This window comes from Melospiza melodia, chromosome 2 (genome assembly GCF_035770615.1).
Source record: "Melospiza melodia melodia isolate bMelMel2 chromosome 2, bMelMel2.pri, whole genome shotgun sequence".
In the NCBI taxonomy this organism is placed as follows: Eukaryota; Metazoa; Chordata; class Aves; order Passeriformes; family Passerellidae; genus Melospiza; species Melospiza melodia.
The window spans coordinates 90,867,184-91,155,541 of NC_086195.1; the positions used below are offsets into that span (position 1 = coordinate 90,867,184).

At 42.0% G+C, this 288,358-nt stretch overlaps 7 protein-coding genes and 2 non-coding genes across 11 annotated transcripts; 5 read left to right on the forward strand and 4 right to left on the reverse strand.

Annotated features, from left to right (window-relative positions):
* Window positions 1-205: 205 nt before the first annotated feature.
* On the reverse strand, window positions 206-30,833 carry COG3 (component of oligomeric golgi complex 3). The gene is made up of 23 exons (XM_063149325.1): window positions 30,666-30,833; window positions 28,665-28,811; window positions 28,077-28,138; window positions 26,273-26,438; window positions 25,362-25,436; window positions 25,149-25,241; window positions 24,735-24,860; window positions 22,453-22,533; window positions 22,192-22,235; window positions 21,866-21,992; window positions 21,282-21,373; window positions 18,696-18,835; window positions 17,318-17,478; window positions 15,110-15,215; window positions 13,119-13,243; window positions 11,432-11,521; window positions 9,449-9,569; window positions 7,090-7,178; window positions 6,856-6,990; window positions 5,800-5,875; window positions 4,197-4,324; window positions 3,530-3,628; window positions 206-2,336 (listed from the first exon to the last, which is right to left on the reverse strand). Exons 1-23 carry the CDS (start codon window positions 30,831-30,833, stop codon window positions 2,307-2,309), a joined length of 2,481 nt encoding a protein of 826 aa, XP_063005395.1. The 3' UTR covers window positions 206-2,306.
* Window positions 30,834-32,886: 2,053 nt separating this feature from the next.
* Window positions 32,887-65,812, reverse strand: SLC25A30 (solute carrier family 25 member 30). 3 transcript variants are annotated; one of them, XM_063149326.1, is made up of 11 exons: window positions 44,589-44,655; window positions 43,892-43,981; window positions 41,964-42,042; window positions 40,257-40,404; window positions 39,531-39,625; window positions 39,179-39,264; window positions 37,879-37,974; window positions 36,860-36,984; window positions 36,210-36,348; window positions 35,303-35,383; window positions 32,887-34,503 (listed from the first exon to the last, which is right to left on the reverse strand). In XM_063149326.1, exons 2-11 carry the CDS (start codon window positions 43,910-43,912, stop codon window positions 34,462-34,464), a joined length of 912 nt encoding a protein of 303 aa, XP_063005396.1. In that variant the 5' UTR covers window positions 43,913-43,981; window positions 44,589-44,655; the 3' UTR covers window positions 32,887-34,461. The 3 variants fall into 3 exon arrangements, with proteins under 3 accessions (XP_063005396.1, XP_063005399.1, XP_063005397.1); XM_063149329.1 differs by lacking the exons at window positions 43,892-43,981; window positions 44,589-44,655 and adding an exon at window positions 65,654-65,812; XM_063149327.1 differs by lacking the exon at window positions 43,892-43,981 and having other exon boundaries at window positions 44,589-44,648.
* Window positions 65,813-66,040: 228 nt separating this feature from the next.
* TPT1 (tumor protein, translationally-controlled 1) lies at window positions 66,041-71,189 on the forward strand. The gene is made up of 6 exons (XM_063149332.1): window positions 66,041-66,136; window positions 66,383-66,456; window positions 67,109-67,299; window positions 68,031-68,136; window positions 69,450-69,566; window positions 70,966-71,189. Exons 1-6 carry the CDS (start codon window positions 66,109-66,111, stop codon window positions 70,966-70,968), a joined length of 519 nt encoding a protein of 172 aa, XP_063005402.1. The 5' UTR covers window positions 66,041-66,108; the 3' UTR covers window positions 70,969-71,189.
* LOC134415284 (small nucleolar RNA SNORA31) lies at window positions 70,770-70,899 on the forward strand. Its single transcript, XR_010027018.1, has one exon. It is a non-coding gene; the product is annotated as a small nucleolar RNA SNORA31 (small nucleolar RNA).
* A 667-nt stretch (window positions 71,190-71,856) lies between the features above and the next one.
* Window positions 71,857-71,992, forward strand: LOC134415285 (small nucleolar RNA SNORA31). The gene has a single exon (XR_010027019.1). It is a non-coding gene; the product is annotated as a small nucleolar RNA SNORA31 (small nucleolar RNA).
* Window positions 71,993-78,848: 6,856 nt separating this feature from the next.
* GTF2F2 (general transcription factor IIF subunit 2) lies at window positions 78,849-156,891 on the reverse strand. Its single transcript, XM_063149331.1, has 9 exons — window positions 156,762-156,891; window positions 150,232-150,305; window positions 149,702-149,720; window positions 148,785-148,929; window positions 142,187-142,225; window positions 121,200-121,281; window positions 89,171-89,270; window positions 84,244-84,387; window positions 78,849-79,691 (listed from the first exon to the last, which is right to left on the reverse strand). The coding sequence occupies exons 1-9, from the start codon at window positions 156,825-156,827 to the stop codon at window positions 79,572-79,574; spliced, it is 789 nt and encodes a 262-aa protein (XP_063005401.1). The 5' UTR covers window positions 156,828-156,891; the 3' UTR covers window positions 78,849-79,571.
* KCTD4 (potassium channel tetramerization domain containing 4) lies at window positions 129,979-131,376 on the forward strand. Its single transcript, XM_063149330.1, has one exon. It carries the CDS (start codon window positions 130,146-130,148, stop codon window positions 130,917-130,919), a length of 774 nt encoding a protein of 257 aa, XP_063005400.1. The 5' UTR covers window positions 129,979-130,145; the 3' UTR covers window positions 130,920-131,376.
* A 17,218-nt stretch (window positions 156,892-174,109) lies between the features above and the next one.
* On the reverse strand, window positions 174,110-191,770 carry GPALPP1 (GPALPP motifs containing 1). Its single transcript, XM_063149333.1, has 8 exons — window positions 191,684-191,770; window positions 186,132-186,273; window positions 185,038-185,136; window positions 181,093-181,201; window positions 178,432-178,566; window positions 178,041-178,205; window positions 177,521-177,619; window positions 174,110-175,130 (listed from the first exon to the last, which is right to left on the reverse strand). Exons 1-8 carry the CDS (start codon window positions 191,766-191,768, stop codon window positions 174,912-174,914), a joined length of 1,053 nt encoding a protein of 350 aa, XP_063005403.1. The 5' UTR covers window positions 191,769-191,770; the 3' UTR covers window positions 174,110-174,911.
* An 80-nt stretch (window positions 191,771-191,850) lies between these two features.
* Window positions 191,851-211,412, forward strand: NUFIP1 (nuclear FMR1 interacting protein 1). The gene is given in 13 exon segments (XM_063149334.1): window positions 191,851-191,868; window positions 191,871-191,931; window positions 191,934-191,980; window positions 191,983-192,454; window positions 192,745-192,833; window positions 193,928-194,032; window positions 194,652-194,714; window positions 195,047-195,123; window positions 201,505-201,597; window positions 205,196-205,458; window positions 206,839-206,967; window positions 207,867-208,099; window positions 210,981-211,412. Coding segments are annotated over 13 exon segments (1,989 nt in total). The 3' UTR covers window positions 211,320-211,412.
* Window positions 211,413-288,358: the final 76,946 nt, after the last annotated feature.

A 288,358-nucleotide genomic window follows, 5' to 3' on the forward strand; every position in this document is an offset into this window, starting at 1 on the left:
CTGGTAAATGAGTCTGTGAGTAAGCAGGCAGGAACAGTCATCAAACACAGTAATACTTGTGTTTTCTGCCACAGCTCCCAAGCTCTCTTAGTAAAAGCCAACTTAGCTAAAATATGTTCTTGTATTACAGTTGTGGTTCACAGTTGTGGTTTCTTCCTTCTAACAAAACTGCAAGGAAAGGGACCATTTAGTCACACAAGACTGCTTGTCAGTAAAGAAAATACAAATTTACTTTTATTATAACCATAAAGAGGCATATATTTAACAATTAGCTGTACATTCAGCACTCAGGTATATCTGTGTCAAACTCAATTCTCTTACTGCTAAAAAAAGAACACTTCTCAGCAATGCACAACCTGTGCTTATTAGGATGTTTATTGTCTCTGTATTGCAGTTATCTTGACAGACAAGCCTCAGGATACAGAATAAAGCTTTACTCTTGGACCAAAATAGGAGGCAACATTTTTATTTAAAAAAATTAAAAACAGCAAGTTTCTAGTCAGATAATATAAAGCATCTTAAATTAATCTTTTGAAACTATTTACACTATTTGTAAACGTAAATATCTGAAACTGTACATGTTTAAACAAATGTTCATTTAGCAAACTGGCTGTATAAACTGATTGCTCTTCTAATCCTTCCACCAGCTGTCCTAGAGCTGTCTGGGTACTCTAAGAGAGAAAAAGATCCCAAGCACAAGAGCGACTACTGCCATGGTTTACCCTTCACAACTCTTCTGTACAATGTCTGCATTAAGTTAGTCATAACTCTGTACAGTGACCATGCAGTCCTTCTGAAAAACCTTATAAAAAACAAATATACATATATTACAATGCACTGGACATTATTTTACAGACTGTATTTCTACATAAGTAAAGGGAGAGGGCAAGTTTTTCTCCTAGTTAGTTCCTTTACTTAATTTTTAAGGAGTCATGTAAGGTCCTATTAGTATCATTTATGTATTTCAGCACCACTGCTGTAACACTTCTTGTGGTAGCTTTCAGTCCTACCATCTTATACTCCAGTCTTGTTAATTATATCAGGAAAATTATTAAATCAAAATATCACCGATGTGCAAGGAAATTTCTTCATATTCCAAAGTACAGAATAGGCTTTATAAATAAGTTAAAGACCTGTCACATAACCCACTACATTTTCATTTTACAGTGCTGCACCATGAAGATTTACACACTGAGAGACCCTGAAGTGTTCATTCCATTAAGGGCCAGGCATTTAGCATCCAGCTTTCCACACTAATGTCCAATTAATGCTCACTCAACAGCGTGCACTGTTTACCAGTCACCGAGTACTTATCCTCGCTTTACAATGCAGATTTGACAGCCTTGCACTTCAGTTTCAGGCATCCCCACACCCCCTGATCAGCACTTTCTCCAGGGCACAAAGGCTGTGCCAGCTCCAGACTCCCACTGTAAACAATGTGACACCACCATCTGATCTTGAGAAAGACAAAAACACTAACTCTGCCCTAAAATTAGACAGCTGAAACTCTCAGTGCTAAGCAGTGCTGTAAAGCATCTGAAAACATGTAGTTCACTCAGAAACAACAGAAATTATGTTGCACAGCTTTCCATTGCAAATCCCAAGGATCTGAGACCTTCACATGGAGAAAGGCTAGATTATGACACTTCAGGTCAGGCCTCATAACTCCCTGTCACAAGAGTGTAAGAAAGACAGCCCATCCAGCGTTCCAAGAAACACTTCACATGTGGGAAATTAGGGTTTCCCAAGCAAGAACCTCTGAACTACTTTCAAGCATGTGGTGGATCACCAGGATTTTCAGAGAAGTTAAAGAAAAACTCAGAGCATGCCTTCTTAAGTCTAACTGTCATACCAATATGGTCATCTCCCAACTCTCAGAAATATCTATTGCTGCTCTCATTTGATCTCCTGCACTGTATTTCCAGCATCTCTTTAAAAGTGTGACTTTCCATTGCATATATCAACTCATTAAGGGAAAGCAAGATTGGTTTTTACATTAAAAAAACAAACCAAAAAAAGTTTTCAATTTTGAAAATACCTAGAAAAGGCAGTAATTGAGCTTCCATAAGAGTAATCAGCAAAGGGGTTTTTGTTTCACTTTCTTCTGCCTACTGCTCAAGCCAATGCAAATCAAGAAACCTGTTCATTTGGGGTTTTTTCCCTAAAACAGGGTAAAGCAGCCTGGATAGTTTTGATGCAGACCAGACTGCACAGGGATCCTTCGCTGACTTCAAGCAAATGTCTCTGCATTCCTTTCACTCCCTGGCATTTGGCTGAAGCTTATTCCAAGCAGCCTCACTCTTGGCCTACTTGGACATCGACAAGAGTAAGTTCACCTGAAAGGCAAAATGAAAGCCTATGTTAGGGAAGCCAAGTTTTAGAACTGATGTGTCACATTTTAACCTTTAAACAAGATTCCTAGGAAGATCATTAATCAGAAGACAGTTACAAAACAACAGCCAAAATTTCCAGTCAATTGCTTTTTAAAATGACGACTATGCTGACCACTCATTTCAGCAGTCACAAACTACTGTGATAAACTTCCTAAAGTAACTTCATGTGTTGTCAAGAAATTCCAAAAAACAGGCAAACTGGCAAAAAATGTTACCATTCACCTCAAATATCTGAAACACACTTGGGATCCTCCACAGTACTTGTTTCCCATCGATTACAATATGGTTTCCCACACACTTCCGTTTGTAGGGTAAGTGATCCTAAGGTTCATCAGATAAACAATTAAAGGGAGCCATCTCCTCCAGGGTAACCTCACCTCCTTATGGTGCATCACTCCCACTCCAGGACAGTGCTCCAGGACAGTTATCACACATGCCTGTGGCCACACACACTGCAGGCAACATCCTCTAATCCATAAACTAGATTACCTGCTTAAATTATCCTGTGATAATCAAGATTCTACCCACATTCCCTAGACTACTAAGGTTAAAGTGACATTTTTAAAAGCCTACTTGGTTTCTGACAGAGAATCCTAATAGAAGGAATTCTTAACCCAAATTATCTCTAAGCCTACAGACCTTGCAGGGTTACACTTCCATAAACACCTGCACATTTTCTCTCTACAATTCACTTCGAATGCACTCTAGCAATTCATTCTCGTGCTTCCTAAACGTAAAAGCTGCTGGTTTTTGTATTTGTCAAAGGAAAGACTGCCTTCAAATGCAGTTTTTTTAAGGCATATTCACTGGCTTTGTTACCTTTCCAAGAAGACAATGCCAGGAAATGGCAAGACTCTTCTACAGTGCTGTAAAACTCAATTCCCAGCAACATCAATCACCACCTTGGTTTAGGAAAATCTATTAGACATTCATTAAAAAAACCCAACCAAAGTCCTCTCCTAGCTGAGAGTTTTAAGATCAGATAAAGCCCAAAGTTTAATCATCCAGGATTAAGGGGGATAAGAAATAAATAATGATACTGAACACTGGAAATATAAAAAATGAAAAAAATCTATGTTTATAAAAGCCAGTCACATGAAAGAGCAACTGATAAAATAGGGACCTTCAATATATACCTGTTCCATTGAAGGACAAGCTATGATCTGGAGGTCTTCATTACTAAATTCTTCCTTTAACAGAGCATGGAGTTTCTGGAACATTTGCTGAATGTTATTCTTTTAAAGAAAAGAAGAAAAAATCAATATTAAAAAACACAACACCCATCTTAAACCAGAATAAACACAATGTACATGGAATAGCTACTGAAGTGACCAGGGAGAGAGAAGCAGTCAAGCTCCAAGAACATTTTTTCTAAAACAAGCCCCAAAACAGCTACAGGAATCCACATTAGCCATGAGACAAAAACTTCAGTTAGATGTGCTACAGTGAAACACTGAGTCCTAAAGACTTAACCTGGAAGCTTAATACTCAAGCTTGGCTCCCCTGATTGTTTACAGCAGGTTTTCCACTCAGTCTGTATCACCCTTTCTGCCTCTGGTGCTCTTGCCCATGCATAACTGACCAAAATCGACTGGTTGGTGTGGGACAGAGTTAATTTTCCTTATGGCAACTCATTTGGTGCCAGGTGGAAGATGTACACAATAAAGAGCAGCAGTTACTTCCCTGTAGTATCCATGTGTTGCACAGTACAAGTGAGAGCAGTAGAGCTGTTTGGATTTGGCTTTTTTAAGCTGAAGATATCACCATGAAACATCTACAGGAAAACATGGCAGCAGTACTCACCCTGACTGGCTTAAACAGAATTAATTCTGTATCTTTATTGGACAAGTATAAGGACATGCTTCGTAAAGTTGATGGCAACTTTGTTTTTATTGTCTTGTAAGTGGAAGAGACCAGATCGTTGATCTTTGCTGAAAGTAAAAGCAAATGTGTTTAACGGGCTAAAATGGAGTTCTGCTTGCTGAAATCTACACTCCAGAAAATCATCTCCACTCTCCTGGGGCAGATCATTACCAGAGGTTTGAGTGGAAGGGAGAGAGGGGGCGCTGGGCTGTGCAGCATCAAACCCATCACAGGACCACAGCTTGCCAGACCCTGCTTCCATTCCCTGCAGAAAATGTACCCATCCCATTTCTGAAAGCTACCACATCCTCCTGAGGCTTCTGAAATCACAGCCCTTCAATAGCAACTAAGTTCTACAGAGGCTCTCTCCCAAAAAATCTAACTGGAAAAGCAACTGCTGGGAAACAGTGCTAGCAAAGAGAACAGAATCACAAATCCTCCTTACTGGTTATAGGCCATGTTTGTGAGAGGAAAGGCTGCACAGAAATCTGGATTTTGAATTAACCAGACAGGAATCCTCTGTCAGACAAGACCTTCTTTCTTTATTGCTAGGAATTTTAATGATTTTACAAGATCATTGCCTAAAGGCCAGCGGAAAAATACATTCTGTAGTTTTCAAGTACTGAAATTAAAATCCTGTGTGGGTTTTTACCCCCCTCAACTTCTGCCACATCTAAATTTTCTGCCTAGTCCTACTTCCCAGACAAATGACTCCAGGAAACAGCAGAAACTCTGATTCAATTTGCTTCTATACACATAATTATCTCCAAACAAACATTTAAAAACTCCTGAAGAAGAGGGAGATATTAAGTAGAACCTCGAGTTAGCCCTTGAGAGTGTCTGACCTATGGAGCAGCACTGAATTATGTATAAACATGGCTGGCTTTGCATCTTAAGAATATGATGCAACAGAAGGTTCCAGTGTATGATTTGGAATAATCAGAGTTTTTCATCCAGAAGCACAACTTTGTAAAGTGAAGAACAAAACAACCAAGGAACATCTAAAACTGCCCCAAATGTTCCTACAAAGTGTTCACATTTGAATTTTTAAAAAATAGGGAAACAAACCCAGATTCCATTTTTGCATGGTGACAGGAAAACTCAAAACAAAGTAAATACCAAATGTACAGACAATAAGGGCGTCAGTGAGGATTCATTCTTTCCTACACAAGTAAAAGCTTTATCATAACACAATTAATTAATTCCTTAAGCACATTCTGTATGCAGTTGCAGAAATGCTGTTTACATGCAATCACATGTAAACAGCACAATCACATGAACAATCACAGCTTGAGAAATACTCAAGGCATTCATCTACTGCACCAATTAAACACATATTCTGAAGTTTGTCAGGTTTTTAGAGCTGGCTTAAGACATTTCAAATAGCACACAGGCTCAAATGGAAGCCAGGATTTGCAAGAAAAAAGTAGACAGTTCTTATATGTAGAATTTTTCAAAATCAATCACAGTCTCTCAGTCCAAGTTATTCTGGCCACCTCTTCAGATTCCTAATAGTAACATGAATATAAACCAAAGTAAATACCTGGTTGTGCCCAAGGTTGCTGTGAAAGGCTGTAATTGGGACCTCCTTGAGTGGCCATTGTTTTTAAAGCAGCTGCCTAAAAGAAGTAAAATCAACAAAATGATGTTTCTTTCAGTTGAGTTCACAACAAAATAACCAACTAAAAATTGCACAACTCTCTGAGATACCACAGTGTACAGAATCTCCACTGATCTGTCTCTTCTATGGCCTGACTTAACAACACACAGGGGAAGCAGCTTGACAGAAATGCAATTCAAAATTACAACCATGATCAATTCTTGAAAGTAAAATTCTAAATGGGATTAAATTTACAAAGATGCTTAGGCACCTAAGGATACAAAACCTCAACAGAGACTTATCCTTCAGCAGCTTAGTCAAATTCCCCAGATTCCCAATGAATCACTGAGATCACTCAGACAATCTATCAATCTCACCAGTTACCCATCTATATTTTAGGCATGCCACTGACCCCTACCCCAGCATGACAGGCATGAGTAAATTTAATACTGTCATCTTCTAAATTCTTTAAAAATCAGCAGCTAGGATATCTGCAGTCCATGCAATGCTGTGGCCCCAGTTTCTGAGAGGTCATGTCACTTATTTTCAGAAGAGATCCTCTTGAGAGGTTTTCTCACTAGAAATCCTGGCCTCTAGAGCAGGTTCTAGAAAGAAATGCATTGAACAAGACATCCAATACTCCCTCAAGAACACACATGACCCAAGACTGTTTTTGAAAGCTTACAAATGCAATCAAAGTAGTTTCTGCAGAAAGAAAAGCTCCTCCCAACCTTCACACACTTGTTACCATTCAAGGAAAAATTAAAGCTTCTTGATCAAAGAACACAAGGGTTGCTTGTAAAAACAAGCTATGACATGTTCCTTTAACTCCATTAATCTCAAAAATGCCTGCAAAATTGCTGTTGGAACTTAAAGGAAAACACATTATCTTCAGCTAATCACACAGCACAGCATATTGTCATATACCCAATTTAAATACCAATTCCCTTACCCTCCCAGTACTTCAGTTAGGTTAACAAACATACAATACATTTGTACCTTTGTCATGAACTCCTCCAGCTGGTCTATAAACTGTTTGGTTTGCTGCTGAATAAACTGCTCACAAGCTGATTTCAGATGACGATCTACGTCTTTCTTGGAGTCAATATAATGTTCTCTGATTTCTGGAGTACCCTTGAACAGAGAACAACAATTCTCTTCTTTTTAACTGCCAGAGATCACCACACATTTAAATGACCCAATTTTTCTTAACACAATAAGACTCCACATTACCTCCAGTAAGAACTGTATCAAGGCATTGTTGCTGTTCAGTCTAAAAAATCTTGAAACTGCCTTAGGATTCAGGATTTTAAATGCTGCATCTGTGAATCAGAAAGTCACTCACACTGTAAGTCAATGCCACTCAGCTCCAGGAACTACAAACTCTAATCACTCATTTATGCATAAAAATGGCCCAGCATGAATGACTATGACTGCAACATTAATGACTCTAGCACTGCTCAGAGTGGATGCACAAGTGCACATGCACAGAAGCACACAAAGCTTAATTCACTACTTTTCAGTGGCACCTATGGTACACCTGTACCTAAAAGTTGCACAGTCTAAACAGATAAATACCTTACAAGAAACTAACAAGTTGCTGATATTAACTGCAGTGCTATAACCATGAAAATTGTGTGAGCTCTCCTTTTCTTCTTACTGTAATCTACAAGTGGAAGACTTACATAAGCTATTCAGGCATTTACAAACAAAAATTTTGCACACATTGCCTGGGAAAACCAACTACAGTTGTGTGAAAAAACTTTTAATTGGCACTTTTTTCTTCTGTGCTTAGCTGCTTTAGTTAGGACAAAACAACAAAACATCAAGGTTGATAAACACTCATGTTTATGTTCTGTACACAAGTCTCAAGAAGGAAAAGCAACAATGTCTGTAAATAACACAAGATACTGAAATTACACCTATAGTCTCAACAGGATGCTGGCACACTGAAATCTAGTCAAATTGGGAAAAAGAAAATTATTAGTTACAGTATAGCTTTTCACCCTACTGTCAGCCATTTCTCATCCTACAAATCTATCTGCTTTTTTTTTCACTTCAAAAGGAATTGTGCATTCTGTATGAAACAGGGGAGGGAAAAAATATGTAAGAGTAAAGAAGTGTTTTCTGAGACATTAAATAAAGAGATAATACCAAATATATAGGTTTGTAGATTTTGCACTGAACTAAGAACCTGCACTTCTATGTAGTGAAAGGTGAACACAGAGCAAGATTATTTTTGTTCTCTGAATTTTTTACCAGAAATTTCAGAAATTCCAAAGATTTCCCAAATTACTGATTAGAAGACTATAAGTTAGTCCTTCTTCCCACCTAATATTTCAGTTACATGAACCTTAACATTATACTACTTCAAAGAAATTGGACAAAAGCATGACTTTTACAGTAAGCAGTCCCACTTCATCTGTAAATACCAAATTAAATCTTAAACCTGTGTGCAGGAAGTTTGGTAGAACACAGTAAAACTATTAGCCATATTATTTTTCCTCTACAACTCATCTCAAATATAAGAGCCCTACTGGCCTATGCTACACCACAGTAAGAATTAAGCACAACATACATCTTTTCAACACCACTGCCACCACCACCCAATGTAAAGAAAGTGTTTTCCATTACTTACCACTACCACCTGCAAAGCACTGGCTGGCACAAAAATTTATTCCATTAAATGAATATGGAGAACAAACTTGTGTGTCAGCCAGGACAAGACACCAAAAGGATGTATTTGCCCTTTAACCTCCAGTCAACTAGAAACCACTCAACAGGTAGGAGGTTTCATTGATGTTCAAATGCAACAAGTGAAATGGTTAGTGTAAGAAATGCTTGCTCAGAGTTAAGACTGCAGCATATTAGCAGGAAAGAGAAGTTATTTCTTCAGCTTTCTCTTCTGGAATGGAAAGAGAGAAACTCAACATGCTTCCAATAATTTTTCCCATTATCCTTACAACTTGGAAAGTGCATGACAGTTCAATTTTGTGTTAAGAGCTTTTTTCCTGAATTTTGTAAGGGAACAATAGTACAATCTCAAAAACCATGACCATGGCCACTACTACTATTTTCTTACAAGAGACATGCTCACTACATAATACCATAATACCGATACTGTTCATTGATCTTGCAAAATAAGAAATCCTTCTCAAAACAAAAACCTCACAGAAAGGTCCAGGAAATCTTAATTTGCTCTAGCTAAGTTGACTATGTATTGTTAAATTCCCCTGCTAAGCAGCAGAAAGGAAAGATATTCCTTTAACAGGTCAGAAAAGAGGAAAGACAATTCTGTGCAATAGAAATGTAGATTATTTAGCTGTTCTTAAAAAAGAATGGATAAATGAGTTAGGTCAGCAGTGAAAGCAGGCAAACGCATTTCATACAAAAATAAGGAATTTATTAGATACATTTTGAATTGCCCCGAGTAGGAGAATGATTTTGGTTTTTTTCAGAAGCTAGGAACAAAGCAAGAGATTAGAAAAAGCATACAGGTCATTGCAAGTGAACATAAAATAAACCCAAAACTTTTGCTGGCACAAAGGGAGGACAATCCTATCCCATTCTGTAGCCAGCAGCTGTTTAGTACCTCTAGTTTTCTTAAGGTCCAGGGAAATTTCCTTAATGGTGAAATCAGTGTGGAAAGGAGCAATTTGTTCACGAAGAATCAGAAGGTGTTTTATTAAGAAAAGCTGTCCATCGACCTGGGTCTACAGCACAAGAGAAAGAACATGCATTACATGTAAAAAAAAAAAAACCAAACAATTAAATGAGGAGCAAAGTTTCAACGTTTCCAGTTTTATTACTTAACAAGCTTTTTCCATTAGTCTGTAGTGTGATTAACTACACTCTGGGATCAACAAATCCCATTTCTGTACTACTCCTAATACACTGCACTACGGAAGCATTACTTCTACTTTAATGGGATACTTTATTCCTTTTTCTTAGAAGAATTAGATTACACAGCCATATTACTAAATGTCCTCATCAAGTAAAGGTATCCACTATTTGAAAGATACAAATTTATTCTTCTTCAGAGAGAGGAGTTTCATGTAATTCACAAAATTTATAGTTGAAAAACATGAGGTTCTAAATTCGTTTTCATCATTACAATGACTAAAAAAAGTCAATGTTCCTGTAATAATCTTGATTAACTGTGCTGTTCTGCAAAGGTCTTACAACGCATTTTTCTCATGTCATTAAACACAAAGCTTAGTTAATTTCTAAACAGTGCAGCAAAGATACAAATAGTAAAAGAAGACCAAGTTCACTCTATCTAAATGATGCATTTTGCACTGCTTGTTATTTTAACTGCATGCTTTATAACATGTGCTGGTTTTAATCTTTAAAATTCATGGCTCATTGAGGTAAAAGGAGGAGACTCTAGAAATCAAATTCGTTTCACAAGCTGGAAGAGGACTTTACTTGATACAATGTTAAATAAAATAGAAAAGAATAAAACATATTTAAATCTGCACTTTCACCAAATAGAAATTTCACTAAAAATGAGTGGTGGAAAGGGCCTCTTGAGTTGTTTGGGGTGATTGGTTTTGGTTATTTTAAATTCTTATATGCATCATTTTACCGGATAACACTAAATTAACATGCATCAAGAACAAAGTGGTAGAGATCCTAGTTCTGGGCCAACCTATTTAGGGCTCATTGCAGAACAAGTTTCATTCTCTGCAGTACTTTTAAATCAATGCTGGCCAGGTACATAGTGCTGGAATTGGTATTTAACTGTAGAATTCTGAACCAGTTACACAGGAAATAGCTATCTGCTCAAGCTAAAGGGAAATGTAGCTTGCACTTCTTTTTAAAGTTGCTATTTTTAACAGATTTTTTTAAAGGACACTCGAAAGAGACACTTTAAAACAAATAACTTCTAATCGTAACTAAAACCTTTTTCATTACTAAAGAGTTACTGGTTATAGAAATCCAACAATTTTACCCTACTAAGACTTTTCTTTTTTTAATTCACTTCCTGGCTGTTAGGAATTAGCAAATTACTACAGGATTTAAAGGAACTGTGACAGGGAAAAAAAGTTTACTCCAACTACTTAAACACAGTTAAAGTGTAAATGACTTGATGAATCTGCATTGAATTCTGAGCAACACACCAGACCAAACCTTTTGATAATACAGTTCTCAGCAGAGAATACTTAAAACTTCTTCCCAGTGAACATAAGTTAGAAAGATTTTTAAAAATTCAGACAATGGAGGCAGAGAAAAAGAGAAAAGAGTAACAGGCAGTGAAAATAAATACAAAGTCCTCTAGCAAAAATTTCCCTTTAGGCATCATTTTACTGAATTCCCATGAGTTCGAGCAGCCTGTAAACATGATTGCTACAATCTGTATGCCACCTTTTCAGACATGCTACCAGGTGAATCATTATCTTTGCCCTGTAATACATTAACCATAACTAAGAACTGGCAATTCCACCAAGTCTCTGGGGGCAGGGCAACATGCTTTGACTAAGATTTTAACAGAATTCTGAACCACTGCTTCATGACTTTAGATATACAAAGGGCTGGGGGCTGTGGAAATCACAGCCAAAGCACAGATTCTGACCTTGTTTTTGCTGATGGAATCGGCAGCTCCCAGCAGCGACTGGATGCAGGCAGATAAGGCCTCTTGTGATAAACCCTGAAACACTGCCCTCTGCAGGGAAAAGGAAAAGAAAAAAAAAGACCAAGAGAAGAGGTGTCAGCAAAGCTTAGGCAGAATTTTAAGAGTTGCACTGTGTGAACAATGTGTTTACCAGCTTATAAAACTCCAGATCAACTAGCTACAAATGTTGGCTACGTGCAGTGACAGAGGATGAAGCATTCACATACAAAAGCTTGCTACAACCACTCAGGCTGGATGCGGGTACCCACACAAGCCTGCCCTGCTCACCCTGCAGCTCTGAATTGGCACCTGGGTAGCAACATGGTCAGTGACACCTCACACTTTCAGAGCCAACAGCACGAATGGTGTGTGCTGGGTAACCTGACCAGACACTCTTTGTGTGTCAGGGCAACTACCTGTGCGTGCAAGCTACACCTGAAACAGACACGAGATCATTGGAGTGAGCTTAACCTCAGGCAGCCTCAAATTACCTCACATTTGTGACAGCTTAGTAAACAAACATGACAGCTGCCACGGCCCAAGGGACACGGAGCAAGTGCTTAAGTGGCAGCAATACGATCCTACGGCTGAGCCAGCCATAGGAACACAGCTCACTCCCACCAGCACTGCAACAGAGCCCTGACTGCTCCAGACCTGCCAGCACCACTTCATTCATGTGTTCCCTATATAAAGGGTGCCAGTTCTGCTACAGCATCTCAGGGGAAAACTAAATTAACCTCTGTGCAGATACACTGTAAACGAGCCTTGCAAACAACACAGAAATCACCTCATTTACAAAGGTCTAGCTGAAAACAAGGGCAAATATCCATCTGTTTTAGTGGGATTCATATTTCAAGCACCAAAGCATTAGTATTTTCCGGCTTCTTATTTAGTAATAGCATCTTGGCAGGAGTTTTGTGTAACACGCATCAAAGATATTTTGAAATCCATTAAATGTGTCTAATAAAGATACAACACATGCAGAAAAGCAAAAACACTTGCATTAGTTTCCTCAGAGACTTAGCAGCATTGTATGCTGTTAAGTGAGCAACACAAAACAGATTCTAGTGGGAAAGTCTTAAAATATGTTTTAAATAAACATTGCTTTTGTTGCTGATAGACAAGAAGATTTCCACTGTCTTAAACTTTGGAATTGTGTTACTACGTTTTGGAACATAGAGAGATGTACCACCAAAAAAAATTCAGAACATTTTCAAAATGTAGAAGCAGCACAGTCACCATTTTTAAGACCAGACACATCACACAAACACATTCACCCAGTAATTTCAGCAATAAAATCATTCCCTGTAATTGACCCAGAACTTTCTATTTTTTCTTGTGCTATTCACTCCTCAACTTTGGTGAGATCAGTATCTTGAACATCAGACACTGAATTATTTCTGTAACAGCAAAAGCAATAGATGTACAAATCAGTGCTATTTTTCCAATTCTACAAATATAAAATTGTCTTGGAAATGACGGCTTCAATTTGTCTGTTCACTTGTTTTACATAAAGATAGCAGCAGAAACACCAAGGGGTTAGAGGCTGGAATTGTCCGTTCCTAATTTGTATTAAAATATTTAGACATGATGCTCTACACACTTTATAACTTCATCTTAAAAATTAGATAAAGAAATGTTTGCATACATCTATACATCTGTACAGTTTGGAGAGACACACTAGAGTCCTTCTGACAGTAGGATACCACATTCCATGCAGATCTGCAGGTGAAATCGTGCTCTGATGCCTGGGATTAAGGGATTCAGCTGAACCTGTTTAAAAGCAAAATACACAGATGTAAAGCTTGCCCATCTGTCCTTCCAACCAAAGGAGACTGTAATATCAACTGTAATATAAAATTCCATTTTATACTCTCTACACAGAAATATGACATTTTATTTTACCCAAACATGTTATTTTTTTTTTCCTTCTGAGCAGGTCAGTACTAGATTTCTGATGTGAATCGAGCACAAGCCTATGAAAGACATGAATTTGCTTTCAGGGGTGGCCCAGCTCAACCTTTTTAAATGAGTTAGTGTTACAGGCATGTCTCCAATGACACACACCTCCCACTCCACTAAGCAGCTGAAATTATCAGTTAGCGAAAAAAAAATAGCACAGGAGAAAAGAATAAAAAGAAATGGTTAGAGATCATGGAATTACAGGAAATGCTTAGGAAAAAAAAAGGGAAAAAACATTCTATTTATTCACTCTTTCCCTTCTGCTGGGGATAATCCTACATGGATTGAACAGTAGCAAAAATATAGGGTTTAAACATAATTTATAAACTGTAAAAATAACAGCAAAACCAATTTTGTCATGAGATTGTTGCAAACAAAAAAAAGTGCTCCTCCTGGGTAACCATCATAATAACACAGTATGCTCAAAATGGATTTTCACAACACCTGACAGACAGAGGTCTGTCTTCATTTTGTCCTTAAATCAAGCTGGGAAACAGCTGAGTCAATAGCACCAGAACTCTGATTTCAAATACCAACCATTTAAAAAAACTAAAATTTTTGAAGTTTCACCTGCTGATGGAAAATGCATTTGTGTTTATGTGATCAGTGAAGAAATCATCTGAAATAATCTAGTAATATCTTTCTACCTTTTGCAACTATAAATTTATTGTCACAGTAATTAGAAAGCCTGTAAAATCTTATGATATCTGTTTGAGGTTTCTAGGCCATTTATTAGTCACTTCAGCTATTCCTGCAGGTCCTGAAATGGGAGAGAAGCACCTCTGAAGGACAAATGATCCAAATTATCTCAGACACACATCTTCAAATTATACCATATAGGTTCCTTCCATCTCCTGAGTGCAGGTGAGATTTAAAGGACTTGCAAATTCCATATACCTGGGGTGAAGTACGATGAACTCCATTCTCAATGGGATTTGTGGAGTAAAGCTAGAAACACCTATGCAGACTTTCCAAGCCAAAAGCAAGAAACTACCATGTAATCAAAAGGAAGACAAGAAACAAGTGATAAAGAGCTAAGAAAGATGCTGCTGGGTAAATAAATAACACTGTACCACTCTGAACAATGATAAAATAAAAGGAGAAATTCTTTATGGATCTTCGATAGTAATTTAAACTCAAACAACTGGCATCAGAACAGCCATATTTTATGAGATTTTATGCCAGTTTGCTGTAATTTGTGTAATTACAGACACATGGGTCACACGTTTAAAAAGACAAGGAGTGAATTCTGAATTATTTTAAATACCTATAATTTAAGAGACATGCCTGACACACCAAATCACCTTTCCATCTTAGCATAGCTAACAAACAAAAGCAACCTCAAGTACATATCTTGATGGCAGGGACACTTTTCAGTCGAGAATACAAAATCTCACGTTTATACAAAGTACAATAGATGCTGTTGGTTGCAAAAGTAGTTGCTTCATATAACAGACTGTACTCGAAGCACAAAGAAATAGCAGCAAAAGAACAAGATCAGGCTGTTTCTCATCTAAAACACAAAACTAAACTTTGAGACAAAGTTCACCTCTAAAAATTGCTTACGAATTTGTCTAGGAAAAGAACCCATGCAAGTTTCTCACAGATGGTTCAAGCTAATGCTCACAGTCCACGAGCTTTATGCATTAATTTGACAATATGAGATGTATTTCATACCAGATTTAACTAAGCTGCAGGACTCAGGATCTTCTAGCCGGACATCTGAAAATGAAGCTTCAGATGGCAGCTTCTTCTGTTCCTCTTTCAAACTCTGTGCAATTTGCTGCAAAGAAAGATACACAATAATATTTTAATATCACATAACACTGCTTTGGTTACAACAGATAAAAGCATGCTAAATAGCAGAAGAAATCAGCTACACTCAACTTCCAGTGTTTCAAAGACATTTAGAAGAAATAGGCAGATGTTTCCAAAACAGTGGCAGAAATGTTGCAATGTGATATTCACAAACACCTATCTGTGTAAAGCACTGCTCTTTCCATTTTGCCTGTTTTACCGACCTCTCTATAATGACCTATAATGCCACCTAGAAAGGACAAAATAGGGTAACCCAGTTCAACACTTACTAGGATTTTAAACAGATCATTTTTTATGGCTTTATTTCCATAAATGACATGTGCAGATGGCCCAAAAGTACTCTCTAGTTTATTCCCTGCAGGAGTTCAACCAAAAGCCTTCCCCTAACATTACTCAACATTTTCACTACTACTACATTACTTCAACCTTTTCCACTACTTGGTCGGCTTCAAAGCAACAAGAGGCAGCAAGAATGGGCAAAGAACTGCATTAATATTTGAGCAGAACAGCGCAAGAAACATTTCTGCCCCATGCTTTTAACATTTTAATAATTCATTTACTAAGACAGAAGGGCTCTCTAAATAGCAAGGTTTTAAGGTTTAAAAGCAATCAAGTAGCCAAATGAATCTCAAACCAGGCAAAAACTGAAGTCTTATGAGGACATATGAAGAGCAGCATAATTTCTCAATTTGGAATGAACTTTCTCTTCCTTAACTGAAGGGCCATAGGACCTTTGTTAGAAAATAAGGCCTCACGCAGACCAAACAGGAGAATCACTTGCCTGGAGATGCTTATTAGTCCTTAAACTTTCAATACAAAGAGCATGTACTCAACAGACTCACTAGCTTCAGGGTTTAAAACCCCGTGGATATCCAAAAAAAAATGCCAAAGTACTAACTGTAGCACAATAAAAGCTTTAGATATATATAGATCTAAAGCTTTTATTGTGTAAGGACAATATCACAGCAACATGAGTTCACTACTGGTAATTTTCTCACAGTGTTTTTTCTGTTTGCAGACAAGAATTGAGCCCAGTAAGGTACAGTCACATAATGTTAATGTCTTTCAGCCCACAGCAAAATACATGTATTTTAGGTAGGTAGGTAGAAGAGAGAGATAAGACAGACAGACAGACAGATAGCTGCTGTGTTCTATATAAGTCATGTTCTGATTCTGAAGTCAAACAGCAGCTTTCTATCAACTGGTCACCGGGAACTCAGTCCTACAGTTTTCTAAGCATCACCAGCTATTCTGGCAGCTACGTGGAAAGCAGAATACAGTGACAAAATTTGGATCTTGCCAGTCCATGCTGGAAAAGCCATTCTCAGTCACCTCAGTCCTTTGACAGCTTGGGTCTCTCATTATAAAGTGAATTTGGAGGGGGATCTTTACTATGCTTTACTGCTTCCATGTAGTCTTCATGCAGTTGCAGCTTGTTCTAGTCAAAAACTCATTAAAGGTTTCTCATTGGGCATTTATTTATTTCCATGAGTTATTTCATTTTTTAAAATAAGTAGAATTAGTTTGATCCATTTCAACAGGAACACTGACTCAAAGGACTTGGAATGACTAAAAAATGGCTAATACTGATAAGAACTTGAAAAAGGCTTCTGGAAGCCATTGCTAACATGTTAAATTATTTGCAAATCTCCTCTCACACTGCCTGAGCACAGGGTACACACATGCCTACCAAAAGCTAGTTGACCAGTAGTTCTTAAAACAAACTTGAAGCTAACTGGGACTGTCTCAAGCATCGTTTCAATTCCAGCTCAACTAGGAAATACATTGGGTAATACCTATTACTGATGAATGTAAATAAAAATTCAGAAGCTTCAAGTTTTGATAAAACTGTTAACTGTGAGAACTACTGCCGTTGTCACTAAGTTTGACATAAAACATTGACATCTAGTTCAGGGCCACAATTTAATCTGCAAGTGTCAATTTAAAAATGTCAATAACACCAAATACACCTAAGAACAGGAAAACCCAAGCTGCAAAGCATTGAATTGCATAACTGCATACACTGCATGTACAAAGTCAAGGCCAATGAAGAAGCTGAGGCTGTACCTCCATCATTTCCAGCTTGTCAGGATAGGCGAGATCGCCGGGCGCGGGCTTGTAGCCGGTGATGTCAGTCTGGATGTAAATGTGTGTCCTGTAGACAAGGCGCTCCTGCACATCTTCCAACATCTGCTTGACACCAGCTGCAAAGGCTCCCAGTTGCTCAGCTGACAAAGATAAGAACAGGCACAAACTTGTTAATGACAAAACAAGCTTATAGAAACACAAATCTGAAGTATCACACATATGACCATAAAAGCCTGGCTTGCTGCAGATGGAGTCAGGGTATTTTTGGAACAGCAGCATGCAGACAAATTTGTGATAAACAAGGAATTTACTGAACTCCATGATGCCGTTGCTTTGGCTCCCCAGATTTTCATTAGGCTATGAAAATGCAACCTCAGATGCATTGTTAGAATTAAGGGTTCTATCTATTTCAGACCTGGGTACATTAAGTGGAATTTTGGAGGGAACAACAAAGCAAGGTGGCTTTGGTTCCATCACAGCCAATACTCGTGGTGTGACTGTTGGGAGCTGAAAAAAACAGATAAACCAATGCAGGTCACATCAAACTTAAGAATTACTGTATCAGCCCAAATTTAAGTAGAAGTAAGACACTTATGATAAGCCAAATGATTAAGTCAGCAAATTTTTGCTCATTCCAAAGAGTGTCACAATTATACTTCCAGGAAGGTGAACAATTCTTCATGATTACTGGCACAGCTTCAGTGACAAGGAGCTACACTGGGTGATAAATCAGGTACCAAGGACGACTTCTATTTATTGCCTGGTGCAATAAAGACTGAAAGGATTCCATTCTGCACTGGTCATACTATGAAATGAGATACCAGGTCGGCCCTCTCCTATGAGACTTTGGGCTCTGCATACTCACAAAACTCCAGAATCTACACTGCTACTTAACTCCTCTGCTGAAGTTACAATTTCTAATCTGGGAAACATGACATTAAGGAGAATTGAAAAAAAATCAGTTTCAATTATTTTATCATCATTATGCAGAAAGCTCTACATGGATGATGCATTAGCAGGGCAAAGTGAAGCAGTTCATTAATTTTAAAAGTTAATTTAAATCAACCCTGGTGCATGCATATACACTGGGTGTATGCTTGCTAGCATTTGTACAATCTAGAGAAAACATGACTAACATCAGTACATTACTTAAAATGATGCTATGCACAGACCCAAATATACAGACCTTCAGTAGAAATGAAAAAGCATAATTAATTTTACACAAACATGTCAAATATGAGGTTAGGTTAAGATCCACTAGAAAGAAATACGCATCTAGAATTTCTGGCTATGCAATTAAATAATTTTATCAGTTAAGAAGACACTTAAAAACAATAATCTTCAATCTATGAGTTACCATTGTTCTGTACATGATCCTCAAGCATCTCATTTTTGAGAATCCCACAGAGCTCAGAAAGTGTCTCTAAGTGAATGACATGGATGATCATTGGCCTCAGGACATCATACAATGAAAGACACAACTTCTCCAAGAGTTCACTATGAAGAAAAAATAGAACAAAGCAAAATATTTTCAGGATCCCTCAAAAGCAAAAGAAAATTTTATCACAAACATAGATTATTTTGTGGCAAAGATTTTTGAAAGGAGGGAGAGAAAAAAGGTGTCATAGAAGACTTCAGACAAGACAGTTTAAAATATAAACCCACTGTTACCTAAAAAGTAGGAAAATCTTTCCTTTTAAAAGATGTGGCATATCAACTGCTTAAAAATGGTGTTAGAGCTTTTAATTAATTTTAATATAAAATTTTAAAAACCCAAATAAACAAAAAAAAACCCTATACAAACCAACCAACAACTCAACCTGTCACAAAGGGAAGACGCTGCAACCTGGTTTTACTTGGCTACTATGTAAAAAAACACTCCTGCTGAGCTCAGAATCAACAACCCGAATTTTCCCTCGAGAAAAGGCTCATCTGATTGCAAGGACTCAACAGTGTATTAGAATCAGGAGCACACAAAGAGGGATGCAAGAGGAGAAGCTTGGTAATGTTTTCTGTCATAGCTACCAACATCTCAGAACACACTTTCCAATCTAACTGAAGTTATGATATCAATACAGTGACACACCAGAAATCCCACTTCCATGGATTTTTTTCTTTCATGTTCAAAGTGGTGCATATCCTGGTTAAGACATCAAAAGCACTCACTCTAGACATTTTTGCCATTCTCAATGCTCCCCTCACTAATCACATATTAGGCACTAATGCTATTGCCAGTAGCTGAAAATTCAAGTAATTTCTAGAGTTGGAAATATAAACATCAAGAACACTGAATAATGACAGTGTGATAAAGACACTGAGTTTACTGCACTATTTGTTTTTTTTCTAATTCACAAAAAATGTCTGTCAATGGGACAATGACACTTCAGTTCCTCAGACTGGGAACAAAAATGCTCATGAAATTACGCAGCAGAAACATTTTGAATGCCTCTTCCTTCGCATCCTATAGCACCACAAGTAACTTGATAAAACAGTTAAAAGCAGAAACAAAAGAGAAAGTTTCACTAGTCTTATTTATTAACTACAATACTCAATCTCAGATCTTTACTCTTGGATAGAATTTTGGTAAACTCTTATCTCTACACAGACACCAGGCTATAATATCTTCAGAGCACCTTAGCACTGCAGAAAAGAAAATGAGGCCATGTATTACGCTTAGAGAAACCTAATAAAGGAGCTACTATTTAAAACATTTTTTAAAAAATATTTTATTTAGATGTAGGCAAAAAAAAAAAAAAAAGGGAACCAAGTTCTTAGGAAATTAGGTAATTACATTCCATCAAAATTAAAAGAAAAAAAGAAGTCTATTATCATTCTTGGTGTGAATAGCACTAGTGACAATATTTCTGGCTGAACAACATTTTACACTGATTTCAATTAGGGATGTTTAGTCCAGGATTTAGACTGAGATAGCTAAACTGATTCTTAACCAAATTTATTTCAGTCAACTCAAATTCTGAGCATGCCCTACACAAGGCCACAAACCCTCAGAAAAGACTGGGCCTACTCTGGCACTGTGGTTTATCTCTAGTGAGGCTTTAAGCAGTTTTGGTTTTCCTTTAGCTTTGAAGGATGGGGAGGGTACTTGGCAGTCTTTTTCAGGTTACACACTTGTTTAACTTAGGCTGCACTCAATTTAAGACATTGCAACACTCAAAACCAGTGTCTTGCTCAGTCACTAATAAGTTAGACTTACCCTAATAGGGACACACTTTAGTTAGGAACTTTATTGCAAGGGAACACGACCTACCCAAATTTCAAAATCAAGTATCAGTACTAAAACATACCAGAAAACTGGAGGGGCATAATCTATTCAAATACTTTACCATTACAGGTTTGTTGTAAAAAACTCAACAATACTTTTCCAATACAATTACTGTGTGAAACAGCACCCTGTCCCTCTTTTAGGTTTAGGCACGAGAGACTGGGACACCGCTCTTGTCAGGCATCCATTACCCTGCCTTCTGTTCAGTCCAAATACAGACAACATGCAAATATTCCTTGACAGTAAGGGCAGCTCATTAAATCCTTCCGGAAAAATAGCTGGAGCTCATCAGCCTAACTTCAGACTGAAGTAAATGAATGCACTTGTGCTACAGGCTGTGCAAAACAGGCTGTACAAAAACAGCTGAGAGCTGTAGACTTCTACAGCTATTTTCAAAGAACCTGAATATCTTTATCTACAGAGCATTTGCAAAGATTACTTATGGAGAATGGGAACTATCAGCTTTGCTTGAAGAAAGAAGAAAACACAAGAACAACAAATTCTAATGCTTAAAGTGATTAAGCTGTTTTTTTTATCTTGCTAGTTCTTACCAAACCATTTGAACATGGCTCTGTTTGCCATAAAATATTATCTGCCACATCACAACACCCTAAATACAACATCCAGTTAAACAAAACCAAACCAGGATCTACCACCTACTCCAGTTTTGGTGTTGGTTTTGTGAAGAACTCGTTGTAAAGCTGGTGTTCATCCTGGCATACATGGACCATAAAGGCACAACCACTTCGTACCTGTATTCACAGAAATACAAATACTTGATTATTAAATTATTTTCTTTGCATCAGTATCACAAGAGATATTAAAGGTATTATTACTATATATTACATATTATGTTGTGATTACTACAGCTATGATTAAACTGAAGGTTTGTAAAATTCAAAAGCAACAAGATGAACTCTAAGAGTACGGGCTGAAAAGATGTTACTAGCCAAATAAAAGCTCACTGTACAACTTCTGCCCCTTTGTTTCTGAAATTTAAGTAATCACATTTTATGCTTTTTTTTAATCCTCCCCTCCTCTGTGAGGTATGTAACAGCATAGAGTTTTTACAGAAATAAAACATGTATGGCTTGAAAATATTAGTAGAACGTTAATGATTCAAACTCACAGACAACAGTAACAATTCTGCATGTAAATGACTGAATTAAGTAGGTTCGTTTTTCCTGGGGGAGAAAGGATTAAAACATGACAAAACCTTCACAACACATGACTACTTTACCTACCAGAGCACAATGATCCCTGTTATTCTGACTGGTTAATTCTGTAACAGTGCTAGCGATACTTGGACCAAGTAAAAGCTCCCGCTGGTCGAGGTAACATTGATGGATTTCATTGAGAACTTGCTGATACCTAGCCAAGAAATTAAAACAGTAACTGAAGATCATTTTCTGGCACACATAAAATGCGTTCTAATATCCTCTTTAGGTCTATGTAATTACAATTTTTAAAACTTTCTTTTAAACAAATAATGTGCTTAACAGTACCTAAACAAAAGTAAATATTTTCAAAACTTAAAACTGTTGAAGATAAATTATGTAGACATACTCACTCTGGCATTTTTTCAGATCTTTGCTCTACTTGTTCAATAAGAGTCTACTCAAAAAAAAAAAAAAAAACAGAGAAAGAAGTATTATCAGTAAATCCATTTTCTGTAGTAATTGGAAAACAGTTTGTAGTATTTTTCCACAGACACAATATGCAATCTTTGGACATTCACATTTGCACAATATGCAATCCCTGCATTCACACTAATAAATTCAAGCCTCATTTTCATAACTTCCTTTTTAAAAGTTATTTACCAGCTACTTACTCTGACTTTGGGAGCAGCTGCTCTGAATTTCACATAAAACAGCGTGAAGGCATTGTCAGAATTTGGCACAGCTGAAGGATCCTGAAAGAAGAGATCAGTAATTGGTTAAAAAGCAAAATACTATATTTGGCTTCTAGTATATAATGGCTGAGATAATTAGGCTCTAAAACAGGGTATTGGTTGCTTATGCTTATGCTTCCAGTGAAACAGTTCTTTGCCACTTCCCACTAACAAAGGCAGGCTGGTTTCAGAATTTAAAGTCAGATGGAAGAACAAAACCCAAGCCAAATGCTTCATCTAACAGCTTCTACAGAAAAAGGAACATTTTCAGTAATTATGACGTTCTCCATTAGAGACAAAAATTTTCTCTGGACCTGCCAGAGAAGTAGTGATTGTTGGTCCTTAATATGTAGTACTAAAATGGAACAAATTTCCCTTTATCTGCTGGTCCCAAGGCAGAGAAGCTAAGTTTCAGCTTGCATTCAACCAGAATATCAAGTCTTGAGGCAGCTCCCCCTACAGCTCCTCAGCCCAGTGAGGCAGACAGCTTGAACTTTCTAGCACTAACAAAGAGAGCAGAGACCCAGTTTAAACACCAAGCTTTCCTCCCCTTATCCCTACTGAAGTGAGAGAGAAGAATTGGTCTTCTTCAGAAACATGATGGGGACAGGAAAACTCCACCATCCTCACCTCCTATTTTCATCCCTGTGAACAACCTCATCATCCTTCTATAAACTTATATCAAAACCTCCACTCACATGTGTGCATCACCAAAGAACATCCAGATCTTGGCTCCTTCCCAGTCCTGACAGTCTTGCTCTGTTACAATAGGAAAACTCAACACTTGACAACAACTAAAAAACACTGGTCCAGTACTGCACTTCTAGCAGGAGACATTTAATGTTTCAAAGTATACAAGATATCCACAAAACCCCCATGTACATGGGAAGGAAAAGGTCATCCCACTCTTAAAAGACATATCCTTCCTGACTTAAAACTCCTAAGCAGCAATTCAAATTCGGAAATTCGGTTACACACTTCTTTCTGTAGACATGCTGCTTATCAGAGATGTTCAATTTTGTTTAAATTCAGCTCAGTCAGAACACTCCACTGGCATCAAACCAAGCTATGATACCTTTTTTTTTTTTTTAAATAAAACCTAGTTTTGTACCAAACACAAAAAATGTTCAATGCCACTTAACTAATATCTTCACTCCACGAGTACTCTTCCACAAGTTTCCATGAACACTGCCTAAAATTCCTTTCTTTCTGGTGTGCCAGTTCTCAATTCCAGTATCTTTCAGTTTCACTGATTATCCCTCAGGACACTAAGTTTGTCTGTAGCAGAACTGAGCACAAGGTACACAACAATTATTTGGAGAAAGAATGAAAGGGCATAGGAAGAGACATTCCCCTCTCCCTTCTGCTCTGCCAGAACATTGCAGCATGAGACTATCAACATCTTAATGAGACCAAAACCACCTCCCTGCTCACATTTATGCTTACATCTCCCTGGAGTGAGGGGGAGTAAACACTGGGACAGGGTGTCTCTTCCCTGGGACACTCTAGCATCACTGTCAACACTTTAAATTGAAACAAAAAATACTGGCAAAACTAACAGGAACCTGGCACAGCTGCTATCTGCAGCTACACAAACCACTGCAGAATAAACATTTACATGACCAAGAGCACCCAAGAATACTTACTGGAATGTAATACTGAAATGATCATGGTATGAACTCAGAGTTGTGCTTTACAATTACCATCCAGTAACACCCAGCTCCTGTACACTTTTTTCAAGTATTCCCTTTAATCTCTCTCTGTCTCCAAAGCAATCCACCTCCAAAACAAAACACCACAGTACCTCTATTTCTCCTGTGTACCTTCCCCATTTGGCAACACACCAACAGACAATTCAGAGCTCCAGTGCACACTCTGGCTCAGGAAAGCCACTGTCTGGCCATCTGGTGTCTCTAACACAGTTCTTCATCCATCCCTGGCCTTCACTCGCTTACTGCTCACCTACTTCAATTCAATGACTTAATCTTCAATTTCCATCATTTTTTAATTATTACTACTTTTAAATCTTTTGGATCACTAGATCTCTGTCATACTTGGCTGAGTATTGGACAACCTACACAAACACCATAGTGTTTGCCCTGACCTATTTTCACAAAAATCTGCTGACACATCCCACCTTCAAAAAAAGAAAAAGAGAACTCTTTGATATTATAATAGACATTTCAGCACAGCTCTACTTCCCACTTGCTGGTTCACCTTACCCTTTTCATTAACTGGGTCGTGAGGTTCTGTAGTGTATTCACAGTGTATGTCTTGATAAGGTGCATAGCTTTAGAAAGGCATTGTTTAAACTTCGTCAAATATACAGGATAGTCTTTAAAATTTGGCTGAAAGAAGGAAAAAATCAATTTTAAATAGAAATAGTAAGAGTCAAAAATTTATCAAACCTTAATATACCCACATAACTAGCCAGCTTGTACAAACTAAAAGAAGTATTTTACAAAAGAATTAAGCAGAATAAGTATATCCAATAAAAAATTCCTACATTTATAAAGCACCATCCTTAACTTTTTCCTGTATTTGGCACAGAAAACTTTTTATAGGGGGAAAAAAAACATTGCAAAAGTATGAACACATAGTTGTGACAATTTAACCAAAAATACAGAATGACTTACATGTGATGAAATATATGCAATACAATCATCAAGCTTAGCCAGCATGGGAATGAATCCTTCACTGTTCACAGACAGCGTAGGGGAATTCAATTTCTTTGGAAAACAAGACAAAGCATCATTGTAAGGAACTTAAGCACATTACTGTTGGTGACTAAGTTCAACAGACCAGTAAGCTTTCATTTTCTAAGACTATTAACAATGAATAATACTTACAGTGTTGATATTTTCCAGCTCGTTAAAGTAAGAAAGTTTCTGCTGGATGTTTTCAGCCAGATCAACAAGTTCTGACTATTAAAGAAACAATAAATAAAAGAAAATCATCAACTTAGCAAATGGCTTAACTATATATATATATATATATATATATATATATATATATACACACACGTGTGTGTATAATATTATTAAGCCTCCCTTTCAGCTTTCAGCACACACCATTGTTCAATAGCTCCAAGAAACTTGCAACTAATCAAGTACAACAAAAAATGCAGAATACAGCAGTGCTCTCTTGTTCTTTTGCCAGAGACTGACACATTATTTTCAGTAGTGTATTTAAAATAATATATACTACAGGTTTGTCAGTATCCCACAGAAAATGCTGCATACAAACAGCAGTGCTGCCATCAGTATTACAGAGAATTGTAAAAATCCTGTATCTCAGGATTGGAGTTTTAAAAAGTTCTCTCATATCCAATCTGACTATCTCATATCCAATCTGACTATGAAATAAAAACATTCATTGTATCACTGTTGCAGCAGTGATAAATCAGGAAAGAAAAAGTATCTGGGAAATAAGCTCCCAGCTTCAGGGATCTTGCAGAAAGCAACTCAAAATATTTCTGTAAATTATATGAATTATTAATTCCAGTATAGTTTGCACTTGTCAGGCATCAGTTACAAAAACTGCCCTCAGCTAAGTTTCTTCATTAAAGCATTTATTGACAAATACTGAATATTTGACACATACTGACACTCCAGTTTCAGGTGAAACACTCCCAAAAAATTAGGTCCAAAGCAAATGGATGCATTGTTATCACAGCTCACACGTTTTCCCAGCCCAAGAAAAAGAAACTCTCATTTAAGATGCCTAAGCAGTTCCCAGTAATCCTTCCATCAAAGATTACCTGCTCTTTCAAAAGCTGTTCACAGGCCTCATGCAGCGTTCCTGTCTTTGTGGACACAAAAAGATACTGTTTTTGCAGTGACTCCAGGTGCTGAAGGGCACTATTCACATCATTCAAGATAGCATCACACTGCTCCTGAAAGCCCGATAAGTAATCCCTCATCTGTCTAGAAAAAAGAGAATCAACAGATAACAGAAGTAAAATTTCCCTTTCTGTATTTGCAAATCCAGCTGCCTGCAGGGACACTGCCACCACTTTTCTTTCTCTAGGAATAGGAGGTCATTTGCATCAAGCAAGAGTGCACAATAAGCACGTTTTACCACCTCAGAAATAACAGAGCTGAAGGGTCTGGAATAGCCACTGCATTTCCCTGACATTCCCTACAGCAAGCCTACCTAGGAAGCAGCAGCTTGCACCACAGCTGGTCTGCAGCATGTGAATACTGCCTAAATGGGCAGCACAAACACACTGACTTCTGCAAGCAGCCTAATTCTACCTGCCTTGCTCCCAACAGGCATGTTAATTTGGGTCTCTTCTACTCATTTTCAGTTTCCATTTAGAAATTACTTTTTCTCTTCTGCAGTGGCTGAAATTATCCAGAGGATTCAAAACTTACTGTGAGAACTGAAAGAGGCTTAGATTAAATAGATCTGGTGTCTAATGTCACCAGATTTGTCCAAGGCTCAATGCAGATAAAAACTCTAAATGATAACTAGATGTCAAGCATTCAGCTCATCTAAAGCATATTAAAAATTAATTACTCTTGGATGTCAGCTAAAACTTCAGTTCTGCTTTACCATGTACAAAGAGGCAAGTAATGCAATTCCCTGTATCCATGTGCAACAGGCAAAGAAATTATTCATTTTCCTTCTGCACCTTTAGCCTCCTGCAGACAGCAGCACACTGGCCATCCTACAAGCCACTGTGCATCCACATTTGAGCACCTGTGTGCACCATTACAAACATGCCAACTGACAAAGTGCAAGCCTGCTACTCCTTGGAGGTTCTTAACAATCAGATCACAGGATCAGTACATGCCTCACCCTCTGCTTTTAAGAAAAGTCACGTCCTCAAATGTCAGAGCAAAGGAGAAAGAAACAGCCCAAAGAAAAGCAGAGGAAAAACAGAAGAGGGAATACAGCAGCATTTCCTTGTGGCCAAGGGCAAGTTTGTGAAGTCTCAAAACAGAAGCCAGTTTCTATAAAAGCCACAAGCATATCTAGCTAAGTCATTCAGCTGTACTTCAGATTCCCAAGGAGTAACTGTCAAAGTCAGTGGGAAGGGGTTCTGCTGAGCCTGATGGAAAAGTCAGTTACACACAAACAGATGAGAATGGCAAGACTCAAAACCAGAGTTGAGCAAAGTGTCAGGGAATACAGAGACAGAATGACAACCACAGTCACTGATGAGCCAAATGGTGAGAACAGAAATGACCTCCAGCCACATCTGCTTACACAGTCTCGCCCTCAGAGGATGACATTCCAATACCAGCAAAAATTGAAAAATCATAGGAAAGCTCTAGAACTGCCTTTGTCTACAGCCCTGTCTGTAAGACAAAACTAATTTCCACCTGTCTAAATATACTGGGCAGTTCAGAAGGAAATCTGCATCCCCTTAACTGTTCTGCCACTTGGGCAGTGGCCTTTGGGAGTGAGGCCCACAGCCTTGGAAAGCCTCAGCTGCCCCAGCACATTCCCCCACTCCCCACCAGCTGAATGTGAACATGTGGTAACATTAATGGACAAGATGAAGTCCTTCAGGGTGGAACTGCTTACAGTGAAAAGAACTGAGGAAGAGCACGTACCTATACTTGGCACCTTCATCTTGATCCATCTGTGTTTGCACCTGAGCAAACCAGGAGAAGAACTAGAAGAGATTTTACGGTGTGAACAATATAGATATCACATGCAATCAATTAAAAAGAAAATCAAATCTATGATCTATGAAATGAAGATGAGCTTTTGTTAAAAACAGAGCTGTTTCAGAATTCAGTTATTAATCTAGGAAACTAATTCCTCACTGTGGGTCCCTTCCAACTGAAATACTCCATTCTATTCCCTCACTGAGTTAAAATGGTAAAGACTGGATTTCATCTGGCTTTATTTGCACAAGAACAAGGGTATCACATTAGACAGTGGGGGTTCTTCTACTTCAAGAGCAACACCACTTTACTGAAGGGGTGTCTTATTCTCACATTAGATTCCACTCCAAATGCAAAAAGTACCTTTCACTTCAGAGCTAAGACTCCAGTGTTGTTTTCCCCCCAAGTTCCCCCTTATGCATCTTGAACACAGCCCAAAAGATTTAGCAAACCCTCCAAAAGCTAGGCGAGACACACAGAAACCAACAGCATTCTCTGAAGATCGCTGCATCTTCATGGTCACTCACTTACCTGCTGTGCTGTTTCAATTCTTTCATCCTCCATCCCTAGTGCTGCAAATCCCTTCAGAAGGACATCCTCTGTGGACTCTGGCACGGCAGCTGTCAGCAGAACAGGCAGCGACTGCGACGTCAGGCTGCACAGGTCCTCGATGGGCAGCTGCTCACACAACACCACAAACTTTGGTCAGATAACTCACTGAGAATCCCTTCACAGCTGCAGCTCAACCATAATGCAATCCAAAGCAGCAAGATGAGAAAATTACAGGCTTCTACTTTTGAAGAAAAAAATGCAATGGACATTTTACCTATCAATATGATAATCACAGAATCATTAAGTTTAGAAAAAATCTCTGAGAGCACTGACTCCAACCATTACACCAACAACTACAACATTCATACATTTAGAAACACCACACAGGAACTGTCAGGTTTTTTTGCCAGACATTCAAGGAAAATTCAAGATTGCTGCCATAATTTATTCAGAAGACAAGGAATAGCTCTGCTGAACAGAAATTATTTTTTAGCCACAATTATTTTGTTTAAGCAAGAAAAACATGGAAAAAAATAACTAGAGATAAATTATATTTAAGTATGACCAGAGATTATTAATTAGCCTATAGGGAAGAAATTAATTCAAGAAGAAAAATACTACTATATCCACTTAACTAATATAATACCCTCTTCAATTACATGATAATGAATTTTATGTTTTCTGAGAATATCAGTAGGGTAAAACCAGAAAACATTGCTTATCTCTCTAGAAATTGGTATCTCTATAGAAAACAACTCGCTTAGTAAAATATTCCCTGCCTGCTAGTATTAGTTCAACAGAAAAAGAGCCACCAGTATTTCAACTACTTGAGAACAAACAGATTGCCATACATTGTCCAACTTCCACACCCCTCTCCACCCAAAAGGGGGCTGACCCCAGCAGGGCAGCCAGGGTTCCTCTGGTGTCTAATACAGAGGGAAAGGTGAATCCATCAGAGACTGCTGTTTCAGGACAGCTGACACAACACTGTCCCACGTCTCTGAAGAACTCAATGTCTTGGCTTTGCTGTTGTCCTCACGGGCAAACACAGTAGCTGCCTTGTTGCAAAGCTGGTTTAGATCCTTAAAAACATCCTCTGGCAGCAGGACATCCTTCTACAATCACTTTGGATGCCTGCCAATATTTACTTTCTGCATTCTGCTTACACAAAAAAAAAGCAACCAGGAAGGATTAAATGAAACAGGTGCATTTGAGGAAGGAATGGCTTTACACTCTCCCTTTTGCAGTTTTGTGCTTTCAGACACTTGCTGAGAGCAGACTTTGCTGATTTTATGGCACTTATCTTACACTACGAGCCTGTTTAAATACAAACCCTCTCCTGAAAAGTGCAGTTAGGAATGCAAGCATTCTGTTCCACCTCCCTTTGCAGACAAGGGAGCGTTCATAAGTAATCACCTTGTCAGAGCTGGGAATTTTACACCGTGGGAGACCATGTCCTCTATGGTGCTGACAAATTATTAACCTTTTTACCCTTATTCCTGGCTTTCCTCAGTTCAGTCGAGAGCCTGCAATTTGTACCGGGAAATAACGTTGGCGCCAGGAGCCATGCATTAGTAAGGATCACTTTAAGACCAAAAGAATGAACTTCACGGCTAAAGTTCTCAACTTCGGCAGGACAAATGCCGGTGGTGGTCTGAGGGAAGCGGCGAGGGCGGGCAGAGAAAGCCGGTGCATTCTCGGGGAAAGCTCTCACCGCTGCCTCACCAACCCCTCCAGGCAGGGCGGCAGGGCTCCCAGGGAGCGAGCCCTCCCGAGGCACGGAGAGGGGAGGTTGGGGGCGCGGCTGCGGGCGCGACCCAGAACGCGAAGCGCAGCCGAGCCCCCGAGCCCGGCAGCGGCCCCGCAGGCCCAGCCGCTCTGGGCCGTCACCGCCGCCCGCCTGGCGACGTGGCACCGCGGCCGCTCCCGCCCTCGCTCCCGCCCTCCGCCCCTCCGGCCCGGGTAGCGCCGCCGCCTCACCTCGGCGGGCACCGGCAGGTTCTCGGCCGCCGCCTTCAGCTCCAGCACCGAGTCGGTCTGGCGGTCGCTGAGCGGCGCGGTGGGCTGCGGGCGGCGGTCCCAGAGGCTGAGGCGATCGCGCACGTCCCTGCCCGCGGGCGGCGGCTCCGCGGGCGGCGGCTCCAGCATGCTGCCGGCGGCGGGACGGGCGGCCGGGCCGGGACGGGCCGGGAGCGGCGCCCGGAGCGCGGCGGAACGCCGGGAGCGGGGCGGCGCTTCCGGGGGAGGCTCGGAGCGCACCGCGCCGCGTCGCGTGGCAGTGGCGTCACGGGCACGGGGCAGAGACGGGCGTCAGGAGGGGCCGCCGGGCGGGTGGCGCCCCCTGGCGGCTGGGAGGATCCACGGGATCGCAGACCGGCCGGGAAAAGATCTCGAACCGTCCGGGCCAGCCTGTGACCAAACCCCAGCATGTCACCTAGACCAGGGCACCGAGTGCCACCTCCAGTCATTCCTTACATGCCGCCAGGGACGGTGACTCCACCCTTCCTGAGAAGAAACTGCTCCTGATGTCCAACCTAAACCTCCCCTGGTGCAGCTTAAGGCTTTGGTCTCTTGTCCTGTCGCTGGTTTCCAGGGAGAAGAGACCAATCCCAACGAGCTGTACCCTCCTTTTAGGCAGTTTTAGAAGTGCTAAAGCCCCTCCTGAGCCTCCTCTGCCCCTACTTGAACACCTCAAGCCCTCCCAGCCCCTCCTCACAGGACTTGTGCTCGAGACCCTTCCCCAGCTCCACTGCCCTTTCCTGGATGCACGCCAGCACCTCAACGTCCTTCCCAAACTGTGGGCCCAGAACTGGAAGGGCACTTGAAACTGTGAAATACAAAGCTGTGCTTCGTATCAGGTACACACAGCAACGTGTGTGTTTGTGATATGTGTGGAAACCGACCGTGGGATAGTTATAAAGATGAATTCTAATAATTAACTGAGGAAAGTAAAGCATGGAAGAAGGCCTTTGAACCTATCCTTTGTTCACAATTTACTTCTATATGTCATAAGTTGATTTAGGAGTGTGAAATACAAAGTTGTGTTTCGTGTCAGGTACCTACAGGCAATGTGTGTACTTGTGATTGTGATATCTGCGGAGACCGACAGTGGGACAGTTGCAAATTCTAATAATAACTGAGGAAAGTAAAGCATGGAAGAAAGCCTTTGAACCTGTCTTTTGTTTGCAATTAACATTAGTTGATTTAGGAGCCTCAGAATTAAAGTGTTAAGGATGTTGCTTTTTGCTTGTAGTTAATCCTTAAAGAGTTCTGCAGTAAGAACCTTTCGAAGTATAATTTTAGAATACTTCTTGTATCCTTGAAACTATAGCGGTGCAATATATATAAAGGAAATATGCTTATCTCACGCCTTAGTAAAGCAGAGAAAAACAGCTTGAGAAAGGAAGATGAACATCAACTCCAGGATTAATAGTTTCAACCAAGGGAAGCTAGACATCACTGTTATGAGATTTATAGTCTTTGCAATTAAAAGGTGGATCCGCATCTGGGGAGCTGGACTTTACCAGATGGGATTTGTCTTTCTTCTTGTCAGAAGCTGGACCCCCACCATCTGGGGATACTCTTTTTCTGGGATAGATCCTGAGAAAAACTAAATCACAATAGTGTATAGAATTGTGACTTAAAAATTGGGAATAGAAACTGCTGATGAGTAAAAATTGGAATAGAAACTGCTTATGAGTAAGCTTATGAGTACCCCTATAAATACCTGTAAAGCCTCAACTATTGGTGTGCAGTTGGAGGGAAAACATCCCCCACTGTACCCAGTGCTGTATTGCTCATACTTTACCATATTAATTAATAAATTGATTGCTGCTTGAATATTGGCATAATCAAGCTCTCATTTATAACAAAATGCAGCTTCACCAGTGCCAGGTACAGGCAGACAGTCCCTGCCCTGGTCCTGCTGGCCACACTGCTGCTGATACAGGCCAGGATGCCATTGACCTTCTCGGGCACCTGGGCACACTCTGGCTCACGTTCAGCTGAGATCCTGAGCTCCTATTTCACTGTTTTGGTGCCTTTGGGACTTAGCAGTCAATTCCAGTCCATCTTGTCCAGTTATACCTCTGCGGCTTCCCCGCAGATTAACTGGTACAGTGCAGTTACTGTCACTCCAAATTGGCAAGCTTCTCAAAGTATTTGAAACTTCAAAACTGAAAGCAGTTCTAAGTCATCACACTTTATATTTTAATGCTTTTAATAGGCTTGAAAAACATATACTTTTCTTACACAGCATAAAAAATATTTACACTTTTTATCAAAGCACAGAAACAGTTGTAAGGGGAAACACTGCACATCAGCATACCCCTATATATAGAAAATGTTTTACCTTAGGAAAGAAAGTGCTTTGTGCATTTAAAAATTCTATTTGTGAATTCAAAATTAGTAATTTGAAGTAATTACAGCAATTTTAATATATCAATGAAACTTCTTTAAGTGGAATGCATGATTTTATGAAAAACGTGTAAAAGATTAACACAAGGCCACAAAAATCCAAAGCTATGGATCCTGCTTTGCTGCCCTCTGTAAACACAGAAGATCCATCCTGCAATTTGCATCTCACATACTCCTTTTTCCTGGAATTCAACACAGCACTTAAGAAGTGTGATATAACTGTTGAGTTAACAGCCCTGAAGTTTTGATATACCTTTAAGCCTAAAGGTAATGTTTATAGGAGCTGTGGTTGATTTCTTCTGTTTCCTTGCATGTAGCAGCAACTTGAGCATCTTTGGTATGTGAAAGTGTTCACTAGTTCTGGACTTGGGGTCTTTTTAAAGGAGGAAAGCAGTCTTTATAGGAGATTTACTTTTGGAGAGGTTGGCTCTTGTCACATAGGCACCCACATGAGAGAGCCTGACTGCACAGTGTGAAACAGACAGTAACCAATAACTCTTCTCAAAGATGGAAGAGGCATGGAAAGTTTCTCTGCAAGATCAGCAGATGGGCATGAACTTGTTTGAACTTCATTCCTACTAGCAATTTCCATATGAATATGTTTAAGAAGCACTTATGCTGAAATCAAGAATTATACATGGAAGAAAAAAATCTTTCTTCAAGCTATGCAAAACTGTCAACTGTAGCAACTACACTTGCTAATGAAGCTGGATTATTCCCAGAAAATTATGCAGACATCTCAGGACTTAGAACACAGGAAAGCTTCAAAACCAAAACCAGATTTTATACTGCAGTAGTTATTTTGCCAACCTGAAAGCCAGCAAAGATGTCTTTTCACACTTCCAGTTAACTGGAAGCTTTGAGCTATTACAATAAATCAAATTGTATACATTTCTGAAAGCAGGAAAAGCCCAGCTCCTCAGTTCTGCTTATCTTCCCTTACAGAAATACTTTTCCTTTACAGAAATATTTTTCTTTTCCTTCCTTTATGGAAATCTATAGAAAAAAAGAAAAAAACCTTTTCTTTAACTTTTATAAAACACTGTGCTTTGAGACTCAGATGCACAAAGTTGCATTGCAGATCTTTACATTCAAGAGCATTGAAACAGTTGACAGAAGGTATTCCATCGGTTTGGTTCAGAAAAACAGTGCACATCATCCTCTGACTCACGTGCACAAACCATGGTTACAGGAGCCAGTTTGCCTTGAAATCACTTCCAGGTTCTTCTCATTCAGTCTTGCAGTGACCTCTTCCTTTGGCCAGCAGCTCAGACAATAAAGAGCAAACACTCAAGACAACTTGCACATTGCTCTAAACTCAGACAGTACATTAACAGAATTCTGTACTCAGCTCAGCATGTCAGGCATCCAATTTCTTCAGCTGTTCATATGTCAGAAAGAACTGGCACAGCTGATTAAGGAAAACTCTTTCTTGTTCATGCAGTGAAAACTGGTCCCTTCACTACTCAAGGTTAGCTGCTTCTGTGTGCAACTGTGTTCCACTCCTTCCACTACAGGAGCACTCCTTGTTCCTTCCTTTGCCATGCTGCAGGTTGGCCACATTTTTACACAATACTAGGGAGAACAATGAAACTTGCTTAAAGGCTGGTGATACAAAATACTTTCCCATCCATCTTCCTCAGGATCTTAAACCCAGGACTAAGGAGGCAGTCCTGCAAAAGCTGCCATAAAAATACTGCAAAAGCCCTTAAGACTCTTCAATCCCTTAGCTTTGATGGGCTAAGAAGGTTTGTGTATTGCAAAACAATTTCTACCAACCCACTTCCCAGGGCTCTGATCAGTTGGCTCCTGAAACAAAGCTAAAACTGTGAGACTAAGACAAACAAAAAGACTGCATCAGTAACTGCCACAGTTTCCCCAGTTCTGGAAATAGCCCCCACTCCTCATTCACCTGGGTAACTTTGATTAAAAGTAGGCTCATAACAAAGAAAATGGGCAGGCATGAAATTGGAAGAACAGAATATTTTTTTGCAAGATCATATTTTAGTCTTGACTCTGTGTGAATCAAATTCAATCTAACTGGAAGCAGACTTAAACCTGTCAACTGCACAATTTTCCATTCATAAAAAAGGGACTATCTGTGCTGATATGACACTTCCCACGCTGAGTAATTCTGTAAAAAACAATACTTGCTGTTGTATGGCTAACTTAGTAATTTTGCACACCTCTGGAAAGGATACAATGATATTCCAAGGACCAAGTCTTAACCAGTTTGGCCAAAAACCTTTATACAGAGCAAAAAAGCCTTCATTCTTCCATGTCTAGGGAAAAAAAACAAAAACATAGGAACACACTTATGTAATTCTTTTTTTGTGAAAAACCCAGACAGCATGTCAGCTAACAAGACTGTACCAGACAAGGAGGTGGCTTAGTCCTGTAACCTTAATTTATATTTATTGTCTGACAGGATAAAGAAATACATTTCATTAGATGTAAACTTGCAGTTGACATTTGACAGCCTCTTGAAATTTGCTGCATGTAAACCTGTAGCTAACATTTGGCAGTCCCTTGAAATATTTCAGTTTGCTTTCTGGACCTTGTATTTCCCTGGACAATGTGACTTGGACTGTTCGGTCAACAGCTGGACAGCAACAGCTTACTATCCATTCTTCTCCATGTACAAGGCCATCATGGTCCCACCTCATACCAAGTTAGAGACTTCAGAAACCAAATCAGAGTAATCAAAACCAGAGGCTGACCTTGCCTTTGGCTGTACTAAGCTTTCCATTATGCAGTAAGCAACATAGAAAACTGTTTGTCTGTTTCAGAACATCTTGTGCTTCAAGGACTGACTTATGAAATGGTAATTTCCTGTCAGACTGACATAGACAGTGCTGCTGAGAGCCTTCCTCTCCTCATCCAAGCACCCAAAGAAAGTAAGGGCCTGCAGCAGACACTAACTTCTTCCTGCCTCTCTCTCAAGACAGCAGATACTTTTCACACTTGAGTGCATAACTGACAGCACAGTCCTTTTAAATATTATGGCAAAAACATGTCTAAGTTACTAGGGAAAACAGAACAGCTCCACAGCAAAACCATTGCTTGGTGGCAGCAGTTTCTATTTATGATGATACATGAACTGCTTACCTGTAACAAACAATCCAAAGTGCCCTTGTAGGCTGAGTGTCCCCCATGGTTTTGGCTTTTTTGATTCATCATACGTGTTCTTACAACATCAACTGGGTTGGATGCAAGGGCTCCAGCTAACCCACAAAGAAAACTGGAACTAGTAAAAGAAGGGTTTAATGGAACCTGATCTACCACACAGATGTACAAGAACTTCCCCTTCCCAGGAAACACAAAGTAATAATGACTGTTTAATGCTTTTACTAAAAAAATTAACTCAGCTAATGGACGTGAAAAGTTACTTTTCACTTACTATAAAAACATAATTTTGAAAATTTGCTATATAGCCCTTATATACATTATGCTTGGAAAGATGTTCACACCCCAGGGAATAATATTTGACTGTAAATTTCTTCCAGCCTCAATTTGCACAGTTGAATGATTCAGACCACCCACAAAACAAATTTCCATGTTTCAAAAGAAAGCTAAATTCAATTGCTGTATAAATTTATCTTCCATGCTACCATCTGAGATGCTATTACACTAAAAATTATAAACACATCAGGAATATATGTATACATCTAGACAGATGATAAAAAATAAAAATACTCCTCTCCCCTGCAGCAAGAACTATCTAATACTGAGCTATACAACCAGGTACACAGACTTACAGGAAGTGAGTATATACTGTATCTCCCATATGTCCAGACAGAATTATGTGCTTCTTGGTAAGGTCATATACTGGCAGCTCTACTCCAACAACAATAGCAGCTCTCTGTGCTGTCAATGATACTCCCTGGCAAAAGAAAGGATATGGTTGAAATTTAAAGTCAACCTTTGTGCACTGTTAGAAAAGCCAAGCTCTTACAATACAAAGCAAAACACCACAAATATGTTAAGAACATTGCAAATTCAAATAAGGCTAATTAGTACAAGTCTTAGATGTATGTGCTCCAAAACCACAAATTTGAAATAACATAAATCACTTTTCCACACAGAATGGAAACTTCAGATCCTTTAAGTTATTTACTATCTCTGCTTAACATCTCAATTCTACCTCTGCTTAACATCTCTATTCTTGCGTCAACAGTCAGGTAAAAGCTCCAAACCAGTGTTCCTTTGCTGCTAGCTGAAAAACTGATAAAGTAAGGAGGATGAACAGAAAACTGGAGATCAAGAAACTGTGAGAAAAGCACACTAATGGAAAAACATTCCTATTCTCTTGCAGCTCAAAACAATTGTCTATTTTGACTCTTCAGTTATTATACAGTCATTGACTATAACTGGCCCAAGAGACAACCTGTAAAACTGAATATGAGAGTTCCTGAGCTACAAGGGATGCTCAGCAGCTCCTTCACTTCCAAATGTTCCTTAGCATATGTTTTAAAACAGACAGAGCATACAGATTGAGAGGTGTAAGGCAAAGGGTTGTTGAACTGTTCCTCGAGCCAGTCACCCTAATTGACCCCTGCATTTGTCCTCCCTCTCCTATGTGGCAGCTAATCCTCACATACAAGGCTGGCTGTAACCCTTCATCAAAAAGCACTGAGACACCAGCAGTGAAGCAGCCATGACAAATGACAGACATTACATCCTCCACATTTCAGCTGAGAACACTGTAGGAATACATGACGTTCAATTGAACAAGGAAGTCTAGCTAAAGTGTAAGATACAGTTCAAAAAAACTTGCCTTCCATAATCCTTTAGTGCCTTCATTTTGGTAGATCTGTATGAAGTTGCCCATCATTCCTCCTTGAATTGTTCTACCTTGAGCTTGCATTCTGATCTGAGATTCATTAGAACATACAATTAAAAAATAAATGCAACCAAAAAAATAATAAAACTACATTCAACTATCAAGATACAACTGCAAGTAGTAAAGTCAATTTCTCTAAGTATAAAAGCAAGAGCTGGCATTATCACAGCTATATAAGTGCAATCTTTTGCCTTAACTATCCCAATGCAGCTGCTAATTTTGAAGAAGTATGTGGTAGAATTCTTAGCTGCATTAAGTCACTTCTATTTCTGTATGGGTACACTGCTCCATTTAGATAAGACTGGCAGATGGGTTGTGCAGGATGTCCTTTGCAGTGTTCTCACAGAACATGTTGAAATGAAAGGTTAAACAGATTAATATTTCAGTCACTGAGAACCATGATCTTCAACCCTGTAGATTTATAAGATCATCCTTAGGGACCTGTAAAGGTAACTTACATATACAGGTTGTCAACAAGTGACTTGGTAGGTAGATATAATTCTAGGAAGTAACTAATTGAAGCCACACTTGAAATACAAACTTGTTTGAAATGCCACTACATAACCACACTAGCACTATGAAGGACAAAGCTTTTTAGTAGCTTCAGGAAAACATAGAGAGTTTTCTTGACTTCCTTTTCATTAGGAGCAGCTTTGTAAGTCACAAGCTCCAGTTTTATAGGATACACCTATCAACCCTTTCAAGTTACTGACTATGATTAAGCTAACAGATTCTTGAAGAGGTGGTTGTTTCACTAATTCACTTTAAATGATTGATGCTGGAATGCCATTTCCCTGGAACACAGGTTTGCAAAACCTCTCTAGTGTTAAGGAATCATACAGTACAAGCAACATTCCCTGGACCTCTTTCCTCTGAACTAATCTTCACCTATTTTGAGCTCTAGCAACATCCAAGTACAACAGTGTTACCAAGAAGTACAGATGAAATACAGAGTGTGGCTTCCACACAAACACCACAGCATCCAAGTTATTCTCCCCCCACACTCAAAAATATGTGAGTCTAACTACCTCCCCAGCCTTCACCTTCCTCACACATACTTCCAAATTATTAGTATGGATCAGAAGGAGGTTTCAAGAATTTAGGATGCTACTGATTCTTTAGAAGTTAAGAGATGAGAATAAGTAGTGTTACAAAACAAATCCTATATTCATCAGGAGACTGTTTTTGCTTCAGGAGAGAACAAAAACTAAGAAGACAAGCTCTACATAATTACCTTTAAGACATCTGTGGGGTTGGCAATAGATGACGAGATTACTCCCGAAAGAACGCCACACAGAACATTCATCATGAGGGTTTCATCTGTTTCACAAACAAAGATTTTAGCTGCAGATTTACAAAACTTAGGATGCATTAGGACAGGATGATGCCTCCCCTCATTTAACCAGAGAGTGCCACTTACAGAAGCCATGAAACCTGCTCTGATGAGTTACCCTTGCTGACTAACTTTGTTGTAGCTGGTGTAAGGAATGTCTTTTTGGCAGACTTGTTCAAATGCTACAGTAAGATGCAACTGGAATTGGCTTCAAGCAAATCAGTCCTGAATTAAATAGAAAATGACCCCTCACCTTCTGGATGCTCAACAAACATTCTTTTTAAGCTCTGGTAAGTGCCTATTTTTATAGTTCCATATGAAGCTTGCCGTAGCATTGCAGGTGCAATCCTGTAAAAACAAGCAGCAAAAATGTTTATGCTCAAGATCTCAAAAACTCACCAGAAAATTCTTCCTAGTGCAGAGATATCTAGCAAAGAAAGGTTTGTTCATTTAAATCAACAATTTAAACTCATTATAACAAAACAAGCTTTGGAGTTTTTAGGTTTTGGTTTTTATTTTTTTTTAAATAGAGCCTGCAAGAATATGAATGAACTGTGAAGGGATTATTACTATTAGACCATGCTTCAACTTGTAATCTATAAAATAGCTGGCAGTCATGTCTGAAATGTAGTTCCCCCACCATCCTGCATGTTTTGAAGAAAAGCATGCTTGTTTATAGGCAAAGGTAAATCCAATTTTAATTCTGAGAGATGGAACAACTATAGCAGCACTGTAAAAAATAACCTTGTGCTTAGGTATTTTGTTTCATGTAGGTTTTGCTGTTTGAGGGGTTTTTTAAAAACATGAGGTGCTTTGGCAGTGTGCAGCATTGAAGGTATCAAAGCTGGGTCTTCCAACTTCCAGATTAAGGCTAGCCAAATGCCTTGCAATCCTGAAGTCCAAAAATTCACATACAATGAGCTTATACTTTTATCAATAGACTGTTGATAAGCCATTGCTGCAGCTCAGTTACTCTTACCCAGAGTATAAGGCTTTCAGCCCTTCTTCTCTGCATATTCTGACCAGTGCATGCATCATCCCACGGTAGCGGATCTCTTTGTATTTGGCATCATTAACTTGACCTTGAACCTGGAGACGTGTTTTGGTCAGATCAATGGGGAAAGTACCTTAAAGGAAAATCAGTGAGAAAATTAACAAAGTACCTACCTAACCAAAGACAACAGAGAATATCATACAAGAAACAGCAACATTTATTACATATCATAATATATAAAAGTATTGCCATGGGAAAGAAGCTTTTCTTACCAAGACTTTCTTTTAAAGAAGTGATTCACATTCTATCACCTTGTTTCTGCTAAAGGCCTGACAGAAGCCCTGCCTACCTCCTGTGTTCACATTCACTATATTTTCATGCAACACAGCATTGCCTTGTTGTAAGCAGCCACACTGAACAGGACTTTGCAATCCCAATCAAGCACTGAGTTTGCACACATATTCTACCAACCCCTTTGAAGAGGACATCACTGAAGGCAAATAAATTCTGTTCGACACAGGTTCTGGCCTAGTATCTGAAACAGCAATAGCAGCAGTACTATTCCTATTACAGCTTTCATGTTACCTACTGCTATGTTATGTTCAATTAATTTTCTCCAAGCTCCCCTTATGAAAGGGTTCAGAAACTGTATCCATCCAGGAAAGGACCACCTCAACATTCCACTCTCACCTAAGAGTGGAAGGAGGAGTCAGGATTAACTACATCTGTTTAAACGAGGCTTACCAGACAAGCAAAGCTTTCATGAATTGTATGTCTCCCTTAAGCGTTTGGCATTATTGGCCATATTCAGTCAAGTCAAATAATGACATGTCTCAAACTCAAGTTTATACAAATTTCCTAAGTAGAAAGAAACCCTTCCTATCCCTGCAATCATTCAAAGTTGGATTGGACAACGCTTTGAGCAACGTGATCTAATTGAAGATGTACCTGCTCAAAGCAGGGAGGTTGGACCAGATGACCTTCCAACCCAAACTACACTATGAAAACAAAAAAAAAATAGTAGTTTTAAGTGTCATTTTATACTGCCTCTACTTTACCAGACAGACCTTACATGCAAGCCCACCACATGCCCAACCATGTCCTGCTACAATGAAAACCCAGATTTCCTTTATTTTCATATACATGCTTTCATATACATGTTTTCAAATACAACTCTACAAAAACGTTAATATTAAAGGTTTGCCTTTAGAAGCCTAAAATATCAGATGCACTACAGCAATTATTCTGTGTTGCTCACTATTGAATTTAAGTGTTCAAATCTAAGCAACCACTTGCATTCAAGAAAAGATTATTTAAACTGCAACATAGATACTCAGTAAAGCTAAGAGAAAAATCTGCAAGTTAAGAGCATAACTGATCTACTGCAGCAAAGCAGAAGCTGTATCTACTTATGACCACTGTCTAGGAATAGATCAAACATACACCAAATAATAAAACAGAGGCAAAATATGTATAGGAAACAAGACTCACCAGGGATGAGAGTTTACAGACACAAGTGTTCTGACATTGCAATAGAGATAAGAGAAACTCTTCAGTCAGCACTAAGTAAAAAACTCTGTGCTGCAGACCACCATATACCACTGTGTCACTGGCAGCATGGAACCCTACTTGTTTCAGATAGAGACTATCCAAGTAAAGAAAATCATGTCAACAATTAAAGCAAACTCTTACCACATTCTGCAGTGATTGATGCTAAACCTCCGTAGATAAAGGGCTTCCAGTTCAGTGCTGGCATTATTGGTTCCTCTTTCTGTGAAAGAGGAAGATTTAACACTACTGTAAGTACATACCACAAATATTCATGCTAACACTTAATTAAAACTTTGTGCCTAGTCCATTTAAAATGGGCCTTCCAAACATGAGTAAAGACTAAAAAAAAGGTAAGAGTAAAAAAACCACATTTAATACACTTGACAATCAGAAGAAAGACAGGAATACCACAGAAAAGCATCTGGGTCAAATCAGTGCCTGCTGTGTGTTTGGTCCACCACTCTCCTCACCATGAAAGGTTAAAGCAGGTCGTCTCCCAGGCATTATGTTTAGGAGCACTGCAGTGAATAGCCTCCAAGGATTTTTACTAGCTGAACTACAGAACTTCCTTCTTCCCAGTTACCAACATTATTTAGCATGAGCTAAGCTGGTACACTTGGACAGAAAATAAGGGTGCATACACCATTTTGCTTCCATTCAGACCTATTTCTGCTACCCGTGTTCACAATATTAATTCTTGTGAATTTACATGAAAATTATGTCAATTATTGAATTTGACAAAGCTACCACAATTTGTAATTAACTATAGCATATGCAAACAAGCATTTCTCTCAACATCTTATTTTTCCCCTTCCTCACAATATAAACAGTTTTCATTCCCCATTTTCTATTATATCCCCCTAAACATTGCATTCTACAGTTATTTTTGGCAATTAATCTTATGGGAAAATTGTACTTGAAAATACTTCCCTTGGCACTTACACTCCCTGTTATTCTTCCCTGCTTTATCACCTGTAGTGCCTAACTGGAAAATATCACAAATACACCCATTACTTAGCCCTGCCTTTTGTACTGCTGAACCTTCTTTAGTCGCTTCCTCTACAGATGCCAACAACCCAGCACCTAAATGAATTTTCAGAGTTGCAGACACTCAGCAGGCCTGAACACTTTCTGCAGCTCTAGTTTTCCCTTTACCATATTTACTTCATGATGAGTTACCTGGGTCTTCTGACACACGAGGAAAATCACAAAATTTCACATACTCAACACCTACATGCACAGAAATCCTTATTCTTTAGACTGCTGTAATGAACATAATTAAAAAAAAAAAAAAAAAAAAAAGGAGAAGGCAACTAAGGTCACCCCACTATACTGCCAAAAGAGCGCAGTACAGAGGTCTGGACACACAGGCTTGGACCATGCCAGCTTTCCAATACAAAGGAGGCAGAGCTGCATGGATATGACACTGTATCAGAGGGAGGCCAGTTCCAGCTCCAATTCCTCATAATCCTTTTTTGCCGTGATTAATGGCAGATCATTTAATTAACAGAGACAATGCCAAGCTCAGTTTGCCCACTGTCTGCTACACACCTCATCTTTACTCCTGAGAAACTCAGCAAAACTGACAGTTAAGCCCCTCAAACATACTAAAACAAGATTTCATCTATCACCAATACCACAACACATATAAAATAAAAATATAGATCCTTTTCCTGTTCATTTCATATTTCACTCTGCCTAGGCAATGCAGGCTACTCATTTTTTATATGTAATTCTGAGCACGGTCAAATAAAGTTTTCAATTTGCATACAGATTTACAAATATTAGTTGAAGCTTTAATATATAAATAGGGTACTCTAATGAAAAATTTTATAGCACACTCTTCCTTTGACAGATCCCAAGGTGAAGGTCAAGGTTTGTAAATCTGAAAGGCTTTCAAGTCTCATCTCCTGCCAGTATGCTAAACTAATCATATGAATCTTTCAATTTCTAACCTCCAGCCCCCTTCTTTAAGATTTCCATACTTTAGGAAGAAGTATGAAGAAGAAGAAAAAAGATAAAGCAAAGACGTAGATTTTTTCTCAGGAAAAAAAATCAAAAAGACACACCATCCAGTAATTTCGCCCCATGATCTCAGATGTCTCATTTCCCGCTTATATTCCAAATTCTTGGTTTGCTTCTTAGTCAGAACTTCTTCCCTATATCAATAAAAATAGTAAGTGTCTTCTCAGAACAATTCTGTATCAGCTGAGTGAGTGGCAAACTACTTAAAAAGAGAATCCAGCCATCACCATAGAAAAAATTAAGGTCTCCACTTTTACTACAAAGATATTGCCTTTACAAAATACACGTTGCCATACCCTGAACATCAACAATGACAGAGGGGATACTCGACCCTAAAGAGGATTGGGCTGAATTAATACAGAGATTCATCCACGCACTTTCTGCAGTGGTCAGAAGGGAATCCTCTTTCTTTTAACCACAGCATGACTGGACTAAACCCAAAAGCCCGAGTTCCATGAAAGAACAAATCACTTAAATAACTCGATATTTCCCCGACGGGGAGCAGAATTGAAAAGTCCCACATACTATTACATGGTGGCCGAAAACATCGCTAGCGTATCAAGCACGCAGTACACTCGAGCTTATAGTAATTTTAACTATTTAAAGCAGATTCGGGTCTAGGGTGGCAACAGCTACTACTACACAAGAAAAATAGTCTCCCACCCTCCGAGAGCTGAGAGCAGCAGCCGCCACCTCCCCACTCACCACCGAGCCCCGCCCGACCCCCACGTCCTGCCGTACCGGCCCCGCCGCTCCCAAATCCCGGCGCTGCTCCCCGCGGCCGCGGCGGCTTTTGGGGAACGCGGGGCTCCGCCCCGGGGCGGGCTGGCCCGAGAGCCGAGCCAGGAGCGGGGCGTGAAAGGGGCGGGTGCGAAGCCGCAGTTGGTTTGAAGGGGGCGCCGAGCCGGCTGTAGTTATTCGGGGAAAAGATTAACCATGCCGACCTTGCAGTCGGAGGTCTCCCTTCGCCGCTGGCCTTGGAGGGGTGGTGGGACAGCCGGCATTTTCCATTAGCATTCCTGCCCCAGGAGAATGGAGCGGCTGCGTCGGGTGTTTCAGCTCTCCCCGGTTAACGAACATCCTCACCATTATCTATAAGGACACTGATTTTGCCCCTCGATTTATGATCCTATGGGCACCAGCCACACTGCAGCAGTACCGGGGCTGAGCTTTCCTGAGGCAGCACAGGAACCTTTATCTACCTGCTGTGTGGAGGAATAGAAAGGGGCAGGGTGGGCTTAAATAGCCACTTTGCTCTTTAAAATACCCTCTTCAACATTTTTGGCAGAACGTTTACACAGGTGATTCAGCAGTCGTAATAGTATTACACAGTTATGTTTCTTTGCATCACCAGGGCAGAAATTATGGATTCACTATGTACGCTTTACATGGCTTTGTTCACACACATCCAGTGCCTGTCCCGAAGGAAAGGGGCTACCTAAAAGGGCAGGTCTCAGCCGCTGTACGGGTGGCAGTGACCCGTGCATGCAGACTGGATGAGAACCAGAAGTAGTCTGGTCCTGAGTCCAGGGCTTCCTGTGAAATAGTTTGGAATCAGCTCTTTTGCTGCCCCTAAAGGCAGAGTGTTGTAGTCACTCGGCGCTTTCTGTTTCTGACTGAAGAGCTGCCAGGAGTGCTTGTAGGGACTTACCCGCACGGTGCAGCCCTGCTGCCGCTGTCAGTCCGCTGCCTTGCAGGCTGATGGCATGCCTTACCCCGCAAAGGGCAACACATCCTGCGGGATTGCTCCCCGCGCCCATCTCAGGGCAAGGCTGGAGGCTGAGAACCTTTATTTAAACTTACTGGCTGGTGGAGAAAGAGGGTGACACCCACTCAGCCTCATTAAGAAGCTGGATGTGGCTTTGCATGCAATTCTCCATTAAGTATAAGGAATCCAAAATTTGGGTTCCGGTATGCCACAAGTGCTTCATACAATGAAAATAGTTCTCTAAAGCAATCCAAGTCTATTACAGACCTCCCACAAATGTTCCATTTCAGTTGTTAAGGGATGAGTAGCCCACAAAGCTCCTGCTCTAATCACAATGTTGCAAAGTTGTCTTTGCAGGTGGGCCTCATAGAACTTAGCTACAAAGTCCCACCTCAGAACTGGTATTTACATTCTAACCCACTCCTGAAATTCCAATACCTGGCTAGCTCTTTACAGGTTCTATATCTGCAGCAAGTACGATCTTACTTCAGATAAACTTTGAATGGCTCTTTTCTTTCTTTTTGCACAGAGATCATCTGGACTGATTCTAGCATTGAGTGATTTTGCACTTTGGTGCAGCTGCTTTTGTTTTCTGACTTCTCAAATTTCTGCCTCCTTTTAAGAAGGACTTTAGTTCCACTCTGATCTTGAGTTGGGCAGCTCCTTTTGCCGGCAGATGGGTTTTATTACCTCTGATGAAAATCAGCTCCTGTTCACATGTTATATCTTGCACCCAAACACATTTCTTAGTTTCTTAACAACCTAGTTGCTAGTTCCCAACTGTGTACTTCTGAATAAAGAAGAATTCCAGTTAACTTTTGTTACTACTGGTGACTTTTGCATGTGTCCTCTGAATAAAGTCTTCTGTTGTATTCTCAACCCGATTCATACTACGTATGAGGTACGTAATGCTTTTGTCAACAGAGAGCAGACTACTTTTGGCAAGCTGCCTTGAACATGGCATCTGCGTCATACCAGCACTGACTTAGGTGCTCAGCATCTTTCCACATGTGCTACTGATTACACAGTCTTACAACAGCTTTATCCAAGTGCCAGTTCTTTCCCAAGGGGCTGTGCAGGGCTACAGTTTAATTAATTAATTCCCGGACCCCTAAACTTACTGTTCCTAAGTTTCCTCACGCATTTTTTGTTTCTTTTTTTTTAAGCAAAAGAAGACAACCCTCAAACCATTTTTTCTGGGGACCTCTGCTTTGTGCATTCATTCCTGTTTTGCTACTTCCACTGCTGCTTCAAATGGAAAATCATTTCACTTCTGGTCTCTGCAGGGGTGAAGACAGGTCTGCCAAGTCTCCTACTGCTTAAATGAATGGTTAGTGAAAAGACACAGCTGGCTACAGGTATTGTTCAAACTGCCCTGTCATTTTGTTGGTAGCTGTAACCACGGGAGAGGTACCTTTTTCCCTTGGAAACTTTCACAATTATTACTTACATAACTGATTTGCATTTTTCATGTTCCATTGGCTGAGTGATGAAAGCAAGCCTAGGACATGGGAGTCAAGAGCTCCCTGCCCTGGCACAGTCTCCTCACCTTCAATTGTTTGTACTTTCTCTCTGAAGGGCATTTCACCTGACCCTCAATCACACAGCAGATGACTTTGTTGGGAAAGACAGTGTGCTATTGGCACATGTAAAACTGTAAGACATAATAAATTGTACTTCCATTGTGTTTGCCAGGGGCAAAACCTCAGCCTGGAGCACCACATCTAGTTATGTATGGTGCATTTCAAGAGAGCTGTACAGAAGAACTAGGAAAATAAGGCTAGGAATACAAAACACAATCTGCAATGAAAAATTGAAAGAAACAGTCTTAAAAAAAGATTAATATAACATAATCTTCAAGACTGAAGTTATCCATTAAGAGGAATTTAATTCTCTGTTCTCCACCATTTACATTAGACATACAACAGACTTTTTAAAGGTGTGGACAGTACTAGATGACTGAGGAGTTTGCAGTACCTTCATCATCACCAACTTTTAAAAACTGTTAAGCAGCTGGTTTTGAGACATAATTACAATCTGGATTACCTGGACCAAGTATTGGGATGGACTCTCAAAGACCTCTCCAGCCCTTTTTGTCTGTAATTATTCAATGAAATTTCCTCCTCTAGCTGTTAGCATATGGTATGTACAATGAAAAGACAACTAAAGTTTCTAACTTAGTAACATAATCTACTGTGCAGAGACCAGGGAGAAAGAAAAGAGAAATCAAGAGTAACAGTAAATGTAATTTTATAGTCTTTTTTTAAACAAATATTTTTTTATAATCTGATTTGGACTCCAGCATTGCAGGAGCCAAAGGTCTTTACTGTGTCACTGTTTTGTGGATATAAAAGGGCCATGTTATTTGTTTTTAATAGGTAAAAGGTGAAGGAACAGAGGGCAGTTCCAGGCTTGAAGTGGACAAGAGTCACACAGTATAAGGTCCCAGCAAAGCAGTTCTAGTAAATGTAAACCAAACAAAATTTTCTGAAAGTGTTGCAGTCTTGTAGCAGGTCCTGGGAAATTGATTTGTCTTCTTTTCTGGGACCCCAAACAGAGATAATAACTCCTATGTATGTGACAGCGTTGAGGTTGATGTTATTTGAATGAGCAAATGAAAAGCTGCTAAAGTTGCTCAGATAGGAAGGCACCATAGGAGGCTTTTCACTACTACAAAATACTTTCCAGCCTCAAAGGGTGATCCTCCAGGTCCTTGCTAAATAAAGATCAGTCACCGTTGCTTCACAGAGGCTTTTGTCCAACATTGCACTGCGCTAAACAAGTAGCAATTAGAAGAAACAATGCCAATTTAAATGCTGGTAGATGCAACACAAAGAAGAGCAAATATTTTTCTATGTCCTAGTAAAAATCAGACAGAATATGGTGTAAGATACAGCCTAACCTTTCCCACAAGGGAGATGATTCAATGTTGAATGAATGACAGAGAGGCTGACGGGACACCAAATAACATCTCACACATGGTATGTTTTCTGCCACTTCCAGTACACCCCTTGCTGGCAGTACTCCATATCCAGGGGGAAGCATATATTTGTGGAAGTGTCTGCTGAGGGAGATACATATTTGCACTAGGCTAACCTGTGAAAGCAGAGCGGCAGTTGAAGTAGTCCTACAGTAAACATGACTCAAACAAGACAATGATCAGGGAGATGTACTGGCAGGTGACCCCAAGCCATGTCCTTTGCAATGCAGGATTTAGGTTGATCAGAATCCAGAACTGCCTATATAGCAAAATTTCAAGCTTTCAGTACTATTACTTCTTAAAGGAGCCTCACTATTCTCTTTCCAGATTCTCAAGTTTTGATGGTTTTCCTCTAGTTTTTACAGAATGCTTTGCATTAAATCATTACCCAAATAATACAGCTTTTCTTCTGGTTACTCCAGTCTGGCTTTGGGTAACCTAACTTTTGCTATCAGCATCCTAATACTATATACTTCCTTTTAAATTTAAAAATGTACTTTATAAAGTTCTGTCAAATTAAGCATTTAAGTAACTTTTTTTTTTTAATAAAAAGTTCTGAAAAAGCAGGATGCTTTCTGAAGAAGTGTTCTCCTGCTTTGCAGCCCAGCTGATCCACAGGATGACAACACCAGAACTAACACAGTGTTTGGCTGACATGAGCTGATTGCTGTTAACCTTCAGCAAGACAGGTTATTCTGCACAGCAGGGAAAAACAGCTGCAGAATTTTGTCCTTGTGGTAGTTGTCTGTCACAACAACCACATCCTGAACAAGTCACTCAGGACCTTTAATGTGCAGTGGGATTCCTTGCTGATGCAGCAATGCAGCAGTCATGGGTAGGAATTCACATCTCCACTGCTCCTAGTAACAAAGGCTGGCAGAGTGGAAGAACAATTGCCTTCCAGAGGCTGAAGCAGCACAGATGACAGTGCTAGACATCCTGGGTTTCCATGAAACATGGCATCTGACATGCTCATGTCCCTCCATTTCCCAGAGTTATTCTTCCCTACACTTGGTTCAGTGGATGCCAGCTTTTGGACATGCTCATGCCTTAGAAGGCAGCACCAGGGAACAGAGAAATGTGCCTCACAGCTGTAAAAAGGGTCTTTGTTCTGCAACAAGGCAGCACTGATGTATCAGCTCACTGCCAAAAAGGCAGATGCTCCCTTACCTTCCCATATTCCCCTCCCATTCCCAGGCACAGTTCTGGCCCTTTGCTCAGGCTGCTGATTGCTCTCAACCCACTTATGAGTGGGTTCAACTCACTAATTACAGAATGCACCCATCAAACCCCAGGCTTCTGCCAGCTGATGCAGCTGAACTGGCTTCACACTGGCAGCAGCAGCAGTGTAACAGAAGAAGCAGCACTGCATGACTTGAAGAGGGTTCATCCTGTTGGAAGCATTGAAATATTAGACTGTCTCAACATCTCACAGGACTTAGCCACAAGTATCTGGCAGAGCAAATACTCCTGAGGGGTTGCAGTATGCATCCTGCCTTTAACACCCCATCCTAACACCTCTGGCCTCCTGTCTGGCTTGCAGTAAGAACAGGAGGTGGCATTAATGCCCAGACTTCACACAGTGTGCTAACAACTTTTTCTGACCTTCAAGGCCAGACAACAGAGGCAAGGCAGAGCCACCTTGCAGCCTGCCAGCTGGATTGTGTATAAAACTTCATCGAAGAACTTTGGATGGCCTCCTACAACACAGCTGAAAATGCAGACTTCAATTCATGCCAAAGATGGGTTGGCCTTGTTTCAGCTCTAAGGCCAGGGGGAATCCAGCTCTGCCTAATCAAAGAACCAGCCTACAAACTTCCTTGCTTTGCATTTCAAATGCAAAGCCAGCAAGAAGACAGGGAGAAGAGAGACAAAAAAGCAATTAAGAGTAACAAAGATGAACAAGAGAAGATAGTGCAAATGAACGTTTAGACAACAGATATGAGAGCAGGCCTATGTATATTGTACAGGTTTTACTGATGCTAGACTGTCTGAAATGACAAGAGGGATTTTTGTAAGTGCAAAGAATAAGTGATGCTTTGAAAACAGATGGTTTGCTACCTCAGTGATAGTTGCCATGAGGACTAAGACATCTAGGTAGCTTGTTCCAGAGGAAAGCACCACAGGTGAAAGCTACTTCTGACACTTTCAGGATTCTGAAGGAAGAAATGTTCTAAGGAAGGTGTCTGGGGATTGAGTGATGGTCTCCACTTCCTGGGAAGGTGTTGAGGGATCCTGGAAGGTCACAGCACTATGCAGTCACACCTAGGATAGCCAGCATGGCCATCCTCCCGGCTGCTTGGAGCACAGGACTTAGCAATAGATTATATACTTCCCCCTGGATGGAGTTAAACTTTGTGGATTTGTAATATCTGTAAATTTTATGGGAAACTAGCCCAGCTCTTGTAGTTCTTACACATCCTGGATTTTATGTGATTCCAAAAGATCCACTGTTTTTATTGGTTTTATATCTTAAATGACAGTCCCTACCTGAAAGCCTTCTGTAATGGAGGTAGTTGAATGTGTATGAAAATGAGGTAACTATAGAAGCTACACAACCTTTTTCCAAATGTATCTCAGCAATATGTAAATGACAGCACTTTTTTTCTGATATTGATTTTCACTGCGGACTCCATTGTAACATTGAATTTTGGAGATTATAAACAGGCTGTTCTCTATTTCTAAAACCTTGAAGAACAAAAGCAGTTCCAGAAATAGGGGAACACCAGAAAATGGCTTTTGATCAGTAAGTACACAGCATTTGAAAGGAATGGGAGAGGGGAAAGTGTGAGCAACGAAATGTACAGTATAGATAATCTTACTCACTTCATACAATCCAGAACATGGTAGGGGCATTTAAATGGTGTAGTTAAAGACTAGGTGGGGAAAAAAACAGTGATGTGCAGACTCCTGCAGCTCCATCTAGCTCATCTGAACAGAGTTCATTCAATTAGCTCAGCAAGTCTCTAATCAGCAAAAAAGATTTTAGTTTAACCACTGTCCATGTCACCAGTGCAGAAGGAATTAACTCCCAAACCGAGCTCATCTGACCATGTTAGTACACAGTTATGTGTCTGTCTTTTCCATGTTATAGTTAACACACCTGACTTCACAGGTTTCAAGTATCAGATTAGTTGTGTCCCAAAAGCCCTCTAAACTTAGCCAAACACAGGCTTCTGGATACCAGCCCAGAAAGAGTTCTAAGAATTTTCTTAAATTCTGCATTGTGCTGTAATCCCCCAACAATTGTGATAGGAGACAGAGCTGCAGCAGCAGTGAGACCTTCAAAACCTTTTCCTTTACATGTTGCAGGAGGACAGCATTAGGAAAGAATTCTTGCCATACTGTCTGAAATGCAGCACTTATTGCAGCAGGAAAATCAGAATCAGGACTCTTACAATCAAAGTTATCCTGCCAGTGCCACAGATGTTTTGTTTTGCTGTTTTGCCTTAGAAACAATGAACAACATTTTTGCATTTTCATGAATTAATATTCTTGGTCAAAATCACTATACCCAGAAAGCTCAACTGAATAGTGTTTTGGTTTTTTCCTATTAAATCTTCTAAATCCACTGGAAATTACATGAGTTCTCTGGAAAATAATTGTTCAGGCAGGTCACAGCTCCCATCCACTCTCTCAACAGTTCCAGCAACCCCAGAATGCATTTGCAAGGTTTGGAGGTATTTGTCATTTGCTAACAAGAGGCAATGGCATCAAGCCCTGGAGTTTCTCACTGACATTCAGTTCTTTCTCCTTTATTTTCCCTGTTTTGTTTACTTCAAATGCACTGAAACAAATGGCCATATAAATGTTAATGAATTACAGGCTCACTAATCGGACCTGGGTTTGCCTCCAAGTTTTAGCTGCTCTCCCTCAGCTTTGTGAGCAATGTACTGTGAAAATTCTTGAAAAGCCAGTTTAGTCTCAGAGGGTGGTGGTGGGAGGCCGATTATTATTTTGTAATGTTCTCAGACCATAACTTTCATTGTAGTAAAAATGGGGGGAAAAGCCTTGAATGAAAATCAAGAGCAAAATATTCTTGCAAGGAGACCAACTGCTCATCCTGAACCAAGGGTCTGATCTTCCAATATTAGGCTAGACACAGTAATCTCAAAATACTCCATGTGCACCAGCACTGCAAAAGATGTGGCTGAATTTATGAAGTAGATTATGCTGTCTAATGTAAATTACACCTGGAGACAACCTGTGACACTGACACTGTAAACACAGAGATGTGTGTTCCAACAGTGCTCTGAGCTCACAGAGGCTCTGCTCTGCTGATTTGAGTTGACTGTGGCCATTGGGGTGAGGAGTCAATGGTGCAAGGCACAGTTGTAGTCACTCTGCATTTTTGATGACTGAGATCGGCTGGTTTTATTCATACTTAAAGCTTGGTCCAGCTTGGCTCCAGAACATCTCAATTTTAAAATCTTCTGGACCGTACTCTGAAATGTTTTCCATTTCCATCACAGAACACATACACAAATAGAGATACTCTCCACCCGCCTCCCAACCTTACTTCATACTTGAAGAGGTGCTTGCAAACATGAACCTTAAAAAGTACAGACAAAAGGGCAGGTAAAAGGACAGGGGGACAGGTAAAAAGATGATAATAAATCTTCTCTGTCAGAACTGCATCTTAGTTCTCACTGCCTCTGTTTATAAGCCCAGATTTGTGTGTCTGAACTTTCCCTCGAGTAGCACATGACAGAGCCAGTTTGTGCCAGGTTCCAAAATCAGCTCCCAGAGACCTTTCCTGACCACAGACTGGAGCCAGAGCAGGCAGTGTGACCTTACTGTGGGGTCACGCTGTGCCCATGTATTAAAAAATAACTATTTTCTTTTTTGCCTTTCACTTCTGCAATTACATGAATGTTTCATTTCCTCTTACTATACATTACTAACATAGGAATTGGTGTTTGCACTAAGTCAAAACAAAGCCATGATGTCACGTGCCAGAGCATGGAAAATAAAACATTGCATTGAAAACCACACTCTTGTCCTGCTAACTACATGATTAAAACATATAACAACTACAGCCAGCTCAGTATTACTACTGTATCACACACTAGGCAAAACCAGAACTCCTGTATTCAACAGTCTTTAGCTCTCAGATGTCTACTGGACATTTGTATTAAAAGACTAAAGTACTTTCTGCATAAGTTCAATATGCAAGTCCAGGTGTGCAGTATATACAATGTGTAGCTTTCATGTTTTTCACATAAAAATTATTTTTATATAAGCTAACAGTAGTTAACATTGTGTGCATTTTTATGTAATTTTTAATCTTTGAGACAGATATATAGATGATAATATATTGTTTAAATGTTGTAGTGATAATACCAGTCTGTCTTTCTCCTCTTTGTGCCATTCTGGTAAATTCAAAACTATTCTTAGTTACAGTTTTTAAACTAGTAGGTCCTTCACATTAATGATATAAAAAACCAAATAAAGGACTTCAGAACTCTTGAATGACTGAAGTTGCACTGACTGTGAAACAAGGCTGTAACAGTGCCTGGTGCTGTTCACATCTGTCACTGGGCTTGAACAAGAGGGTGCAATTCCTACATGCTTTGTAAACTCGGTGTTATTCCTCGAGGCCTTAAAGGGATCTCATCCCATAGACTGCACTTCTCAGCTGTTAGCAGTGACTCTTCAGGGTATTTCTATGTGGTCTGTAACTACCCACACGTACACATTATGAATAAAGGGACTGAAACCAAAGAATGGAAATCCAAATTGAGTGCTAAGAACAAGACCTGAGCATTGCAGGAAACTCCTGCCTCTGCTGGGAAGCAGAAAAGTACTTTGATTCCTAAAAACATACTTACAGGCTTAGCCCTGAACAACCTAGAAAGCAGCACAGCTCCAGCAGGCTGACATGGGAGTTCCCCACTGTCAGTCCAAAACTCAGCCCTTTTTTGTGCTTCTCTTTCAAGATTAACATTTTGTAACTTGGGCCAAATGCCACACTGTGAAAACAAATTTTGTACCTCTCTGTAGACCAAACTTCAGCAGCAGCACCAAATATTATCATGACAAGATATCAGGTTCTTGCTATCCATCCTGAATATCCATGATCTCCACAGTTTTGTTTCCCTACCTAGGGAAATAAGTAGTAATTTGTTATGACTGCATTACACCAGAAGAGAAACTATGAATGAAGAAACATACTCGGTCAATATAACTACCAACCATCATGGCTATGTTCAGGAATGGAGAATATAATCAGAAATCAAGGAAATGATGAAAAAGAATTTTCCTGGTCCTTAATTTTCAGTGGGCTAAAAAATCAGAAGACTCGGCATTTATGTTTGCATTTTCATGTGAAATGCTTTAAAAAAAAAAAAAAAAATTGCAAATCAAAATCATGCCCTGAGCCTCTGTCTGCCTAGGTCAGACTCCAGGTAGTAAAGACACCCACAAATGATCAGGTTGTTCCTCTGAAAAAGCTGGCCCTCAGGAAAGGAGCTTGCTTATAAACAGGACTGCATGCAGAAACTGAAATGGTGCCTTTTGTGTTGAGCAGCAGCAGACCTGTTCAATAAACTAATGGAAAAATTGCTGTTTTTCTGTCTGTGTTTCTTGTATGAAGCATGCAACTGAGGGCTTTGGATGAAAGCCAAGTCTTTAAATAGCACTGGCCACCAGCAGAAATCCAAAGCAGTGGATAGTAAACTCAGATTAACAGAAAGAAATAAAAACCATCTCCATTTTCATGGCACTGCTCTTATGTGCCTGGCTGGAGCTCACCCCTTTGCCTTGCCCCAGAGGATTCTGAAGCCAATTTCTATCCTGCTGTTTAGGGGCCCCCCAAGCACAGCACACCCTGCATGCTCTCACCCTGTGTATGCAACATCCACTCTCCCCAAAAGCAGCTTCTCTCCAGGATGTTCAGCACAAACCTGCTTGTGAATAGTGAGAAAATGCACCAAAAAGATGCCCAGAATAATTTGCATCTATTTGATGTTCAGCATAGTGCATCTGTTGCATGGTTTCCATATTCATGCTGTTCTCAGAGGAGAATCATTTGCTTTGTGCTGTAACAGCTACGCCCCCACGCCTCCCTGATTTCTCTGCACTCACTTGCTCCCATACCTATTCATTTTTGCAGTGGGATTTCTTCCTGGTTTCCTGTCCCCACAGAGTAGCAATGATTTGTTCTATGAAGCTTGCAGTAGGTGGATAAACATTACTGGCCTCATTTCATGCATGGAGAATGTGAGACAGGAGGGTTATGCACAGACTGCCATTGCAGAGAGGAGGGGCTGTAAGCAGGAGTTTTGACACACAGGAATTTCTCTGTGGCCTCACAGGTGTGTACTGTGCTCCCACCCACACACTGGAGCTTCTCGAGACTGAAGGATAGCAAGACCTTTTGGAGAAAACAAGCCCAAACCTAACAGGCACTGTGTGCCTGTTATTTACAGCAGAAAAATATGCGTGCTCAACTTTGATGTGCAAAAATGTGTTTTCTAGGTCCCAATGCACTTTGCTTGTACACATCTATACATTTGTGGGCTGAGATATGTGTGGCAGGATGTCCCAGACATGAAATTTGCTGTGATTTAGTGTCTGATAAGCCACAGCTGGAGGAACACAGCACCAGACCACATTGCAGAACTACTTAAAAATGAGACACCCAGAAGGGGCCTGTGGCCATACAGAAGAGTGCTGAGGGTGGATGTGATTTCTTGGCAGTGCTGAAACAAGGCAGCCTGACCTCACATCACCTCTGTAACCCTTCGCTTACTCAGGGATATCCAACACTGCCTTGGCTGGGCATTTGAGCACAGTCATTAAACAGTAAGGAAGCTGGTGGCCCCTAAACCACCTGTCACATATGAGGAAGGTTTTGCTTGCTCTTTCAAATGTCAAAACCAGGTCAGAACTGTAAGACAGCGGGATCAGACAGGAGAAGTCCTCGGGGCAGCAGCTAATGTAATTGGCATAGTTGGGAGCTGGTGAGGCAGAATGGGCAGCAGTCCTCCCTCACCTCAGCATGGCCCCATAGGTTTGTCAAAGGGTTATTTCAGGGCAGAGAAACAGACAGAGATGATTCCCCAGCCTCCCTATGACTTTCTTTCCCCCTCTGTGTTTCTAGAAAAGTTCTCTCCTAAGGCTGCATATGATTGACAAGTTAATAAAGGGCATTTAAGGATACAGAGTTATCTTCAAACTGCTTCCAAACACAAATCTATGCAGAGGGAGGCAACATCTCGGTGTTGAATTTCCTGACCTCCAGCAGTCCTTGGCTGTAGGGGTTCTTCCTGAGCAAGAAGTGCTTAGTAGCCTTTTCTGCAATTTTTTAAAATTTCCTTTTACAATAATCTAAACTTTTGGCATCCACAGCATCCTCAAGCAATAAGTTTCCCAGGCTAACTATACACAGGGTGTTAAAAGAAGCCATCCTTTGACTCTTCTGAACTTGTCACCTCATCATTTTCCTGATGTTCCTATATTTCCTGTCTGCTGACAGAGAGTGAATAGTTGGTCTCTTCTAATTTTCTCAACTCTGATGGTAAGATTTCTATCACACCCACCACCCCAGATATCACTTTTTAAAGGTAGTGTGCCTTATTGCAGATAATATTTTGCTGCTTGCCTCTTTTCTTGGTACTGGGCTCACTTTTATCACACTTTTTTGACACTGTGAGGCCAGGCCTGCACATGGCACTTGACATTTGGGCATGCAGCAATTACATACAAAGTGTGTGTGTGTGTATTTACTCTGTGTGTGTGTATACAGACATATGGCAAGGATGTTTCTGCTTTTATTCTCTATTCCCTTCTTAAAATTTCATTAACAGTTTAGTCTTGTGATCAGCACTGAGAGATGCTCTTATGTTTTCACAGAAGTATCTATTATCGCTTCAGGCCACTCTGCCCTGAATTGTATTCGTTAGCTAAACTGCTTTTTTATGTAAAGGTCCTGAAGAAATACATGAGATGAGCTGGTTCATCCCTTTTCCCTCTCTACCTACAGCACCACAGCTGTGGAGAGAGACTTCCATGTGCCCACTGACCCAGTGAAAGAACCAAACAGTGAGGAACACCCTGATTCATCCTGTGTGAAAGTACTCACAAATAATACAGTTGGGCTTTTTTAATAAATACACAAATTGTGTAGCTATTGTGTCTGTGTAGAATGGGGCACACTGAGCTCCTTAAGGATCTGAGCATCAGACAGGCCTCTAAATCCACATTAATACAGGTTATGATCCACCCTATACTTGCAACACTCACAGGGGAATGGTAGGGCCCAGTCCCCTGTTCAGTAAGCAGTTCTGTTTGTTCTGCAGAGGACGATGGAAATCTCCAGCACCAGGAAACCTGAAGAACAAGGTAAGCAAACATCTCCCCAGAGAACTGCATGTTTAACTAATCTCCCTGATGAAAGGAGACTGGCTGACTGAACTCTCAAGGTCCTTTCCTAACCTTATCTTGAAGTGCCTCAGATTATCAGCCATCTCACAGACAGATAAACAGATCAGTCCCTATTTCCTCAGAGCATATTTGTGGATAGAATCCGCAAACACCTTCTTAACACCTTCTTCTCTCATCCTTCTCTTAAAATTCCCCATTTTTGAGTAGCTCCTACAGTGCTGCCATACCTTTCCAAAACAACAGAGCAATTCAAAATCAGTCAGAAGCTAGGAGGTACCTCCTAAGTGTCCAACATATCCTTTGTCACCCAGTTACCTTTTTGGTTTTTGCAGAAAGGAGGAATGTAGTGGACGCTAAATTCTTAACAGAAAATAATAAATATCTGTCTTGAGATCTTTGAAAATGACAGCAGCTTTGTATTTCCAGCTGACGTGTTATGACCTCAAGTTACTGGATTGCCATTTGAGAAGCTGTTTTCCAAAATAGAATCTTTTAGTCCTGTTGCCTGCTGTCCCCTACAGTATTTTAAAGTGATGCTTTGAGAGACCAAGAAGTTAATCTACCCATTTTCTCATAATGGGTATTAAATCCTGCCATTTTCCTGGTGCATCTGCAGCAAAGTTTGTTTTCTAAATGTAACTGTGTTACCCGCTGGTGGTGTCAGAATTCTAGGGATAACACCACTAACATGCTGAGTGCTCTGATGATTATTTCTCTATTGACAAGACTGAGAGCTCACACTGTGTAACAATGACCTAAAAAGCACACAGGGATGGATTAAAATGGCAGAACTCAATTTCAGGCTTCATAAGATTTCTGAAGCAAATGCCATTTTGAAAAATGGCAACTGAGTGAGTTCAGCATGGCAGGATTAGCCCCTATAATGGCTAAGAACTCAACAGACCCCAGCTCATTATGAGTGGATGCTAATTATCAGGAGTGAATGGTATCTGTGTGCAGCATCCAGCTGGCCAGGAGCCCAGAGCGGCTGCATCAGTTACAGGCCCAAGATCGAATTTTACTTGCGCTGGTCCTGGGGCACGTCAGGTGACACGGGAACGGTACCAACAGCAGTGGAAAAAGCTCTGGCCTCCTACCAAGGTGAGCTGAGTCCTGCTTGCCGTCCACCGGCTCCTGTCCCGCCATCTAGTGGGGTGTCCCACATGGCACAGGCGTTCAGAAAGCCTTAAGGCTGGCACAAAAATAGAGAGCTCGCAGGAGGACATCGTCCTCTCAACAGGGATCACTAAGTTAACTGAAGATGTCTTCAGGGTGAAGAACTGGGCAGAGATGTTTGCCTTAGAAGCACTGGCTAACTTTGAAGGGATGCCTGCAGATGGAAATTGTAACCTTGGCTCGCGTTGCAGTAAAACCAGCTCCATGGATGGGGCCGTGAGCTGCCCTGCTGGGACCCTCCTCCCCAGGGCTCAGTGGCTGTTTGTGCTCATGCCCATCCCTCACTCCCCACCGGGGCTGTGCTGCAGCCACACTGTGTCTGGCTCATCCCAGCCCTTGGAGTGGCTTCAGACATTGGTCCCACACCACTGGCCCGGCTGGGACACCCTGGGACTTCCCCTGCCTGCAGCTCCAGCTCCCCTTCCCTTCTTCCCTTCTTTAGCCAGCCTGGCTGCTCCGTGAGAAGTCAGCTTGAGCGCTCTTAACAAATGGATCTGCTCGTGAGCTATCTCTGCTGTGGAGGATAAATAGGATAAATTCCATTCCCATTCTTTGCAAAACAATTGAACCATCCAGGCATGCACTGAAAAATTTTTTTTTTTTTTGGTGGATGACTTTATAAAACCTCTACTCTGCTGTAAGAGAGACGTCCAGGTTTACTGCCCACAGACTAAGGAGAGTCCCAACACAAGAAATTAGATCCCTGTTGTTATCTTCTGTTATACTTCATATTTCTAAAGTCCCATACTGTCGCAATCATATTCCTAAAGTCTCGTACCTTCTCAGCAATACTTCTTGGGGGCAGTTCTTCACAGCTCTGACTTCTTCTGCTTGTTACTCCTTCTCCATCAGGACTCCTTCCAGGTTCTCCCTGACTGGTCAAGCCCAGTCCCTGTTATCCCAGTTATCTTCATTAGCTACAGCTGCAGCCCATCAAGAACAACTGGGGCTTATCAGGGCAAGGCCTATATACAGATATTCAAATACAATACAGATATTTTACTAGGACTCCTATTATAGATCCCTGCTTACCCTTGCCTTAGGTTTGGCATGGAAGGAGCCCTTTCTGCAGCATACCTCTAACCTAAGTCAAAAGATTGTACCACACTGTATTTAACCAGGACTAAAATAGGGACGCACTAGGATTAAGACTCTGGGCACTGCAGAACCTGAATGCTTCTCCTTCTGTGTGCACGTGATTTCCATGCAGACCCATCTTGCCATGCAGGGAAACATTCTTCTCATAATGTCCCTTTTCCAAACCCTCTTGTTTATTCTGAATAGGGATTTGTGGATATTAATTTTACCCTGATTGTGTAACCACCCTAAACAGGTATAAATGACAGCACATAGTTCATATAAGAATCACTTGGTTATGAATAGGATTAAAAAGAACCTAGAGGCAGGCAGAATCAGCCATTATTTGTGTCAACAATGACAGATCTAACATGCTTTCTGATCTCCCATGAGCGGGTTTCTAGCTTATTCCCAAAAACCTGCCAGGACAGAGAACTAGGTAGACAGCCTATTCTTTGCTTCTCTGGCTGTACTGGAAAGCATTTCCCATGGCTAATCTAAATCTTCCTCACAGCAAAACAAACTAACTCATTTTCCTTCTACTCATTCCCTCTGCTCTTGTGAACCCTTGCTGATCAGTCCATAGCTTTTTCAAAGTGTGCTGTTAAAGCTGGAGTCAGTGTTCCAGGAAATACCTGGAACACCACCAAACAGAGCTCAGCCCCTCACGTCTACAACAGCACAAGTCTCTTACACATAACATCATCACTTAGCTACTCCAATATTGTGTGGCCTTCTCTCAGAACAGGTGAAAATAGACATTAGGATTATTGGTTTTTCCCACTGAAAGGCTGGTCAAGCATCAGAACAGGCTGCACAGGGATGTTGTTGAGTCACCATCTGTGGAAGTATTTAAAAGGCAAGCAGATGTGGCACTCAGGGACATGGATTAGTGGTGGACTTGGCAGTGCTGGGTTAATGACTGGACACAATGATCTCAGAGGCCGTTTTGAAATTAAATGTTTCTATGACTCTATGATTCTGGTTCAGCTTTGGATCCACCAGTATCCCAGATTTTTCTGTAGAACTGCTGCCCAGTTCTCTGTCCTGTGTCCATGGCTGATCATTTCTGCTCTGTATTTGTGAACATGACATCAGAGCACCCACGTGGAGTACATCATCATCTCAGCATTCCCTGGCATTTGCCAGCAGCAGAAGCCTACAACAAGCAGAGGACCAGGGCCATGATCAGGCAGCACTTCCTCTATGCACTCTTTCAGTTTCTAGTAATGTGTGGCTCAGAGCTTGTTTAAATGTTATGCTGCACCTTTGTGTTCAAAAGCCTTTGGTAGGTTTTCCTTTTAGCAAATGTTTGACTGCTCATTGATGGGCTGGCCTTGTCCAGATGCCTTCTAACAATTCAGGCCACTTGTCCAATGTGTCAAAATCCCTTTTTAATTCCAGTTTTTATCTCCAATACACTGGTGGTCCTTCCCAATGTAATGTTACTGCCACTTTAACGAATGCACTCTCTATTCCATCATTGAGCACATCAGTGGGACACACTGGCACAGACCTGAGGATCAGGTGCAGACATTTCCACCACAGCCCTTTCAGTCACCTGGATGTTTCTATGGTTAGTGAGTATGAAATTGCGGGTGGGCAGCACCTTGCTTCATAGTTGTGAACTTGGGAATCGCAGTCCTCTTTTTCCTAAAAACGCAGCAGCCGCAGTGCGGGCTGACAGCCTCACTCCGCCCAGGGCAGGGTCTGGGCGAGCAGTGCCGCAGGTAAAAGGGGTTTGTGGCTGCGCAGCGACCTCTGTGTGTGTTCGCAGAAGTGCAGCAGCCACCGAGAGGAACGGTAAGTACTGAAAATGCCAAGGTAAGAACACGAACACCTGCGTTTGTTGTGAGTGTTAGAGGGATTGTTGCTCAGCCAAAGACCTTCCTTGTATTCTAAAAATATGCCTTTGCCTGGGATACCTGAATCTATCTAGTCCAACCTAATATGGTCTATCATTTGTGAATAGATCTGAGCTGATAAGCAACACTAATGATCAAAGCTCAACTCTTTCAAATATTAATCTTGGGATCTGGGATTCTGGCTTAGTACACTGCCAATGTAAATCTAAATTATGAATTTTGGTTCGATATCCAAAACAGTCGAAGGATTGCCAAGCATTGGAAGACTGACTATATTCATAACATAAACTCACCTGAAAGAATCAAACTGATGGTCTGGCTTTGTAAGATCAATTCCCAATTAATAAGCAGAGGTAACAAATAGTGATCAAATCTTTATTGCCTGGAAATGCCCTGGGGAAACAACTTGAAGCGAACCAGTTAAAAGCTACAGTTTCCATCTGTGTGTGTTGGAGAAGGGGCTACAAAGTCACAGCTCCTTGTTTCAGTCCTAAATTCCAGACAGATTTGTGAAGACATGAGTTGATCATGTGCATCCTCTCTCCCAAAGCCTTTGTGCTGGGAGATGCACTGGGGAAGGGGGCACTGGGCACAGACTGTCCTGCCAGCCTCTCTGCAGCACCAGGGCTTGCTCAGTCCTTTAATCCTCATTTTTTCCAATTTCTTTCTACCAGCAGGTATAGATGTGTACTTAGGATCCTCTCCCCCACACCTGGCAAATGATGTAAAACATCATCACTTTTATGTGACTTTTACAAAGGTTAGAAGAACACACTGGTGCCACCCCTTATGTCATAGCCCAGTACCACCTCTCTTCCTCCAGCCTCACCTCTGCTTTATTTCCACTGATTGCACCCTGCAGGAGACATAGGCTGAAGGCAGGATCCCCTCCCTTTTCTTACAGCTCATGGGAGTTGCCACAAGGGCTGAAAATGGACTGTTTATTTGGGGACAGAATGGTGCAGGATCAGCTGTCATCTGGCACTCTAACCCAAGACACAATTAGTTGAGCACAGCCATATCCACACAATATTGATGGAAGCAATACTGCAGTAATTCACAACTGTCTGAGGTGTGGCTTTCCATGGGAAAGGCTTCTTGTGACACTCTGCACACACCTGCCTAGAAAATCCTCCTCAGATACTGTTAGAAGACTCCTTTATAAACCTACAGGATTCCATCAGTCCTTCAGGATTTACACAACACAAAAGGCTAGGTGCACTATCAGGAAAACTTCTCACATCATTTTGGTTGTCAATCGGCACCTAAAAAGGTGGAGGGAGGGACCACATTTTTAACGTGTCACTCTGAAACGTGAATCCAACTCTGGCTGGATGTGAGAAGTGCTTGAAGAGGCTGCCTGGACAGAAAGCAGGTGAGGAATACTAAGGTTTTCTCAAATGGATTCTGAAAAAAAAGGGGAAAAAAAAAGCACTTTCAAATCTATTTCAAATTCACAAAGTATCAGCACATAACATAATTCAGTGTTTATATGGGATCACAGGAAAATTTCAGCACTGATACCTCAGCGAAGCCTATGCCAATGAAAACACTGCTAACTTCAACTTGATACTGATTTAACTTAACTCCACATCAAACACTCCTGGTGTTCACACAGGAGCCTTGACCCATTTAGCAGACGCGTTTTTAAATGACATCTCACATTTTACACCTTCAACTCCTAATACAGACCTACAGGCAAGGCAGAGCAACCTGAAGGTCCCTTTACCATCACACTGTGCTAAAGGCTTTCTACCCTGACTTCAGCAAATTGAGTCAACTGATGAATTTGTAAGATGTTTCTGGACTACTGCAGAAATATCCTTTTTTCTAGAATGGTCTCTTGAAAATAAAACCAAATTGAAGCACACCTACTAACTGGATGTTTTTAGCTGCATATTACACTATGTAGAAGGAGGCAAATGTTCTCCTGTCACTCAACATACTGCTAAAGATGTAAGTTGCTCTTTTTTTATTGTGGTTTGTAAAAAGAGGGGCTATTTTTTATCAGGCCAGATGTCACTGAGGAAAAGAAAAAAAAAGCAGGAAAAGCTTTCGGGAAGAAGCCCCTTCTTCAGGCCTGAAATAGCAGCAGTAGTCTTGAAGGTGAAAACCAGCAGAGAACGACTTGTAAATTTAATTAGATTATGTAAGAAGCTAGACCATCTTAAAAAAAAGGGCACTGATATCTGGAGCAAAGGAAGGAAGAGCAGGGAAGGAGGAGATAAAAAGGGAGCTCCACTGGCACACACAAGGAAAGCAATGAGCAATTCACTGCCTAAGGAAGGCGAGGGACAGGGAATTGTGTCCTGTGCCCTGATGTCTCTGCCAAGTCCAGGATCATTAGCAGCATAAGCGTTTCAGGTCCCATGATGTCTTTTGAAGGTATTTTATCAATGTCTCTTAAGAATCGGAGTTCAAGTGAGGTCTAGATTTGTTTCAGCTTGACAGGCTGCTGCAGAAAAGTAAGTCCAAAGGGGGAAAAAGAGGTCTAGGCATAACTGCCCTTCTGTCTTTTATCTCCACCTGACTACTGGGCTAAATCTCACTTATTCTTATAAGAAAAATAATAAAAATATACCTGTCCCAGGCAGCCCTTTCACGAGTGCATAAGCAGTGCCTCTGAACATCCCCAACTCAATTTCCCTGAGGGAGTGATAACAGGAAGAGTTCCATAGCTTCCTACTTATTTCCCTATAAATGTTTTCAAAACATCACTTATTTGGAGGAGATCCAGTACCCAGTAGAGCAAATGTATAACAGAATGAGTTTCTGTGTCCCTGTGTCACAGCCCTTGCAAGGTCCAGAGCCCCTCAGCAGCGTGTGGGGATGGCAGCGAGGAGGCAGCAGCTGGAAGTGGCCAGGACAGCTCACAGAGACACAGCCCTGTCAGGCTGCCCATGGAGGGGACACCCTGGCTGTGATGGGACACGGGCAGCAGTGCTTCCCCGGGGGGCTTGGGAAAAGCTGGGTGCACTTCTCCTTGGAAAGTCAGTGTGTGGATTTACCAGGCTGCCTGTGTTAAACTGGAGGCTAGTTTGGAACATGGGGGTGCAAAGACGCTTCCTAATACAAGACAAGGAAAAGAGAGTGGATATACATAATTGCCTCCCTGAAAAAAAAAAAAAAAAAAAGAGGAAAAAGAAAGGATGCATAGGTGTGCCCAAAAGCTGTACCATCTTGCACCAACTGGCGAAAGAAAGTGATCGCCCCAGCTCAGTGACTCTGAGTAATGACAGAAGAGCCAGTGATCACACCTCCCGGACACCTCATAAGAAGTTAGACAAAAAGAAATGTGTTACTGAGAGCTTAAAAGATTAGGAGCAAGAGGAAAATTGGTGTTGAAACCCCTGAAATGCAAGCACGGGCAATGAGGGAGAGGCACCAGCCCTGCTCTGGCCCGGGGCAGGTCTGGTTGCTCTCCAGAGGTCCCTGCCAGCCCTGCCCCGCTGACTCAGGAGGGATGAAACCCCGCTCGCCGTTTGGCAGGTGAATCTGAGCAGAGCCCCGGCACACAGAGGGCCAGCCCTGTCCTGGGGTGCATCAGGCACAGCACGGCCAGCCGGGCAAGGGAGGGGATTGTCCCGCTCTGCTCTGAGCTGGGGCGGCTCACCTCGAGTGCTGGACGCCACAATGTAAGGAAGACATGGAGCTACTACAGCGTCCAAAGGAGAGCAGTGACGATGGTGAAGGGCCCTGAGGGGAAGCCGTGTGAGGTCGCTCGGTGAGTTGATCCTGCAGAGGCGGAGGGGAGGCCTCGGCGCACTGACAGCTCCCGGTGCGGGTGCCGGTGCCGGTACTGGTGCCCGCTGTGGCGCTGCCCCGGCCCGCGCGCCGGGAACCCCGCGCTCGCGCTCCCCTCGCGCGGCGGTTCCGGACGCGGCCGCGCGGGGGCGCCGCTGGCGGAGGGGCGGGGCGGCGCGCAGTGCGCGTGCGCGGTGACGCGCGGGGCCGTGCCCGCTATATGAGCCCCGGCAGGCGCTGACTCGGCCCTTTCCGCCCCGCTCCCGCCCCGCGCCCGGGTCGCTGCGCTGAGACCCCGCGCCCCCGCCGCCCCCCGCCGCCGCCATGATCATCTACCGGGACTGCATCAGCCGTAAGGCCGCGGAGGGGGGGGGCGGCGCGGCCGGGAGGGGCGGCCGGGCCGGCACTCGGAGCGGGGGGGGAAGCGCGGCCCGGGCCCGAGCGCTGGGCCCGGCGGTGCCGGCGCGCATGTGCGGGGCTGGGCCGGGGCGGGGGGGGCGCGGAGCCCGGGGGCGGGAGCGATGGGGGAAAGTGGTGGGTGCCGGGAGGCGGAGGCTGACGCGGCTGGGTGTGTATGTGCGTTTCTCTGTCCCTGCAGAGGATGAGATGTTCTCGGACATCTACAAGATCCGGGAGGTGGCGGACGGCCTGTGCCTGGAAGTGGAGGGGAAGGTGAGTGCCCGCCCGCCCCGAAGGAGGGAGGGAGGGAGGAAGGGTTGCCGCGGTGACTCACGGCCGGTGGGGAAAGGGGGGTGGCCTCCCTGCGAAGAGCCCGAGCAGGGAAAGAGAGAAGACTCACCTTGGCCCAGTGCCCCGTGCTGCCGTAGATGGTGCCTGAGAGAGCCCGAGTCAGCCAGGCTGGAGTGTAATGGAGATTCGGTTGTGCACCGTGCGGGAGTCGTGCTTGGGAGTCATAGAATCATAGAACGTTTTGGGTTGGAACGCACCTTGGAGATCATCTAGTTCCAGCCTCCTTGCCATAGGCAAGGGCGCCGTCCATTAGACCAGGTTGCTCAAAGCCCCATCCAGCCTGGCCTTGAACAGTTCCAGAGGTGGGGCATCCACGGGTTCCCTGGGCAACCTTTGCTAGTGCCTCCCACGTAAAGACTTTCTATCCAATATCTAATCTAAACCTACTGTCTTTCAATTTTAACCCGTTCCCTCTTTTCCTGTCACTGGGAGATTAGTGCTCAAGCTGCAGCCAGGTTCCTTGCACTGAACTGTGTCTCGAGTTGTGCCCTGCTGACAGGTCATAGGAGTGTAAGAGCGGTAGTGCTAAGGTTTTTTGCAGAGCCGTTAAGTTTTTTGATGTCTCTAAATCTAGATGGTCACCAGGACAGAGGGTCAAATTGATGACTCTCTAATTGGTGGCAATGCCTCTGCTGAAGGTCCTGAGGGAGATGGAACAGAAGCCACGGTCATAACTGGTGTTGACATAGTAATTAACCACCACCTTCAGGAGACCAGCTTCACAAAAGAATCCTACAAGAAGTACATCAAGGATTACATGAAAGCGTAAGTGTTGGTAGGCCTTTCCTTTCAGTTGGACTGCAGGGGTTTTGTGTGCTTGAGATTGTAAAAACAGCATTGGATTTATTCCTATCAGGTGTTCATTCTGATACAGGTGTGAAACTGGCTGTGAACTTCAGTAATGTCTTAATGCTTGGCAGAACTGGGACTCTAAAGAATGGGGGATGGAATATTTGTGTTTATTTTGGCTGAGGTAGAGGAACTGATCGTGTGCTTTGGCTCTTATTTGTAGCTTTGCTGTTTTCTGTATCTCCATGCCAGACCTTCATTTGGAGGAACTGAGGTGGTAAAGAAAAGCTTCTGAAGCTTTTCTAGAGTGACAGTGTAAACAGCTAAAAGCCATGTGTGAATGGGTCTTTTTGCTAGTTCATGGTGTAACAGCTGTTGGTTGGTGTTCAGTGGGGTTAATACTGAAAGTGAAAAAGCTTTGTGATGTGGGTGATATTCCTGGTGCTGTGGAAAGGGCTTGCTGATTTTTGCCTATCACTAGCCTGGTTGTAAAATAACCTTGGTAGGAGTGGCAGGTACTGTTCTGTGATTTCACTTTAAAAATCTAAGTTAAAATTTGGGGGATTTGAGAGGAAGTAGGGGGAAAGGCAGCAAAATCTAAGTTTGACAGGTAGCTGGGTCAACCCTTTCTGCTATGGCATCCTGCCAGACAATGAAGATATTAAGCTAGAACATGTTTTCAGAGCATTTTTTCTTTGTCCTTCCAGAATCAAAGCCAGACTTGAGGAACACAAGCCAGAGAGAGTAAAGCCTTTCATGACCGGGGCTGCAGAACAAATCAAACACATCCTTGCCAACTTCAAAAACTACCAGGTAAGTTATGTCTCCTTACAGCAGTATTGATAAGCTGTGATTGGTTCATCTGCTGATCAGCTTGTGGAGAATGTTGATGGCTCCTGTTGTGGGGATGCTAACTTGACAGTCTTTGAGAGCAATAGTGGCCCTGAGAGTCAGGGAGGAGAAACAGCCAGAGACTGTTAGCTGTTTGGTGGTCTCATTTCAGCTGGTAATGCTTGTAGTTAGCTACATTCGTTGTTATGGTGATTCAGGGACTGTACAGTTAGACCTGGAAGGTAGATCACTTTGACCCCTGCTGTCTCTTGCTCTGTTCATAGCAGCAAGGTAAAACTATTTAATCACAGAAGGTGTTGGGTTGAAAAGCATCATCGAGTTCCAATTCCCTGCCATGGACAGGGATGCCTTCCACTAGACCCAGTAGCTCAGAGTCCCTCCCATCCAGCCTGGCCTCAAACACTGCCAGGGATGGGGCATACACAGCTTCTCTGGTCAGTCTGTGCCAGTGTCTCACCAGTGCCACAGTGAAGAATTTCTTCCTAATATATAATCTAAATCTGTCCTCTTTAGAGTTTCAAAGTCATTTCCTGTTGTCCTATTGCCATGTGCCCCTGTCAAAGTCCCTTTCCAGACTTTTTGTAGTCCCTTTTACATACTGGGTGCTGTAAGGTCTCCCTGGAGCCTCTAGGGGTGAACAGCCCCAACTTCCTCAGTCTGTCCTTATAGGAGAGGTGCTCCAGGCCTCTGACCATCTCAGTGGCCTACCTAGGCTTGGTCCAGGAGATCCACATCCTTCTTGTGTTGGGATCCCAGCTCCAGAGCTGGATGCAGCACTCTGGGTGAGGGCTTAGCAGAGCAGAGGAACAAAATCATGTCCCTTGACCTGCTGGTCACTCCTCTTTAGATGTCTGGGTTTCTGGGCTGCAGGCTCACAGTGCTGGGTTACACAGACTTGTCACCCAACATCCCAAGTCTTTCTCCCGAGAGCTGCTGTCAATCCGTTCCCAAGCCCTGCATGTATTTGTGCTTGGGCTTGCCCTGACCCAGGTATAGGGCATTGCACTTGGTTTGTTGAACATCACAAGGTTCCCATGGAGCCACCTCTCCAGCCTGTCAAGGTCCCTCTGGATAGCATCCCTTTCTTCTGGTGTATCAGCCATGGTAGCACAAAGATTGACAAGCTGCAGAGAAGGAAAATCCCTGTGGCTGCTCAGGGAGACTTTTAAACTGAGCTTGGTGATGTTGCATTGTTTATACAAAAGTATTGTATAAAAAGGCATTTTCTCCTGGCATTAGGCAATTAAATGTCTTAGAGACACATTCCTCTGAAGTTCTTTGTAGGGGAGAACATGAATCCAGATGGAATGGTGGCTCTCCTGGATTTCCGTGAGGATGGTGTGACCCCATATATGATTTTCTTTAAGGACGGCTTAGAAATCGAGAAATGTGTAAGTACTGAACTGAGTTAATGTGCCCAAGTACATGGTGAGCTCCTTCATCTTTTGTTCTCCTGTATCCCTCTTGAACAGTAGCTGCCAGTTTGAAAACTTTAAGTATTGTGCAAGTACAGCCTGATTGGTGCTTTCATATTATACAAAATGCCTGAAACTTTGAGTACTATTCAGTTGTACTAAAAGGGGATGTATATCACTGCTGTGATTCATGGTGACTTATGGCCAAGAAATGCAGAAGGGATGGCCCTGGTGAGATGTGTGTAATTGGGAATGGGTTTAAACCGTTAGATTAAATAGCAGGTCCTCTGAAATGGAGCACTTCTACTTTGGCTCTCTTTTCTGGGAGTTAACTGTGAAGTACCTTGCATGGTCATATTCTGTCTTCTTTCACTTAATCTGATGCCCTTATACAAGAACTGTCAGTATAAATACTGCCCTAAATTTGGGAACACAGTATTACTTGACCAGGTACTTAACCTTTTTTCTATCTGGAATCTCCCAACTACCTGAGCTCCTGTGGTCTGCTCCTGCGGTCTGGAATGTGGTTGCCCACAAGATAGTATTTGGATCTCAACACTTGCAGGTTTTTGGTTTGCTTGGACACCTGTGGAATTCACTGCAGTGTGGGACCAACAGTTGCCTTGCCCATTGTGGACTTGTGAAGTCTGTATATAGACAGCTAAATTTATCTGTAAAGCCTCTCCCAGGCTTTCTGGTATGCTAGTCATGTAAAGATGAGCCAGATTCTGGTGTGCAGCAGTAGCCCAATTAAAGGAACACTCAAGTTGGCCAGACAGACACAGCACCTCCCACAGCCTGATGAGGGGGGATGTCTGTTCTGGTCCTGGAACAGGTGATCACCTGCAGGGCACCTCCTGGGAGCAGAAGCTTCTGTGCATCTTCTCTATGGGGGCACACCTTTTGGATGTGTTGTTTGGATAACTCCACCTACTTCAAGGTGGAGTACAAGAACAGTAGCAAGGTGTTCCCGTGTGCAGTAAAACCTGCTTCAGCTTCTTGGTGCGGCTTTCTTCAGAGACAGCTGGGTACATTGTAAGCTCTGGTACTTGTTTAGGATGTGCTTCAGGGGAAACATGAACCTTGGTGTGTCAAGCAGGAAGAGTGTGAATGAGTGCTCAGCCTGGCTTGTTTAGCAGCTGGTGGGTGCCAGTTGCTCTGTACAATTGTAAAAATGATCAGCATCCTCTGATAGACCATGAGCACTTTTCCTGTTGCTCCCTGGTTTGCACTAAGATGCAAAAATAACTTCCTTGCGCTTTCTGCCTGCCTGACTGTGGCAGCCCAGATTGAATTAGGGAATACACAAACAAGTTACAGAAATTTGCTGATAATGTCAAGACCTTTAACTAACACTTGTTTACTCTTGTTTCAGTAACAAATCATACAGTATGGTTTTGGATCACTTGTCTTCATAGCTGGCTGCTGTTTCTTCTTCATCGGCACAACACCAGGAATCAGCAATGTCTAACTGGACTGATGTCATCTTGAGCTTTATTCACTTATTTTGACCCTGATTTGGAGTGGAGGCATTGTTAAAAAAAAAACAAAAAAACATCTATCATGTAGGTTGTCTAAAATAAAACTCATTTAAACCCATTCTAGGTGATGTCTTTTGGTCTGATGTGTCTCTCAAGGTGACTTGAAGGAGAGGTTGCACCATGGATTGATGCTGCCAGTAGCACAGCTGGTGCTAGAGCAATACAACTGGACTGTTTCCAGACAGATTTCACAGTTTGCCTGTGGTACTGGAGTGCAAAAGCAGGTTGATATCAATAAGGCAAAGTCTAAGAAATGCCATAATGGAATGGACCACCATCTTTTGTGATTTTGCAGTCTTATGTCTGGAAGAGATAAGAAATTAGTAACAAAAACATCCCAGAATGGAATATGTGCTACTCAGGCTGAGTGCTGGCGTTGAACTGCTTTGTCAGACAAGAGCACTTGAGCCTCTCTTGAGCTATAGGAGGTCTCCAAGATCAAGGCAGGAGGCTGAATGGGAATATTGGGGAGAGAAGGTGAAATGGCTCAGTTTTCCAACTCAGCTTGGCTGTGGTACTTTGAATTTGACAGCTGTTGGGGAGCATATGAACTAGAATTCAGTCAAGTTGCAGGATTTGTGGTTTTTCTGTACTTGGCCTCTTGGAGAGCGATGTTGGAATGGCCTAGCTCTGCCCTAGATATCCTCCAAACCAGGTGTATGCCTGTATTTGGGACTTACCTGAGTGTTAGTAAGTTATGTTCCTGCTGTGTTCTATGTTAGGGAATGCATCTGTTTGACAGACCTGGAGCAAACACTGTTGCTTCTCAGGTTCTCTTTTGAGATGCAACAGTAACAGGTTCCTTGCGCTTTCTGCCTGTCTGACCCGGTGGCAGTTTGGATTGAATAAAGGAACACAAATCCTTCCAGATCCAGAGCCCCACCTGGATCAAGGGGATGTGTGTTGCTGCTGACCCTGTTCCTGAGCAGGGATGTTGCCTTGGACTGCTAATCATTAACTTTTCCTGCTGCAGTGATGGCAGAGGCATAGAAGGCTAAGGTGCTTGAAAGGGGAGGGCATGGCTGTTTATCTCCTTTGGGGTTTTCACATCTTTGCTGTTTTGTGTCAATTTTTGGCCCCTGGTGCTGCAGGGTGGAGGTGGAAGGGGGTTCTGCAGGGGTGAGATAGATGTGGCAGAAGGCTGGGAGGAGTGAGAGACCGGAGGAGGGAGTGGAGCCTGCCCTAGTTATCTCCCAGGTTCCTGTCTGGTTAAATACACCCTATTTTAGTTCTGTGGGAATGTTATATATATGGAATTTTAATTTTTTTTTTTGTTTTTTTAAGCTTTTTCAGTAAAGGATTTTAAGTCAGCTGTAGTGGATGAGGTACAATTTTAGTGTAGCCTGCTTCACCCATTGAGGCTGGGAGGCAAGTTCAAAGCCTAGATAAAACCACTGAGGCAGCTTGTGCTTTTTCTTGCAGAGGATGTGTTTAATGAGGCCAGGTGAGGATGTTCTGTCCCCTTTCCTGATGCATCTTCATTAAAGATGAGAACATTAAAAGAGAGGGAGAGCCAACAGTCCTCAGTTAGTGTGGGCAGGGCAGTGCTGGTATGCCTGTGCTGCCCCTCATAGCCCTGGCTCCCACTTCCTGTGAGTCAATGTTTAAAATTCTGGAGCTGATATGTGGGAGTGGAAATGACTCCTCCCCCCACTGGCTGGTCCTGCCAAGGCTGGGAGCCCTGGGCACCGGCCTGGAGCAAATTGCCACGTGGCACCTGTGTACAGATGGAGAGCTGCTTTGAAAAGCAGGTGCTTCAAAGCACAATGAACACAGCCTTGCTGCTTGGTTGAATGGCAAATTGTGTGTCATCCTGTCTGTACTTCAGGCTCATTGGGGTATTTAATTGCTGTGTGCAAACATTCCTAACTAGGGAATCCTGTGCTCCAAGCAAGTGTGCTCTTCTGCACGGCAAGCCTCTGGTGGGAAGGCTCCTTTCAGCTTGCTGTAAGAAGTGCCAGTTCAGAGGCTCTGGAGTTGTGGGTTTTTGTTTGTTTCTTCAGTGAGCTGCAAGGGAAATGTTCTTGCTGGGCTCGCTGCACTTCCCAAACATGCATTGCTGCCTTCAGTTTCTCAGGATAAGCCTTGCTGCTCTGCAGCATCACGTCTGTCAGATGCACCAGGGAGGGTGTGGCAGGGAAGGACTGCGGCAGTGCCAAGTGCCTGTCGCAGCTGCACTGCTGTGGTAGCTGCCTGCTGTGCAGTCAGGCTGAGGGAGAGCTGGGAGTCACTGCATGCTCGGCAGGGGAGCCCGTGCTGGTAAATGCACTTGCCCACAGTCCATGACACAGCTCTGTGCTGGGGAGGAAGTCTGCGTATTTCCTCATGGCGTAATTCCTCTTCTTCCGGCCCATCTTCAGCTCAAGCAGCTGTTTCGTTCCTGGGCCTGAAAAGCTGAAGTGGTTTGCAAAGGAAAGTCTTCATGCTTCAGACAACAGCTTTGGAGTTATTAAACTGATAAAATTCCCCATGATAACAAATTAGCTTGGTGCTGCTTAAAATACATAACTGAAGGACAGCTTTAAGACTTAGCCCAGTCTTGTTTTAGAATGTGCTTATCAGGCTTGCATCTTGCATTCCTGGAAAGATACTTTCAGTGGATTTGGGAAGGATCCAAATTTTTCTTGAGCCTCATGGAGCAGGTTAGGCAGCTGGGTAGAAACCTCCCTTATGCTGGCTGGGGTCTCAGGCTCTGTGGGGCCAGGAGGCCACTCCTGCACCCACTAGGAGCTGGATGCTGACAGGAGAAGGAAGGTGGATTTGCTTAAAAAGAGAAACAAACCTGCCTTTCTAGTTTCAGGCTTCTGTGGTTAAAGGAGTGATCCCTTGGGCTGAAGGAAGCAGCTGCTGTGCTGGGCACGTGTCCCATTGTCTCCTTGACTTTTTGCCCTCAATGTCTTATTATTGTCTTACAATAATAGTCTTTGCTACCTCACCTACAAATCCATGCTATTTTTGCCCTCTGGAAGCAAGCAAAAAACCCCAAACACTTTCCATGCCCCATTCAATGTTAATGTCCATTTTGCTGCTTGGCCATCTGCTTTGAGGAGAAAGGGTGCAGACCTGGGGGTGTTCATGCAGTGCAGGGAACATCTGGTGTGCTGGGAGAGGCACTGGTGTCCCCCACTGCCCCTCTGGGGTGCCCAGCTTTGCCCACTGACCTGGGGGTGGATGCCAGAGCCCAAGTGAGTGATGGTCTTTGAGCCTTGTGCAGCCCTCAGCTTTGGCACAAGGAGGGAGAACCTACAAAGGAAGATCCTAAATGAAAGTATGTAGGAAACACAATTGGGTTTGATTGGTGTTGGGGGCTTTTTTTTGTGAATTTTTCACTCAGTTTAGCTCACAGCCAGAAGGCCGTTACAATAAGCACAGGACATGTTGGTTTCCAAACAAAGTAAGACTTTTTTTTTTTTTTTTAATTTGGAAAAAAATGGAAAAGCTGCAATTTGCTTACTTCCCTAAGCAAGTCCCTGGCTGTTGAGCTGGCACAGGTCAGCCCATTTCAGTCTTGGCGGTGGGCAGCTGTTCAGGGAGGATGCTTTCATTAAAGAGCAATAGTATCCACATCAAGATACTTCTTTCTCATACTCTGCTGCTCACTTGGAGCAGATAGGATGTCTCCCTCTGCTCCTGAACCTCCATCTGCACTTTAGCTCTGTACCACTTCCCTGGGGTGTCGCTGCCATTGTAAGCTGGGATGTTTTGCTCTGGACCAGGAAATCTCTGTGTCACTGTAGCTGGCAGTGGGAGAGCAGCAGTTAAACACCATGTTCATTAGCTCAGGGATAAACATCTTTGTAGGAGGCAAAAACCCTAGCCAAGCCTGGACATTTTTGCCCTAAACAGTACCAAATCCATTCACAAGGGCACAATCTTGCTGGTTTGCAGTCCCTGTGTCTTGGCTGCCTTTTGGTGGAAGCTGCAGCTGGAAGCTGTTGTGCAAAGATCACAGCCAAGTGCCTGTGGCCAGGGCTGGTGGCTTCAGGGAGCTTTTTGAGTGCCAGCAAATGCTGGCAACCCTGCCAGTGTGTTCTGCAGGAGTGGGTGGGATGTTTTTGAGGATGCACATGGCTGCTGGGCATTTTAATCCACTAGAGCTGCATTCATCACCTTCCACCTGAGGCAGAAGGGATCCAAATACCCTTGAAGACATTTTTAAGACTATTTTGGTTGTGTGATGCCAGTATTGCCAATGTGGCAGCAGCTGGACTTATTGATAAAATGCTGAACCATTGTTTTCTCTGCAGCCCACACTTCATCCTGGGAGCTAACAGCTGGGATTCACCTCCCCATCTGTAACCAGTAGGCAGCAGTAGGAAGGAAGCACTGCTGGCATCCCACTGGCATGGGAGAGCAAACCTCTTTTTTCCTATCTCAGTGAGGTGCAGATGTGCTGGCACAAAGCAGTCCAGGTGTTTATTTATTTTTTTTTTAATAGAGAATGTCCATGAACATAAATGTTAAGAAAGCTTTTTAAAGATCAACTTCCCAAATTACTTGTAGAAGAGTGGTTGAAAAATGACCATGTAAAGCTGGGTACTCCTGTTCTCCTCAGCTAATAAAACCCCAGTGTTGCTACTGGAGTTGTCTGGTTCAAGGGCAGAGGTTTGGTTGCTCTACCTACAGCTGTGTCTGACCCGCGCTGGGTGCCCCTGGCCTCTCCCATGGCAGTAGGGAGGGATGATTTTGCTGTCCCTGCAGCTGTGCTGCTGCAGCCACAGAACTGCCTGCAGCTGCTGGTGCATCCTCATGCTGCCCACAAAAAGGTGTTTCAACTCTGCCCTTCACCCACCAGCTGCAGCTGCCCCAGCCTGCCAGCCACCCTCAGCAGCGTGTGCCATCCCGGTATCCCCATGCCCTGATTTTCAGCCGTGCTCATTTCTGGGTTAATTTCTTCTCAGTAGCTGTTACAGTGCTGTGTTTTGGATTTGGAATCTGAGCAGTGTTTGTAATACACCGATGTTGTTTTTCTGCTAAGTCGTGTTTACCCTAGGTCAAGGACGTTTTTCTGTTTTCTCATGTGCTGCCAGTGAGAAGGGATGCAAAAGAAACGGGGCAGGGGGGGAAAGCACAACTAGAACAAAGGCCCTGGGCTCACCACACCACAGAATATTCCACACCACAGAATGCCATGCCCAGTATATAAACAGGGGAACCTACCCATAAGGGGGGGTTCTGCCATCAGTCAGAGGGTGATGAGCACTTGTATTGTCCATCACTTGTTTTTCCTTTTTTATTAGCATTTTAATAATTCTTTACCATTACTACTGTATTTTATTAATTTTCAGTTATTAAACTGTTCTTTCTCAACACACAAGTTTTACTTTGATTCTCCTCCTCTCAAGGAGAATTTCCCTGGTGGGGTGGGAAAGAGAAGGGAGGTTGAGTGAGCAGGGGATCTCTAAAGGGGTGGCTGTCACCTTATGTCTGCTCAGGTCCCTGCTGATACTGCCTGAGCTTCCTGTGTATGCAATTTCCAATGACTCAAACTGGTCATTCAGGCCAAGCAAGGCTGGAGAGTGGACATGCTTTTAATTTCATTTAATGGCATTTAGCACACAGAAACTTCTGCTCATGCCTGTGGGACCTTCTCACCAAGCAGCATTTTGACTACTAATATTCAAGAACATCTGCATGAGCAGAGTTCAGCATCGAGCAGAGACAGCAGCACATGGTAAGACCAGGAGGGAATTGTTCATCACTCCTGTGAGTCCAGAGTTTAAATTAATCCAAATGTGGGGGCTAGGGAATAAGACCTGAATGCCTCTGAGCCTCCTCTTCTCTTCTGGCAGATGGAAATCCTGCCAACAGCACTTGTGTAAGGGCGTCGTGCAGAACAAGCGCAGCAGAGCTGCAGAGCTTTTCCTGGTTATTAAGTGATGGATCCAAACAAGGTTCTCCCAAATGCTCAGTCATTATCCCAGCCTTGCATGAATTTAGTCCTGCAGTGCCCTGGGTTACTGCAGAAGGTAGAATATGGGGCTCATAGTGGCATATTTATCTTGCTGCTTCTGTCTCTAGAATGGTTTGTACTGTAAGATCCCATGGCTCAGATGCAGGCTGGATGATGACATGCCAAGGGCACCTAAATATTCCACCTTCATCTTTTCCGCATGCTCCCACCAGGCAGGAGCCAGCAGAGCCTTTGAATGCATGGCACAGGTCCTGCTGCCAGCACAGGAGAGCATCTTTCATGCTTTAGATCAGCATCTCTGTGGGCTCACTGTTCCCTTCTCTCATGCCACTTGGATTTTGTGGCAGCTTTTGAGGGTAAAATTCCAATTATCCCCTAACATGCTAGAAAAACTTTAAAATCATACAGGAAGCAGGTAAAAAAGTAGCTCACAAGCTACCTGGCTTCTGGACTCTCAACTGGTTATCTTTTCTTAGTTTACTATGATACAGCATTTCCATTTTTGAAATGGTGTTTCCTCACTGTCCTGCTCATTATTTGTAACTGGTGCTACTTCACAGAAGTACAGTTTGGCATCCCTCAACTTTTCTGGTTGCTCATTGGTTGAAAACCCCACTGCTTCTTTTTTCTGTTTACTTCTAGCACTCTACATGTTTTTAATGATACCCATAAAAAATCAGCCCTTTGCAAACACCATAAACCCCATAAAAAACGTAGCGCTCTGCACATTTTCCATTACTCCCGAGCAGAGCTTATTTACCCTGTCCAAAGGCACTCTGCAGATCAATAAAACACCTCCTTTACTTACATGTTCAGGCATTTCATGCTGACTGATTATGTCCCTCTCAACTGAAGACAAACTGTGAACCAGCTCACATAAAACCAGAAATACAAGCAGATCCTAAACTTTCCTGCTGGAGATTCCACTCAAGGTAACCATTTCTCTCTGGAATGTCACAGTCATTTCTACCTGTGGTAAGGAATTACACCACAACTTAACCAGGATTGCATGGCATCTCCCTGCATGGTTTTAGAGGATCATATGAGGGGCAATAAAATGGAGAAGCTTACCTAGACTTGCTGGGTGCTTCTGCTTCACCTGCTGAAACAGGACACAGATCCCACAGAGGAGCTCAGCTCATGAAAGGCAAGAGCTCTCATCCTACTCATCCCTGAACACAAGTCCACAGAGGACTCGAGCCGTACGATGAGGACAGCAGTGTGAGCAGGCCCTGGCTACTGCCCGGGAGCACTTCATGTTCCAGCAAGACACAAAGGCTGATTTCCTGTGTTCCTCTCAGCATCCTCAGATGGCTCCTGCAGCCATCTGCCAGCGGGGTCCTGCTGTAGAGCCTGAGGAGACACGAGTCAGTGGCAGTATTTATGAAAGCACACACCCCCCTGGAATGCGAGCTGCTCTTCAAAACTTTCGGCAGTCCCTCCCTGGGAACTGGGCACTTAATGCCACAGGATGCTGAGCACCAGCTCAAAATGTAGCTGTAGAGAGATACCTAAACAAAAAACTCTAGAAAAAAATTAATTGAGCAAAACTGTGTGACTTGTGTATAAAAAAACTTTGAGAATATCATTAAATAGTTCCTTCCCTGCTCCCTCCTAAAAAGGATGTTGAAGGAATAACCCTTCCAGTGTGCATTTAAAAAATGGGGGAATAGAGACACAGACACATTTAGCAATCTTTGCCAAACCACAGAGGAACCCAGTGGCAAAGCCAGCAATAAAAACATGCTTTGAACAAACACTTCAGACTTATGCCACCTAAATCATAATGTGTTCAAGTCAATATTGTGTGGTACAAATTAAAATAATACTTTTATTTATATACTTAAACAGAACATAGATATCAGCATAAAAACCAAAGAGAAAATTGTTCCTTCCTGTACCTAACAGACATGTCATTTTTTCTCAGTAATCACATGGAGGGGACTGACATCTTCCCACTCACTTTATGGGTTTTTAACTGCATTGGTTTGTTCCCAGGGAGTCTAAGGATTGTGATGAGCACCATGGTTGTGGCTGTTCTTCCTAAAGCCTGATACCAGGAGGAGTAGCATGTCCATTCCACACAGACACTGCACAAAGGGTTGTGCACATTTGCAGGCTTCCAGACAAAGCCCTGACAGATCCCAGCAGAACCCAGGGTATTAACCCGGTTACACTGGAATGCAAACCCACAAAGTTATGGTTTCCTCTAAGACACATTTTCCATCAGTTATCAAGACTAGGAAAAGCCACAAAGCTGTGAAGAAAAAGTAAGAGGAGAACTCAGCAGATTTCTAATAAAGATAAATCTAATACAAGTTTATTCTATAAACTTTTCCTGTCAAAAGACAAAGCATAGATAGAAACATACAAGAAATATTCCTTGGGGGAAAAAGCTACAGAAAATTACAAAGTATCAGCTGCTTTAATTTATCTTTATCCTTGCAGAATTGCACTGTGCTCAGTCGTCTCTGTGAACACCACAGATCCCTGAGTGCAATCACTCTTACATCATAAATATTTTTGTTAATCACTCTTTTCTTCTCCTTGGTAATGTCTGTATTCTGGCTTCAGCTCCCATGTGTTTTTGTGGGTCCCCTTCACGTTGTAGATGCCTATTTCTCTCAAAATTTCTTTCAAGTATATCTGAAAGGAAACAAAAGTTCAAATTAAACAGGCAGGCAATTGCCACATTTCCTGCACACCTGCTCAATTGCACGGACTCAGTTCCTAAGAGGCAGACAGCCTGGCTGGCTGATGGGCACTAATTGGTGTGGGAAGGACTCTGGGATAGACTTCTACCCTCAGGCACCAGCAGGGATTAGCACAAGCCTCAAGGGATGCAGCAGGGAGCACAGGAGCCCCAGAGGTGATGGCTCCCAGGCAGTCCCTCTGAGAGGCAAGTACTCCAGGGGCTGCTGAAATGAAGTTACCTGCACCTCTTGGGAAATATTATGTCACACATCTTCCTCCTGCTGGATTTTCTCCAATTGATCTAAAAGCTCTTGACCTTTCTTCCTGCTTGGTCTGGGATTATCTTGAAAATCCTTGCCTTATTCAAACTTTGTCAAAGCCTCAAGCTTTTGGTTTTCATGCCATTTTGCAAAGCTTTAAGCATTTTATTGTGGCCTCATTTTTAGAAGAGAGCTAAGTGTGTGTCTGAGAATTTTCTAATACCTTAAAATATTAAAGCTTGGAAGAGAAAGAAAAAAACCATAACAAGTAGAGCTATTATGCCAGTAGTATAATAACCTTTGACAAAACACAACTCACTGATATTGCCCTCCTTCGCTCTTTATAATAAACACCAGTAATTTTCTTAAGAGTCACAAGAGCCTGCTTGTTTGTTTAATTATTAATTGGGACTGAGATGAGTGGATTGTCATGGCAACTACAGACCACAGTTTAAGAATCCCCACATTAAATTCATAATTGCTCGAGTTTGAGCAATTTAATCCTGTTGGAGTGCTTATATTGAACTGGAGTTGTTGGAATGCTTGTATTTTCTGCATCTGCAGTTCCACTAAATATCAATGTACTCCAAGCTATTAAAACCAACAAATACATGTTGAAGATACAAGAAAATAAGAAAGGCTGATTGTCTAAGTGTTCCTTACACTCTTTCCCTTTTTGCTAAATGGAAAAGCTAGGAAATACATGAACAAAAAATATGGTCTCAGTCAGTAAAATAAGTGTACTTTAGTAAAACTTATCCTTACTCTCCCTCTCCAGGTACACACTAAAAGTATGCAAAGCAGCCCAACACGTAAGAAAGGTGACTGCCAGGGACGTGCATATAAACCAGCTTCTTAGGGTCTGCTAGGGTGTTTCCTTTGAGCAGAGCATCACCGTGCAGGATGGCTCCTCAGCCTTCTGGGGCGCAGACGCACACCCCAGCAGGTGGCAGCAGCAGATCGCGGTGTCCCCTCGCACACCTCGTCTGTTGCAGCGATGCCGTCATTGTTCCCCTCAGCTACCCGGGACACAGCTCCTCGCTACGGCAGCCAGGCCCCACGCACGGTGCCGAAGGCGCTGGGAGCAGGTGAAACAGCCATTTCTGCATGGGTGTGTGCAGATGTGTACACCTGCATACCCCCTGCCTGCACACGAGGCAGTGTCACCGACAGACACCTCAGAGCATGGCAGAGTGGGTGGGAGAAACACCTGGCTGCAAGGTTAAATTCTGCTGCTCCAGTTCACATGGACAGAGAACTGGAAAAAATCCCCCAGAACTGCACTCAGTGCCATGAGGTACACTGATGTGCAGTTCCTGAACTGGCTGATCTAGTCTGCCTGGGAAGCTGGGTCACAAGGTGTGATGGTGCTGCTGGCCTCAGGCAGAGTAAAACCACTATGGCTGAACTTTCCACAGCACCCACCCAAACCCACCCACCCAGCTACATGAAGGCTATTTTTAATTTCAACTGCTTTTCAGACCTAATTACCCAGGCTGTTCTGCTTCTCTCAGGGGAAAACTTCCAAGAGTGTAACAAAATGGAACAAAACCAACCCAAACCAAAGAGCAAGGTAAGGTCTGTGACACGGGTAACAGCACTTCAAGCTGGAACCGTGAGCTGCAGCGGCTGAGGATTTGCCACTTACTTCCCATCTCTGCTGCAGGGGGTAACCAGGCAGGAGAGGTGTTAGGGAGGGCAGCTGAGAGCATTAACCCCAAAACATCACTGTGTGTGCACAGACAACACTGAGCTGCTGGAGTTTTTAGACAATGGTTGAACATCACTGTGTGTGCACAGACAACACTGAGCTGCTGGAGTTTTTAGACTGTTATGAAACATGGATAATCCCACTGTGCTGTGCTGTAGCTGAGAGCAAATGGCTTGAAGAGATGAGTTCAGGGGATGCTATGATTTTTCCTGCAGGATCAGTTCTCCTTCTAGAAACCAGGATTCCCCACCTGGGTCTGCAGTGCACCAGGCTGGTCTATGTATCTTGAAGTATAGTGCTCTGACACTGTACCATGGAGAGAAACCCCACACTAGTCCCAGTGATGCCAAATACTGAATTTTAGAGCCTGGTGATTGCTAATCAGGGGGCCACAATTTTTTCTCAGAAAGGGATCCAGTGTGTTTATGTACATATAATTCTAGCATAGAAAATCATCTGTAGGTGATCTGTTCATATATTTAAAGCATCTTCTGCTCTGTTCTACCTTTCCTCATGATTTTTTCCACATAAAGTGAGATGTTAGCATGGAATTATGGGATAAAAATTTCTGAAGAGTTAACTTACATGCTCTAAAAATACTTCTGAAACTTTGAGGGGGAAACAAACCCTGTTGTATTTAGGATAACCTTTACTTAAAGCTAAAACAGAATTAAAAATCCAAACAATCTATTCAAATTTTTAAAAATACAGTTCTTATGCCACTGGCTCCATCCTGCTTCCATTCTTCACAAATATTTGATTTCTCACAGACAGTATTATGTTCTCAGCAATGAAGCCCAAGTCTGGAATTACTGCAATATTTCCAGGAAGCATTCAGTACTTACATCTGGGTAAGGTGGCAAAAGATTTGCCTACTACTGCAAATTGTTATTTTGCATTAGAATGAAAAGCAAATAAATCCAGGTTTCCCTAATATAGCAGTCATTTACATTCAGAAAATACTTGTTTTGTGGTTTCATGACACAAATAAAGATGGCAGCAACTTCTTGTGTAACATGCAACATATTCTATAGCAAGGATTTAATTTACCATTTACATTTACATTACATAAGAAAAGTATCTTTATTTATTTGTAACTTCAAGTTCTCCAGTGGCTTAAGTGGGAGTCTACTGCAAGTTGATGTCATGGTAGATGAGATAAATCTGTACCAGCTTGCATTCAAAGTGACTGAGATAGTGACTGCCACACTTCTCTCACCAAAAATAAAAGCCACTTAGAATTTTCTTGCACTTCCTCCATACCTTCCTCCTATTCCTTCCTCCTTCTCAGCTCCCATGACCCACACACCTTCTCTGCTGCACAGATATGGAGCTGACTCATGAGATAAATGAATGGAAGACATGGATATGTTACTCAACTTTCAAGTTTCTTTCAAGGCACTAGAACGCAGTGAACCTACATGGATTTTACTTGTGTAACATCTTTGTGCAGCTTCTAACCAAACAGACTGTTTACCTATACAAAGGCTCTGACAGAGATACACTTCATTCTAAATGTGAAGTGAGCAAAACTAGTAAGCATCTTCATTTTTTTTACAGAGTATTTTTTCCACAATCCAGCTGTTACTGTTCTTTTTTCAGCCTTAGCTCTAATAGCCTGTGACATTGTTGCTCCATTTAGACTCAAACATAATTAAGTCCCCTTAAGTCTTCTGAAATCTGCAGCTGGGTTGAGGATAGATATTGAAGTTGGCAGTGAAAAACATCAAAAACACTGAAGGTCCTTTGCATGTCACTGTCACCCTGCCACTCCTGCGTGGTCTGCTCAAGGAAAGCATGAACACAGAAAGAAGGGAAAGAACTGGAAAGTTATGGTTCATACATGAAGAGGCTGACAGGCACTGCAAGACATCAAAAGCATCACATAAGGCAGAAGTCTTGGTGCTTTTCTTGTCTGTGTATCAAAGCACTGTTTAAAAGCAATAAATAAATCCTAAATATCAAGCACCTAAACTCTTAACCTAAAAATTACCCTATTTGTAAAGGAAATCCAGTGATTTTGGAGGCATTGAGCCTGAGCTCATGATGCCTGATCTTCTAATATGCATAATCCTTTCATTTAATACAAATTTCATGAAATATAGAAAAAGAGCAACCCCTGTTGCTGTGCCAAAATAAAGTTCAGATGCTGAGGGAAGGGCTAACCATAGACTAACATAAGCTGCTGCTGCCAAGAAAACTAGGCTTCAGCGAGGACAGGAGTAGCAGGGGAGACATGAGAGCATTACAGAATTAGGTTCCTAGTATAAAAGCAAACCTAAACAAAAAAGAGACCATTTAGGTTATTTAAACCATCTCTGTCAAGAAAAAGCACACTCACTACAATGTTTGGTATCCTACACTGTCCTACAATGCTGAACTTAAAACTTGGTGATTTCAGTTTGTTGTAAAACATATTTAGAGAGGAGTTTCTAAGGCCTATAATACATATTAAACTCTTTTCTAGATATGTAAAATACACACAGTAGTAACTACTGAAAATGGTTGTATTTACAAGACTTGCAGTACATACCACTGGCTGTTTGGTTATGTCCACCAGGTCTTTAATGTTGTAATACTGATGTTTCTCAAAGGCTGAAAAAAGCATGTCCAACACTTGTTGTTTATCAGCTCGAGCTCTTTTTCCATCTTCTTTCTTCTTCTTCTCATATTCAATCTGTTACAACACATGTTTTAAAGACATTACATGTAATGCTGTATAATTCCCAGTGCTGAACATTAAGCTACAAAAACCTCTTCTATTTAACAAAACACTGTTCAATGACTGAGTGCTTTTCATCTGGAAAGTTTTCTTTTGGCCGTACAAATATTCTTTTGTGAGCATAAACTAAGCATTTTGTCCTCAGCACAATAAGCTTCTCAGATATATCTGCTTTAACCAGGAAAAAAAAATGGAAATAGAGCCTGCAGGTGCCCAAACCTGGGAAAAAAACCTAATAATAATATAGAAATCCAAACTGAGACTGTATTCTCACTCCACCTCTGTTGGTACCAGCTTCTGAGGTACAAGGACAAATGTCAAACAACCTCCAAACTGCCATGCTCGGGACAATCCACAGGCTAACATGGCTACATCCACAATCATAACAAGCACCTGCCCAGAGAATGCTCCCAATGGCCCTTGGACACTGCCTCATTTTCTCCAGAATCAGCACTCAAGGTATAAACTCCATTCAATATACAACCAGTCTTTAAAGACACACTTTGAGAATCTGGATGGTTTCTCTTCAGGAGAAACCAGAGTAGCACACATGAAGTTGCACTAGTCCCAGAAAACCAAACCTTCTAAGCAGGCAGAGGCCCCTTGTTGCCACACATCATCCTACTTCAAACTGTACATTAAAAATTACTTAACCACTATAATCTGCACCAGATGACTATATATCTTCACAGAAACTTTTATCACCTCCAAAAATACTTCCTCTGATTCATCATCAGAAGCACAGACCAGCACACCCCAAACAAACCCCAGTTGCCAGAGAGCACCAACCACGACACCTGCCAGCACATCACCCCACCCACCCCCAACACCACCCTGGAACAGAAAACCAGCCAGCTCCTTGGAACCAACAAAAGTGATCCAGAAGGTGGTGTAAGTCATGTAATCACCAAGTGCTTTCAGGCAAACTGCGTGGGTGAATCCATAGCGGCACAATGTACAGCAGAAAAGATGCATGTGATCAATAAGGGACACGCGCCTGGCTGTAAATGAGGTAATTCTGTATGGGAGTTGTTCTGCTTCTGATGGCTCAACTCTGACTCTCAAAAGGAAGGTCTTCAGATGAAAAGCATAGAAATGAAAATGCACAGACAGATCTACTACATACTAAAGATCTTATTTTTAAGCAGAAAGATTGGTTTTATGGCTCAATTCATTTTTTCCCTATGTATCCTTGCCAGCTAACTCCCTCCTACTCTCAGAGTGAAAATAGCCTGTCTCTTGGTAGCTGTCCCAAAGTGGCTAAAGAATATTGCCACCTTTGCTGTGGCTCCCAGGTCTCTAGCCAGCCAACTACCTTCTTCACATTCTGAAATAGATGTACATCATTAAACTGGATGCAGAGCAATTGTTCCCAACCTGTAGCTTGAAGTCTCTTACTTCTGCTTTAAACTAAAGTGGGTGTGCACAACTAAATACTTGTCTGCTTTTCTAACTCCATGCAGTGTTATAAAAGCTACAATCTCACCACCCAAACCCATCATGCAATTGATTTTTATCCAGTAAGTACAGTTTAGTGTAATTATTTAGCTCTTTAGCCAGTGCATTTAAAGAAGAATAAATCTTCAAAACAGTAATAGCTTTGCAACACAGCAAAGTGTAACACCAAGCAAAGCAGCTTGACAGTACATCATCTTGGTTACCAGGATCCACAGCAGAACTGCTGCACCACAGACATGAGAAGTGGAACATTAAACTATGTCACTGGCGTTCCCTTAAACAATAACATGTCAAAACATTTGCTTCTTCTGGAAGTCCAACAGGCAATTACTAAAAAAATTCCATGTGAATATTCTAATATTCTTAATTCATTAATGTATAAAATCAACTCACATAAAAAACTGTGTATAAAACCCTCCCTTTATTGAAAAGCTACTAGCTGCTGGTGCCCCAGCTGCCCACTCTCTAATTAGCAATACTCTAGCATTTTCCTCTAACCTCAGCAACAGTTTCCACTGTTGTCTGATAGAAGAGCACATTGAGAAGTGCTAAAAAAAAAAAAAAAGCCTGGTGTCTTCTGTTGCTGATTTCTTCTTTTGGCCTTGTGAATACACTGCTCACAGCAAGTTACAATGCAGCCTTTCACTCTTCTCCTTCCTGTTTTCTTTGCAAACAGGATCTTCTATGTAGTAGGCTTAAAGCACTTTTTAATAGTCATGTAATAGAATGCACCTACATTGTAAACTAATCTGATGTCTTTAAAATTCTGTGGGTTTTTTTAATTTAAAAAAACATTCAAATACTACTTGATTTCCAGGAAGGAGCATTTTAGAACAAGCTGTTTAGCACAGAAGTTGTGAGTTTATCCCCAGAAGACTTTATACTGAAATCAATTTCTCTTTGTTTACCTTCCCAGGATGTTGCTAAGCTTGCTGAAAAGCAGCCAAAATTGCCTTCTTGAAAGTATCATTAATACTGAAGCTGATATAACTGCTTTGGTAGACAGCAAATATAAAAGTCACAGAGAAGTTAGAATAAATCCAAAGTTTCATCTAAAGATACTTTAAAGTAGTCCTAAAGGTTTTCTTGTCTCCTGGAGCATGGGTACCAACCTCTACAGTGGAAGAGAGGACCACAAAGAAACCACTAAATGAAGCCTCTGAAGGGGTAGCCAGAACCACTGAAGAACCTTTCTGCTGTATTATAAAAATTAATTAAGTCACAGAAAGGTTCCAGCTTCAAAAATATTAACCTTGCAACTTTGCAAACACATTTAATATTTATAGATATAATGGAGGTCTTTTCCCCAGAGAAGAAAAGCTAAGTTACAACCTTAGCACATATTGTAATGGAATTGCAATTTCTTCAAATAAAAATATTGGTGTAATATAATTTCTTGCAAAAATAACCTAATCACTTTCCCAGTCCTTGAATTCAAACAAGCCATTGCTATTCCCCATCCACATGTAATTCATTTCACTCCTCCTTCCTGCTGTGTGTTCATTTATAGGTACATGAAGCAGCCACACTTAAGCCTCATTTTTTATTCTTTCCTTCAAGAAATGCTAGCCCTTTCTGTCTTACTTAGTAGATACTCATTCTCATACTCAGAAACTGCCCAGATGATGATTACATTAACATATATGACAGTTTGTACATTTTTATTTCTTTCTTGTGGCAGTCCTGTCCCCAGCACAGCACCACACAATTACATGCAATGCAGCAGGTTCTAAAAAAGCAGTTGCTGCTTGAAAACAGCAGAAAAATTCAACCAAGAGGTTTTAGAACTTCGTGGACTTTTTCGCCCAGTTATATACCCTTTCAGCCATCTAACCTGAACCTTAATAGAAGACTTAATGAAAAGAAAGATTTTGTAGAAAGTAGTCATGCCTTGGCCTTTAGAGTCAAGGCAAGGTGAAGGTGACTCAAGACAAGTATGTCTTACAAGATTTTTCCCATCAGAACACCTTTAGGGTAGATATGAAAACTAAACACACTGCTGATGGATTTCCATGACCATGGACAGCTGTGTAACCAATAAAAATATAATAATTAGGACATAAGAGCATCATCACTTTTAACAGGCCTGGTTATACCCCCTCAATCTCACACAAGATTTAAATTTCCATAATGATATGGTGACCTGCAGTTTGCAGCTGGAATAAAGATACAAAGATTATCTCTAGGCTGTAGTCATACTACCATAATTATGCTGGTGTCAGGGAAATGGAACAGCACCCCACTAAAAAGAGAAGCTGTACCCCACCAAAGCTTATTCCAGAATTAAAGAAGAACACCAGCAGCATCATAAAACAATATACTGATGTAAAACTGCATCTGCACAGTAGGACACATCAGTGTGACTGTTTTGGTTAAATGGCATTCCCTCAGCTGCAATAGTTATATTGGTATGATCATCCATGTGCAGAGCAGACTTTGAACAGTAACTACTACAAAACACACCCATGAGAGAAAAATTATTATTTCTGGTTCTGTGGCAAATAGACTGACTTTCAGAATAATGCTTAAATATCATCCAGTATATTGTCACTTGTTTTATGTAAATAAAATCTTAATAAAAAGTGTAAAAGTTTAAATGACTAACACAGTGATTCATTTTCAGTATGACTTAATGTTGCTCACATTCAACATACTCAAAGAGTATCTTTAAGGAAAAGGACATTATAGTTTATATGTACATCTACCGATCTGGAACAGCAGTGTGGGTGTAATATTGACAAAGCAAATGATGCCAATAACATGTATGCTGAAGGTAGGAAACTGAGAAAAATTGTCAGCTGTTACTCTTTTCTACTTGTTGCCAATTCCTCCAAAGGACTGGAAACTAATGATTCTTTTCAAGTCCTTTACCCTCCTGCAGATGAAAAGTTATTTAGCTCAAAAGAGCATTTCCACATCTCATAGAAAGAAGCCAGAACTGTCTTTCATCCACAAATGTCAAAATTACATTAAAAAAAAGATTAGAGGAAGAATGTAATAAAGCCACTAAAACGGGTTGGGTGAAGGTGGTCTGCCCTCCATCAGATAACACAAGACAGTTACGACTGGCAGACCTTAGCCCCAAGGGTGAAACTGGTCTTGAGACAGAAAGAAGATCCCCAGAAGATAAAATCAAGGAGAAATCAGGTGACATAGAGCATTGACAAAGACAGTGGCCAACTGTGAGCAAAAGAGCTGCTGGACAGCAGCAGAGCAGTCCTGGAGTCCTAAGCCAAATTCCTCCTGAAGAAAAGAAGGGAAAATATTAAAAGCTACTTACATTATACTGATGATTAGCCACTGGTTTATAGTTCGTGGTTACAGCTTTGTCCAGCTGCTGGGATAACCTTACAGGTTTAGAAGATTCTTCTATCTGTAATCTACAAAAAAGAAAACAAGAATAAAAAGTTCAGACCAGCACACACTGAAAGTGAATTCTAAAAATCTGCAGTTATGAACCAGACATTATCAAGGGTCAGATGTAAACAATCTATAAGGCAAAACAGATGCACTCTTCTGGATTAAGTTCTTCTTACCCTATTTTTGCTTAAGGACATTGAACTATTAGGGTGCTGTAAGCTACAGAAGATACTGAAATGCAAAAAATCAAACAGCTGAAGTGAAGATACTAAAACCAAACTTTGAACACAAATTTCACTGCAAAAACCTGATGCTCAGATCGAAAAAAAGCCCTTGCTTTTAAAAAAGATCAAACCCAACCCAAATGGATGCAAAATCTCACAGCTTACTTGGCTGAGGGATGAAAAAAGCTTTTCATTCACCTCTGCTAACCCATAACCTTCTCTTATATATTGAAATGTAAAAACATAAATTTCTGTGACCTTTCTTTTGGCATTACAGTACAGTAAGAGAGTGCAAATAACAGTTTTAAGAGCATTATAAAGACATAAAGACAGAAAAATCTACCCAGCTTCAAATCAATGTGCAATCAAGTCTCTACCACACAAATAACTATAGGTGACCTTCAATTCTCTTTGGGAAAGACTCTTAGCAGGTCACTGGTTGAGGATATCTTGTCAAGTTCATCCCTACGTAATTCAATGTAATTTAAAGCTTCTGTATGTTGATGTAGAGGGAGTGTTCCATTTAATTCAGATTTAGCACTCAAGAATTTCTACTTGAAATGATGAGACAAGAAACCAAGCTCTAGCAAAGCACAGGACAATGGCCTTTTAGACACAATGGCTTTATGGCACATCTGATTAACATGTTAATTATCAGTGAAGCAGTTTTGTTTCCAAAGCTGCATCTTGTAGGCAGAGGAGTCAATTTCCACTAAACACAGTATAACACAGCCCAATAAATGCACAGTGATGTTTGCTTCTTTCCAAACAAAAAGTAATATGGTGACCTTAATGCCAATAATAACTGCATGTTTATTAGTGTAAAACATATAAATTATAAAACTGACAGATCTTAAAAACAACTGTGTTTGAAATCACTGATTTCTTTTTGTAAAGATATCATTTACACCCAAAAAGATAAAATTTAAATTCAGCGTGTTTCTGAATGAACACCTGAACAACCTAAATAAATTACATTTGAAGGAAGTAATAAATCAAGAAATAAATTCTCTAGTTGTAGCGACTTGAAAGGCAGAAAATCAACCCTCATAGCTGGTATTGCTGGACAGTAGGTGGGGAGAGTTTTTTCTCATACATAGATAAACTTACTTCCCTTCGAATCTTTATATCATAAAAATGTAGAACATGAGGCAATGGTTGCTTAAGAGTAGTAAAAACTACAGAAAAAAAGACAAGTCTGCAAAAGGAAGAAGGAAAATCAATTGGAAGGTAAATGAACAGTGAACATGTTTTGCTTATCACAAGAGTTTACCTTTTGGCCTTCAATCTAATTAAATGATTTTAAAGATTTTCTTCATCTGGTTACCAAAGATCTTCTAAACTCATGTTTCACAAAAGGCATAGACCAAAACTAAATCACTATCTTTTCTACAAATCTGTCTTTTTCTCTATTTCTCCATTGCTTAAGATTTTTCTTTTTGGTCCCAATGACTTTTTAAATAGTTTAGCTTTAATTTTTACACAGTTTGGCTTTAATTCTTTCATTTTTTTTCCCCAGTTCATCATGTTTCTATTGGTTTGATCTGGGGAGTTTTCCAGTTCTTCCTCTCCTGTATTCTAGCTATTTTTCATCTCACTTCTCCCCCCATTTTTCCTTCATAAAGGAGCTTTCCTGCTCAATCTATTTACTGATACTGCTACTGTTCAAGGGACAGGGGCTCCTTGAGACAAACTGGGAATTCTTGCCACCCTCTTCCCCTCCAAGGCCACTGCACCAACTTCATGTGCATCAGATGAAGTTATTTGATTTACAATGTAGCTCCAGAGTCCTTCTCATAACAGCTACAGCACAGGGTCATAACAATACTTAAATACATCAGGTGGTGTCACATTTTCAGGGAGCGCCAGGCATTCAACAGTGACCTATCTTCATGATTAATCCTCCTTGCACTGGGCTTTATATTCATTACTCTTTACAATGTAAATTAACAATATCTCTCTTTCTTCAGGTACACAGCCAAAGAACTCTTCAATGACGAATTGTCAGCCATGGACTTTAGACACCACTCATGTTCAAGGCCTCTTCCTGATCTAGCATTTTAAAATTACAATAGAGGAAATTTCAACTCCATTCAGTGGCTTCCTTAAATTAATTCTTCTTTGCACAAAAGTACACTAGCAATTTATTTCTTAATGTTTTTCACTCCCCATGCAGGATATGCATTTCAGCTCTTTTATGTTAACCTCCAAATTTCCAAACCAGTAGAAAATTAAATGTGTAAGAGAGCTAACAGACTTCTCAGAGGCCTCCCTTCGAAGGCTGATGGAAGTGAAGATACATTTAACAAGTAAAGTTCTCTAGCACATAATCCTGAAAACAAAGAAAAAACTTACTGCCTGCTAAGGAAACAGAATGAAAGCCAACCAAGTGAAAATGGAGAGGGACCATCTAAGTTTGTTTGTGAAATGGCAGAAGACTTCAGAAAGATCTATACATAGGAAGTAACAAATACATCAGCTACAAATGTATGTCTCTGGAATTTCAGAGATGTTTGTGTTGTACATTGATATTTCTTGCCAAAGGTTTCCAAATTACAACCACAGATCTCACAGATCTCAGATGGTCTTTAGAAAACTGGCTTACAGTACAATGTTAACCTTTTTTTTGGTTTCTACTGCTGTAGTAACAGCTAAAAATACACTACATTCCTGATACTACTTTTTAATGCAAACAATTACAGCCGTGGCCACATGCCAAGATGGAAATTTATATGGGAAGCACGGTGACTCAGGAGGCAAAGCTTTTTATTAATAGCTTTTATTCTACACATGCATCTTGCTCTTCTCCCTAATGGCTGCCCTTCCCATTTATTTTTCTGCAGCTTTCACGATTTCACAGAGCCTCAGGTTACCATCCTTTACCTCCCTTCCACTGGGCTTGCAGGTGGAATATTGTCACACAATCCCACATGGAATAATAGCTGATGCACATCTGGAATTGGCCTCACAAAAATGGAGGAATAAACTGACAAACACGGTATAAACACCAATTAGCAAGAGGTTCACGAGGGGATGAAGCACTGAAATTTGCTTAGCGCATTACAAAGGGTAAAGACAAACAGCCCATAATCATTTTGTCCAGATGATTTGTTGATACAGACACTATCTGCAGGGAAAATACAGCATAGTTGTTTGGGGTTTTTTTCAAAATCATGCTGCAATTCTGTTATATTCAGAAAGTAGTATGTCTGGGGGAATATAATTGACTTTTTAAATTTGCATAGATGTTGTCTGAAAAAATTATAGACTCAAAAATATATAACAAGAGCTATAAACTGGAAATTGTACTAGCCTTTTAGATAGATGTTTTACATGTTACAGATATAATTACTTTTACTTACTTAGAATTTCTTAAACAGAATTCAAAAAGCAGTATTAACCAAGAATGTCCAGCAGTGCTTTATGTAGAATTTTCTCAGAGTGGACCTGCTGTATCTCAAACTAAACTGCTGGTAGGAATAAAGAAAAAAATCAATAGATATCCTGAGTCACTGGTGACACTGATTTAAAGGAGCAGCGGCTTTTTACCTTTATTTATTTTATTCTTTATTATGATTTGCAGGAGTTAAAAGACTTAGTTATTGCTCTGAAAAATAGAAAAATATCCAAAGAATTAAATTTTACACTGAACTCTTGTTGAAATGGTTAGAGCCATATTTCATGCTAATATCTGGCCTAAAAAATAAAGAGAAAATGGAGATATATTTTCCCCCAAACTGCCAATGAATTAGCAACGGAGCAGCCACCAGCCTGCACACTGTGGTTTTCTCTTCCGCCCCCAAGATCAAATATAGCTCTTCCCCCTTGAAATACAGCAAGTAACCAGCATGGCATCGAATCCGCCGTGGTCATTTCCCAACAAAACACATTTCATACCGCAGCTTTGATTTGTCATTGTGCTTATACTTGAATAAGGGGAAAAAAACATTCAAACAGACTGGAAATAATTCCATAGGACTTGGCAACATGTAGCAGGCTCATACAAAAAGACAGATGAAGACAGTATGTACATTCCTAGGAAGAGATATTCATTGTTTTTTAAATACATGTAATTTTCAGCAACAAAAAATAAACCAAAGACCTTTAAAACTGATAATCTACTGTGATTAATCTTTTGTCACAAAACAAATGTTTCAAAGATTTGAAGCAGGTATTAATCACAAACACTGCTAGGGCTCAAATTCTTTGCCTTTCTAAAGAAATTATTTCACAGATAAGAGAGGGAAGTTTATGTTCCTTTTTGTGCTTGGCTATCTGTACACAGGGCACCAGTAAGGAGTCAGCCTTACTGATGCAAAAAAAGGAAAAGATGTGTTTCTTCTCTCTCTGCAGTAACACCCAGCAGAGATGCCCTGGAAGAGAGCAAGCCCACTGCCCAAAGCTTTGGAGGGGAAGAAACACAAACTCTCCATCTCTGCACAGTTTTGTAGCTTTTCTCTAATTGCTCACAGAAGTTCCCAGTCCAATATCAGGGAGCTAATGCTCTCATCATCCCTTACTCAGTACTTTTGTACCAGAACCAGGCATTGACAGCTGCATTACATGAAGTTTCATGATACCTGGTATGGGCCAGGAAGCTTTTCCTTTTCTTCCTTGTTTCGCTAGCAGCCCAAACATGACAGAAATAGATACATCCTGAAAAACCTCATCCAAAACAAACTAATAAAATAAATGCAACAATATAGCCTCACACTCCTTTTGTTCATTTGGACTTCTGTACCTTGGTGAGGTTCAGGTAGCATCTCTTTTGACTTTCCCTCCAAGCAAGGATAGCAGTAATGTAAGAAGCAAGCAGATGATCAACAAGAGATGAACATTCTTGTAAGATACTGAAACTTTAAAGTTTCACTAGCTCTGTGAGAACTAAGGGACTTCAGCACCCTGTGGTGCACATCCTGCTAAAGCAATCCCATGGCAGTGCTCAAGCACAAACAACATAGGAAATTACTAGAATGGCCACACCAGTAAAAACACGCACTGTCTAATAACAAGAATGACAATCTGTTGCTACACCAAACAATCTGTCATATATTCTGAAAGATAAGAACAACATGCAAATCCTGCACGTTGTGTCTCATTGCAAGGAGCCCCAGTGTCTCACGTTCCATGGAGGCGGATGACAGCCTCCATCGCATGGATGAATCCACTGCTCTTCAGACACTCAGCGCTACTCCAGCGCAGTCAAAGCAAAGGGAGGCTGTCCCCATTTCTGAAGACTAGACAGGCAGGCGGAGAAGAGCATGAGCTGAATGAAAATGGCATTAAGAAGCGCATTTGCCAGCGTTAAATAACTGTTTCAGATTATTAATACAGGGTACGATTTATAACTAATTTTAAGTCCTGAAACCCTGGCATTTCAAGAAAAGAGCTGTAATTATTATGTGTTCAGATGTTAGATTTTTCTGAAGCTGACATCTTCAACTATATATGCTGAAGGATAAGCAATGAATCATAGGAATATATAACAATTTCATGTCTAATTCTCAGACAGCCACCAAGGCACGACTGAAGACTCCAAGTCTACATATTGTATCTTCCTCCAGTACAGAACATCAGATGATATAAATGGCAATTCAACAATAAGTAAAACAATTTCTTAAGCATTTTATTTTCTGAATTGACAAAAAGTGAATAATTGATTAAAACCAATCCAAGTTTTCCTCTCTGAGTTTAAAATTGCAAATGACTAAAATCTTCTCAGCTAAGCTTGTGTAAACAAATAATATAAAGATAAAATAAAACCTATTTTAGCATTAGTAGTGATATAATTCAATAATTTTCTCTATTTGTTTGATGCACTACTTTAAACATGTTAAGTGATGCACTAAATGCAATTAGCATGAAAAAAATTGTAACATCTGCTTGACATCACAGATAATTTTAATCAAGTGTGTCTACAGATACTTCCACTGGAAGCATTCTGACACTGATGAAGTTAGGATCTGGCATTGCCTGGTCCACACTGGGGACAAGGTGGAAGAGTTTTATCTAAGTTCAAAAAGGAATCATACCTCAGAGGTATATTCTATATTACATGAGGTTATAAATAGCCTATCCATTAGTGTAGCTGACAAAGTTTGTTTCTTGGCCCTGCCTCTAAGGTTTATCTGTCCAGGTCTGGGTCTCTGTTTTGTTTGTTGCCTCCTCCTTTCACTCAGCACACACCCCCTTTTCCAGTGAAAAGGGTCCATGACCAGATATCCTTAAGGGCAGAGATTCCCATTCAACCTTGTGAAGCAAGGCAGCCTCTGCATCCTCCTTGTCCTTTCAGGAGGACTTAGGTCAGGACTGGGGTCACAGCATCACCCCTTGCCCCCCAGGTGAAAAGGCCCTTTCAGCACTGTTTAGGCTGTGGATTGATAGAAAAACACACAACCAACCACAGAATCATTTAAGTTGGAAAAGGTCTTTAATTTCAACCATTACCCCAGCACTGACAAATGCACCACTAAACCACGTCCCAGAGTATCCCGGCCTTTTAAATGTCTCCAGTGATGGTGACTCAATCACTACCCTTGGCAGCTTGTTCCAAAGCTTGACATCCACTTCAGTGAAAAAATGTTTCCTACAATGCAATCTAAACCTCCCCTGGTATAGCTTGAGCTTGTTTCCTCTTGCCCTACCATTTATTGCAAAGAAATGAACACTTCCTTATTACAATTCATGTACTCTGGAAGAGCAGAGAGGTTTGCAGCTTTGCAGTTTTTAAAAATGTCAGGATTTTGCACTCCTTTCCAACCTATGGTCATCATAGTCAATCAATTAGTGCCCAAATGGAAAAGAACTCTCCGTTATTGGTTCCTGTCACTTCCAGTATTTTCTTATTAATACATACAGCACGAACATCTCTGTCCTGCCCTGCTTCCTGCCCAACACAAGTGATAAGATCAAGTTCAAGAACAAGCAACAGCAGAGCTAAAGGGGAAAGTCTTCCCTGAGGACTAAGGGTAAAAGTGCATCCATGCATGCTCAGTTACAGGCTGTAGCTCCATATGGGGCACTTCATCTTAATTCCTAAGTGGATTAAAACACAGTAGATTTTTATACCACAGTGCTTGTACTTGCGGCTTATTCCAGTGACAGAAAGGTCTAAAATGAGGATGAAGTAAAATCCGGATGTCCATTTGTGTTGTCTGGAGAATGTAAGGGTACCTTAACCAGGCATGAGACAAGGTTTGAGACTGGCAGAGTGATAAGGTATACCAAACAAAAAATTAGGCAACATGCCAGGAGAAATGGGAATGCAGGTGGGATTTTGGGGAGAGAGCTATAAGAACCATGCAAAAGTACATGACACACATCATTCTCACATGGAAAAAGAGAGGGAGCACAGAGGCTGCAAGAGGAGGACAACACAATAGGAATGGCTGAATAGGCAGGAGTCTGGGGCACATACTCCTGAAAAATAGCAAGAAAAGGGAAAAAGTAGGTTGAAAAGCTTTTGGGTTTGTTCAGCTAAAGACACCCAGGTGATGATCGTGTGGAGCCAACCCTTTGACACTGGACACTGCAGTCTATTTGGCACAGGCAGATGCCAGCATCTGAAATACTGTAGGGATGAGTAACCACGGAGCAGATCCTGGATCCGGGGGAAGCACCAGCAGCCTCACAAGCCCATTACTAATACTAGAGAAGGTGATCTAGGAAAAGTGACTCATTAGCAAACTAAGCAAGAGAGAAAAAGCCCAGCTCTTTAATTTTAACATTAATATTAGCTCCTGAATTAAAGCCAAATAAAGTCTCCTTTCTCACTTCCATTTTCAAAGATTTAATTTCCTTTCTCGCTCCTATTTTTCTCAGTCCTCAAATTTCTCCACAACAAATGGATTTACATGCTAGACACAATTTCAATTCAGATTTTAGAAGAGGAATTCTAAATTCCGAACGATTATTCTTAAAAGTAAAACAAATAGACTTGTCTCAAAATTGCATAATCTTTGTTCTCCTGCCAACACTCATCTGGTGTGCTTAGAGCTGTTTTGAAATCATTGGTAGAAGTAAAAGGAATTTTTAGGTCTGGTCAACACAAGCCAAATAGTTTTTGTCAGTCTGCAGATAGAGAAATTGTGTACATTTTGCTAATGGGAACAAGAAGAGAGAATTTTAGAAACTAGTTTTTTAAGACAGAAAAGGTACATCTTTACTATACCCTGAAAGCCTAGCTCTTCAATTACTGGTAAAAGGGTGGATGATTTACAAGCTCAGTCAATTCACTCCACAATGAAACTGCTCACAGCTAAGGAGGTGGAAAGAAAGAGGCAGACTCTTGGCTACAAGTCCTCAACAACAACAAAAAAATCACTACAGCACCTTAGCTACATCTCCTCAATCTGAACCTCTCCTCCCTTTCTCCTGCAAAATGTCTTTATCAAGTTACAGCTGCCAGCACTCTGCCTCCAACTACATGCTGCCATCTCTAAAACTCCAATTCCCAAATAATTCACCACTCTCTTGATTGCTCTGCAAACAGCTATGGCATCTGGCTCAATTGGGGATCTTCCAGTTAAAATTTACTGTAAACAATTTAACAGTTTGTGACAATCTGGAAAACATTTGGACTGCTTCCCTAGAAAACCTAGCTGGCTCAAATCCTCAAGGTTTTTCTCTGTCTCTTCCTTCCTTAGCCTGCACACTCTAAAATGCTGGATAGCAAGAACACCTTTTTGAGGACGCACCCTTCCCTTCAGTTAAAATATGCTTAGAAACATGCATCAAGAACTGCTGCACCTTGCTCAAGAACAAGGGCACTGAAAGGCAGGTGCTGGGAGAATGTACTGCACATGCCCGTGGGTTAAGGACTACACACTGCCTTTGATAGCTTAAAGGGGAAATCTTGCACAGTTCAGCTGCTGTTCAATGGTTTAAACATGGTTACACTAAACTGCAGAATTAGCTCAGGCAGAACTGCTGAATTAACCCACCCAACACTCTTTCCTGCAAACAAAGAGAATGAAATTAGTTTTAACTGAACTCTGAAATCATGCTTAGTTCAGCAACCTGAGAAATCCTACACTATAAAAACCAAAGCAAATGCAGGAAAGAAACCTGTCTTTTTCCTCAGTCCATGTGAAAAAGCAGTCTTGCTCATCCTCCATGTGGAAAATTCACCAGTTTTTCCTGCAAGCCATGGGAAAAAAAGAGGTAACACAGCACAGAGTGAAAGATATATCAGTTAAACAGAAAATTGAAGATTTTTTTAAAATTTTGATCATCGTTCTTTCAGCCAATTGTACTTCCTTTGCCAGTTGTACAGAACTACTGCTCTGCTGCATTTGCTCAAGTAGTTTAATTACATTTTACCTCCTCCTATTTTGCAAAACAAGTGCTCCCCCAACTCCCTCTCCCAATATATTACATACCTGCCCACCTCCACTGGAAAATCACTGCTGCACCTTGGACGCAGGTGGACGTCCCTCACCTGTTCAAGTGGGAACTGTGCTCCCACAAGCAGAGTAATAGGATATGGAGCTGCAGCAAAGCCAGAGGCAGACACCAGTTGTGTGGAAGGAGTCCAGCAAGCAGGAACAGGGCTGGGAGCTGCAGGGCTGCCCTGCAGCTGGGAGGTGATGGCAATGGGGAAAAAGGGCCACCAAAGAGTCACCTGCCACAGGACTCTGCTCCTGCTTGCCAGGTTGTGAAGGAAGGTTTTATAGCAGCCCTGCATCGTTCAATTTATGAGGGTGACTCAATGACCTTGAGTCACCCTCCTCAAGGTCTGGCCTCTGAAATGCTGCTACAGAGGGCAAACCTGGATGTTATTTTCTTAAAAACCTTTAACTTGCCTTATGTGCATCATCTTCAGAGTAGTGCTTATCAAAGCCACAGCTGTATCACCATTAGCCCCAATAAAAGCTCTCAGTAAAGTGAAAATACTTTCAGGATCAGGAGACTGGCTCAAGACTCAGCTTCAAGCTCTGCTATATCTTTAAACCAACAATTCTTAAAGTTATTTGAAAACAGCTTTCTTTAAAAAGCACACTGATAACCACAAGGCACAACAAGGACATGATTAGGTTTTAAGGCAACTGAGTCCAGAAAGTGTTAAGATTTCATTTTGCATTTGAAAAATATAATTTAAAAAATAACTCAGCCTTTGTTTCAAAGAAGAAACCAACATAAGCTTAGTAGTTTAGAACATGATCTTTGGAACTCTCTCTAGAGAGCTTACTTGTTAAGAAATAAACTTAGCTCCATGTACTTTGAGGTCTGTTAGATTAGTATTCTCTTAATTAGAGATTTTCAGAAGAATCCATCTTATTTGTGAGCACAAAGAAACTCACCCAGACTTTGTGAAGCCATACCTATTCTGTTATTAAATAAAAAAACTCAAAGATTTGATTACAGATTTGTCTGGCATGACAAATTCCAAAAACAGTTCGTGGCTGAAGCACAAACATTGTCTAACTTCCCCAAGAGGAAGCTGGATAATTGGGTTTTCCATAAGATCTGTGTGAAAGCAGACTCCATTCATGTCCAATTTGGTTGAGTATGTCTTCCACAGGGAATGGGAGGGAGTGGGGGGTGGTAGGGAAGAGTCATGAAAAAAGTTTCAGGACCCTTATATTTCAAAGCTTGATTTGCACAGTGTTAATAACTAAACTAAAGGTTGCAATTTTAAAAAATGCATACATACAAGAAGAAATGCTCCACATACATAAATTTCACTGGTTTGTCATTAACTGAATTTGTTAGTCAGTAATCCAAACATGAAATGTAATGTGAAATCATTATTACTGTACTAATAAACTGTGAAACCATTATTACTGACAAAAGCCTCCATTTTCCCAAAACTTCTCTAGTTTTAAATTCAGTGCGTGTATGTTTCTCAAATGGCAGCATAAACCAGCATCTATCAGTGCAGTGAATCTGACAGGGACAGGCTGAGCCTGCCCCACAGCAGCCCCAGAAGTGCCTGAGCAGCACCCCCAGGGCCCAGGAGCCTGGGATGGGCAAGAGGCTGGGAGGGGATGCAGCCAGGAGAGCTGACCCCAGCTGACCAAAGGGATACCCCATTCCATATGGTGTCATCCTCAGCAACAAAAGGTAAGAGAAAGGAGGAGGATGACACTCCTTATGAAGGTGTTCTCTTCTGAAGCAGCTCCTATGTGCACTTGGGCCCAGTTTCCCATAAAGTGGCCTGCTGATGGGAAGTAGAGACTAAATCTATATTTCTGTTTTGCTTCCACACACAAGCTTTGCTTTCTTCCATTAAACTGCTCATAACTTGACCCGTGATATTTTTTATATTGTTTTTTTCCACTGCCCTGTTGAGGAGGGAGTGTGAGAGAGCAGCTGGGTGGGCATCTGGCAGCCAGCCAAGGTTAACCTACCACACTTAAAAATGCTAAAAAAAAATTGTAACTTTATAAAAAGTTAGCTCAGTATTAGAGATATTTAGAGCGACAGTGTTTTAAAAACACTTAACATCAATGGGAGAATTTCTCTGGACTCAACAATACACACTGCTGTTGGCAGAGAACACACAGCAGTCAATATAGGTCAGGTCAGAATGATGTGAACTGCTGGATATCTACTCCTTCTTCAGTGGTATACATGGTGTACTTCCAAGAACAATAATGGGATATCACATATACTTCATATTTTACTGCATCTTCTAGTGGAATGTGTCCTTGCTTATGGCAGAGGTTTGGAACCACGTGATCCTTAAGATCCCTTCCAACACAAGCTATTATTTGATTAGATGAAGCAAATGTGTTCTTTTTTTTTACTGACATGTCTCTTATTAAGTTCATTTTGGTTTACATAATCATCTTGAAAGACACATAATAATTTTTGCTGTTATTATTTATTTGTTTTGTACAAAAACAAAATTATAAGCATCTCTAGGGGAAAAGAGAAACAAATCAGCTTTTTTGAAAGTTGTGAAAGCTCTTTGGAGCTGTGTAAAACCCCATGGGAGATCAATTTTTAAATTCTAGTTCTAAGTCTAGAGGAGGTTAAGACATTCTAGAGAAAAGAAATAGAGAACAGATTTACTTAAAAATCTCCCAAAAACACAGCTGTAGCAAATATTTAATTTTCAAAATGTAGAGAACGGTCAAGCAATTATTCAGATAGGTAAGAAGCCCAACAGATTTTTTTTCCAAATAGATGCTTTTATATCATGTTATTTCCGCAATACTTTCTGGACTACTTGCCCTGCTCCACTACATCCTTTAATTTAATAACTCCACAAGACTTTGGAGGATTCACACATCCTTCACTGCAACAGGAAATGAAACATAAATTACCTACCACTTTATTGCTAGAGCTGCAAACATTTTGTGCTAAGTGGGGAGAAGAAAGCTGTCTCTGGAAGCCTGTAGCCTTGAGCTATACAGAGCCTCAAGACCTCTATGACAATTCAGCACTTCAGGCCAAGACTTCCTGCTTTAGAGACTACAGGATCTCTGAGCTAAAGAAGACAGGTACTATGCACTGGTTTCTCTTCTGCATTTGACTTAGCAGAAGCAGAACTCAAAACTGTTTATATGGCCTTCATAATTTTGGAAAATCCTCTATTCTGAAGAAACAAGGAAACTTCTTTTTCATAACAGGAAAATGCCAAATTACGCAAAATGCTGCTATAATTAATTTAAAATTCCTCTCCACTTGATAAGTGAAGAAAATAACTGTTTCTTCTCAAGTGCAAATTCTATTAATGGCTGCATGAAAACTAGGTTTACACAGGGGACCAGCAGCATGCTGCTTTGTAGTACAACAGGGCCCACGAAAAATAATAACATATAAAAATAGCAAATAATGAACAATGTCGTATTGTGCATTGAAACAACCTGCCTTTACAAGAGGTACTCTGTTATGCCACACCCCACGTAACACACGAAACAAACACTTTATTGCAATGAAACACAAACAACATGAAATGGAACATCTCCCTTTGTACATGTTCCATGACAGACGGTACTGGAATGGTATTTGCTGCAAACCAGATTAAATCAGTTTTAGGAACTAAATTCCATCAATGAACAGATTGCACCATCTGCTTCTACTAATATACATTAGAGAATGTGTATTTTCCATAGCTGCATATTTACTCTGTAATCAGAAGCCTACAAGACAAATAGGTATAGCTTAGCTACAGAATGGCTGAAAAGCATCATCATTTGAAAATGTCAAGGGCGTAAACAAAAAAGCACTTAGGTTATTGAAGGCTGTGCAATGAAGTAATGAAACAAAATTAGGCGAAAGAAAATTTAAGCAGCACACTGGGACACTAACACTCATTGCCGTGATGAGAGAAATACAAATGCAAAAAGCATAGATGGAATAGAGTTTCTTACTAATAACATGTAGAAAAAAAAAGAAATAGCCTTTCAGCTGAGTCCTAAATATGGCTGTCTGGAAATCTGAATTTTTACTACATGTTTTTTTGTGCTTTCAAGAAAAAAAACCACAGATTTGAATCAGGAGGTAAGCCAACATTTGAAGTTTTCATGGAACAGAAATCCTGCAAAATTTTGTTTTGGAAATCCAAACATGATGTTCCCAAAACAAAATATGCTTTCCCAGTATCCTCAGCAGCTGCTGACTGAAATTAATGCAATTCCTTTTATTTTACAACTGCCATTTTTATGGCTTGCTATGGGGACAAACATGACAAAATCTACCTTAGACTCCAGCTCAGGGACTGCCAAAGTATCTACAGGACCTTCTCTCTGGCAGTGCAGCCATGTGAGCAGCTCAGAATGCCAGAGCCCTGCACTCCCAGGCCAGCTGGCTCCCCACCACCCACGGTCCGTACAGCCAGCCAGGTGACTTTAGAGCCACTGACATCTCACACACAGGACCCCTTCTTATAGGCACCTGAAAAGTGAGGCTGACACATTGCTGTGAAATTTTGTGGCACGCTGATGTAACAGTAATGCCAAAATGAACCTGAGGAAAAAGCTTGAGAAGCCAGGATGAGATTTCACCATTATTATTCTGTTATCCTCAGAAGCAAGGATGGCTATTTCCTGGAGAGTACGATATCAGCTGCAATTATGAAATAGTATTTCATTATAAATTGTGGTCTTCTCTCTGAAAGGACCATAGAAGAAACAAGAACTATTGGGGCACTAATTTTCTGTGGTATAAATACATAGAGGAATGCAACAAGTTACACTCTAAGAAAAAAAAGAATAGAACTCTTCAGGGTCAAAAAATAAAAAAATGAGGCATGAAGGTATGACTGAGGTGTATGAATTCATGCAGTCCAGGAATAGGGAACAACTGTATGATGTGAATACCAGAAGTAGCAGGCATTAAATCACAGGAAAATCCCCAGCAAACTGAGGAAATCAGTTCTTCAGACAACTTGTAAATAAATGGCATAATTTCTTGATGCAGAGTATTACGAATGCTAAAAGTGCATATGGGTTCCCAGAAAGAAACGTTATTGATGACTGCCAAATGCCAGGACAACCCAACAGCCCTTGAGATATGCGTATCACAGGACAAGCACAGTGTGCTGGATTTAGCAGGAAAACTGGGAAGACAAGCACTCCCTCTTTACATCGAGCAGAGTGAGGCACTCCCTCTGCCATGCCCTCCTGCCAGTATCCAAAGTGAGCAGCCACAGCCTGCTCTGTGTCACTAAGCACAGCTCCATGCAGGACTGAAGATTTGGATGTGCCAAACACTCACTCCAGCTCAATACAATGGAGACTCCAGAAAGAAAAACACATCAGACACTGCTGTGATTTTTTTTCTCACAGTCCTGAGAAATATTAATTACTGGAATGGTAATCATGTTTCATAAACAGCTGCTGCAGATAAGAAAAAAAAATTTAATGTCATGCTAAATGTGCATAGATTTAATTAGCTTCTGTTCAAAGGTAGCTCGTAAGAGAAGGATGGGATCCAATACAAAAACACAAAGGCATTATATTGATGCAATCCTAATGTGGAAGTAAGTCTAAGATATAGAAGAAAACTAAAAGGAAGACTTTCTGAGTTGAGTATGTATTATTTCAAAACTAAGGCTTTTGACTTCAGAGTCTTTCAGGGGAAGAAGCATCTTATATGACCTATATACGCAAAAAGGAAAATAAGATGAAACTTGCCGGAAACTGCGAAGTGACCATGCCACAGAATTTCTGTCAGGACATGCAGAAGAGCACCATCAGCTCACTTGCCAAAGCAGGACTAGTCAACTTCTTCATATCTCTATTTCCCCACTCTAAATCACAGCATAAAATCGACCACTCAAAGGGCAAAGCCTTTTAAGACCCTTGGATTACAGAGAGCATAAACAAACCTCAGTGGGCCATGCCATGACGATGTGAACAAACACAGAGGTACCACTTTGGAATAAAATGCAAGCTAAACAGTTAAACCAAAACCAGTCAAAGGAGGAAAAATGTTAAACATTTATTCCTGCTGGCCAACGAAACTGTAGAGAAATTAAATTACTTTTTCAAGAAGGACACACATGACAAAGCTGGATATTTACACACATGATAGAAGAGAACTACAAGAATAAAAATTGAGTTAAAAAAGAGTTTGTGAGTTAGTGTATTATTTCGAATGAAGTAACATAGTCATGACTTAATGAGGATAGCCTCAAGCAAGGAAACTTATGCATCCATACAGACATTCAGATAGGTCCTCCTCCTAAAGCAAGAGAAAATGAAGAATGAAAATGTCGACAGAAACACATGACTGATAATTGGAAGGATTTTAGAAGAGTTCTTTGAATAATCAAGAAGTCATAATTACCTAAAGAAAAAAGGATTTCTTCAAAAAGGAATAAAGGCACAACGGGGAGGAAAAAATAACCAAAAAAATATAAAGGCGAGGTCCATTAACAGCCTTCCTAAGATATTAACTTTCTGTACTTCACTTAGGAGAGGGACATCAGATAGAATTTTGTCTACTTGGCATTCTCAGATAAACACACTTTCATTTGTAGGTGGACATCATGAAACTACTATTGCACTCTAATCTCCATCCAGAAGTCAAAATAGGGCATCATGAAGGATAGTTCAATGAGGAATAGAAACTGTGGATGGATTCAAGTATCTCTTTCTTGCAATCTTGAGCGGTGTTTTATGGGTTTTTGGTTGAGTTTTTTTAATGTCTAGAGTTTCATCTTCCTTGAAGATGGCTACTAGCTGCTTGGCTTGAGTTACTTTGATGGAGTTGTTTCTAAAAGGCTCCTATTTCCTGCAGCAAGAAGCTATATGCGAACAAGAATAATTTTGTCATCTAGCTTTTAAATCCTCTAGAAACAATTTTCCTTCCTCTTCTTTATTAATATTGCAATGAACTGAAAGTACTTCTGCATTTTGCCAAAACTTCAACAATCTTTAACTTCAGAAAAATTCTGAACAAAACCAAAGCAAAACATTATGTTTTAAAAAGTAAGGAAGATGCCTATACTCTGAATGAAGTTACTGATTTATCTTAATAGAAGGCAAAAAGGCAGGGTGCACTGATTGCCTGGTCCCTGAGAGCTCAAAGCAGCTAACTCTTTTTAGCTTCAATTCCTTCCACAGGAGACTTTCACTTCAGTTTTATGTGTGAATTGAAAGCCAGGTTCAATTTATTTTATTCTGACATTAACTTAGTCCAGGGCAATTGCTTGTGTTCATACTGATTAATGAAGAGAAGAGATGTAACTGTCCAACCAGTGTGAGAAGCCAGGTTATCTGAAGAGCACCTGGGGGACAGAACAACACTTTATCATTCTGAAGGGAGCGCTGCAGAATGGGTGGCCTCCACATTGCATTTTATTTCAGGGAAAAATCCCTCACTATTATGGCAGTATCATCTTTGCTTACATTGTAAAAGCAGACCCATGAGAAAAGGACAAAAGAATTGAAAAAGCAAACCAAATACTATATATCACAAAACATAGGTAACACCACCTTCCACACCACCTTTAATGGGGTGATTCAATAACTGTTGCACTTGATGGAAGTCTTCCTCAATTTGACAGGATTTAGGGACTAGGCCCTCAAAGCTCCTAGTAACTACTTGGTTAGTGCACCATGACACGAATTGACAACATTGTTTGAATTTGGCCTTTTAAATATTGCTAAATAAATGCCTTGTGCATCAGTCACTTCTCATACAGACACAGAAATATATCAAAAGACTTTGGCAAACAACAAAGCTGACCATGTAACACGATGCTTCCACTGCTTCCAAAAATGATACTGGTTTTTCTGAACTTAGTAAGAGCTTGTGCACTTGCTTTTCAGCAAGCTTCAGATATCTATACCAAGTATTACTTCTATTTTGCCCTCACCAGATTTCCTAAATCCTAGACTTGAATTATGTGTTTATTTTTTTATTAAAATAATGACACATTTGACATTGGGCAAATATGTTTGAACTCTTCATCTTTGGATGATACATAGGACACTTGTGCTTCAATCATCAGCTTTTGAAATGGATCTGCCCATAATCTTCAAATTACTTCATGCATTATTAGGCAATTCCTGATTTTCATTACTCATGTTCATTGCTGCAGCATTTACACAGCACCAATCATACAGCTGCCCATGTACAGATTGGAGCACACCACTAATTACATATGTTTCATTTGGTTCTATTCCTCTATAAGGGATGCTATGGTTTCCAAGGGCCGTGTTCCAGGCTCACACCCAGATGTTCGGAGACCAGAAAGTCCCTGAGGTGTATAAACTCATTTGAATTTACTGACCCTTTTAGAGAAATAAAACCACAAATAAAGTATGTCTGCCATTTTATTTTCTAACTTGTGTATCTACAGCTAAAATATGACAGCTTGGATTCACTAAAGCTGGTGATGCTTTACCTGCGATTCCCTACATATAATTTTGAAGTATTTTTTAAAAATTACATTAAAAGAAATTACAGGCTGAAATCTTTGTTGGAAAATAGTAACAATAGATCAGTTTATCATTTGTTTGCACTTTTCTCATCAATTTAGATGAATGACTGTGTTTGTTTAGACCAAGCAGCTGCTTTTCAAGCGGCTTTCACAAGTCTTACTTTCCTTCATACAGCTGAAGTCTCATTATATACACAGAAGACAAAAGTACAATACTATGTATTGTCCTCTGTTTAGTCAGATTCAAGACTTCCACAAATGCTATGCTTAGGTAATTGAAGCAAGTGAAGTATTTCTTTCAGCTGTACTATGCACACATATAAACACAAAGTAGAGTGTAATAGAAAACAACTTCTTAGATTTTTAAGGGGCTATAAGGCAATTAAATAACTGCCACATTCCAATCTATGTTCTGCCAAATTTCTTAACATAAATACAGACTGTGTATCAGCTAATATACTTCACTGAATACACAAAACAATAGCTCACTTTCCATAAGCATTGGCTCTTAGGCCTGTCAGGAACAAAAACCTATATACTCACTGTGGCTAACATCTATCATTTACTCACCTAGCATTTCACTTACATACAGCTTCATGAAATAATGAAAAGAATCTAAAGGCTATGTAATAAACCACCTCAACCTAATATCCAAGTGACATTCAAAGCTAGTTTTTTATTTTTTAAAGCAGCAAAAGAATGAATTAACTGATAATTCTTTCTGTACCAGACCATGCAAATCTAAGAGTACAGGATAGAGGAGAGGGAAAAATACAGTGTAAAACTGCAATGAAATGTCTTATATCTGGCAGATCTATTTGCTAGCTTCGTCCATGCCAAGATCCCACAAATTGCAGGAAGCACTTTTTACCCCTAGAGTGGATACTACAGGGGGTATTCGTTTTCTAATACGAAAATAGGCTAAAAAGAATTAGAAGAAATAGCAATAAAAACAGCTGTAATAATCTGCTCCAGTTGGCTGATTTAGGCATCAATTTATAAAACCTACACCATTACTCCTACTTTAATATGTGGCATAACTACACTGTAGGTGTTTCTCTCCAAGTTGCCCTGAGTACCTCTTATGGTCGACATTGCAGTAATAAAGTGCATTTTATGTTATTTTAAATTTGTGGTATAAAGACCAGGAATTGAAGTTTAGGTGCACAGTTAGACATTTAAAACAGATGCTTTAATTTATTAAGAAATATTCATATGATTCAGTTTCACAGCATGTGTGAATATAAATCCTCAAGAGATTTAATTAGGTGTATTTTATCATAAATTGCATTCCCATAGACATATGCTGCTCCTGCTTCCTGCTGATAATAACAAAACCAACTCATACTTAAGAGCATATCTGAAGTGTGTTTTTCTGACAACATTAGGTACAGTAAGAGAATAAAAAAACAGTGCTCCAATATAAGTATCAGTGGTTTTCCCAGTTGCTTAACCATATTGACTTAGAAGGGAATTTATTTTATATAGTACAACTTAACCTCATGAAGTTCTATGTTTTGTCAATCTACAAAATATATCCTTTGCTTCCAATACCATAAACATGGCATATGAAAAAAATTCTGTTTGCTGTACCTATGGATGTGCTTCATGAGACCCTACAAAAACATTCTCTTGTTTTGAAAATCAAGTTTTGATCAATTAACATCTTATTAAGTCTTTTTTGAGCCTTTTCTGCAATACAGTGATTTCTTAATGCTCTAAGTATTTTGATCATAGCTTCATACTTTCAGGATGCAGTACTTATTCCCTGAATTTCACTTCAGAGAAAGAGTACTTAGTTTTCATGGACTTTGTTGAACAACAAAGTTCTTTGTCAACATGAGCCAGAATAGTTAAAATGATCATGACTTTTCTAGACAGTTCCCAAAGTCAAAACAGAAGTCAATGTCTGAGTTGAAATTAGAATTCAAAATAAAGAAAGTATTTGAAATGTAATTTGAAAATTATCTATGGGTGGTTTGAGTTTTTTACATTTTAGTTTGAAATGTATTATATAAATATAGATCTAAAGGGTAATTCTCTCTCAGATATTATCATTTAACATCTCCAGGTATGCATCCACATATTGGTGTTAATTTCCACGTAGTCTGCTATTTTTATCACATATTTTTCTGCTCCCGCCTACACTCACATACAGTGAAATTTCTCTTTCAAGATGACTTCACAATTCAGAATATATCCCAGAATGCAGGGATTTTCTTCTCTTTTTTTACAAAAAGAAATCTGGCCATGGCTATTTTTGTGTTTCTGATCCTCCTGTCTGTTTTTCAAATAGAAAAAAAATTGAGCGAACTAAGATACAGACAATATTGAACTTTGCAACAGGTTTTGAGCACAGGGCTTTCTTTAACCTCAAAAACAGCTACAGTTAATACTGTAGGAGAGCTAGGATCTTTTCAGATATGACACAACAACTTTTAAAAATAAGCTTAGCAGACAGAATGCGTGTCTCATTACTTCTAGGCCCAACTAAACACCTTTTTAAAAAATCTGAACCATTTGAAAGATATTTTTTTCATCTCCTTATTGTTTTAGATCTGAAGTTGCTGCATTGTTGCAATCATGACAGTCTAAGGGTTAACAAGTGCCTGAGTTTATGGGAAGATACGGATTTGTGCTAAGCTATTTTTTTATACTTAGATGCCTCACCTTAAAGGTGTTGTCACGTTCCTGATTGACTCTAACCTGAGATAACACTGTTCAACCAGTTCTGAAGAAGGACAGAAGCCTGTGTGTATCTGCTGTCTGCAGACTGGAATCATGGAGTCAGAACCTTATGTTATAAACAGAAATGAACCTTGTAAAGTCCCTAATTTCCCATGCCTATGGTTGGGAATGTAGCACAAAGCCTCAGAACTGAATACAACCATGAGCAGAAGGAACAGAGGAAAGCTCTTTGGTGAGCTGTTTCTTTGTCTAATTCATGACTATTTCTTCTTTATCTTCCTCCTTGGCAAGGTCTCAGTCAGCACTCAAGAACACACACATAATCTGAGGGAACAGCAAGGCAGTAATTCAAATTTATATTACAAGTCACAGGGTACAGTTCCTCCTGATTCTGCCACTATCATTAAGAAAGGGGTTAGTCAGATAACCCTGAGAAAATATGGATCTGTTCAAAGACCTAACAGAGAGACCTCATTGCCATTAACTTTGGTTAGGGCCCAGTCTGTTCACACTTTCCTCAGTTACTGCTTCAGTGTGCCCATGACCTGCAAGATGGTGCTGTACCTGTTAATTTTTGGCAGGTATTTTTGGAGTTGCACAATTAATTCTCAGAACTGTGACTCAGGACAGACTAATACATTAATAAGACAGGAGGTTTGCAATCTTTGACATTTGGAAAATCAAACATAAATTATCAATAGAACACACTGTATGAGTTGAACACAGATCTAAATTTCTTTATATTTTAAAATTGCTGCTGAAGATAACTCCTGGATAAACTTGCAACTCCACCTTAGTCACAAAGGGCTACCCCAAACGTCTACCAGCAAGTATCTGAGTGCTTGACAACATCAGAAGCATCCAGCACACCTAAAGTTTGAGTGAGAAAAGTACCCTGGATGAGGGAAGGGAAGGTAGGGGATAAAAGAAGACACATACAGCGATCAATGGAAAAAAAAAAGTCAGTCTGTCCTCCAAAACACCCCAAATCCAATCAGTCTGCTGCTACAGGTTTCACTATTGCCCTTCTCCACCTTCTAAACCTAAGTTCTGGTCTGTGCACACCATGGTTTCTGAACTGTTCAGAGATGGCTCAACTAGAAATGGCTTTAGGTAGCTTATGTTACAACACCCTAGCAGAGATAATGGATCTCAAAGAAAAGAAAATTAAATAATTTTGATAGAGCAGGTAACATATATCAATACCTACCAACACGAAATGTTTGGATATCAATAGGATATTAATTCAGGCATGCAGAGCCGCTTTTAGTGCAGAACATTATCAGCCTTGAGGCATGTCAGAAACTAGGCTGAAGATGAGAGCATTTTTTTAATCATTTCCATTTAGTGGCTTTGCTATATTAATTACACTGTTGGAAACTTTCATTTCAAGTAGCAGCATATAATTTTTCTAAGTTTCACTACTTTATGCTATACCTTGCTTTCAAACTTGAAACAGGAGAAGCTGACAACTCTCAGGTGATGCACTATCCATTTTAACTTTGGGTTTGAATATTTCAGTCTTCTTGTGAGGCACTGGGAAAGCACAGAGCAGTCACCTGGAACACGGCACTTCAAGGCAAAAACAGATCTTTACAACTCCTGTGTGAGAGGCTTTCTGGGCTGTGAGCCCACATTGCCAGCTCATGTCCAATTTTTCATACCAGTATTCCAGAGTCTTTCTCTACCAGACTGCTCTCAATCACCTGGTTTGCACTGAGACTGGGGATTGCCCTGCCTCAGGTGCAGAATATGCATATTATCATACATTTATGTGTTCTACAGAAGAAACTTATACAAAATTATAAAGTAAAGTAACATTGACCCTAAACCTTAATGATCACTGGTAGCTGTCACAAAGCTGCCTCAGTTCCAGCTTTCTGCCAGGGCCAGTAGGAGAGGAACTAAGCAGTGGAGTCCATGAGCACTCTTCATGCTTCCCTGTTGGGGTCATCACAACATTCAAGGTACAAGCTTAGCTCAGAAAAAAACTTCTCATTTCAATCTCAGGTATGGATAAAACACACTAGCCTTGTAACAGTTTCACTGTACCATTCAACAAACATACAGCCAGATTCGAGCTGTAATACTCTTTCTACTAGGGCAGAGGCATTTGTGTTGAGTCCTAATGGTGGTAACAGCTTAGTGCACAGTGCAAAATTTTCAGTGAAGTATCACAGATACCAAAATGACAATGAACAAATCCCAGGCAAATCTACTGACTACAAACAAATGAGGCAATAGTCTAGCAAAAACATCGTAACAGACTTCAGAAATGGTGAAATTATTGTGTACAAGGTTCAGTTAAAAAATATTTTTCATTAAAAAGCACAAAGCAGTTTGAAAATTTCAAACTCAATGTAAACTTGACAGAAAGCAATACCTTCAGGACTTACATATCACTAGAACTGACATTTAAATCATATTCTGTTGATAAAATACCATTTCAAAGAGAAACCACCTCATTCTCACAATTATGTAGTCTTGCAATAGTAACTGAAAATGGCAGCATATGTTTTTCTTAAGGCCATAAGCAGACATATCTGTATTTAAATGAAGGCATGGAAAGAACAAGGACTTTGTGAGCCATTGTTTTTATATGAAATGGTTAAATTTGTGTATGCACATTAATGTACATAAGAAATATTTCAGGTAGGGGTCCTTTGTATTAATTTCTACTTCTTTCAAGCTGTGGGAAGTAACGGTCTATAGAAGAGCTTTTGTGAAAAATATTACTGAAAATTATTTGCATTTGATCTGAAGTGTAAATAAGCCTCCTATGATTTTAAAGTTCCTTCACTGTATTTGCAGTTTAATTTGTTGGCCTTTGATACTGGTAATCCCATTTTTTTCTATCCAGATGATTCAAGAGAAATAAAGTGAGTTTAACTAGACTAGATGAGTGGATTTGAAAGAATTTTACATTATATCTCTCGCTTAAAGCAAAAGGAAGTAATTTACTGCTCTTTTCCATTTTATGGCATTAATTTGAATTCAACTCCAAAGCCTTTTTAAAAACATCCCAGACTCGAGCATCAGCAGGTGGCTGCACAATTTCCTCCCTACTGGAAAACATTTCAGAATCGTGCCCAAGTACTAACTGATTGTTGCAGTGCTTCAGTATCTTGTATTAATATCTGTGCAATGTTGTGAATAATTTCCAAAGTTGGCATCTTTTCCACCCACAGAGCCTTTAAGGAGCACAGGAGGTACCTCCACAACTTTCCTCCATGGTACTTGGTCCTATGGCACTTTGGGACTTAAGCTCCCACTGGAATTTTTCCACGTCTTCAGGAATTAAATCACCCACTTATCCCAGGGTAACCCAGTTTGATAAGCACTGGAATCCTACAGACAGACATTCTTTTAAAAAAGAACCAGAAACCAGAAGATGGACAGTTTGTCATCTATGAATTTCCTTGAACTTGGTGACATCCCGAGTAACAAGTGCTATTTGGAGGGACACGTGCACCCTGCTACCTTTCAGACCACTGTCTCAGTGCCTTCCTGTAGATTCACAAATTTCAGAAATGTTTTGATAAGCCAGGAAATCAGTATGTCAGCAACAGAACTTGCCACCTAATGATTTTAATCTTTGGTTCTGCACCAGGTAGCTTTTAGTACTCAATGATACCGTAGAATTTTTGGAGCTCTTTTGCAGCAGGGAACTGTTGGACGATACCAGTCTACTGATCTGTTACAAACTCCAAATATCATCAGTAGTATGTGAACAAAGCAGCTTAAAAATAGAAGATGTGGTATGGTGCTGACATTCTACATATTGTGAAAATTTGAGCTTGTCAAGCTGGTAGTTGCCAAAGCAGTTTTGCAAACCCAGAACACTGGAAGTACTCAACGTGACTACAGAATTTGGAATGGCGACCAGTAAGAGATCCATGAGCTTCAGTGAGCTCTGCAACAGAGAAAATGCTGACACCAATGAAGAAATGAGCTTTTTTATTTACATCAGTAACACCAGATCAGTCATGGTAGTTAAAACTGAACTCTCAGATTTTCACCCACTATAGTATCATATCATATTACAGATGGAAAAGAGGATGAAAAGGAATGTGCTACCCTGGAACAACAAGTTATGTTCCCACATACTAAACAAGTCCCTCACTGAAATCTGGAAAGCACCTTAGCAGCAGAGATATCTCTGTAATTATTGCTGCCCTGGTTAAAGGAGTTCCAGCATTGTACAATACCAAGGATTCTGGTTTCAAGTGAAGGAATCAGTGCCCTTGACATTAAGGTTTACTAGAATTATAAATATCCAGAACTTCTGGTGCTGAGCACTGGTACTGAGTGAGGCTTTTCTCCAGCCTGAAGCAGCTGGCTACGACTGAAGCCTGAACATACTCCAGGGTGACTATTTTTAGCCTCAGTGCTTTCAGCAGATAGAAAGGAAATGGATGCTATTTTGCTAATTATCATAAAGGCAAACTAGATATGTTCTTAAATGCAATGCCTCTGTTTCATGAACTTTATGTCAAAAAAACCCAGAGCAACGAGAACAATCCAATTACAACAATTGATTTCCTTCCCCAAGGTATAAGGAAAAATTCATGGAGTATTTGCCATAAACTCTTCTTAAATATTCATCCCAAAGCATCTCTCTTCTTTCTGAAAATGACCTTCATGCTAGGCTTCTATGAACAACATACCTTTCTAAAAAGGCACAGAACACATTCACTATGCTCTCTATTCAGAAGCTATTTCAGTACCAGAGAAATGCAGAGGAATCTGGACACAACCTTGGGCAACCTGCTCTAGGTAGCCCTGACTGAGCAGGAGTGTTTGGACCAGATGACTTCCAGAGGTCCCTTCCCACCTCAACCATTCTGTGATTCTGTGACTCTCACCTGGAAATTATGATACTTAAAAAACAGAAAGAAGGCAAATCCCAGGTCATGCTCTAATGAATCCATTTTAAGATAAAACAAAAGAAGAATCGTAAGTCAGCCTGCAAAGCCTACATTTTTTATTCTGTCCCCAGACTTTTACAAAAAAAAGGAAACTGAGATCCAGTGACCAGATCAATGGTATTTCCCAAAATTTAAGACAGTATCAGTTTCCATAACCAATATAATTTATATGTTAAAAAGTGTATTAAAAAACCCCCACTTTTATGTCTCTTCCCCCTGCCCAACCCCCCTCAGATTAGCCTGAATACACTTGGCTACAATAAGCTGAAGAGTACAATGGAGTAGAAAGAACATATTAACCTCCTGCATCCAGTGCAGATTTAACAGAAACACGATAAAATACCTGCTGCATTACCAACAGTAGGCTATGCCTTATTTATTAGTATCATTATAATGGCTGGAAGCAACGACCAACATTACAACCTTTTTCATATCACTGAACAAAAAGGCATGATAATATAAAAGGCCTATTAAAATCCAGTCTCAGAACACCTCTTGTAAAAACAACAAAAAACAACAGACAAAATGAAAAGGACAAGGGACAGTGAAAAGAGTCTAAGATCACAAATAAATATATAGGAAACAAACAAAAGCAACACTCCTGACCACTGAAATGGGGAATAAGCACTTCTCTTTAAGTGAGCTCATCTCACTTAAACCTTGTTTTTCTTACTTGCTTCTTCCCACTACTCTGGTAAAAAATGTGAAAAATAGATCAAAATGGACACACATACTGAAGTGTGTCTGTTACTTTGCAGTCCAATTGTTCACAATTAGAGTGTTATTTGTTTGATTTCTTAAAAACTGGTGGGTGCCCAGGAACAAAAAAATCATATTAAATACATATCTTAGCAGTACAGCTTAAACCTACATGAACATGATTAATATTAATTTTTTACAAAGTGCACATAACTCTTCAGGAAAAACTGTGATTGGAAATACTCTATCATATGAACAAAAATGATATTTTTTGTACTTGATGAGTAACTTAAAACACCCCAGGAATGTGGTTTTTTTTACTATGCTGAATCTTAACTCAAGCCAGAGAAACTGATCTTTGATACTTGAAAAATCAAGGTTGCATTGATTGACAGGCAGATGCAATCTCAGCCCTGCATAAAATTGGCTTCCCACCTCAAACAAACTGAGCAGCATTTGTGCAGTGTGTCAGCCTTTGTGGAAAATGCACAGATGTATGCATACTCGTACTTTGGAAAGGAATTCATAGCCAACTAAGTATATCTACAAGAATATAAGGAAGTGGCATGGTGGTCAAATGACTCATTTTCTTCTGCTAGTGGGAAGTATTTGTGGGGGGGAAAAAAAAGGAAAAAAACCCCAAACAACCCCAATCAAAAAAAAAAAACCAAACCTCTGGCATAATGCTCATTTTCAGCAATATACTGAACTGTCAGTCAGTCAATACTCTCTCAGTACTTTTTAGAAAAAGTGAGCATCTCATCTGCATTAATTTAATTCCACTTACTTGACCTAGAACACGAAGCTTCAGGACCTCAAGAGGCCTCCATAATATGGTTGTAAAGAAATATGACTTTTCAAATGTGGAAGTTCATTATTCTAGAATGTTTTACAACCCATTACTCCTAAAAGTCTATTATGCGTGTTTCTTCCAGCAGCTTTTATAAGGACTTTCAACATATTCTCTGTAGAAAACTCTTACAAGAAAAAGCAAGAAGATACACAAAATTCTTGCGGCCTTGTTATAAGCTGTCATATTGGCAACCACTATTTTCACTAATGACACTTCAAGACATATTTAAAAATTACTTAAGAGAGCTATAGGGATTACAACCCTTGTTGCAGGGTTAAATGTTGGCTCTTCTAGGCTTTTGATAATCCTAGGACTCCTTCTCTTTTTTCACTTGGTGTAAGGTTTGTGAGACTTCACTAACTTAGGTTAGGTATAGTCAAACCAGAGTATTCCAAAAGCCATTGTGAAAGGTGACCAGCATTTCAGCATCACATTTGAGAATGAAACAAGGGCACTGAATTCATCCTTTTTTGCCTGCCATTCTCCACTGTTGCAGAAGTGCTAACTAACATGTCACACAATTCATCAACTGCTTGAGCTGCACTTCACACGTGCCTTCAACACCTCCTCTGAGAACTGTGAGTCTGCTGCCCAGCCACCCAAGTGCAGAGGACCTGAGCAGTCCTAGAGACCTTTCTGTAGCTACTCAACTTGACCACGTCAGTCTGAATTGGAGCTTTGCAGAAGTCGCTCTTAGAGATTTTTTTCTTCTTAACTTTACCTTAAAATGAAATGTATAAGATACTGATGCGGTCTAAATACTTTTGAAAATATTTTTTTCTATGAGGAAATGGGAAGCAGAAATGGGAAAGGTTTGGGGAAGAAGAGAGTTTGCTATGATCAGAGGGATGAAGAGAATGGAGGTGAGGACCAGTGCAAGGATAGAAAAGGTAATGTGGCAGCAAGAATCTGAGATGGCTATAGTGATATTGGCTACAATGATATGGCTACAATAATATTGATCTGGCATGATGACATTTAAAATACAGAAAGAAGGCAAATTTCATACCATGCTGTAATGAAGCCATTTTAAGGTAAAACAAAAGAAGAATCATAAGTCAGCCTGCAAAGCCTACATTTTTATCCTCTGTCTCCAGGCATTACAAAAAGAAGGAAACTGAGATCAGGCAATCAGATTAATGATCTCTCCCAAAATTCAAAAAAGTTTCAGTTTCCATAAACAATATAATTAATATGCTAGAAGGTGTATTTAAAAAAATAAGAAAGGAATGTTTTATACCTCTCTTTTCCCCCCTGCACAACCCCAGCCCTCCATTTTCCCTCTTTTGTGAATAGCAAACACTCCTTTGGAGCATCAAAATTGTATTCTCATCTCCTCTCAAGTAATCTGAACCCTGAAGTGATCCTGAATGTCTGGATAACTCCTCTCTTCCTGTGCCCCATGTTTCCCAGTGCAGACAAGCTGCTTGGAAGATCTCTCTCTTTGGAGGGGTCATTAATCCAAGGTGCTTAAACATTGGAATCACAAAATTAAAATATCTTAAGCCTCAGAAAGACAAAATTAAGGCTCAGATCATGCATCTTCACGGTGGAAAGCTGACTACAGTAAGAAAATAGTCTGGTTTGTGTGGGACTGTCCAGGGAGGATGTGGAGCCTGCCCAAGGCAGCCTGACAGAAAGGAAAGGCAACCTGGACCTGGGTGACATGGATGGTGGGGGCACAAGGCTGGTGCAAATACAGAGGGTGCTGCACAGTGAGCCATGTGTGTGACCTCCACCTGTGACACACACACTGCTGCCACAGTTCACATGTGCCCCCACTGTCTGACAGGCTCCATGGGGCAAGAAGGGAGCTATTGTACAGTAGTGTAGGCACAGCATCTTCTGTGATACTGCACAGCAAAGCTGACTGCAGTTAGGAATGGTCTGCCTACTTTTTCCCCCACACAGTCCAAATATTTTTAAATGGGATCATGAGATCCACTCCCACAAGACAGAAATCATGACAGGTGCTTGGAAACCACATATATTATTTTTCAGCTAGCCTCAATAACAGCAAATGTAAAACCAATCATTAAGATGCTATGAAGAAATACACTGCTAATAAAAATTTTGCAAGAAGTTCAATAGCACAAAGCTTTACTAGTGCAGGATAGAGGGAGTTTCATGGTATTTGTCCCTCTTCTAGAATGTGAAGCTCAGGAAAATGGAAAAAATTAAAATAAATCTAATGACAACAAAATTTGCAAAATGGAATACCAAGTGGTCACACAGCCTCTGTTTACCTTAGTTAGGGAGTAGCTATCCCTAGACACACATTTGTACCTTGTATTCAACGTGTTGTGAACATCAGCCATCCCCATCCTTTCTGTAATCAAATCAAAAGCCGGGAGGAAACCCTCCCGACTACTACATTTGTTAATGTTTTCACTCACACATGTCACCAGCTTCTGCAATTTCATCATCTGTCCTTAAACCCACACGTCCCGCTATCTCCCACTGAACTGCCAGCCAGCCCATCACAAGGCCATGGCTTCACCCTTACACTGAAACTCTGCAGAGCAGCAAGGAGACCAATGCCACGCCAGGCATTCATCAGCTGATCTCCTCGACTCAGACGCAGATGGCAAAATAGAGGGGATCCCTATCTGCATTTAATACCAGGAAGTATATAATCCTTTTTGGTTACTGCCAGCTCTCAGAAAAAAGTGATTACAGATTTTGAGAGTCGGCAGCTCCATTTTCTAGATCTTAAACATTTGAAGCTACTGCATTTATCTTTGAATTTTACTTCCTTCCCAACTCAACTTAGTATTATAGCACTCAAAGCCTACACAATAGACTTGCTGTTTAATCAATATTTTAAATTCCATCTTTGAAGTCTGTCTCATATAAAGCACAACAGTAAATAGAAAAATGAACAAAATGGTTTAATATAACACAGCTCTATAATGTATGTGCTTTATCTTTAATGCTGTCACCTTTTTTTATGTACAGACTGTAGCATGTTGAAGGTGGGAGAGCATCAAGGGAGTGAAAAGTTAGATCCTACTACTCAAATACCAGATTCAGTATTTGGATATAAACCAATTCCTTCTGAGGCTGTGACTGCTAGATGTGCTAAATCTCATGCTGATTCTCAGCAGATCAGACTATTTTTTTTTAACTTATTGGTAGAAGGCAAAAAATCTTTAAAAACATGTGAAGTTAGAAAGTAGGAATACAGAGCCTGACAATTTTTCTAGAGGAAGGAAAAAACAACAGTACCATTGTTTTCACCTGCCAATGTTTTCAGAGACAAAATGTGCTTTTGTGTTTGTACTTCTGTTGCTCCTGTAGGAGCAGAACATGACAAAACTGAATACCAGGAGGGGCTGCATCCATGCATGCGTGACAGAAAGTAGAATGCTGAAAAATTCAAAGTTTGGGTAGTACTTAATTAAAGCTATCAGTTCTGTTTTGGTCTCCTTCTGTGGCCTTAGCAGAAGAAGCTTATCTGATCAACTATGTACAAAATGCAAAAAAGCACTTGGATCAGGAAACCTGTGATTAGAACAAGTATGAAGCAAATACATCTTACATTCTATATTCATGTATATTTAAAATTGCCAGATTGAAATGAGTCCTTTTCTATAACATTATATTTGCCTCATCTCCATTTCCTGCTGATGACAAAAACCATGACAGCAATCATAGAACTCAGTCTGAAATTAAGTAGTTCACTGTACAGGAACAAACTTATGGTACTAATTTCCAACAGCTAGAACATAAAATGTCAAAAAATGTCAAAATGGAATGAACTCTGTAAGGAAATACTGGCACAATTTAGATGACAGAGAAGGTTAATAAAATACAAGACACTGAAAATGTATATGATACACAGAAATCAGATCAGGAATCGGAGAAAAACATCACTTTGCATTTTATATTTCTTTTGACAATTTTAAAACCAGTCACAGACAATTCTCTTCCTGAAATTTCCTGCTTTGAATTTCTCTATTCCAAAAAAATTAATATACATACTTAAAATATATAAAGATGGACTTAACATAAGGCACAATTAAATCCCAAATCTGATTACTAGAGAACATCATCAAGTTAATTACCCATAAGATATATGAATCACATGGTAAATCCTAGAGGTATATGCTTAAATTTTCAGAAGTCACTAAATGATCCTGTTAAATGTGTGTGTTGTGGTTTCCATGCTACTTCTGGCATTTTCAGTCATTACCTTTTTTAAGAACCATGCCAGTTTAGGTCCAGCACTTCTCCAGAAACTCTTTCCTATTTTGGACATTTTAAATGTCTTTTCAGAGATCCTTTTTGTCTAGCATGGCACAGTGTAAAGTGGAATTAAACCTGGGTGATCCACAGAAACCCACACTCAAGAAGGGCACCCCAAGCAGACCGATGTAATCTCTTAAGTCTCAGGAAGTTCAGCTTGAACCACATTTGAATACAGTCATATGTTCAGATATGAAAAGGTACATGTGCTATAGTAACAGATTTGCATATGAATGGATGCAGAAGCCTGCATCATCCCACCAGACAAAACCAGAGGGAGATACAATGCCCACAGCAGCTTTCAGTCCCTCCCTACAGTAAATGCACCCCAAAAGTAAGATCAGTTCTGATCCTGTGTAGATCTGGTGTAAGACCATGATAATACTGAAATCACCCCTCACTAGTAAGGCAATAATAAAAGCACCAAAGTCAGATAGCACATATCATTTGTTATGAAGGACCCCTACCTTTTCAGCTTCATATAATTTTCACTAGCTGCAGGTCTGCATTCAGCACGTTGCACCACTATTCCTTCCAAGGCAAGTTTATCTAGAATGAAAAGAAAATGAAGTAAAACTGGACATGAAAATAAGATCCACCAAGATGGTCAGCATTTGAATTATTTTTCACTAATTAAGAATTTACAAAATATAACATAATTCTAAGTTCTCAAATGAGGCTCTAAAATCTCTGCTATTCAGACACCAAAGAAATAAGCAGTAAAAACATGTTTGCATAGCTGGCATACCCAGACTTCCTTGGTTTGCCTTCAGATGTTTTACATATTAAGAATGAATCACAGAGATCAAATTTTAAATAAGAGATTGTAACTCCTTTCTCTAGATGTTGCACTCAGAGTATTATCTAGGAACTTTTTTGTAAATGGGCAATTCATACAATCAGTGACTGTGAAAAAAATAATCTACAAAGAGAATCCAATAATCAAAGTACCCAAAATTAGTGGAAGATAAAGCAAAAGCTAATTTTATTCTTATACTCAGGAAAACAGTACCACATTTTCCTCTTGTTACAATTTTTTTAAAAAGTACATTGAAGGAACACAATGCAAAAAAAGTAATAATAAAAGAGGATGGTAACAGTCAGGGAAAAGAAGTAAAAGCTTTCAGTCAGTAATCTAGGACACCACATACATGTATTTAGGTAATACTCCTCTCTGTACATCCACCACAAAGTCACTTTGTTACCCTAGGTGACCACCTTTTGCCTAAAGCAACGATGACTAACAGAGCAGTACCAGCCTACACCATAAAGGTAGGTAAACCCAAAAATTAAAATCAACTTAATGTAGAAATGAAGAGAGAAGTGATGGTGGGCAAATTTCTTCACTTCTACTATGATGTTCTAGTGCATGATGTGTGGATGTGGGAGGAGTGCATGTCAATTAATCCGTCTGTTTTGGGCACAGCCAGCGCAATTTGTGTTAAACAAACACCTCTGGAACAGCCTTGCATTACAAGAAAGGATGAGTTTTAAAGGCTTGCTAGCTCTCGGTATAAAAATGTCCTTCCAAGAGCACTACACTGTCATTGCCACCTTCTGCTGGCAATGTCACAGAAGGTGACAGAAACGCTTAGAAATACTGATGTCCAAGTAACACAAGGCACTCTGAGACACCTCTGGATTTCCTATATCACCTTACAGACTGAAATATTACTACGTCCACACATCTAAGTCTGCTCTCCCTGAATAATGCCAGAAACTATTACTTAGACATCATGAATTTTTAAATTATTTAATCTAAAATTTATTGGATTGATTCAAACTAAATCTTTGAAAGCAGTAAGAAAGTCATATTTTTTCAGATAGGTTTGAATGAAATAGAAGAAAATTTGTTTTAAAACACATGTGATTTTGTAGATTCCCAGCTTAATGGTCAAAAGAGACAACTTGGAAGATTTGCCTGACTTCCTATGTATCACAGACAGAAAAATTGTATGGTCTTTCTTCTTTACAGAACCTAGTAACTTATTTGTGGCTTAAATGGTACTAATATTGCTGCTTAATTTCTAATAAGAATTTGGCTTCAGCTTCTAGCAGTTGGTTCTTCTCATGACTTTTTATACTATGGTAAAGAGTCTTTCAGTACCTAGTGTTTTCTCCCTTTGAAAGTACTTACAAATCATTATCAAGCTGCTTCTCAATCAACTTTTCAATAAATGAACCAATTTAAGCTCATGCAGTATCTCATTACAAGACATTTTTGCCAGGCTTAAATCAGTCTGGGATTTCTTATTTGCACCTTTTCAATCTCAAAATGATGCTTTAAGATAACAGAGACCAGAAACCAGACATAATACTACTGAACTGATTTTATGAAAATCATACATGGAAGTAAAATAACAGACACAGGAGCTGGAATTTCTCTCACCTCACTTAAGCCATTTGAATGTTATTCAGAATCTATGAATTCAGCAGAGAGGGAGGAAGGGAGACCGTCAGGGGAAAAAATGGTCCCATCTCTTTTAGAATTAAATTATTTCCCAGTGGTTTTTTTTTTGTAGGTGTTTTTGGAGGAGGGTGCACACGGTGTCTGTGTCCCCTGACTGCTTTATGCTTAGATGGCTAAATGAGTTAAGATCATTTGTCTCTAAAAACCAAGTTCTGGGGGTTTGGCTATTATATTACTAACTGGCTATTATATTACTAACACAACTATTCTGAGTCTTTTCTAAGCCTAGCATTTTATCTATGGGCTCTGCATTGCCTAGGTGTATAATTGCCTTTGGTTTGGTGAAAACACATTGTCTTTAAAACAGTTTCTGTGAATTAAGCAATCCCAGTCACACTATGACAGTACTGTCATAGTTACTCACTGTCTGACCTGCATTTGTGTCAATCACAACACATTTTATAAGCAGTGATTCTCACCACTGTTGTCCTGGAGTAAGCCCTTCAAACTACAACTCAAGAGGCTTCCTACTCATAATTCCTTTCTGATAATTGTCAGATAGTTTTTAATCTTGTTCTGTGCTTGTTTTAGTTTCTTTTTTAATATAAATCAGAATGTCACAAGGATCTAGACTATGTGCAATAAGAAATGCTAAGCAGGCTGCAAATGTGCTGTTACTTTAAACACATAATCTTCAAAACAAATAAAATTAGGTTTATTGGACCAGAAAAACTTTACATAAAGCCATGTTTGCTAGCATTCATTACATTTCCAATCTTAGATACCTCTTGAACGCCATAACAATTTTTCTGCTCTCTTCTATGGTACAGGTTTCAAGGCTAGTTAACCTATATTCATCTGAACCATCTAACCCAGCTGCCTGAACACTGACATGTCACTATTAATCTCCCTGCACCTTGCACAATTTTCAAATGATTTTTAAGTTTCAAGGATCAGGATCAGTAAAGCAGAGACTTCCTACCCACTAACTATTTAGAAAATGAACGTGCGAATTAAACATGTTTGTCCTTAATATGACCACAGAATCACAGAATAGTTTGGGTTAGAAAGGGCCTTAAAAATCACTCAGTTCCAACTCCCCTGTCATGGTCAGGAACACCTTCCACTAGACCAGGTTGCACAAAGCCCCATCCAAACTGTCCTTTAACACTGTCAGGGCTAGGGAATCCACAACTTCTCTGGTATCTCGTCTTTGATGTCTTGGCCAATACCTTCTTTTCAGTACCACTGATCCAGATTTGACTTCTGCTGTCAAATTCAGACAAAATGTTCCAATCACTTAATGTACAAGGCTGTCTCCCAAACACCCCCTTGCAGCTAAGGTTGTCTGCTGTCTAAGAGCATCCACTGTCCAAACACCAAGGCTTATGTCCCACTTTCCTTGGACCCTCTTTGGAATTTTAACACAACCTTTGAGTCTAGCAGAATACACAAAGATACAGGCAAACCTCCAGATGCAAGACTGCAGTCAGGGAACACAACTTTTATTCCCTTTCTAGCCTGCTTAGACCTGATTCACCAAACTCAAATTCAGAGACTTGGGTCTGTCTTCAACTGTTGCCAGACAAAAGATGCAATGAAAAGATATCCAAAATGCTACACGTCTGCCTTGACATTTCCATAGTCACATCAGCTTAGGAGGTAATGGATGAATAAGGCATGGAACTGGTAGTTTCCTGTTAAAAACACCTACTCAAAGTTGATAGTACAAAGTAAATAAATAGGTCTGAAAGACTAGCTGAGATCAGTGATGAGAAGGGAAAATAAGACATTTTCCCAAGAGCCTCACACTCTCAAATGCCAAACATGTGTTGGCAGGTACAAAGTACCCTCATAGTGCAGCTCCAGACAGGCTCCTCCACAGAACCCGTATGTTCATCATTAGCTGCCAAAAGCATGCTCACCCTGACCTCCCTGACTGAATGCCCCAGTGCCAATTCATAAAGTAATTTCAACTATTGTCTCAGTGAGATGATAGATATGCTGGGAGAGACAGATTCCAGCTTGGAATCCTGCTGACAATCATTTTCAAAGATCAGAATATGATAGAAACACTTAAGCCAATGTTAATAAACAGGCAGGAGAAATTTACTGGAATTGTGCAGTAGATGGTCTGACAGGGGTTGGCTTGTTGCAGTTTTTAGAGAGAGAGAGATGTACTGATTTGGAGATTTTAATGTATCAATCTTCTAGTCTGACTGCACTCAGCTTCTATTTCCAGCCACTGTCTTATTGGACCATTGACTGCTGAGCTGAAGAGCCTGCTAGGAAAGCATTTCTGCCCATCCAAGCACTTACATAGTCTTCACCTTTACCAAGCCTAATAAAAATAAATCAAGTTTTCTTGAACCTTCCATTATGCCAATTCTTCAGCTTCTTAATCATTCTTATTAGCCTGAGAAAGTCCAGTTCATGTATGTCTTTCCTGAGATATTGTCTCTCACAGCCAGACTTGACAGCACATGGGTCAGGCTCTGGAGCTTACCAACTCCTCTGCCTTGTGAGTGGTGCCAAGGAAAAAAGGAGAAGACCACACTCAGGATGCATGGTTCTCAGGCAGCAGGAAAAAGGAGATGAGAGTGCACATGTGCCTCCAGCTTCTCAGCTGTTAGAAGATGGGCTGTTGTTTCCCAGCTGTCATGGTTTAACCCCAGCCAGCAAACAAGCTCCATGCAGCCACTCACTGCCCCACCAGCAGGATCAGGGAGAGAATCAGAAGGGTAAAAGCTGGAAAACTCAAGGGCTGAGATAAAGACAGGGCTGTATCACATATAACAGTTACTTGGGAAGACAAATGCCATCATGTGGTATATATTCTACTACAAAATGACAAATGAAACATACTGAAGGATTTATCAGAAAAAAGCATCACCTGCTTTGCTGAACAAATTCTAATTTTAAAAAAGTGGGCAAACAAATTGGCACCACCCATTTTCTCTCCACACATTGATTAGCATGTGTGGACAGAAATATTACTCTCCCTTAATTTTTAACTGATGTTTAACTGATTGATTTCCAAGTCAGATATTTTATCATTCTTCATACAGTACCTTTTCATATTTGAATACCTGTCTCATCTAATTCATTTTTCAGGTATTGGCACAGCATTTGCTTTTCCAGTCTTGTAGAATTGCAGTACTCAAAAATTATTAAAAATATCAACAGCAACTTTGACAGTTTCTTAGACAGCCCTTTAGAAACTCTTGAATGCAAATTATTAGGACTTGTTGGTTTGAAAATCTTTAATTTTAATTACTATGTAGAGCTTGCTTCAATAGCTGTTAATCAACATCTGGAGATATTTTTGAAATGAGAATTTCTATGCTATCAACACTGTGAGACAGGAGCTACTGAATGGTCTAATTGTCCAACAATGTGGCCAATTTTCTGTGTTATGACATTAAATGACTAGCAAACTGCCTCAATAACTCTAACAGATTGCATTAGCATGGCTTCCTAATACACTTCTAAATTTCTCTCCCTCCTATAGCTGAGAATTTTCCTCATATTCTTTTGTACTCTAATAAAAAATTTAGCTGGCTTCTGTAGCCCAGGTTATTTTTACTGACTGTCAGTAAAGCTGATGCTCTTTGGATAGGCAAGTAAGCTGAACCACTGGGAAAGCACCAACTTTTCCATGGTGTGTTCTGGTCCCGAATCCTCAGCTCCATGGCATGCTCAAGCTTACAGACCAGGAGGTTCAGGAAGAGGGTGGAAGCTGAGTGAGAGTGAGCTAATTTTCCAAAAGGAAACATGAGGGCAGAAGGAGGGGCAGATGTCTAGCCCCCTTCTCCTACGTTTTGTTTTTCTGTGCAGCTGCTTGACACCAGCACTGAATTTTCCCTGTCTCCAGGACAGCTTGTCTGAGTGAGAACCTGGAAATCTCTGTGGATTGCCCTTCTGCTGCAACCCAAAGTGTGTATAACTTGGGAAGGGAGTACTACTACTACAGCCACTCTTCTAAGTGTGTACAAGGGTGCTCAGCGTGTTTCCTGACTTAATCTGAAACCAAAATAATATCCTTTCAATTGCTGGATTCCAGCACTATTCCCTACTTCGACAGCAAAGCCAGCATACAGGTGACACTAAAAGTTTGTGAAGCAGCAGACACTTCAGGATTGCTACCCCACACTGTAAACAGAACACTTCAGCTGGATAGGGCACAAACAGTTCACTGACAACAGGGGAAAGCATCCAGCAGCAAGCTACTCCATTTCAATCCAAGTGGGAAGCAAGAAGATCTGGGATGCACTTGACACAGCTATCACAGACTAAATGGTACACAACACAAAAGACTCTCAGAGGACAAAAATGGTCAAAGTCTCTAACTTGATTGCAAGAAATATTTCTGTATCTTTGCCAATGATACAGAATTGATTTGCAATCAATGCAAATGAACTTTTGGATGGTCTTTCAGTGCATGGACAAAAGGACAGAAAAAAGGAATCCAGCATAGCTATACCTTCAAAAAACAGTAAGTTATATGAAACCACCCCATTCAAATTACATGCGCTACAACACCATATGTATAACCAAGTACAAAGGAAGAATTACAAGACTTTTTAAGAAAGTCTTGTAGTATGGCACAGAGAGTGGAAAATTTTCACTGAGAAATGCCAGGCTTTAGTTTTGTGTTACAGATGACTGTCAGCTGCAGTGAAATAAAGCTACATGGGTTTGTGGGGATGAAAATTTTACAGCAGCTCTAAATTTTTCAAGTCTCAAAGGTTTAAGTGTAAATATTCATGAACTCCACAGAGTATATTTTCCACACCAAATCCATTTTGAATATTTTATCATACAAACCACTAAAATGATTTTGCATGATCTTTTAAAGAATACTTACTTGTTCACAAAAGTGTAAAATATCAACTGCAAGTGTTAGAACTTTGAGAAGATGATGAAAAGAGAACACACATTGTTCTGTAAATTCTGTCTGTTAAAATGCAGACAGTTTAACTGGACATGGAAAATTTCTTGTCTTTTACAAATCCCTTCTCTCCTTGGAAATCCCTAGTCACCTGTACCAGGATGCTCCTAGCTCAGCTTCAAAATATTTCAAGTTAAGTGTGTGAGATGAAAGAACAACCAATGATTCTCTTAAGGTTTAACAGACAATAAGATGGTTCAATATTTCAATATTTTAGTTATGCACAATCTAAGCACATTAAGTGAATTTTCCATCACTTGACAATAAAATAAATTTGAATTAATGTCTCCGGTAATGGAAAAAAAAATCTTACTTGAAACTAATTGGCTTTCTCATTTTCTCAATTACTAATTCAGTAACTTGAACACCTCAGTAATTAGTGAAAGGAGTTAATCTTGAAAAAAAGTCTAAATGTTTAAAAAATAGAAACTGATTGAAATCTCTGACTGAAGTTATGTTAAACATATCCATAGCATCAAAGAGTTAAAAATAAAACCATTACTAATCCATGATAAATCAAACCTAATTAATAATACCTGCTTAATATATCATATACAGCAGCAGAAAAATTTAGTGCATCAGCACTAGGGACAGGATACCCTGGCAATGAGAAGAGTGAGAGAAAAACATTTTCACTAGAGTCAGTTTCCAAATAATAAAATAGTACAGTGATTACTCTGTGGTATCAATAAAGAACCTTAGAGATAGTGGGAGCAGTAGGAATAAGATACTTAGAGCAGAAGAATTTACAGAGAAATAATCTGCCTTTCCACTGCTAGTCAGACAAAGCAGGACACATCTATCTCTAAAGTGAAAAATACATATTGACAAAGATGGAACCTCCTCCTCTCCCGGTCTAACCCAAGGAAAGCCTTTGCTCCCACCCGTGCTGGGGAATGTGTGCAGGGGCTCCCATCTGTCCACTCCCCAAGGACACGCCCATAGAGATGTGTGGAGAGCTTTTCCTTTCCTGCTCCAAACTGCAAATGTTTAAAGGGGAAATCTTTTTCTAAGAGGCAATTGAGAGGCTCGAAGTACAGGAGAGAAGATAGGCATTTGATTTCAGCGTGCTGTGCCGACGTTTCTGCCTCCCTGTACCCCAGTGTTGCTAAGCTATGGTGTTATGTGATGTTCAAAGCTATCTGTAGGCACACAAGCCCTTTGTTCCACGGGGCAGCTGAGTTTTCCTATCAAGAAAGAACCAACTGATGCTAGACAGCTCTGCTGACTGAAAACCCATCATCAATATAAATGGTAAATCCTCTCAGTGAAACTGTTTTTGTCTATGGCACACAGGAAGGCAAAAAAGCAGCCCTGCTGTTCTCCTGGTGGTGAGGATAGACCCTTTGGCTGCAAATGAAAGCTTTTGCCACAAACTTAGACCAGTCAGACCAACAAGTCCTTAGCACCACTTCCAGGGTACCTTCTGTGGAAACATCTTACTGCTGCACAATAAATGAGTGCTCGATAAATGAGTGACATGCACGTGCACACATCCCACAGATGACACACCCGTTATACACACAGGGACACCTTTCATATCTGTGTTGTCCTGCTGAATGCATCAGGTAATCAGTACTAAAAAACAACACGAAAAAACAGGCTTTGTGAAAATAAAAAATCCTTGAAACACAAATGAAGCTGTTTAACATCATAACCACAAAATATGATTTGGCCAGCTGACACTACAAATACATCTTCAAGTATTAAAAATAAGTTGCCATTTAGTATAGCAGTATGTAATTCTGTGCAGAACCCCCTAAGCTATGCAAACTACTTAGACTTAAGGGAAAGAAATAAAACAGTTGTTATACGCTTCTTCCCTTACACAGTTAAATGCAAATTCTCTCTTACATTCCTGCTATCTCCCTGCACACACAGCCGATGCGCCACCTACTGCAAACCCAAGCCGACAGTCAGAGCAATGCGAGCAGCATTTCCATTCCAACATCGAGCTGGAGCTGAATAAAGGTGCTTTTTAATAAGAAACATCCTCTTTGCAAGCTGACAAGAGCAAAGCAGGCTAGCTGTATTGCTGTCCTAGCTTCAATAATGGAGAGAAAAGGAAGCAGGAGAGAAAACGAATGCGAAGAAAAAAGCAGCAACTCGGAAAGCTCCGAGCTAGACAAGGACTATAAAACGTCTCTGATCACTCTGAATGTCGGTGGTTATCTATACATCACACAAAAACAGACACTAACCAAGTATCCAGATTCTTTCCTGGAGGGGATCATAAATGGAAGAATAATGTGCCCATTTGATGCAGACGGTCATTACTTCATAGACAGAGATGGACTCCTTTTTAGACACATCCTCAACTTCCTACGGAACGGAGAACTTCTTCTACCAGAGGGGTTTCGAGAAAATCAACTTTTGGCACAAGAAGCTGAATATTTCCAGCTTAAGGTACTCTCAGAGGCAGTGAAATCAAGGTGGGAGAAGGAACAGCTAGCATCCCGAGAGACTACTTTCCTGGAAATAACTGACAGCCACGACCGTTCACAAGGACTTAGAATCTTTTGTAATGCTCCTGAATTCATTGCAAAAATAAAATCCAGAATTGTACTGGTGTCCAAAAGCAGGCTGGATGGATTTCCAGAGGAGTTTTCAGTATCTTCAAATATTATTCAATTCAAGTACTTCATAAAGTCTGAAAATGGTACACGATTGGTACTGAAGGAGGACAATACCTTTGTCTGCACCCTGGAAACTCTTAAATTTGAGGCTATAATGACGGCTTTAAAATGTGGATTTAGGCTGCTGACCAGTCTGGACTGTTCAAGAGGGTCGATTGTTCACAGTGATGCACTGCATTTTATCAAGTAATCACAAAGGCAAAGGCAACAAGCACGCAGCCAGCAAAGCTCCCTGAGCTGCAGCCTCCTGGCATCACAAATAATGCATCTAACTAGCCCTGTACCACAGAGCTCAGCTGCTAATCAACTGATGTGAGCTAATGGTATGTAAATCTCAAATTGACATCTATCTCTGGCTTACTTAAGCTGAATGAAAATTTTATGCCTGAATTTAACAAGAATTATCTGCTAACATTGTAAACAGATGGAATGCTTTATGCTCTTTGTAATATGTTTTCTCAATGCTGTCTTTCAACCAGAGAGTCTAGCTGAATTTTTGTGTACCTGTGTGATGAATGTGCATATACCTAACTGCTCTGTTGAAAAGCAGTGAGAGTGTTTTCAAATAATAAGCAGGCTTAAAGAATGTTTTGCTTATAAGACATTAAGAATGGATTTTAACTGGAATAAATGATTTTGACTCTTCATTAGTGTTTATGGTAATCTATTGTACTGAATTTCCAAAAAACAAGATTGCAAGAGAATTAAAAAAAAAAACCAAATTAATTTTTAAGTTAAATGGTTTCTCAACTCACTTAACTCCAAATTTATACCATATTGCTACACTAATGCTGCCAGAAACATGTAAACCAACAAAATAATGCTGGTGGAGATTAATTTTATTATAGGAATTGGGTCCAATCTGCACAGAATGTTAAATTTTCTAATCATACATCATATCAAATAGCTAACAAAAGTATTTGACATTAAGTTTAGTGTAACTTCCAGTATTGGCATCCAACAATGCCACAGTCAGTATTTCCTAGCAATCATTTGTGCTCATAAGGACAGGCAATGAACAGAGCCCTTGCTCTGCACAGTGGCTTACTAAATGCAATGAATACTACCAGTTCTGAACAGACCACCAGACAATTAAAGACAATTCACTCTAAGTAACGAAATAAATACCTTCATTCTCCTCATCCCCACTATAAAATCTTTTAATTGATATTTTAAACAAAGTTTTAATAGTTTCTATAGAACAACTGTAACTAATTTAAACACAAGTACTACAAATCAGTCATTTCACAAAAGCAAGCTGAAAAATCATCACAAAAGGCAAGAAGAAGCAGCACTAAGTGTTGTTTGTTATTGAAACCAATCATCATTCACAGCTTATACAAACCCCAAATTCAAGTAAAATGCTTATAAAGAAAGAAAAACAAACAACTAAGTAGTCTCCCAAAAAATTGATTTTATACAGGAAAAAATGTCAACAAAAGGCAGTACAATCCATACTAGAAGTGACAACCAAGGAAAACAGCTAACAGAAGACAGGCTGAGAACAGCTGTGGTTTGGATTTTAGGGGGAACAAATCAATCCTAAGTATGACGGACTGAGAATACAAATGCAAGGTCCACTTATCCCTCAACATGAAACTCTTTTTCACTTTTAACACACAACAGGTGTTGTTAACTAGGTCCCTTGCCAGAGATGAACTAATACAGTGATGCTACATCTCCAGACCAGGGAGCAGTGACTGAAACATATTCCAATATGATTTTATCAAATGGGCTAATTCAACCTCTCCAGAATACTCCATCACAATGAATACACTGTCTAGAAATTATGATGTTTTCTATTTAGTCCTCCTGTTACAGACTTACAGTTCACAAAAATGTGGTTCTATAAAAAATATGGTTCTAAGTGGAACTTTTCCAGACTCTACTGTTTAAAAATCAGATTACTTTACATTTCAGGCATAGAAGCTGAAGAACTGTCCATGTATCCCAAAACTTCTATGAATTTGTCCAAATGCATTAATTATATACACACAAAAGATACACAGTAAAATACTATTGTTTACATGTGCCATGAGCATGTGTCATCCTCCCTCCTCCCCCTCCAAGCTATTTTCAAATTGAGGTATTAAAAAATTCTCATTAACCACTACTCTTGTACTCATAAGAATCTGTAGGACTTCTGTGAAAAGCAAATGTGAAAGCTTCCCTAAGAGAAATACAAAATCCTGTTGATTTTCTAGGACAAGAACTAGAAACACAATCACACAGAACAATTACATGAAAAGCCCTTTGTAGATACAATTCTCTACATGAGCAAGATAAAGTGGCAAGACAATCTAAAAAAGCTCCATAATGAATCCACAAGTTTTAAAGCAGCATGCTCACACTGCTGTCAAATACACAGCCTGCATCGGCACAAAATCTGGAGGAGGCTGTTGCTCCTGGGATGTCAATCCATTTGCACTTAAACACTTTTGATTACAACCTTCATTTGTCCTGCGTCTTTGACTAAAATTTAAAATGTAACTGCAGCTGAAAAGAAGGAAGGTGAAAACCCAATTTTATTTCAAACAATTAATATGAGTTAATTAAAATACGCTGTGGTTGCTCGCCTTTCAGTTAAGTTCTTAGGAGGGCAAAGACCAAGAAATCAATTGTTAGCACTCTCCTATCAGAAGGCAGCACCAGTTTTTTATTGGACCATGACTTGTGCTTATGAAAAATCAGTAGAGAATTTGATGGGTCTGCATTTATTGTAGAAAATATTTTCAGAATATAAGTTATTTATAAGCTGATAATCACAGGTAACATGGAAACCATCTGAAACATCTTCTAAGAATATTGTATATCTATTCATAAAATATTTATTTGCCGGGCTTTTGGTTCAGAGTATCTACTGCCCTCTCAACCTATGAAGGAGAACTTTGGAAAAAAAAGGTTTTTTTAAATGAAAAATGTACTTCTCTAATCATCATTAAAATAAATACCTGTGTTGTTTGCTTGGTTTATTGCAGATTGGTTTGTTTGTTTTTTAAAAATTCAATGATTCATTACCTTATGTGTTTTTAACTGGATTTTTTTAATATTTCTGTGTAAATAACACTGACATCTATGGCAGACATGTCATCTGCTGCACCACTAACTTCAATCTTGTTTCTTTTCCCTTTTTCATGAGCAGTGATGCATTTCTGCAAGTGTCAGGGTTTGAAATTTTTACATGCTATCTCTGATCAAAGGCACCTCAGCTCTTTGAATTACACAGCAGAAAGGAACATGGAGGTAAAAAATTTAATTCCCTTCCCTGCTCAGACTAAACAAATCCATAACTGTCTTGAATCATGCCACATCAGCTACAATTAGACACTTCAAACTAGATACAAACTTGAGCAATTTTTCAGGGTGGGACTGTCATGTTTTGGTATATGAACAAAAAAAACCACATAAAACCTCAATTCTGTAAATAATGTCTCCTTTGTACTTCATAAACATACTAAATATAACATAAATATATTTTGCATATGTTCACTCAGTCAGGTGGATACTTGTGTTCCATCACAGTAGGATGAGCAAAAAAAAGTACCCAGTTATACATCAGCTACCTCTTCTGTCTTTTCTTTAAAGCTGGAAATTTCATATTCAGTAACTGCTATGACAATATGAAAGCTGCAAAACCCAGGGCTTAAGTCAGAAATACCCACAGTTGTTCTAACAACATTAACATCACATAGTATATGATGTGCAGGCAAAATATTTTTATTCTCCTTTATCTCATTAAGACTTGGATCACAACAAACTTACAGAACTGCCCTACAAGTATCAGGAAGGAAGAAATGACAATTACCATAATTTCTCTGATGATCTTCAACTGCTCCATTAGGAATAAGAAGGAATTTCCTCCTATTTCCCCAAGGAGGCACTTTACCTGCTCCCAGGCTTGGTCAGCTCTGCTGGCCTCACTGCCCGTTTTGTCAGGTGAGAAAACACATCACCAAGCAGAAAGGAGAAGCAACTGAAGGCAGGACTAAATTGCATAGACTACAAAAAAATGTCCTTAGGCCCCTATTAATTTCTTGAATGACTACTCATGGAAAAATATAAATAGCTGCCAAACTAACCAAAATACTGACACCTGGATGGTCGCCTTTTCCCAGTGGTGGAGGAGCAGCCAAGGACCCTATCACACTTGGCAGTACACTGGCATAGGTACCAACCATATGGATTTCTATTGAGAACAAAACCTACAAGTGGCTGCACTATGTCAGACTAAAGCCTGTTTTAGCCCAGTTTTCTCTGGTGACTGGGAACTGTTTCTAAACCCAGAAACTTCACATGTCTGGGAGAACCCTAATTTTTGATCCTTTGACCCTCACATTCTTTCCCTTGTCTTGTTCTCTCCTCCCATCATTCAAGTATTTTTCATTTTTGTTTCACTGTACCCCTTCTTTTCATCAGGCCAGTTGTGGGGCCTTGTCAGGGATGCCTAGGAAAGAATAATACTGGGAAAAATATATACAATGCCTGCTCAAAGTATTTCTTCAGTCTCTAACCAGTCTTACTGCCCAATGACTTCTAGAGTTCATGTGGTTTCTGGAGGTAGTCTTGATGCTGTGAAATACAGAGGCTGCACAACAAGGTCAAATTGCAGCTCTAGTTCTGTACCTTCAGTACTGACTCACCCACAGACCAGTGTTTCACAGCCTCATAATTGCACTATTGATATTTTCAAATGCTCATGCCTTATTTTTTTTTTTTTTGCATTTGTACCTATTACAACTGTTTAAGTGACAACAGGTCACTTCTTTTCTACAGTAGGTAAAAATTACATCATTTGCAGAAAATCAGTGGCATTGTTATTTTCGCCTCTTAAAAGCATTACAAGGTTTCCACTCAGTAAGACGAGAAGAGGTTAAGAGAATTGTCTTCTTCCCCCACTCCTCATTAGTATAGAAGCAGAATAAGGGCAGGCAACAAAAAATACAATTTAATAAGAGCAGTGTCTAATCCATTCATTTATTTGTGGGTCATGTTGCCCTACTACCACTGACTGATAACTCAGGATTGGGGATGAAGAGCACAAGTTCACTTGGGTCTGTGACAAAATAAGTACTATTTTCCTAGGCTGGATCATCTTTGCAAAATAACTATTACATAAACCTAAATTGTCTGCTGCCCTGCAACACAGGGTAGATTGACAGAAAAGTGACTACTAGTTAAAAAAAAAAATGAAGGAATTCTTATATAAAGGGAGAGGGTTGCATAATTTACTGTTTTGAAACAAAATCAATAAGTAAGGCACAAGAAATTTAGGATCAGAAAAAATAACATTTTGGAGTTTGTTTACATTTGAAATAGACATTCTGTAACTACTATGTATTAGTATATCACAGAGAACATTGTCTCAAAACACTGCCTCTGTAAATCATCATCATTCCCAACAAAATGCCAGAAAACAAGCAGTATGGCAAGGACTGGGGAAGGTAGGAGGAAGATGTATGATGACACCTGGATGAGCAAGCACTCCAAAAAAGCAACTGCAGTTGCCTTTCTTTCTGAAATTGTGTAATATTCTGTAGAACTAGACAGTTGATTTCTTTTCCCAAGAATGTTTGTGGTAGGAGTACCACACACAGCTAATGCAACAGTCTCCCAAGAAGGTGTTTATCTGTGCTGTTCAAAGCTGGTACAATAATTATAGCTGTAAACAGCAGCTACACATTTAAAACACCATTACAACATGATGATATGCAAGCTCAACATGCTAGGATTTCAAAACAAAGTTGTTAGAAGACGACTCCTATAAATTGAGTCATTCTGAATATCTATAAGATTCTCCTGATAATGCTAAAAATTACAATACTGCCTCATTCACTGGCAGTGTGACTTTGGGGGATATAACGTTGGTTTACACACAGTTCATGAAAGCCATTATCTTTCTGGGCATTAAAGGAGTATTCCCATAGTCCCACCCCAAGTATCATTTTAGTTTTGTGAAAAGCTAGATCTCTATGCTTTTCCAGGATACACCTTTTTTTTCCTTTGACACCACCAAACTCTCAGGGGCAGCTTTGTTCCAGGTATGGAAAGCCTGCTCTAACCAAAGCACAAGGTCTCCTTGCTCACAGCTCCTGAAGAGAGATTTTGGCATGCTGTGTGAGGGGGTAGCACTTTATCAGCAACAGAAATACATCAAGGAGCTGAGAATTCAGATTTAAAAACCAAAGGCTGCCTGCTGGGGAAATGCCCCAGGAAGATGAAGTTCCAAGGGGCTTGCTAGAGAGTCTGGAGTCTGATGCTCAGGGAAGTCTGTAGTGTTGGCTCCCCTAGCTGTGAGAATGAGGAGAGAGAAGTGTGGTGAGAGAGCCTATGAGCACTATGAGATGAAGAGAAAGGGACTCAGTGTCACTCCCTGTCAGCTGAGGGTGTTGGTTTTGTGATGAAGACAGATGTTCACACAGTGCAACACTGAGGTTATACAAGTAATGTCTAATAATCCTGAAATTAATAAATAAATAATGGACAAAAAACTTACAAAATTCTCTTTTTGCTTTTCATATGCCAGCTTTCAAAGAGGCAATTTTCTTTATTGTAGCAAAAGTCAGAGGAATTAACTTAAAAAAAAATTGTTAACAGAAAACTTCAAGCTACAAATCTCCTGCTGCAGCTCCACAGAAAGCTATTTGTTAGCTCCTAGGAGATTCCTGATTTTGTACCATAGCAAACAGATAAAGTGAAAAAAATCAGGTCAGAAGTGGATATGGACTCTCTCAATCAGGAAGAAAAAATAAGCAAACAAACTAGCAATGAACAGGCTAAGCATGAAAAAATGTAAACAGACAAGCAACTGTAACACCAAACCCAGTCATTTATTGCCTCTCTACTACTTAAATAAGGCCTTTGGCAAGTATTAGGGACAAAGCAGTACATTTCCTCAGCGCTGAAACTGGTAGTCTCAGAGGAGACAAATTAAAGGTCCTGCCAGTCAGGTTGATAAGAATCAGCTAAAGAGAGGAAAAGGTACTCTTGAGGTTAGGAGTCTTATCAATACTAACATTATCTAAGGCCTGCAGCACTGCCAGGTCTCGTGACATTTCCAACACATTTTCTAAAAAGAACAGCAAATAAAGCTCTTTTCCAACAGGGCAGAAATCTAACATGTAGGCTATCTTATGCCTTCCATATGGTGATAAAAGTCCACTTCTATAACTTTTCTGCCACAGCAAGATTATGATTTCTGAGTTTGCCCACAGAGTTTCTCTTTTTATTCACTTTGAAACTGACTCCTGCAAGCCTTACATGTCAGTCTTGTACTGGCCAAGACAGAAAACATTTGATTTTCCTCTGCCCCTTTGATCCATCATTCAAGGCTCTGAATTTGCAATACTCCAAAACTCTGAACCCATCAAATGTGATCAAATCCATCAAATGCTGGTAGGTGGGTGAACTGCAACAATCAGCAAAATATCTCACAGAAGACAAACACAATTTGTGAAGTCATGATCTGCAATGCCCAGCATGGCTAAGATTCCTGGGATTTCTCAAGAGTCATAAGGAAAACCAAGAACTCTGGTACAAGCCAAAAGCACACTTCTGTTTACTCATTACTTCTACAAGCTGGGCATGGACATCATAGGAGGACAAAATACAGTCATGGGATTAACTCCCGTTGTTTTGTATCAGGTTCTGTTCTCAGGAGAGAAACTGACAATAAGTACATTCACTTGCTCAGACATACATGTTAGACTATTCATACAATATCCTAAATAAATAATCACACTCTAAGGGCACCAAGCACATTTACACAAATTCTCAAAAAACTAACTCCAGTTAATGCTGGCCTACATTAAATCCATATCCTTTTGCTATTGTACCACTGCACCTTCCCTGTTCTTACACAATATTTACTATAACCAGCACCATAGGCCTTGACTACATTCACCTTAAAGCAGGAGTCATTGATTCTTTGTGTGTTTCAACAGCTACCAATGGAGTCTCACACCGATTACAGCTCCTGGAAAGCTTGTACTTTAGGCTGTGTTGTATTTATCTGCCAACAAACCCAGTTATATTTCTAAAATAAAAACTGTTTCTATGTCTTGAACATGGCAGCATCCAAATTATCTTCAACACTGAGTTGCAAGCTAGTATTTAAATTAAAATTTACTGTTTTATTCCTCTTGACAACCATTTTTCAGTTAGGATTTTGCTTTTGGAGTTTAATTAATATATGTTAACTGCTTGAAAGAGGATAAAATCAAACGTGCATTTAGCAGCTTTATACCATCCCATGTTATACCATAAGAAGCCTCTGTTTTTACAAAAAAAATTACTGATTTTATCACACAGAGGTCAGTGGTTATCATCACACTTACAATGAATTTCAGATATTCCAACACATGTATAATCAACATGTGAATCCTTTTTTTTTTAACTACAATATCAAGAAATTAAGGAAGTGGTATCTACAAACAGTTTGAGTGTTGTATTCTTGTGTCTGCAGTCACATTCATACACTCACAATTGGTAACATTTCAATACTAAATTCACCCTATATTGTCTGTCTACATGCTCAAAGCTTGGGCAACATTAAATACTCAGTTGCTGCCCCTGGAGCTTCCATATAATGCACTTCCACAAGGCCTGCACCTAACTGAATTTGCTCTTACATGAGAATGCATTTCTTTAGTGTATCATTCTCAGCAGACTACACAGGCTCAGAGCAGCAGCTTCTGAGTATTTTTATTGGGGGGGGGGAGCAGGTCACACTTTATACTGGCACAAATGCTTGGTTTTCACAGCTTCTGTCACCACTGACAGCACTTTCAGGTAGGTGCAAGCAATGTCATAAACAAACAAGAGCCACATACACATATTTGGATTTAAATTGCTTGCTCATCCTCATACAGGACCAAGGAAAGCCAATCCTCATTTCTCTTTTCCTTTAGCTTAGTGTCTTATTTGCTATGCTCCTTTCACTTTTAGCATAAACCAGCCTTCAGGCACTAAACAACACTAGTTGAATCACCAAGCACTGTTTATCACAAGCTCTAAACAAATAGATTTCTGTATGGAAAAACTGATCTAAAATGATCAAATGCAAAAGGAACTCAAATTTAGTTTAAGAGAACTTGTCTCACATACATCTTGATTCCTGAATATTTTGACTGTAAACATCATTCAAGATATTATAGATACTAAAGATTTTACATAGGCTCAACCAACAGGGACACTTCATAGATGAAAAATCCACGAGGTCCTGTTAGGTAAAACACCATAATTTCTGGTTCTAGAACTCTCCGAGCTGTGAATCACTAAAGGCTGGAAGAAGCTGGAACAGGTTCCTCAGAAAGGAGGCAGGTGCTCATCTCTGCAAACCTCCATGGTTAGGTTGGACAGGAGTCTGAGCAAGCTGTTTTAGTTGGAGATGGCCCTGCTCATTGCAGGGGTACTGGACTAGGTGAGCTTTAATGATCCCTTTCAAACCAAACTGTTCTATGATTCTATGAGAAGTATTCTGGGGAGGTACCACTGCGCTTCTACACTGCTCTTACTCTCATCTCAAGATATCTGCTGCTGACCCCCCCTGAGGACAGGACACCAGCAAGATGAACTTAGGTGTGATCTAGGATCACTCACAATCTCTCTCAAACAGCATCATGTAGAGTAGCAACACTATCATGGCATTTCTAGGTGGTTTACAACTAGCCCAACAATAAATGTGATTAAAAATGTCTTACATAATACTAAGGATTTACAACATAAATTCCAAAGTTTGACAGCACCTTGCCAATGTAAACATCTTTTAAAGATGTAAATCAAATGGTTTTGGAATGTCATATCTCATTTACTTTCTTTACTTACTAACTATGACTAAACCTTACATATTTTAATTTAGTAAGATTCAAAAGGATCTTCTTATGCTAACATGCTAAATAAAAACATAAAAGACATCATCTTTGCCTCAAAAGCACTTCATGTAGGCAAAGAAACAGCAGATTAACAGAAAAAAATGAATACTACATAGCCTGAATTACCTGAGAGGTAGTTTGGAAAAGGTCATCTGAGTTCCACAATGATTTTGAGAAAACAGTGAATAAGCAAATAGTGTAACTGATGGCTGAGAGTCCTCCTTTATGTGCCCCATGGTAACCAAATACCATGACTCAAAGAGTGAATCCATATCCAGTTTGATTCCATAAAATGGGCTTAGAACTTATCTTGTCAGCATTTTTAAACAGCTCACACCATACAGTACATACAGTAACTAATTCTTCTGGCTGAAGCAAAAATAGAAACAACTGAACATGTGGCCATCTTACACAACATTCACGGAACACGGAGGAGGCACCAAGTGAAGAGAGACAATTCAACCATTCAAACACAAATGACAACAAAACAAAACCAAGAGTGCACCCTTACAACTAAAAAACAACTAAATGGAAGTATCAAAATTCTGATTCCTTTTAGCAGCTAAAATCTCAATATCTGATTTACATGAGACACTGCATAGCCATGAATCTCAGTCTTGTAGTGGTATAAAATGCCAATCTCTAGGAAGTACTCCTTCTTACCTTAAAACTGCACCACAATTCACACAGAATCAGACTGAACAGGTTTTACCAATTAAATAGGAATTGCAAGCTATAAACCACACCTTGGATTCAGTACAAGTCTGCAGACTAACACCAGCCTTCTGACATGCTTAGGCCAGTGTAATAGAAGGAATCTCCATTTTACAAAAAATTCCCTGCTGCAGAAAACAAAACCCAAACCCTACCTCTAGCCAGACACAAACTATACACTTTTGACAGTATCTGATGCTGAAAGGCAATTCAAAGATGCCACATACTAGAAAAAGCAGACATCTCCATGTTTAATTGTCCAAAAAGTACCTTCGAGAAGACATTTCAAACACCTACTAGCATTAGAGTTCTGTTTAGGAAATTCTTTTAAGGAAAAGTAGGAGTTTGAAACTCTTTCACACCTTTCACATGAGCCATCTCCTCTCTGTGCCATTACCACGTAACAAGTGCATTCCAGTCCCAATACTATTTAATCCATGTGCACCAGAGATAATACTACTTTTTATGGGCTATTTTTATGACTGCTTAGTTTATGCAATTGAAATCAAGTAAAAAAGATCTGTAAATGTGTCACAAACTTTCTAACCTAAAGAAAAGAATTCAAACTAAAGGTAGACAAACAACAAATTGAAACAAAAAAAAATCTAAAACAACATTGCAAAGAATATTACATTCTAAACCTCTCCCTCATCAATCACTTTATTCCCCTTCTTTTAAATAAAAAATAGTAATAATTTAAACTTTTGGGCACAGCAGAGAAACAGTTATGAAGTTATTTTTTAATGTTATGATATTCTACAAAATATTTTTAAAAGGCACTTTTTTAAATTTACCAATTTCTTAAGAAGCAAAACTAGAAATCTGCAGTAATAAGTAATTTCTTAAGTGCTTCAAAGAAAATGTCTGTACTCACCAGTGCTGCCACTTTCTGATTTTTCTTCTGATTGGTTTTCTGGGAAAAAAAATAAACAGAAAAGTAATCACAATGTTTCTGTGTTGATTATTTGAAATTACATCCAACAACTGGGTTGCAAAGTAAAGAATGATAGATTATGATAAAATCAAAATCACTGGATTTGATTAATGTTTATAAATATACCTTCTGAGGAATTATTTGCTACCAGGAGCAACAAAACAAGTCCTTTAGTGCCCAAACTCCCTCACAACTTAAATGAGAGAACTCTATTGCACCTCTGACTGAGCTCTGCAAGAACAAAGTTACACATTTATATAAAATCAGTAGCAGGATTATGCTCAAGCAATGTACATTATTCATTTATCTCACTGGTTCACCTAGACAAACATTTTTGGTTATTACAAAAATAATCAGGGTTCTGCAAAAGAATGTTGTTAATTGGCATTAGGTAATTTTTTGATCTTGATCAACCTCTTCTCTACTCTTTTTACAGGCAATGGAAGAATTAATTTCTTCAAGCTTTTTCCTCTCTGATTATTTGTCCTACAACGATACTATGGTCCATTGGTATTTTTGTCAAGTACAACAAATACATATAATCAGAAATATCTCCTGTTCCATGCAGCAGAGAATCATATGTAGGAAACAGACACAGTGTTGCAAAGTGACTTGCTAAAAAATTATCACTCTGGTCATATTCAGAAGCAGCTTTCTGCAAGAAATTCCAATCCCACATTTCAAGAAATGGCTGCCAGTAGATGTACTGTGGTAACCTGAGTTACAACCCCTACCAAGCCCTGTAAGATTAAACCCCTCCATTAATTTGTCAGTATTATATTTGACTGTTCCTCCTATATTTCTCCTTTTTATGCATCCTCTGATGCAGAGAACAAAAAGAACATTTTCACTTCCCTGAAACACAGTTAGAAATGGTAAAACATACTTGTCCTTTGCTTTCAACTCAAGCAAGTTACAGCTGTCATTACAAGCTATTTACTTACAGGCAAGAGTGAATTACTGCTCTAACTCAGAGAGTAATTTTCGAGTTCAGTTAGGTTGATAATTTTTGCCATTTACAGGCTGGGTATTAAAAGAACTGAAAACATGAAATATTTTAGAAAACCTTTTTCTTGCTGGCTTTGAAGGCTTCTGTCCCTCTTTTCTCATTGAGATGGCTTGAGAGCCTGAGGACTAAATGCAAACATAAAAACCAGTATCTTCCAGCTCCCTCTTTCTTTACACAGGTGGCTGTCATTAGCCTCAGCAGCTGAAGGCACCTGCTTTCTCTATGAGAAACAATCATTATATGGCTCCTTCCCAGCCATAAGTATTCACAAAGTGAGTAAAGATCCCTGCCAACTTTCAGACGTACATCCAGGATAGCCTGTTTGCAGAAAACCAAGTATTTTCTCATTGATGTAATTTTTGTGCATATTTGGCACATTGACAGCATGACTTAAAATAAATGCTCAACCAATTCCTAACTCAATTGCAGCTTAATGAAGGAAACATTCAGTACACACACAAGAAGCAGAGAGGATGAAATGAAGAACGTACAAACATACAAAGATACAAACACCTGTCTGAAGTGAGAAGCAAGATGGAACTGGCTTAAAGCTGTTTAATTCCAACTCAGTTTCAATGGAAGACCTGAGTTACCTCACCGAAACTATTGCCAAATACATCACACTTGAACATTGCTAAGAGCATCTCTGATTCAAAGGGCAATAAAGGTACTTCATATCTACAGGGAAGTGTGTGTGTTTGTATCTGCCCTCAACCGCAGGGACAAAAAAAACAGACAAAATTCAAGTAAGAAAGTGTCATTTTTCTTCCTCATCATTAGACAACTCAGTTTTGTTATGATTAGGTCACAAGCTCTGCTTTAAAAATCTTCTCAGCATTAATATAATGAAGAAGGTAAAGGCAGTTGTACTACATCTACTGAATATACTTAATTAATGCAGACCACAGCTGCTCAGACTCCTCTACAACATGCAGGAGTTGATAAACATGAACAGATTTGGGCTGGTTAGTTGGGGCTTTTTGGTGTTAGTGGGCTTTTTGCTGTCATTGTGGCAGGGGGTGGTGGTAGGGTGTCGGTTTTTTACATATACATCAGTGAGACTGGAAACAAAAGGTATTTTAAATCAAGGAAGTTTGCAAAAAGACTCTTCCCATCACACGGAGCCCATTCTAACACACCTTGTATTTTGTGTGTTATATCCTCAATTGGTTAAATTTGTACAGGAATTAACAGTCTATAGTTTTAATAACAGAAATGAAAATAAAATTAGCTTATCCCTGCCAGCCAGCTGAATCTGCTTTACAGTACTTTTTTAACCCTCAAACAAGCATAAGTAATTAAATAAATATCATTTCCATTTTTTTGAGATGGAGAAATGGGTATGATGCAAGCAACTGCAATTGTTTTCTAAATGGACTGTATATCTCAATATTACACACAAATTTTTGAGCCATCAAAGTGATATCTGTAATTAAACTAGCTTGAGCCTCAAATTCTCCTTTTCTGATCAAGGTTTTCATCTTTATGGTTCTCAAAAATATTTGGAAATGTGCAAAATGCCATAGTTTTGAAAGGCTGCTATTGCTTCTATTACTCAGAAAAGACTGAAGTACAAAACAGAACAAAGAAGCATTAAGTTAGATCCCAAAATCTTCTGGAGACTGGACTATGTGGTGAAGTGACAGCCTGAACAGAAATAATTGGAAAGTACTGTTAATGTAGACAGGTGAATGTCAAAACTCATCAGGCTGCACTAAGATGGCAGAACAGCGAGGGTGTTTATTTCCTAAATAGCAGTCTGATGAGGAATTTCAGAATTCAGACACTTACCTAACAGAACTGGAAACAGTATTACAAGGCATCAAGATTCTGAGCACACTGTATTTTACTGAGAATAATTAAGTGCAATTAAAGAAGAAACTGCTTTAATGAAAGGTTTTTATTAGGGTTTGTTCCCTTCACATTTCTTTAATGGCTGAACATAGCTGATATTTAAATATATATATATATATATACAAAATACAGAATAAAAACCTCTGAATATTCATTTTTGCTGGAACACAATTGCACATTGTATGTTATATGGTAGGTGTGATTCATGTACGAACTCAGAAAAGGTCCTTTCATATATGAGAAGCTGTGTAAAGGAGAAAACCCCAACATTTTCAAGGAATAAGGGAATAAAGGAGCTGTTCTTGGGTACATAGGCAGCGTTACATGAATTATTGAACAAGAACACAAAAAATAATTGAGTGTCACTAATTGAATTTTTGAAGGAGAGAAGGCCCAGGAAACTGAAGAGAAACAAAGGATTAAAAGCCAGCAATGTTCTGTGAAGCATGAAGCAGTGAGACAATCCATGCATGAATGCTGCTCAGAAGCAAAGCTCTGATATGTGTACTGTCAATGGAATTCTCTGAACACTTTTTACTTTCAGTAAGATGGAAAGAGCATGAAAGAATTTAAAGATGCAAAAATAGACATTACGGCTATTCACTTATGGAGGGGGAGTTGTGAAGATATATTCAAAATTTAAATAAAATGAATCACCTTATCCAACTTTACAGAAATATCTTACACTTTATCTGTGTCTACAGTGTAAAATCTTCTCCTCCACCCATCAGTCCTTTACAGACTGGGATGCAATTGCCTGCCAAGGTCTGTGTTTTCACAACTCAAATTAGTAGCACATTTTTCCAAAAACCAGTTCAATAAGAAACTTTTATCATTATCTCTAGCAAAGCTGCAATTTTATTTCCATGAAGATCCAGCAAACCTAAACTACGTGTGGGCAGAAAAAATTAAGCAATGGGCAATTAAAGTAGTAAGGAAAGCAATGTATAATCATAATCAGAAAAGTCTGCAGTTAAATGTTTAACAAAAGTGTCTTCCCATTCCTTCAATGAGGAAAGAAACTGTTAAATTACAGTATTATCTTATGTTAGGATGTCTGCCAGCAGGAAGCTCAGAAAACAATTTTAACCAAATATACCCTATGTATCAGAGCCATGAATTGCCCCTAGATAGTTTCTAGCTATATGCACATATGAAGAATTCATTTTGTTCAACAAGACACATTAAAATATATGCAAAATCTTCTGCTTCTCACCCACCAAAAAACCACAGCTATGACAGCTGATGACAAAGATGAGATAAAACGACTGGAAGCACAAATAGCATTGTAGCATAGCAACAGTTGATGTACATATGGTGATGTTTATGGAACAGAATGTAGTTCATATTTAATGCAGAAATAACACCAAAACCAGCCTAGACAGCAAGACCTAGACAGCAAGAGACAAGTGAGCTTTGGATCCCTCTGCAGATATGACAGAAGCCATGCTTCCCACCAGCTCTGCTACACTCATGCTCAGGAACGCCACCACAGGCCTCAGCGATCTGCCCAGCAAGGAGACAATGCAATGCTCACATGTGCAACAGCCTTGCAAAGGGACTTTGCAACTACCACCATCAGAGTACTCAGTATTATTCACCAGGACAATTTCAAATCACAGAAAAAGGAAAAGAAAATAAATGGGAGAAATCCCAGAGCTAATCCAAGCAGAAGACGTAGCACATGTGAAAGCCAGCACAGGCCAGATTTTTAACAGTATCTGGGATGGAAGGCACTTTATCAAGCTTCCTTTTAGCTCAGATCCACATTTTGGACACAATAAATTGCACCTTAGAAGAGTCTACTGCCCATTAAGAAATACAGGACCACAAGAGATTCAGACATTTACAATGAAAGAACTAAAGGATTTCTCCTAACACTACAAGTAGGAGAAGCATAGTTCAGTTAAGACAAAGCAAAATAAAACCTACAGAAAATCCATTCAGAAGACTAGAAATTACATCATGCAGAAAATATTAAATTACTTGTCGAATTTGACCTTTTTTGCTTGCTCTAAATGACCTGATGAGTCAATGTGAAGTGCTGAATTATCCAGAATATATAAACTGCCTACAGCATCTTCCAAGATCACAGCATATTTCAGAAAAGCTATCAAAAAGACAGTCACTCCAACATAAGGATCTCAGTGTTAAAGGACTACATAGAAAATAGATCTTAGGATATTCAATGTGTTTAAAAAAATGTTGGAGGGGGGGAAAAAATCACAAACCCACAATCAAACAAAAACCCCACCCTGTCCAAAACAAACCCAACTGCTTTACGCCATTTGCTCTGGTTGATTTGAGTCAGTCCTCAATAAGGGTATTGACTGAGAGCAGTAGTGCATGAAGCATTTTTTATCCATATTTCATTTGCCTAATTCTTCAATTGCACCCTTCTAGATGACATCTGCAGTTCCATACCAGCTTAATCTTTGGCCCATGGCTGAAACTGATATATTGCTTGTGTTACATGGTGCAGATTAAAAAAAGAAAAAGGACAACATGCTTTTCAGAAAAAATATGCTAATTATAATATGAAGACTCATACTGATCTGTGAACCTAGGAATGAATTAATTTCAATTTGTTATTATTGCCTTACTCTGGACTGACTGATGTGCAAAGATATGTAAATTCTTACTGACTGTGTTTTCATGGTCAGTACAGTGGGTTTTTCCATGGGGACTTTCTGGCATCCAATACAGCAGCAGCCTTTCCTTCAGTTGGGACATCTGTACAGTCCACCCTTCAGACACCTGTTTTCCCACCAGCCATAGTTCACTTTGAAATTTGTTGAAAATGGACATGGAGCTCAAAACATGCCTACACATTTAAGCACATGAGTGTAACCTCAGAAATATGATGCCTGTAAGGAATCTGACTGGAATTTGGAATATTTGTGTCATGTTCATTTTTCAAAGCAAAGAAATTCAAGCAAGAAAAGCACAGTAAAGTATATTTTTGACTGTGCTGTCACTGTACCAACTTAAACAGAACAGCAAAATATTTTAGCCATTTTGCATTTAAATTAGTTTCAGGAAAACTCATTGACTGTATGTTATGCTTGCTAATCTCAAACAAAAACAATTTTGACAGGGTCTATGCTTAGTCAGTGCTTCATCCCAATCATTTCTCATGTAACTAACCACCCTTTGCTCCCAGTTAAAATAATAACTTCTACTCAGTAAATCCACAGTCCTCAAATAACCCTTTCTAGTTGCTGAGAAATGCACAATATTTAACTGATTAAATTTTAAAAAATGAACAGAGGAAAAATCAGCATTCTTACAGAATTGTACTCACAGCAGAGACCAATTTAAGGAGAAAAAAACCAAATACTAGATCATACAAAAAATACGTGGGAACACAAAACCATGCTTTTTCAGTCAAAATCCTAAAGGAGAATGTACACAATGTACTGCACTCTGCAGTGCATTCCACATTCCCCCTGCTCTCTCCAGCAGACTCAGAGATGAAATGTACATGATAACCCCAGAGAACTTAAATCAGCTGCTCAATCACACAAGTAAACAGACAGACACAAAAAAATTACAACAGCGTTATCTACGCAGAAAACACCAAAATCTGACTTACGAGTCTTCTATCTTTTACAGCACTGAATTATTGAAAGCAGACATACTGGAAAAGTCATAACAACTTTAATTCTAACTTACCTACTGAAGTTTCTGTGAACACTGTTAAGGTCTGTCCTCCCACACTTTGCAGAAGAAATGGATGTTCCCTTGGTGCACTGACTGAAGCAGGCTTTCCTCCAATATCACTGATGCTTGCAAGCTCTTCATTCAAAGTAAATGACACCTAACAGTCACAATTGCCACAGTGTTACCAAACAGACTCAATTACACTGTTTCCCAAGTTATGGGGAAACAAAAAGAGAGAAAACACAAGTCGTATAGCATATTCCTATTTCAAAAATAAAGAGTAATATAAGAGTCCTTCCACACTGATCTCTTGTCAAAATACAGAATTCAAAGCTTTCATGGTCTAAACGAAATTTACTCAGCTTTCAAAAAGTTGTAAATTACCTCCTCCTGAAGTCAGAGAACAACTTAATTTTACTTGTTAAAATATATGGCATAACAGGTTTTCAGCCATTGCTCAGTATGAGTGCTGAAAAATGTTTTGCACAGCCAGCTGAGTTCCAGAAAAAGTGCTGAAGTACCACAGCAAGTGTTACTAGCCTGGGACTCCTGAATTGCATACAGCCCAGAAGAGGTTTAAACACAGCTCCTTTGCCATGTTCACATTGTACACTCAATAGAGAAGCTAAGGAAGCTTGAAGAGGGATGCTTCACACCAGCACCACATGCTTTTCCTGTGCATCCTCCTCAGCCTTTTGTACTAACACATTTCAAAGTGTCTGAAGAGAAGGTAAACAAAGTGAGGGAACAGAGAGACCTGATGCAAGTCCCACAGGCATCTATGGGCAGAGCTACTAACAGAATTCTCTCCTCCTGATTCTGTGGTACAATGCCTCGCTAGAGGTATAACAAAAAATATGTGACATTAGAAACCAGCACATTTTAAACACTTTTTAGAATTCAAAACATAAACTTTAGCAATTACTTACTTCCGTTCTTCCTTGATTTCTGAAAAAGAAAATATTTAATATTTAATAAATACATAAATATTTGTTATAATAACTAATTCTATAAATATTAAAAATATTTAATGCTTCCATAGCCTAATTCCTCAAGTTTAGCTTTCCTGATAAAAAAAAGTTAATTCAAATTCTAGTTTTTTTATTTATCTTCAGGGCTATTCAATTTTTTGTTAGGCTGATGCCCAAGAATAAGTGGGAAAAGTCAGCATGTGAAAACAGAAGCAGCAAAATAACGCATGTAAATAAAACCAAATTCTGCAATTAGGTTTCCTTAAGCCTAGGAAATCAAACCTCCTGTAACGCGACAGAGTGACTCCCCAGTATAATTTTGTACAATTTATATTCCTAATCACTACACAAGCAAACACTGATCATGTATCAGAGAAATATGCACACTGTTGGCAAGAAAGAGGATTATGTCTTAGAACAGGCGCAACATATTCTTATTTTACATAGGTAACTTCTAAGAAATGCAACCAGTAAATGTAAAGGCTTACTTGACAATCCTTAGTTTTCCCACTTCACCTCTTCCTGAGGCTTTACTCCACTGTTGAGACAAGTATTTGGGGACCTAAGAGAAGACAACAGAATTCAAGAAGAGCAGATTTTAAAATACCATATAAACTGTGTATGGGTAAATACTTTAAATGCTTTTACCTTGACCACTTCAGAATAAAGTATGAGCTGAATATAGTAGACAATAGAGAGCCATAGAGGGTTTTGATTGGCAGGGGCCTTAACAGACATCTAGTCCAAACCCCCTGCAATGAGCAAGGACATCTGCAATTAGATCAGTTTGCTCAGAATTCTATCCAATCTGACCTTGAATGCTTCCAGGGATGCCACATCCACAACTTGTCTGGGCAACCTGTGCCAGTGCCTCACCACTTTCATTATAAAACATTCCTTCCTTACATCTAGTCTAAATTTCCTTTCACTTAAAACCATTCCTCCTTGTCCAACTGCTACAGGCCCTACTAAAATGTCTGTTCCCATCTTTCTCACCAGCCCCCTTGAGGCACTGGAAAGCACCTGTAAGGTCTCCCTGGAGCCTTTTCCTCTCCAGGCTGAGCAGACCCAGCTCTCTCCATCTGTCTTCACAGAAGAGGTGCTCCAGCTCTCTGATCATCTTTGTGGTCTCCTTCACACCTGCTACAGCATGTCCACATCCTTCTTATGCTAGGGGCCCCAGAGCAGGACACAGCAATCCAGGGGGATCTCAACAGAGCAGAGCAAAGCAGAGCAGAAGGACAGAATCCCCTCCCTTGACATTCTGCCCACACTGCTTTTGCTGCAGCCCTGGACAGAACTGCCCTTCTGGGCTGCAAGTGCACATTGCCAGGTCACATCCAGCCTCCCACCCACCAGCACGCCCAAGTCCTTGTCCTCAGAGCTGCTCTCAGTCTTTCCTCTGATACTATCCACTGATACTGGGGGTTACCCCAACTCAAATGCAGGACCTTGTGCTTGGCCTTGTTGAACTTTATGAAGCTCATGCAACCCCACTTCGTGAGCTGTTATACAGATATACATGTACACATATACATAAATACACATATGTGTATATATGCAGTTAGAGAGAGAAAAGAGAATAATGTAGCACAAAAAAACCCACCAATGTAGAGTCTCAAATGAGAGAAAAATCTTAGTAACTTCAATCTCAAATGCTACTATCCAATCATAAAAGGCAGAAAAAGATCAGCATCAAATTCTTAAACTAAGGAGTGTCAATATTTTATCAGATAAAATTGTACTTTTAAATATTCATTAGAAATGATCATCTCTCTGGGAAAAAAAAAAATCAACCAACCAATCACAGTGATGAGAAGTTAGGCAATTTCTGGAGTGAAGGGAAGGCTTAGAGTCAGGGAACCTCAAACCTCAAGACCACAGCCTACTGCCACTCCTCCAACAGCAGCACCACACTAGGCAAATCTGCCTCCCATCACTCATTCCCAGCTCTTCACTGCACTGGGCAAAGTCTCTGTGCAGCTGGCCAGTATGTGGAAAGAGCAGACTGATCTAGCTAGGAGGAGTGCGTGACTTCTGTGTTTTAGTTGGGATGATTTTGTGTTTAGCAGGTGGAACAACCAGAGCAGCACCCCAAGCCATTTTCCAGAACAGCTGCACAAAGTCATGATTAGTCCAGGGACAGAAACAAGACCTGCATAAATGGAGAATTAAAAGCTGCTGCAGTGCTGTTACCTCACTTATACACCAATTCCTTCAGCTGCAAAGGCTGTGGTATCTGCAGCATCAAGTGACCTGGGCTCAAAATGTACAATAAAGGCCTCAGGCAGCACACTCCTCAAAACTTTAGAGCCATGTTCTTTACTGGCACAGCAAAGTTTGTCCTGGCTCACACAGTCCACAGCTACTGGAAACATCTGTGCCCATGTGGAAAAACAGCGTGAGGCACAGCCAGTAGTGAAGAGAAATACACTAAGATATGCCTGCGGCATTTTCTGTTTCAAGCAGCAAAGAAGCACTTGGAAGCCTAATTTTTGTCTTGCACAGAGTAAAACTAAACAAAGCTGAGGAGAAAAAGAGCCTGTTCCAATAACTTACTGACAAAGAACAACCTCCTAACTTCCTGAAGCTCAAATTAAGTTAACACTACCTTTGCACTTATCAGTTCTTCAAGAACTCCACCTCTTGGAACTGGTGCTTAGTTAGTACTTTTACTTTAGACTCACAGCACCCCATGAAGTACCTATAGAAAAACTACAAAATCCAGATGCCTCCAACTGCTCAGACAAACTAAATGGTAGTCCAGGTTCCCATGAAGTTCAGACAACTTTGGTCAAAAACACCACAAAAGCACAACAGAAAGCCATGAATTGGCACAATCTATTGATATATATATTTCCAGTTTTCAAAGTGGTAACTTTCTACAACAGATTCCATGCCAGATCAGATACTGTTTTCTTTCTAAACTCAAGATAAATGCTGTGACATGCTTCAGCTACTCAACAGAAGTATTATTACATGCTTGCACCTAATCTCTATTTATACTGCCAGATAATTGGGTAGATGCACATTCAGTATGAGTGGACAAGGAGTGAAGGGCTCTTATGGTGTTAAAATCATTGACTTGCTATATAATACATTCAGACTGGGAATTAAGTCAGATTAAGAGGTTGCAGATCAATCATACTGCATAGGAAAGTATCAAAGAGTGCATTTAATCATCTTTCTGCTGGCCTACCTGCAGTCAAAGGCCTCGCAGAGAAAGACAAAGGGTTATGCAGGGCTGTGATCAAAGGATTACTTCCAGCTATCCATAGGTACTTCAGCTAAAACCAGGTGCTACTCACACACCCACATGCTAATGACGTAAACAATCAAGAAAGACTAAAGCCTTAAATGCCACAGACATCTTATTTTGCACCTTTCTTTTAACTTTAACATAATAATTATGGTAAAGAGTCAGGTTTCAAAATCTTAACAATCCTTGAAAGAATACACAGAAATCAAGAGCAACCTGTTTTTACAAGGCAGAATTTTCACAGATCCCACAGGAGGAGTTTGAGAACTGCATAGGCACAGAAAGAGTGACCTGTGGACAGAGTGCCTGCCCAATGAAAGGCAACTGAACGCAGCCTTTCAGGACAAGTGGTCTTTATTCTGGGGTTTGTAGGTAAGAACACTCTTCTCTCCAAAAAAGAAAAAAATGACAGTTTGATCACTAGAACAAATGTGACATACAAAGGAGCATCACTCCAAGCCCTCTCCCCACTGCTGCTCTCCTCTTGCTACTCACATCACAGCACTGCCCAGGCTGCAGCACACACAAGGCACTCTACAGGCAGTGTGGGACACGAGGGCCCCTGCTCCACTCATCTCTTCAGCCTGGGCACAGCTTCCTACCCCCCTTCAGAAGGGAAAATTCAAGCAGCCCCTCTCTGTAACAAACTACTTCCACTTTTCTGCAAAAAACTAAATTAGCTCTTTCTCTATATAGCAATACATACACAGTGCATACAACAGAAACCAAGGCTGATATCAGAGTCTATGTTTAAATTTTTCTTTGAAAATACAAAGAAGAATTAAATAAAGATATCCTCTTTCTAGCTATAGAACAATGCAGCAGATTAAATTTTAAAATCTGACCAACATACTCAGGGAACAAGAAAATTAACATTCTAATTGCTAACACTAAATGAGCTTCACCACAAGTACATAACCAAATGGTCTTACTATTTCTCTACCTTAGCTTTCACTGAAAACACAGAAATAAAAACCTAGTGCTTTTCTGGATTTGTACTAAAGTAATTCACTCTCTTTATGGTACCTCCTTTTACTGCTTATGCTTCTAAAATACTCACCACTACATTTTTTTATTGCCTGTTAAGTAGTCTCTCTGGAATACTTCCTGTGCTAGCACAGTGGATGCTAAAAGGACATCAAATAAGCCAGGTGTTTTATTCCATCAGAGCTGAATGCTCTCTCCCCCAAAGGAAGGATAAATTCATCCTCGTTGTCCTAGCTAGTGAAGAAAAAAAGTACAGGTACCATGCACTGTCTTGCCACTGAGTTGGAAGTCCTGTTAACAGATGTGGTTGTTTCCAAGCTCAAGTCCAAAGGAAATCAAAGTATAAAATCCTGCCTACCCCATGTTATGGTCTATCACTGTTAGCATCTTTTCAATATTCTTTACTATCATTACAATACAAGCAGACAGACATAAGTTCGGAACACATGCATGAAGGACTACATCAACATTTACTTGGAAGAGTAATACTCCAGCTTTCCTTTCAGTCCTGTTTTCTCATTAAACAGAGCGGCACCAACTGTAAGCACAAATGTGCCTGAAAATTCCTTGCTTCAGGAAACACCAAACTGTATCAGACTAAAGGACAAGCAAGTTCAGTGTCCTGTCTCCAAATGCAGCCAATAGCAGCTCCTTCAGAAGGAACATACGAAAAAAAATTATTTCCCCAGCATGCTCTTCTAATTTCTAGGGTGTTTTAGCAGACATGAGGTTTGGCAGCATATTACTTTTTAATCTCTCAATTCAATTTTCTTGCCTGAGTTTGACTAACTGTGTCTGAACTTCTGCAAAGTTTTGAAATTCAGAATTTCTAACTGCAAGAAGTTCTAAAGTTTAACTACACATTGTGCAAAACAGTACCTCCTTGGCTCATGCTGAGCCCCACCAATGAATTAATCTGACACACCTCTAATTCTAGTGTTTGAACTGATTCTTTCTTGTTCATCTTTACCTATTCACTTCTTCCTTATCCACCCGTAACATTACTCATTGCTTCAGAGCTCTACAAGACTTCCAAATCAATCCTATTGCCAGCCTAAAAGGTAACAAAGCCTTTAGGAGTTCCCTCCACAGCCTTCATTCCTTGTTGCCAGGAGCAGACCTGGTGCTCTCCTCTGTTCTGTTTCCAGGTGCACTGTACACTTTCCATAGCAGGGGGGATGACACCATGGCTACACAGAGCATTCCAGACAGAGGCAACATCATGGTACAATAATATTTTCTCCTTTGTTTTCTGTGTCTTTTGTAATCATGTCCAATGTTGACTCTGCTCATTTGACACGTTCTTACAGAGTTATCTCATTGTACAGAAAAAAGAAAACCACTCCTCCTGAATGACAACAACCAGCAGAAACCCAACTGCCGCATACCTATAATTAGGATTGTTTTTCTGTGTGCACACCAGATTAGATCTTTCAACCCTTAATTTCATCTGCCATTTTGTCATCCCGTCACTCAGCATGTCATGGTCTAGTTCTGCAGCTTTCTGCTGCCAGCAGTCACTGACAGGGCCCAGGAAAAGCAACCACAATTAGAGCACTTGCACAGTGCTTGTTGTGGCTTTGTGACACCACACACTCAGGTGTCAGTACAGAGGAGGAACCAGATGAAGCAACCTGCCCACCAAAAATTCTGCACAGCAAAGCAAGTCTGAAATCCCCAACCATTTTTAAGGGCCACAGCAAGAAGTTTTGGTAGCTGAAGTATCATAGTGTTACACCCCCCTCACCGCCCAGGACGAGTATCTGGGTACCACCCTGTCCCCACAGGGTCTTTGAAGTTGATGTCTGAACCTGTCCCTAAAGGAAGAATGGGAGGAAGGAACTGCTTCTCCCAAAAGAGAATAAACATAGGTCTAGGAAAAGAGGAGCATGCCCAGAGGGGACTCAAAGCAGGCAGGGCACACGCTCCCCCATCAGCTTCAAGTTCCTCTTTCTGAAACAATCCCTGGTATTGGCAGCCAAATGTCTTGACAGCAAAGACACTGACTCCAGGGAACAGCGCAGGGCCAGCCTGTTAATGGTGGCACCAGACTGGAGCGTGGTCCTGCACCAAACAGGTCTGATTTGACACCCTCAGTACCTTTTCACAGCCCCTCCACCAGAGCTGTATTTCACCAGCACTAAAGAGAGCTGTAATGACAAGACACTGGTGTTTACTTTCCTTGTTGGATGCGGACAGTTTTTTATCAGGACGTGAATCTGGGCACACTCAAAACTTTTTCCAGCGCTCAAAGTTTTCAGGAAATAAAAGCTACACGGCCATGTTTGTTGCTCATCACAAACCACTAGCAAGGACAAGGAAGAGATGCCAGAATGGTGAGACACTGGCACAAGTTGCCCAGAGAAGCTGTGGGTGCCCCATCCCTGGAAATGTTCAAAGCCAGGCTGGAAAAGCCCTTGAGCAAACCGGTCCAGTGGGAGATGTCCCTGCCCACCGCAGGGGGAGCTGGGACTGAATGATCCTTAAGGTTCATTCCAAGCCCTCGACATTCTGATTCTGTGTAGCTCCCCAGCAGCCCAACTTTCCCTGCGGTGTCTCCTTCACTCAGTGGCCATCCGGGCCCGGCCCCGCGCAGTCCCCGAGGAGGGGAACAGGCACAGCGGCTGTGCCGGGCCACAGGGCGAGCCCGACGCGGGCAACCCCGGTCTCACGGCGCCCACCCCGGGCACGGCGGGGCGGGGACGCACGGAGGCACCCGGCTGCCACAGGCCGCGCTGGGCCGGGCCCGGGGCCGCGGCGGCGGCTCCTCACCTTCACCAGCCACATGCCCGTGTTCTGCTTGGCGCCGGTGAGGTCCAGCTCGCCCTTGTCGCTCATGGCGGGGCAGCGGCCGGGCCGGGCCGGGCGGCGGACGAGACGAGAGGCGGCGAGCGCGGCAGCGGAGCGCACCGGCACACGGCGGCCCGCGAGGGACAAACCTCCTCCGCTCGCACTGCACGGCGGGGCGGGCCCTCGCTGAGGCAGGGCCGCGGGTTCGAGTCCCCGCCCTGGCGGGATCATGGCAAGGAGCGGGAATCCGTGGTGGCCGCAGGAAGTTCCAGTGTCACAGGATACCCTGGGTTCGAAGGCACCCCTTAAGGATCATCGCATCAAGCTCCCGGTCCTGTACAGGACGTGCTCAAGTGTCACACCACGTGCCTGAGAGCATTGTCCAAATGCTTCTTGAGCTCTGTCAGGCTCTGCTGTGCCCCTCCCCTGGGGAGCTGTTCCAGTGCCCAATCACCCTCTGGGTGAATTACCTATTCCTGATATCCAGCCCAAACCTCCCTTGAGAAATTTCAGGCTGTTCCTCCAGAATGGTCATGAGAGAAAAGAGATCAGTGTCTGCCCCTCCTTTTTCCCTCATGAGGAAGCTGTAACTGCGATGAGGGCTCCCCTCGGTCTCCTCCGAGCTAAACAGACCAAGGAAGCTCAGCCGCTCCTCATACAGCTTCCCTGCAGGACCCTTCACCATCATTGCCTCCTTGGGCCGCTCTCCAACTGCTCAATGTCTTTCTTACACTGCAGCACCCAGAACTGCGCACAGGATTCAAGGTGAGGCAGCATAGCGCAGAGCTGAGCAGGAAGTTATTCCCTCCTGGTACCAGAAGAGTTATTCCAGCATAAATGATTAGGGGAACTGGAGGAGAAGCCTGGACAGAGGAGGTACTACCATGACAGTGCCATTCTGTTTGGGAGGGAAATGGTGGCTAGAGGAGCAGCTCCTGTGAAAGGGATCAGAGCATCATGGTGTGCCCAAAGGCCACAAAAGTGAGGAAAACACAGCTGGTGAATGAGTTCCTGGGAATAAAAAGTAAAGATTTAAGGTTAGCTTCCCAGAAAGGGAACTCACGAAGAAGAGTTGGAACAGGCTGTCTGAAGATAGGAGTGCATCTCAGACACTGAAAATGTCCTATGTCAGGAGAGAGAAAGCACCTGCCCATCCTACTTTGAGATGTGGGATTTGGCTTAGAAAGACCTAAGTCCTTATTTTACAGCTGTCTCTATCCCTGGGGAAGTTTTCCCCATTTGCAGTTTAACCTTGTTATCTACCTTCTATCCACTCTGGGCACAAAAAGACTTGGGCACACTGGAGACACGGGCACAGGTTGCCCAGAGAAGCTGTGGATGCCCCATCCCTGGCAGTGTTCAAGGCCAGGTTTGCCAGGGCCCTGAGCAACCTGATCTAATGGCAGGTATCACTCTCCACTACAGGGGGTTTGAGCTAGATGATCTCCAAGATCCTTTCCAATCCAAACCACTCTATGATTCTATGGCATGGAATGCATTTTATTATCTTCCTCTCTTCTTTACTTCATCCTTTTACTGAGATATAGCCCTTTGATTTGCCTCCTCTCATACTAAATAACTTCAGTTTGTTCAATTCTGTCTCATAGGTCTATTTTCTAGACCTCTGGCTTATGTTCATTGCTCTCTGAATTCCCCCCAGGAGAAATTTACATCCTCTTTGAAGTTTGGTTGTTCAACATTGAAGGTTATACTCCATCTGAGTCTGTACCAGCAGCAAGCAGAGGGTTTTTCTGGTACAATATGCAAGAAATTGCTCATCTAGCTCACAAAAAAATTATCTCAGTATTATATCTCAGATATGAGAGTCTGCCTTTCTAATTATAGGCAATCATCTAGGTAACCAAGGAGGACAACATTTTTATATGTATCTGAAGCAATAATGGCTAACACTGAACTATTATGTTGACTAGGGTTTGTTACATTTAAAATTAATCACATTTTAAAATTGCTTTTGTTTTTACATTGGAACTGTGTTTGTCTGCAGAACTCAGCTGGGAGGGTGGACAGGTCATAGGTCTTATATTGTTAGTCAACTTCCACTGAAAATTCAGTTTTCTTTAAGACAACCTTACATAGACCTACTAGAGGCTCCTCAAATGCTAATAAAAATGGAAGTGGGTGCATCTCAACAGTAGTAAGACCAGCCTCATTTTCTGGGACTGTGTCACCCCAAGTATTGTAGGTCTAAGACCTTTTGGTTTTGTTCACCTGGAAAAAGTGTGGATCTACACAGACAAACACCATTGCTTTACATTCTGCTTTGGATCCTGCTCATAAGATCATAGAACAGTTTGGGTTGAAAGGAACCTTAAAAACCATCTAGTTCCAAACCCTGCTCTGGGCAGGGACACTTTCCACTAGACCAAGTTGCTCAGGATTCCATCCAACCTGGCCTTGAACACTTCTAGGCACAAGGCATCCACAATTTCTCTGGATGATTTATTCCAATGTTTCACTATCCTCAATTGGAAACGTTTCTTTCTGATGTCCAATCTAAACCTACCCTCTTTAAAACCATTGCACCTTGTCCTTTCACTACAGGCCCTGAATTAAAAGCGTCTCTCTTTCTTTCTTGTGAGCCCCTTTAATGTACTGAAAGACCACAAAAAGATCTCCCTGGGGCTTCTGTTTCTCCAGGCTGAACACACCCAAATCTCTCAGCCTGTCTTCATAGGAGAGGTGCTCCAGCCCTCTGACCATTTTAGTTTCTTTTCTCTGGACCTTATCTGATGGGTTGGTGCCTGCCATGTGCTGGGAACCCCAGGGCTGGATGCAGTACTCCAGGAGGGATCTCAAATGTTTCCCCCGGATAAACACTGAATTAACAACAAAGTTGTCCCTCCACCACTGCTCCCAGCTCAGTCTGTGCACTCAAATCACATGCACCGCTACGTTTCAAAAGAAAAAAGCAGTGCAATGGATGTCTCTAACAGGGGTGACATTTGCAGCAAAGCATTGTCGAGGGGGTTCAGATGGGCCTGTGCTCCACCAGATGGATGGAAAGAAGCTCCACTTGCAAAGAGCCCAGTAGCAGGCGGCAGGAGCAGGGCTGACCACCTTAGGACTCCTTAGAGAGGGAATCCATGAGGAGTCATCACTCATACTCCAAGTGTAAATGACAATAGCAAAAACCTCTGACAATTGGGATGGCTAAAAGCCTGACAATTGGGGTAGCTCAGCTGGCAGCCCAGAGGGGAAGGCGGCCAGGCAGAGATCTCTCCTGGCTTCCTCCAGGCAGCCTTTCCATAGCTGTTTCCATGGAAACTGAATTTAAAGGGACAACAAGCAGGAAAAAGAGTGCATTTTCATTAATTCCTCATTTAAAATCTCAACCTTGTGTTTGCCAGGGACACATTTAGTGCCATGGAGGAGGACCCAGGGGCCAGCTGTTGAGCTGCAGAGCTGTGTGTTAGTCACCCATTTTCTTCTTGATTGCATGGAAACAGATGTGTCTGAGAAGAGGGATCGCCAAATTCAGACTTGCACAGCCTTTCATTCTTTATTTTCCCCTTGTCCAGTTAAGTGAGATGAAGAGTTGGCAGTGTCATCAGCAGCCACACAGAATTTCTCTTCATCTGTTTTAGGAACAGGCTAATTGATGCAGCCTGGTGGTGCTCGGTGAAAACCAGCACAGCAGAAGATGCAAAGGGCCTGATGCTGCCCTGTTGAAGCTGATGGGAGTTTTCCATTTAGGAACCCATGTGCTTTCCTCAAAGCCCAGCAAGAACTAGGGAAGATGTGCTCCTGGGAGCTGGTGGTGCCACAAGACATCAGTGATGGACACCATCAGAGAGGTTTCCACATGCTGGAGGAGCTATGTGCTGCCTACATCTGGATGCTCCCAGAGTTCAGCACTGTACACCAGCACTGTGCTGGGCCTCCATGGGGTCAAAATATTTGGGTCTGGAGCCAGAGCTGAGACCTGCTGCGAGGCACAGAGGGAATCTCCTGCAGAAGCTGATTTTAGTTTGGGAGTATTGAGCCAGGAAACTATTCCACCAATAGCTGATGCTCTAACTTCACTCATTCCTGCCTGCTAATCTCCTCATCAACACATAAAGGTGAGCAGGGAACTCATGCTGGAAGAGGAAAGCTACTGGAGGGAGATTGTTATGACATTGCTTGTCCTACTCTGTAACAAGTACAACACAGCATCTGCCCGCCAGCAAGGATCTCTCCTGTATTCCAAATACCTGGATTTTCAGTCAGCAAAGACCTCATGGACTTATGAGGGTGCAAGAAATACTCAAACTTATATCTCAAAACTACCACTATTGCTTGAACTGCTTGAGTAAGAGGAAGGCAAACTTTTGCCATCTTCAACTGTAATGCATCATTCTCTTGTTTGTGGCACAGTTGGTCTGTGTAAGCTGGAAAAAAGAAATCTAGAAATTTTTCCATCCATCTGGAAAAAATAAATAATCTGCAAAGATGAAAAGAACATCTGGGCAGATCATGATTGTTTATTTTTGAATAAGAGAAAAGAAATTCTGTGTAACTTACTCTAAAACAGGGCATGGCCCATCAAGCTGCATATCTATTTCCTGAGGCAGCAAAGAATTCTCAGTGTGTCTTTTTAAGACAAAAATATATGTTGGAGCTTTTGTGTTTTCAAACTGCTTTTGAGCAACATGTTAATAACAGACTTGTTTACTCCAAGCTGTTCTGTGGCAGAGAGTTGGAAAACATCAAGCACAGGGCTGAGCTCCTATTTCATTACAATCCTAGGCAGTATGAAATCTTCAACATGGCACTTCTGCTGCAAACACGACACAAAAAGGCAGTTCTGAACAGAGGGCAGTCTGCATTCATTTATTTACAATTTTTAGTTCTTTCTATATATTTACAGCCACACATTTTTATCTATGCTATGTATTGGAGAACACTTAGTTTTCGCACTAATAGCACTGCACATCTGCCTGCAGTTCCAACCCATACCATGTCTTCCATCATATTGACAGTGTGCAGTAAATTTGACTGCAGGCAGCTTGTATCTTGCTTGTTAGGATTTTCACCATATCAAGGAAGGAGTGGGAGTGGGGGAAGAGAGAAAATAGAAAGATGCAACTGCAAATTATTTTTTTTCAAAGGAAGAAAACACTTGTCAGAAAATTTCAGGTACTAGGTTTAAACCTAATTTTAAATAATTTTTTTAATGACCATAAAATTGGCATTATCTCTTTAACTTAAAGTACTTTTTGTGCCTCGCAGGCATGAAAAAAGTATTATCTAGCCTTTTTCACCGGTGGCTCTCAAAAAGGAGCTTTAAGCATACAACATTTTCAACTTAGTAATAGTACAAAGGTAATGTGAAGTTTCTTCAACTTGTTGCTTTCTAAAGTGCCTTTTCATTGTAGGTGTATAGAAAATGTTACATAGAACTGAGTTTAACCTGTTCTCCTGCACTCCTTTATATTTTTTTTCTGATCTTCTTCCCTGGCAATGCACTACCTCAGCACAAAAGGTCAGCAGCATCTACAGTCACTCATCTCCTGGACTTTCCACTAATGAGTTGGTGAAGAGCAAGGCATTTTCTCTTCAGCTACCAAAAAAAATGTTTTCAATGGATTTATTTCCCTTGTGTTGTAATTTAACAAACTTGATTCTATGCTACTGATATTCCCTTTATTTTGTAGGTATAGGCAATGCAGAGTCTCCAAGATATGTTATTGCAGAGGGAGCTTCCCAATGAGACTGGGAGAAGGCTGTATGACTAAACTGAGCAAAAACATTATTGACCAGAAGAACAAATCTACAATGCTCCTAAAGAAAAACAGGGCACTTCTGTTGGAAAGCTTGCCAGCCTGAAAGCATAGACAGGTGTATACAATTTTGAGATTGTGTGTACATCTAAATGCAACAAAGGCATCCAGTTTGTGGGCGTCACTGCTTCAGAAGTGATCATTCTAGGACTCTTCAATGCCTCATGTGTCAGTGGTGTGATTAAAGGAAATGAATCACATGCATGTGCACCTAACCTCGTGTCCCACCCTTGCACCTAGTTGCAGCTCAGCCACAGCAGCACCTCACAACAAATTCTCACTGAGATAATTAAGTGGAGACATCAGAGGTGTCTGCTTCATTACTGCTGTGTGCTGCCTGTGGGTTCCCTCCAAAGTTTTTCCACCTAATGGCCTTGCTGATAACTCACTTTTTTCCTATGTGCTGCTCGCTGGCACTTCTCTAAAACAGCACTAATGATCTAATAAATATGATTATGCAAGAGTGGTTTGTCTCCTTTCAGTATAAGCTAACAATGCTATTACAGACCAGAGCAAAATACATTTTCTTTGCCACAAAGAACAGCTTTCCCACCAAATTGAAATAAATAAACTGGAATGAGTAGAAAGTGTTACAGACCTTCGATTGGATCATATTTTACTGGATTTCCATTGAGGGATGAGGTTAAATAAGGTCTGAAATTTTGTCTTCTAGTTAATTGTTATGGTTTAAACATGAAAAAAAAAAAAAGGAACAGAATGACATTTCAGTCAGTGGGAGGAAAATAAACAGAAAAGGAACCAAGGAAAACAGAAAATAAAATCAGTGAGATTAAGAAAATCCAATGAGAACACAGGGGCCAAATGTTCATGAGGGGGCAGAGACCACAGATAGTCCTCATGATGGCCTCATGTTGTTTCATTTTATCTTCTGGCAGATGACACATGGGGCTGGGGGTAAGAAATACAATAATTCTAGGATTGTTTATTATCAGAGGCCATTTCTTGATAGCCTGATTCTTGTTGAAAAGTGCAGACTTACCTCTGAGAACACTTTCTTCCAGAGACTGAGCATTTGGCAGCAGCAGTCCTCAAATCATCACTTGCAGCTTGTGGGATATTTCCTCCTCCCTCCTGAAGCTCACCCCCTGTTTCACATTCACACACACTTGTCATTTCTGGAGTCCCCACACGATCAGGTCAGCTCTTCATTTCATATACTCTTGAGGATGACTCACTGAAGCTTTTTCTAACAAAGCTGAATGCTAACCCCTTCGTTAAATTACTGGAACTTTCTTTGTTCACATGGAGAATTTCTGGGGTGAAAGAGAAGGTATCTTTCTAACAATGCTAGGAATAAAGAAGTCTTATTTCTCTTCCACTGGAATCTCATTTGTCTGACTTTGAGTCCTTGTTTTGGCTGAGATAGGCTTTTCCCTCATTATTAGTCTTAGGTATTAACCCCATATTAACAGATGTATAATACTTTTCAGCATGTAGAGAGCTGAAACTGATAAAGGGAAATACATAAGGATTTTCTCACCATATGGAGAGATGAGTAGCAGACTCAAGATTAGATTTCTTTGTTTTGCTTTCCTTGACCTTTTGTTCTGATCTCAGTGACATATCAACCATGCTTCTGCTGAAGAAAACCCAGACATCAGAAGTCACTTGTGCCTGCCAGCTCATCGTGGGCATTCAAGGCATACAGAATCCTTTGCAGAAAGGAGCCCACTGCTATATTAGAAAAGAGAACAGCACAAAATCATTGAGATGACTGCTCAATAAAACTCAGCTTTTGAAAATCAAGGCAGGTCGTGCTAAATGTCCGCACATCTCGATAAGTTGTAAGGTTGGCATGATGTCTGTTTTGAGCGCTTGTGGTGAAGTCATTTTCCCTCTTGTAAAACACTGTTGATTGAACCACAATTATGGTTTTGATGAGGGACTTTGAACTGGGCTGTTGGAGTAGCAGGGGATTTCACACAAAGAGAAGCAAATGTACAAAGAATGGGTAGCAATTTCCTTTGGGTACAATATGTACTTAGCTGACATGCCTGTGCAGAGCAAAAGGCCTGGATATTAAACCATCCGTTGCCTCTGCTGAGCAACAGTGCAAATTACTTCTGACAGCCATTAAGAGATGCTTCAGTCAAGCACCCATAACTGTACAGCTCTTCACTAGAAAATCTGCTGATATTTTGAAAACATTGTGATACTTCACTAGTCTCAGAAATCCTTGACAACTTATCAAAGATAAGAGTCAATGTCTCCGCACTAGTAATTACTCCTCTAACCACATAGAGAAAGTGCCAGATATTCACCTTCCTCTTAGGAAATGTGAAGTCTCTGGCAGATTATAATATATTTTTAAGGTATTTAGAGCAATTGTCCATTCTGATCCTCTCCAATAATGTAGTTTCTGAAAGCTGCTTTTGAGAGGGTCAGAGAGTGCTGACTGGTAGCAGATTTCCATTCTCCCACCGTTGTTAGTCTGTGCTTGTAAACAGTGACCCAAAATAGAAACGTGAGTGTTGTTTGAGCAGCCAGGATTTGCTATGAAGAAAGTGGCTCTACAAGCAGGGGCAGATCCCACAGCCTCTGCTCGGATGAGTCATCTCCCTGCACACATGTGGTGCTGTCGAGTTCAATAAGCCTGTCTGTGCAAGGCTCGAGGATCAGACTCATCAGCCTCCCAACATCCATGGCATGGGGACAAGGATGTGGATGGCTTTTGCATTGCTGATCCTCTGCATATTTGTGCACAAGGTTTGTGAGTCTACTCTCAATGGGCAAGAGCGTGTGAGGGAAAAATGCAAAAAAAGGTGAAAATCAGCAGAAAATTACAAGGAATGTTCTCCATCTTAAACAGAGTTCATCAAAGTTAAGCCATTGCACAAAGTACTGCATTGAATATAAAAATGATTCCTTGAAAGAGTCATTAAAATTGCAAAGCCAAGTAGCCAAATCTTAAAGAAGGCCAAAGTTTAGGCTGCTCACACCCCATTATTTTTGTATTTCTATGTTTCTGCATTATACTAGAGCCTTGAAGGTCTTGACTACATAGCATTTAGCTTGTTTTGCTATGGGAAGGAAGCCCTTGGGATCACATTATCTCTGTAGGTGTCTGCTTGACAGTGGCTCTGTCCCTAACTTTTGAAACCATCCATCAGTTTCAACCAAAGCCTAAAGGTACTGTACTGACACAAATCTGTGGAAATTAGAGGTCCAGTTGAGGAAAGAGATGCTGCTAGAGATGCAGTGAGAGAGAACAAGAGCAGTGTAAACCCAGCCCTTAAGAGCTAGCAGAGCAACCTGAGGGACAAGAATGCTTAAAATACTACAGGTTAATGGGGTAAATACATCTTGTGTTGATTCTCCTTCCAAAGGTCACCCTGCAGGCTGGGTTGCTGCTGGTCCCGGGGTTACTCACTCCTCTGCCCAGCTCAGTCCCACACTGTCAGCACTTCCCATGGGGGCATTGCTGCAGCACTGGCTTGGCCCGCACTGTGGGGATTCCCTCATCCTCTGCCCTGCTTGCCGCCTTCCACGAGGAGTGCTCCTTCTCCAAGCCATCTCTGAAGGTCTCAGTCAGGATGCCTGGCTTCAAGGAGAAGAGATTCAAGTCTTCTCCTACTGTGGAAATGTACAATAAAGTTATTACACAGCTGCCCTGGGAGCTGTTGGGAGGACACACTGTCCCTCTCACGCAGTAAGTTGACAGTGAATGCACAAAACCCTGGGGGAGAGCAGTGCAGGTGCTGTCTGGAGAGAGACTGGCCATGGCCAGGAGCAAACACAAGCAGTGATGGATAAGCAGTGGGGGAGATGGCAGCCTGGAGTGCCCAAGCCTAAGCCTGTCCTCTTTCCTTGTTTTACAGGTGGGAAACTGAGGCTCAGTGAAAGGGCAGCTCAGATGCTGCTTCCCTTATGGAGAAGAGCCTCCTGAAGGTGTTTCTTCCAGGCAGGGGCTGAAGGAGTGAAGGGGAGTCTGAGTTTGCAGGAATTTGTAGCTATGGGTCATTGTTGCTACTCAAAAGTGAGCATCTATTTTAAATTAGTGCTCAACCCCCACTCTGTCTGGTGAAACAGAATTTAAGATCTTCTGTGAAGCGTGTCATAGTGTCACACCTCTATTTTTTAGAAACCAGATCCAGTCACTCCCTGCTGCCCCTCCTATTCACAGTCTATGAAGGCTTTTGGCATGCCAGTATTGTAAGAGCAAAGGTTTCAAGATAAAGATTTTTATGTAGGTGTAATAGGTTTTCTGAAGCCACCCAGTATATCTGAAGAAAGCAGATGAGTTTTGGTGCATTGTATAGTCCTCAGAAAAGGTGAAGTGAATTTCAAACTTAACTGCATCTTGGGAACAGTTGCTCTGGGTTTAATTAGACCTGTGTCTGAGCTAGACATCTGACAGCATGGAATATAAAGACTATATTGGTAGTTATATCCTAGGGGGAAAAGAGATGCAGGTAATTTGTAGAATAATAGTAGCGTGATGTAGAGCACTGGGAGATTGATAATTGGGAAAGGTGCAGAGAGGAGGATGGTAATGTGCTCTAAAACATTAGTATTCAGGAAAGTAATGAGATACAGTTCCCAGATTTACCTCACAAAGCTATTGTAGGATTTTCTTTGAGAATCAGGGCTGGAAGATCAGAAATGGAACAACTACACTGTAAGGAATGTTGCCTGTTGGAAGCACTTCATCCCAGCTGACTCTTTTGAAGAGTTGAAGGCTGTATCTTTTGACAGGCTGAGAAAGAAGCTTTCTTTTGCCTTTGCAAAGTTGTGCCTAGTGCATTTCAAATTCCCAAGCATTTGGCAGATCTTCACTCTCTCATATTAGCTGCTAAACCAAGAATTCCTCCTGGTGAAGAGTTTTTAATATGACTCTGTAACCAAGACTACTCAGTTGCTAATTGAGGGGGTACAGCAGTCAAAATAGGATGATGCTTCAGCTGCCTGTATCATCTCACTTGCGGTTGCTATTTGGATGTTGGTAGAGATTTCTGTTTTTTCTGTGTGCTTAAACCCAGATGAGAGGTTACAAATTCACTTGTCCATGTTCCAGGAGGTATCAGTTTGTTGGGCTATGCCCATCTCTGAGGGCCAGAGAAAATCACCACCTACTGGTGGGTGACCAGGCAGCTCCTTCCACACTCCATTTTCCAGGACCCTGATGAGCAGCATTTGACAAATAGGTATGGGACAGAAATTTTACTGTTTGCCTCAGCTGATGGTTGTGATACATCATTTCACCCCAGAAGCTGACAAGGCAAAGTGGATCTCTCCACATCCTTCAAGAGAGCAGGCCACAAGACTCCTACTGTCAGCTCAGCCACACAGATGGAGAAGTCTGATCCTCTGGGGTGGACAGGTTCCCTGCTCACAGATCCACTCATCCTGGCATTGCTGCAGCCCCTGCATGCAGAAGCAGACCTCAGGCAGCCTCCTTGCCTGTGGTACAGCATTGCCAGAGCAGGTCCTGGGGAGCTGCTTCATAGACATCAACACATTTCTTCTCAGCATTTGTGACCTGAGAGGGTTGAAGGCTTGTAGGCGGGGGTATATCTGGGAAAAAAATACTCCTTATGCTAGCAAGAGTCCCAAATTTTAGTCAATATTCCAAACCAGAGCTTTTTAGCATACAGTGCTGGGAACTCTTCAATATTGGCAATGCTGGGGTTTGTGCTTTGAAACTCTAAAAAAGTCATATTGATGTTATATTTTGTGACACAGGGTCTTGTGGGTGAATCAGAGCTGACACCTGGAGTAGATAATGCCAGCTTCCAGGAAAGCTGGAAATACCTGGAAAGGAGGGCCTCCTGCTGCCATATAATATTTGCATTTAGTATCATTGCAGATCCCCTACTGGTTCCTGGCCATGTACTTGTTCTGCTAGAGTATCAATACTGACCAGAAACCTCCTCAAGACTATCCCCCCATAGCCCTCAGCACTGTAGTGCTGATCTTGTGCTAAATTCTGCCCAACCAGCTCAGCCTGGTGCTTGTGTCCTTCTCCCCATCAAGGTCTCTGTGCTGAAAAAGTATTGGAGAGAAGATGTTAGACCAGGGGCAGCATCAGGGCTACAACCTGGGAGTGTGTGTCCTGGGAGGGCTCTGTGGAAGGCTGACATTTTTGGTGTGGGCTCCCTGCCAGTGCACAGCATGATAATGACAGGAAGAACTACACAGAGTTCAGTGATGGCCTTAAGTTTCTCTACTCCTGGAAACTCCCTGTGTGGACAATAATGTGTACATCAAAGGATTAAGGTATTGCACTCAGTACATGACTGTGGGCACATACTCTCACTCCTCCTTTCCTCTCTGGTGCTGGTTTCAAGAGGCAATTAAAAGCCAGTGACTTTTGTCACAGGTGATGCAGAGGTCAATAGCACCTGACCCATGTGACTCCATACAAGAAGTGCCACTTGGTTCAGTGGCAGCAGCCCAGCTCTCTTGGTTGCCACAGAGACAAAGTCTGAAAACTCTTCACTCCTTTATTTCCCTAGAAAATCCCAGGATGGCTTCGAGGTGACAGCCAAGCCTAGCTGGTGCCCATGCGAGCTGGAGAACTCATGGATCCTCTCAGATGAGCATGGGAAGGTCAGAGCCATGTGATGTGGGCACCAAAGAGCTGTGCATCGATGAGGTTCCTGGGCTCCTGAGTTGTAACTCCAGTTGGAAAGCCACTATGGTAATTTTGAATTAGCTGACTTCCATCTGGCAGCGAGTCAGGAAGGTTCAGCTGCTGTGGATGAATTCCTTGTTCCTGTCACTTTGCCTCAGTAGGCTGATGTGGAAGGGTGGAAGGTGAGAAATGACTAGCAGAGCAGCTGGAGTAACACATGGCATTTTGTGTGAGCTTTGTTTTCCACATCAGGCCCATTATTTGTATTCTGCTCACATGATGATAAAGGCTGAGCCTCACCTGGGCAGCAGAAGATGGAAGTTACCTTGGAAACAACAGGAACACCTTCATTGCTCCTAGACAGCTTCCCCCTGGCTGCAGGCTTTGTACACACCAGCAGCCAGCTGGTCTCCTTTTCCTGAAGTTGCTGTTTTTCCATTGTGCCTTTTCTCCCTCGATGGGAACCCATCACTTTGATTTACCATCTCCTGCTGCTGTGGGGCATCAGATGGGGAGTGGTGCTGCACTGGGAAGCAGCAGTAGGAGTTTGGCTTGCTTGCTTTCACAGTTCAGATGTCCCTCTATAGGTCAGGCCAACCCTTCATTGCCCTGACAGGAGAAGTACAAAACAGCTGACCAGAAAAAAAGGGGACTCCAAGCAGGAAAGGATCATTAGGCTTCTATGGCCTCAGTGCCAATGGCGTGTGAGGCCCTGCAGAGCAGGCACACGACCCTCTGTGGGTCATGGAGAAACACCTAGAGGTATTTACAATAAGATGATGGGTATAGGGCTCATTGAGGGATGTGGTGGGAAAAAACACTTTTGGGATTGTCTACAATTTGTTTTGGGATGTTTTCCAAGGGCCATGGGAACATACAAGACTTAGTTCAGGATGTTGGGGATGGATTAAAAGTGGGGAAAGGAAGGAATTTAGGTAGATTGGAAAGGAGCAAGTGTAGGGAAAAAGAGTATAAAAAGGGCAGGTCAGTGTGCTTGCCTGAGCCCTGCCTGCACTTGATCACTCCAATCTGTTCTGTATTCTCATTAGAACCTATTTTTATCTGGTTTAAACCAGAGTGTTCTTTCTGGTCTGAGTGGGTGTGTGTAAGCACAGCCAACGTGATGCTGGTCTGGTTGGTGAGCAGCAGAGGAGGGCGGGGTGGTGCAGCTGCAGCAGGGCTGTGAGCTGGATGCTTGCATGCCCAGGTACCAGCAAGGCCCTCTGAGACAGACAGACAGACAGGCAAGGACACAGAGAAGATGTCATTTGCCCCAAGTTGTCAAACTCCTGGACAGGTGTCACATGTGCAAGGACAAGTGGCTACAGCCCTGTGAAGCAAAGCAAGTGGTTGCAATGTTAAGCAGCTGAGAGCCTAGGTCAGCCCTTTTTTTCTCCCCCTTCCTCTAAATCTGTTTATGAGAATTGTTTTTGAATATTTATGTTTGGAATAATTATTTGGAAGAAGTCATAGCTGCATCTGCTCCTGCTGAACTGATAGTTTGTGCTGCTGCCTCCTAGACATCTTAAATTCCCACTCTGAAAGGAAGACTGTTTTTTTAAAACTAAGGCTTGATTTCCATGCTGATTTGAAATTGGTGTAATTTCAAAGAGCAATGGGACTTATTACTGGTTTAAGGACCAATGTAAGAAAATGGATGAACTGAACCAGTGGCTGTTGCAGTGACAGCCATTTTGGGAGGACCCACAAGCAGCTGCTATGAAAAAATCAGCTCTGCACAGGTAATGCCTCAGCCTTCATGCCATGTTTGGAAAGAACAGAAATGCCATATTTGTGTGAGATCCTGTTGTGGGTCATCACTTCCCATACATCTGCCAGAGCTGGAAGCATCAGAAAGATGCATTTGAGAGGTGCACAACAACAGGGAGCCGCAATTATGCTCCTCAACCATCTTTGTGAGCACGTGAGAAAAATTTGAAGAGGTTGTCTGAAAGACATTGCAGAACTTGTTGGGTTTTTTCCCCCAGCATATAAACCACTGCATGCAACTCCTAAGGACAGGAAAACACATGCATGTGTTTTATTTGAGAATTAGGTAATTATACAATTAGAAACTATATGCACTGTACTCAAGGTGGGTGGCAGGAGTTGAGGATGCATGCACAGAAAGTTTTCAGATGCTGATTTTTAATGCTATATGACTCTTAAATCAACATGTGGTTTGTAATTGGCTGGACAGAAATCAGAACAAATTTACATTTCAGAAACAAAACAAGTCCCCAAGCTCAATTAGCCCTGGACTCTTGGAAGTTTCTGGAGCATTTTGAATCTTCTTTTATGTAGAAAACCCCCTTTCCTACTGGACAGAAATATATCAACGTTTCATCTCAATGTTTCTTTCAAAGAAAGATATTTCTACAATGCCATTTTGGTGCTATCAATATGATGTCATCAAAGCCCTAAATAAAACACATTTTGATTGCCATTGATTATTTGGGAAATGCATTTTATCCCAGGAAAGCCAGCATGCACAGGGCATCCACCAATATCCATTCTGCAACAGCAGAAGCAAAAAATAACTCTACAAAAAGGTGTTTGCATTGGAAGTGCATAGACAGAGATTTTACCCAGGTATTACTGTATCATAATCTAACAAAATTTCCCATCTCAGACAGCATGGTAGCTCAATATATTTGTCCTGAAGACACATACAAAGCAATCAGTAAATTTTCCAGAAATGTCTTTATTGCTTTTAATTGTTCCTTGGTAACAGCAAACTCAGTGATTTTTTTTGCTTCTTTTCCCTTTCTTTTTTGTTATTAACATATAATGTTCCTTAAAATTCCTTTTAAACATCCAACTTATCATACACCTACCACAAAAGCCTTCTTTTTATTGACTATACTATGAATTACACACCTATTTAACATTGCAGAAGAGGAACCTCACTCTTGAGCAGGAATGTTCAACATCAGTATAAATAAAGGAGGCCTATGCCAGCCCAAATCAAAGGCAAGCACACTAAAATCTAGGCTGGTAGACTTTTCACATTCAGGAAAACCTCTCTGACATTTTTTTACTAAACAGGATTTCCTGATATGCCCAGAGTCAGTATGGTGTGACATGGGCTGGCACTGCAGAATAGCAACAGCATACATTAAATCTGTGTTGGGAGTTGGTTACCAGAAACACTGCATAGTAATTATAGTGAAGATTCTCTGTGAAATAGATTCTGGTTTTTCAAATGAGATTCTGAAAAAAACACCCCCTAACCTTGCAGTATAAAAGCTTTACAAGTTGTCCAAATTATAGATGATGTCTCATCTTTTCCCATGAAAGCTTACAGAGCTTGTAATTTACTGAGTTACTGCATGTTCTAATGACTACTTGAGGGGATGGCTTGGTGTGAGTAAGAGATGAGTTTGTGTATGAATTCAGTTCAAAGGTTCATGCAATTTACACAAAGTAATGAAAAGCTTAACTTGAACTCTCAACAACTCCACTTTCCCCCACCACAAGTTCATAACACTGATATCATCGAGTCTTTAAGAAGCTGCCACAGAGTGGGAGGAAAAAAAAGAAGAGTCAAAAACAAGTCCCCAGCTGACACCAGGGCTTCATTAATTAGAACCATGCGTCCCACAGATGGAAGAGTAGTGCACCATGGCAAAGGGGCTGCTGCACTCCAGTTATGAGAGCTTTCCTCTAGAGCAATACTGCAGAGCCTCCTCTCAAACATGGCCTTGGACAGGGCAGGAGACCATGATGGGGCCAGGCAGGGCAGAGAGCAAACAACAGGGAGCCAACTGGATCTGGCCATCTCTGACATCTGATGACCAGTCCTCAGTTTGGAGGAGGGGCCAAAGAACAAAAATCAAAACAGAGCACAGAAAAACAACAACAAAATTTTTATACAAGGAGCCCTCATCCTTGCTGCAGACTTTGAATGAGCAAGGACTGCAAGATGTGCTCATCAAGTAATTTTTTCTCAGCTGTGAAGATTTAGCTAGTCATACCATCCTCACCCTGTCATTGCTTTAGTTGCCTAAAAAAGTCCCAGACATTTCTAATACTGCTTTTCCTATAAAGAAATCTACATTTGCTCAGAAAGTAGAATCTTAATGAGGCCTTGCTTGCTGAGTTAAAAAAGCATGAGGCAAGAGAAGTCTGTATTAGGGGAAGAAAAAATAAATACACCTTATTTAAACCCTCCTCTCAGCTCAAAACAGAAGGCTCAGAAACGGAAAACTGATAAAAAGCAAACAACATACAAAATCAATCTTTCTCCTGAAGGTAGCAGGTTTTTCAGCTGGCAAAATAAATTGTCCATTAGAAAAGAAGAGGTACCTAAATGCATTCCACATAAGCAGTCATTTGCAACATCAGAAACTCTCTAAGACTTCTCAGCACATGAAGCCTGTGTTTCCAGCTCACACACAAATGCAATAACATAAGACCAAGTTTTTAACCATTCATTTCTGGAGCTTGTTAAGTCACTACTCGATTAAACATGAAGTAACACAGACACTGTCTCTTAGGGTAGCCTTTTTCCAAACTACAGGAATTTTTTACAAATTACAGCAAACCCCACAGTATTTATACCTTCAAACAAATTACCAGCATCTCATATAAAAAATTGTTTTCATGTATAGGTACTTCCAGTAACTTCTTAGGAAGGATCCTAAACATTTGAGACAAAGGGTAAAAGCACAGGTCTAATTTTAAATTTAATTAACACAGATTTTTTTAAAATTTTATAGTTAATTAAAACAGAATCACAGAATCATTTAGGTTGGAAAATACTTCCAAATCATTGAGTCCAGCCTTTGAGTGATGACCACTGTGTAGACCAAAGCATCGAGTGCCATATCCAGCTGTTTCTTGAACACCTTCAGGGAAGCAGACTCCACCACCTCCTTGAGCAGCCCACTGCAAGGTTTAACAACCCCTTTTGCTGCCACAGAAGAGGTAAAGAACTCTAGATATGAATGTAGACTTTTTAAAATGTCAAATTTATTTCCTTCTTTACAGAAGAGCTGCTCTGGTCTGCAAATTAATGGACAAGATAAGCCTTATTTTGATTTTCACATTGTATGTGCTTAAAAAAAGATGGATTTCTGATGACAATCCCTACAAATTGAAACTCAAATTAGATTTTCTCTTCTCATATACTACCATTTTACAACCAACTCTGAAAACCTTGAGGTTTTACTACTCCTGCTACCCCTAGCTCTTCGTGCTACAGCACAGAAACTGTACTGCATACATATAAACCTGTATATATGTACAGACACAGAATTAGAGAAATAAAAGCACTGGGCAAATGTAAAAGCTGCCATTTGAGTTTATACTCTCCAGCAGAAACTCCAGTCAAGCAATGTTCTGAAGACAAATGTAAAAGGGATTTTTCCATGGCCTTCACCGCAGGCTCAGAAAGAGGATCTTAAGCATGGCAGGAATAAAAGCAAAACTGCCAACTCCATTGCAAGATTAAACCTAGAGCTCCTTAAAACCTACCTATTTTAATTAATCATTTTTATGTGAACAACAAAAAAACATACATATCAGAGCTTTAAAGTAGCAAATTTATATTTTTTTATACCAGGACTTCCCTTTGCTAGTTTAGTTTCAGTACAGATGATCCTCCCTAAGAGAGTATTTACAGACAAGGAAAAATAGTTAAACATTAGGATATTTATTTTGGATACAAATATTTACAGAAAAATACTTATAAAAATTAAGTATTCAAATTTTAATGGACTTCACTTCAAAAAAGCTAAATGCTTTCACATCTTATAAAAACATGTTGCCTTTACTGTGCTCAAATTTACTATTCAGATCTCTGGATTTTCTTATAAGAGCTTTCTTTTGTGCTTCATCAAAGCGATTGACTTTGAGATCCTGCTCTCGGTCAAATGGCCTTCTTTCCTGAGGTTTGCTCTTCTCTTCAGATGCTTTGCTCTTCAGCTTTTTCTGGTGGATGTCCATGAGAGACTCTGACCTCTTTGACTCCTGGGAAAAATGGGGAGGAAGAGGAAGTAAAGTATTAAATAATATCAACAACATACAGAAAATTCAAATTGAAAGACTGAAGTCAGGAAGGCTAAAAATTCCAGAAAAAGAAGACAGCTTAGTAACTGTATATAGAATGATAAATTTAGCATACATGGAGTAGAAAGTGTGAGCAATCTTGGCTAGGCTAAAATAATAATAATTCACTGATGTAGATGGCCACAATTTTGTAGGTAGCCATGATGTTGTTGAATCTCCGCAGACAACACAGATAAATTATAAACATGTTGCAAAATAAATATAAAAGTTGCTCTGACATTATTGGCAGAATGAAGACACCATGTCAAAAGACAGATCTCAAAGTACAGGCCAAGTTTCCTATACACATCCCCTAAGCACCTGGACTTGGTGACTGCTAGGGGCAGGAACAAGCTAGACACCCTTTCAATCTTCCATGCAGCAGGATGGGTTTTTACATGTGTGCTCCTAACTTTGAATCATCTGTTGAAAGCCCACAGGACAAAGTCACAGGCTTGAGCTGGAGCATGTGTTTTGCCAACTCACTGGCTTTAGCTGCATTTCTTAGAGAGCATGATCCAGCTCAAGCACAACATAAAACTCCAGCTGATTTCACACAGGAGCTGGATTAGCTCTCCCAAGACCATGAGGTCCCTCATTTACTCAGGTACAGTGCATTTGTGTATCTGTTGCTATAGGACACAAAAGAACACAAGCACACTACTGTTCTCAAGGTGAAGGAAAAAAGGGAAGTTTATTTTCTGACTCTAATATTTATAGTTTTACAAAAGTGACAGTGGATTGGAGGGTGACAGTGACACCTCTCTAATGACACTGGTTAAACTAACAGTTTATCAATTCTTTCTTTCTCTATCAAAGAATGTAAAACAATAAGTTATTTACAAAAAGTGTGTAAGAAAATGTACTACAAAAATGTCAACATCAGAAAGCTTAAAAATCTTAAAAAAACAGGGTGACGTGTATCTAAACCAATTCTCTCATCAAAAAGTGCAAAAGTTGAGCAGCTCTCTTTTCTCATGATTTTCCTTCACTACCTGTGGAAACACTTACTACATTACACATGCAAATAAAAGCTTATGCATGAGTTAGGAAAAGATTCTCATGGAAATTAGACAATACTTATTCATGATGCAACTGTGCCAGCATTGACAAAATTGCACCAGAGAATGTATGTTGTATCAGCATTGAGAGAAGAAACTACTTTAAGAATGAAATCTATTCTAGTGAAGTATCCTTAGTAAATGTCAGTGGAGAAAGAAATAGGAAAGAATAGAGAAAAAAACTTTAAAAGAAAAATAGCCACAACAACCACCTGAAAATCAGAAAAGAGATTTAACAAAAGAGAGAAAACAAGTAAAAAAACAACCCAAGAAACAATGTTCTTAAACTTTGAGACAACTCCATGAATCTTAGAAACAGCAACGGCCTGTGCATGTTTTATTCCACCAATGTCAGAGAGCAAAACCCATAGTTTTACATGAAAATTATTCTACTATATTCATAGTGACAAGAGAAACAGACACTAAAGAAGAACCTTAAGACAGAATGCTAATAGCTCTGGATTTGCAAGTCTCAAAGTCAGGAGAAACATATCACTTAATGAACTACAAATAAATTATCAGAAGTTAAATTAATTATCAGATAAACATGTAAGATAAGCCAAAGATGTGATTCTCAAGTTAACTGTCCTCTCAAGAGACAAGATGCCTTCTGTAGGAGTTCAGGCCATACATCAGGGAAGAACTGGAAACAGAAGCTATAAGGCAGGCAGTGGTGCACACTCTTTGAGGAACAGGGCTGACTGACAGAAAAGTGAGAGGGAATTTGACATGGAGTTCAGATTTCTAGTAATCAACATCTGTCTGTGAACATTATCTGCTCCTGTAGAGACTGAGAAAAACTACATGTGGTGATGTTCCTGTAATGAGTAGTTAATGTAATTAACGCAGTGACCATCAACCCTTTTTTAGGTTAGTGCATATGTTGGCCTAAAAGTTAAACCTGCATTGTTGTTTGATTCTTGGGATGTCAGTAATTGGGTGAAGCAAGCTAATATTTGAACTAAGGTCCCAGCAACCATGTCCTGACATGAGAATGATTGAAGGAAAGCATCATCTAAAACTGAGGCAATATACACAAACCCAAATTCTGTCACTTTGCAGAGGACCCAATTCTGCTCTTGTTGATGTCAATGCCAAGCATTCTAATATCTTAAAACAGCAGTAGGTTTGGGCACTAAAAGGGAAAACTGTAGTGGCATCACCATGGAAACCAGAAGCACTAGAAATGAGAACCAGAAGAAAAGTGAAGAACTAAAGGAAATAAAGGAAGTATTTTGTGATTACACTTACATTGTATGAAGACACCTGCTCAATAAGCCTCTTGTCCCTCCCAGATAATACCACTTCTTCATTATCCTTACTGCTTGACTTTTTTGCCTCTTCTCTTTCCTGGTGAGTAGAAGAAAATCACATGCTACAGTAATCAGAATGTCTGAAGTAAAAAGCAAGCAAATCTATATCTACTTTAATTAAATCTGGAGGGTAAAGGCCATGATAGAGACTATCAGATATTTTCTGCTCAGCTTGATGGAAGAAGAAACTGGACATGCTAATCGGAAAGTCAATGAGATGATAGAGAGTATCTGATTACTGCAAAAAGGGAGCAGAAATAAATGCATATCAATGATATATAATGCTGTTACTTCATTGCCTTTATCTTTAAACCTGAATTAGTAAATTTTAATAACAAAGAAAAATCTGGGAAAGAAAATTTCACCGACCAACCCACAGTATCTTTACTTTGTTTTCACAGAACATCAGTAACACCTACTGCCTGCAAGTGTATATGAATAAATAAATAAATGCTCACCTTGGCTTTTCTCTCTCTGTCAGCTGGAGTATCTGTCCAAATAGATCTATCACCTGATTTGTCATCAGCTCGTCTCTTGAATGTTCTTGGGCCAAATCCAAAGCTTTTCAGCTCAGGTGGAAGCTCTGTCATCCATGATTCTCTGGTAACTTGTTTGGGTTCATCCTTTGCAAAAGAAGTAGGGGTGGAGAAGAGAGTGAAAAAAGCATAATCAAAAACCACTGCCTGAATCTCTTGGCTTCCAGCAGAAATCACAGACTCTTTTTCTTTACCACCTGCACACACGTAGCATCCCAAGTAGAACTGCAACCAGGTTTACACAGAAATAGGCAAAGAGAAAGACAAATGCACTCCAGCAACAAAATACTATAAATTAAGAAATCCAACTCACGCTGTCTGCTGCAGTAAGCTTTTCTTTCATTCTCTGAGCTCTGCGTTCAAACTCTTTAGCCACATCAGACTCCACTGGTCCTTTTGCAGGCATTGGGCCTATTAAATTGTCTTCATCCTCGCTGCTATCTGTCAGCTTCCAAAAATAAAACATTTCTTTCAAACACAGTGCTAAGAGCATCAAGGAACATTTCAGCTCTATAGAATTACAATGACTTTGTCTAGAAGAGCATATAAACCTAATGTAACGCATTTCCCACACAACAAAAACCTGGATTAGAACTCCAGACTAGACCTGTTCTAGCACTTGAACACGGATACTTTGTCTCCATTTTGCCAAAAGCAGCATCTCTTGTCTGAGGCAAGACTGCTGGTAGAGGCAGTGGCAGCACACAAAGCCCTGCTGCTTTACATTGCTCTGCTCACAGCCACGCAGCCTCTGTGGCCGTGGGTGAGTTTGGAACACACAAGCATACAACTTCCTTATTTTGGGCTTTACCATCACCAGCAACACTTGGATGCATTTCCCTAATAAGGATCACAGTTTCACACTGCAAGAACTGTCTTGAGCTCAGATGCTGTAAGGATGTCAGAAAGAATGGAGTGCAAGGTACGGTACTGGTGGCACACATGGTACTATGCCCCTGCAAGTACAGCATCTCCAACTAATCCTTTGGCTCTGTCATTCACTTCTTCGATCCCTCATGGATCCCTTCAGGAGGAATTTCTTCACTGCAAGGGTTATCAAGGGTGATCAAAGAACAGGCTGCCAAGGAAGTGATGGAGTCACCATTCCTGGAAGAGTTCAGAAAATGACAGGATGTGGCCCTTAGAGCCATGGTCTATTTGACAAGGTGGTGATTGATCAAAGGTTGGACTCAATGATCCTGGAAGTCTTTTCCAACTTAAAGATTCCATGATTCTGACATTGCATTCTAAGGAATTTTTTGAAGAAGGGCTAAAAAATTATATTTGTTAGGGACTAGATGTCAATAAAAATCTTCCTACTTGCCAGGAGTTGTACAAAAAGGTCACTGGTGCCTCCCTCCAAGTTCAAACAGTACAGATGTGGATGGAAGCAATACTAGACAGAAAATTGTGATGCCACAGTGCCCTGGGTGCAAAACTAACGTGCCCAAAATTTTAAAAAGTGCAACAATATCTACAAAAATGCAAAGATTTTGCTACAGTCTGACTGTGCTTGATAAAGCAATGGGAGTAGGATGACAAGGCTGTGTAGCCAGGAAGCACAAATTGAGAATACACAAGGTGGTGATTCATTAGATTCACTAAAGCAAAGTGAGGAGTCAGCATGCCTCTAAAGATGTACTTGAATACAAAATAATTAAATACATTTTTTAAAAAGCCAACAAGAAATTACTCATATTAAAAAATAAGAAAAAGAGTATTATTAGGAAGAGGTAACAAAAAGATAACTATTAGGGAGAGAAAAAAGGTAAGTTCTGTAATACCTGTAAAAAAGCTGGAAGATGTATTTATGAGAAGAGAGACTTTTTTGTTTGCAAAATATAAAAGCAGACAGCAGACATCTCTGCCTCAAGAGATTTGTCACTATGATAAATTGCTTAATCATTATTTGGAGTTATAAGACGATGAGTACTTCAGAAATGTCAGATAATCTTTCTGCACGATGAATTACAACACCCCTCACTGTAGGAGGCTGGAGAATTATATGCTTTGCAACTGCTAACCAAAAAAGTGAAGTTTCAGAGCAGTCTTTGCATCCTTCCTTACTAGTGTGTCTAGCATCTCCCATAGTATCTGGGAGTTACTTGTAAAAATGTGTGTGTTTTTAAAATAAACAGAATAACCATTAATTCTCCCAAGGAATTAACATTCAGTTTAACACAGCATGAGAGAGATTCACTTGCCTAAGCACTGGTATCCAGCACCATTTTTGGTGTCTTAGTGTCTCCTGCCTGACGTAAGAGGTGCTGCTCAAGAAGGGTATGACCTTCTCTTAAAGTGCTACTCCCTACCTGCCAGGCCCTGCCACAGGCAATTTGTATCCCTCAGAACGGTACTGAAAGCCCATGTTCAGGGAGTTCAACCTTCCCCATAGCTGCCTTTTATCACACATCTTGTTCCTCATTGTTCTTTAGTAGCACATGCATTATTCTGCAACCAGAACTTCTACCTAGTTTTTACCTAACAAGATCAGAAAAGTCAAAAATTGTGAACCTAAAAGACAAGTCAGTGTCACTGTCCTGCACCTGACTCCCAGTAACAGGTATTGTCCTGCAGCTGCTAAGAACAATTTAGTGACACTGTAATGCCATTCTTGATTGTATTCTTTTAGATAAACTTATTTAAAGGTTGTAGCCACCAGTAAACATCTTTAAGGAGGTGAAGATGTGTTTTCTGCCTGCAGTTTAGGATGCCAAGATTGCTTGTGTTCAGTGAGTGCACCATCTATTTAACAACAAAGGCAAAACAAACCAGGCCAGTCTTTTTTGTTTCTTTTTTATCAAAGGCTTATTTATGCTCAAGTATTTGACTCCAGCAAAAATATGCCAGACACTTTATGGTCCAAAATTAAACTGTCATCCTGAGAAGTATCTGGTAGTCTCTTTCAGGCTGCAACTTGTTTTACCATTTCAGATAGCTTGTACTAAAACAAAAGGTCTCTCTTTGCACAAACCTGGGGACGGGATTCTGATGGAACAGACGGTCCTATGAAACATCTGCTACTTCTGGTGTCCTCTGAAGCTTTCCTAAAGCCAGGTGGTAATGCAGGACCTATAATGGGCCTTGACAGCAGAGGGAAAAAAAAATCGCTTTTTCAGTTGAGGGGGAAAAATCAGTATAAAAATCAAACATCAATGCAAAGTATGACTTTCCTTCCTCCCCACACCAAGTGTGCCCCTGTGCACACATACTGTAGAAATAACTGAATAAGAGTGCCTCCATTTTCCAGGAGAACCTGTGCAGGCAGATTTGATGCAAAAAAAAAAAAAAAAAAAAAACTAGAATCAGGAAAGTTGCAGCATGTAGTCAAGGAAATCCACTTTTTTCTTCCTTAGCTTCTTTCACCAGATTCAAGAGCAATGAAAGGTGATAAGACAAATATATATTCCTCCTTCACAATCAAACCCAATTTCCTTGTTCTTGTCTTGCACCTCAGTTTCATTGTCCTTTAATAAGCAGAAACAGTGAACTGCTCTGATTTTATTTTACCTTGGAGTGGGAAAGAGAAAGAAAGTTTTGTAGTCCAGGTAACTTCACTGATTTGTTTTTAAGCAATAGCTCTGCAAGAAATGGTAATCAGCTGTCTCCACAAATACAGAAAGGTGAGAATCTCTTTTCAGTGGTGAAAAGACTACTACAAACTGAGCTCAAAGAAACGTTGCTTGCTGTATTGAAAGTCTTTTGAATGTGGGTTCCTCTTAATAATCCACCATAATAGTCTTTAAAGCTAGTAAAAACTAATTAAAAGTTTAATTAGTTTAAAACTGTCACCTGAAGACACATCCAGATGACAGTAATCTCACAGTGTAAGAGGAGACTTTGTTTATTGCAACCTTCAGTTGTGAGCTTTATATTATTAAATGTAACAACACCTGAACTGAATTTGCTAATTATGGCCTTTACTCAATCCCACTTAATCTAATCAGGACAGCCCTGCTGTAGTGATATTGTTGCCAGGGTGTAAAGAGAGGAAATAAAAGACTCCCTGAAGAACCAACCACAGATACACAGACATGAGCAATAAATATGAGCTCAGGCCAGGACAAGGCCACTGGTAAGGTTTTGAAACCAGGCAAGAAGTCTGAGTTAATTTTGAAGTTCCATCTCCACCTAGCTGCTACAGTTTTATCTTCCTTCCTTCCTTCCTTCCCGACTACTTTCTTGTTAAGACCATGTTTTAAATTCCTAATGTAATTTAAAGAGTTTAAACTTATACAGATATAGCAAAAAGAATCTTTTATTTTAGTATACAAGTACCTTTAATCTGCATGGAGAGATAGAGAAATCAAACTATAAAGAAAGCTCTCTCCTGAAATTTATTTATATGAACATCTCTGTGGTGGGCTGTATCTTTGCAGCCTGTGAAAAAGAACCAATCCCAAATGCTCTGTCTTGATTCTGTCACAGCTCAAAGGCCCTTTAGGGAACAGAAAAGTTGTTTTCATGTCCTTCCTTCCCATCCTTTCCATTCCTTATGCTTTTTCTTTTCCACTACATGAATATCTCCTCAAGTCTTTCCTCAGCAATACAGAGTTGACATGATCCTTGACAGTTTCCTGGATGTCCAAAGGGTCTCTGAAAAAGTGAATTGAATCTATATACTAGTAATATTTTAACTCTGATAATATATTTACTCTAATAATATATTAACTACTAATTAATAACTGGTAAACACATTTTACTGCTGTAGGTAACTTCAGTACCAGTACCATGTCAAAAAATATCCCCAAACCTATGGACTAAGTGTTAATTTAAGGATTATTGCATTTCATACATGGCAAAGACTGTTCTCCTGTAGTTGGACTTGGAAGTCCTTGCTAATGCACATTTCAAGATGGGTGTTTCAGCATTCTTCTGATGTATAACATAAATTTTTTTAATATCACCTTCACTCTTTACCTTGATGTGTGAACACTTCAGAAATATTTATGAGTGCTGTACTTCTACCTAATACTGATAAACAGCAATATAATCTTCAAAGTTGAAGGAAATCTTTTCACATATATATTTTATGCTGGAATGATTCAAACCATTTTCAACAAGCTGCAGATTGCCACATGAGCTGCCCCTAATCATGAACACGTTGCTTTGACAAGTCTGGAAAAGATGTAAGAGAATAAAAGCTTTCCTAAAAGAACGAGTATGTCACACAGAGCTGATAAACAGCCTGTCCATACACTGAAACAAACGACCTGCATTTGTTTCAATTATTCATGGCTCAGTTGGCAGCTGGCAATCTGCTCAAGGCTAAGGGCAATGCAGCAGGCAGACAGCAGCCTTGTGTCTGCGCCCTGCACGGCTCACACGCCTCCCAGACTCCCAGGTGTGCGGGGGTGGAAGACAGACAAGGCTCTTCCCACACATCTCACTGTTCCCACCTATTCAGGGAATCAGCCTGGGTGCAAAACAGCTCTCCTCAATCTGCTTTCTCAGTGTGTGCTAGGAGCAATTGTATGGTGAGGTAGGGAAAAGCAATACAGTGAGTGCCAAGTGCCTTCTACTGCTTTAATCTATCACAGACACAGAGCAGACTCCTGCCTCAATGTCACAGAATACTCCGGGTTGGAAGGGAACCACAAGGACCATCAAGTCCAGCCCTTGAGTGAATGGCCCCTTCCTCTTCCATTTTGCCGTGAGTATTCATGTCAAAAATCAAGAAAGTAAGAAGGCTACCTCTGCTGATATTAGAAGTTACAAACATTTATGGTTTTTAATAAAGAATACATTATTTTTAATGACCTGCTATATTTTATAATTAAAATAATGCTTAGTGGATACACAAGAAAAAGTAAAAAAAAATTAGTTGTTTATGGGACCATCAAATCACCAAACGATCCCACTGAGCATGATACCCACAACTACAAAAGAGTTTTTTGATTACAGCAAAGTGTGACCAAATGTACATAAGAATGATATTTCCAAATAACCTTAGTTACATAAATTCTTGCTTAGTTACATAAATTTTATGCTGCCAAGTATCATAAAAAATTATGGAAACTTAAAAAAAAAAGAAGAAATAACTTTGAAATTTCTTTTGAGATGGTATATTTCACACATAGCTCAACAGTAAATTGAGACACTTTCCTGGAACTGAACACTCATACCTGACAAGCAAGTATAATTTTATCTACCAACTCCTGTTGCTCTGAGGAAGATAAAAGTGATCAAGGGACTCTTGTACTTCTCATCAGGAGGTATCCCCTTGGAAGCACCCATTCCACTATGGACTGTAATTTCAAATTATAGAAGGAAGTGTCCAGATTAATGTGAAGACTAAAAGGCTGTGAGACACTGTTGAGTTCTGTATAGAAAATCAATATATTTTGGGGGGGAAGTATTTTATAATTGTAAGCAATCAAATGGAAAACTTCCTAATAGAGACCATAAATAATGTTTATTTGTGTAGACCTGACAGCTTCTTTTCTAGAAACCTACAGTGTTCATAGTAGTTTTATACCTGGAGACATGTGAACAATAACCCTTGATGCATTAGCAAAGGACATGGTATTGCACCACACACAAGGTAACTGCCCCAGCCCCTCACAGATCTGAATGAACAACACAGAACTACAGGTCCTTGTACCTATAATTTGTTTTTTCTCCACTGATCTGAGACCTATCAAAAGAAATGGAGGAAATTTGACGTCCAAAATACATCTCAGAAAATTTACATGAGTTCTTTTACTCTCCTTCCAACCTGGTCTAGGAGCACCAGCCCTTGGTACTCTGTTTCAAGGGAATGCTGTTCTTGTTCTCAGAACATGGAGGAAGCATTACCTCTAATAATCTCAATCTCAAGTGCACAACTGAAATGTTCTGTAATAGTGACACAAAACATTTAATCTAAAATAATTGTGTTTTGAGGAAAAGAATCCAAATATAATTCCATTTTAATTACCTCTCTGGAGAATCATCCTGTTTTTTAAATCCAGGAGGAAGAGCTGGCCCAAAAAAGCCATCATCATCATCATCGTCTTCATGAGTTCTTTTTGGCTTTCTGCAAATACAGATTTCACTTAATAATTACCTTGACAAGCATAGCAATTACCTATGTTTTAAAAAGGAAAAAACCACATGAAATTATTTCATAGGGTCTTCTCTACTAAATATCCTGCTGTTACCATGGAAACAGTGCAAAAGGATCCAAAATGATTTGAAGCAATTAAAAAATTGGGAGTATAAGATTCACTTCAAAAACGTTCTGACATTTAAAAAAGAAAAAAAAATTTAAAAACAACATTAAGAATGCTTTTGCTGCAGAAAGAAGTTTAGTATAATGTTGAAATACCATTCTCTAGTCACAAAGTAATTTAAAATTCAGTACTTTCCCCATTTTTATATGCTGTCTGCATTTTGAGTAGTATTTTTCCTGTTCAATTCTAATTAGCTGAAAAATTATTGACTAAGAAAACAAGAAAAAAAAAGAATAATAATTACTCTAGCACTCATTAAGATGGCATAATGACCTTCAAGTCTCTTGTACAAGGGTTAGAGCAAACACACACAAATTCTTAACACAGCAGTTGTAAGCAATCAACCCAACAAATGAGAGTAATTGCAGACTCCTGTTACTTGCTATACAATTCAGTTTTTTTTCATTAGAGTTGACTTAACTGAATGCATAAATCCAAAAACAGGTCCTATGGCCTCTCAAAGAAAATCAGTATACCAAATCCAGTGCAAACCCACAAGTAACAAATACTTATGCCCATGGTAAGTGGTGTCTGTCCTTAGCATAAACACGCAAATTTGCAGAACTAAAATAAAACATATAAATATAGAAATCTGGCTGCCCCAAAAAATGTAATTACACCATAGGATGTCAAACAGGTCAGCTGAACATTTCTGGTCATGGAGAACATGGATTCAAAAGTTTTACAGAGGTACAGAGTTTACATTTTTTTATACAACATTGTCCCTTCTTCATAAATTGGACACATTACATTTGCAATAGAATTTGTAAATATACAAATAACCCAAAAACATACTCACTTGGGTGCTGGATCTTCTGTCTCCTCTTCAGAGTCTCTGTTTGTGTCTCTGGGTAGAGGAAGAGATTCTGAGTCATCATCACTGTCAGGAGTTTCTGAGCTACAGCTGCTTTTGTAGTCTGGAGGCAGTGCTGGTCCTGCAACTGAACATCCAGAGTTATTTGGGATCGTAAAATCACAGAATGGTTTGGATTGGAAAGGACCTTAAAATTTATCTAGTTCCAATCCCCCTGCCATGGGCAGGGAACCTTCTACTAGACCAGGTTAAATAAGGATACCTACCAAATGTTTCAAATAATTATGATCTATCACGGCATCTCCAAAACTCATATTTACTTGGATTTAAGCTTATTTAATCACTGCTCTCTCCAGCATTTAGAGAAGATATCTAAACAAATTTCTAGAAGCTACTTCTTTCAGCACCTTACTTCCATCAACAACCTACACTGAACTGCTCTTAGGACATTACTGATCCATTGCTACATAAGCATCCTCTGGAACAGGACTAGAAAGCCTTGATTTGTGTAACAACTAATGTACAATGGATGTGGCATAAACCAGTATATTTAAAATAAACACTTTTATTAAAGCATTTGAAGCTTACTAGTGAAGAAACACATCATCCTTACATACACAGCGTGGGAGACCATAAATTATTAAATGGGAGCATTTGTGACCATAAAGTATTAAATTAATTGCCAGCCTGCTTTGGGAATGGTTTAATGATTAAGGTTATTATCAGTTCAGCAAAATGTGAAGAGCATGGACAGATTTAAGTACTCTGCTGAAAAAGGGATGATTTAGGCATTCAGAAAATGAATTCAAAGAATTGCTGCTGTCAGAAGGCCAGGGCAGTGGATGGAGCTCTCATGCTCCAGTAAAACCTTCATGCTCTGGGGTAATATCTCAGCAGAATTACTGCTAACGGGTCTGAGCTGCTTCTGGCACTGTGCCCAACAGCAGACACTGATTTTTAGAGATTTATTTGGCTACAGCACCACGTGCAGCGCGTCCAGAAGCAGCATAGCCACTGACCCTAACAGCAAATGCCCTCCAAAGAAGACCCCTAACACAGATACCCTCACAGGCTCAATCAACAAGGAGTCAGCTGGAGCAAGCAAAAACCAGCAATGGTTCCCAGGTAAGAGGCCTTCCCAATCCAGGGCAAGGCACCATTTACACAAACACAGTGCAAACAGCCCACGTTCCCATGTAATGGAGATTTGATTCTACTGATGATTTAGCATCCTGAGACACAGACACCATTCCCCCTCTTAATATCTCAAGCACTGAGTACAAGACTTGCAGGACAGAGAGGTGCTTTAGTGAGGAAAATACATTGTTCCCTTTATGAACAGTCAAGGGTCAGATGAAATGATAAATGGTACCAGGAAATTAGATCTGCAGTTGAAGAACTACAATTCTTGATAGTACAAAATACAACCTAATGCATATGATGGTTCCACTGTTAGCTGACAAAGGCTAGGCAGAAATCAAGTCCTTCGAGTGAGCTTCACAAAGCTTTTAATCATGTTTAGCACAAGACTAGTTACAAAGCATCCAGCCACTGGATGCACTTCTTTATTTCCTGTTCTAATGGAAAAGACTTTGCCAGGGACATACAAATCCATTTCAGCACTAGGAAGGAAAAAAAAACCAACCAACAAACCACTTCTTACACCCTGAAAAAACCAAACACAACACCCTAGCCTATAAAGGTAAAATAAGTTCAAGATGAAAGAAACAAACAGATAAATGATAAGCAGGAATAAAAACTGCTATCAATAAGTCTCCTCTTCTGGTATGAAAAGCACCACTTGAATAAAAGCACTTAAAGCCCAAACAAAAACCTGCAAAGCTGCTTTCTGCAGCCACCTGGTGCCCTGACATCATGCAAGCAGACTTCATTTGCTCTAAATGCAAAAGAAAAGACTTGGAGTGGAAGGAAAAAATGCAGATACAATTTGATGACTGATACTAGAGAGGAAGAGAGAAATTAGGAGTAGTTTTGTGAACTTCACAGATCTAGTAAAACCAAAACTGTTTAAGGAAGGACAGTGGTCCCACTGGCATGTTGTTCAACACCAATACTTTTATCCCAATTCCTCTCCGTTGTGTTGGCAAAACTTTGCATGAGCTATGCAATAAGCTGGATCAGGGAGCTTAAAAAGCATAAAAATAACACTGCAAAACACAGCACTCCCCTGAAAGAACTGTTTGTTAGTGGAACTGCAGCCTAAGCAGGACAACCAGAAATTAAACAGAGACTGAGACTGACTAATGAAGGGAAAATGGCATTTAAAGCCTGAGGAAGAAAAAGTCATTTGACATGGTGAAAAGAAATGGAGGGGAAAGAGACTCGGGATTAAAAATTAATATGATCATGGTACTGACTGAGACTAACAATCAGCACAGGCAAATATACAGCTATGGATCAGGATGGTTTGGGGAGCCACAAGAAAGAGCAGAAAGGTAGGAAAGCAAATTGCTAAGCATAAATTCTGGGAGCAAAGAAAGAAAAGGGTGAAGAGGGAGGCCAAGATCTAATCAGAAGTTTGTAAAATTCACCAAAAGCCACGGAAAAGTGGAAAAATACAGATGAAAGGAGGAGCAGAGGAGAGCTCAAAGAGTTAGGAAACTAAAGCTAATGAGGTGAGGAGGATAAATGGATGTAGCAACGACAGAGCAACAGAAAAATAACAAAGTAACCAGAGCTCAGAACAATTCAGAACAGAGCAATGGGATAAAAATGTATGTGAGGAGAGAAACAGGACCAAGTGAGACTGAAGTGAATGTTTCACAACTACTAGAAGTGACCCATCCCACTAATGAGCTGGCTCTGGTGACTATCTGCCTGAAAATTAAGTCAATTCAATTCATAAACCAAATTAAAAGCTACTTTTTGTTTTGTTAGGGTTATTTCTGCTGTATCTGGGGACTCTGAGCAAACTATCACACCATCAGACATATACTGGGAAGCTCTCAAGGACAGACAAGGCCTTTCAGCTCCAGCGCAGTGGTAGATCAACTCAGACATTCAACACATCCGTGTGTGGCCTCAATGCTGAAACACACAAAGCTCCCTTCTGTGCCTCTGGCTATTTTTAGCCATTCCCTAGCATTTCTTTCCTGCTGGAACAAGGACAGCCCAGAGGCAGGGACAAATGGGCCAAAGGAAGTACAATTCTTCCAGCAGGAGCACAGTTAGTCCGGCTTCAAAGCACCATTGTGAAGTGAAGAATCAGCAAATAAGTGTATCCCATGGGCTGGACAATGGAGAAGGTAAAGGATTTACTAGGGATGAGCTTTGGGGTCTGATCAGCTACCATTTGCTTCCACCCTGCTCCTGATTAAGGGTCACAGAAGTATTATTAACAACCTCTCTGACAGCACAGGCAATGTGGTTTGTCTCATGGTAAGAACACCAGTGGGTATCATGGGACAAAGTGAGTGGATGCTTGTATCCAGAGGGGTGGCAGAGTGGGGCTCAGGGAGACTGAGATCTTTGCTACTGGCTCTGGTGCACATCAGCGTGCGCAAGGGTAAAAATGCTGCTGGACACTGGGCCAACTAGTCACCCAAGGCTGCAGACAGCTCCCAGGTGGATTGTCTCCAGAAGGAATGTGTTAGCAATAAATCTGATCATAATCATACATAGTCACTCTCCTATTTCTTGTGTCTGTCTGAGAACCTTCTCTTGTGCCTGAGAGTCTTCTCTGCCACAGACTGCTCAAAGTCCTACTTTCTTGCTGTTGGGAGACAGAAACTATGAAAGTAGACTAAAAAAAACAAGTGCTCTTCAAGAAAAGCAATGAGCAGCTCAAGTATCAGTGAGACTACTGTGACAGGAAAAATATTGGAAAAGCTGCTCAGCTTTCAAAGGTGAAGCATTTCTTAAAATAGTTAGAACACATAGGAGAAGTTGTTACAGAACAAATTCTAGGCCCATTTGACTCAAGACCCAGCAAGTGTTGTAGCACAGAAGGTGCTGGTGGCAGCCACACCGTGTGATTTTTGTCACTCCAGGTGCAGGGCTCCAGATGGAGCTGCAGTTCTGTACAGCAAAGTGTGTTATGCCAAAGTACTTGCTCTCCCTTCTTCCTCTGCACTGCAGCAGTCTGCCTCATGGGGTGAGCAGGGACACTGTGCTGCTGTAAGTCAAAGTCAGAAAAAGTTTGTGAAAATTATAAAAACAAACAACCTGCCAGTAGCTGGAGTTTGGGGGTTTTATTTGTTTGTTTGCAAAGGTGAATAAATTCCTTTACCCACTTCACACAGGAATTTCCAAGCAGATCTTGGATCAGCTGCCAGAGCAATTGTAATACCATGGAACTGATCTACACAGGGACAAAGAGGGGACAAACTCAGCTGATTAACCTAAACTAGACACTGATGAAACACCCAATGTCACAAACCCATGGCCTAAGGACAAGTTTAAGTTGTTTTGTTCATACATGATACAAATACTTGCAGCATGCTCAGTGGCTTGATGGAAAGTGAATAAGGCATTAACACAGATATGGCCAGGAAAGGCAGCACCAGCTCATGCAGCCAGGGCTTCTCCATAAAGCAGAGATCCGGACACAGAGCTTGATGTTGCCATGGTGTCAGCTGATGCAGCAGCTTTGTCCCTCTTGCTACTGCTCCCTCTTCTGGATTAAAACATTAGAGAGCAGACAAGCACAACAAACCTTTCCCATCAAAACTGCTTCCTTTGGAGTAACCGAACGGTCAGTGGCACACAGCTAGAAACTGAATATATGAACTAGTGCCTTGAATCTGGATTAAAGGCAAGGAGTGTAAACGCTCAAAGTGCTGCTTCCAGAGATACTACTGACAGAGGACATGCAAGAATTTCAGTGGGGAAACTGAGCTCCACGGCAGAAGAGCCAGCCTGGCCGTCAGCTGGTCCCGGTGGCATCCCACCTCTCATGTGACAGCTCTCAACAGGACAGACCCCGGCAGGCAAGGCACCACAGCCCCACTGACCGGCAGTCTGCTCCACGTCCTGAGGTACTGTGCCCGGAAAACCACAGCTGATGAAGTGGTTTGGCTTGGCAAAGGAAAGCCCGCTGCACAGGCCCGGCCTCCTCCTTTCCTACCCGCTAAGTTCACACTTGGAGATGCTGAAGAGCACAGGCGTCAAAGAGCACGGGAGACTTGAGCGGGACGAAAGTAAGCGACCGAAAGCAGTATTTTTCTAAAACTAATTTTAGAGCGTTTCATATCTGTAGCATTCCATCGCATACGGCGCTTGTTTTTTGGTTTTTTTTTTCCCCTGAAAAAGTGACTGTCATGACCGTCCCGGTGAGTTTAGCTCCATCCAGGCGCCGCACTGGCGGTGTACACCCCGCGCTGTGGAGCCCCGCTCTCCCGCCCACGGAGCAGCCCGCTCCCTGGAACACGGGCTGCAGAGCCGCTCTATCCCCCTCGCAGAGCACCTCCCGCTATGGAACACCGGCTGCAGACCCCGCTGTGCCCCCACGGAGCACCCCACGCCGCGGCACAAGGGCCGCAGAGCCCCGCTCTCCCACCGCGTCCCTGTGCTCTCACCCTGGCTGAAGTCCTCGCCCGGCTCGGCCTCGGCGCGGCGCGGGAAGCCGGGCGGCAGCGCGGGGCCGATCAGCTGGCGGGCCATGGCGGGGCCGGCTCGGCGGGCAGCCCGGCCGCGCTCCCCGTCCCGCTCCGCTCCCCTGCTCCCGCCCCTGCGGCGCTCCCGGATGACGCCACGCCCGCCGGGAAGGAAGGAGGGAGGGCTCGCCTTCCTCAGCCCGGACGTGACGCGTTCAGCGGCCGCCACCGGGGGGCCCCACGTGGTGGTGCGGGAGCGTCGCGGAGCGGGGTCTGCACAGCCGGGCGGCCTCTCCGGGCCCGACATGAACCCCTTCGCCTGGTACCCGCCGCCTCCGCCGGGGCTGCCTCCGCCGGGCATGCCCCCACCATTCTTCTGCCCGCCGCCCTCCTGGGACGCGAGCTTCTGGGCTGCCCCCGTGCCCTACCCGCCGCCCGGCCGCTACCCGCCGCCCGACAGCCCCTACGCGTCCGCCGACACCTACTCGCAGCCCAAGAGCTACTCCCAGCCCGCCGAGTCCTACTCGCAACCCGCCGAGAGCTACTCGGATCCCGCCCAGAGCATCCCTGCCGCCGAGAGCTACTCTCAGCCTGCCCAGAACTTCTCGCAGCCCGAGGGCTACCCGCAGCCCGCCGAGGGCTACCCGCCGGCTCAGGGCTACCCGCAGTCCGAGAGCTTCCTTCCCCCTCATGGCTACAGCTCGCCGGGCACCTGGTTCCCGCCGGCCTACGGAGCGCGGGGCCCGCACCCTGGTGAGGGGCAGGGGCCGTCCCTTGGGCCCGTGGGCTCCTTCCCATCCCATCCCATCCCATCCCATCCCATCCCATCCCATCCCATCCCATCCCATCCCATCGGCAGGCAGGGGCCCCGGGGCTGTCCTGCAGGACTCTCCTCCAAGCACGTTGGTCATGCAGCCCCTCTCTTATCTCTTCCCTAAATCCTCCTCTGTTGCCCACTGAGGTAGGCGGAGGGGGGGGGAGGGGTGTTTCGCCAGGTGTATCTGTGAATGGCTCATCTTTTTTTTTTTCTCTCTGTTCTGAAGGTGGAAATGGTAATTTCTCCCAGAAACGGCAGGGCAAGCAAGCGCCTGCGTTTAGTAAACATTGCCCAGAAGAAAATAACAAGCCAAAGGTATGGGGTGGGGTCCCCAGTGCAAAAGGGACATGTGCGTGTTGGCCAGGGAAAGGCCATGAAAATGATTAGGGGGTGGAGGTGAAGGCTGAGGGAGATGGGGTTGTTCATCCTGGAGAAGAGAAGGCTTTAGGTAGAACCCTGCATCATCATTTCAGTACTTTAAGGGAACTTAGGAGAAAGATGGGAACAGACTTCATAGTACAGCCTGTAGTGGTAGAGCAAGGAGTAATGGTTTTAAACTGAAGCAGAGTAGATTTAGATTCTACATAAGGAAGACTTTTACTGTGAAGGGGATGAGATATTGGCACACATTGCCCAGAGGAGCTGTGACTGGCCTGTCTCTGGAAGTGTTGAAGGCCAGATTGAATGGGGCTTTGAGCAGCCTGATCTGATCTAGTCATAGACTGTCCCTGCCCATGGTGGTGGATTGGAACCAGATGATCTTGGAAGGTTCCTTCCCATCCAAACCATTTTGTGATGGTGTCAGTCTGATGGAACTTGTCCCAAGGCACTATAAGAGATCCCATTCTCCTGTCTGACCTGCTTGCCCTTAGAAGAGAGTAAACGTGTGACAGTCTGTAACTCTTGAAAGATACATGTCAACCAAATTGTTACACAGGTTTATGTCGCCTTGCTGTGGTGATGCTCAACTGCCTCAAGTAGTGCTCTGTTACAAGGTCAAGAGCAGGCAGCCAGATGGCACTGACGTGTGTAGTGGGTGAAGGCAGCGTCTGTGCTGCCCTCTGAACTTGTGCCTTCATGGGAGAGCAGTCATGGTCTGTCTTGGTAGAGAAGAACATGGGGCTTTAGCCTAAATCTCAGAGCCCTCTGCAAGTCCGTGCCAGCCAACTGGTGTGTTTGCAGAAGCAATAATTGATTAAAACGTGGTAATGGGAAGAGCTGAGTGCAGGGTGCTTTGTTTAGAAGATAAGTAATGGGAACTTAACTTCTGTGTTATGTTAGCTTGTCTTTGAAACCTTTGAAACATATAACTGCTTGATTAACAAAAATAATAATAGTGTTTCATGACCAACTAAACACAGGAATATCTTGTAACTGCAATCCTGAGATTTCTTATTTTTTTTTTTCAGACCAAAAAGAAAAAAGAGCCAGTTTTCTCTCATTACTGTGATACCTGTGACCGTGGCTATAAAAACCAGGAGAAGTATGATGAACACATTTCACAGCATAAGCAGGTTAATGAGTTTGGCTTCTTTTATTCACACTTTGATTTTTTCCTTTGTGCCTGACAAACAGCTGTAGTCACTTTTTGAACAGTAGACATAGGGATAAGATTCCAGAGCTTTGTCAAGTATTAGTGGGGTATGAATGCTGTATGTTGGAGAGGCTTCAGCTGTATTTTTGGTTTTATTACTGAAGCCTTTTAAACTGCTTTTCTTGTGAAGTATTACTAAGTCATAGGAATTAATTCATTGACACCCCTATAGCATGTGCAGTTTTTGTGTGTGGAAACATTTAAAAAATTTCCTTTATTGAAAATTATCAAAATTTGCAAGTACCAAAATTTGAAATTGAAGAGTCTTGCAAATTTTTATCTTACGTAAACTTCACTTTCTCTTCAGTTATCAGATATATTGCCTACACTGGTTATTCTAAAACCAGATGAAATTTAAAAGTACATTTTCTTTGTTTGCTGTTTTTACAATCACCTTTGTTGGCAAACAGGGTAACTTAAATAGCCTGTGCAAGAAACTGTACATGCAATTGGCACTGAGTTTATTTGAAGTGTGCTCAAAAGCTTGTTTATAATTTGTGTAAATTGGTGTGTTTTAAGTTCTCCCTCTTATCTTGCAGTGCTCAGAAGAAGGTTGCACTTTCAGTGCCCATGAGAAGATCGTTCAGATACACTGGAAGAATGTAGGTAACCCTCTGGGCTCAAAATAGGAGTCTGTGCCATCTTTACCATGGCCCCTTTTCTCATTCTTCAGTGGTTTCCCTTCATTCATTTGGAAAGAAAATGTATCATCTCTGAGGAGTATGTGTTTCAAGACAATATCGTGGATGAAAATTTGTTAAATACTATGGGGTTTTCTTAATGGATTCATTTTATCATCTCTGTGTACACTCACACCAGTTTTGGAGGTGAAAACAGTGTGATACCACTATGCCTGACATAATGATGTTTTCTTTTTTAATTTGTGGGTTTTTTCCTTCCCCTTTTAAGCGCCTGTAAAATACTTTTTCCTTAGGCACATGCACCTGGTGCTAAAAGAATAAAATTAGATAGTCCAGAAGAGATTGCTAGATGGAGAGAAGAAAGAAAAAGGTAAGACTTGTGGCCTATGGATTTGTTTTGCTGTATTTTCCCTATGTGAGCAGGAGATGACAGCTGAAGGGCAGGAGCAGCACATAACTTGCTGTTTCTGCTGTTACGTTGACCCTGGGAAATTCCTGCAGCAGTGATCTGTGTCAGGATGCATGAGCCAGGAGAGTGTGAGCTGCAGAGATTATAATAACTTAAAAGATTATAATAGAAGGCAAGGTATCAGCTGAGAAGGAAGCAGCTTTCCCAGATGCTTGATGTGGTATCCCAGGTTAGGTGAATGTCTCATTCCTTTTAGCCTCACTACAGGTCACATTTTAGGTCAGAAGTGTTTGTGTGGTGGTTTTTAATGGCTTAAAAATCGGACTACTGACTACAACTGTAATACTATGTGCACACTTCCTCAGCTAAGTTGTCCCAGTAGACCACAACAGGGAGTTTTCCTAATTCTTTAAGGGCTTGATGCTTTTTTAATGAAAGAGAACAAAAACTGTGAATGATACTGTTCTCGGGTAGTCTAACTTACATTGTATGCAGGGTGCAAGGTAAAATTCTCCTATAAGCAGTATTTCTCACTTTTTCTTATCCTGTGATATAACAGGGTGTAGCTTTTATCTTGACCAGGATTGAAGTATTTATCTCCCAGATTTGTTTTTTTTCCTTCAGAGGTCAATGGGTTAAAATCCACACTTTCCCAGCAGGAGAAAGATGCTGCAGGCTTTTCTCACTTCTATTGATAATTTAGAATATAGTCTTGCAAGTGATCAGTGCAAGAGTTTTGTTTCCACGAGCAAGAGTCCTGTATGCAGAATAGGAAATGATATAAATTTAATTTTGAGATCAGTGGTGATGAGCTAGGGCAGTGTACTAGTCACATGGGGTTTTTTTAGTGAAAATAAAACACATCAGTAGGATTCCATCAGACCACTGGATCCGCCTTGCATCCATGTCAGAAGACAGTTTAACATGTTATTGCTTTGATCTTCACTTCCCTTAATACATCTTTACACTGTTTTTATTGAAAAAGAAAAATGAATAGAATTTATTGTAGAATTTTTAACTGCCTCCCATCCATTTTTTTCCTGTATGGAGAAGCAAAATTTCTCCCCATGTAATTTCATTCTTGGAGGCTTTAATTTTTCTTTGGACACGGTTTCAGCTTTTTCTGCAAATTTCTCAAAGGCAAAAGGAAATCTTTCCACTACGTCAGCACATCACAGCAGTCAACTGTTGCACCTGCTGTTCATTTTTTACAAATGAAAATAATCCATAGGTTGTTAAAAGAAAAACGAAAAGCTTTTTTGATCGAGAAACAAGAGATTTTCTCCCTTTTTTAAAATGCCATCATTAACCAGACAGAAATTGGTTGTCATCTCTGCAAATATAAGTTTGGTGTTAGATTAGGCAAATTTTGGTGCTATATTAGTTCTCCTTCCAAGGTTTCCTTTTATTCAAAAGATGCTTGAGGGCTTGGTTTTTATTTGCTTTCAGTCTACATATTGCTGTTGTGGTTGGTTTTGGTGACCTAATTTTCTAATGGTAACTCCAAGGAAGAAGATCCATACTCGTATGCAGTCTCTGAGAGAGGCTTTACTGCTCGTTTCCAACTTTTCATACACTTCTCTGTTTTGGGAAGTGTTCAGGAGAGTTCCTGTCTAGTAGCTGAGGCTGAGGTTTAAGTGTTGAAATGATGTTTAAGGTGTATGTGTCAGTATGTGCTCTGCTAGAGCATTGGGGTAGTGGGAATTGAATGTAAAATTATGGATATTGTTTGTGTGGGGAGTGGGTGCTGCAAATCACAGCAGCCTTTATCTACACTTAATTGTAAGGGTGATGCTCTGCCTGGGATGGTTTTGCTGAGCTTCTGAAGGATCTGATGTTGGTTTTAAAGGTGAATATGATTTGGCTGCACTACAGCATTGCTGAAAGCCTTTGCTCACTGCAGCACAGTAACACCAGGAGACATAAAGTCGTGTGGTCACAGGCACCAACCAGAAAAGGCAGAATGGGATTAGGACTGTCTGAGCCAAGGCCACTAGATGGAGTAGTGCATTATCTTGGTACTTCAAGCCTTCTTGGGCATCGTATTTAGCCGTGATGGATGGGTGTAGAATGACTACCTGGGTGGCTTTTGTTACTCTTTGTACAGCGAGGAAGCTCTATGAGCATCCTTCTTTCTTTAATTAAAAAAAAAAAAGGGGGGGGGGCATGGGAGGCAGGCAGAGAGAGAAAGCCAGCTGGAACTTTTGTGCAGCATTATTTGGGTCACCAGCAAAGCATCACTTTAGTACTGAAGGTCTGTTGTTGAGTCACAGTAAACACTGCATTGTACAGAAAAGAGGGACACCAGAGGGAGTCTGAGCTATTAAGCAGTTTTGGTTTACAATGACAGGAAAAAACCTTTTTCATTCTAGAAGCTCCAATCAGAGCTAAGAATGAATCTTTTTAGGTCATTAATAGTTTGTTCCTAATTAGGTTGCCATGATTTAATATGTGTGTTTCCATGCTGCATCCTGTCTTGCTTGTTCTTTCAGCCGTTATAAATAATTACTTGCAGAGTTGAGATTTTTCTTCTTAATTAGCTGCTGTGTTGCTCAATTGTGTATCCTGCTTAAAATCTTCAAGAAAGAGCTTGTGTTTAAAGTGTAGCCTTACTCTCATAGAGGAAGGAGGAGGAGGAGAGCTGGTAAGGACTATCTCTGGATGAAGCATGCTGGATTGGAATGCTGTTTTCCTGTTGAACCTGCTGAGCCAAGAAATCTAATTAAGTAAAGAGCAATAGAGATGAAGTTCCATGGGATCTCAGGGTTTCCCTGTGTTTTGCAGACAGATGGTTGTGAAGTCTGACATCAACTTTTCTTGTTTTGATTTGTCCTGTCCCTTCCAAGTGTTGAGAAATGTGCTGTCTTCAGCATATTTTTTCTTTAACATGAGCTTAAAGAGAATTATCTGCAATGCATTTCCTTAATGTGTCAGAATGAGGTATTGCTGTCTTCCCTACTCCACAAGTGAGATCTGGGTCCTGCCAGCCCATCTGTTTCTCACCAACATTTCTTGAGCAATGGTTATTAGCAAGAATGTGGCAAGGCTGTTTTAGTGTTAAAGCGAATCATTGAATTTACTTTTGCTTAGCTCCTAATATAACATTGAGGGATTTTCTTGAGTTTCTGTGTTGCTTGTAAATTCTTCCCTTTCTGCCCCACTTTCTTTATTTTCTTGGCATTGGTCTGTTCAGATAGGAATTGTCTGTTGTATTTCCTTGCAGTACATCTCACAGGCTGAGCATGTGCTTTGTGCTTGAAGTTCAGTACTGTTAATCACACCACTTGTAATTAATTTGTGGTTTTCTCGTTGCATAATGATAATCCTAGAGTAGTTTGGAATCCTCCCTGGTGTTGTGTTCATAGTAGTGAAGTATGTAATATGGAAAATAATTTCTTGTAACTTGGTAAAAGTAGAGGAGACAAAGCAAAGTAGAAGGGATGTGTCCAACAGATCAAGGTAAACATAGATGCAATAAAGTTTACTCCGATCTGCTGGAATAGATCAGCAATGAAACTGCCTCAGCTAACATATGGTTAAATTAGATGTGGGAAAGTTAAGCCAAGATTTTATCAGCTCTCTTGGGTCATTTTTATTCCCTTTGGGCTATCCATCTCCTTTGCTGTTGGCTGTGCATATGCAATTAAGAACAGCTCAAGAAATTTTTGAGGCATTTTGCTCACAGTGCTGTTCCTAATAAAATGATGAACTTGTGTAGCCCTTGACTCAGGAATTTGTTGTATAAACTGCTACAGAAACAGGTCTCTTTTCTGTTAGATGTTGGCAAAGCTCTGTTTCTTCACTGCTTGCTAAGAGCTGCTTTACTCCAATGTTTATGAGAGCAAGATAAAAAGTATGCTGGCCTATAAAAAAAATGCATGGCTCTGGCCAGTGTGTTCATTTATCAAAAAAAATCCATTCCCTAAGACACATGTGTTATTGATTAGGCTCAGTGTCACTGTTCCCTGTCTCTAGAAGCTTTAGGGTATCCTTTACCTGCATGTCTCACTTAGTTGGGATATATTTAATATACTCATCTTAACATAAAAATCAGTTTTCTGATGCTATCAATTTATTTTGAAAGGTTTTGGATTGTAGAAGTGTGTACTGTTGGGAACTGCAGCTGCTATGAAAGAGGGCTGCCTTCTCAGGCTGTACTGGCTTCATGAAGTCTGCTGTGCCAGACCACCACATCCTGGTTTAACTCTCCCTTTTACAATAAGTTCCTTAGGTTTGTAAAGCCCTGTGGGGATGGATGAAGCTCTTTGTATTCAAGCTCTGACAAGTTGTTTGCAAGGCATAAGTGCTGGGGTGCTTCTACTTCAGCGGTGTTTGTAGGTAACATTTTAGGAACATCATTTTCTTAGGAGAGGTGGAGGGCTTGCCATCTTAGAAGGGTGCAAACCCAAGTCAGCTCTTGGGATTTGAGCATATGGCCTTTTATGTGGAGGGGCTCAGTCAGTAAAGGCATGAGGTAAAGGCAGTGAGTAAATTGCCATTTAACGTTTGAGAAGAGATGGAAAAGATAAACACAGCCACTACAGATGCCTTCAGCTGTGCTTCTGCAGGCATACTGGGACTTGTGACTTGAGCTCTCGCCAGCTGTCAGTTACTGCCTGTGTCAGCTGGAAGGCTGGTTGAGGAGAAATCTGTCAGCCTTGGCAGTTAAATGGAACTGAAAGCCTTGGTGCAGTCCATTACAGTGGCTCGTGGAGGGAGTGGAAACTCACAGGAATGAAGGTGGGAGGCATTCATGTCTCAAATCGTGTTGAGAGAGCATGTCTGAATATGTCCTTAATCAGCATAAGTGCTGGAGCATTTGAAGACTCCTTTGCTCTAGTATTTAGGGTCTTCCCTTATATTTAAAACACCCTCCCCCCCTGCAATCTCTACAGTAAGCTTGAGGATGTTTTGAGCATAGCTACTTGTTTTATGGCTTGCTGTCCTCCTGGGAGCCTTTGTGTTTTGAAGGAAAGCACCTTCTCCTAAAACTGTGGTGCACAGGGGTCTTTGTCAATGCAAAGCTTTTGAGATTAAAGAGTTCATTGCACATTTGCTGTGTGCTGGGAGTGTTGTAACATGGATGAACAAATCTAACTAACAGGGAGGAGCAGAGGTAAAACATCACATCCCTGTGCTCACTTGAGCTGTATGGCAGATTTCTGGGAGAAATCCAAAGAAAATACATCTTGACAGCTCATGTTCAAATCTTCTTAAAGAGGTCTAGTTCTGTAGTGTGTTTAGGTTTGTCTTGTAGAAAAAGCTTCTCTTTTTCCCTTGGTACGTGGTTGACGCTGTCTTGAATCGATGTGACACTTAGCATTCATGCTGTACTATGGGGGAAATGCATGTGATAAGATTAAATATTTAAAGAAAGATCCATGTCTTTTTGATAGCTATTTTTAGTGAGAAGCTGTTCTGTGTTTCTCTTTACTCCATTTTAATAGACATCAAATATTTATTCTTTGTGTTTCTATACAGAAGCTGGGGGAGCATGTGCATGTGTTTCTCATTTACCACTTTTATCTCAAAGCTCTGGCATTTAGCTAACTAATGTTTGCAGAGCAAGTAGTGCAGCCATTTTTAGGCCTTGATGGTAAAAAGCCTGCTGCCCAGGCTCTGTGTGTTAGAACCAGTGAGACATTTGTCTGGAGGGAAGGATGTTAAGGGAGGTGGGGAATGGAAGAGATGGGATGGGTTGGGAGATGGTTGTAATAGTAGATTTCTTTTCATCTGCATGATCTGACAATTTTTCTTGAACCTGGAATTAAAAAGGGGCAGTAATTCTGGTGAAGTTGAGGTCAGTGTGCGAGCACAATGCTAAATATTGCTCAAGAAGGAACTTGTGTGCTTTTCCTTGTCACATTAAAGGAATCTTGTGCGCCCAGGAGCTGTTCGTATAGCCTTTTTTTTAAGTTTAGAAGAACTCAGCAGTTAGTTTGCTAAAGGCATGTCATTCAAATAATCCAATTGAAGCTCCATAGAAATAATGTAGGAGGACTAAATCATGCTGTAATGTGTCGGGGCAAAGAGAGGGTCCATGACTATAACCCAACTATTTGTCTGTACCTTGCTTGGTGGTTTGGTAAATCTAAGAATGCTAATGGGATATTTTTAATTTTTGTTTTGTTTTGTTCATTGCATCTGGATATGTAAGCCTAAATGCACTCAGGTTTCTTTTCCTCACTAATGCTTTTTTAAGAAAGAAACAGTCTGTTGAACTTCATTGAAAAATTTAAAAAATCTGTAACGTTTATAGAGAAAACTGATTTGGTAAAGGGGGAATTGAGAAACTACAGTGAATCCTATAAGAGCCAGTGAAACTACTTTTTTTTCTTCTAGAAATTTTCCTACTTTGGCAAACATTGAAAGGAAGAAGGAAATGCAGACACAGAAGGAGGAAAGGGGAGAAGTGCTGACTACCCAGCAGTTTGGGTAAGTGTTTTGAAGCAAGCTTGTTGCTTTCCTCCCACTGAATTCAAATGTATGCTTTCTTACTGTGGTCTCCCAGCACTTGCTGCTTCCACTGTATGCAGAATCTGGCTGCCCTTTAAGAGAGGACAGGCCATTTGACAAACTGCTGATGTAATATTCTTTTGTTTACTTCATAGTGCTCCAAAGTTCACTTCAGTTAAACGAAACAATAAGTACATGAAAAATCTGGTACTCTGGCTTGTTTGAGAATACCACTTTCTAGTGGCCATTCATTAGATCAGCATAACCTTGGTCTCTGAAGAAGTAGTAATGGGGGCAAAAGTCATGCAACAGAATGATTCCACATGATTTAATTTTTTATTATCTGAAAATGGCCAACAGAGATTTTGTTCTTACTCTCTCTCCTTTCTGATGATAAATCAGTAGTCAAGTGAAGAGGGAAGAAGATAAAGATGATGGAGGGCAGTAAAAAGAAGCAGCACTACTTAAGTTATAACGAAAACCATATGAAAATAAAGTTAAACGTATCTGCTACCGTTGTTCTGAGCTAGTGCTTACTCGTCTTGGATTTTTATCTGTTCACTGCCTTATAAATTATTTTCCAGCATGGTTTTGTTCTTCTCTCTCAATTTCATTGTTAGGTGGAACCAGCTAACTTCATTAGCTCTGCTTTAGGACCTGTGGGAAGATTGGTTTTTAAAAAAAGTTGTTAAAACGAGCCACACTCCTAAAATACTATTTGATTAAACTGGAATGACTGAGCTGGAAGACTGGAGCAGACTCAGTCCGAAGGGGCTCTTGCTAAATGCCATTTTCTGCCACATGGAAGTGCAGCTGGGGTTTGCCTAGCTTTTTGTGTAGGGGATGACAGCAAACAAAACAAAACTTGCTAACTTGCACCATGGAAAAATGGTTGAGTTAGTGCAGAATAAGAAGTTAGTGTAATTTATTAAATGTGAACAGTGCAAATTACCTTGTTGCAGCATGTTCTTCAAAAGATCCACTTGCCTGCCCCCACTCAATCAGTTGCCTTTCATGCCTGAAAGGAAAGGTTTATAGAAGACTGAAGTAAAACTTCCTTTAAAGGATATAAAGTTGCAGGAGTGCTTTACACCCAAGGAACCAAACCTGGGCATTGAAACTCAGGCTGCAAACATATATATTGTATATAGAACATATATATTATGACATTTCTTTGTCACAGTAACAAACTGTGGTTTTATTTGCTAACTTTTGTAGCTGTGAGTCAGATGCATCGAGTAGCCTTAAATGGCCATCAGCAATTCCATGCTGTTACATTTGTTAGGAGGTTTGTATCTGGAAAAGTGTTTGGGGAAAAAAAGCCCTCAAAATTGCAGGTTCGTCACTTCTATGTAACAACTTTTTATTCTAGTTCATTCTAGAAATCTCTTCTTCTTCTTTTCTCCCTCCCCTTAGCACTCTACGCTTGGTGAGCTGTCCATAATCTGTCATTTCTGCTTTGTATATCAGCAGTAAAGATTCTGCAATTGGTGCTTATCTGGCAAATTTACTGATGTGTGAGGAAAAAGTAGAATACAGCTCGTTCCCTGCAAGCTGTACTATTAAAGCAAATGGCTAAGGAAGACTTAGAAAGGATTAGATGCTTAACACTTCCATGGTGCTTTTCATTTGTGGTTGTCTGAAGTGCTTTGCAACTCCTAAGTCTCAGCATCCCTGTGTGTGAGATCAGAGACGCAGAAGGACCACTTTGGAAGCCTGTCTGGTGTCTCACAACACCTGAGTAATAGTGCAGAGCTCTCCATGCCCTCTGCATGGAGAGTGAAGGGCAGGATGTCTTCCACAAGGGAATGGCAGAAGGCAGATACCAGGCTGGTGTTTGCTGGGACATGTTTTTGACCTTGAGGTTTCTTTCTGGGTGTTTGAGGCCGCAGAGAATTTAGATGGTTGGTTTTAACCCTTGGTCAAGGACAACAGCTTTAATTAACCCTGTATTTGCTCGATATCTTCTAGGTTGTACAACATGCTGAATTTAGAGTATGGTTGGACAAATTCAGAAATGCAGTTTTCTCTCTTGTTGGAGTTGAATCATAGGAGATAATATTAGCCTTTTGTGGGTGAGGGACTGATGCACAGGAAGGCAGTGGCTTGCCACTTGTACCACAGGAACACTGTGGTGGGTGATGCCATCAGGGATGAGCAATCAGTGTTAGACACTGTCATGAAGTGACTGGAGAATGAAATTAAATATGTTTTGCTGTGATATAAAGTAATTTTGTGTGCTGTGACTGGCCTTGTTCTCCTCTAAAGAAGGACTTGATAAATCCAGAAAAGCATGGAAGAGAGGAATGCTGGTAGCAGGAACATTTCTGAACAAAGTAGTGGGTGGCTTGAAAGGGCTGTGTGATGGAGACCTAGAAAGATTGCATAGGTGCAAGAGGTGAATAAAGTGTAGTTATACACTGATTCTTGTAACTCAAGAAGAATGGGTTACTAAATGAGTTGTTTTGACCTCAGAATGAAGACAAACAAAAGTCCTTTGTCAAAAAATATTAACCTTGCTGCAAGATTTTAGCAATGCCAGATATGAACACAGCATCCCACATGAGGGATAATAGGACATCAGCTGTGCTGAAGGTGAGGCTGAGGCAGGGAGGGCTGATCAGAACAAAGCATGGGGCTCATTAAGGACAGGAGATCTTGTGTAATTTTTGCTGTTGTAATGTACTAATGATTAGTTACAGTCCTGTTTTCCTGAATTAAGTTTCTGTTGCTTGGAAATAAATATTTTCAGAAAGCTTCAGCTGTCCCTTCTATATTTGCTTTTCTCTCTTGGACACATTGATTCTTATATCTATAGAATTCAACCAGAGTTTAAGCTTTCCAGGTATCTTCCTATAACATGTGTTTATAGGACAAACCTGGAAGATAATGGAGCTGTGAAAGATAAGTGGAACCAGCATGCTGTGCTCTTCCTGTATTTCAGGACTTGTTCTTTTGTTTCAGGTCCTAAAAAATGCATTATTCTGATGGACATTTCTTTTATTCCTTTTCCTTGGAATAGGAAAGATGAATGGCATGTTGGTTGGAGGCGGGAGTAGGTAGTCATTGCAGCTGATGGTGTCAGATGGCTGAATGGATTTGGTGCAGCAAGATGCTTCTCAGAGCTGTAACTGGAAAAAAGGGACTACAGCAGTGAAAGAATGTTTATAGTAGATGCTTTCCTTATAACTTCACGTTGCCTCTGTTTTGAATGGCTTTAATGCTTAAGTGAAGATTTGTTGACTTTGTTATCTGAAATGAGAACGCCCTGTCCTCACACTGCCGGTTATCGAGGAGCTTTCTTAGCCCATGTACCCTTGGCCTTGTTGGAAACTGAAAACTAGAAGTCATGAGATTCAAACTGTTCATTCAGTTCCTGCTTTGTCCCATTGCCCCGCCTGAGATGAGGTGTGACTGATTTTATGGTCTGTCACCTCGTGTTAGCTGAGCTGGTGTAAGTCCTGGCATCATTCTGTGTTGCTGAACCTTAAACAAGGGCCTGAGCCATTTGGTTACATCAGTTGTTTTTATTCTCATAGCTTATCATCTGTATGAGCTTTCTGTTTCTATTCTCCAGCAAAATGAAGGGGATGTGGAAACCTCCAGAAAATGGAGAAGCTCTTGGGCATCAACGAAGACACAGGAGAAGACAATGGCGTCCATTCTGGAAGAAATTTAGAAAAAATGGTGGCGATTGTCATGGACCTAAAACTCAAAATGAAGCCAATGGACCAGAAAACAGCACATGTGAAAAGGAGCATGAAAAACAAAATGCTTTGGCAGGCCAAGCATATGAGAAAGATGTGGACCCTCTTGGTCTTCTGGCAAATGGTGATGTCGGTAAGATGAAGGAACTTAGAGAAGTTTTATTTAAATGATTGTTTTAAGTTTAGATGCTGAAACTTTGTGCTTGCTAGTCACCATTTTGGAAGTCTGACATGAAGTTTTGTGCAGCGTTACATGTTTGGATGTAAATACTGTACAATAGTCTAAAGGCCATGCAGCACCAACCTAGGTTGCTAAATTAACATAAAAGAGATAAGAAAATACTTATAAAACCAGAAGAAGATGAAATACTTGAACAGCCAAATTATTTTTAAAGACTGTTAAATATCCCTTTGTGGTTTTGAAAGCAACAGTATTTAGAAAGTGAAAACAAATGGATTTCCTTGTATGAGTTAAGTGAATTACTTAAAATGTCAGTATTTTACTTTTAGTTCTGTTCTTTGCTGTATTATTACTCTTGATATTCTCCATATGTGTGTGTTCTTTGAAGTATTCCTGCTTAGTTTTTCTGGGTTTGGTTTTTTGTTGGGCTTTTTTTTGTGAGCACGTCTTGTTTCCTCATGCTGGCAGCAATATAAATTCTTCACATCTAACTATTTATAATATAGTCAGCAGTACTCCTAGAATATGGCATGTAAGCTGACTTATACTCTGGCTATTTTTAGCAACAAGGGTAGAATAGATTCCCTGGAAAGATGTCTGATGCTGAGTTTTTCCTCTTGAAAACATAATCTTCAATTAGTGAGAACAAGAACTCAGCATCCCTATGCAATTTGTTTACTCCATTAATCTTTGTGTGTTGGGAAACTCAAGTATGCTTAAATATCTCTATATTTCCCTGCAGCATTTGTGTTTACTTAATGATAACAGGTCTAATTATGCCAAAGTACAGCTAGTGACCTCTCTTATAGTAGCTAGAAAAGGAATGTGGTCGCCCTTAATTAAACAATATTAAAGCTAGTTGCAACTTTTTATACAATTGAGAAAGATAGCCAGAACAAATAATAACACACACAATATAACTAAGTAGAATTTAAAAAAAATATACAGCCCAAATCTATGATTTTACTGAATAGGTGCATCTTTTTGATTCTCCTTTTTTTTTAATTTCCCCTGATTGGCTTCTAAATCCTTCTCCTCCATCTCAGAACTAAATCCAGCAAGACTTCAAAACGTATTATGAAATCCTCTCTGTCTCTTTACCTACACTCAATAACATGACTTATAATTCTATTTGGTATGCAGAGGAGTAAGCAGAAAGCTCACCTTTCTGCTGAGCTTCGGGAAAGTTTTTGGGGGGTTTTCTATCAGTCCATGGCACCATTGCGCAATGGTGCCCAGGTGTGTGTGGTGCTGAGATGGGGATTTGGCAGCAAGGCTGGCTGTTGGCAGGATTGTTGGGAAAAATCCCTCTTGCCTTTTCTTTCCCTGCAGAATCTGACAAGGATGAGGCAGCTGAGGAGGATGGAAGGCTGGGAACAACAGTTGTCCCCAGGCAGGTGACCTCTGCCCTTAGCTCGCTGTCGGTCAACTATGGCAGCGCATCCGACAGTGAGCCCGAAGGTGTGTGGAAACAACTTCTGCCCTTCTCCTCTCCCCTTCTGCCCTGTGTCACACTGCAGTGATGGGGACTGCAAGCAGAACTGTGGCTTTTTTTTCTGTCCTTTTCTCAGTAGCATGTCCTGGGTCGAGAGAGGAGGCATAAAATGTCTTTGATTAAGTTGTGTGTCGTCAAATTTCCCAAGTCTTTTCTCCCCTAGTTGGGGGAAAATAAGGAACCTGTTTCCAGTCTTGCTTCAAATCATGTTTGAATAGTGCCAGGAAAAAGCTGTTATTGTCACTCCATGAACTAATTTCCACATCCTTAAGGGCTTTTTCCATAGAAGGCTGCTGGGTGTTGCAATAGGACCTGAACTCCCTGTTACTTGTATTTTGTGCTTCTCTGAGTGTATGCATCAGTGGATGGTGAGGGATTGCTGCTGCTGCTGCTTGTTTTTGCGAATATTTACTAAGCCCTACTTGCACTGCGTGGCCTACCGAAAGTTAAGAGAGCATCTAGCAGACAGTGATTGAACTTGGGCATCCTCTGCCCTAACTGTATCATGATTTTCTCAGCAGCCTAATTTGCAGCAATCTATAATGTGAAGCATGGTACTTCTTAAGTGATAAGAAGGCAGAAGTTTGAAAACCTCAATGAGGTGTTATTCCTTTTATTTTTCTTTTTGTGCTGTAGAATCGAAATACCTTGTTTTCCTTTCTGTGAATATTTAGAGATTATTCTTTGTATTTAGAAAGAAAACCCAAGCCAAACAAAACCCTCCCTTCCTCCAAGTAAACCTTGAATATCTTCACATCAGGTTGTGTGAACAAGAATAGTACTAACGAACTGCCAGTGCATGGGGATATGAGCGCGTTGAAGAGGCTTTTAAGTTTGACATGAAAGTGTGTTCTTTTTCTTTAAGAAATCCCTGTCAAGACTGCAACAAAAGCTGAGAGAAACCAGGCTGTGCTCAGAAATACGCCTCAAACTACTCCTGCTCCTCAGAGTCGGAAACCAAATCAGAGCCGCCCAGAGTGCACAGGCGTGGCGTTAAGGAGCTCGAATTCGAACGCACGTCCCCCCAGAGGGCCTGATAAGCGGGGCAGGAAAACATTGCCTCGCCTTCCCAAGCGCCGTCCAACTCTGCTGGAAATGGTAAGAGGCTAAGATAATGCCTCCTGTGCAAGAGTGGAACCTTTGGGAATGTTTCTCCTCTTCCCTGCGGGAAGTTAGAGCAGTCTTAGCACAGGGCCTGGCTTAAGAATAGTAAAGGGAGCGTTTCACTTGGAGGAGGTGAAGATGCTTTAATAGACAAATAGAAATACCCTGGCATGCATTCAGGTAACAACCCACTTTGGTAAGCAAGAGATGACAATGAATCACGTGTCTGAAATGAGCTGCACAAGGAACAAACCCTTCCCTTCCCTTCCCTTCCCTTCCCTTCCCTTCCCTTCCCTTCCCTTCCCTTCCCTTCCCTTCCCTTCCCTTCCCTTCCCTTCCCTTCCCTTCCCTTCCCTTCCCTTCCCTTCCCTTCCCTTCCCTTCCCTTCCCTTCCCTTCCCTTCCCTTCCCTTCCCTTCCCTTCCCTTCCCTTCCCTTCCCTTCCCTTCCCTTCCCTTCCCTTCCCTTCCCTTCCCTTCCCTTCCCTTCCCTTCCCTTCCCTTCCCTTCCCTTCCCTTCCCTTCCCTTCCCTTCCCTTCCCTTCCCTTCCCTTCCCTTCCCTTCCCTTCCCTTCCCTTCCCTTCCCCTCCCCTCCCCTCCCCTCCCCTCCCCTCCCCTCCCGCAGTATCCAGTAGGTTTGGATGTAATCCCAGCAGCCATGATCTGATCTTTTTGCTCCCAGCTTTGCTGTTCAGCCACCTTCCTCTGCTAGAAAACCATACAGTACTTCTTGCACGTGCAAAGAAATCTAGTTGGGAAGTGTGTTCGTGGCTTAAAATACAGAGTGGTGTTTAGCTGCAACCTGTTTGCAGCAGGGCTTCTTCTCTGGGCATGTTTTGATCAATCTGAGGAAGGGACAGCACCCTGAAGAGCAGCAGGTTGGTGTCTCAGAAGGGTAAAAGGAGGTTTGTTGGGGTGAGTCCAAGGTATTCCCAGTAGTAGTGCAGAGCAACCCATTTGGGCACAAAACTTGGTGTCTTTCTTTAGAAAGCTCTGACAAAACCTTGGAGCTTTTTATTGTATTTATTACTCAAAAGCAGTACTACTCTTGTGATTCTATAAATGGCATAAAGCTCCTCCATCAAGGGAGAACTTGCAGTGGGCAAAAGACAGGAGAAAGCAGGGTGTCACTGACATCAGAGCTCTGAAATAGCACAGGATGTTTCAGCAAGAGATACCTGATAAGGTACAACCCAAGCTGCTGATGTGGGAGAAATCCTTTGGTAGTCTTTTTAGCACAGAGTACCATTGCTGCCAAGAATTAACGTTCCTAGTGGCTGAAAAGGAAGTGTTTGTCCCTTGTGTAGCTCCCTAAGCATGAAGTTGCCTTTCTCACTTGCTCTTCAAAACTTTTGGTGATCAAAGCAGTGATGTCTCTGGAAGAAAGTCAGATGAAGTCCCACATACTGAGAGAAGCTAGCAGTACATAGGAAACCTGAGTTGAAGCTTGCCAGTGTAGTCCATTTCCACTAAAATTGCATTTTAGTGAGGTTTTTTACCTTTTCAAATTGTTCAGAGTTGTTTTTAAAGAATGTGTACTGTGGCTGTGAATCACAGAGGAGGGCCTGAGGTTTGTTGGTAGGCTTCCACTGTCATTAAAAATGGTTAGTGTGCAAAAACCTTGAGAGGGAGTGAGGTTGAAATTTTACAAAATGAATCCAAAAACTGCTTTAGAATGCTAAAAAAAGGTTGTTGTATCAATGATGCTTTAAAAAAAAACCAAAAGTGAGGTAGGAGAATAGCTGCAGGTATCTCTTAGCAGTCATTTGGCAGTGAGCTTGGGCACTACAAAAACATGTGTATTGTGGACATGCAAACACTAATGTGTATTTGGTCATTCTCTGTGCTGACAAAATCAAAAGCTTGTGTACTGTCACTCCACTGATACCCATCCCTGCATTAAAAAATCAACTACAAAGATACAGTCTTTGATAGGGTAATTTCTGCCGCCCTGCTGGGCCCTAATTTGGCCATTTGGGAATTCACCAGTTTCTCCCAGTCAAACAAAGAGAACATCACTCTGTCCCTTGTTTGCCCTGAAGTACATCTCCTAGTTCATATGGAAGATTCCTGAAGGCTCATTTTAGATGTCAGCTGCTTGTAACACCTCTTAGCAACTGATCTAAGTAAAAATACTCAGGCTTAAAAGTGGCTGGTTAAACCACTGTTTAAACTTGTAACAACAAAAAAAGCTTCTTGGTGACATTACTAGCCAAGCTTAGCCAAATCTGCAGTGTGTAATACAGCTCTACTGCAACTGATCAGGTAGTTACAAATTTAGCCTCTTGGCTCAGATTTTGTTTGTTCATACTACTAGTTCTGCTGACACTCACATTGAAAAAGGTTCATTTGGCTCTCTGGCTGATAGGTTTCTTTTTCCTACTACCAAAGTGAACCTTAATAAGGTTGAAGTCAATGAGGAAGGCCTCTAGCACATTGATTAAACTACTAGAATTAGGTTGGTGTATGTATTATAGCCCAGACCAGTTACTGGTGTTTAAATCTATGGTCTGGTACCTGATGAAAGATGCCCTTTTCTTGTATTTATCTTTTACTCATAAGGGGTTTAAATTAAAAATGCATGGGATATGAAATTGCAGATATGGTATAACTTAGAAAGTGTGAAAAGTGATAATAGACCTGGTACCCTGATGTACTGGAGTGCATGGCCTGGTATCACAGTCTGTGATTTGAGATCATTCTCTGGTATGGCAGTCTCCAGCCCCATGTGTCCAGGGCCTGTGTGAGGGACCCAACTGTTTAATTTGAAAGATGTTGGAAATCACTGAGTAGATCAGTATATGTTGCTGTGCTTGTATCAGCTACAGAGCAATAGAGGGAAATGTGCATCATCTTCTCTTTTTTTTAATTTCCAGTTACTGGCCCAGGACATCCGGCACGAGAGGAACGTGATTTTGCAGTGTGTTCGATACCTCATCAGAAATAACATGTTTGGACTTCACCTTAAAACAGAACCACAGGCTGAAGCAGAAACTGAACAGTCCCCTACACCTACAGCAGAGCCTTCTGTGGAAAAACCTGATGAATCTAGTTGTTCTTGTAGCTCTGACCTTCAGTTAGAAGGAGGACAAGAAGATGCATTATTAATAGCCCAGGGTGAGAAGGAACCTGTGGATCAGACTTCACAGATGGCTCAGTTGGCAGATGAGGACACGTGGGAAACCCCATCAATTCACTGTGAAGGGGCACCATAGAGGATGTCTCTTATGGACAGTAAAGGCTCACATTTTCTACTCAACTGATGCTTTTTGAAAGACATCAGTGTAATAAAATATCGTTGAAGTACATACTGAGAGCTGTTAAAACCACTTTCCTAATCTGTTCTGCCCTACGTGGCCATTTCCTTGGAAAACACGTTGAGTAATTCCATATCCACATGGCACAAAGGCAGCAGTGACACAGTATGACCTTCCCTAGAGTAGATGCAGATCCCTGCTCTAGAACTTCAGAGTTCTGAGTCTCTTACCTTCTTATGAAACGTGTGTGAGTCCATCCCCAGAGCCAAGTAGGATGGATTTTCTTCATGTGAAGTCATGGTCCTGTGTGTGTGGAGTACCTTGAGTGTCCAGAAGTATTTCAGTGTACTTTCAAAATGGCAGTTCAGTGCACACATTGTTTCACTTCAGGTTTTACAAGATATATCCAATATAAATATAGCCAGTGTAAAATATGGAAGATATACTGACCTGTCTCAAAAAGTACTGCTTCCACCAGGAGCCTCTTCCTCCCTGAATTAAGTTGCTAATTGAGCAGAGGCATGGAAATGAGGGTGAAGGTTTTATTTATTAAAAAAAAAAAAAGACATACTAAGACATACTATAACTGCTTGCATCAGTGCTGGGTTGCTGGTTGAGCTCAGGTACCCAGTATTGAGCTTTAACTCGTGTTACAGTTATTGCCTGACAAATTAACTCCTGAAGCAAACCCTCAATGTCATTACCAAAGGTTAGAAAGCTTACCAAGAGTTACTGGTTACCTTTTGCGTATACATTGGGAATTTATTGGTTGGCCTTCTGGAAGAATGCCTTGATACATTGTTACAATGCTCCTACAGCACCCAGAGATTGGTTTTCTTCATGGGTTTGTGCATATATCCATAGTGTTGTGTGCACTAAAAAAGAAGCATCAGCCAAGGTTTAGAAACAAATTTAGTCTTTTGATTATATTCTGCATTTGTTTGTCAGAATGCTTCTTATTAGGGGCAGGTGTTAGTTTGTCACATTGACATGGAAAACACACCACAAAAATAATCTGTTCTCAAAACCTCCACTTCAGAACCTGCTCTTTGTCTTTTAGTCATGGTTAAATGTTGCCATTAACTCTCAGGGACTGGCTTATTTTCTTTTTCTTTGGTAGAAGTCTAGCCTTCCATTTCACCACCTGAAATAGGGAGACTCACATGGGGTATTTTTATTGCCTAATAGCTATATTTTCTTTCCTTTAGTTCCTTAATTTGTGCCACACATCTCATTTGTGGAGTGTAGGAAACAAGAGCTAGTTGAAAATTCTATCCTGCTGCTCCTCTATTTATAACTACAACTGCACATTGTGTTTGTAATGCACTGTCTAAATTTATGGAATTATATAAATACCAACACCCTTGTGAAAGTTGTGTGTCTCAAGGATATATGTGCAGAATAGAAGCAGTGATCATAAACATTTATATTTCCAAGGCAGATGATTCATTCTTCCCATGATGATCTCACGAGCCATCTCAATCTCACTGACTTGCCTCTGGCTCTTACAGTTTTACTGCAATGAAAATACCAACGAAGAACACTCAGCCACGGAGATCTGGCACTCGAGCAGAACCTGCTTTCACAGTGGAGTAGTACCAGTGCTGTTGAAAGCATAAGTAACAGCTGCAGGAAGAGAAATGGATGTCTTAAATTTGCTATTAAATTGCACTTTAAACAACCCTGTGTCCTATCAAGGTGATGGCAGAGCTTTCTTTGACTGTACTCTTTGACCTTGTGTTTAAAAAGACAAAACTTTTACCAAGAATTCTTTATACAATATAGTTGTCACTATGACTTAATAATATTAAACTTTCACACAAAACCAAAACCTTTGTCAGAAATTTTTTTTTTAGTCTGTTTCATATAGATAGAGAGAAGTAGGTTTCTTTATAGGGGGATCTGTACATGGCATAAACCAGAAGTTTTAACCGAGGACTTGTTGCATACATGAAGAACTGCCATTTTTCTCATAACAGGCCATTTCTGCCAACTCATATAGCAGCTATGTGGTGACAGACACTGCAGTGATGTCAAACCCTGAATTGCAGTCTTGGTCAATGGTAGGAGGTCTCTGTCCTTTCCTCTTCCCCCACTTCTGTTTTTGTGCTCTTCCAGACCATGTTCACACTTCACAGACCCCTTCCTGCTCATCAAGATTGTGCTTTCTTAGTACTTTGGATTCAGCCTTTGTATAGGGAAGCTGCCATAATGACCTTCTCTGGTACTCTCAAATGCCTGCAGGCTTTTCTGGTCCCTGCAGTTTTATCTGCTCTGGATTAGCAGAGGTGGGTTTTGTTCACTTGAATAAAATACCTCTCTGTGTCTGTAAGAAGAGCCTGTTGTTTCCGGCATGCTGCTGGAGCCAGTGCTTTGTGTAGCTTTTTGCTTTCTAATTGTCTTGATTTGGGGTGGTAGTTTCTTAAAGGTTTTTTTGCAGTGTTATTAAGAAAAAAAGAATCCTACTGCTCAGTCTTTGTGACTCATTTTAGATAAAAATATTCCAGTGACAACCTTCACACTTCTGAAATTTTATTTTTTATCTTTCTTCTTTTATAACTTAGCTACTGAAAATGTAGTTGTAGGCGTCTAGTTTAAATTCAGTTCCCTTGGGCTTTGCTGGTTTTTGTTTGTTTTAAACCCATCTCACCTACTGAGCTAGAAGAGTGGAGAGAGGGAAGAAAAAAATGAGGACTACTCATTTGTGGAGGTGCAGCTTAGGCAATTGAGGCTTGCCTCTGAGCAAAATCCTTTGTGCTACAACACAGCTGCTCCCGGGAGAGTAAGGGAAACAAGTGGTGTGTGCATTTCTTATCTGTGTGACTCCTTGGTCAGTGAGGGCTTTTGCACTGATTTTGCATGTTGATGTTGCAGTCCTTGCACTGAAAGCTCGGGAGAGGGGGTGGTTTGATTAGCCCTGCACCAAGGGGAGCTGCTGTCCCTGCTGCCAACACTCCGGTCCTCTGTGTCACAACCGGGTGTCCCTCGTGTTTCCCCTTGTTCCTGTGACTGCTAATCCAAGTCATGTGGTGCAGTCATTATTCAGAATGACAGTCAAGCAGTCCTAGCAGATCTTTGGTGTTTGAAAAATGTTGAGGAATAAATACAGGCTCTTTGGGCTCATTGTTTTGTCAAAGGCAGAAGTGTGCACTGGAATGCTGCATTCCCTGAGCTGTCTATCCAGTGTACTGCATTGTTCTGACTATCTGTGAAAGCACAAGACTATTGGAGAAAGTTCATGAGGGCTGGAAAGAGAACAAGTGTCAGTTCAGGAGGATCTCAGGCCCTACAGGCTCATCAGCTTCACATTGACCCCACTGAAGGTCAAACATATGAGCCTAGAAATTATTTCCAGACATAGTAAAGACAGTAATAGAATGGTTTGGGTTGGAAGGAGCCTTAACGATCATCTGGTTCCAACCCTCTGCCATGGGCAAGAACACCTTCCAGTAGACCACATTGCTCAGAGCCCCATCCAACCTGGCCCCTGAACACTTCCAGGGATGGGGCATCCATAGCTCTTCTGTGCAAACTATTCTAATGCACACCACCCTCACAGTAAAGAATTTCTTCCTAATATCTGAAATACAAGAAGGTGGTTGGATTTAGCCAGCAGTGTTTTATGAAGGAGGAATGCTTTATCACATGGCTAGTCTTTTACAGAGAGATTCCTTGCTTGATTGGCTGAGGAGAGGGCATTGGATATTGCTCATTGTAGATTTGACAAGACTTTAGATGCTGTGTCCTATAAAATCCTTATTGGTAAGGTATGGGTTGGGTAGGTGGATAATGAGGTAGATTGAGCACTTGCTGAAGTGCCAGGCTGAAGGGGTTGTGATGAGTCACCAGCAGGTTGGAAGAAGTGATCCTTTCTCTCTGTTCAGCACTGGTGATGTCCATCTGGAGTGCTGGGTTCAGTGCTGGGCTGCCCAGTGTAGGAGAGACATGGACATACTGCAAGTCCAATGCAGGGCCACGAAGGTGATGAAGGGACTGGAGCATCTTCCTTATGGGGGGAAGCTGAGAGAGCCTGGAGAAGAGAAGGTTCAGGGGGCTTTTATCCATGAGGATAACACCTGATGGGGGAAGTAAAGATGTAGCCAGGATTTCCTCTCTAGTGCCCATGGACAAGACTTGACAAAAGCACCCCTGATGGAAGGAAATGCAGGAAATTTCTTTTAAATATCTGAGGTAATGTTTTTACTGTGAGAGGTGTCAAACACTGAAATGGATTGCCCAGAGATGTTGTGGCATGTCCATCCTTGGGGATATTCAAAACCTGATGGGATGCAGCCCTGAGCAGGTTGTGTGGGTGAGAGTTGGAGGGATGACCTGCAGAGGTGCTCACCAGCCTCAGCTGTGCTGGGACTCTGCAGGCTGAAGTGGATGTGCTGCTCAGATATTCTTGTTGGTGCAAAGCACTTGCTGTGAAGGCACTGTCCCTAATGAAATGACAGAGCAGACAGATCCCACGGGCTGCCCTGCCTGCACAAGGCTGATGGACTGCATCAAGCATAGAAGAGAAGCTCCAAGCTCAGCACCTGCGACAGCTGACACAAATCCATGGCCTACATTTGTCCCTAGTGTTTCTCCTTGTGCAACCTTGAACTTCAGCTCTGTGCATCATTTTGCAGAGAGGGATGCTAAATCCGACACTTTAACTTTCCCTGCAGTGCAATTTGAGATAGATGAATGAAAAATGCTGTGTAAGTGTTGGGTTTTGCTGTTACTTGGTGAGGTGAAAAAGAGTTGTATTGGTCTGGGTATTCACTGGTGTAGTCTGGGAGTGCTCAATACCTGAAAGACACTCCCACTCTCCCTACTCTTCATTACTCTTCTGGCTTACGTTGTGTGACTCTCTTCCTAAATTGTCCTCTGATTTCTAAATATACCCTTCAGGGGGTGGCTCTTGTTTGGCAAGGCAGTTTTCTTGGCAAGGCATAAATTTTCCATCCTTTTTGTATACATAAAGGAAGCTGTATAGCCTATGTATGAGCATGGGCTCTTGTATGAAAGCAACACCAGCTCAGTAAAATAAAACTTTGTGTGCTGAGGAGTATCTGACATGTCAAAACCTCTAAGTGGTCATAGGAGCAATTGTTTTGGGTGAGGAGAAATCCAGAGTAGATTTAATTTTCTTTCAAGTTGACCAAGTCTTAATGAAAACACTGATATGAGTACTTGTTGGGGAAAGAGAAACAAGAAATTGGAACAAGTGCAATGTGTAGTTGGAGGGAAACAACCAGTTTGTTTTCTACTTGTCACAGCAAGCCATGTACTGAGTTGTTAAACCTGCTTCCCCCCCTCCAGTCTCAGCATCTTGCTTTCTAAACATGGGCTGATGTGCTTGAATGGTGTAAAAGTATATCATTGGCACCGGGGAAGCTGAAAGAAAATTGCACCAATATTTGTCTATACTGATCCACACTCTCTTGACTAGTGGATATCTGTTCAGAGCTGGGTGCCTTTTGAACTCTGTTTCCTTGGCAAACAGTTGGGGTGAAATAACTAGATTTCCCACTGGACTGACTTATGGATGGATCTGGGCAAAAAGGATAATTTTTCAATTCCAGAAATGGCCTGAAACATGCCAAAGTACACCTGTTTATAATGATTTCAGAAGAGATTTCTTTCTTATGTTTGTCCAGAGTGTAACTTTTGTGCAATATTGGTTTTATTTCACTTGGGACAAAAGCATTTTGTTTCTGTTAAAACAGAAATGAGGAAACCAGAGCAGATCCTTCTCAGCATAGGAGAAGGTGACTCCCCACTCCCAGGCTCCCAAGAGAGCTGCTTGGAGTGGCCCCTTGGAGCACGCAGGGCTGGCTGATCCCATCTCCTGCCTCTCCGTGGCCCCACTTGGCCAGAATGTTTGTCTCCCGATGGAGAGGACCAGGATGCTTTGCTGAGGGGCTGCATCTCTTGCCTGGGGGGCTAGACCTCTGCAAAATGGCATTTTAGAAAAGCGAAGCCAGAGGATGCTGGAGAGAGTCAAGGTGATGTTTGAAGTATTCCTGGTCAGGGACACATGGAGGCTTCATGTCATTGGGATTCCTGTCTCCTGAGCAAGTACTGTTATTAATTTTCTTGTTAATCAAAGCTGTCTGCTTCCTCACCTCCTCCTCCTCTGCCAGGGATGGAAAGTGCAGTCCATGCTCTCTCATTTGCTGGAGCTACTTAGTAAACCCAACCTGAATCAGAAAATAGCAGTGGGATTACTTAAAACCACATTTCTCAGCAAGTTCGCGGTTTGTAAAACTCTTAATTCTGCTGTGCTTAACTCTAAACCCTCTTCATTTTTTTTGGTCCCTCAGCAAAGAGATTTTGACTTTCAAGGGCAAGATGTCAGTATTGTACCAGGCAACATTGGAGGGAAGCTGATTGCATCATATAGCAGCAAAATGTCATTGCAGATTTCCAAAAGTAGAGCTGTTGTCCCCACCCTTCTAAAATTCATTCTGAATTTTGGTGCCTGTCTGATCTTTTGTGTTATTAGGCAATACTGTTGATAGACATTTTCTCACAAGAGAGAATAAAATTTGTCTGCCTTTGCACCATGGAGAGAAAATAACAATATGGGAAAAAGAATCTTCTTTAATTGTCCTTTGGTTTCATGGCCAGGAGCACAATTTCCATCTCAGTTTCAGATGACCCTTTCAGAGAACTTGGTGTGTGCGAGCCCATGACTTCCACCCACACATGGGAGCTCAGAGCTGGTGTCTGAGCTTCTGTGACATCCCCTGAGAAAACCCCAAGATGACCAGAATCAAAGTCTGGTGCTCTCCAAGAACAAGAGTGGGTGGAGGGAGCAGCCTTTCACTTCCTGTATGTACTTATTTTTTAAAGTGGATACAAATAGTGTTTGTGTATTGTATTTGAACATATATATTAGTAAAAGAATGTATTTTTTCTATATTTATGAGATTAATATCCTCATATTGGTGGTTCCAGGGCCATGCCAGGCAGGAACCCCCATCCCCTTTGCCTGCAGGAGTGCTCTGTCATGGAAAATATTGGGGGAACCCTGGCATAAGCATCTTGCTGGAGCCTCTGCTATGCAGTCAGGTGTGGCATAAAAACAGCAGTAATGTGAAAAGTGAGTCTCCTCTTTGGGAAACAACTGATTCATTTTCATTATTAAAGTTAGAGGCAATGTGGAGCACAGACTGTTCTCGGTGGAGAATTACAAGATTCTGTTGGGATTTAGGGACGGAAATACATGCAGGATTTCCTTTAAAAAGCCCTGTGCTTGAGTAGCTGTTTTGTTGCTACACTAAAAACTAAAATCCTCAGGCTAGTGGGCCATGTTCTGAATTTTGGAGGTGTTTTGGCTCACCCTGCATCACGTCAATGGCAGTGTGATGTACCGATGTGCCACATCAAGTGCTGAAAATGCAGCTCTGTATTGGAGTTCCTTGATGAGGGTGCTGCTAAGGGTTCTTAATTGAAGTACCACAGCATGCACAGATAAAAACGTGGGGGCAAGCCACCTGTGGAGGAAAATGCAGGCTGCTGCTACCCGCCTCCTGCCCCTCTGGTTCAGGAGCACGGGCTGCACGCAGGCAGCTCAAGGTTTTGGTGGGAGTGCCGGATGGTGCTCCATTCCCATTAAGCAAGGCAGGCCAAGACATCAGCCCACTGACCCATCTGTGTCTCAAGGCCAAGTCATCATCCCTCTGACCCACTTTGAATTTACCACTTAATTCATCTTCTCCAGCGCTATAAATAATTCAGCCCAAGGCAGTCAATGGTGATAAATAGGACAATAAACCTGGTACTGCAGAGAAGGCTACAAAGAGAGCAGCGCTTTTAATTGACTGTTGCACGGTGACTGGGGAAAGCAGAGCAAACTCACTCAAAGCACTGCACACAAATGTCACCCAGCACAAGTTCTTTGATGGCTTTGAAGTTTCCTGGAGTAATTCAGCCCTTGTCAAAGCACTGTGTCTCACGTAATGTTGGGGATTTGAACCAGGAGATTATTTGTGATTCCAAAGTCTTCACACAAAGTAATTTAACCTCGTGGGATCACAGTGAAGGTCCTGTTTTATTTCTGAGTCTCTCCTTGGTCTCCTTCCTTCATTCTGCCCCCATGAGAGGCTGATAAAAAGCCAAAGGATGTAGGTGGGGACAGTTCTTGCTGCCAAGCTCTGTGCTTAGACCACTGCACAAGACTCTCTCAGTTAATAGGTTCCTTCTTTGCACTGTTAGGTGGGTGTCCCTCCTGCCTCAGTGAGAGAGAAAAGCAGGAGTGACATCAGTGGCTTCACAGGGTTAGACCAGGAGGTCGTCCTGGTGACACCAGCTGCTCAAAAGCTGTCCATGACTGCCTGTCCTGCTCATCACTGACTGCCACCAAATGAACAGCTCTGTCCTTTGGGGTACCCAGCAGGAGCAGCCATGAAAGCAGGAGTGAGCCTCCGGAGGCTGGAAGGGGTAGCACATCCCTAGGATGCTGTGAGGACTTGCACATGTCTGAGTGTGGAAAATAACCAGGCATGCAGGAAGCTGGGTCTTCTTGGCAGCAAAGCAGAGGCACAGCATCCTCCCTGTGGTTCTGGGCAGATCTGGTTGAAGCTTCCTGTCTCACTGGAGCAGCAGTTGCAACGTCTGAAGAACATCCCATGCCCTGGGATTTTCTGCTCCCTGATGAATTAGGCACAGAGCTTTAGAGTCACTGGTTTTTTGCTGTGTGCCTATATTTAGTTTAATTTTAATGGTCTGCTAGACTTCTCTGTAGTTAGCTAACAAGATCTGGTTCAATAGGTTACTGTGCTATATCTGTGTCCGGTTTGACTCGCAGCTATGAGAAAACCTGGGACTAGGGAAGCTTGGAGCCTGCATTTGTACACTGCTTTTTCTGCACTGCTCCCAGAGCAGATGTGTCTCTGCTCTTTTCCCTGATCCCATGCAAGCATGGAGTCCCAGGGTGACTCATGGGAAAGGCGTGTTTAATTTTATAAGCCTGGGATTTCTGCTTAGGGTCACGGGTGGTGGGGATGTAACTGGAGAGGAGCTGAGATCCAGCAAAAACACTCCTTGGCTGTTAACAGCTCCAGGGAGTAATGACAGAGGAGGCTTCTCCAGCCTGCATCTTGTGCTCCCCTGGGAGCTGGGATTGCTGAGTAGGCTGAAATTCGGTCACCTTCAGCAGCATCTTGGCCACTTCCAAGAGAAGCATTATAGGGCATGATGTGGAAGAGGAGGGGAGGGGAAATAAGGAGATGGCACAGTCTCCAGGGCCAGCCCAGCTCTGATAGATGGCTTTGGGAATGTGTTGCCCTATTAAGGGCAAGTGAATGAGCGAGCAGTGACTTATAAATACCCACTATATCTGGGAAGAAAAGACCCAAGAGACAGTTGTGCGACCAGCCATCGGTTTCTGGACTCAAGAAGATGCTGTTTACACCAGCAGTATCTAAATATGCATGTAAATCCCTAACTCCAGCAGTAAGCATCAAAAGGGTTAACTATATTAAAACCCCAGCTTGGCACTGTACCTTTCCACTGAGAGTCACTGAAGGAGAGAGTTTCATCCTGGCCCATGTAGTTGTGTCCATTTCACTTGGAGGTCTCTTTAAATTCAGGCCAACATCCTCCCAAGACAGTGTGGGTGTTTTCTTATAGCTTTTTCAATTTGGTGTTAAAAATGCTGTACCTGAAGCCATTTTGATCAACTGATATTTGCTGCATTCCAAAAAAGAGAGTAAGGTTGCATCCCACCTGATCCTGGTAAAATGAGACAGTTTAGCTTTTTTCTCCATGGTTTTAGCTGCAGCCCCTTCATCATTGCTTCAGCTACATCTAGCAGTACATCAGAGGAGGGGCATAAATTCAGCAGGCAAACAGGGACAAAGGGTCATGGAAGCAGACCTTGGCAGATAAGCTGATGCGTGGAGCCTGGTCTGTACCTGGGTGGGTAATACATCACAGCTGCTGCAGAGAGAGAGGCCACCCTCTACTGCAGCTGAAATGGAAACCCCTGCAGTAACAGGGCTTCTCCCAGGGATGGTGGTGGGGCAGGTAGATATGGGAGGGTCAGCTGTAGGTGCTTGCAAGTGCATGGGTGGGGGAGGCAGTGCCTCTGCAATTTTTCATTCATGTAAAGCTAATCCCTAAAATCGCCTCCTGATCTCAACTAGAGACACTAAATTCAGTATTGATCTTCAAATAATTTGCTGCCCACAATGGAGGAGGTTTGGCCTCCCGAAAGTGGGACCTGTTTCTCTTTGGGACAGGAAACCACAGTGTAAGAAGCCAACACCCTGAAATAAACCTTCAGCGCAATGCAACATTAGCCTGGTCCTTTCTCCCTGACAAAGAAAATGTCACACTTTGTGTTTTCTGTGGGAGGTTTGCTCAACTTGGATACACCTTCAGGGGACAGTGTGTGCTCCTTTGAGGACCTTGACTTCCTAATAGAGCTGCTTTGGCTCTCAAAACAAGGGTTCCTTCTTTTGCCTGTGAGTGTTATGACCTTAGAGCTCTTGCATTTATGGGTTCTCAGAAATTAAGCTGGTGAGTGCTCTGTCAGCACCAGTGTAGGCAAGAAGGTCTGATGGGATGGTGTTGATGTAATTTGTAATCAATCACATCATCTGCAAGTAGCTGTGTAGTGTTTGCATGGGTTATGGCACAGAGACATTGCTTGAAAAATCTGTCCTTGGGTCTCTTTCTGGGTGTCTCCACAGCAGTGTGTGTCAGGCAAGCTCATATCACCCTCCACAGATGTTAAGGCTACAATTGAGTGCTGGGTCTGGTTTGCAGGTAGCAGGATCTCAAAAATTCAGGAAATTGTCTTGAAGGCCTTGATCAATGCTGGTGGGAGTTTTTTGTCTCAAGGTAGTGGAGACAGGAGAACAGAGCAAATGCCATCAGGCAGCCAGGAAGGGAAGGGATTCAGGGCAATGAAAGACACTCCTGGCTTAGAATGCACTGAGCCTGCAGAGCAGTCCATCAGCTCCTGCAGGGCCATAGCAAGGTGCACTCTGCACCATCACCCTTCTCTAGGAGACCCTGAGAGCAGAAGCAGTTCAAGCTCTTGCCCCTGAATGTTAAACTAGAAAATTAATCCATGCAGCTCAAATCAAAGAGAGCTTTATAAGTGGGAAGGATTCTTGGGAAGACCCTAGGAGGGCTGTGACTTCCTCCTCCTTCTCCTCTGCTGACACTTTCCAGCACAGCCAGCATTCATGCAAGAGCTGCCACGTGCCAGCTTCCTCCTTCCTTCCCCCATCAGCACTGCAGTTGTGTCCAGCGTTGTACCTTCCCATAATAGCAGCTATAACCAGCCCAGCAAATCAGCTCTGTAATTATGGGGCCCAGTGTGGAGTAACAGGATGAATGTGTTGGTCAGCAGCCACTTAGGGAAGCATGCAGATACACCAAGGGGCCCCCGTAGGTGCTGAAAACAGTTTGTACCAAAACCAAGACTGTCCTAACACTGTCTTAGTGATGATTTGTGCTTTTGCTGTCTCCAAATGTAGGGCAGCATCATGTCCCTCTGTCCCATTCTCCTCTGTAAAAGTTCTCAAAGTGCAATTGCAGCAACAACTGCACAGTGAGACATGTCTCTTTGCAAAAAAAGATTGGAAAATAAAACAGCAGGCAAGGCTTCAGTTTCCCTCTCTGTCCTCTATGACAGACATTTGCAAAAGGGTCCTAATAAAGGCCCAGGTCTGCTGCAGAGTATTGGTGCTGTGCCTGAGATCCCAAACTTTGTGGTTTTAGGCTTTTAGTCATCAATAAACAGAGCAATTACACTCTCCTTCTGGATGTGCTCCCTCCTCTGCAGTGAAATTGTTTGTTGCCATGGATATTGCTTTGTCTTGAGAGACACATAACCAAAATGAATTTAAACAGATGTTTGTGGGTCAATATTTCCATAGGAGCAAATGCACAGCTTGAGGCTTCCTCATATTATTTTACTTATCCCTAATGCAGGGAGAATGAAGCACCCAGAGTTTCAGCTGCAGAGGTAATGGGTACCCCTTAATTGTAAGGAAAGACAAATAAATTCTGTAAATTATTTTACCCAAACCCTGAAAGTTAAAAGAACTTCTCTGATCTCAGCAGCCAGAGAGATCAGGTAGAGGTTTGTCTATTGTTTCTTCTTGACAACTTGAAACTATTTTTTCTTGCCAGTCCTAATCTTTTTTTTTTCAGAAGTGCCTTTCAGTCTGGGGTTTCCAAGATGTGTCATATTGCAGCTCATAAATGGACTTGTGTTCTGAGTGAACAATAGTTGTTACTGTTTAATGCAGAGATTTGATAAAATTTGCTAATGACTGCTGCAGAAAATGGGCAGATCAAGTGAAGAGAAGTTTTCGGTTTCTACCCAGAAGCAAAACTCCCACTCCCTGACTTATGAATTTCATTAGGTGGAACTAATTAAAGGGATGTTTCTTATTACCAAGATGAGAAGCAGTCCAAGAGGAGTCCAGGGAGGTTTGTACTCCACAGCCCAACTGCTCCGCTTTTAAATCCTGCGAAAGCGTTGCGTCCTATTTAATTTGACATTCCTTGTGTTTGTTTCTCTTCGTGACTCATAGCACAACACTGGCAGCAGGCCTAGGAAGTAGGTTTTGGGATCTGGCGTGGAGACACTGGTGGATTGTATTCCAAGTGTTGTGCTTACATTGCACCACCAGCCATGAGAGCATCCAGCAAACTGTGCTCATGCTGCCCAGCAAGCTGGTGGCTGCAAAAATCAGATTCACAGCTGCAGTGGCGGGTCAAGGCAGGCTTGACTTAGCATTTAATTTGCCACATCTATTAGCCTAGCTTGTTCAATGTGAAGCAATTTTAGTCTGTGAATAAAAAAGCTCTGAAAAAATGCAGTTCTTCTAGCTGTTATACTCTGTTTTTAAGCTATAGGTTGATCCTTCTAGCCTCTCGCCTGTTCCCTGACAGCACTACAATCACCAGACCTGCACAAAAATAGGGTGATCAAGTAGTTGTTGATAAAAATTGCACAAAGTTTCTGCTTTCACACACTGATGGGACATAAACACATTGATTTTCACACTGATGGGGACTTGATGGTGAGGGGGGCTATGAGAGGTGGCAGCAGATCTGCCTCAGCTCCTCAGCTCTCACTCTCTCTGGTATAGCCCCAGACCTCAGATCTCTGCTCCCTCTGGCTTAAACTAATTAAAAGGCAAGGGCATCACGCTGAATGTACAAGCGGTAGGACTCTGAATGTACAAGCGCTAGGAATATGTCTGGAGAAAGACTGAGCAGCTCATCTAGCATTGCTCTACCTTTGGTCTTCTGCAGAATGAAAACTCACAGCAAAGCAAATAAAGTGCTTGGGGGGGGTATTTGAGCTTTTCACAGACATTTCACCACCAATAAAGCCAGCAAAGCACAAACTACAGCTGGATGGTAGGCCAAGTCAAACCACACTTCCTTAACACAGCCACTCTCTGTGGGAGGACCAGAGTCAGGATTTAGGTTGTTTGTCTTTCTTTGCAGACTTCTTCTGAGAGAAGACAGATGACTTCTTGCAGCTTGGTGACAGGATAAGAGTAAGATCTGGGGAATGCACCATGAGAAGCAGTCCTTTGCAAGCAGAAGAAATGAAAGCATCATTGAAAGATATTTGCCTGTGGTGCCTGTCAGTTGTGGTAGTGGCTCCTTCTGTCCCTGAAAATGCCATGTGTGTGCCTGTTCTGCTGCACACAGAGCTAAGACCTCAACTAAATTAAATTTAGTTTAGTTTTGTAAATTTATGGGGAATTTACAAAGTGTCAGGTCAAGGACAAGATGCAACATTCATTCTGCCTTATGAAGAGCTGAACAGTGACATTAATTTTGAGTGATTCTGGATTGATCTTTTTAAATATTAACCACAATTCAGCTAAGCAATGGAGCAAAACAAAAACTATTCCCTGCTGCCTTCCTTGGGACGTTTTTTAAAGAAAATAATTTCTCAAAAGCTGTCCCGGTCTTCAGAATGACCATCCTAAGATCATCAGGAACAGTACAAATCCACCTTTTCTTCTACTGTGCAGCATCCAGGGCCATGAAGAAACAGGAGTGTGCTTGGGAATCCAAGGCAGCATATACTGATTTTCTCAGGTGTTCCTGGAAATGCTTATTTGCATTTTATTTTGTTCTCAGGCACTTAGGAAAAAAATTCAGAGAACAATAAACTCTCCCTGAAATGAAACGTCTTTTTTTTTTCTTTTATACATGCTGTAGCTGTAGAAGAGCAGAGTGTTATTTGCTATTTTGAACTCACACCAGGCTTCTGTACTCTTCCACAATTACAGAACTCCTTTATTTAGAGTTAGGCAGTGGAACATCTCTGAGGCTGCACACGTACTGGGATACAGTAACAAAAGTTAAATTAATCAAACCATTAATGCATTATTTAGGTTTTGGGGTTTTAATGGTTATTGTTGCATCTTGGAAACAAAGAAGAAAGCCAGCGCCATACCATCAGCCAGCTGGAGATGGGCCAACACCTGGATACACACACACACACATGCACACTCTCACACCGTCTCCTTCTTCTTTTGAATTCTTGCACAAGGTTTTTTCCAAGGCTCCCTAAACAGCTGCCTGTCTTCCCTTTTGGAGAGAGGAAATGGAGCACAGGAGCCATGGCTGAGGCTGTCAGGAGCGGCTGCAGACCAGCCACAGGGGGCTTTCTGCCCAGGTGATGCAAGAAAACAAGAGCCAGGAATGGCTTCATCTGGCGTCAGAGTGACAGATCCTTCTTATCCAGGGGAGAGAGGATGGAAAACAACAGATCACTGGAGACTCCCTCTAAGTTTGTGTTTTGTTATATATTACATGTTTCAATAATAATTGTGGTGAAAGGGCAACCTTCTTGGAACTCTTTGGCTTGTAGGGCAGGTTGAGCTCTGTAGATCTTGTTACTTTGATTTTCATGCAGTCCAAATCAGTTTAGCACTGGTAAAGCATTGTTTTGTTCATGAAAAGGGATCTCAGTCTCCAGCCTGGGCTGTCAGCTCTTCATTATGCACTCCTTCTCTGCAATAAATGTTCTTCTCCAAGGCTGTAATTTTCTGTGAGGGGAAGCATTAGATAGAGGTCTGATTTATCAATTATCCTGATAAAAATGATGTGGTTTCCCATGGTAAATTGATATTATTTTTAGAATGACATTTTGCTACTCACTGAAATAATAAACACATTACAACAATGAAGTCTTTTTTTTTAACCTTGTGCACATGAAATCAATGAGTTATCCAAGTGAGTGAAATTACTTATCTTCTTTCTTAGTATTCCCTCCTCAAGCACTGCTTCTCCCCCAGGGAAAGGTGGTGTGTCAGCAGGATGCACATTAAAAATGTAAGTGTACTTTCTTCCTGAAATCTTGCAACACGCCAGAAATATGCAAATGGAATAACCTGACTGTGGGGTTAACAACTGAGACCTGTCAAAACACCAACCTAAATCCAGCATTGGCCACTTGACTATGAGAAACGTGTCCTGATAATAACTTCTGCTTCCCTGCTGCACAGTGTGTTTTAGAAGTGTTTCTGTGAGACCATCTAATGCCCCATGCATCATTTCCCCCACCTCAGCTCTGAATGGCTACTTGGGAGGAACAGTGATTAGAATTTCCTCAGCCATAAGACCCATCCATCTGCAGTCTTGCTGCTCCATCTTAAATAATGCACACGTCCTTATGTGCGTGTAATTTCTGCATGAGAACAGGATCTATAATAGCTAAGCAGTAAGCTCATAAGAAGCTCTGCCTCACCTGAAAGTATAATCCTTTATTTGTAACATCCCAACTAGTTGCCACTGGAAAGGATTATGGCTCCAAGAGAGAAATGGACAGAACCTGTGGAACCTAAGAGGTTAAGAGGTGGACTTTTTCCCACACATTAAAATGCCTCTGGACATTTACTTAAAAATGAAGGAGGCACTTGGATGTGCTTTGCCTGCAGAAATGCTCCTGAGTAAATTTGCTCCTGGTATGACTTGCTGATGTCTGCCTGTGTTTTACTTTACTGTTGGAGAGAAATGGATAAACTATACAAATTGTGATACAGGGGGACATCTTAAATAACAAAAAGTACCCATGCTTTAGTCCTGGGGAAGTAACAATGATGAATGTTATCTGACATGATTTTACCAGTATAACAAAATGGGGGGGGAGGGTTCCACTATAACCAAAACAGACAAAACAGCAAAGACTCAAGATCTGACCTGAAGTTAGTACCAGGCAGTGCTGCCTGTCCCCTGCTGAGCCCTGCTGAGAGGCCCAGGCTTGCCCAAGGAGGGGCTGAGGTGTGCCCAGTGGCAGTGAAGCCACCACGTGTCCCCCCACCCAGCCCTTGTGTGAGGTGCAAGCCTGCAGACCCAGCCCACAGGACTGGACTGGCAATTCCTGACTGCCCCAGGGACCACTGAACACCTTTTAGTTTTTCAGAAAAGTGTAGCCTGCCTCACTCACATCTCAGATTATAAGTACAGGCTTGTGTGTACTCATGGCCTGACTCTGTCCTTGCAGTTTGTGCCTGAAGGGTTGGGGTAGAAATAGGATAGGGGGGGATTGCTTGCTAGGACAGGCACCAAAAATAAAAGGCATCTGAGCAACAAGTGGAATCACACAGATGCAGCCTGTGGTTGGCACTTTTATGTGATCTTTTCCTCTTCAGTACACTTGTGGGAGGCTGTTAATATCTAGCCTGTGCAATTGTAACTGTGGAAATGAGGGGTCCCTGTTGCTGTGCTTGGCCCCTGTGGTAAGCACAGGATGCTGGTGTTCTCATGGATGGGTTTGCTGCTGGCTCTGCCTTCCAGCAGCTTAGAGGAGGGAAAAGAGAAGCTTGATGCTTTGAGGTTGGTGCTGCCTGTGTGGCACAAGCGAAAGCACTACATAAGGGCAGGAGACATTGTCCTAATTTGGAATTGCAATATGAGGCTGTTCTGTCTCTCTTCATCCTTGCTCCATCATGGCTTGCACAGAGATCCCAGTGAGCCCATGGCAATGAGTGGCTGTGCCATGACCAGTTCTAAAAAGTGCAGTGAAACATCATCACAAGGCCTGAATTGCCCCAAAATATTCAAGGCTGGACAAGCTTCTGCCCAGAGCTCCTCCCATGTGGCTGTACAAAGGGCACACAAAAATTTGCCTGTGCCTCTCTCACTGGGAATGGCACTTGTTGCTGTGAACAGCACTGCCAGATTAGGGGTGAAATGTAGCCTCTGCTGCTTTTCATGGCACAGGGGTTTCACTTACAGCACTGGGACCTGGATGGCCTGGGCATACCAGGAATGTGCTGCACCATGTATGCCATGGGGCCAGTCATAAAGCAAATCAGGCCCTTGCCTCCAAATGTTAAAGCCCACATTCTGCCCAGAGCTGCTTCATGCTTGTGAAATTAATTTTACCAATCCAAGCTGACTCCAGATGAGTTTCTGGTTACGGGGTCCAGGGAGAAGCCAATCAAGCCAGAAGGGTGACCCAGCCCTCTGCCTGCTAACTCTGAGCCTGGAAGATGATACTACCAAGTGGTGGCTATTTACAGGAGGTTGTGACTTTGCACAACACCTGTAAAGTCCCCTGAAACTTGGAAGTGAGGACAGGGAGATTTTGCTCCATGAGTAACTCCTCAGCTCAGCAGAATAGGCCAGGCAGGAAAATAATGATAAATGAAAAATTATAGGGTGAATTTGGCCTCATAATCACACACAGATAATTTGGTGCCTAAACAGAGTCAGCTGAATATAAACAAGTCTACAATGTGCCTCATTAATTGGAGCTATTTTTCTAGCAAGCCCCATGGAAATATGAAGTGGCTTCACTCTGCAATTTGCAATGGAGTTTGCTATTAAACGCGCTCGGTTTAATTGTGGCAATGTGTCTCGTTTTGGAAGCTTTCACAGCCACCATGTAAAAATAGCAGAAGATGGCAGAAGCCAGCTCCCTGGCACAGATGTCCTGCTCCATTTGCTGTGTGCTCTCAGAGCAGACAGGTGTGCTGGGTGAACCTGAGCTGCAAAGCACAGCAATGCTGATGGCAGTGAGAGGCATCTGGGGACAAGTGGCTTTCCCCTACCAGTGGCACCACACAGGGTGGGGTGTCACAGGTTTGGCTGCCCAAACAGCCTGACCTTCATCATGCTTTGGCTTTCTATCCACGATCACAGTGACAGACCCCTACATTTTCACACAGATATAGTACCTAATGTGGATCATATCTGACTGTTTCATGCTCTGATCCCATGACCTGCCAAAGATGAGATCATTCTGGGCTGCCATATATCAAACTCTCACATCAGCCTCTTGTTGACTTTGGCCATATGTTGTCAGAGTAATGAAACAAGAACATTTCTAACCTTGACATGCCAGGGCTAAAGATACCAACGTAAAACATTTTTCCCTAATTGGGGTTATAAAGCCTTCTCTTTAAATGTGTGGTTTATTTTAATCTGTGTGCTTTAGGTTGAACAGAAACCTGTAAGTGAAGGCCAAAGCTGATTAGGAACCATGTGAGTGTGCCAAGCCCAGAGCTCTTTGTTTCAATGGCAGAATACAGCCACTGCATCCGCAGCCATAAAATTCTATTGCCTGCCACAACAAAAACTGACTATTGGAGTGGTTTGGTTTGTCAATCACACTGCACAGACCTGGGCTTTCAGCAGTCTGAATATGACCAAAAAGGGATCATCCAATCCGTTCAAAGAGCTCTGGACTTGCTGCTGGTGGGTGACGTGTGGCCAGAAAGAATTCATGGTAACATGGTCTTGGGAGAAAGATAATAGTTGTGAAATGTTTATCCAGCACCTCTTTCATCCTTGCAGCCGCTGCTAGGGGTGCACAATCACTGTGCCATGCCTGATGCAGCTTCTGGTTATTATGGAGCCCGTGACAGATGATGAAGCTGTGGCTTTGCTCGCTGCCATGAGGAGCACAGGTCTCATTCACAGGGGAAGCAGCAGTGCAGAGCTAGCTGGAGCAGAAGGAGCCCAGAATTCTTATCTTCTTACAAGCAGAGTTCAGTGGTGACCCACGAACTCGGTGCCATGCGCAGCAGGGATCTTCCCCAGCCCATTGTCTGGTTTTCCCCACTGGGACAGACTCGTCTCTTCACCAAGACCTTCTGACTCCTGTCTCTGCACACGTGAGCAGCCCGTCTTGGAGAATGTCAGAGCAATTTCACAGTGCCTGTTTTCCAGGGGCACGCACTGTGATGACACATGTCACCCAGTGTCATCTGCGGCTGAAAAAATATAGCATTCAGGAGTAAACACTTGGCAGAAGCAACAGCACAGGCTCAAATTTAGACAGCAATAATTTATGCTGTGCAGACCCTGGCTTGCTGGAAGGGGGCACGCTCTCTGGAAGGCAGGCAGGAAAACGTGTTGCTAATTTTACTAGACAACTTCTGCCCTCCCCTCCTTTTCCTTTTGTAGTTGCCAGCCTTCCTGGTTATTCTTAAAATAGAAACATCTGACGCCTTGTTTAACTTATTCTGGGGCCTGCAGGGAGGAGGAGGAGGGGATAAATCCCCTCTCCACACTGTGTCCGTCAGACTTGTCTCTGCTGGGAATTGCATCCCGGTTTGCCACCTGCTGCCAGTTTCACACTTTCTCTCGTTCTCCTTTTCCTGCCCCAACTTCGTGATGGCTTGGGAACTCCCCCGCCATTGTCCCACATCACTCCATGACTCCTCTTGTGTGGCAGCAGGCTGTGCAGGCGTGATGCAGGTGACAAGTGGCACGTAACGGGGCACTGGTCTGTGCCATGCAGGCAGGGCACCTACTCCTGCAGTGGGGAGAGAAGCTCAAAATGGAGAAGGGGTATTTCAGTGTGCTTAAACAGAGCTCTCCCTGAATTTCAATGAGCCCATTATTGTTGCCTGCTTGCTCATAGTTAATCCCTCCATGTGGTATTAGTGTGCTGCTGAGCACACTGAGCTAGCTGTGAGAGGGGCAGATTGTGCCTCCAAACAGTTTGAGGGCTTCCCAACCCTCACACAATGATCCCCGTGTAAGATTGCAGCTCTCCTCATTTCTCCCTCCCATGGGGGATTGCCTTTCCCTGACTACAGATGAGAAATCCAGTTTGAGTTGTGGGGTTTTTTTCCTGAGAGAAATACATGGAGAAAACCTGCAGGAGACTTCATGAAACATCCCCACGGGGCAGAATTTTTGGTCCCTTTCTCTGGGGAAGATGCAGACAGTACTCAGAGGCAATGGAGCCTTCAGTGGTGGAGAGCCTGTGAGCTCTTTATGGGCCCAAAGCTGCAGAGCATCCCTCCCCAAAGGAGGCAGGAGCACAGCTGGGCACAGAGAAGGAGCTCCAGCCACAGCACCGTGAGGCCATGCCCACCTTCCCTGAAATCACCTCGCAGCTGCATCTGCCCCAGCCCATTTGTCCCAGGGACAATCACAGGACAGTTCTCCAGAGAGGGTGCCCTGCTCCATTGTGATCTGGATGCCTTTTTTTGGGGGGAGAAGGGGCTGTAATCCTTGGTAGCCAGGATGTCATTGGGCTAAATTCCATCCAAGCCACATCTTATAAAATTATCTACTCCTTGCTTCCCTGACAGCTCAAAACTTGTCTCATCTTTGAAGAACTTCAATTACAAGGCAATGAGAAATATAATTGAGCATGGAAAACACCAGTGAGAAATACATTCAGATGAAAAAATAAGAAAACTTTCCTGGGGGAAACCTTTTGAACCCTGGAGGTGTAAGAAATTTCTCTCCTTCACTTCTCTCTCTTTTTATTGTTTAACAAGCAGTCCCCACCCTCATGTTTGGTCTCAAGCTGCTCAGACCTTGGAAATGTGTATGTTGAGTGGCTGTTTTCTCTTTGTGTATGTTGAGTCTCTGTTTTCTCATGGATTTGCAGTGGAACAAGATACAAATATTAAGGTCCAGTGCAACATACAAATTAATATTAATTACAAACACTAATGGTGCCTCCATTTGGCTAAGGACAACATCAGTTTTGCAAGAAGTAAGCTGGATCTCTACAATCTCAGGAATGTTTGTGCATTGTGATGGAGACACATAAAGCATTTATATGTGCTAAAGCTGAAATGACCAACATGCCAACTATTTAAAAACCAAAGTAACATTAGAAATTTCTATTTAGATAAATGTGACAATGGCAGAGGCATGCGAGAGGCCCATCCTAGTTTTCCTCCAGGGCTGCAAACATAGTTTGGCCATCTGGCACCTGAGACTAGGAAGTTTAAATTAGATTTTAATAATACATTGCACTGTCTGATACCAAAGAAAGCTCACTCTACTTACATCTTGAAAACTGCAGCCTGTGCTGAATCCCAAAGCATGGAGGAAATCTGCTGTTTCCTTTCAAAAGAGTGTAGAGCACTTTGCTATAAAGAAAAAACCCAACCCCACAATAAAAGTAAGTGCCTTGAGCTTGTCATTTCTGTTTTACAAAGGAAGTGGCAATTGGGTGACAGGTGTGTAAATTCCCCAGCAATACGGCTGAACACAAAGCACTACACTGACTTGAGTCTGTTCTTGGAAATCCTTTCCTTACCCGCCTCCTAGAAGGAAATGATCACACTAAACCCATCATTTCCTCATGGGCTCTGACAAGTTGGAGTTTCCTTCCCTGTTTGTCTCTCCAGAGAAACTAAAAGGTTTGGAGATTGAAAACCTAATGATGGCTTTTAAAACAAACAAATTTAAAATTAGAGATGGAAGAAATTAATGATGGTAGTTAGCAAGGTTTGATACTCCTTCCATACTCGGTATTCCAGCTTTAAACAGCTATAAATCATTTCCCCCTCTGACCTAGGCAAAGCATTAACCCCCAGTGTACCTTGCATGGCTCCCTTTAACTCCTTCCTGTTATCACCTGTGTAAAGGCTTTGGTTCCTAAATAGCTGGGGTAAATCATTAATCACATGTGCTCTTCAACTAGCACATGATTTTCACCTTCCAAACTGGAACCAGCTCAGTTTTTTCCTTCAAAAAACCCACAATGTCTTGATGCAGGCATGTGGCTTTCTCTGCATCTTTCATGATGTGCTTACTAAAGAAGGCTAAAAAATGTTTCTGTCCACCTGCGTCCTCTGCACTTGTTGCAGCTTGAATTGCAAAGACCACAATGAAGCACATTATTTTTAGGAAGTCTCACCAGAGCTCCCTGCAAGAGCAGGAGCTCTACCTGGACAACTCCACCTTTTGTGACAAGTGATACTCCAAGAGTGTTTTGGGACAAGGGGTGCCTGGTCTGAAGTCTGAGCCAGAGAACATATCTGCCTAACAGGAGGGATGGAAGAGGATGGGCTCTGAGACAAGGCCATGTTGTCTGAGCACAGAGGTGGCTGCAGGTGACCATCCCCAATCCAGATGTAGAGCCAATCCCATCTTCACTGGCTGCAGACATTGCCCCTGGATCTGTGCTGAGAAGTGGTGAAATGCAGTGATTAGCTGCACAATAAAAACCTTGTCATGGTGAAAATCATTGCCCAGCAGGTCTGCAGCTGAGTTGGAGAGACATCAACCCTTGTTTTATCCCTGTCTGGGGATCCTCAGCCCCACTCTGCACTGTCAGATTTGGCATCACCAAACTTTTGTGGTGCCTCTGGTCTGTAGTTGAATCATCCAGCCTTTGTGCTGCCAGGCAAGAACTTCAGAGTCACTATCAACACTGCTCTATGGGGCATTACAATCCTGCACAACTTTACATTCTGGGGGAGGTGAACCATTTATCTGCTTCCCTGGAGATTACCCACTGCTTTTCTTTGTCCTGCTGACAGCCCTTCTCCATCAGCAGCTATCTTCTGGAGGTGGTCCATCTATGGAACATGCAGCTGCAGCAGGCTGCATCTGCAGCACATCTGAAGGCAGGGATGGAGAGCTTCCACCACATTTCTAAGACTGGCATTCTGGTTCCCTTGAACCCACATTGTGCCTTCATGCAGTGACCTCTCTGAAATGCTGCCTTTCCCAGGACATGCACCTGCTCTGCAGGGGAAGGGTCTCTGGTCCATCTTCTGCACAAGGGCAATATCATTCCTGGCAGGCAGCTACCCCCCTGTCATTGGTAGGGACCTTCAGTGATGGAGAAACCACAGCTTTCTTGGTCTTCTCCAGTGTTTCCTTATATTCACTTTCAAAATCCTTCCATTCCCTTTGGCCCAACTTCTCAATTTTACCATTAATAATTTCCTACTAGACCTGACTACCCTTCTTTGACTGCCCTTTTATTCATCCATCCCACAGCTTGTCTTTGCAGTGGTCTTGCCCACACTGTGCAGTTCAGTTCCACTGATGGCTTTGGGAGAGGACCATCAGGTGGAGCAGGGCAGAGTTACCTTGAGTTTCCACACTGGGACACCTGTTCATACATCCAGTACAAGACTTGTCCTTTTTACTGCAACAAGATATTCTTGAGCTGTGTTCAGCCTGTCGCCCACTTCCACAAAACTCCTCCTGACCTGATAATTCCCTGGTGCGTTTGTGCTGTGCAATGCAGAATTTTGTATTTGACCAGTCAAGTGTGAGCCAGGATATTTCTTAAATTGTTACTTTTTAAAAATTCTTAGTCTATGCATTAACCTAAATGCAACCTCTTCTAGCTTCACGTGTCACTAGCAAAAATCCCTTATTTTTGGTTCCCAGATTGTTACTGAAAATGTGAAGTGCCATCAGACTTGGAACAGACCACTGCCTGAGCATCCTTCAGCATAGGAGATGAGGCTATGGCACTGAGAACTCCTCTTCAGCTGTGATTTCCCAGACACTTTTACAACCACCCCAAGTAATTTAATCTACACAATACTTTCCCAAGTGTGAAAAGCTAAGATATATGACATTTACTGTTTCTCCCACCATCTTGTAATGAAAAAAACATTTAGATTGGTCTGACAGAACTTGATGCAGTTTGATGCATGCTAGCTGCTAATAATCTCCTTTTTTTCTCCCAAGTACTTACAAAATTGTGTGTGATTTGTTCCAGGAGGGTTTATGGAAGTGACATTGAGCAGTTGTTAGCTACCAGAGTTAATGCTGGAGTCCTGAAGTCCATGGTACCCTGCCTCTGTCAGGAGGCAAAACCAACATTGTAGGTCTTGGATATTTTGACTTTTCTGTGCAATGCAATGGGAACATTCAGCAGAAAATGCTAGAGCAGCCCTGGTAGCTGAGGCAAAGCTGGACTCACCTCCTCTTGCTTAGGCAAAACTAAACCCTGACTTGCTTACAGTGGGGCTCCTTGGAATCACATGCAAGAGGAGTAGGATTCCAGGCTTCTTGGAAGGCAAACAGGGGCATGTTGGGTTCTCTGAGGGTTAGAGAGTAACTGACAGGTTCTGTGCAGTCTGATGGATTCTGGTGTCAGGCTTGGACCTTTTCTTACCTACCTTGCACGCAGCTGTCAGGTACTCCTAAGGGACTGCAGCTGTTCACAAAAAAGGAGAGCAGACATGAGCCTTGAGAAAAAAAAACCCTTCATGTCTGAATAAATGTTGCAAATGGAGGATCCATGGGTCTTTTCAGGTGTGTAGGCAAGGAGGAATCTCACAGCTGCCTCCAGCACTGTTGGATCACTGAGGGGCACCCCAATTCCACCCCAACAGCTTGGACTGGGAAAAAACAGTCCTCCCATAAGTACTACCTCCACTATTTCCCTCATTGCTGAGCTAAGAATGTGTTTCAGGTCCTTAAATGTGGCAGGAAATATCCTGGATGAGTAAATTATTTCCCAGCTCCCATGAGTTGTCATCTCATTGCAAAAGCTCCCATCCCTTCTTTCTCATGTGCAGCTCCTCACAGCACTAACTCCTTCTTCTTCACAGCACAGGCCACAAACTCCAGCTCTCCCCACCCAGCTAACCCATTCTTTTATAGCACTCATCCTCATTGGACACAGCTGTGGCCTGTTAAGGGCAGGCCTGTTCCTAATCTTCGGGGATTAGTACAGCTGCAGCTCCTCAGGTGTGAGATTACCTTCTGCACTACCTTTGTTTCCTTACATTCTATCTCTCCACACCATAGGCATGTTGCATCTTCTACAGCACTCACAAACACCCGGTGTGGTTCTACATTTCATTCCTGATGTTTTCCCACACCAAGCCTAGACACCCTTATTTTTTTTGTTAAATTTTGTTCAGTGGCATGGTGTGTTTGCTATATTTTTTTCTCGGAGGATCACTGCATCAGTACCATGAAAGAGTCTGTGCAATCCATCCATGACAGGTGCCTTCAGCTGCTGCTGAAACAATGTAAAGCATCCAAAAATAAGTAAAACTTCCAAGTTCCAGGGCAAATCTAGTTTATTGGGATTTATTAAAGCCATGAAAGAGGAGCAGGCTGGCTGGAGCTGAACTCCCACCCGGCTCCTGTCTTGTGGCAGGAGGCACTGAGCTCTGCCCTTCCCACAGGAGCACAGGGGAGCTGCCTCCTGCAGTGGGAATCCTGTGGCTGGGGATTTCAGAGGAAGATCTGGTTTCTGCTGTGCCAGATGCCAGCATCTGACGAGCCAGGCAACATCCTCAGCAAACCCCTTCTCGTCAGGATCAGGGGCACGTGGAGAGATCAGGCCTGAATTATGGAAACAGTTCTGTTCTTGTGTCAGAGCTTCCAGTACACCAGCATGCAGGAGTGCTCATTCCCTTTAAACAGAGCGGGTTTTTATCAAAATAAAATTTTAAAAAATTTTAAAAAAGGAAAAGGAGAGAAGAAAAGAAAGGCAAGTGAGCCACTTTTTTGCTTCTATGATTGCTTAACCCACCCAATCTGAAGCCAAGGTGCTGAATTTCCAAATACTCTTTATAGGTAATTTCCCTTCCCCTTCTCACATCCTCAAGAAAAGTCTGATTTTCATAACCACTGTATTTGGGGGTTTTCTTGCTCTCTCTATAATTTTTTTTTTACCGTGTAAGGAATTTTAGATCAGACTTACAAAAAGCACTAAAGAATATGACTGTGCTCATCCAAAAGTTATTATTCTTATGGGATAATTTGACTAATGAAAGTTTAATTGTATTTCAGAGAACTGTGTGCCATTGTGGTGCATTATTTTTGTTCCTCATAGCATGTACTATTAAGAAATTGTAGCTGATGCAGAGTGATATGGGAGGATGCCAGCTGGATTCAGATAATTTAATCAGATTACTTTGGCTTTGAAATCTCTTCATTGGTAAGTTATAAAATTTCCTATTAATTTTAGGGCATTCCTTCTTACTTTTGAGGTCTCTAACAGCATTATCTTGAAACCTCAGGAATTATTTGGGAAAGAAGAGATATTTCATGTTCTCTTTCCTACTCAGTTTTCCTCCAGTAATTTTTTTCAGACATTTCAGCTTGTGTAACTTTGAGATGGCTGTTGAATAGTTTCTGAAAGTATGTGAGTGCACTTTACTTTGAAGGCTGTTGTCCACATATCCAAAACCTCCTGCCTTTACAGATTTGAAAGTCTTGCCTCTGTTTTCATACATAGTCCTTTCTACAGTTTCGAAACTTGGAAGTTTCTTCTTTGAATAAAAGACATGCAGCTGCAAAAGCCTGGAAAACAGCAGTGACAAATTCAGTTTTCCCCCCACATTGATACCCTGGGGTGGATCACAACAGCTACTGGGTGGGCAACTTGAGTGGAAGAAAAAAGTGACTTCTAATGCTGGATACCACAAACAGAGAAAGAGGAATAAATACCTGAAGCCCACCTGACTTCACATTGCATGGAAAAAATGCCCACCAGTGTAGGGGATAGAAGATAAGAAAACAAAGATAGTGTAGAAAGTAATCTCACCCCTAAGGAGTTGCAGCTGGGCCAATCACCAAGGGTTAGGAACAGGCCTGACTTTAACAGGCCACAGCTGTGAGCAATGAGAAGAAGAGTGCTATAAAAGAGAGACGTGGCTGGATGAGATGGGAGCTGGAGTTGGTTGCTGCTTTGTGAAGAAGGAAGAGTCAGTGCTCTGAGGGGATGCCCATGAGAAACACCAAGAAGGTATGAAGCTTTTGCAATAAGGACACAACAGTATGGAACACCTGCGATAAGATGGCAACATACCAGAAGGACATCAGACAACAGAGCACTCTGCCTAGTGAGATAATTACGATTCCAACAGGAGATGTCTTCAAGGCAGGATGAGATAGACTCTCCTGAAGTCCGGAGTTGGCAGTGTGGTGGCACTGGGGGAAGGTGAGGGTCTGAGGGCCCAGCCTGGTGTCTGGTAATCTGTTTCCCTTCCCAGCCTTTCTCCATTGCCTTCAGCCTCTCCCGTTCCCAGGGGGCACACGGGCAGGAGGCTGGCAGGGCACCCAGTGCATGTCACAGGAAGGAGCTGGGGCCAAGATAACCACCAAATAAACCCAAAATCAACCCTGGTGTGGATATGGGACAGACGGATGCACCAAATAAGGACAGACAGGGTCTGATTTCTGCGGGTTTGAGCTTATCTGAGCCTGTTTGCTCACTTCTTATCGAGTGGGAGTGGATCTGGTGCCTGTGCTGATGCCAGTCCTGGCTGGCTTATTCAGCTTTCATTACAGAAAAAAGGGAACTTCTGCTCTGTTTAAAGAGCAGGGGTGGGAAGAAAACCCCGGTGACAGCATATGCCTTATGAGAGCACTAGCACATTCATTGTGAAAGTGATGGGCAGCTAATGATGTCAGCTGGGAAAAAACCCTAGGCATGTTTGTTTTCTTCTTTCTCTCAAAAGCTCTGGCCTGAGAAGGGGCTGCAGAAACAATCACTGCCTGGGAAATCAGGGCAGTATTAAAAAAAAAAAAAAAAAGTGATGGAGGAGAAAGGAGGATATATAAGTAGTGCCAGCTGGATGTGAAATCAATCTGGCATTTCAAAATAATGAAAATATTTCTTTCCCATTCATTTGGTCTGGCATGTAACATCAGCGCTGTTGCCACATTGTTATTCAGAGTTAGCATGCTGGAAAGGAGACACCAGCAGAGACCCAAATGTGCTCAGCCCCCCCAAAACAGGACACTATTGTGGGAGAGTGCTGCAGATACAGCACCACAGGGAAGGATGCTCCAAGCAGGAACACTCCCCAGATCCAGGGTGGCAGGTGGAAAGGGGTCCTCAGACAAGTAAAAAAAAAAAAGCCTTTGCAATTTGCAGGAGTGGCCACTGAGAAAAGGGAAGGGTAACTGCTGCTGAGATAGATAGAAAAGCTTGTGCCATTGCCATTCTTCTATGCAAAACCTTGCATTATTTGAGTCAGGCCTAGTTCATTCAGTAGGCATTTTAGGTCTGAACTTCCTGTATAGAGAAGATGAGAAAAATCTCCCCAAAACATACAGCACAGCCTTGCATCAGGCTCTGTTGGCTGTTCTGGCCATCCCAATTTGCAACAAGAGGATTTGATTTCAGTCTTCTCTAGCTGACCCTTGTTCTGAGCCTCCAACTCTCTTGGAGTTATGCTGCCACTGTAAATGCTGTCAAAACAACAAGGAAAAACAACTTTAACTTCCCTGTGCTATGGACACACACACCTGCTCCCCTTTTCTTCAGGCAAGTCTGGGAGCTGTGGGAATGAAGAGCCATCCCAGTGAAGGATGCCCCTTGTTAAGCAAGTAAACCTGGAAGTGTCGAGCAAGGAAATACGTTCCACACTTTGCTTTAATGGCTGCTATGTGGTTAAGATGAGCCAGAGATGCTGGAGAACCAGAAAAGCCAGAAATCTGGGGCAGCACAGGGTGCAGGCTGTCCCTGTGCTAGCGCAGGTGTCACAGAGCTGTGCAGGAGGAGGTGGCACCTCCCCATCTGGGGAGAGGCCGTGTGCTCAGCCTCTCAGACCCTCCTCCACCCCTGGGCTGGGGCTGGCTTTTGTAAACACTGCTTTTGTAAAACAAGACGTGCCAAAAGCTCTGTGTCACACATTCCCCTTTTCAACTGAATGGACTTTGCAAGGGAAGACTTCAGACCCACCTGGACAAGCAACAGAGAGACACTGGTGAAGAAGGAGGACCAAAAACAAGTTGGGAAAAGCAAAGGCATTTCCATGGGCTGATTTAAAAAGGAAATTGCTGTAAATCAAGCTGAGTTAGACCCTGCAAGCACAGCAAGAAGCTAAGTTCTTTCTGTGGTATGAACAGAAAGCAGACAAGAGGTGAGCAATGAGGCAATGATGAAAGAGGCAGGAGATGTTCACATAGTGCATCAAGTTAAGAACACCCCATCATTCAGTTTTCTATAAGCAGATGTTAAATACTTGGGGTAAAACCAGGGAAGCTCTTAGGAATTAGGGCCTGAAAATTCAAGGGGTGACGCCACAGGTAAAAACAAAGCCCGTCAGTGCACCTTACCAGAGAGACAAGATCGTCTCCCTGCCAGAACCCCTAAAACCTCATTCACTAGTTTACATGAAATCTTTAATCAAAAATTGACTGCTTTTTCTTTAAGCCTATTCAATCAGAGGTGCTAACCCAGATTTAGAAAATGGAAATTATTCCTAGCCAGTTGGCCACTGTGGCCTGGATGTTTGGAAAGGCCCAGAACAAAATTTGAAAGGCAAATAAAAATTAAGAGGGTGTTGAGGGTGAAAAAACCCCTCCACCCATGAAATTCAGACTAGGTTTAGCAGAGGTAGCTCAAGCTAGACTAATCTGAATGATAAACAATAGATGGGTAGAAAATTGGTAATGATAATTCATTTTCTACATAGGAGAGATTAAATAGATCAAATACAGCTGAATTTCAAGAGATTACTTTGACTTGTAGGTACCTGGACAATTATCAGGGAAGCTAAAGAAGACAGGCATTAGTGTAAGAATGATGAGACAGGTAAAGGTATGGCTCACAGCGAGAAACAGCTTTTGTGTTTTAGGGGAGCATCAAGGTGGAGGGAACCTGCCAGTGGCATTCCTTACACATTGGTCCTGGATTTGCTTTTCTGCAATACCTACAGGACTGCCTTTGGCACAAACAAGAGGGAGCTCCCTGGTGAGCCCTTCTTTATTTTGCACTGTCATGACAGAGCAGGATCAGGGCGGTTTCGGTGAAGAACTGTCGGAGTTTGCGGAGCAGGTTAGTATGTGCAGGATGGGACAGGGCAGCACAGAGCTGCAAAGTGATGCACAAAGGATATTTTGTGCTATGCTCTGGGAAATTTGTCCATTGAAAGGCACCTGGCCTGGACAGACCTGAGCACTGGACTTGCCTGTGGAGAGCAAACACAAGGTGGCTGTGCAAATGCAAAGCAGACCTAGTAGGTACAAAAGCCAGCATGGAAGAAGGACATAATCAGCCCTAATAAAGATGCTGGCAAGCCTTGATTTACACAACTCACTTTCCTGAGAGAGATATTTTACTGAAATGAAGTTCAGATAAGGATATAAAACTGGGCTAATGAGAGAAAAATTACCTAATTGATGAAAGGCAAATAAAATATTTGGTCTGTTTTCCTTAGCAAAACTGGAGCTGTGGATGGTTGTGGTTGCTGTCTATTGAAATAATGCAGGTAACCCCAAAGGAGGGATACAAATTATTTTAGCTGGGTAGATGGTCTACATGAAAGAAAATGTGTCTGAAGTGTCTGCTGTTAGCTAAGACTGGAAATGACAGGATGTCTCCAGCCTGAGAGCAGCGAGGCTCTGGGACAGCCTCAGCCTTCAGACAGAAAAAATTGCCCAGTTGTCATGAAGATGGATTTTGAGGGGGGCGAGAAAGAACTGTAAGCAAGGGGGCAAGTCTTGAAGTTATACATTTAATTCCCACCCTATCTTCCTCTGTTTGAGTAGCCAGGAATCCCTTGATGAGCCTCACAGCAGACTCTGTTTGCTCTGTGCTATATCAATGCTTATCTCATTTGCAGCAGAAAATGCAAAACTGGGAAGTGGGAATTTCAGTCGGAGTCAGAACGGTGCGGTGCCCTCACTCACAGCCTTTGAAGGGCAGAATGGCCTCTGGGTTCCAGCAGACTATTCTTCAGTCATCTTCCATTCATCTTTTGGAATGAGAGCTGAGTAACTCCTGGCCTGCTCCATAATGGAGAAACTAGCCTCTCTACGAGGTAAAGACATTTCCTTTCTTTGCTTGAAACATCATGAACTTTCAGACTTGGCAAGGCTCTTTTGCGTTCGATCTAATAATAAACCCAAACCATCCATTGCACGAAAGTAATGAGTCTGAACTTGCCTGAACTTGCCTCAGGGAGCTGAGATCCAAGGCTCTGTCATTCCCTCAAAAGCCTTTCTCCTTTTTGCAAGGACAGGATGTTGTTGTGACAAGGCATCCTTGCTGTTTGCTCGGCCTCTCTCCCTCGTGATGAAATCCCTCTATAGCGACTCTGGAGGTCCTACTTCAGCTCTGATTTTTGGGCATACAAAGTGCTGCACAACTGATCTCCGCTCTTTTCTATGAGTGATTTATGGAGGCTTGAAGGACATTGAGACTCAGCACATTCTGTGTTTTCCAAATGTTGGTGCAATGAGAGGGGCACTTTTCCTGCCAGTGGGAACCTGAAAGACCTGATGGACTTTTCTGGCAGGACTCAATGTCAGTGAAAGGGGCGCCAAGGCGCCTGCAGAGCAAGCGGAAGTGCAAGTGTGTGTTAGCTTTGACTTCCACTGGGAATGACAGAAAAAATATTTTGACTTGATTTTACAGTTCGGTTTCTTGTTAGCACAAATGAATGCTCAGCCAGTGATCAGAAATGCCCTTGCTTAATTAGCATCAGTTCCTGTCCAGTTATTAGGCACCATTGACATGAGAAGAACAAACAAACAACATCCACATTGAAGAGTGAGTGAAATACTTCTTTTCTCTTCAACTCTTTTGTTGTGGTACCAGTTCTTTTTTAAAAAGAGAAAGATTCTTGTGACATAGTGAAGAGTTTGCTCTGGGAAGAGAGGAGGGCAGTCTGCAATGTTTGTTCTGGGTATCTAAATTTAAATGACTAACTTAAGCACAAAATCTCCCTAGGCTGCCTCTAAAAACCAGTGCAGAGGGAAGGGCTTCTCTAATGAGCAGTTCAAAGGCTCTTGCTTTAGTGAGCAATATTTTATTACTGTGCCATACAGTGTTATAGGTGTTTAGGGTTTTATTTTGCCTTCTTGCATGCATCTGCTCTCCAGTAGGATGTGAAAAGCAAAACTAAGGAGTTCTTTGTATATGTGGACTTGTTACCATATCTTCCTGTATTTCATTATGCAAATCACAAAATTAGTAGAGCACAAGGGAATGAATTAGGTGATTTCTTTCCACCTTGTATAAAACGAACATTCCACTCTGATGTGGGGTTTGAAGCTCAGCAATTTTTACCTGTGTGGCAATGGAGATCACTAGTAGAATCTCTTATACTTGATTCTGGAAAGTGAATTTGTCCTGATACAGGCCTGATCTAAATCTCATGGAAATTAGGATGCCCACACTTTAGCAACTGTTACGCTAAATTATTCCCAAATCCATTTAGTCCCTCATCCTATTTAGTGCAGAGGAGATCACCAGCAGATGCTTTTGGTGAATGCTGGAATGGGTTTGCAACTGGCAAGCTGGGACATTTGGTCGCATCCCAATCCTCCACAGACAGCAGCCAGCTGAATCAGCTCTGACACATGGATGTTAGTTTCCCTTCTGCATGTTTTCTTAACATTAACCATTTAAAAAAAATTCTTACATCCCACATAATAGGGAGAAGCTGTAGCTACAATATCTTGCTTTTAGAAATGCAGCATTCTTACACAAAAATCAAAGAGAAAAGGTTCAGATGAAATGGCTGAGAGTACTCAGAGAGCAGTTACCAGGTGAACACTGTCAAATGGGAAAGATTTATTGAGCTGGCTCCCATGGGATATCCCTAGGCCTGGGTTCAGGCCTATTCAGTATTTTCATTAATAATTTGGATGAAAGGGTAGAGAGCCCTTTTGTTAGAGTTTCAGCTAAGAGAGAGAGACACCAGGGAGGAGGGGATTAGTGCTCAGGAGATCTCAGTAATTAGCAGAGGAATGGTCTGGAAAGAAACAGGATGCAATTTAGTGAAGACAAGCACAAATCTGCACCTATGCTGAAATAATCAGCTCCACAGGCACACAGTGGGAGCGAGAAGGCAGATAAAGCTGCGCTGCTGCAAAGGAGGCTCTGATGGAGCTGTGACTCAGCTGTGGAAGGAAGGAACATTGGGCTGGGTTGGACAGATGGGGATGTTGCACGTTGGGTGTGGGGGATAAGCCCTTCAGCTGGATCACTGGGACTGGTTTCTGGCATTCCACCTTGGGAAAGTGTGACTGCAAGTCCCGAGGAGAGCAAGGCTCCAGAGGGGAGAGTGAAAGGCTTTGAAATTAGCCTAGGGTAAGCAAAGCTGAAAGGAGACAAAACACCAGTCTTCAAGAGCAGTCAGTCTGCCAAAAGGAGGAAGATGGTGAGCTGTTCTGTGTCCAGAAATTATCCTCTGTGGTTTAGCCACGGTTTTCTGTGGTTAGAAAAAAACAGAGAGGGAGAGAGAAATTGAGATGGTAGATAAGTTGACTTTACTGCTTTACTTATGAAGTGCCTTGGGGCATAAAGCACATGATCAAACATAGTTGAGTTACTGTAGCTTAATGAGTTATTGCCTGCTGGCTGAACCATACTAATTAACCATGTATGTGCTCAGCCTGCCTCAATTGCCAGATGAAATGGCCTCACTTAAATACTTGGGTTTTACTTTGCAGGAGGCAGCCCAAGTGCTTATGTAGGGTCAACGATTACAGATCAGCTGATGGAGGAGTGACTGCTAGGGGATGGAAACTTGTTCTTTAGGGTGCAGAAATAACACTGGCACTGTTATATCAGGGAATAATAATAAAATGGGGCTGACAAGGGAGGAGGAGCAGAAAACAGACCTGGATGCATATGTTACTTCACAGGCTTGTGTCAGTAGAAAGGGGCTCTATACAAGTGTATTGGAAATGTAATAGCACTGAATTTTATAAAAGATCTCAGTGGGTTTTTGTTTGGGAAGGCTTGTAATATGGTGATTTAAAAATATAGCATTAAGAGCTCTATATAGCACTGCACCCATTTCTCTTATAACTGCACATACACTTGCTTTAAGAGTATCTTTTTTTTTTTTTTTTTTTTTAGTGTTTTCCAGTAAATTATTCTTTTTGGCTCACACCCTCACAGTCATCTCCAATTGTTGCTCTTTGCCATCAGTGGTGGCTGTTGCAGTTTCTGCATTCAATGAGCTGCCATTTTACTCTGAGAAGTAGTAGCTGTTGGAGTGGAGCCTTCCTGCTTCTGCTAAATGTGGGGTGTGCTCCAGGTTCCTGCTTCCTCTGCCTTCCTTGCCACCTTCCTCCCTCCCTCCCTCCCTTCCTCCTTTTTCTCCTTTGTGGCTGTTTTTCCCCTATTGTCACAGTCTCAAATATGTGGCTGAGGATGAACATTTGGATGTTGCAATCATTGGGAAGTTTTTGTTCACAGCAGTGCTTCTGTCTGCGCCGTCCCATTGAAGCAACTTGTCCTTTTGCTTCCAGCATGCCATCCAGGCAGGCAGCAGGCTTGGCAAGCTGGCTTTGCAGACAAGAGACACTCTTGACAAGTGCTGCGTGAAATGGAAGCAGAGGCTTCCACTTTGTTAGTTTGTTGCTATTTTATGTCATCACACAAATTAGCCCGGAAGGGGACCTGAGGAAGTTATCTGAGTCCTTTCTGTGCTCAGGGCAGGATCAAATACATCCCTGTCCTTTTTGGCTGGTGTTTGCTTAACTTGTTTTTGAAATCCTGCATTGCTGCAGACTCACAGCTCCCCAGACAACTTTTTTTCTGTACTTTCCTGCATTTGACTACTCCATGTGATCCAAAATACATAGCTGAGGACAAGTTAACACACAATTAAGCCTAAACCAGACAAACTACATTCACTTGCTGCTGTGATCCTTTCAATTTTCTGTAGGAAAGACAAATGCTAGGAATCTTCATAGAGATTATTTGATAACATAACTGTTCTATAATCTATTTTAATCTAAAAATGATTGTTTTCCCTTCAGCAGCCAGATTTTTGCACTGAGAGAAAAACTACAGCCAAGAGCTGTTACAATAGTAATGCATACACTGCATTTCTGTAATGCTTGCAACAAGGAAACAACTTTTCATAGCTGTGTTTGATATGTGTATAAGGAGGGATATTATGTTGCTATTGGTGTAAGGCTTTCTTCCTTTCCCAGAGACACTCTCTAGGCTGAGAATATGTGATTTGGTTGGAGCTGAAATTGGTCCAGGTTTGGGGAGCCTGTCTACTGTAGCACAGAAATAATTAGCATCTGCATGAAGTTCTTACCCAGATGTGGAAAGCCTCTGACCGATTTGAGAAGGTCATTCTGTCTTATCTCTAGTCTTACTGCAAAGAAATTTTATCTTAAAACATTACTTTCACAGGGTCCCTGCAACATTGCTAATCCCCCTTGGTATTACCAAGGAAATATCAGACCATAACTATTCCATGGAGATCCAAGTGAAATCGTCATGCAAGAAGAACGTGAGAACTGCTGAGCAGACTGTACTTCCTGTTATCTGAGAACAACTGTGCATCCACAAGGAGCTGAAAATTGTGATGCTTCTATGATCCTGTCATGTCCTTCAGCAGATGCATTTTGCACAGATCCTTGTACGAAAAGAGAGATTAAAGAACAAGTGAAACATTTTCTCCCCTGCATGTAGAAAGAACTATATGCTGCCTAAAATGAGGGGTGACTGAAAAAATGGTGCTTGAACTAGGAGGTCATCTTAAAACAGATGAGAGAAAGTTTGTTTCATTCTTACACAATGAGCTATGGACTTCTGGGATTTATTAATGCAGAGGATGGTGGGTACTGGTACTTCCAGCTGGTTCAAGAAGCTGTTGGGTAAATTCATGGACAACAGGTCCATAAAGGGAGAAAGCAAGGTTGTACTCACTCAAGTCCCTGTGCAGCATGTCCTGCCACCATCAGCAGAGGCAGGATGTGGGGCAAGATGGGCCATTGACCTCGCCCCAGTGGGACGAGTTTGACAGTCCTGTCCCTCTCCTCCCCATCCATCTGCCCTGCCTGTGACTCCAGAGCCAAAACCACTGTCATGAGGGTAAAAGGCTCTTTGTTGGGCTTGCAATGTTCTACAAAACTGGAACTAGCTTGTGGAGAAACAAATTATCTGGGTCCCTGGCAAAAGGTACACTTGATCTGTATCCAGGTTAGATCTCTACCACCCTTATCTAACAATAGTCCAAGAGGAGGGTTGGTGATAGCAAACAGCCTAGGAACACCTAGTTACTCCCCAAAACCTGCTGAGGTTTGCATCTGGATTCCTTGTTTCCTGTGCTCCAGGAGAGCAGAGGAGGGACAGACTATTGGAGACACATATTGCCTATTTTTTTTTCACTACATTTGGTGAGGGTTGCAAATGTGATGTATTTTCCACAGCATCAAATAATTCTCAGTAGTGTCACAAATAGCAATGTTTCAGCTCTCTGAGGGATTTTGGACAAGAGTGAAAGACCCTTGAAATTGATATCAATAATTCTGCTGCTCAAGCTGGAGGCAAAACTCCAACAGCTGTGGGGGATGTGTGTGGTTTTTATACCCCGTCTAGCCTCAAGGAGGCAAGACCATCATAATTAGCTGCTAATTGAGAAGTGCGCATCTGAAAAGCACAATTTCAGAGAACAAAGAGCCGGAGAGACCCATTTCCAGGGCTAATTAGAATTAATTCATTGCTATAAGTAGAAGGTCTCCCACAGTCCTGGGACTCTCTCTTGCCCTCTCCTGAAGCACCAGTCTAAACATACGCATACGAATCATGGAAGGCTCAGCATGACTTGTGCAGCTCTTGAGCAACACAGAAATAGCACTGCTTGTTAAAAAATAGTCTATTTTTCTTTTTTTTTCCTTTTCTTTATAGCCGTGGGCTATGTCTTCCCTCTGCTTTGCTACCTGCCCTTCCTTCCTTTTCTGAATCTACGCACCAACAAACAAAGTGACAATGTCAGCACTTTTCCCACTACTGCAGGAATGGGGCTTTTAGGGAAAAAAAGTCCACAAAACCAGGCTTCTGTCTGTGGCACCCTCCTGAAGATGCCTCCAGCAGGACTTTATGCACCTCCCTGAGCTGCTGGAGTCCATTTGTTTTTCCCCTAACAAGTCCACAGCAGCTGTTTTTGCACTTGATCTGGGGCTCCAGCAATAGCCCTTCAGGTGTGAGGTCATGGGCTGTGGTTTCCAGTCTTCATGTGGTCTCTTAAAAGCCTTCAAGAGCTGATTTTTCTCTTTAAGTCCTGAAATGTTAAAAACAAAGCACCTGCACAGTAAATATCTCAGTAGCAGGTCAACCTACAGTATTTCTATCTCACTTGAGATCATCATATCTCTCTTACATGTATTTAGTGCCAGCATGTCATTGCTGAGTGACTCAGTAGTCACTGCAAGGACACTCCAGTGAGAAAATGAACAAGACCATTCCCTTGTGATAGCCAGTTTTGTCATCCAATGGAAGGTCCTTTTAAAATAAGTTTGATTTTTTTTGAAGATGTTGAACACCTATCTTTGGAAGACAAAAATTACTTCAAATTGTTTCGAGTTATGGACCCAAAAAAGAGCAAGATAATAACAGGTTTGGAGAAATGCAAGGTAACACATTGTCATTGGTGATGATCTTGTTACAGAGGAGGTGGCCTGCCGAATTTTGCCGTGCTGGCCTCCCTGTGTAAGGATATCTAACAAACCTTAGAAGCCTCACAGTTTAACCATGGGTGTTGGAAACCGATGATCCTAAAGCAGACAAATGGCTTAATTTGCAGGAAAGAGGAGTCTGTACTGCTTAGTAGGTGTGAGGTGCCTCGTTTATGATCCAAATATAGATGCACTTCTATGTCTTTACTTAGCCACTACTGAAAATCTGGTGTGTGATACCTCAGCAAGCCTGTGCTGGGGCAAATGTGAGCAGCACACTGCTGAGATTGAGAGACTCTGAGTACTTTGAATACCTTTAAATTTCCTATTGAAGGAAACTGATCTTCTAAAAAAAAAATTCCAAAGGATTTTCTTCCCACCTGTGCTCATCTGAACCACTACAGTGCAAGAACAACCTTTCAATTCTTCTTTCTATGTAGTTTTGGGATGTTCTTCTTTCTGTGTGGTGAACCTTGCATGTTATTACACATTTCCCACATGCTAATTTTGGTGAGGGACGGTATCTACTGCTGCCATTAATGAGGCCAAAAGCCTCACCTTGGCTTTGTATCCAGCTGCTGAGAGGATTTGCAGCTGCCACAGTCTGTGCCTTCCTTAAGGCTTCAGCTGGAGCCAAACCCAAACCATAATCCCTGTGGCTCCCCTTCTCGTGTCACCAGGACCCTGGGCCCCTTCTGCATAGGAACATCAGCCTGAGAGCTGCCACTTCATGTTCTCATCTGATCCTGAGGACCAGACCTGCCCCCCCAAACTTCCCCATGGCTCAGAGCCCTTCTTTGCCAGGAGCCCACTGCTGGTTTGCAGATAGCTTGAGGCTTCTGGTGCCTTGTGCTGGGTAAAAGCGACTTGGTAGGCAGAGTTGGTTTGTAGACAGTTGCCAAACCCAGCAATGCTCCTCAAAACACACAACACCACCCGCCCCCTGCCCTTCACTCAGCCAGCGCTCCTGCCCTGCCACCCCACGCTGGCATGGCCACTCTGCCTCACACTCCTGCTGCTGCCACAGACCCCAGTGCTCCTCACCAGTGCAGCCTCCTCGCACTTGCTGGGAGGCTCAAACCACCAATTTCCTTTGCCAAACATCTGCATTCCCTGTGGGGTCTTCAGTAACTTTTCACTGCTCCAGTCCTGCAGGCAGGCAAAATGCCTTGACAAGTTCGCCAGAAGTTCACTTTTGCCGAAAATCAGAATTTCCTTCCCTCACACATCTGATTCCGGCTGCATTGCCTGCAATCGTACTTTCAGCTGCTGCTTGCAGCACTAAGAAGCAGTCACAGTGGAACTGGTGGTTTGCCATCAGATCCCAGAGGCTCATATTTGCTGAATTTGTTGGTATCTGCAGTGGCTCACATTTCTTACGTTAGGTCAGCAGAGCTGGGTAAGGTTGTTCAGAAGTCTAATTGTAAAGACTTCAAAGCTATTTTTATTTGACATCTCACTGATCTAGCCTGTAGCAGAGCAATCAGATGACTACAGAGCCAACTGCTTTTTGGGCAGGGTTCCTCTCCTGTCCTTAGGTCTCTTTCTCTTGAAGGTATGAAGCATGGTATCAGATGAAAACTCGTTTAATGGGTCATAAAACATTTTTTAACACATGCTGTTAACACCCTCCTCCCTCTAATTTTGAGTTCAAATGGTCTGATTGGTCCTAGAAATAGAAGCAGAGATATTGAAACACCTGTACAATAGTGCTGGGACTGCTCTGTACCTAAATGATACCATATGTTGGCCTGGCTCTAGTGGTGTTTACTGTGTAACCACATTGGCTCAGTAGGAATCTGTCTGGAAACAGTCAGGGTGTAAAAGAATATCTGAAACTGAGTTTACTCTCTGAGTAAACTCAAAATGCTGCTAAGGGGCAATGCTAAGACCATCTTTGATGACATTGTTTCCAAACCATCCAGCCTGCAGAATTGGTTATGACCAGTAAAGGAAGAAGCCTGCCCCAAACTGCACTCAGGAGATGTCTTTGCCCATCATTCTTAGGTCTCTGTGCAACGATGATCAGCAGTCCTGGGGACAGTGCCCACACAGAATTCCAGATAGCACTTTAGTGGGACATTGCATGGAAGGGGACTACAACCTGCAGAGGGAAACTGAAATGTGGCAAATGGCTCCAAGCCTTGTATGTAAGCCCTACCTGTGATATGTAGAAGTGCCTGTATATTTCAGTGCTTGCATGACTGTTCTTTCCCATCAGTCAAGGTTCTTACACCCAGTCTGGAAACTGGGTGGCAATGACAAAACTCCCACTGCCCCGTTTGGACATAGAAATAAATCCCATTAAGTCCTTACAGTCACACACATTGGGAGCATGGCTGGTACCTCAGTCATGTTTTATCTCATAACTGCTTCAATTTTAAAATGTCTAAGTTTAAACAGAACTTTTCTTCTATTGTTCCCTAAACATTTCTTCTTGAAGTCTGTTATTTACTCTTATTATGAGGCTCAAAATTTCCCAGATTCTGAAAGTTTTTTGATTCGATCCCACAGCTGCCATCTCAACAAACATGTAAATAAAACAAAGATCCTGTGAATGGGGACCTCAAGCAGTTGAGGAGAGGATTAAGGATTAGTGAAAGATGATTCTGCCATTGTTCTCCTAATTGATAAAAGACAGACCACTGCTATTTTGAATAATGCCATTACCACACAAGCCTCAAGCAACTTAACAGATCCTGCCCAATAGAGAGGAGCCACTTTTGGATGTTGAAAAGGTTCTTATGAAGTTATTCCATTTCAAGTGCTTAAAAATAAGGACCAGAGTGAGTGAAGCAATATCTCTCCTTCCTCTTTTTAATTGAAAAAAAATGCTTTCAGATGAATCTGCTTTATTTTTCTTCTGTAAATTTCCTTCCCCCAGCTTCGTCTCTTATGTGCCTGAGCTCCTTCCCAGCCCTGTCACAGACCCATGGTGTGCTTTGATGCTACATCACACCTGCCTGGTCAGTCACCCCTACTCTCCCAAGCCCAGAAGAGCAGGAGAAAATTCAAAAGCAGCCCTGCTCTCCCTCCCACAGCAGCTTTCCATCCAATGCTTGCTCATGACCTGAACCTGGCATCCAGGCTGATTCATGTTTGTAACAAAAGCAGCCAAGCATACAGGTTGAGGTCACGAAAAACTCAAGATGGTTTTACGAAGTTTATTTGGAAATGTCCACCTATTCACTCTGAACATCAGCTCCTCTGTTGAGTATCACTGCATATTCAGAAGGAATTCAAAAGAAAACATGTGAAAAGGAGTGGCACACTTGTGCAAGGTGTGAGTGTCCTCCTAAATCAGAGGTTGTACCTTAGAGGGTGAAAAGAAGGTGCCTGGTGACTCAGAGCAGTCCTCTGTAAAACCAAAGGGGATTTAAACTTGGGATTTAAAAGCAGCTCATCTCTGTGGGATACCTGAACAAATCTTAACACAAGCCCTACCAGCTGGAATTTTCAGGAGTTCCTAAGCTCCCAGCTGCAGAGCCCCAAAGCCTCTTGCAGGATTGTGTCAGGGTCGTGTGTGCAGCACCCTCTGAGAGGGGCTGGTCCCACATGAGCTCTGACCAAAGGCTGCTGTGGAAGCCCCGAGGATGAGCATGCAGGGTGAGTACCAGCCCATCCCTCTGAGCCTGAGGTGGTGGATTCCTGGTTTAGAGCAGCTGCAGCCCCTGCCTGGATGGTGGGCATTGAGCTCAGGTGGGAGAGAAGGAGGAGACATTTACTCAGTTAAGCTGGAGCAATGAAGGGTGAGAGGCAGCAAAGGGCTTGTGAGGTTGTGCTGCCCTGTATACAATACCCTGGCAAGTTAAACGTTGCCCTGAGAGAGCTCCCATGAAGATGCCCCATCTCCTTCCCAGCTTCATCACATGGCTATGGCCTCCCAGTGCTGCTTTAGACATCAAACAGGCCTTTAAAACCATTGTGTGGACCCCATACCATGTCACACACAGTGTGAGCTGCCCTCTGGGTGAAAGACTCCAGGGAATGTTTAGGTCCATTCATGTCAGATGAAAAATGGTCATCTTGAGACATAATTTATTTTCCTTTTCTCCCACCCAAAAAGCAAGTGTCTAAGCAAGCCAGCCAGAGGCAAAGGCTGTGATTTTCCTTGTGTTCTTCTAGCTAGGACCTCCTGTCCTTTCCCTCATGTCATTCAGGAAAAAAGAAATAAAGTATTGCTTCTGGTTGTTTGGCAGCTGCTCACAAGCTTACATGAGAAGTAAAGAGTGATGTGCTGGGGAAATCTGATTCCCAGCATGACAAGGACCTGCAAGCAAAAAAAGAACTGCTGAATATCTACAGAAGAGCTAAACAGTCACAAATGGTCCTCTAAAATGCCAAGGAAAGCATTTGTTATCCTTTAAGTATACACAGCATAGGTAGTTGGGTGAAATTAGTAAAGGGAAGCTATAGACCTAGAAATCAGGGAGCTTTTATTAGAATATACTTCTAGAGGCACCCTGGGAGAAGAGCAAAAGTTGTGTGGCTTCAAAAATTTAAAACTGGGTAAGACAAAAACCATGAAGAGGAAGCAGAGTTAATAAATAAAGCAGAGTCAATAATCCTGCTTGGGGATGGGGTGAACTGTTGGCCTCATGTCATGTGTGTTTTCCATTCCCCACTTCTGGGATACTAAAAAAAAGTCTGACCCAATCCAGGGATTACACAAAGAATGCACTCCAACAAAGGGAAATGCATGGCCTTTCTACTCACCCTCCAGAGGCATTTGGGACCAGAAGAGGGGTTGGTCTGAATAGTCAGGATTACATTCCTGGCTGTGTCTAGCAAATGCTATGTAGATTGAGAGAAAAAAAAATATATATATATGTGCTCTGTCACCAGAATATTTTCTCTGTGTTCTCTTGTAAGGCAGATGTCAAAAGGAGACAGTGATGGCCACTGAAGTCATTCCTGCTTAACAGTGTGTCTGAGATGTTGTTTCTTCCTTTGTCTGCCTGAGAATGGACTAGCCCGAAACACAGCTCAGCAATTAGGGTATTAATAGTCCTATTACTCCAAGCCATCCAGTTTGCTTTAAAATTCATGGTGCAGTTAGCTGAGGTTTGTTCATAACAGTAAAAGTACAGAGATGCAGGAAGACTGAGTCAGAACAGAGCTTTGAAATGCATCAAGCAACCATTTAATTAAAGAAGGGAGCTCTAATATTGTGTTCCAAATGATTACTTATTTATATACTCCTCAAACAGTGCTATTTTTAAACGAGATTTTGAAGGGAAGACAATTTATATTTTTATATGCAGACAGTCTTACAATTAAATGAGCTGCCAGTACAGCACTGCCCTGAAGGAGTAGGAGAAGAAAAATCTCTGTGTCAGTCCTTCTGGTTCTTCTGCTACCTCTCAGCACCATGACTGCTGGAGATCAAAACAAGCATCTCAAGACACACAGGCCTGTCAGCCCCTCCCGGCAGTCCTCCTGGGGCAGGTCATTGCTGGCATTGTTGAGACATGGGTTTGGAGGAGCCTGGAGGCAGGCACCAGGAAGCCCAGGGAGGTGGCCAGGTAGAAGCATAGGGAGGATGGGGGCCTGTGCCTCCTGATGAGAAAGCAGGGTTCTAAACTTATAAATTTAAACTTTTAAAATTTAAACTTCCTAGAGTGACAAAGGGTTTTTATTTTACAAAACTGAAATTAATTGGCAAATCCTGGGTTCAGTCAATGACCTTCATCCTTCACTCATCTGATATTTGCTAAATGCCCTAGTGTGGAGTGTGAAGTTCAGCAGGGCACCATTTTATGATCATTTTTCACTGGTCTGAACAACCATGCAAGTTGCAAGGAAAGAAAATGTTGGCTCCAACAGATGTTTGAAAACCTAAGTTTTTCTTTGCACTGGAACTGAGAAAGGCCTGTGTGGGAAGGAATGAATGTTTGCTGAGTTCCTAAATAAATCTGAGCCCAGCTTGAGAGACTGAAAGCCCAGTGGCTTCTTAGAGCTCTCTAACAAAGGGCTGCACCCAAGTGCACTGAAGTCAGAGAGGGATTCTCATTGACATCAAAGGACATTGAATTGGACCCCATGAAGGACGGTCCCTGCCAGAGACCAGCAGAAATAATAGTGTGTGGTGTACGTGACCAACTGCTCCCGACCAACCGCTTGGATCCCAGGCATCAGACACTGCAAACACTGAACTCACAAACAATTCATGAAAATGTGCCAAAAAATTCAAAGAAAAATATGTACGGAAACTGCAATGTGTTTGTGGGTATTTTGTGAGCAGAGAAATAATATATTTGTGAAATAAATTAGTCCCTGAGAAGTGTTCTCTCAGCTCAGAATAGCGAGCAGTCAAGTCAGCTAATCGAACTCAAGCTTCTTGTCTCTTGTCAAGGGAAGTGGGCAAGTACAGAGACATGGATGAAATGAGTTTGGGTTTGCTTTTAAAATGTGAGGTGCCAATTAAATCTCATTGTAATAGTTCTTATCATTTGAAAAATAATTTTTTGCTGCTACCCAAATGCTTTAGCTTACTCTCTCATGAATGCTGACAAGCTTTGGTCTGGTGTTTATACATATCAGACACTGCAAAGCTCATCCAGTCCCTTATCTCCTTCTGATTAGATTACTGTAATGTCCTGCCTCAAGGTTCCTCTGGCAGGGGATGCCACCACTCCTGTGAGGGCATTACATGCAGGAGGAAAACCAGTGCTTTTTGTTCAAACCACATTGTGCCTTTCACCAGCTATAAACAAAAAGGATTAACTAGAAATGGGAATACCTGCAGCTGGAATCCAGATCAGTTAGGAATGGGGTAACACCAAGAGCAGGCATGTCTCTGATGCAGTGAGCAATAGCAGTGCAGAGGCAGCAAGATAAAGGAAGAAGGCTCAAGCTCAAAGCTTTGGCTCACCTTTGGTTCTCTCTAGCCAGCTGTGTTTAGGCTGCTCTATGCCTCTCTTTTGGGCTGTCTTAGGGAATTAGAAGGACCCATTTATCTCTTCCCTGGGAGGATTTGCTCTTGGTGACAAGGAATGGAGGTGGAATTGTCCATTGTCCACGACACAGGATGGTGGCTTCTGATGGTGGTTGAAGAGTCTCCAGGAGCTCTGCAGGTCCTTAAAGTTATCTGCACACGGGCAGTCCACAGCTCCACTAAGCCATGCAGGATCAGAGACAAAGGAGCAGAGGGATTTTGGCTGCACAGCTCTGGAGAGAGCCCCCGAGGTTTTTCAGATAGGGGGTCGGACACTTAGACACGGGAAGCATTGAGAAACACAGGGCTGGAGGATAAACTCCTCAGTCCTCTGTGCATGTTGGCAGCTGCTGCAGGTGCTTGGCTGCAGGCTTGGGTATGAGGGTTGCTGCTGTGTTCATGTAAAACCTAATTTTAGTTTGGCTTCTAAGGTGGGAGAAAAACAAGAGCCATGCTGTTCCCAGCATTGTTCCACTGCAGACTGAGCTCTGAAAGCTGCAGCTCTCCTTTCTGGAGTGTGGTTATAAATACAGATGGTCATAAATGCCCTCAGGCGCCAACCAGCACTCAGTCCCAACAAGCCAATGCCTCTTTCTATGTGGATATCACAAAGTGCTCTACAAACCTTCCCAGATACACTCTCAGAAAGACTATTTTGTGTCCGGCCACTGAAGCATGCGGGGTGACCTCTTCAAGGTCACACAGGAACCAGTGCAGCACAGACAGCAGGTTGTTTAAACCCCCAAAGATAACTCCTCTCCTTGCTTCCCCAGAGAGTACCTGTCACTGAGCATCAGCCTTTGGCCCTCTTTGTCTTTCAGCTGTTCAGCTGACTGCTGGTGCTCTCTGCACGATCAAAATCCTGTTTGATATGGCTCTCTTACTGCTGGTGTTATTTATAGCTGTTTTTGCCTTTGACCAGACTGGGCATCTCTTTGTGTTTAAGCATGTTCAGCTCCTGATGTTGCTGCAAGGGCTGTGAGCAGCAGGTGTTGCTCAAAATTAATTGTTTGTCTTGATATTATATTATCACTCATCTATGGATTTTCAAGCGTGTCAGTTGTTCCATTAGGGCTGTCACTTCCTAAATTCTTTTGGTGAATACCATATTTCACTTTTACTTCTCTCATAGCCAGTGTTTCTTTGCTCTTTGCTCCCCACAATACAAAATGTTTTCTGAGCGCCTTACAGAGCAATACCTCACTCTTTTATTCTGTCACAGACAACAGGCTACTGAGTGGGGCTCTGAGGCTCATTAGAGTTCATAACATCACTTGTTTAAGTGTTTGGGTTTTTTTTTTAATTTACCATGTCAAATGTGCTTAGTGTGTGGAGTTGGCTTACTACAGTGGTGGGTGTCTGCAAGCTTTGCCATGCTTCTGCTGATGGCAGGCAAAAAACTGCCTGGAGGGGCCTCTGGAAGGAAATAGCTGGCCTGTCTGCTGTGCTGGTGGTTTTCACATCTCCATCGAGCCTGGGGATGGCCTCTGCACAGCAAGGTGAGCACTCTTTCCCACCTCTTTCCCACCTCTCTGGAGATGCTGCAGAGAAATGGGGAGGCAGCCCAGCCTGGCCATGACCCCACTGAGGACCTTTCTGCACAAGGCAGAGCTGCTGCAGTGAACATTTGGCCTGAGACCTTGGCTTGGCAGCATTACAGGAGCAGATTTACTGGTGGGGATTAAGTGAGCCTTTGTCATTCCTCTCCATTAACACCATCCAGCACACGGGTGGTGTCACAGGATGACATGTGGAGCTCTGCAGCTGCCCCTCTGCAGCTGTATCCAGCTTTGACATCCTGCTCACGTAGTTCTCCAGAAGTCACTCTGGCCACTCAGTCACGAATTCAAGTTCTTTGATCCAGTCCGACTGAGAATGGTGTAGATACAGACAGAAAAACCTGCATATTGTCTCAAAAGAGCTCTAAACATGACAAAGGTTTGGTAAGTCTGCCCTGCAAGGACCGTCCTGTGAATCATGGCAATCTCCCACTTTTCAGGTAATTCTTTGTATAATGTTTTATGATGTTTTCTCAACTTCCCTCCCTCAGGTCCCTGAATTTCCAGTGCAGTGGGAAGTGTTTTTAGTCCTGCACTGGTGACAAGGCCTGCCTTGCACACTTGCTTCCTGCTTCTGGGGACTATCCAAGTTATTTTGCAAAGGGCACATCAAAGTAGGCTAGGTGGTCTCCAAAGAAGATTTGGAGTAGTCTTGGCTTTGCTCTGCTCTGGGGTTCACTACAGGTAAGCTGAAGGTAGAGGGGAAACGTGGAATTTTTAAACCTAATTACACAATATAAAATCAGACCTAATAAGGTAAGGAATAATGTACACAAAAATGGCATAAACTTGTCTCTGTCCCTTTTCTTCTTGCACTGTTGAGGATCTGTTTGGCTTCTTGTGTCTTGAGCTTAAGCATGCACCTAGAATTGCCTGGGTGCAGTCCCCCTTGGCTTCTGTGTTTGTCTGGCAGTGCCCCAGGATGCTGGCTCCCCCTCGGTCCCTTTGGCTCTAGTTAGGGAGGAATACAAAGCAACAATAATTTTCCCTTGTGCCCTCCTGGTGCAGAGGAAATGCTGCTTGCCACTTCTAGTTGGAACCCTTTAAGCTGACTTCTGATGATGAGCAGACCTTTTTCTGATGATGATTAATACTCCCTTAGCTTTCAGCATTTGGTTCTCACGGTCCAAGGAAGAATCCATTTCCCAGAGCACTACACCCTTGCACCTGGACAGGACAGTGGGAGTTAGCTGAGAGGCTGAGCAGGATTTCTTTGGGGTTTTAATTAATATGTTTTTTTTCCAGGGATTTGGTTGGTTCTTCTTTGTTTGTTTGTTTACTGGTTACTCTCTCTGGTCTGCTCCTCACTTTCAAAAGCTTTGCTACACTCCTCCTCATTGCCACTTCTCTGGGAGTCGCTGCTGCTTTGTCAGCTTCTGCCTGAGGCTGAGGTGGCTTCGAAGGGTTTCCCTGAAGCTTTTTTTTTTGCCTTCAGCAAGGGTAAAGCTGGGCAGAAAGCTCTGTGTTCAATGGCTTCAAGAAGCAGGCATTCAATTCCCTCATTGCAAATGAAGCTTTCATGTTTTTTCCTTTGCTGAGACAGAGTATTCTCTCTCCTCTGCCAAACAGAGGACACTGCCCACTGCCAAGGGTAAACTATCTAGTTCAGCAGTGTGTTTATCATTTTCTTCGTGCCTTTCCTTTGCTTTACCTGAGGGAAAAGGGCTCATTAGCTTCATAAGAGCTCAAACCAGACATGTCTCACAGACACACAGGCAGCAGGTTAGAACTACTAACCTGTGAGCAGAGCTCTGGCCCTTTGCTTAAAGAGTGCACAGCTCATGCAGGTGCGCTGCCCCAGCTGTGCTGTCCTCTTGGCTCACCATGGACTTGTGACAGAAGAGAAATAATTCGGTCCCAGTGACAAAGAACATCAAATATTTCATGTCAAAAGCACCCAGTGTGGTTGTTCTGGAGGGCAGTCAGCTCTTTCCCTGAAACCAAGCCTTCTTCTCAAGCTGTCACCTGCACAGGTGAGCTGGCAACTGAGAGGGCTGCGACCCTGCTGAGCAGCAGCACTTTCACACAGCTGCAGCTGGGATGACCAGGTAGGAATTCTGGTTTCTAGCTCTGTGAACAGAGAATCTGCTAATCTGCTCTACAGCAGGCATGGGAGCTGACTGGGTTTTGGGGGGGGAGTCTTAAAATTTTTTTGATTGTTTTTCTGGGTTTGTTTATTTGTTTGAGCATTTTTTGTTTGGTTGGTTTTTGTTTTTTGGGTTTTTTTTTTCATGAAAGAAATCTCCGGCAGAAGAAAATGCTTTGAGTTCTGGGAAGGATTTTTGTGGGGTTTTTTATTAAATCCAGAGGCTACTGGAATTTTTTTTTTTTTTTTTTTTTTTTTTTTTTTTGTCATTGCAGGCCACAAAGTTGCATTTTCTCCGCATTACTGAAGCAAGTAGTAAATCCAAAGGCAGCCACTGATGTGCAAACACCACAGCTAATGGCAGACAGGCAAACAAGCTGTGGTGGTAGAAGGTAAACACAGGGAAAAGAAAGGAAGAGAAAAACCTAAATGACTGAGATGATGGTGACACACACAAAAAATCCCATAAATTACAAAAAAGTGAGAGGAGAACTTCTCTCTTTACTGGGTTTTGGTGCTAAGGATCTCCTCATTATGTGCTGAGGTAGCCACACCATATAAACTATATTCATTGTATATACATTATGTATGTATATGAAGTATAAACCTCTGGATTTCTTCTAATAACATTCACATTTCTTGGTGTTATGGTGACTTAGTGGTAGGAAGCTGGAGTTAAAAAGACTAAGGCTCAAACTCAGGTCACATCAGATTGATGAGAAATTTCCCACATCCTGGGCTAGTTTAATTCTCTCCCCTCAATTGCAGAGCTCAAATTTCAGAAATAGGGATGGAGAATTTTCACTTGTGTTTTTATATAAGAAAACACTTGTGCAAATTGTAAGTGCTCAGAGAGACCTTGAACCCTAGCTCCTATGTTGGTATTGTTGGAGGAGAGGGAGGGGTAGCCACATAACAAGTGGGATATTAAGAAATCGAGGTCTAGTTTTGGGCTCTGCCACAATCTTGCCCTGAGCCTCTGGAAAAACCTTATCACCTTTTGGTTTAGTGCTTTTCATCTGCTAAAACACATGAGGCAACTTACTTTCTTCTTCTGAAGTGTTGAGAAAATTGATCAGTTCCTATTTTAAGTGTGCTTGGAATAGACGATGCTGAGTTTTGTTAAAAGGCTACCAGAGATGAAAAATTGAGATAAGAATCACATAAACTGTAGCCACCCATTTCTATTTTTATCGATTTCATTTTTCGTTTCTAGAGCAATTTATTCTAAAAGGTCTTGGAACAGAAACAAACATTTACATGGTTCTGTCTCAGGAGATCATGGAGCAGAGCTATATATATATAGATTGGACAATATTACCTCTCCCTGTACCCTTGCCTGTCTCATGTCTTTAGACTTCCAGTGCTACAACCAAGTTGCTGCTGTTGCCTTTGCTTAGAGCCAATTGTCTGCCAACATCCTGTCAGGCACTTACACTTATTTCTCCTAATGTAATTTATATTAAGCCAATTTCTATTACACAGTGAGTGCTTGATGGAGATGGTACCCACAGGAGGCTTATGTGCTGCTTTCCCTCAATGATGTTTAGCTGATCTGCTGGCAGGTATTATCTCTTCCCATAGGCTTTTCCTCATTTACATCCTCAGAGCATCCAAGCTGCAGGAACATATTTACTCTGAGGAAAAACTCTGTTTTTCAGGAATTACCTTGCTGTCCCCTCTGTGGGATACAGGATTAGTGCCTCTCACCAGGCCCTCCAGGAGCCCCAGGTGGTGCACTTTGATTTTCTCATTTGGTCTCAAATCAGTCCTTGCCCAGATACGTTTGCGTTTCTATTTACTTTAGATCCGGTTTGTTTGCTTCTCCTTCTGTATTGAAGTTTTCTCCAGGAAACATGCAAATTGCCTGGCTTCTGGAGGTGCCTTCCTTCCACCACCTTCCAGCAATGGACCCAGCTTCAATTAGCATCTTTTCCTGGGTGAGTTAGTTGCTGTTTGCATCACTGGAATTACACTGGTGGGAAAGTAATCTGATGACAGCTCCACCAAATCCTGTTAAGTTACTTTTGCTGTAATACAGCTTCTTCAGCTATTTTTTGTGTCTTTTCATCTTATAGATCTGAATAGTGCTCTGCTTGTTGGGTGCTCTGGGAGAACCAGGAAATGAGCTGGCAGACAACCCAAAAATAGATATAAGCAGCTTCAGCTCAACTGAAGGGGTTGGGAAGGAATGTATAACATGTCCATTTCTTTAACTTGAGAGAGAAGCAGGGACAGGTGTTGATATCTGGTGTCTAACAGGGAGGGGCAGAGGAGGCATTAAACCCCTCTTTCTCCTTTTGTCCTCTGTTAAATCTATGCCAGGCTTTGATATAAACTCCCATTCACAGAAATATATTATAAGGTAAACTTAGAAAATCCTTATAGAGCAAAGGTGATGAATAATTGTTCCTTCTTTGCTGTTGTTTAGGAGATGAACACTCCCTTCTGCAGAGGGGCTGGTTGAAGTGCCCACTGAGAGGCACTGCCCACCAAACCACCTGTGAGGAGTCTGATGGCCAAAGACACCTGCATGGGATGTCCTCCCCTGCTGCAGGCAGCAGCGTGCGTCAGGCAGCCCAGGCAGAAGGTTCACCCATTTCTCTCTCTTTTGACCTATTTTATGAGTAACATTTTGTGCTTCCCTTCGTTGTTCTCTGCTGGATCGGCAGCAGGGCAGCCTGGGAGCGCTGTGCTCTCAGATCCCATGGGCAGGCACAAGCCCACCAGTGCTGGACTCCCTGCTGGATCCCACAGCACCTCGCTGGTTCCACAGGCACCAGAGTAAATCCTCCTGTTTGCAAATCTGCTTTCCTGAAGACAGCTTGCACAGTGTGGAGTAGAGAATGCCCTATGAAGTTTAGGGCAGCACTTAAGCCAGAGACGTGACCTTTTAATTTATTTTTTTTTCCCGGTGGCTTTGATTTTTTTGCTCTGTAGAGTTTTCAAGGCTTTGGCTCCCAACTTTACCAAAGTAATTATGTGACTTTGTAAAAACAATTCATTTTTCAGCACTTCTCCAGCGCTGCCAACTTTTCAGTGGCTTTACAGAGAATATTGCGTTATTTGGTGCTTTGCCTGAACTTACATGTGCTTAATCAAAGAAGCTTATCCCTCGCTGCAGAATAAATCCCCGGCACCATCCCTGGGTCTGAAACTTGGAGCGGGCCACAGCCCCTGCAGGCGTGGTGCCCCACCTGCGCCTCTCTCCGCCTCCATCCCTGCAAGGTGCAGCCCCCACACCACCATCCAAGCCAGGGATGCAGCCCGAGCCGTGGCATTGCACAGCAATTTTCATTGTGGCTGCCTGCAGGACTCCTGCGGACGGGCACAATGAGACATTCAGCGGCACAATGCGACATTGACGGGGGCGGCCGTGGGGCGTGAGCCGTGCCCCCTCCGTCACGTTAGCTCCAGCTGGCATGGCACGGGCTCCCCTGCCACAAAACGCAGCCCTGTGGCTGCTCACACCACTCAGGAGATAAAAATATTAAAAGGGGGGGGGGGGGGGGGGGGGGAAAGTTCAGCATTTTTCAAAATTTTCAAAATTAAAAATTAAGCCTTTGAAAAGGAAGCAAATAATTAGAATGAAAGTATTTAAAGGAAATTATTTTATCACTCGGAAATTTTATCTATCCTCTAAAAAAAAAATAAACAACGACCCCAATGACTATTTTTCAGGCTACGTTTTGCAGGCAGGTTTTATCTGCAGAAAGGATTAGCTTGTCCGTGGATGGAACGTGCTGCACACACCCTGTTCCCATGCAGATTCATGCGGCAGGGAGCTGTATTTCCAGCTCGGCTCTAGGACGCTTTTTCTGTTGCTAAATCAGATGACTGCAAAGACCATTAGAGCAGTTTATCGCTGGAATCTGCAGGAACGTACTGTACCCAAAAGGAAAGTGTTCATTGACAGGGGAAGTGCAGGATCTGTGATCCTTGTCATTATGCAGATGATCCTCTCCAGAGGTCTGTGGTATGTGAGCAGGTCCACAATGAAAGCTTTCGGCTACAAGACTTTAACAGCCCACTGAAATCCAGCTGCTCCTGCTCCCTAGTCCACTTGGCTGCAGCCCTGACTGGCACACCAGCATGAATGGTTTTGTCTCTCACTGGGGACGTGCAAAACGCTCTCATCCAAGGGGCTCCTTGAAATTAAAGTGCTGCTTTTCCGGGCAGTTTGTGTTGTTGCTCTGCTGGGTCCTAGAAGAAGTTTGCACCTTGCAGCTCGCTGGTGGTGAAGATATCAGACACACAGAGAGGGATGATTTTTGGAGTGAAATGCCAGCACAGACTGGCAATATGCAGGTCAGTCACTTCCTCCAAAAATCTCCAGTCAGAGCCTGGTTTAAGAAAGGATCCCTTAAAATTAATGCCTAGGTAAAAAGTAAACCTCTTCATCCCATGGCAATGTTTCTGCTCCATGTACAACCTGGTGTAAGAGCTGCACATTTCCCAGCATGAAGCCAAACTCACTCATGTGCTGAAATGTCAGAAGGCTGCATGCAAGAAAATCACCTGGTGGAATTTACAATTATTTCTTGAAAGGCATTGCAGACAGCAAAAAGCTTTGGGAAACAAAAGAGGTTGCCTTCAAGGGTTTGAAAGCTGTAGTACTGATGAGCAAAACAGATTGTGCAAAATTGTGTACGGCAAAATTTATATGAAAAAATTGTGTTAGCCTTGCTGCCCGTTGGTTGCCAGCCTTGCCAGGTGAAAGCCATCCTCCTCCCACAAACACTCTATTCCCATAAAATCATGGCCTCACCAGAGAAGGCAAGGCATCTTAAGGTTGGAGGGATGTAAACTTCTGGTGACCCCAGGGAGGCTTTTCAGTGGGGAATATGATCCCTGTTGATCTTGAGGACCCTGTAGCTGTTTCTAACCTCTGATGGTGTATCAGGGAGTTTAAAGAAACATCCAGCTGGGTTATGCCTTTCTGCATTCAGAAAATGATCCTGCCACCCCCCACTCCTCCCAGGGCAGGACCTGGTTGTGCTGTATCCATTTGAAACAAGACTCAGCTCCTTCACTGTAAAACTTTACCCTCCAGTAGCCAGAACAGGTTGGGAGTAAGGAAATGCTGTTCCAGCTTTCCTGATAAGGACCCAGAGGAAGCAGAGAAAAAGTGTTTTTGCACAAGGCCATAAAGGACAACTGTTTCAAGTCTGGGAAACAAGCCTGAATCTCTTGACTCTTAGTGCTCTCTCCTTTTTGGCAGTAACCTAACACACTTTTTCTGTCTCTGGGATTGCCTGTCTCCAGGGCAGAGGACAGCTGAGCTGACGCAGAAGGAAGCTTTGGTGGCTGCATCTTGGAAGAGCTCATCAGATTTTTTATATGACTGAATGCAGCTGGCTGCAGTGCGGGAACTGCAATGACTTTAGGCCTGAGGTTTTGGTGTGGAACGGGCTGAACTAGCTTTTGGTAAAAAGCTGTGTACCTAAAGCCTTCATTATTTGCAGAGCAGGTTGTCTGAGCTTGATGTGAGTTCACCTGTGCAGCTCACTTCAGAAAAAAGATTATAGTGAGTGAAAATGAGAATTTCAATAGTCAGGCACAGACAAGGAATGGCACATCAAATGCTTCTTGCCTAATGTCAGGTAGCATTAAAGGGAGCCAGAAAACAGAGAGAAAAATCTTTCTGCATATCTGACTCCCAGAGGAAGGACTAGATATGTCCTGTTCCCACAGAATATTGTAGAATTGCAACAGGCAGCTTTGAGGTGAGAATGAAGGCTGTTCTGCAAAAGCACAGCTGGAAGACAAATTGCTGAAGGGTTAGGCGAATATTCAGAGCAGAAACCAGGATTTATTGGCAGGACACAGCCTCTGCATATTTTATCTTCCAACAGTCTATTGACACAGGGAAAGGCTTAGCTGAACTAAAAAGGTGTTGGAAGCCTATGAGATGAAGAGCTGTCCATCCAGGAGCATCCCAGAGAGAGGTGATCCTATGGAAATGCATTTAACAGGGATGATAGGTTTCTCATATGGGGCGAGTGGCAGGGGTTGCTTCCACAGGCACACCATAAAACAGAGGAAGGTCCAGCAGCCCGAGGAAGCCTGGGTGAGCTGGCAGCACCCCTGCTTCCCTGCTCACCCAATCCACCTGCAAAGGTGAGGGGCTGGGGAGAGAGCCCAGGGGAGCTGCATGCTGGAGACAGCGGGGTCACCTCAGGTAAGGGAGGGGAATGTTCTCAGTGGTTATCACCCTGCTTTGGGGAAGGAGGAACAGGTCATTGTGATGATCATCAGAAAAGCAGCTTTGCATTTCTTGCCTGGTTGTCCCCTTTAGTGGGAAAACAGTGAAATGGTTTGTGCTGGTTGCTAATAAACATTTCATGTTTGTGAATTGTCTTTTTTGCTGCTCCAAGCTTCCTTCCAAGTCCAGTGGTCATCTACCCTTCCAACTGTCTCAGCTGGGGGCCAGGCCACCCCTTGAATTTCTCTCCCACCTGTGCAACACCTGTATTTTCCCTACTTTGCAGCTATGGCTCAGCGCACGGCACACGTGTCCCCGAGCTGTGGCACATGGCAGGGGGAGTGCTGCTCCTGCCAGGGACATGGGGAGCTGCCACTGGAGCCCCAACCTCCACCCCTGGGGATCCTGGCTTAGCAAGAGTCAGCCCTGGGACTGGCCTGCTCAGGGAACACTTTTCTGATGGATCTGCAGCCCCTCATCAACTTGGGGACTCCACTTTGCTTGTGGAGCAAGTGCACCCAGTGCTTGAAGCATTGAAATGTGTACGTTTGTCTCTGTACGTATATACGCACGAACAGATTAGAAGTCAAACAAAGCATTATAAATGTGCAGTGAAGAAATAACAATCTGCTTCTTTGGTTAAACAGTTTGATTTACTGGGCTAAACAATAGGTTTTTTCCTCTGTGCTACGTAATTGTTATTGGGAGGACACATCTGGTCGCTGAGTAGAAATGCACTTTTGCGATGTCAAAGCATTCAAAAATATGAGGGAGCAACAACTGTCAAACAGGATCTACATATTAAAAAAGTCAGCCAGAAAGCTCAAATAAATTTTGAATTATATATACTTTAAAAGGCTGAGGGACAACATGGCTCTTTAATATTATTGTGGCCAACTTATGACATTTATAGCTCTTCTCCTGTTTGGCCACTAGTAACTTGTCGGTTCCTGTTGAGAAATGGTGCCTCAGAGACAGCAGCCACTTGAGATGGAGATCTCAGGCCGTGTAGGAGATCACATGGAAAAATAAATTAATCTAAATAAATGGATAACTGCACAGAGCAGAAAGTCAGTCTCCAACCAGGCAAACCTGGAGGGAGGAGCACTTCCTGCTCTTCATCCCTACTGCCGATTGCAAAGCCAGGGACTCAGAAATGCTGTCTCATGGCTGTCAGGACTTATCACTGTCACAAACTGTGGGAAAAAACCAAACAAACTCATGACAGAATTAAGGAGATTAGAAGGACTGAGCAGTGACATCTCATTTGGGTCTTCTGCAGTTTTTTAATGAGGTATAAAAAGGGTCTTCAAAAGTAGACTTATTTTTGGTTCCCTGCTTGTTTTGCTACACTAGAAATTTAAATTTCCTTTGCTTTCCCAGGGAGACTCAACTGAGGAAGGACTTCCAGCAGCACAGGAGCACTGCAACTACCATGAACCTCCTTTCTTCAGCCCCCCAGGGCCAGGCCTCAGCTTGCTGCCTTCCTGGGCATCCTCACACACAGACAATGCCAAAGAGCCGTGTTTTCAAATGTGACCAGCAATTTCCATCACTTGGCCAGTGACATCCTAAAAGGAGGTGAGGTTTCTGAAAGCAATAAGCAAGCTGTGAAAAAAGCCAAGTTATCTGAAGGTTCTTCAGTGTGGCAAGCAGAAATGAAGGCTTTCCTCCAAAAAAACCCTAAATAAAGTTCAGACTGAGTGCAGAATTCACCTTTTCCTTTGGAAGAAATTACTCATAACACACTTTTCATGGGAGAAATATGGGATCTACCAGAGCTGTAAGGCCATTGTGTGTGCAGAGATTGATTAATGGTCACGGGGAGAAGAAGCTTGTGCCACCTTCAAAAATACACACTCACATACCTCACACATTTATAGATACCTCACACAGCAGCTGGCCATGTCATAGAGATAAAAAACATCTGTTAAAATGGATTCTCTTACATGAACTGGGGTTTTCAAGCTGCCACACTTGTGCCTGTGTGCTACCATGCAGTATTGTCACAGCCAAGAATGCAAGAAAGCATGAGTCATGTCCCTTTGAAACTGGGAAATGAACTTTAAAAAGCACCCATTTTCTCAAGGAGACGAACCCCAAGCCTGTTGAGAACTTAGCTTTCACTCTGTATATATGGGAGTCACAGCACTAGAAGGAAAATTACAAAATTTAAAGTAATTTTTTAAATTTAATTTTTTCTTAAAAAACCCAAATGTACTATTTTCATGCAATCCTGTGATTCCAGACAATGGTGCCTTATGGGATCCATCAAGTGATATTTATACTTAATTAGTGAGCCATAGAGACTGGAAACTGGATACATTATTATGTTACAGAAATACAAACAAATCACAAAGACTCTCAACTTTGCTTCACAGCAATGAAGAGCTTAATAAAGAAAAGATGTTAATACTAAAAATGCTGTATTTTGTCTTGCTTTGCTCCTTATACCAGACTCCATAGCCTTCTGGTTCGCCCTAATGAAATGAAAACACATGAGGGGCAGCTTTATAGCCTCCTTTCTGAAATCTCCTTTTACTATGTAAAAAGCAACAACAAAACCAGCAAAATCAGTTCCTTGTGACAAAAGGTCTGGCCGTGCTCGAGCTCTGCCTGCCATATTCACAGCTTTTGATGGGGCAGCAGACTGTCACCTTGACACTTGCAGTGTTGGGCTGTCAGCACTGCCCATGGAAGGGTGTCCAGCAAGGCTCCATGGGGCAGTGCCCCAGAGCAGGCAGCCTGGGATTTTCGGGATTACAAAGGGGCGATGAAGCCTTTATCTCCAGATTAGCAAATGGGCCTCTCTGTGCATTGTCTTGTGAAGGTGCATCGGTTCAGTGAAACTGATACATGCCTTCTTGTCATCTGGTTCTAGCAGATGGTTGGTATTAAGGGAAAAGTGTGATTGTTTTAGTTTCCACTCTGTTAGAGTTTATCACTCATTACCTTTGGAATTATGAATGTATATATTCAGCTATGCCAAAAATTTGGATGGAAAAATACATTGAGATACTCTAAAATATGCAAAATAGAGGAAAAGTAAACACTGGACCCCTTCTGAAGCTAACAGAGCTGCTTGCTCCCTGGTGCTGCATTCAGCATGGCCAATCTCCTTCCCAAAATGTGAAAGAAAGTAACACGGGGAAACCACAGAGTGGAAATACAGAGACTGATTCTACAAATCTCACATTCCAGACTGATGAACTTGGAGCACAAGAGAAGCCTACAGGAGCCAAGGGCATCCCACAGGAGCTCACGCAAAGCCCAGGGATGACCAAAGGCTCCATGGCTCTTTGGTCCCTGCTCCATCAGCAGTGCAGGAGTGGGATGAGGCACTGAGGCACTGAACCAGACCCCCTGAAAGCCACTACCCATCACTTGCAGGGATGTTCCCTGGTGGTGGAGGGGCTGAAGGAGCACACCCTGGGCCAAGGCACACACTGGGGCTGGCCCATGGAGGAGATGGGAGCCAAGGGATGGAGGGGGAGGCAGGACTGAGGCGGCCCTGGCTCAGACTGATGGCAGTTTCATGCAATGGAAAGCAAAGTGCATGAGGCTGGAGCTGTATCCCCACCTACATAATGGATTGCCCTGGGCACTGCACTAAATACATTAAGCAATGATGAATATACATATTTTAAGATTAAATCTACTTCCTAATGGAACTTTTCACTGGCAACCTTTTCTTATTGTGCCTTTGAACTCCATGTGTCTGAACGACTGCTGCTGGGTGAAAGCAGCTTCCCAAGTCAAAATAGCATCAAAAGATTGAAGAAACATTCCCAACATGCAGAAAATGTTTTGGGTTTTATTTTGTATGGGTAAAACCAATGAAACCATAAAGCTCCCTCAGATTTAACTCTCGATCTGAGAAATTGGTTTAAATGGGTGAATTTTCACAGAACCACTGGATGGATATGGTTGGAAGGCACCACTGGAGGTCATCTGATCCAATCTCCCTGATCAGCGGGGTCCCCTAGAGCACATTATTCAGGATCGTATCCAGGTGGCCTTTGAGTATTTCCAGTAAAGAAGGTTCCACCAGCTCTCTGGGTAACCTGCTCCAGTGCTCACACACACTCACAGTAAAGAAGTTCTTGCTCCTGTTAAGATGGAAATTCCTGTGTTCCAGGTATTGCCCATGGCCATTCATCCTATTGCTCAGCACCACTGAGAAGAGCCTGGCTCCATCCTCATGGCAACCTCTCTTCAGACACTTGGAGACACTGATGAGGTCCTTCTTAGTCGTCTCTTCTCAAGGGTGAACAGGCCCAGCTCCCTCAGCCTTTCCTCATAGGAGAGATGCTCCAGTCCTTTATTCATCTCTGTAGCTCTCCACTGGACCTGCTCCAGGAGCTCCATGTCCCCAGTGTGCCGAGGAGCCCAGAACTGGACACAGCACTCAAGATGTGGCCTCAGCAGGGCTGGGTAGATGGGCAGGATCACCTCCTTCAACCTGCTGGCAGTGCTCTTCCTAATGCATCCCAGCATACCATTCACCTTCCTGGCTACAACGGCACAATGCTGGCTCATGGACAGCTTCATACAACATCCTTAGCTGGTTGGTCCATCCATCCATCCATCCATCCATCCATCCATCCATCCATCCATCCATCCATCCATCCATCCATCCATCCGTCCGTCCATCCATCCATTTATCCAGAGTCCAGGCTGAGCTGTTACATAACCTTTCCAGGAACTGATGTGGGTCTGACTGGCCGACAGTTCCCTAGGTTCCTCCTTCTGGTCCTTTTTGAATACTGGAGTGATGTTTGCTTTCTCCCAGTGCCCAGACACCTCTCTTGATTGCCATGACCTTCCAAAGGTGACTGAGAGTGGCCTAGCAATGACATCTGCCAGCTCCCTCGGCAGACATGGATACATCCAACCAGGATCCATGGACTTGGGGATATTGAGTTTGACTAAATGGTCTCTAACCCAATCCTTCCCAACCAAGGGGAAATCTGCTTTTGTCTGGACCTTCTCCCTCATCTCCTGGGTCAGAGATTCCTGGGGGCTGGCCTTGGCAGTGAAGATTGAAGCAAGGCATGCAATATCTCAGCCTTTTCTACAATGTGTGTTGCAATGGTTCCTTTTCCGCTCAGTAGTGGGCTGACATTTTCCCTACTAATAATTTTGTTGTTGATGGTTTGAAGAAGCCCTTCTTGTTATCCTTGACAACCTTAGCCAGATTTAATCCCAAATGGGCCTTAGCCTTTTTCATTGAATTTCTGTGTACTCTGATACTGTTCCTTTAATCTTCCCAGGTACCCTGTCCCTGCTTTCACCTCATGTACCTCCCGCTTATATCCTATTTTCTCTCTGGGAACCCTGTTACAAGTGGGAGACTTCATGGAGGGGAAAATAGCCACAGTACAAGACTATCTCCTTTTCCTTCATGTTACAAAATGCTTTTGAATTCTATTCTCAGTCTGGCTAAAGACTTTAGAATTGGGCTTTAGCCACAGGGTCCCAATCCAGTACTTTTTTCCCAACCTCCTTTCGGATGTAGAATAAAATTCTGTTGAAGTCTTCTGACAAGAGGCAGCAGCTTCATGATGTGGCACTACACAGATACTTCCTCACCACAAAATCTGACAGCATATTGAGGTCCCCATCCAAAGACACCACTCTGGTGCCATCCAGCAGCGTGGTGGTGCAGGGTCACCAAAGCAAGACTGTCCATAGAGGCTGCAGCCCCCTGGTCCCCTCTGAGGTGTGGCACCACCCCCACCCTTCTCTCCAGCCCCAGGCAGGGCCAGAGCCAGTGGTGGGTCCCTGAAGAAGTTTGGGTGTCAGCCTGGCTCTGGTTCCCTGTAGATGGCACTGACTGGTGAAGGGAGGGTAAAGGGTGGCGTGGACAACCATGACATGGTCCCAGTGATGCAGCATGGCTGCTCCAGCCTCTTGCCCATGTGATGTAAAGCACGTAAAGGGGGAACACATGCAGGGATAAAATGGATGGTCTAAAGTGGCAAACAAATGGAAGGTCCCAAATGGGGAAAAAACCCACTTTGGAACTCCTCTGTAACTGTGCACATCGAAGCTGGTTGGTCCAACCCTGTATGCAGGGGAGGATGTATTCCCACAACCACATCTGAGGATCCCATAATGAAGATCAGGAAAACCACCAAATGGAACAATTCCTTTGCCAGCCCTCTCATCTATCTGGACTCTGTCTTTCCCCCTGGAACAGGGCTAGCTGAAGGGGATGCTCCTACAGCTTTTCCCAGCCCATTTCAGAGAGAATCAGCTGCATCCCACTGGACCTGTTGACCAGAGATGAATTCTGTAGGTCCTTTGCAGTGCCTGCTTGGACATAAATTCCACTGGAGACAGCAGTAGCGTTGCTGCAGAAAGCTGGAAGCAAGGACAACAGAGTAGGATTTTTTTCAGAGGCAGTAAAACTTTTTCTTAAAATATGTCAATAAATGAGAGAACTGTGGGGTTTTAAAAGCAGGAAGATGAGAGGCTGAGTCAGACAGGGTTGCTGACCACAGCTCTGCCTGCGAACTGGGAAATGAAAAGAAAATAATTTCTGTGCTATAGAAATTTCTAATTATCGTCTGCCATCTCAAATGCCTCCAAAGAGAAACTCCTGCAGAGACCTTTAAAGCTCTTTTAGTACAGAAAGCAGGAAAATATTCTGTCAGACTGAACCAAGATGCAGAGTGTGATCATATAAATCCCATGTCTTGGAGCCCAGCCCAGATGCTTCTGACTTTGTTGTTTTTCGCAGCAGTTTAGCAATTCAGCAGAATCAAGTTTGCAGTCCTAGATCAACTGGTTTTGGTAGTGGTGGTCCTTGAACTAATTGCTTATGTAAACAAACATTTAAAAACATAGAGGAGGAGGACTAAGACAGTTGTGGGGGGGAAAAAAAAGGAATTACTATCAACTTCCAGCAATATGTCTGGGGGTTAGAAATAATCATTCTTTATTGAATTCACAGAGGCTTTATTTTTAGAGAGGATAAAACCTGCTAAGCCTTCAGTTCCTGACACATCTCTTTGGAGCAAGAAGAGAGCGATAGCAATTAACAGGGAGGTCTCTGGCAGTGCCCATGGACAGGGGCTTTTCTGCGCCTTTTAATCTTTGAGCCCCCTAAGAGAGAGGAAGTGGTGAGGTAGGCAGTGCACAGCCCAACAAAGGTAATTATTGCTAATGAAAACAGAACGGCACAGCCACCACTCCAGTGAAACCATCCCGGCAGCATGGGAGGCTCTGGGCTCGGTATCGACCTTCCAAAACCCTTGGTGATGTTCACCAGGAGTGGGTTTGTGTGATTGCCACGGCACTGCCACCATCACCTGTCGCGCTGGCAGCAGCGCCAGGCAGCCTTGCGAAAGGGCCAGAGGTGCAGACCAGCCGTGTGGAAAACACCTTTGGTGGGCCAGACCTTCATTTTTCCCTCTTGGAATATGTTTTAGATGAAGCGACTCTGGCTAACAGAGGAGCGCGAGCAAACATTTAGAGCTGTTTATTGAATAAAACAAGGTTTAAAAGGCGCATTATCGTCCCGGGACACAATGGCCATTGCTGTTTTTGTTGGTAAGTACCCGTGTGATTTAAAGCTGCTGACAGCACCAGACGCTCACAATGAAATCATCTCTCCCTCCCCTGCCGCAGCTCAGGCAGACACTCATTTGTATGTATGGGTTCAGCCTGTCTGCTGCGGCTGGCCAAAGCGACAGATACTAATGGCATATGTTAATTACAACCCAACAACTTCCTTTCATTCGGGTGTTTATTAACATTCTCACTTCTGCCCGCCGAGGCAGCTGCCGGGAGATGCCGGGGATCACAGGGATCTCCGATCCGGGACCGGGATGGGTGTGCGCGGGATTGCGGCCCGACCAGAGCCCGGCATCCCAGCGCTGGTGTTGTTCCCCCTCTGCTTATCAGGCTGCAGAGGGCTGGGAGGAAGAAGGGAGCTCGGAAGGAAACCCCGGCCGCGGCTGCTGGGCGGCCCCAGGGGCGGCTGCGCTCGGAGCCCGGCGCTCCGCTGGTAACGCCTGGGTGTAACAGCCCCGAAGAGCTGGAAAACAGCTCAATGATTCGGAATTTAGGGGCATCATAAAGTATCTGGTGTAAGCAGCGAATGCAGCCAAACGGGTATTGCTGGGAATAAGGGGAATTGTCATCTCACCTGGAGCCAGGATCCATCTACTCTCCTGTCCAATTGCTGACTGTAATTGGAGACAAATACTTCAAAGGCAAATGCAAGAAACATGTAAAGGGACAATTCAGGTGTTTACCTTCCTCTTCACAACTGGCTTGTGACATTGGAAAAATTAGATAAAAGTTTACTTTGTAAGAAAGAAAGGATATCAGATATTCATTTCTGAACCCCTCATCCTTATTAAGACCTATCAGTGATTTCTTATGACAAGGTGATGCAAGATGATCAGGTATTTCTGTAATACATTTTTAAAAATTCCTCAAATCTCTTTTCAAGTTGCTGTGCTTCAATTTCATGCAACTTTATTAATAATCACTGTGCTGGCTAGGAGGCCTGGCCAGTGGCGCAGGACTGGATGCAGCTCGGTTTTGCAGTTGCATAGAGCAAACCCAGCAGCTCACAGTATAAGACAAGCAGAGTCAGACACAGGACCACAAAGGAGAGTAGTGTGAGCAGGCTATTCTCTGCCACCTTTGAAGAAAATTGTATTAATCAAAAGACATTTTCAGGAGCAGTTTCTAGGAGGCAGCTGTGTGGCTGATGGGAAGCTTTGAGGCAGCTTGAAAGAAAAATAGGAGAGTTCCTTTGCTTTTGTTTTCAGACTGGGTTTGATGCACGTCAAACCCTGTGTGAGATAAGTCTGAGTATTCCTGGCATTCCTCTCAGCAGGCATCAGGCTGCCTTTGGCATCTGGGGACTTCATATAGCATTGTGCTGCCCTGGTGACTGTGAGTTGTTAAGTCCCCACATAATTCCCTCCAGCCTTCACTCATCTGGAAGTAAAGCATAATTAGCAATTTTTGTTATCTCACTATTTAACCCTTCTGCGGAGTTTGTGTTTTGTACTGTTCATTTACAAATAGCCAAGCCAAAATGATACATCTGCTTTTATTTGTTGAGATGTGCAAAGAATTATAGTAGATCAGTAAGACACAACTGTCCTTTACAGTTGTCTGCTTTCTCTTCTTTCTGTATCCTGTTTATCTTCCTGAGGTTAATTGCTTAAGTTAGTGGTTTGGCCCATAGCACTGCACAACATAAATAAAAATAAGATTAAAAAATTTATAATAAAAAAATAAACTCCCTCATACCATGTAGGTCATAATGTAAAAGGCCACTTGAGGAAATTTGATTTTTATGTGCAGCTCATTCTCAAATTCCTGCATTTGTTCCTGGAGGCTGTTCTTGAGCAATTCAGAGTGAATGTGGAGGACCTGCAGGGTGAAGCCAGGCAAGGGGGCACTTCTCTGTGGCCTACAGCACTTTTTTCCCTAGAGGAGGCAGAGAAGGGTTCCTCCCCTTCCCTCCTTCGTGGGACACTAAGACATAAATACCTCTGCCTCCAAGGAGCTGCTTGTGTGGTTTTTCTTCTTCACGCTGACCCAGGGCAGGGCTCTGAGGCCTCTGAGATCTCACCAGCACTGAAGGAGTCATATCTGGGATGAGTAAGCCAGAACAGTAGAATGAACAACATTTTTTTCACTGTTTACATCCAGCAAAATCCCCACACAATCACTTGTCACAGAGTACCAAGCACAGCCCCAAAATCATGTCAGAAGAGCAAGGGTTCTTGGTTTAGCAGCCTCTACTGAAAACTACTTTGTTTCTTGTTTAAAGACAAGACATTTATTTATCTGGTTGTACATTGTTCTCACTCCCCATGCTACTGGACCGATGGGACATTCCAGTTATTTATTGACATGTAGCAAAGCCAAAACCTTTGGATACTACAGTGAGGAGCTTGCATTGTTCCAATCCTCTGCAGAAACTGTCCACTAGACAGAGGGAAATTAATTTCTTTCTTACAGTGAAAATCAATCCTGTACTGCAACAACCACGTAACCAGGAGGTGTCCACAGGTCTGGGTTTTAGCAACAGCTCACAAATGAGTGCTAAATTGTCCATTATTATCCCAGGGCAAGGGCAGTCATGCCACCTGCATACACCCATGGGCAATCTCACCATGAAGGGATTGTTTCAATGCTCTGTGTCTAATTTTTGTATTAACAGAAATGATAAAATTAGAGCAGGAATGTCCTTGGATGGCTTCTGCTGTGTTCTGTTTTCACAGGATCAACTGCCCTGAGTGGGAATCTCTGGTTGGTAAATCCCAGCTATCACACAGGAGTTCTAGCTCGTGCTTCTTGTTCCCATGTCCGCAGCCACAAACCACACTGAACAGCCCCTGCCTCCTGAATTCTGCCCTTTGTGTGCATCCTCTGAGAAACCAGGATGCAGGGTTTTTCTAGCCCTGAGTTTTCCACTGTTTCTGGTATATCCCCTATCCAGCTCAGTACATGGAAATTCATCAGCAGAAACAGATCAAACTGGTAGGCTGATACAGGCAGTACAAGAGGAATTGATAAGAGTTTGTCATTGGCCGTGGTGGATGGGATGCATTGGGTGAAGCAAATGGGGCCTATCTTTGCAGCAAAGCCTGGTGGCACCTGTCAGCCCTCCTCTCACCATGTCCTCACTGGTCCCAGGTGGAACCAAGCGCTCTGATCACCAGGAGCCCTCTGCACAGCTGCAACCCCAGGCTCCCCAGGGATGACTTGTAAGGCAGGACGTCATCTCGGGTTCTCTTGCTGGTCAGAGTGACACCAAGGTACATCAGAAAGTCTCTTTTCCCAGACCGGTGGTGGAAGAAGGAGTCAGAGCTCTTCATTTCTCGGTCTCAAAGTTGTTTTTTGTATCTTATCTATAAAATTCTTTCTCCTGGCCTGCCCAGGTCTGCTCAGCAGGACAGTCCAGGCACTCTCACTGCCCCCGGGGCGGTATCATCTTTTTATACTAAAAACTATGTGTACAAGATTTACAATTACTGTCCAATACCTATCACCTATGTTAGACAGTGAGCTTCTACTCTAAGTCAATCTAAAAGCGCCAACATCACAGGAGAAGATGGAGGCCAAGAAGAAGAAGAAGGAGAAAGGCTGGACACACCCAGATTCCTCCATCTTGCTTCCTGAATCCCCATTCTAAAAACCCCCAAAAAATCTATTTTTCACCCCGTGGCAAACTGATTATTATTCTACTTATACTTTTGTGGCTTGCAGATCCTCATAAAAGGTTGGTAACTTTTTCCATGGGTCATAATCAAAGTCACAGGTGTCTTGGGCTCTGTGCCAGGGTCTCTGAGCCCCCTGGCAGGGATCCTGGCAATCCAGGACAGCCAGAGGGATGTCCTGAGTTCCGACTACATCAGATATAATTTTATAGCCTGAAAGCCCAAACACTTTGGAGGATCAGGCCTCTTCTTTCCTCCTTCCTGCACTTCATATCAGAGAATCAAGGACTGGAGCCAATAAAATACTGAGTTTCCAGTAAAAACATCCCCACTAAGTCCTAAAGGAATTTGGGATACATTTTTCTGGACTGCTAAGCACAGCGATTGCACCAGTCTGGAAAATAAAAGCTGTGGACCTGAAGTCTTGAAGCAGAAGCAGGAAGCACTGGCTGAACTGATAACTGGGATGTTGTTTTAAAACAACCTGGTGAATTTTAGCAGGCCGGCAAGGCTAAGGCAAGGGTGGGCTGTGCCTCTCCCATCATCTATTAGCTCCCCTGCAGTAAAGAGAAGAATTGATTCTAAACAAGGCTTACATTCTTAGTAGCATTTTAAAAATGCTCCTCAGATAACTGGATAGGCGTGTGGGTAAAATTCAGTCATGATGAAAATTGCCAGTGAGAGTGTAAAGCAGGAGTTCACTTGCCATGTGGCAAAGGCAGCACATGGCTACTGGTGTCCTGATGGGCAAAGAAGGAGGAGGGGAAGAGAAAAGGAAATATGCTGAAGACATCAATTTGTCCAGGTTAATTGAAACTAGAAAAACCTGTGAGGCACTTCAGAGATGAGGTCAAAGTAGTCTGAGGAAGCCTAGAAAGAGCAATAAAAAGATTTGAGGAGCGGAAGAGACTGAAAGATGAAAAGGCTCAGGTGAGAGTGATGGTAGATATGAAGGAACCTGACAGAATGACTTGAGATAATATAGAATATGTCAGCTAAAGTAACATAGAGAATTTCAGCTGAACACGGTATTTCCTTTTATTTAACACAAGAGAAAAGTGACATCAGATGAAAATGAAAGATGATGGGTATAAACATCCAAAAAAGAAAAACTGCTTTTCAGAACAGTGTGCGCCTCCACTGCCATAACTAAACAGGTGAGCTTTTTTCATTCTGCCTAAATACAGAGCAATGCCCATAGGCGTGTGACTTCATTTTTCTCTCACAACACTAACAGAAAATGCTTCATGCATGGAAATGGTTTTCATAACGTAGTGTTAGAAGAGATAATTCATCCGAATTCCAGGAACAGCTTGCATTTACATGAGTAATAGGCCCAGCAGGTATGTCAAGAGAAAAAATGCTCTAAAAGCCACCCTACTTTGAGGTGTGATACAACCAGTGATTGCCTGAGATTAGCAGGAAAAAAAAATCCCCTGAACTATGTACTCCAAATGTACCTGATTCTAGGATCCTTTGACTTTCTTTTAGCACCAAAAGCAAATACATCAGCTGAGTTAATTAGGAGGCTGGGACCTATGCCCTTAGCAACTTCTGCAGTCAGGGGGAATGCAGTGCACATGCTACAGGAAGGGAAATAAAATCCCATTTTATAAAGTCTCTCTTAAGACAGTGAAAATACATGCAAACCTGATGGACAAGACCCCAGTGAAAGCCTTCCCTCCAAGTACCCCCCCCGGAACCCCAAATATTCCCACAGGCCAACAGACCCAAACCCAGTGAAGCTCTGTTTCCCTCGGGAGAAATGAGAAGCCCAGGGGCTAGGGTGGCAGAGTTGGGCCCCCAAATCCAACCCACCCAACTCAATCCAACCCAATCCAATCCAACCTAACCCAACCCACCCCAACCCAGCCCAACTCAACCCCACCACTCTCAGCATCTGAGCTGCAAAGGGAGGACACTGTAGCACCTTTGACAAAGCAGCCACAGCCACAGGGCAGAGCACAGACTCCCAGCTGAGTAAGTCCTTGCTGCCCTGCAAACCCAACTCTGAAGCCACCAGGGAAAGTTACACATGACTTGGAAAGTTGCCAAGCAGTTGTATCCCAAAGTAAGAGAAAGTGAAAGCATCTCAGTTTAGACTTCTCTTCTTACAGTGCTGTTCACCTACCTCACAAATTTCCTTTTTTGCCCTTTAATAAGTGCATTGTTTGTTACCCACCTGACTCCCATTTGGGAACGTTTTAAGAGTGGCTGCCCCTCGGACAGCATAACCTGGTACTGCCCAGGTTGCTGTTCTGAGCTCAAGCTGGAGAGCTTGTAGTGATGCCCTCACACTTGAGCAGAGCCCTGGCTGCTGCCCACCCTGTCCTGCAGACGGGTTGCATACACATGACTCTTATTCACTCCCTCGGAAAAGCTGAGCAAGCTTTGTCTCCGTGAGCGGATACAGCGTCTCATTATGATCTGGAAGGATCGTTCTCAGAGATTCAGCACCGGGATGACAAATCCGTAAACTCCTTTGGGATCTGTTTCTTTGTAAATACACAGACATGACTCATTACACTAATGTAGTTATGTGTGAAAATTCAAGGGGAAAATATAACCCCAAACCACCTTCATAAGAAAATAAGCTGCAAAGCCAAACATTACTGCATGCTTTTTTTTTTTTTGCCTGGCTATCAGCAATTTACAAGTTCCCTCTTGTTGGCCCTTGGGAAACAGCACATCCTGAGACTATGAGCACCAGGCAGTTCAAAGCAATGCCAACGCTCTTCAGTGTGATTAAAAAAGCAAGCTTGTTGATATTTCCTGGAATTATCCATTGGCCTAGATAGTCCATTAATTCCTTTCTGTATGCCATGCTGCCTGACCCTTGCGGGCCTGAGTGTTTATCCCCTGTGATGCCTGTGGCTCCTGTGCTTGCTAAGGGCTCCCAGGTCTCATCCTGCTCCCCAGCAAGCCCTTGGAGCTCTGATGTTGCAAGTCCTCTGCTAATGGGCTGTGCACTGGTGCTAATGAGGTTCAGAGTACTGACCACAGAGAGGATGGGCCACTTGTTATTTTTCTAATTAATTCAAGAACTAATCACACAGCAGCATGCTCTGAAGACAGCCCATCAAACAACCGTGTTAAGAAGTCTGCACAAATCTGTCCCCTTTGCATTTGCCCCTGAGTATTTTTCCCTGCTTTTTGCAACTCGTTTGAACAAAAGATGGCAAAAAAATCTTGTTCTACCAGCTGCTTGTGTTCTCCCCCATGGCAGCTCATCCTGTACATTAGCTCCTTCTGCTGTTTTAAATCATTTGGCATTCCTTTTGGGCCCACCCATCCCGCATACCCTGAGCTTAAATTCTTGACCCCTACTGGGAGATGACATTAGCTCTCCGCTTCACTGCCTCTCCCATCTTACTCAAAGCTTATCTAAACCCACAGTTGCTCATATCTCCGATTTCTCTTTTTCTTTTGGTTATAACACTCTAATTAGAGCCTTGAAGCATAAAGAGATGTGATTTGCATGAAAGCCACTATTCAAAAAGAACTGGTTCCCAACCCATGCAGCTTAGCAGCAACATTTGAAGGCGATAAGTTATTTAGAGCCCTCACTTCTCACCATTATTTTTTAAACACTCAAAGCCCCATTCATCTGCTCTTTTCTAAAGGATTTGAGCTAGTTTCACTAGTTTTTCTGGATGGGTAGTACTCTCATAGCTCTGTACCGTGTTGAATAAACCCCAGAAGAGTTTCCACATTCCTCTTCAGTGTGTATGTATTTACTTGAATGTGTATCACCTGTACCCCAGCCTACACAGTGGATGCCTATCCTGTATGTTAAAACACAGAAAATAAGGCCATCATGATAAACATCTGCACTCACCACTTTCTTGCTCCTCCAAAGCTGCTTATTAAAAAAAAAAAAAAACCAAAACAAAAAAAAAAAACAGAAAAAAATCTTATCAGAGAGGTAGGTAACTTTAAAGTGAAGTCCTAACAGTAATGATGAAGACATCTTATTATAGTTACCAGTTATTATTAAATATTAACTGAAATTAAATCTGGAAAGTTTGTAAACACCCTATTTACATACCCAAGTGCCTCCCCTCAGAAGAAAAGCAGCTCCCAGTGCCATTTGGCATGAAGGGGACATAAGTTACAGAAGACCTGACACGAGGAATTTGTGCTGTGGCTATTGATGGTGCCAATGCTTTCCACGTAACTCTCCATTCGTGGCCTGCTTGGGGAACGGGATGTGTCCCAGGCACTGGAGAAAAGCCAGAAAAGGGCCATTTATTGGTAGCATATTCAAAGCAACATTTGCAAAACAAATTCAGCACAAACAAAATCTGGCCCAAACAATGTTGACAAATCCTCACTTGAGCTGTCCATGGAGAGCAAGTCCTTGCTGGGGCACTCTGGCTGGGCTCTGTGAATGTCCTGCTGCCTGTAAGGATGCTTTACCCATCCTAAAACTGTGAGAACTCCCAGCACGCTGAATGCATGGCTAATCCCATGGGAAGCTTTCTGCACTGTGCTGTTTCAGCAGCCAGCCAGGCAACAGCAAATTGGTTGTGCAGACCCAAGCGTTTCCCCGTCCCCCTGCCTTTGAACAGGCAAGGACGAAGAACAAACTTCTAATGAATGGACTTCAGAGCACTGAATGTGCCCCTGGCTGGAGCAGTGCAGCTCCGCTGGCCTCGGGCAGAAATGCTGCAGAGGAACAAGGCGAGGAGCAAAGCACTCAGAGCTGAATTTGGCCCTGTAATTTCAGTCTGAGGCAGTACCAGGTTAAGATATGCAGCACTACATGCAAAGTTGAATGTTGTTACTCCAAGGATCAGGGACAGAGGCCAGGCCAAGGCTAAATGCAGTTGCAAGGGTTAAAAATCAATGAGTCTAGATGGAGAGCTGAGATTGCCACATCTGCCTGTAGGGCAAGAGTGCTGAGCAGAGAAGATCCTGCTGCAGTGGGAGGATGGACCCCTGCTCATCACTACATCCCACCCCCCCTCTCCAGCAGCATCAGTAGCATTATCTTTGGTTTCCAGGGCTCTGACACAGCCAAAAAGAAGAACAGGGTCCCAGACCTTGAGCTAGTCCCTTTCCTCCACCCTGCTTCCAGACAGCCCTCCCCTGTGGATATCCATCCACTCCATCTGTGTCTTCAGCTGGCCTTTCTCTGAGGGCTGCATTTATTGTTTTATATAAAAGATAATTCTGAGAAGAGCAAGCCAGAGAATGTGTCAGAGAAGGGGAAGAAGTGACTTTGCAACTCCAAATAAGTGCATGCAAACAGGGATGACTGCCAGTGATTACTCCCAGAGTTGTGCCTCCTGAACCCACCACATTCCCATCCCCTGATGTTTGTTCTTGTCTCCAGCCTGACTGCAATCACTATCCAAAAGATATTGTGGAATTTCACTGTCAGCTAGTAAAACTAGGCCCTAGAAATGAGCTTCCTCTATAATTACTTCAGAATACTCAGAGGACCAGATGTTGGGGCATGTGGGACACATCACAGCATAACAGGATGGTTGTGGTTGGGCAGGATCTCTGGGGATCATCTAGTTCAAGCCCCCTGCTGAAACAGGGCTGGTTGCCCAGCCCCATGTCCAGAGTGCAGAGTGCAGTCCCAAACTCCAGCAGCAGAAAAGTTCCTGAGGCGAGCTGGCTTCTCAGAAGGAAGATAAATTCTCAGAAGGTGCTCTGCCCAGATGGCAAAAGATGCCTTCATGTCTTCTGTAGGATAAAGCAGAAAGCAGGGTGGGGGGAGACTGGGGTTTAAGTGGAAATAGGTTTTGGCCACAAAGAAATAGGTGGATACCAGAGAAGGGGGGCTGCCCTGCTAGAACAATAATATTCCAAACTCCCATCAGTGCAATTTCATTCTTGCCTATGGAGCTGAGTTAAGGGCAGTGCTTTAAAAGAAAATAAACCACTGTTGGGAAGGCAGTACAGCTCTTACGGCTGGAAGGAGACCCAGCACCCAGGGACCCGGTGGGTGGGAGAGCCAGGTGCAAGTTTCTTCATTGCATCAGGCTTCCTATGCCATCCTGGACAAATCCTGCCTAACAGTGCCTCAGTTTCCCACAGAAACAAGAGGCAGGTAAGAGCTTTTCTCAGGCTCTTTTTCTTCCTTTTCATTGAACATGCTGGGATGGGATAAACCTTAACAAGTGAGGTGCTGATGCCTGGCAAAAGTGGTGGATATTTAGGTAGACAGGCAAAACTCTAAGTAGGTGGTGCCAGATCACCCTTTCTGAAGATGTCTCTATTAGCCTCAGAAAAGAGGTGATTTGAAGACCTCCCTGAAGCGTTTCACCAAATAAATGCTGATTATTTGGGCTTTGTGAAGACAAAGTGATTGTTACTCTAACTTCTTGAGGCACATAAGCATTTAAGCTGCCTTAAATCTTTAAGGTAGCACAATGTAAGCATTAAAGCCAACTTAAATCCTTATTAAGTCTTCTAGGTGCTTAAAGCATTTAAGCCATTTTAAAGTCTTTTTAGAATGACTGCTGGTTCCATGGGAAGGATGCAATGTTGAAAGACACTTTGTATGCAATGTCGCCTTAAAGTTCACGCTGTCAGACACGCTGGTGTCTCATATGCAGCCTTATCAGGAGAGATTTGAAAAATGTCTAGACTTTAATTTCCCTGCCATTTCAGGTTCGGTCCCAGGTTCACAACAATGTCTATAAATGTGACAGGGTTTTGAGAACATAATGATTGATCCATCAGCTCATCCTGGTGGTTCATGTTATCCCACATCAGGGCTCTAGCACACTGCTCTGTGGTACGTGCTTTGAAGGACAGTAGAGGATGCTGAAAATGAGCGAGTTCCTTGCACATACAGGGACAATCACAGCTCACAACTAAGCAAATCTTTTTCCTCTGACTTTTCAGCAGTGACCTTTGGATTGCAATCAACCTTGGAACGCCCAATCTGAAAAGGCAACATTTTTGGCATGCCGTGAAAGCGAGGCTTTATAATAGAAACTACTTTTGCAACTTTTATTGTATGACTTGCACTCAAGAGGATGCCATAACAAACTGCTGAGCACAGTCTTTCTATGAGAAGCGATGCAATCCAGCTAACCCTGTCCTGTGTGCACAGGCAAAGAAACCACTTAACCCCTTGAATAAGGGGTGGCGTATGTGGCAAAAGTTCTAAAGGACTGGGCTATCAGTGGACAGAGGGTTTTTCCAATGACTCCAGTGATAATTCTGACTTGTTCTAGTTCTTAACTTGTCTTGCTGGATCATATCCCTTATACAGTTATGATTCTGAATGGCTGATAAAGCTCTCCTTTTAGCTTCATTTTTGAGTGGCAGTGGCTGGGAAGCAGTCTGCCTCCTTCAGACCCTTAGCTGGTGCCGATATTGCAGGCACCCACTGAAACAGCCCTCCAAAGTCAACAGAAGAAGACCCAGAGCAAACACGAGCCAGAGAGACATCTCACCTGAGTGCTGGCCACTGTGCTGGGACATGGGCTCCCCTGCTGGAACCCTTTAAGGACTGACGCTACAGGACACTCAAGGGACTATGGTATGATTTGTCTCTCCTCATCTTCTAATAAAATCTCTTTCTGGGTGGGTCATCTGGTCAGACCTTGTCGCACTTCTCAGTCAATGGGCAGGGATAGGCACCTTCAGGAAGCCATTCTTGTGACCTGTTTAACACAACTCTCTTAGTAAAGGGCAGCCATACCTTAAAATAAGCTCATGGCTCTCCGCTATGAGTCCAGGCAATGTCAGACATAGGCAGCCACAGTACGCATTTCAGCAGACGAAACTGTGCATTTTATACCTAGGTACAAACCAAATGCTTAAATTGACCAGACTGGATCTTACCAAGTGTGCTCTAGTGTGTGTACAAAAGCGAATGACTTTCTCACCCACCTCTTGAGGTCAGTTTTGAAGACCCCCTTTACTTTAAAATGCCATTGCTATTGAATCATGGGGCCAGTCTAGATTCTCCTTCTTTCGCTTAATTACAAACTGTTAGCCAGTATGCCATAAAAGGTTTATGCAAGCATACCCAAGCGGGTTTGAATGCTTTCCACTTCCCTGCTTTTGCACATGAGAACTCGCTCACTCCCATTTGCAGACTCTCAGCAGATCTGGGGGTTATGACTGAATGCCTCCAAGCTGGGGGATGCAAACACGTCAGTGTTTGGAGTCAGTGACCGCACTCATGCCCACGATAATCACGAGCATGTACAAGCCACAGGGAATTGTTAACATTGAGACTGATTTGACCATAACAAAAGTCTCAACTGTGTTTTGTTATAAAGTGCCTCATTAGTCTGATATTCTTTGTGACATCCCAGTGGCAGTAGATATGAATAGAGTTTTTTCCTGTCTCACACATGAGCAACAGGCACTAATTCTCATGTCAGCCAAAACCAGGCCTGCTCTCCACACCAGAGATGTGTAATCTGTGGAACAGCTTGCCCAGGGAGATTGTGAGGTCTCCCTCACTGAAGATATTCAAAAACTGCCTGGACACAGTCCTGTGCCACGTGCTCTAGGATGACCCTGCTTGAGTAGGGAGCTTGGAGTAGATGAACCCCTGTGGTCCCTTCCAATCTGACCCACTCTGTGATTCTGTGACTGTGTGTCTCAAGGACTGAGCCTGCAAGATGCTGAACATCCCCTGCTGATGAGAGGAGCCAGGTAGTTACTGCCTCAGTCTCTGGGATAATGTAGCCCAAAAAGGGAATGGAAAGTTCAAGAGCTTATTTAAGAGCTCTGTGCCCAAACTTAGCTCGCGCAAAAGGAATCTGCAGGCTGAGCGAGTGCAGCCTGCTGCACAGCTCCCTCTCCTCCTGAGCCCCTGGGATCACAGCCTGCTGCACAGCTCCCTCTCCTCCTGAGCCCCTGGGATCACAGCCTGCTGCACAGCTCCCTCTCCTCCTTACCCCTGGCATGAGCTGAGGAGTATCACAACCTGAGCAGGAACTGCACCTGATGAAACTGTGAGGAGATTGCCATGCACAGAGTAGCACCTGCCGGATTGTGCAAATATGCAACATGCTTGGCTATGCAGACCATTTGTGGACAGCAGGAGCAAAAGAGGGCTGGCTGTGTTCCTGCTCATGCAGCCCAGGGTGAGGCTCATCTCCTCTGCTGCCATGAGGTGCAGCTGGCTCAAGGTCACCTTGTTGGCCACCAGGACAGCCAGATCCTTCTTTGCAGAGCTGCTTTCCACCTGGCTGCTCCCAGCCTCCACTGGTGCACAGGGTTATTCCCCTAGGGGCAGGGCATTGCATTTCCCCTGCTTGACTTCATAATGTTCCTGTTGGATCACTTCTCCAGCCTCCTTAACATCCTTGTCCACGACTCAGTGCCACTGGTGACCTCACTGATGAGGCAAGCTGTCCTGTTAGGTCGTGTTCCTGAATCAAAACCTGACAAACTCCTCCAGCTGGACTCTGAACCACTGCCCACCTCTCTGGCAATACAGCCAACTTTCCATTCACCTTATTTATATCCAAATCACAATAATTAGGGCATGCCCTATCAAGCATTAACTTTACAGATGAGGCCACCATGGTCAGGAATTGAAAGTGTATCTCCTTTTCCTTCTGAATGCAGCTATCCCTGTTTGAAGGAGAGTCATCCCTCTTCTCCACTGCTATCTAGACATGCAAAATGATTCAAACTGCTGATCCCATGAGAAACAGCAAATGTCATCACAAACATCACAGGAACAATCTATTTGGCTCTCTACACTAGTGAGAAGGAATACATTTTATTTAATGAATTACAGATCAAAGGCCCTGAACCAAGCCTTGGTATCACCTCACTTACTACTTGGCCAGACGAAAGACAATATACCTGATACACGGAGACATCTCTGTTTATATCAATGATCTGAAAGAGAGATTTGTAGTTGTTGCAATTAGATTCATAAAGAATATACGGCATGCTTGGCTATCTCTGAGATGAAAACCGTGTGCAGTGCACTGTTGTTAAATTGCTGATCACCTGCAGAGACAACGACCTCGATTCCATGGAACCCTCTTAATAGCTAAGGCGAGAGATCCTCTGCAATTGCAGTCAAGAGTTCATTCTGTTTGCTAAAGCCATTACGGTCATTATTCTAATTACCTATCGAGGCCTATTCTTGTGCGTGGTGCTGCACAAAGACAAAGGGAATATTGTTTCTGTCGCTCAAAGTTTGCCCTCCTAATCAGAGAAGAAGAGCATTCAGGCACCTAACAAATTGAGTGAGTTAGGGAGGGGAAGGAATTACCCCATGAATTAGCTAAGAAATGTTTGTGAGGAAAATCTCTGGGTGAAAAATGGATGTATTCCTGTCAATCACCAGCCCCCATGTTCTTGCAAAGTGGAGTGCAGGAAGGCTGAGTGTCTAATAGCCTCCTTCACAGGCAATAATTCCTCTGGAATATGGTGACTGATTTGCTTGACATTTCCTCTGGCATTAGTGGTATTAGAACCATCAGGCAATTTCTGGGAAGCTAATTTGTTCCTTTCTACTATATGTTGATAAGGAACAAAGAGATGTTAAGTGCTGAAATCTCTCAAAAATCCAGTATGATTTGGATACAAATCTCAGGAATCTTTTCTTTAGTGTAACATAAGAATTTCTATAATTCCCTTTTCTATTTCATTAATGAAGTTTCCTGCTGGAAGTATCCAAAATAAATCTGAGGTCTGGCATAACATATAGACACGACTGTAGAGAAAAATAATTTTGTTAATTTTATCAATAATATGCCCTTATATGGAAACCTTGTCAGAATGTAATTATGTATCCAAGCAAATGTATTGCTACATGCTTCTTAGTGAGACAATTGCAGAGCAAAACTGAGCTTAAAAGGAACAGAGAGGCTTCAGATGCTCAAACTATTCTACAGTCTTTGTGCAGATGAAATTCCCAGTGCTAGTGTGATAGGGTTAGGAGGGCACTGTAACCCTCCTATTTACCCAAAACAGCTGTTTGGGATTGTTTTGCTCTTTTTTTGGGTAGTGGCTGAGATTATGGTGGTCCCTGCTGGTAAATCAGGTTCACTAGACAGGAGTCCCCTGGCTTAGGTTCAAACGAGTTCGTACTGTATGAGATGGCTTGGCCCAAGGGACTGGCCTGTTTACCTTTGTCTGTATTCCTGAACCTTTCTGTTCGTGTTTTTGTCACCTACATGGCACTTCAGAGACAGTTCTGCTCCCACAATTGCCACGGCCACTTAGTGAGCTTGGCTTGGCTTTTTTGCAGTGCTTCTGCCGCATGGATTTTGAGTATTTGCAGCAAGAGACATTTGAGAGCCCACGGCAGGACAGCCCTTGTCCTGATCTGCTGCAGTCAGCACAAAAGCTGAGATGGAGGATCACCATGAAGAAATAGCTGTGTTTTTATTGTTACATGCCTTCCTTTTTTCTTCTTCCCCCATCTATTGCTACTCCTCACACATCTAGGTCCTGGGAACAGACTTAATATCTCCTGCTGTTTTATCCAAGG

Bases quoted from the DNA above. Each gene is read 5' to 3' on its own strand.
- COG3 (XM_063149325.1), bottom strand. From the start codon at position 30,833: ATGCTGGAGCCGCCGCCCGCGGAGCCGCCGCCCGCGGGCAGGGACGTG. The intron at 25,242-25,361 runs GTAAGTATTATT...TGTTTTCCAAAG, and splicing joins AGCTGGAAAATATCAACACT to AAATTGAATTCCCCTACGCT. The intron at 21,374-21,865 runs GTAGGTAAAGTA...CTGTGAATACAG, and splicing joins ACAGGGATCATTGTGCTCTG to GTACGAAGTGGTTGTGCCTT.
- SLC25A30 (XM_063149326.1), bottom strand. From the start codon at position 43,912: ATGGGGCGAAATTACTGGATG. The intron at 42,043-43,891 runs GTGTGTCTTTTT...CCTCTTTCACAG, and splicing joins TGGGGCGAAATTACTGGATG to AAAGAGGAACCAATAATGCC. The intron at 39,265-39,530 runs GTGAGGGGTCAT...TTTGTGAAACAG, and splicing joins GTTTGTTGAGCATCCAGAAG to ATGAAACCCTCATGATGAAT.
- TPT1 (XM_063149332.1), top strand. From the start codon at position 66,109: ATGATCATCTACCGGGACTGCATCAGCC. The intron at 66,457-67,108 runs GTGAGTGCCCGC...CTCTAAATCTAG, and splicing joins GCCTGGAAGTGGAGGGGAAG to ATGGTCACCAGGACAGAGGG. The intron at 67,300-68,030 runs GTAAGTGTTGGT...TTGTCCTTCCAG, and splicing joins ATCAAGGATTACATGAAAGC to AATCAAAGCCAGACTTGAGG.
- KCTD4 (XM_063149330.1), top strand. From the start codon at position 130,146: ATGGAGAGAAAAGGAAGCAGGAGAGAAAACGAATGCGAAGAAAAAAGC.
- GTF2F2 (XM_063149331.1), bottom strand. From the start codon at position 156,827: ATGAGCGACAAGGGCGAGCTGGACCTCACCGGCGCCAAGCAGAACACG. The intron at 142,226-148,784 runs GTAAGTTAGAAT...TTTTTTTCCCAG, and splicing joins GTTCACAGAAACTTCAGTAG to AAAACCAATCAGAAGAAAAA. The intron at 79,692-84,243 runs GTATGTACTGCA...GTTTCCTTTCAG, and splicing joins ACATAACCAAACAGCCAGTG to ATATACTTGAAAGAAATTTT.
- GPALPP1 (XM_063149333.1), bottom strand. From the start codon at position 191,768: ATGGCCCGCCAGCTGATCGGCCCCGCGCTGCCGCCCGGCTTCCCGCGC. The intron at 186,274-191,683 runs GTGAGAGCACAG...CTGGATGTTCAG, and splicing joins GGGCGAGGACTTCAGCCAGG to TTGCAGGACCAGCACTGCCT. The intron at 177,620-178,040 runs GTGAGCATTTAT...TCTACTCACCAG, and splicing joins ACAGAGAGAGAAAAGCCAAG to GAAAGAGAAGAGGCAAAAAA.